This window comes from Bombina bombina, chromosome 2 (genome assembly GCF_027579735.1).
Source record: "Bombina bombina isolate aBomBom1 chromosome 2, aBomBom1.pri, whole genome shotgun sequence".
Classification (NCBI taxonomy): domain Eukaryota; kingdom Metazoa; phylum Chordata; class Amphibia; order Anura; family Bombinatoridae; genus Bombina; species Bombina bombina.
Genome location: NC_069500.1, coordinates 177,876,361 through 178,164,718, shown reverse-complemented (window position 1 = coordinate 178,164,718; position 288,358 = coordinate 177,876,361). Strand labels below are relative to the sequence as shown.

At 38.8% G+C, this 288,358-nt stretch overlaps 1 protein-coding gene and 1 long non-coding RNA gene across 2 annotated transcripts; one reads left to right on the top strand and one right to left on the bottom strand.

Moving 5' to 3' along the window:
* The first annotated feature begins 80,693 nt into the window (after nt 1-80,693).
* CMYA5 (cardiomyopathy associated 5) lies at nt 80,694-283,057 on the top strand. The gene is made up of 13 exons (XM_053701360.1): nt 80,694-80,936; nt 112,220-115,325; nt 145,412-145,507; nt 148,020-148,253; nt 159,525-159,547; nt 184,755-184,876; nt 218,089-218,238; nt 222,063-222,209; nt 253,550-253,697; nt 255,264-255,397; nt 263,892-263,991; nt 266,908-267,084; nt 281,719-283,057. Exons 1-13 carry the CDS (start codon nt 80,797-80,799, stop codon nt 281,969-281,971), a joined length of 4,830 nt encoding a protein of 1,609 aa, XP_053557335.1. The 5' UTR covers nt 80,694-80,796; the 3' UTR covers nt 281,972-283,057.
* On the bottom strand, nt 138,723-138,954 carry LOC128648598 (uncharacterized). The gene is made up of 2 exons (XR_008400609.1): nt 138,912-138,954; nt 138,723-138,831 (listed from the first exon to the last, which is right to left on the bottom strand). It is a non-coding gene; the product is annotated as an uncharacterized LOC128648598 (long non-coding RNA).
* Nucleotides 283,058-288,358: the final 5,301 nt, after the last annotated feature.

The window sequence follows — 288,358 nt, the reverse complement described above, 5'->3', positions numbered from 1 at the left end:
AAACATGCCAGCAAACGTTTTATATTGCACATTAATCAGAGTATATACCTCTGATAGCAAGCCTGATACTAGTCGCTATTAAATCACTGTATTTAGGCTTTAACTTACATTAATCCGGTATCCGCAGCATTTTCTAGCAAATTCCATCCCTAGAAAAACTTAACTGCACATATCTTATTGCAGGATACCCTGCACGCCATTCTCCCTCTGAAGTTACCTCACTCCTCAGACATATGTGAGAATAGCAGTGGATCTTAGTTACTTCTGCTAAGATCATAGAAAAACGCAGGCAGATTCTTCTTCTAAATGCTGCCTGAGATAAAATAGTACACTCCGGTACCATTTAAAAACAATAAACTTTTGATTGAAGAAAAAACTAACTATATTTTACCACTTTCCTCTAACTACCTCCAGCTATGTTGAGAGCTTGCAAGAGAATGACTGGATATGGCAGTTAGGGGAGGAGCTATATAGAAGCTCTGCTGTGGGTGATCCTCTTGCAACTTCCTGTTGGGAAGGAGAATATCCCACAAATAATGGATGATCCGTGGACTGGATACACCTAACAAGAGAAATAGTTTCCCATTGATACAGAACTGGTTTCAAATTGAACCCTCCCAGGGGAAGGTTTCTTCCAAAGGATCCTGTGAAGGCAAAATCCTTCTTTCAGTCATTTTATCGAACTAGAGTTTATGGGTGTACTAGTCAGAGTTCTGAGGTCAGAACAGGGTCAAGGGCTTTATTCCAATCTCTTTATTGTTCCCAAAAAGGAAGGAATTTACAGACCTTTTTTGGATTTAAAGACTCTAAAAAAGTTTCTCAGGGTTTCTTCTTCCAAGATATGGGTATCATTGTATGTAAATTGCACAGAAATAAATCATATTAAATAACAGAATTTATGCTTACCTGATAAATTACTTTCTCCAACGGTGTGTCCGGTCCACGGCGTCATCCATTACTTGTGGGATATTCTCCTCCCCTACAGGGAAAGGCAAGGAGAGCACACAGCAGAGCTGTCCATATAGCTCCCCCTCTAGCTCCGCCCCCCAGTCATTCGACCGACGGTTAGGAGAAAAAGGAGAAACTATAGGGTGCCGTGGTGACTGTAGTGTATAAAGACAAAAAAAAATTCAACCTGATTAGGAAAACCAGGGCGGGCCATGGACCGGACACACCGTTGGAGAAAGTAATTTATCAGGTAAGCATAAATTCTGTTTTCTCCAACATTGGTGTGTCCGGTCCACGGCGTCATCCATTACTTGTGGGAACCAATACCAAAGCTTTAGGACACGGATGAAGGGAGGGAGCAAATCACGTTACCTAAATGGAAGGCACCACGGCTTGCAAAACCTTTCTCCCAAAAATAGCCTCCGAAGAAGCATAAGTATCAAATTTGTAGAATTTGGCAAAAGTGTGCAGAGAATACCAAGTCGCTGCCTTACATATCTGATCAACAGAAGCCTCGTTCTTGTAGGCCCATGTGGAAGCCACAGCCCTAGTAGAGTGAGCTGTGATTCGGTCAGGAGGCTGTCGTCCGGCAGTCTCATAGGCCAATCGGATAATGCTTTTTAGCCAGAAAGAGAGAGAGGTAGCAGTAGCTTTTTGATCTCTCCTCTTACCAGAGTAAACGACAAACAAAGATGAGGTTTGTCTAAAATCTTTTGTTGCTTCTAAATAGAACTTTAAAGCACGAACAACATCTAAATTGTGTAATAAACGTTCCTTCTTTGAAACTGGTTTCGGACACAGAGAAGGAACAACTATTTCCTGGTTAATATTCTTGTTGGAAACAACTTTTGGAAGAAAACCAGGCTTAGTACGCAAAACAACCTTATCTGAATGGAAAACCAGATAGGGTGGATTACACTGTGTTACGGTACCAACAGGATACCAAGGGTTAACACCAGATGAACAACGTCCTGCATAGGGAATCAGCAATTCACAAACCAGCCAGTTTTCAGGTTTAAACAGAATGACATTTATTAAAGGCTATGCCTAGTATTTATGCAGGTCTGACCCCCCCCCCCCAGATGGGGGTTGAAAGACTGTTGTACATTACATGGAGGGAACAAGCCCTTTGACATGATACAATAGAATTATATCACTTAAACACTTCAACCACAAGACACTCTTGGCCCTTCTTATCACTTAGGCGTTTTCTCTCTGGAGATGATCAAACAATAGAATGCTTAGCACTAATTAAATTATAGCTGGAGCCAGCAACTTGTGTTTAGAAAATAGTTTCTTAAAGCTAAACAAACACAGTTAACTCCTTCAGTCCTGACAGAAGGGTCTGTCACATAGCTCCCCCCTTGTGGAACACTCCGGCAGACCCGGCTTGACCCTTTGGCGGGTCAACCTGGGGATGACCGGACTAGGAGGTGGTAGGCATGTCAGTTTGCCGGGACAATCCATCTGTATTCCCGTTATGAGAGAGAATCCCTGTCTGTATAAATAAGGGTTCAACCTCTTCAGTGCCCCGACTAGGGCTAAACAGTCCTTCAAAATATCATCGGCTTCTTTACGTGGTTTTTGTACCTGCTCTTTATAGGTATCCACAATCCCTTCATACTGACATAGGGTGCCCTTGAGTTGCTGCACCTCCCTATGAGCCAGCGTCAGCTTCTCCTTCAGTGTCACTAAGTTTGTCTTTAATGTTTCATGTTCCACTCTCAAGCTGGTGTTTTCTGCAGTCTGTCGGTGCAGCTGGTCTAGCAGAGATTCCTGTTCTAAACGTGCTTTTTCCTCTGCACTCCTCTTCTCTCCCGCTAGCACTGTTACATGATTATTTAACGTGACCATTTCATCCTCTACGTGGCTCTTCTCCTTCATCAGCGCATTGTAACGTGACTCCCACATATCAATAGCGGATAGAGATTTACTGAGCTCAGCGTCCTGGGGCTTAGCAGCAGGTGGGTCAGTCTCTGCTGCACGGACCTGGGCACGAGTAGTCACAGGGTTAACATCCGCGGGACCCATAGGAGCGTAAGCAGAAACAAGGGGGGCCAAGGTATTTCCAAGGAGAACATCAGCTGGTAAATCCTTCATGACCCCCACATTCACAGGTCTAGCGCCCACTCCCCAATCCAAATGTACCCTGGCAACAGGTAGGCGGAACACAGTGCCCCCTGCTACCCTCACAGCCACAGTGTCTCCAGTGTGCTGTTTCTCAGACACCAAGTTCTTTCGAAGCAAGGTCATGGTAGCACCAGTATCCCGTAAACCACTGACCTCCTTCCCATTCACTTTAACCAGTTGCCGGTTATTCCGGTGGGCAGCTTGCACAAGGTCTGCCTCATGTAGGATGCCCCAGCATTCTTGCGCCTCCACGTAGCGGGCCGCAGGCTGAGGGTTACGTGGGATTCCGCCGGCGGGTCTTCTCCAGGACTGTGCTTGGTTCGCTGCGTTTAGGGGACACTCTGGTCTTTTGTGCCCTAGTTGCTTACATCCAAAGCACCGAATAGGTTGTGAGTAGCCCCGCGAATTGAACCGGGCTCTCTGAGGGTAGTTCGTGGCCAGAGGCCGTGTGGTATATCGGTGCGCCGGGGGTTGGTAACTGGCAGCTGCTGGGGTGACTGGGGGTCTGTACTCCACTCTAGCAGGGGGCTTAGTGGTAGCAGTGTCCAGTTTGCGGGCATCCGTATACTCATCTGCCAAGCGAGCCGCTTCATGCAGGGTGGAGGGTTTACGGTCCCGGACCCACTCTCGAACTCCTGCGGGTAACTTGTCGAAGCAATGTTCCAACAGGAATAGCTGCAGCACCTCTTCCCCCGATACGGCTTGGCACCCCGCTATCCAGTGAGCTGCTGTGCGGTGCAACTTATATGCCCACTCAACGTAGGAATCACCAGCTAATTTAACAGTGTCTCTGAACCGCCTCCGGTATGCCTCCGGTGTAACCGCATACCTGGAGAGCAGAGCCTCTTTTACAGTATTATAATCCCCGACTTCCTCATCTGGAATGGCCCGAAAAGCCTCACTGGCCCGGCCGGATAATTTTCCGGATAATATCATGACCCAGTCCTCTGCGGGTACCTTGTGTAGTGCACATTGCCTCTCAAAATCCGCAAGGTACCCATCAATCTCTCCTTCTGTTTCCAGGAAGTTTTTAAAAGCTGCAATATTTACTTTTCTCTTTTCCACTGGGTTTGCTGCAGCGCCGCTTTGGCGAAGTAGGTTGGCCTCCACAGCTGCTATGACCCGGTCAATAATTTCCGCAGATGGGTTGGGGCCATAATATGCCAGTCTTATTTTAACCGCCCGATCAAAGCTTGCTTCTGCGGGGGTTCTGTCTGCTATGCTGGGCCCATTGGTTCCTTCTGTCCCTGGTACTCTTTCCATCTTAGTCAGTATTGTAATAATCCCCCTCCTCCTGAGGTTACTGGCTTGTGTAGTTGCTCTTCTGGGCGATAAGGTTCATTCCGTCGCTTGCCACCAATTGTTACGGTACCAACAGGATACCAAGGGTTAACACCAGATGAACAACGTCCTGCATAGGGAATCAGCAATTCACAAACCAGCCAGTTTTCAGGTTTAAACAGAATGACATTTATTAAAGGCTATGCCTAGTATTTATGCAGGTCTGACCCCCCCCCCCCAGATGGGGGTTGAAAGACTGTTGTACATTACATGGAGGGAACAAGCCCTTTGACATGATACAATAGAATTATATTACTTAAACACTTCAACCACAAGACACTCTTGGCCCTTCTTATCACTTAGGCGTTTTCTCTCTGGAGATGATCAAACAATAGAATGCTTAGCACTAATTAAATTATAGCTGGAGCCAGCAACTTGTGTTTAGAAAATAGTTTCTTAAAGCTAAACACAGTTAACTCCTTCAGTCCTGACAGAAGGGTCTGTCACACACTGCAAAGCAGATAATTCAGAAACTCTTCTAGCAGAAGAAATAGCACCCAAAAACAGTACTTTCCAAGATAATAACTTAATATTTATGGAATGTAAAGGTTCAAACGGAACCCCTTGAAGAACTGAAAGAACTAAATTTAGACTCCAAGGAGGAGTCATGGTTCTGTAAACAGGCTTGATTCTAACCAAAGCCTGAACAAAAGCTTGTACATCTGGCACAGCTGCCAGTCGTTTGTGTAACAAGACAGATAAAGCAGAAATCTGTCCCTTTAGAGAACTAGCGGACAACCCTTTATCCAAACCTTCTTGGAGAAAGGAGAGAATCCTTGGAATTTTTATTTTACTCCAGGAGAATCCCTTGGATTCACACCAACAGATATATTTACGCCATATTTTATGGTAAATCTTTCTAGTCACAGGTTTTCTGGCTTGGACCAGAGTATCTATCACAGAATTCGAAAACCCACGTTTGGATAAAATCAAGCGTTCAATTTCCAAGCAGTCAGCTGCAGAGAAACTAGATTTGGATGTTCGAATGGACCTTGTACTAGAAGATCCTGTCTCAAAGGTAGCTTCCATGGTGGAGCCGATGACATATTCACCAGGTCTGCATACCAAGTCCTGCGTGGCCACGCAGGAGCTATCAGAATCACCAAGGCCTTTTCCTGTTTGATCCTGGCTATGAGCCTGGGAAGGAGAGGAAACGGTGGAAACACATACGCTAGGTTGAACGACCAAGGCGCCACTAATGCATCCACTAGAATCGCCTTGGGATCCCTGGATCTGGACCCGTAACAAGGAATCTTGAAGTTCTGACGGGACGCCATTAGATCCATGTCTGGAATGCCCCATAATTGGGTTAACTGAGCAAAGACCTCCGGGTGGAGTTCCCACTCCCCCGGATGGAAAGTCTGTCGACTCAAATAGTCCGCCTCCCAGTTGTCTACTCCTGGGATGTGAATAGCAGATAGATGGCAGGAGTGATTCTCTGCCCATTGGATGATCTTGGTTACTTCCTTCATCGCTAGGGAACTCTTTGTTCCCCCCTGATGATTGATGTACGCAACAGTCGTTATGTTGTCCGACTGAAATCTTATGAACCTGGCTTTCGCTAGCTGAGGTCAAGCCAGGAGCGCATTGAATATTGCTCTTAGTTCCAAAATGTTTATCGGGAGAAGCGACTCTTCCCGAGACCATAGGCCCTGAGCTTTCAGGGAGTCCCAGACCGCGCCCCACCCCAAGAGGCTGGCGTCGGAAACTCATTCCCTGAGACAGGTGATCCTGGGTCAACCACCAGAGAAGTGAGTCCCTGGTTACCTGGTCTACTTGAATTTGGGGAGACAAGTCTGTATAGTCCCCATTCCACTGATTGAGCATGCACAGCTGTAATGGTCTTAGATGAATTCGAGCAAAAGGAACCACGTCCATTGCTGCGACCATTAGTCCTATTACTTCCATGCACCGAGCTATGGAGGGTTGAGGAATAGAATGAAGAACTCGACAAGCGTTTAGAAGCTTTAACTTTCTGACTTCTGTCAGGAAGATCTTCATTTCCATAGAATCTATTATTGTTCCCAGAAACGGAACCCTTGTGGACGGTGACAGTGAACTCTTTTCTATGTTCACCTTCCACCCATGAGATCTGAGAAAAGCCAACACAATGTCTGTGTGGGCCCTCGCTTTGGAAAGAAACAACGCTTGGATTAGGATGTCGTCTAGATAAGGTGCTACAGCGATGCCCCTCAGCCTTAGGACCGCTAGAAGGGACCCTAGCACCTTTGAGAAAATTCTGGGAGCGGTGGCTAAACCGAATGGAAGAGCCACGTGAAGGATGGAACTCTGAGGAAATTGTTTAATATCTTTAAATCCAGGATTGGCCTGAAAGTTCCCTCTTTTTTGGGAACCACAAACAGGTTTGAGTAAAAACCTAGACCTTGTTCCCCGGAGGGGACTGGGTTTATCACTCCCATCTTTGATAGGTCTCTTACACAATGTAAGAATGCCTGTTTCTTTATCTGGTCTGAAGATAAGTGAGACAGGTGGAATCTTCCCTTTGGAGGAAGTCCCTTGAACTCTAGCAGGTATCCCTTGGAGACTATTTCTAGTACCCAGGGATCCGGAACATCTCTTGCCCAAGCCTGAGCGAAGAGAGATAGTCTGCCCCCTACCAGATCCGGTCCCGGATCGGGGGCTACCCCTTCATGCTGTCTTGGTAGCAGCAGCAGGTTTCTTGGTCTGTTTACCCTTGTTCCAGCCTTGCATGGGCTTCCAAGCGGGTTTGGGCTGGGCCGCGTTACCTTCTTGTCTAGCGGCAGTGGAGTTATTAGCCGGTCCGTTCCTGAAATTGTGAAAGGAACGAAAATTAGACTTGTTCTTAGCCTTAAAAGGCCTATCCTGTGGGAGGGCATGGCCCTTACCCCCAGTGATGTCTGAAATAATTTCCTTCAATTCCGGCCCAAAAAGGGTCTTACCCTTGAAAGGAATATTAAGTAACTTAGTCTTGGACGACACATCTGCCGACCAGGATTTTAGCCAAAGCGCCCTCCGCGCTACTATAGCAAAACCTGACTTTTTCGCCGCCAATTTCGTTATTTGAAAAGCGGCATCCAATATAAAGGAATTAGCTAACTTTAATGCGTGAATTCTGTCCATGACTTCTTCATAGGAAGTCTCTTTCTGGAGCGACCTTTCTAGTTCCTCGAACCAAAAGGACGCCGCTGAAGTGACAGTAATAACACACGTAGCTGGTTGAAGGATGAACCCTTGTTGAACAAAAATCTTTTTAAGCAATCCTTCCAATTTTTATCCATAGGATCTTTGAAAGCGCAGCTGTCCTCTATAGGAATAGTTGTGCGCTTCGCTAGTGTTGAAACAGCTCCCTCAACCTTCGGGACCGTCTGCCATGCGTCCCTTCTAGGGTCTACTATGGGAAACATTTTCTTAAATATAGGAGGTGGGGCAAAGGGTACACCTGGCTTCTCCCACTCCTTATCCACTATGCTCACTACCCTCTTGGGTATTGGAAAAGCGTCTTCGTGCACTGGGACCTCTAAAAATTTGTCCAATTTGTACAACTTCTCTGGTACTACTACAGAATCACAGTCATCCAGAGTAGCTAATACCTCCTTAAGAAAAGCGCGGAGATGTTCTAGCTTAAATTTAAATGCTACTATATCAGGTTCTGCCTGTTGAGAAATTTTTCCTGAGTCTGAAATTTCACCCTCAGACAGCCCTTCCCTCACAGCCAATTCCGATTGATGTGAGGGTAAAATAGATAAGGCATCGTCAGCGTCTGATTGTTCATCCTTTTTTTATCTGTATTTAAAACTGAACAATCACGCTTTCTCTGAAATGCTGGCAGTTTGGATAAAAGATTTGCTATAGAATTATCCACTACTGCTGTTAATTGTTGCATAGAAATAAGCACTGGCGTGCTAGGTGTCGCCTGCGCGGGCAAAGCTGGTGTAGACACAGAAGGAGAGGATGTAGAATTATCCTCACTACCTTCATTAGATAAATTATCTTGGGCAACATTATGAAATGTAACAGAGCTGTCCTTATTTTGTTTGGACGCTATGGCACAATTATCACAAACACTCAAAGGGGGAACACATTTGTCTCTACACACACAGAACATAGGTTATCTGATGGCATAGACATGTTAAACAGATTTAGGCAGGCAAATAATGCAATAAAAACGATTTTAAACAAAAACGTTACTGTCTCTTTAAATAATAAAATTACACACTTTATTTCTGAATGTTCAAAAAACTATGAAGGCAATATCCGATTTTTATGAAATTTGGACCCCAGTGTCTTAATGCTTAGAAAGTATTGCACAGCAAATATGGAGACTCTAGCTCTTAAAACAAGCAAACCAGAGCTAATTGTTGGATTTAACCGTTTTTATACACTACAATCCCTGCTACAGTATTGCTGCAGCATTTTACCTTCCTTAGGGGTCAATCATCCACAGAAATAAGCCTTCTGGAGTCACTTTCTGAGTCACAGGACCCTCTCACATGAAAACTGCATGCACTGCCTTGAAATCAACTGCACAGCTGAAGCACCAAAATGAGGCTTCCTCCCTCAGCACACTAGAGTGAAGGGGCCTTCCTGACTAGATTTAGGTGTCTAAAACATGCCAGATCAATAAAAAACGTTCCCAAGTGTATATGAGCTTATAAAACAGTTCAAATGCCATAATATTGTAATAAAAACCAATCGATTTTGCCCCTAACAGTGTCTACCAGCATAAAAATCAAAAAGGGGAAGCCTGTTATCTTTTTTGCTGAGGTGAAAGAAAAATGGCTTACCATTTTCCCTGAGCGGAAAAATGACTGTCATCTAGCATTAGCCTGTGTTGTTAGAAGGAGACTAGTCATACCTGAAGCAGATGAGTCTGCAAACTGTTACCCCCAACTGAAGTTCTCTGGTTTCAACAGTCCTGCGTGGTAACAGCAATGGATTCTAGTTACTTGTGCTAAAATCATATTCCTCTTAACAGAAATCTTCATCACTTTTCTGTTGTAGAGTAAATAGTACAAGCCAGCACTATTTTAAAATAACAAACTCTTGATAGCAGATATAAAAAACTACAACTAACACCACAAACTCCTCACCATCCCCGAGGAGATGCTACTTGTTCAGAGCGGCAAGGAGAATGACTGGGGGGCGGAGCTAGAGGGGGAGCTATATGGACAGCTCTGCTGTGTGCTCTCCTTGCCTTTCCCTGTAGGGGAGGAGAATATCCCACAAGTAATGGATGACGCCGTGGACCGGACACACCAATGTTGGAGAAATACACAGTGTAAATCACAATTTAAAGGAACAGTCTACTTCAGAATTATTTTTGTTTTAAAAGATAATTGCCATTCCCAGTTTTGTATAACCAACACAGTTATATTATTATACTTTTTACCTCTATGATTAGCTTGTATCTAATCCTTTGCAGACTGCTCCCTTATTTCAGTTCTTTTGATATACGTGCAATTTAGCCAATCAGTGCTGACTCATAAATAACTCCATGGTTTGAGCACAATGTTATCTACAGTATATGTCACACATGAACTAGTGCTGTATAGCTAGGAAAAACGGTCAAAATGTGCTGAGATAAGAGGCATCTTTCAAGAGCTAAAAAATTAGCAAATGAGCCTACTTAGGTTTAGCTTTCAACAAAGAATACCAACAGAACAAAGCAAATTAGATGATAAAATTAAATTGGAAGATTGTTTTTAATTGCCTGCCCTATCTTAATAATGAAAGTTTAAATTTGAGTAGGCTGTTCCGTTAATTACACTGGATGTGCAAAAAAATCCACAGAAATTCTTTATAAATTGTATTTGTTGCTCTATTGGCCATGAACAGATATACTTCTTCCATTTCTTGAAAAATTTTATAAATGTATTTCGGGCATCCACTCTCAGGTTTTGTCTTTCAATAATCATCTGTAGCTTTATGTTATTAACTAGTTCACTTAAACTGGGAGCTTGCTTATGTTTCCATATCTTAAATATTAAATTGCGTGCAAGTAAAATCACGATATTCAGTAATTGCCTATCCCCCACTTTCTCCTTATGGCACAAAAAAAATATTGCTGTGGAGTCTAATACCACCTTGTCACCAAGATATTTATTAACCCAGAATTGTACCTTTAACCAGTATTGTTGTACCTTGGGGCAACTCCAAAGGCAATGTAATATATTAGCCCTATCTTCACTGCATTTGTGGCACACATTTTGTTGTGTCGTTACCCATTTACTCATTCTTTCCGGTGTTAAGTAATAGTTATTTATTAACTTGCGTTGTGATTCTCTCAGATTAACCCTGTCTGTGGTCTCTTCTGCTCTTTTAATACTACTCGTTATGTCCTCTTCTTGTATATTACCAAAATATTTCATAAATTGGTGTTTCAGTTTATTCATATGTTGTTGTCCTATATTTTTCAGTATCTGCTGGTACCAGTACGATATTGATCTAAAGCCTGCCTTGTATATTTTTAGACCTGCATCCGTAAACTCTTGCCCCCAATCTGTACCATATTCACTATTTTTTATATCTATGTAGTGGCGAGTTTGTAGGTATGCATAAAAATTCTTCACCGGGAGTCTAAATTCTATTGCTAAATTTTCATATGTTTTAATCCCGGTGTTATCCAACATCTTTAGTTGTACAAATTCTTTAATACCTTTTTCCTGCCATTCCTGGAATACTATATTCTGAAGCCCTGGTTGAAAATCCATGCACCCGATTATTGGTAATATTTTAGAAACCTGATAATTTTGTCCCAGGATTTTACAATACTTCTGCCATGCCAACACTACATTTGAACATGTTAGTAAATTGCTGATATTACTTGGTAACTTCTTGTGTGGGCAGTGTAATATAGCTTTTAAATTGAATGGTTTAACCATTTCTGATTCCAGCTTGTAATATGTGACATAGTTTGATTCTGTGAGCCAATCAAGGCCAAACTTTACTAGGGTAACAATATTGTAATATTTAATACTTGGTAAGGCAAATCCCCCCACTTGCTTATTTTGTATTAATTTTTCCATTGACATACGCCCTTTCTTTTTCCCCCAAATGAACCTTCCACATGCCCTGTTATATTTATCCAGATCCTTTTTCAAAATAAAAATGGGAAGATTTTGCATTAAAAATAATATTTTTGGAAAGAAGATCGTTTTTAACAGCATAACCCTAGCGGATAGGGATAGATAGTACATGTTCCATTTGTCTAAATCTAGTTGTATATTATCAAAAATATCTCTGTAATTTAACTGGTACCATTCTCTGGGGTCCCTACTTATTCTAATTCCCAAATAATTAATATAATTTACTTCCTTGAAGATGCAATTTCGACTATATCTGTTTTTTTTTACCCACATAAGTTCTGATTTATTAGGATTAATTTTGTATCCCGTAAAGGAGCTAAAATTGCCTATAATTCCCAGCACCAAAGGGATACTACTAACAGTATCTTTTAAAAGCAATAATATGTCATCGGCATATAAAGATATCGTCATTTTTTGGCTACCTACTTCTACCGCTTGTACTTTCTGCCTGATGTAAATTGCTAGGGGTTCCAGCGCTAAGTCAAACAACATGGGTGATAGTGGGCACCCCTGCCGTGTACCCTTTCCGAGCGTTATATACTGTGATAATTCCCCATTTACTAATAATTGTGATCTTGGTTTGTTGTATATTGACTCTATCAGCTGTGTAATATTTCCTGAAAACCCAAAATTTTCCAGGGCTGAAAACAGATGGTCCCATACGATGGAGTCAAAGGCCTTTTCAGCGTCAATTGTAATGATTGCTAGGTCCCCAACTCCATCGCATGCGACCCGCCGTCCCCCCCCCTTACCAAGATAATTGTAGTAATCTAGCATTGTTAGGACTCTTCGCATATTTCGTACTGCGTTTCTCCCTGGTATGAAACCTGCCTGATCGGGGTGTATTAGTTCCCCTATAATTCTTTTCAATCTCTCTGCGATAACCGACGTTAAAATCTTATAATCTTGGTTTAACAATGAGATTGGACGATATGAGGCTAGGTCCTCTGGATCTTTACCTTTCTTGTGGATTAGCGTGATAACTGAATCTGCAAAATATTGCAAGCTCATCTCCTTGTTCATATAATATTCATTATATAGCTTGATAAGTGTCGGGGTCACTAATTCTACTGTTGACTTATAGAACTCTGCAGGAAGACCATCTGGCCCTGCCGCTTTCCCTACTTTGAGTCTTTTGATAATTTTTACAACTTCTGTCTCTGTAATTGGTGTATTAATTTTAAGCAGTGCCTCTCTTGTTATTTGGGGTAACTTAATCCCTTGCCAGAATTTCTCTTTCTCCTCCTGATTTATCTGCTGTTTGGAATAGAGATTTGAATAATATGTATAAAATGCCTGCCTTATTTCTGAAGATGAGTTTAACACTCTGTCCCCTGTTCTAATTGTTGTTATTATATTCTTTTTACTGCGAAATTTGATTAACTTAGCGAGATGTTTAGCATTTATACCTTGATGGCCTTGATAGACCGCCCTTGCTTTTAAGTCTTCTCTAACCCATTTTTCTTTGAGAAAGTTCTCTCGCTCCGTTTTTTTAGATATATAGCTGCCCCATGTATCTTCATTTGGGTTTCCTTTATACTGCTCGAATGCATTTCTGAGCTGGTTGGCCAGTTGCATCTCCCTAGCCTTATATTTGCGGGTCAACAACACCATATGCGCCTTTATCTCCCCTCTGAGGACTGCCTTACCTGCCTCCCACAGAATTTCCGTTCTGTTCATATATTCCTTATTATTCGTGAGATATTCTTGCCACGTTTTCTGCAGCCAATTTACAAAATGTGGGCTGTTATACATAAACCCTGGGTAATGAAATGTGTTTCTATTTTTACCGGGTCTGGATGTGGTTGAAATCTTGAGTGAGATTATTGCGTGATCTGACAATATTATATCTGCTATATTTGTTTCTAATTCTAGTTTGAGTAATTGTTCTTCTACTAGGAACATGTCAATACGTGAGAAGTTTCTGTGTGCCTTAGATTCACATGTGAATGTCCGTTCATCCGGATGTTGCAGCCGCCAAATGTCATTTATTTTTAGTGTCTTAGCAAAATGTCTCAAATACTTTGCTTCCCTGTAATTTGCCTGTTTACTTCTTATTTTAAATTTATCAATATCAGGGTGTAATGTCATGTTCATATCCCCAGCAATTATCAGATTTTGTCCCAGATATGGTGTTACTTTTTGTTTTATCTTTTGCCAGAAACCCTTGTCTAGACCGTTAGGGCCGTATATATTACATATGGTCCATATCTCATTCCCTGACTTAATTTGTGCAATCAAATATCTCCCATCCGGATCTACTTCTTGCTTTAATATACTGTAACTCAGATTTTTATTGAAGAGTATCGCTACCCCCTTTTTGCGTTTGTTACACGGTGTGGCAATTATCTCCGTAATCCAATTTGTCTTTAATTTCTCTATCTCTGGTCTTTTCAGGTGTAATTCCTGTAGGCATATAATATCAGGTTTACCTTTTTTAAGCATTTTTAAGACGTTTTTGCGTTTAGCAGGGGAGGTTATCCCTCCCACATTCCATGATAATAAACTTAATGTATTAGGTGTAGCATTCATTCCTTAACTAAATTATATATTTTGACTTGAAAAGGGGGCAGGAGACGCCCGGACGGGTAAGAAGAGAGGAGAGGAGCCAACCCTGAGAGAGGAGCGTGAGAGGGAAGAGAACACAAAAACAGAATTCAACAAAAAAAAAAAAAAAAGGGAAGTTCCCTCCTATACATACCCATAACTTCTGTTATAATATTATTTTTATACATTTAAATGATAATATTGTGTCAATCAGTATACTGAGCTGAATAAAATTTTACACTGCAATATTATTTTCATCGCAAAAGGCTTTTGCTTCATTCACCGAGTTTAAAGCAATGGTGCCCTCCATACTTAGTACCGTTATTTTGGCTGGATATCTCATGTTTGCCTTAAGCCCAGCTTTGATCAGTCCTGTACAGAAAGGCGCCATTGCCCTACGCCTGGTGGATGTCTCTTGAGAGAAATCTTGAAATAAGTATACCTGTTTGTTCTCAATCATGAACGGTTGTGCTCTTCTATAGTGGCTCATCACATTAAACTTATCCTGAAAATTTAAATGTCTGATCAATACCATTCGTGGGCGTGCATTACCATCTATGGACTCTTTACTATTCCCAATTCTGTGTGCTCTTTCGACTTGTAATTTCGTATTGCCTAACTGTATCCCTAGCAAGCTAGGCAGAATTGTCTCCCCAAACCTTAATAGATCCGTGTACTCCTTTGTTTCTGGGAGTCCCACTATTCGCACGTTGCTGCGCCGTGACCTATCCTCAAGGTCATCTACCTTGGACTGCAACGTTTTAATTTTATCTGTATATAAATTCATATTTGTTTCCTGATTGTACATTTTATCTTCTAGGTCTGAGACCCCATCTTCAACTTCTCTCATTCTGACCGCAAATTGCTTCACCTCTTGAGAAAGATCCGCTATCTCTCTTTTGATTATCTCAAATTGTGGTAAAATTAAATCAGCAAGTTGATTTATTGTTAACTGTGTCTCTATTTTTTTTTCTGGGCTCTCTGGATCTATTTCTGTGCTGCTTTCCTGCAAAACTCTCAACTTTTTGTCTTTCTTGACCGGCATATTAGGGGATCTGTTTCTCATATTCGTGATATACTTATCCATAAAAGGAAGTATAAAAAGAGACGTGGATAAAAATGGGTATGTGACAATACTAGTTTCCTTGTGCTCTTTTTCTTATTCTAAACTTTCAACACCTCTTTGACTCAAAACCTTTAATACTTGTGTGTGCTTAGTGGCTGTCCCCTCCCTTTAGAGGGTTAACCTTATCATATATTATCTAAAATGTGTAGTACCCACTTTTAGCCACTAAGGGCTTTGCTCTTTTATGCTTTCTATTATATAGATAGTGTTACTGATCAGGTATCCCCAATTCGCCTTCCGCACAGACACTCCAACAATTCTTTCTCCTATGTTTTTAAGTATTCTACTTGTTAGATCTGCTTTCTAACTTTATTGCCTTTAGCTACTGTTTTTTCTGTAAAAAAGCCAAAGATCAATTTTTAATCCTCTTCTATCCTGTTATGTGAATGATGTTTCTTTCATGTAATTAGCAAGAGTCCATGAGCTAGTGACGTATGGGATATACATTCCTACCAGGAGGGGCAAAGTTTCCCAAACCTCAAAATGCCTATAAATACACCCCTCACCACACCCACAATTCAGTTTTACAAACTTTGCCTCCGATGGAGGTGGTGAAGTAAGTTTGTGCTAGATTCTACGTTGATATGCGCTCCGCAGCAAGTTGGAGCCCGGTTTTCCTCTCAGCGTGCAGTGAATGTCAGAGGGATGTGAGGAGAGTATTGCCTATTTGAATGCAGTGATCTCCCTCTACGGGGTCTATTTCATAGGTTCTCTGTTATCGGTCGTAGAGATTCATCTCTTACCTCCCTTTTCAGATCGACGATATACTCTTATATATACCATTACCTCTGCTGATTCTCGTTTCAGTACTGGTTTGGCTTTCTACAAACATGTAGATGAGTGTCCTGGGGTAAGTAAATCTTATTTTCTGTGACACTCTAAGCTATGGTTGGGCACTTTGTTTATAAAGTTCTAAATATATGTATTCAAACATTTATTTGCCTTGACTCAGAATGTTCAACTTTCCTTATTTTTCAGACAGTCAGTTTCATATTTGGGATTATGCATTTAAATTATTCATTTTTTCTTACCTTCAAAAATTTGACTATTTTTTCCCTGTGGGCTGTTAGGCTCGCGGGGGCTGAAAATGCTTCATTTTATTGCGTCATTCTTGGCGCTGACTTTTTTGGCGCAAAAATTCTTTTCCGTTTCCGGCGTCATACGTGTCGCCGGAAGTTGCGTCATTTTTTGACGTTATTTTGCGCCAAAAATGTCGGCGTTCCGGATGTGGCGTCATTTTTGGCGCCAAAAGCATTTAGGCGCCAAATAATGTGGGCGTCTTATTTGGCGCTAAAAAATATGGGCGTCGCTTTTGTCTCCACATTATTTAAGTCTCATTTTTCATTGCTTCTGGTTGCTAGAAGCTTGTTCTTTGGCATTTTTTCCCATTCCTGAAACTGTCATTTAAGGAATTTGATCAATTTTGCTTTATATGTTGTTTTTTCTCTTACATATTGCAAGATGTCTCACGTTGCATCTGAGTCAGAAGATACTACAGGAAAATCGCTGTCTAGTGCTGGATCTACCAAAGCTAAGTGTATCTGCTGTAAACTTTTGGTAGCTATTCCTCCGGCTGTTGTTTGTATTAATTGTCATGACAAACTTGTCAATGCAGATAATATTTCCTTTAGTAAAGTACCATTGTCTGTTGCAGTTCCTTCAACATCTAAGGTGCAGAATGTTCCTGATAACATAAGAGATTTTGTTTCTGAATCCATCAAGAAGGCTATGTCTGTTATTTCTCCTTCTAGTAAACGTAAAAAATCTTTTAAAACTTCTCTCCCTACAGATGAATTTTAAATGAACATCATCATTCTGATGACTCTTCTGGTTCAGAGGATTCTGTTTCAGAGATTGATGCTGATAAATCTTCATATTTATTTAAAATGGAATTTATTCGTTCTTTACTTAAAGAAGTATTAATTGCTTTAGAAATAGAGGATTCTGGTCCTCTTGATACTAATCTAAACGTTTTAAGCAATTATATCCTGTACCGTCTGACAGGTTAGAATTTTGGGACAAAATCCCTAAAGTTGATGGGGCTATTTCTACCCTTGCTAAACGTACTACCATTCCTACGTCAGATGGTACTTCGTTTAAAGATCCTTTAGATAGGAAAATTGATTCTTTTCTAAGAAAAGCTTATCTGTGTTCAGGTAATCTTCTTAGACCTGCTATATCATTGGCTGATGTTGCTGCAGCTTCAACTTTTTGGTTGGAAACTTTAGCGCAACAAGTAACAAATCATGATTCTCATGATATTATTATTCTTCTTCAGCATGCTAATAATTTTATCTGTGATGCCATTTTTGATATTATCAGAGCTGATGTCAGGTTTATGTCTCTAGCTATTTTAGCTAGAAGAGCTTTATGGCTTAAGACTTGGAATGCTGATATGGCTTCTAAATCAACTCTACTTTCCATTTCTTTCCAGGGTAACAAATTATTTGGTTCTCAGTTGGATTCTATTATCTCAACTGTTACTGGTGGGAAAGGAACTTTTTTACCACAGGATAAAAAATCTAAAGGTAAAAACAGGGCTAATAATCATTTTCGTTCCTTTCGTTTCAACAAAGAACAAAAGCCTGATCCTTCATCCTCAGGAGCAGTTTCAGTTTGGAAACCATCTCCAGTCTGGAATAAATCCAAGCCTGCTAGAAAGGCAAAGCCTGCTTCTAAGTCCACATGAAGGTGCGGCCCTCATTCCAGCTCAGCTGGTAGGGGGCAGGTTACGTTTTTTCAAAGAAGTTTGGATCAATTCTGTTCACAATCTTTGGGTTCAGAACATTGTTTCAGAAGGGTACAGAATTGGTTTCAAGATGAGACCTCCTGCAAAGAGATTTTTTCTTTCCCGTGTCCCAGTAAATCCAGTGAAAGCTCAAGCATTTCTGAATTGTGTTTCAGATCTAGAGTTGGCTGGAGTAATTATGCCAGTTCCAGTTCCGGAACAGGGGATGGGGTTTTATTCAAATCTCTTCATTGTACCAAAGAAGGAGAATTCCTTCAGACCAGTTCTGGATCTAAAAATATTGAATCGTTAAGTAAGGATACCAACGTTCAAGATGGTAACTGTAAGGACTATCTTGCCTTTTGTTCAGCAAGGGAATTATATGTCCACAATAGATTTACAGGATGCATATCTGCATATTCCGATTCATCCAGATCATTATCAGTTCCTGAGATTCTCTTTTCTAGACAAGCATTACCAGTTTGTGGCTCTACCGTTTGGCCTAGCTACAGCTCCAAGAAATTTTTCAAAGGTTCTCGGTGCCCTTCTGTCTGTAATCAGAGAACAGGGTATTGTGGTATTTCCTTATTTGGACGATATCTTGGTACTTGCTCAGTCTTTACATTTAGCAGAATCTCATACGAATCGACTTGTGTTGTTTCTTCAAGATCATGGTTGGAGGATCAATTTACCAAAAAGTTCTTTGATTCCTCAGACAAGGGTAACCTTTCTGGGTTTCCAGATAGATTCAGTGTCCATGACTCTGTCTTTAACAGACAAGAGACGTCTAAAATTGATTGCAGCTTGTCGAAACCTTCAGTCACAATCATTCCCTTCGGTAGCCTTATGCATGGAAATTCTAGGTCTTATGACTGCTGCATCGGACACGATCCCCTTTGCTCGTTTTCACATGCGACCTCTTCAGCTCTGTATGCTGAATCAATGGTGCAAGGATTACACAAAGATATCTCAATTAATATCTTTAAAACCGATTGTTCGACACTCTCTAACGTGATGGACAGATCACCATCGTTTAATTCAGGGGGCTTCTTTTGTGCTTCCGACCTGGACTGTAATTTCAACAGATGCAAGTCTCACAGGTTGGGGAGCTGTGTGGGGATCTCTGACGGCACAAGGAGTTTGGGAATCTCAGGAGGTGAGATTACCGATCAATATTTTGGAACTCCGTGCAATTTTCAGAGCTCTTCAGTTTTGGCCTCTTCTGAAGAGAGAATCGTTCATTTGTTTTCAGACAGACAATGTCACATCTGTGGCATACATCAATCATCAAGGAGGAACTCACAGTCCTCTGGCTATGAAAGAAGTATCTCGAATTTTGGTTTGGGCGGAATCCAGCTCCTGTCTAATCTCTGCGGTTCATATCCCAGGTATAGACAATTGGGAAGCGGATTATCTCAGTCGCCAAACGTTGCATCCGGGCGAATGGTCTCTTCACCCAGAGGTATTTCTTCAGATTGTTCAAATGTGGGAACTTCCAGAAATAGATCTGATGGCGTCTCATCTAAACAAGAAACTTCCCAGGTATCTGTCCAGATCCCGGGATCCTCAGGCGGAGGCAGTGGATGCATTATCACTTCCTTGGAAGTATCATCCTGCCTATATCTTTTCGCCTCTAGTTCTTCTTCCAAGAGTAATCTCCAAGATTCTGAAGGAATGCTCGTTTGTTCTGCTGGTAGCTCCGGCATGGCCTCACAGGTTTTGGTATGCGGATCTTGTCCGGATGGCCTCTTGCCAACCGTGGACTCTTCCGTTAAGACCAGACCTTCTGTCTCAAGGTCCTTTTTTCCATCAGGATCTGAAATCCTTAAATTTAAAGGTATGGAGATTGAACGCTTGATTCTTGGTCAAAGAGGTTTCTCTGACTCTGTGATTAATACTATGTTACAGGCTCGTAAATCTGTATCTAGAGAGATATATTATAGAGTCTGGAAGACTTATGTTTCTTGGTGTCTTTCTCATTATTTTTCTTGGCATTCTTTTAGAATACCGAGAATATTACAGTTTCTTCAGGATGGTTTAGATAAGGGTTTGTCCGCAAGTTCCTTGAAAGGACAAATCTCTGCTCTTTCTGTTCTTTTTCACAGAAAGATTGCTATTCTTCCTGATATTCATTGTTTTGTACAAGCTTTGGTTCGTATAAAGCCTGTCATTAAGTCAATTTCTCCTCCTTGGAGTTTGAATTTGGTTCTGGGGGCTCTTCAAGCTCCTCCATTTGAACCTATGCATTCATTGGACATTAAATTACTTTCTTGGAAAGTTTTGTTCCTTTTGGCCATCTCTTCTGCCAGAAGAGTTTCTGAATTATCTGCTCTTTCTTGTGAGTCTCCTTTTCTGATTTTTCATCAGGATAAGGCGGTGTTGCGAACTTCTTTTGAATTTTTACCTAAAGTTGTGAATTCCAACAACATTAGTAGAGAAATTGTGGTTCCTTCATTATGTCCTAATCCTAAGAATTCTAAGGAGAAATCGTTGCATTCTTTGGATGTTGTTAGAGCTTTGAAATATTATGTTGAAGCTACTAAATCTTTCCGAAAGACTTCTAGTCTATTTGTTATCTTTTCCGGTTCTAGAAAAGGCCAGAAAGCTTCTGCCATTTCTTTGGCATCTTGGTTGAAATCTTTAATTCATCTTGCCTATGTTGAGTCGGGTAAAACTCCGCCTCAGAGGATTACAGCTCATTCTACTAGGTCAGTTTCTTCTTCCTGGGCGTTTAGGAATGAAGCTTCGGTTGATCAGATTTGCAAGCAGCAACTTGGTCCTCTTTGCATACTTTTACTAAATTCTACCATTTTGATGTATTTTCTTCTTCTGAAGCAGTTTTTGGTAGAAAAGTACTTCAGGCAGCGGTTTCAGTTTGAATCTTCTGCTTATGTTTTTCGTTAAACTTTATTTTGGGTATGGATTATTTTCAGCAGGAATTGGCTGTCTTTATTTTATCCCTCCCTCTCTAGTGACTCTTGTGTGGAAAGATCCACATCTTGGGTAATCATTATCCCATACATCACTAGCTCATGGACTCTTGCTAATTACATGAAAGAAAACATAATTTATGTAAGAACTTACCTGATAAATTCATTTCTTTCATATTAGCAAGAGTCCATGAGGCCCGCCCTTTTTTTGTGGTGGTTATGATTTTGTATAAAGCACAATTATTCCAATTCCTTATTTTATATGCTTTCGCACTTTTTTATCACCCCACTTCTTGGCTATTTGTTAAACTGAATTGTGGGTGTGGTGAGGGGTGTATTTATAGGCATTTTGAGGTTTGGGAAACTTTGCCCCTCCTGGTAGGAATGTATATCCCATACGTCACTAGCTCATGGACTCTTGCTAATATGAAAGAAATGAATTTATCAGGTAAGTTCTTACATAAATTATGTTTTTCGCTCTTATGTTGACCCTTCTATTCGATTGAGCCCATTTGTCTATTACACTTCTTTATAAAATAATGTTTTTTATCTGCCTGGCTATACTACACGCCCCACATGTTGTAGATAATATTCCCTTGTACAACCATTCATAATAGGCATTTTTGCAGACTAGCACATTGCATCATTACCAACTTAATTTCTTATTTCCGTCCTTTGTTTCTATAAAGACACCCTGCCTTGCATGAGAAAAAAAAAAAAAAAAAAGAAAAAAACTGACAGGTGGATATAGATAAATCACATTTTAAACGTGTCCCAAAAAACAAGTCCATAAGTAGCGTCCACACTTTTTAAGCGTAATGTCCTGCTTTTACTGCTTTTACTTTTCCCTTTTCTTCCACCTTTTAGTATTGCTCAGTTCTAGTTCACTGTTCTCTGTGTAACTATTATCTAGCCTTTACCAGACCTTAATGCTCTGCAAGAGTCTGCACCCGCTCTATGGCATAACTATTCGTTAGTTCCACAAGGAAAGTTCAATGCGTGCTGTGCCTATATATAAACATCCTTTCTGTACTGCACACTTTCACTTTAAATCCACCTTGTTTGCAATATTGTCTTATGAGACACGTCCTTTCACAGTCAATAAACCTTTTGCTGTACCGAGTCTATGGTATCTCTCTTCACCACAGACACACACTGCTTTTCTGCCTCAAGCAACACAACTTTATATTTGCAATATTGTCTTGTGAGACACGTCCTTTCACAGTCAATAAACCATTTGCTGTACCGAGTCTATGGTATCTCTCTTCACCACCGACACACACTGTTTTTCTGCCTCAAGCAACACAACTTTATGTACCATTACATTTATCTCATGATACTTGCGGTTTTGCAGCTCTGGTACTTGCGTGTCTGTCCCTGGCTTTTAATCCTCGACTCCGGACCACTTCACTGTTTATATCCTCCCCACATCGGGCACGATACCTCGCATCCGGTGTTGGGCTGCTCCGTCACACGGGTCATAAAAACGGAATTATGAAGATTTTTATGGTTTACCACTCAGAGTCGCGCCTACAGACTGTTAGCTTGCCGACCTTGCCTGTGTGTTGCGCCTTTTTTTTCCACCTTCATGTGTCTTGGCTCAGTGTGCGTCTGGGCCAGTACCGCCCGGCCTTTGTGCGGTTGTAATAGGGCTTCCGGCACCTCCGCTCGCCTGACTTCAAGCTGCTCCCTGGGCAGAGCTATAATGCCCCACAATAGGAGTCTGCGGTTTAGGCAGGATCTTCTCTGGCTGGTGTTTAGCTGTCGGTTCCTCCACGAGACGCTCCAGCGTCGTGCTTACTGTTTGCCACGCCTACCGGAAGTCGACTCCACAGAAATTCTTACTTATAAATATAAAATACAAAGAGTAATTTATGTTTTTGCGAAAAATTGGCTGAACATAGGAGTTCCAGGAACGTATATGAAAATGTCTCTCAAATCCCAGCATAATTCTGTAAAGATTTTCACACTGTAGATCTCACAGTTTCTTTTCCCCAAAAAAAGATTCAGATAGACCATGTGATTTTAAATTTTTTTTCAATTTACTTCTATTATCAAATTTGTTTTGTTCTCTTGGTATCCTTTGTTGAAAAGGATACATAGGTAGGCTTAGGAGCTGCTGATTTTTGGCTGCATAATTATGCCCCATCTTATTGGCTCACTGAATGCATTCAGCTAGCTCCCAGTAGTGCATTGCTGCTTCTTCAACAAAAGGATACCAAGAGAATTAAGCAAATTAGATAATTAATGTAAATTGGAAAGTTGTTTAAAATTGTATTCTATATCTGAATCATTGAAGAAGAAAAAAAATCAGTTTCATCTCCCTTTAACCCCTTAATGACCACAGCACTTTTCCATTTTCTGTCCGTTTGGGACCAAGAATATTTTTGCATTTTTGCGGTGTTTGTGTTTAGCTGTAATTTTCCTCTTACTCATTTACTGTACCCACACATATTATATACCATTTTTCTCGCCATTAAATGGACTTTCTAAAGATACCATTATTTTCATCATATCTTATAATTTACTATATAAAAAAAAATATGAGGAAAAAAATGGGAAAAAACACACTTTTTCTAACTTTGACCATCAAAATTTGTTGTACATCTACAACCACCAAAAAACACCCATGCTAAATAGTTTCTAAATTGTGTCCTGAGTTTAGAAATACCCAATGTTTAGATGTTCTTTGCTTTTTTTGCAAGTTATAGGGCAATAAATACAAGAAGCACTTTGCTATTTCCAAACCAATTAGCGCTAGTTACATTGGGACACTGATATCCTTCAGAAATCCCTGAATATCCCTTGACATGTATATATATTTTTTTAGAAGACATCCCAAAGTATTGATCTAGGCCCATTTTGGTATATTTCATGCCACCATTTCAACGCCAAATGCGATCAAATAAAAAAAAAATTGTTCACTTTTTCACAAACTTTAGGTTTCTCACTGAAATTATTTACAAACAACTTGTGCAATTAAGGCATAAATGATTGTAAATGCTTCTCTGGGATCCCTTTTGTTCCGAAATAGCTGACATATATGGCTTTGGCGTTGTTTTTTGGTAATTAGAAGGCCGCTAAATGCCACTGCGCACCACACGTGTATTATGCCCAGCAGTGAAGGGGTTAATTAGGTAGCATGTACGGAGCTTCTAGGGTTAATTTTAGCTTTAGTGTAGTGTAGTAGACAACCCCAAGTATTGATCTAGGCCCATCTTGGTATATTTCATGCCACCATTTCACCGCCAAATGCGATCAAATTAAAAAAAAGGTTACATTTTTCACAATTTTAGGTTTCTCTTTGAAATTATTTACAAACAACTTGTGCAATTATGGCACATTTTTTAATTTATAAATTCATTTTTAATTTAGAAATTACAAAAGGCTTAAAGGGACATTAAACACTTAATTGAATTCCCCATAAAACGTTCAATTATGCATAGTTAAAGAACCTCAATCAACTTTCATTATTCAATGTGTCTGCTTTTCCTGTATTTTATTTTTGAAAATTGTATTGTTTAAAACATTTTTTTTTATGCAAATCTTTTGCAATGCAGAGAATAATTTTGGTACATAAATAAAAAAATAAGATTTATGCTTACCTGATAAATCCATTTCTGTTCATCAATTACTGTTAGGAATACCACTCCTGGCCTGCAGGAGGAGGCAAAGAGCACCACAGCAAAAGCTGGTAAGTATCACCTCCCTACCCATAACCCCCAGTCATTCGACCAAAGGTAAATGGAGAAAAGGAAGTAACACAAGGTGTAGAGGTGCCTGATGTTAGTTAAAAATAACTTTCTTAAATAAGAAGGGTGGTGACGTGGACTGACCATATCCGAAAAGAAATGGATTCATCAGGTAAGCATAAATCTTATTTTCTTTTCTAAGATATGGTGAGTCCACAGGTTCATCAAATACTGTTGGGAATCAATACCCAAGCTAGAGGACACAGATGAAAAGGGAGGGACAAGACAGGTAGACCTAAACTGAAGGCACCACCGTTTAAAGAACCTTTCTCCCAAAAGAAGCCTCAGCCGAGGCAAAAGTATCAAATTTGGAAAAAGTATGCAGAGAAGACCAAGTTACAGCCTTGCAAATTTGTTCCATGGAAGCTTAATTTTTTTAAGGCCCACAAAGAGGATACAGCCCTAGTAGAATGAGCTATAACTCTCTCATTAGGCTGCTGTCCAGCAGTTTCATAAGCAAAACGAATTGTACTTCTCAACCATAGAGAATGAGAAGCAGCAGAAGCTTTCAGACCTTTACGTTTCCATGAGAAACAAACAAACAGAACAGAAGACCAAGTTGTGCAACAAACGTTCTTTGTGAGAAGAAGGATTAGGACATAGAGAAGAAACAACAATTTCCTGATTAATATTTTTATTCGAAACACCTTTCAGAAGAAAACCCAACTTAGTACGGAGAACCACATTATCAGCATGAAAGATAAGGGGAATCACACTGTAAAGCTGATAGTTCCGAAACTCTCTGAACAGAAGAAATAGCAACAAGAAACAAAACCTTCCAAGATAACAACTTAATATCTATGGAATGCAAAGGCTCAAACGGAGCCTGCTGAAGAACTTTAAGAACAAGGTTAAGGCTCCAAGGGGGAGCAACAGACTTGAACACAGGCCTGACAAAAAGATTGCACGTCTTGCACATCTGCCAGGCGCTTATGCAACAAAACAGATCATGCAAAATCTGACCTTTCAGAGTATTGACTGACAAACCTTTCTCCAGACCTTCCTGGAGAAAAGAGAGAATTCTAGGAATCCTTACTCTACTCCAAGAGTATCCCTTAGAATCACACCAATAAAGGTATTTATGCCATACCTTATGGCAAAGCTTGCGAGTTTGCAGCATGGTCTCAATGACCGACTCAGCATTCAATCTCCAAGCAGTCAGCTTCAGAGAAATGAGATTTGGATGGAGGAAGAGACCCTGAAGTAGAAGATCCTTCCTTATTGGTAATCTCCACGGAGGGAGAGATGACATCTTTACTAGGTCCGCATACCAGATCCTGCGAGGCCACGCCGGAGCTATTAGAATCACTGATGCCCTCTCCTGTTTGATACGAGCAATGACTCATGGAAGGAGAGCAAACGGAGGAAACAAGTATGCTAGACTCCCAAGGTACTACCAGAGCATCTATTAAAAATGCCTGTGGATCCCTTGATCTTGAACCGTACTTTGGAAGTTTGGCATTTTGCTGAGATGCCATCAGATCCAACTCCGGCATCCCCCATTTGAGGGTTTAGTTGGAGAACACCTCCGGATGGAGTTCCCACTCCCTGGGGTGAAAAGTTTGTCTGCTCATAAAATCCGCTTCCCAGTTGTCCACTCCTGGAATGTGGATGGCAGATAGACAGCAATTGTGAGCTTCCGCCTACTGAATAATCCGAGTGACCTCTCTCATGGCTAAGGAACTCCGAATTCCTCCCTGGTGGTTGATGTAAGCCACTGAGGTTATGTTGTCCGACTGAAACCTGATAAACTGAACTAAGGACCACTGAGGCCAAGCCATCAGAGCATTGTAAATTGCTCTCCACTCCAATATGTTAAAGGGGAGGGCAGATTCTTCTCGAGTACAAGTCCCTGTGCCTTTAACGAGTTCCAGACTGCACCCCAGCCCAGCAGGCTAGCATCCGTGGTCACAATCACCCAGGAAGGTCTCAGAAAGCATGTGCCCTGAGACAGATGTTCCTGAGACAACCACCACTGGAGAGAGTCTCTTGTCGACTGGTTTAGATCTATCCTCTGAGACAGATCAGCATGATCCCCGTTCCATTGTCTAAGCATGCACAACTGAAGGGCTCTCAAATGGAAACAAGCAAAAGGAATGATGTCCATGGAGGCCACCATCAGACCTATTACCTCCAAACACTGAGCCACTGATGGCCGAAGAGTAGACTGTAGAGAGAGGCAAACGGAATGAATTTTGGCTCTTCTGACCTCTGTCAGAAAAACTCTCATTGGTAGGGAATCTATTATGGTTCTTAGAAAGATTACCCTTGTAGCTGGAATAAGGGAGCTCTTTTCCAGATTCACTTTCCATCCATGGGAACGAAGAAAAGACAAGATCTCTGTGTGAGATTCTGCTAGTTGAAAAGATGCCGCCTGAACCAATATGTCATTCAGGTAGGGAGCCACTGCAATTCCTCTTGACCAGATCACTGCCAAGAGAGCTCCCAGAACCTTTGAAAAAATTCTGTGGCAAGGCCAAATGGAAGAGCCACAAACTGAAGGTGTTTGTCCAGAAAGGCAAATCTTAGAAATTTCTGATGATCCCTGTGAATGGGAACATGAAGGTATGCATCTTTTAGGTCTATGGTTGTCATGTGCTGACCCTCCTACACTAAAGGAATAATGGAGAAGATAGTCTCCATTTTGAAGGAAGGTAATCTGAGGAACTTGTATAGACATTTCAGGTCTAAAATAGGTCAAAAAGTTCCCTCTTTTTTGGGAACTACAAACAGGTTGGACTAGAAACCTAGACCCTGTTTCTGAACTGGAACTGGAACAACCACTCCCAGGGAGGAAAGATCCTGAACACATTTCAAGAACACCTCTCTTTTTTCTGGTCTGAAGATAATCTTGAGAGGTGGAACCTGCCCCTGGGAGGAAAAGTCTTGAATTCGAATTTGTAACCCTGAGATATTATCGTCAAGTGTAGCTAAAACCTCTTGTAACAGTACAAGAAGGTGTTCAAGCTTAAATTTGAAGGACACAACTTCAGCATCAGATAAAGGAATTATGCTGACCGCATCTGAGATTTCACCCTCAGAGGCTACTGATATATCTTCCTCATCAGACTTATGAGAAAGGGCAACCTGGGTAGCAGAAGTCGGAACAGCAACCCTAGAATCTGAATCTCTAAACTTCCTCTTGCGTTTACCCTGAAGATTGGGAATGGCAGCTAATGCCGCAGATACCGCAGAGGATACATGGGCAGCTATATCTGCTTGCAAATAAACTCCTCCAGGAGATTGAGAGGAAAAGCAGGGCATTGCATGTGACACCATTAAGGATTGGGAAGTCTGAGGATAAAACTGTGGCAATGCCTGGACAGCATTACCCTGAGAGACTGTTGGCTCAGAAACAAAAAGTTTATCTTTATTTTTTAATGTTCTATCTATACATGAGGAACAAAAAGGCAAGGGAGGTACAATTTGACTATCCATGCAGATTGGACATTTATCAATGGTAACAACATCATGATCCATATTGCAGAAAAACGGAAACTCAAAACAAATTTTTAAAAAATTGTGTACTGTCCCTTTGAGAGATGATAAAAAAACTAAGAAACTGTGTTCTGCAAGGATATTTGTTTTAAATACAGTCAAAAATGGCTATCGGTACCCCACAAGACAGTTTTCAAGTTTGTTTGAATTAATACTTTTGTAATCAAACTGACAAAAATTGAAATAACGATGTACTGTATATGTGTATATATGCCCCTCCATACCTCTGCAATCTTTTACTAAGATGCCTACCTGCCCTTCATACAGATATTTGAAGCAGTTAGCAGAAAAACTGTCATCTGAACAGAGGAAAAGATGCCGGTTTGAAGCTGCTGCCTATCTGACAGGAAAAAGCGCACTTCAGACCGGAAGAGAAGGCTAGGAAAATGGAGCCGCATCCTGTGACGCTTTTTCAAAGCGTTACCGAGGAGAAAACACAATTTTTTTTCTCAAATAAATTTTCTGAATTATGCCAACGAATAAAATTAACACCTGCAATACCAGAGTTAAATTATAGTCCCTGTCACTATGCATAGTGCCTGACTCTGTCTGTAATAACCCTGACTTCAGGATGTTTGTCCCATTATGTGTGCAAGAATAATACAAAACATGTTTATCCGTTATTATTAATCATGTACTGCCAGCCTCCTATCCAATCCAGAAGACATTAGGCACTTACTTGCATTTTAGACTATCTGACAGGGAGATAGTCCTCACGGTATGGAAGGATGCCACTCCTTACATGGACCTGTGAAAACAAGAAAGAACTTACTCTGGCTTTCTATTTTAGGGCATCAAAATGTTAGGAAAACGCAGTGAAGTCCACTCCACAAGTTTCTAATTGTTCTAAAGCCACCATTGCCCCACTGAAGAGACTGACATGGAGCACAGCTATACCCAATGTTAAAGGGAAAGATCAGAGTAAATCTACTATGGCTTTAAAAATAATACAATCTTGATTGAAGTGAAAATCATCAGACACTAAAACTTCACCTCCTCCTTGCACCGAGGCAAAGAGAATGACGGGGTTATGGGTAGGAAGGTGATACTTAACAGCTTTTGCTGTGGTGCTCTTTGCTTCCTCCTGCAGGCCAGGAGTGGTATTCCCAACAGTAATTGATGAACCCGTGGACTCACCATATCTTAGAAAAGAAATGACTTTAAAGTGATATTCTAGACTTTAAAGGGATACTAAACCCAAATGATTTTATTTAATGATTCAGATAGAGCAGCAATTTTAAGCACCTTTCTAATTTACTCCTATTATCAATTTTACTTTGTTCTCTTGCTATCTTTATTTGAAAAAGAAGGAATCTAAGCTAAGAAGCCAGACATTTTTTGGTTCAGCACCAGAGGCGTAACTAGAATCCACAGGGCCCAGGTGCAAGAATCTAAGAAGGGCCCTACCACCCCCCCCCCCACCCCAAAAAAAGTGAATTTGATATATATCTTTATGTATATATATATATAATTAAAACACAGAAAAAAAATGTGAATCATGTATGCAAAAGGAGGTACCCTGTGCCCACAGTCTGTGAGATGGTCTGACCCCCTATTACTGTATATAGTGACACTGTTTAACCCACCAGTACTGTATATAGTGAGTCAGTGACACAGTCTGTAATCTGCCGGTGAGATGGCTGGCCTGACCCTACCCGCCCCTGTACTTTATACAGTGACCACAGTGGTCTGTGACATGGTCCAGCCCCCCCATACTGTATATAGAGGTACTGTATAGACTGACACTGTTTACCCCCTGCCCCCCCCATGCTGTAGTAACAAGGTCTGTAATTTGCTGGTTCCACAAACATACACACATACATGCATAAATACACACACAATCACATACATACATACACACATAAACACCAATGGGTAAAATAGAAACACTAACCCCTGTATTCAGAGACACTAGTGAAGCATCATGTCACACTCACATGATATCAGTGCAGGCAGTGGCAGGTCTAAATTTTTTATTGTAAAATTTTTTTTATTTTTTTTTTAAGCTGGGCCCCTGCACCCACTGTAGTTTCGTCCCTGTTCAGCACATTGGACAGCATTTATCCACCAATCAGCAAGGACAACTCAAGTTGTGAACCAAAAATGGGCCGGCATCTAAACTTACATTCTTGCTTTTGAAATAAAGATAGCAAGAGAATGAAGAAACATTGATAATAGGATTAAATTATAAAGTTGCTTAAAGGGGGCGGAGCCAGATAGGGAAGAGACCGGTCGCATTGTGGAGGAGCTCCTGAAAAAGCCCTGCAGTATTGCCCATTTATCTCCCTATTATTAGTACCAAAATTCAAATTTTGCCCTAATCCTTTCCCTAACACCTGTCTCTACCTCCCCTCACACCGACCGGGTGGCTGAACCCCACCGCAGATACTTTCCCAGCATACCTGCACCAACACACCGGAGCTTGCAGTGAGGGTCCGTAACTCATTTACAAGGTCTCCCGGACTGAGCAAACACAGCAGGACCGTTACCCTGTGCGGAGCAGACGAACATACGAGTACAGACTGCTCGGACACCATCTCCCTCTTCAAGCATAGAGGAGCCTCTCTGCACGGCGCCATTTTCAACAATCCCGCCCTCACCTAGGCCCCAGTAATCACACCGGCTTCCAGCTTATGATAACAGCTCCGGGTGTGCTGGTTCCCGCTATCCACGCATTGGACCAACAGCTGCTCCGGCGGTCCGGAGGGGTTGAGCAACAGCTGGGTAAGCTCAGTCCTATTTCTTCTTAATTAGCAGCCTACCCTGAGAGTGCGGCTACATCCAATACGCTGCTCCCACATGGAGAAACCTGTCTCACAAGCCCCTACACTCAATTAATTAGCAGAGCAGTCCAAGGGGGTAATTGCTTAATAAAACAACAAGTGAGCCCTTAACGGATTGTTTCGATATGAGGGGAACATTAAACAGTTTCAGGAGTGATCCTCTGTAATACTTTACTTGGGCCTGATCAATCACTCACGGCTTTACAGGGATAGTACATGCATATACTAATTGTACTGGGACAGCCACCTAGACCTATGTAGAATATATTATCACTCAACTCCCTAAGCAGCTGCCTGCCTAACCTTTATATTAGACAATCCCAATATCCATACAATGGAATAAATACCCCTAAAGGCCGCAAGCACCTGTCTTACTCTTCAATTCTATGTTGGCCCTGTTGATTCTTGGGTATTACCCTCTGTCTGGGGTGTATCTCAGTTTGAAGACAAGAACTTGTTTATACCCACACTGTATTTTGGTCCACTCCATAAAGCGGCCTTAGTGGAAACATGTCGCTATCTGACCCCCCTGATTCTCCTGGGTCTGGGTCTGCCGATTTTGTTTTATCTGCACTAAAGGATGTACAGCATGGAACGTCAGAAACGGTGACCCCTACCTTTATACTTGACTCTCTAAAGACTATGTTGGACGATCACCACTCATCATTTGCTGCCAAACTTTCTGCATCTACAGCTGAGCTCAAGAAGGAGATATCCTCTACTAATGAGCGTATCGATATGCTCGAGAGAAAATATGAAGATCTAGCTACAGAACAATCTAACAGTCTAACCTACACCCAGCATCTTTCAGAATACCTGGACTCTGTCGAAGACAAAATAGCTGATATTGAGGACAGGTCTCGGCGCAACAACCTTAGGATCTGAGGTGTGCCCGAGTCTGTCTCCTCATCAGATCTCCATTCCTATCTTAAAGTAAACCTTGTAACAGTTAACCTTGTAACCCCTCTGTCCTATATATCTTAATATCCATATATGCCCCTTATAATGTTGAACATACCCCTTTCTCCTACATTGGTGTGTCCGGTCCACGGCTTCATCCTTACTTGTGGGATATTCTCTTCCCCAACAGGAAATGGCAAAGAGAGCACACAGTAAAAGCTGTCCATATAGCCCCCCCTCTGGCTCCGCCCCCCAGTCATTCTCTTTGCCGCTCTGAACAAGTAGCATCTCCACGGGGAAGGTAAAGAGTATGTGGTGTTAGTTGTAGTTTTATTTCTTCTATCAAGAGTTTCGAAGAAGGAACGTTTGTTACACAACCTAGATGTGGTCCGTGCTTTAAAATTCTATTTAGAAGCAACAAAGGATTTCAGACAAACATCATCCTTGTTTGTCGTTTATTCTGGTAAGAGTAGAGGGCAGAAAGCTACTGCTAACTCTCTTTCCTTTTGGCTGAAAAGCATCATCCGATTGGCTTATGAGACTGCCGGACGGCAGCCTCCTGAACGAATTACAGCTCACTCTACTAGAGCTGTGGCTTCCACATGGGCCTTCAAGAACGAGGCTTCTGTTGATCAGATCTGTAAGGCAGCAACTTGGTCTTCTCTGCATACTTTTGCCAAATTTTACAAATTCAATACTTATGCTTCTTCGGAGGCTGTTTTTGGGAGAAAGGTGTTGCAAGCTGTGGTGCCTTCCGTTTAGGTAACCTGACTTGTTCCCTCCCTTCATCCGTGTCCTAAAGCTTTGGTATTGGTTCCCACAAGTAAGAATGAAGCCGTGGACCGGACACACCAATGTAGGAGAAAACAGAATTTATGTTTACCTGATAAATTTCTTTCTCCTACGGTGTGTCCGGTCCACGGCCCGCCCTGGCTTTTAGTCAGGTTTAAAAATTTTTATTTCTGTACACTACAGTCACCACGGCACCCTATAGTTTCTCCTTTTTCTCCTAACCGTCGGTCGAATGACTGGGGGGCGGAGCCAGAGGGGAGGCTATATGGACAGCTTTTGCTGTGTGCTCTCTTTGCCATTTCCTGTTGGGGAAGAGAATATCCCACAAGTAAGGATGAAGCCGTGGACCGGACACACCGTAGGAGAAAGAAATTTATCAGGTAAACATAAATTCTGTTTTCATAACTTCTTCTTGTTCTGCCCTTTCTGGGCACTGTAATGACGCCCCCAGATCCCCAGGCGGGGACCCTGACAAACACAGTATTTCTCCTTAAAGGAACACTGAACAATTTTCCCAGTATGGCCCTAGGCCACACCACAAACTCACTTTGGGTAGGTGACATGTAGAGGCCTCCCATTCTTATTCCTCTTCTACACCAATCCCTTTATCCCCCTCCTTACACCACGCACTTGCGTCCGGCCCTCCCCTATATTGTTAACATCTGGCTTCTTGTGCTTTCACTTACAGTACTCTAACCTCCCTCCCCCCCCCCCTACGTAAAGTGTCCCTCTTTCAGAGAGGACTACCAAAGCGGTTTGTCTTGACGATACTGCATCCTTCCTGTTCTCCCTGAATAACAACCTTCCTATTTTGTTGGGTGTCGGACGCCTATGTCATCCAACCCTCCCCCCTTTTTTTTCTCTCTCTATTTCCCTCTCTTTCCCTTTGTTCTTCTTCTCTTCCCCTCTCAACACCCCCCATCTTTGCTCCCTCCTCTGTGCTCCCCCTCGTCCCCCCTCCTTTTTTCTCTTACTTCGCCTAACTCCCCATTCTTTAACAGCATGGCTTTGACGTGCACATCTCATAATGTCAGGGGCCTCAACACCCCCAATAAACATAGACTCCTACAATATCTCAAGCATGCAAAATTACAAATAGTATTCCTCCAGGAGACCCACTGGATAGATAGTTCTCCTATCCTCTTCAAATCCAAACAATACCCAGCGGTTGAAACAGCATCCTTCTCGAGTAAATCCAGAGGGGTAGCAATTTTAATCCACAAAAGCATACTGTACAAGAAACTAGATATTCATGCGGATCCTCAAGGACACTTCCTGGTGCTGAATTGCAAATTGGACGGAGTACCATATACCCTTGCGTCTTATGGCCCTAATACAGGCCAAGTTAACTCCCTTAGATAGTTCCTGCGCTTCTTAAGTGACCACAAGTCAGGTAATTTACTCATTGCAGGCGATTTTAATATGCTCTTAGACTCTACGCTAGATAGAAGGTCCCCTAAGCACAGGGCATATGACCCTTCCCTAATTAAAATCTCTAATCAGTTCAATACGCTGTTAGCGCATTATAATCTGTTTGATTAAAGGCGTTCCTTGCACCCCACTTCTAGGGATTACTCGTGCTATTCCGCGGTTCACAACTCTTACTCACGTATTGATTTTATTTTTTGTGAACCGCACCTTCTGGACTCCATACGAACAGCACAAATGCCGAGTTGCACCTGGTCAGATCATTCTCCGTTACAAGTGACAATGGACTCCCCCACTACTTTAACCTCTAGACCCCCATGGAAGATGCCTAAGTTTCTCTTTGCCGATCTGATCAATGTTATCATGGTAAGGGAGGAAATTAAACAATTCCTTGCCATTAATGATAACAAATCAGTAGCTGACTATTGCCTTTGGGCTCGTTTAAAGCCCACAGTCGAGGCATATTTATTAAGCTCCTATCCAAACATAGAAAAACCAGGGGAGGGACCTTAGCGCAGCTTCATACTCAACTTCGCAACCTCACCTCTCAACACATGGTTACATTTGACCCCAGTACACTTGCTCAAATGGAGTTAATTAAGTCTCAGATCGTGAACCTAGAAAATGTTAGAATGCAATGGCAACTGCAAAAAGTTAAGCAAATGTACTACTCTAAAGGGAATAAGGCTGGCCGCCTCCTAGCTAGTAAACTTAGACAACGAGCAGCAGATGCTCGCATACCCTACATTAAGACCCCTGATGGGATAGTCAGACTCCCAGCCGACATAGGTAAAGCATTTGCCAAATATTATTATGACTTATATAACTTAGAAAAATCCCAAGACTCCCCTGCTCCTTCCTCTTCAATAATCAAAAACTTTCTGGACCCGCTCTCCCTCCCGACCCTGACTGATGATCAAAATGACTTCTTAGACTTACCTTTTAATCTTAAAATCTTTAATTTTTAAGAGATAGCCCTAGCTATTAAATCCTTAAAGTCCCACAAAGCACCAGGACCAGATGGGTGTTCCACTATCTTCTATAAAAAATGTAGCCCTCTCATTATACCCCTACTTACCAGAGTCTTTTCTCTAGCCAGGCAGTCTGGAGTTCTCCCCCCTGAGTTCCTTGGGGCAACAATAGTACATATACCGAAACCCAGCAAAGACCCCAACGCATGCGAAAATTTTAGGCCCATCTCTCTACTCAATGTAGAAACGAAACTCCCCGCTAAAATCCTAGCTACCCGGCTAAACCATATGCTCCCCTCTCTGATAGACTGGGACCATGTGGGATTTACCCCAAGTAGAGAAGGCCCTGACAATACCAGACGCATCTTAAATATCTTCTTTGAAGCCAAGCGCAAGAAAATACCCTGCACCACCTTAGCCCTTGATGCCGAAAAGGCATTTGATCGAGTAAATTGGCTTTACCTATTTGAAGTTCTTAAAAAGTTTGGTTTCCCACCACATTACTACACGTGTGTCAAAGCTCTGTACACCTCTCCATCAGCGACATTCAGAGGTCTGGGATTCCTGTCCCCCTCTTTCTCGATTACTAATGGGACAAGACAGTGTAGTCTCCTATCCCCCTTGATATTTGCATTAACTATGGAACCCCTAGCTGAAGCAATTAGATCTTGTAAAGATATCAAGGGTGTAGCAATCGCAGGAGATTCTCAAAAAATCTTGTTCGTTGTTCGTGGATGACCTTACTATATTTCTGGGTGACCCTACCCACTCCCTCCCCGCTCTTTTCGACCTCCTACATACCTTTGGAACAATTAGCTATTACAAACTAAATGTAAATAAGACGGATGCCTTTGCGATTATCATTCCTGACACAAACTACACCGACCTTAAAAAACGGTACACGTTTAATTGGTCACAGCAAAAAATTAATCATTTGGGGGTTTTCCTCTCCTGGAATATCTCTATCATTGTCGAATCTAGCTTCTATCCTCTTTTCCACTCCTTTCAAAAATGTGTGTGGACCACTGGAATGTGCCAAGTATATCCTGGTTAGGAAGAGTTGCAGCATTTAAAATGACTCTTCTTCCTAAGCTGACCTATCTCTTCTGAACTCTGCCGATACCCGTACCCAAATCTCTCATCGGAAAATTCCAGCTGCTCTGCAACAAATTCATCTGGAAATACAAACACCCACGCGTGGCTACAAGAATCTTGCATCAGCCATTGCTGAGTGGAGGCGCTGGCGCCCCTTACTTGGCGTGCTATCATGAAGCCTCCAGGCTAGCCCACATCCTTCCGTGGAACGTAGACACCTTGGATTGTAAATGGTGGAGACTGGAGCAGGCAACTCTCCCTGATTCACTTACTCTCTCGGACTTGCTATGGATCCCTAAACACACCCGAGGCTCTTTTAACATCCAAAACTACATAGTCCTATCAACATTGCGATTTTTGGATAAAATTCGATCCCTCCCCCAAATTGCCCCCCATCCCTCACTGATTCACTCACTGTCGGCCTACTCAGAGCTCTTAAAGACTCGCATCCTTCGCTGTGGCATTAACATGGCATTACCAACATAAATGACCTTTTCCCCATTGGACAGCTAATGTCGCCTGCCAACTTTTGCTTAACCTATCAGCCTTCCCAGCTACTACAGTTTGAGTTTTGGAGATTAAGGAGCCTCCTCCAGTCATTGGGGTTCACTATCCTTCCCCTACAGGCTTCCACTAGTAGAATTCCTAGGGCACTGTCAATCTCTTATCGAGATGTACTCAATCCTCTGATTTACTACAAATCGCCCTACATTGTATCATGGGAAAAAGCCCTACAATTTCACGCCACCCAGGAAGACTGGTCCAAGGCCACTCTAATTACAAAACAAGCTCTCCATTGTGTCCCTTGAGGCTCTTTAAAATTTTGCCCCTAAATTCCCCACTGTGCTGGAGAGGATGTGGAGAGGTGGGATCGCCAGCCCATGTGTGGTGGGGATGCCCTGTATTGCTGCCCCTCTGAAGTATGCTCTCTTGTAAATGCTTTGACCTTGATCCTACTTTGTGGACCAAACCACAAACCATACTTTTTCATCTGTCCATTGGGTCTCCTCTAACCCCCAAGGGTTTGCTTAGCATCTATTTGCTGATGGCAACCAAACTATCTATTGCCCGCCTATGGAAGCAGCCCACACTTCCCTCCTGGAATGATATTACTAAGACTATGAACTATTTGGAGATTATGGAGAGTCCTATCTTTACCGTTAATAATAAGATAAATCTGCACTGTCAGACATGGGAAATCTGGAGAAAGATCAGATAGCCTCAAAAGTAGGAAGGTCTTGAAGTTTTGCTGGATTGGGTATGGTGAGCCTCTTCACTAACCTTCTCTTCCCCCTCCCCTTTTTTCTCTCTCTCTTCTCCTCTCTCTTTCCCCATCCTCCGACACCTATCTCTATATACATGTCCTTACTGCAGTCTTGTACTTATTAACGTATCCTCGTTTGCTGGATAATATCTCCCTGATTGCAATACACATCATGCTGTACATTGGTTGTTAATGTATGCATATGTTTACGCCATGTATCTCAATAATTAATGTTTTTGTTGATCATTGTTACTTTACTATATTGCCACAGACTCTGTAATTTTGGATTCTTATTGTTGTAACTTTGACATGCGCTAATAAAGATTATTTGAAAAAAAGAAAGTTGCTTAAAATTGCAAGTTATATCTGAACCATGAAAGATAAAATTTGGTGTCAGTGTCCCTTTAAAATTTACATGTTTTAAACTCAGATCCAGAATCTAAGCGATAGCCGTATTATACTCACACAATATTTTTTTGTAGCTATAGAGCCAATTGGAAAACAGTCAAAACCATTACTTTACGGAGCGCGGTGTATTTGAATGATTAAAAAGTAAGTTACCGCGCATCTTCATTAGAAGTGATTAATGAAAATCAATCTAAAAAATTGCTTAGATTCCGGACCTGATTTTAAAACATGTAAAATTTACCATCACTTTAACTGTCCTTTAAAGAGATACACCATGCTTTTGTCTTTGTGTAATACAGCACTGATATAGTAATTTAAAATAAACCACAAAGACTGCTGACAGTTGCTAACTTCTATATCCTTTGTTCAGTTGTGACAGTAAGAATGGATCCTAGTATATCACTCATATGATCTGATTTGATCAGTGTGAAAACATAACAATATTTCTAGAATGTCTGCTATGTCTAACACTAATGTGGTGCCAGTTCTGATTTTTTACTTGCCAGTGAACAGTCACATAGCATCAAGTAAAGGATTCATCTTAATTAGGGTTTCCTAGACAGTGCTAATGTCAGAAATGGGATGGAAAGTAACTGCTAAGGATGATGGGAAGCATGATCAGAAGATACATTCAACTAATGAAGAAAAATGACACTAATAATATATATACTTAATATGGTAATATAAATAAGACATTTTCAGCAAAATATCACATTTTCAGCAAAATATCCCTTTGAATAGTGGTAGATTCACATGAACTCTTAAAGGGACATGAACCCAAAAATTTTCTTTCATGATTCAGATATAGAATACAATTTTAAACAACTTTCTAATTTACTTCTATTACTTAATTTGCTTCCTTCTCTTGTTTTCCTTTGCTGAAAGGTTTATTTAGGCAAGTTCATGAGCATCAAAAAACCTTGGTTCTAGCTGCTGATTGGTCGCTGCATAAAAATACCGATTTTCATTGGCTCACCCATGTATTCAGTAAAAAAACAGTAGTGCATTGCTGCTCCTTCAACAAATGATACCAAGAGAATAAAACAAATTAGATAATAGAAGTAAATTAGAAAGTTGTTTAAAATTGTATTCTCCATCTGAATCATTAAAGAATTTTTTGGGGTTTTATGTCCCTTTAAGATTAAAGGGACATGAAACCCAACATTTTTCTTTCATGATTTAGGTAATTTTAAACAACTTTCCAGTTTATTACTATTATCAAATTTGCTTCATTCTCTTGGTATAATTTGTTAAAGGCACAGCAATGCACTACTGTTTTCTAACTGAACACATGGGTGAGACAATGGCAATATATATGCAGCCACCAATCAGCAGCTAGAACCTAGGTTCTTTGCTGCTCCTGAGCTTACCTAAATGAACCTTTCAGCAAAGGATAACAAGAGAAGGAAGCAAATTAAATAATAGAAGTAAATTTGAAAGTTGTTCAAAATTGTATGCTCTGTCTAAATCATGAATGTCTAATTATGACTTTACTGTCCCTTTAACCCAGACCATACAATATATATATATATATATATATATATATATATATTCATATATTCAGCAAAAAATGATGCACACTCAGGAATTTAGGACAAACAGTGTCTAGGATCAAGTGTCCCCTTCTTCAGAACAATTAACTCAGTGTGCAACACCACAATAAATAGTGAAAATGTGTTACAAACAAGTTCATACCCCTCCTCTCAAATTTTGCGCTCAGCAGTGTTCTGGAATGCAAATTTGCGTTCCACCATGCCGGAAGTTGCCACAACGTCTCTTCCGGTACTTCCGTGTGCTCAAAAACGTCTTGTGGATCACCTGTACTGTGTTATTACGATCCCATGTAGTTTGCCATAGCAGTATCTAAATAAACTATTAACCCCTAAACCACCATCCTCCTACATCACAAAGTAACTAAACTATTAACCCCTAAACTGCCACCCCCACATTGCAAAGTAACAAAACTATTAACCCCTAAACCGCCATACCCCCACATCACAAAGTAACTAAACTATTAACCCCTAAACTGCCATTCCCCACATTGCAAAGTAACTAAACTATTAACCCTTAGCCGCCATACCCCCCACATTGCGGTACCTAAATAAACTATTGACCCCTAAACCGCCAACCTCCACAGCGCAAAGTTATAAACTAATATCTAAACCCCCTAACCTAACACCCCTTAACTTAACCCTAATTGAAATACCCCTAAATTAACAAAAAAAAATCCTAACTACCTTAACCCATTAACGACGCAAGTCGTACAGGGTACGTCGCACACAACCTGGTCTTAAAAGACCAGCGACGTACCCTGTACGACATTAGGGGTTTAAAGCGGCTGGAAGCGATCCTGCTTGCTTCCAGCCGCTTTCCGGTTATTGCAGTGATGCCTCGATATCGAGGCATCACTATTTTATTCTAACCTGGGTACTGGCAGACAGCTGCCAGTACCCAAGATGGCGCCCATTAGGGCAGAGGGGGAGGTTAGAGAGCTGTTTGGTGGGGGATCAGTCAGGTTGGGGGCTAAGGGGGGGTCCTACACAGCAGCATATGTAAATATGCTTTTTTTTTAAAAAAAAAAAAAGCCTAAATATACCTTTTATTTTAGTACTGGCAGAGTTGCTGCCAGTACTTAAGATGGCTGGGACAATTGTGGGGTGGGGGAGGGAAGAGAGCTGTTTGGGAGGGATCAGGGGGTCTGATGTTTCAGGTGGGAGGCTGAGCTCTACACTAAAGCTAAAATTAACCCTGCAAGCTCCCTACAAGCTACCTAATTAACCCCTTCACTGCTAGCCATAATACACGTGTGATGCGCAGCGGCATTTAGCGGCCATCTAAGTACCAAAAGCAACGCCAAAGCCATATATGTCTGCTATTTCTGAACAAAGGGGATCCCAGAAAATAAATACATGGAGTACTGCCCAAATAATTTTATGACTATTTATATCCATACACAAACATAAATACTATGAGTATGGTATTAATACTAAACAAATAATATTATTTGGAGGGTTAAACACATAGTTGCAGTACGGCTCACATAGAGCACAAATTGCAACATTCAAAGTCATATTATTCATATGAGCATACAATTAATATATACAGACAACTGACCAAGTATACTAGATTGATACTTGATGCATGCTTGTTTAATTCAAGACCACTAAATCAAAAGATATGAGATTATGACACCAAACTATGTCGCAATTCAATGCCACACAATCATGTTATTAAACTTTTAATCGTGTAAACTTTCAATCAGCATATTTGTAAACCCATTTCTCACATTTTTGCCCCCAGTCCTGACTCTCTTAGTGGTCTTGACCTTATTCCCCTATAATCAGGGTCACTCAATACATTGACAGACTAGGTTATTTCACGTATGAGTCCATATTGTGTGTGTTTTTAATTGTGTGTTCTTTTCCCCCATCCCCCCCCTTTTTTAATCAATATGGAAATAAAAGTTATATTTTATGATCTCCCTCCCTCATACCTCTAGGATCATTTATGATCATCAACTTATCAACTGTGAATAATTGATAACTTCTTTCATTGCAATTCATTGCTATCGACATATATCTAAAGCTCAAGAGTGCTATATGTGTATTCTTCCCTGGTGGATTTAACTATCCACCACAAATTCGCTTCAAGCTTCTATAATACACAGCACCACAAACTCACCTACTCTCTATGACAGGGTTTACAATTAATCTATCCAATACAGGAGTTATGAAGGGCTTTTTCTAAAAATATATATATAAGAAGTAGTGCCATTGGTTTTCTGCTAAATCAAGATCCCAGAGAAGCATTTACAACCATTTGTGCCATAATTGCACAAGCTGTTTGTAAATGATTTCAGTGAGAAACCTAAAATTTTAAAAAATTTAACGTTTTTTTTTAATTTGATCGCCTTTGGCGGTGAAATGGTGGCATGAATTATACCAAAATGGGCCTAGATCAATACTTGGGGTTGTCTACTACACTACACTAAAGCTAAAATTACCCCAAAAAGCTCCCTACATGCTCCCTAATTAACCCCTTCACTGCTGGGCATAATACACGTGTGGTGCACTGCACAGTGGCATTTAGCGGCCTTCTAATTACCAAAAAGCAACGCCAAAGCCATATATGTCTGCTATTTCTGAACAAAGGGGATCCCAGAGAAAAATTTACAACCATTTATGCCATAATTGCACAAGCTGTTTGTAAATAATTTCAGTGAGAAACTGAAAGTTTGTTTAAAAGTGAACTATTTTTTGTATTTGATCGAAGTTGGCAGTGAAATGGTGGCATGAAATATACAAAAATTGGCCTAGATCAATACTTTGGGATGTCTACTAAAAAAAATATATACATGTCAATGGATATTCAGGGATTCCTGAAAGATATCAGTGTTCTAATGTAACTAGCGCTAATTTTGAAACAAAATGGTTTGGAAATAGCAAAGTGCTACTTGTATTTATGGCCCTATAACTTGCAAAAAAAGCAAAGAACATGTAAACATTGGGTATTTCTAAACTCAGGACAAAATTTAGAAACTATTTAGCATGGGTGTTTCTCTTGTAAGGTGTATCCAGTCCACGGATCATCCATTACTTGTGGGATATTCTCCTTCCCAACAGGAAGTTGCAAGAGGATCACCCACAGCAGAGCTGCTATATAGCTCCTCCCCTAACTGCCATATCCAGTCATTCTCTTGCAACTCTCAACAAGCATGGAGGTAGTAAGAGGAAAGTGGTGACATGTAGCTGTTATCTTGCTTAAATCAAAAGTTTGTTATTTTTAAATGGTACCGGAGTTGTACTATTTTGTCCCAGGCAGAAAAATAGAAGAATCTCCCTGTGATTTCTATGATCTTAGCAGGTTGTAACTAAGATCCATTGCTGTTCTCACACATGACTGAAGAGAGAGGTAACTTCAGCTGGGGGAATGGCGTGCAGGTTATCCTGCTATGAGGTATGTGCAGTTAAGATTTTTTCTAGAAGATGTGAATGCTAGAAAATGCTGCTGATACCAAATTTGTGTAAGGTAAGCCTGAATACAGTGATTTAATAGCGACTGGTGTCATGCTTACTTTCTGAGGTAATACTCCTTTATATTTACAATATAAAACGTTTGCTGGCATGTTTAAACGTTTTTATATATACTTTGGTGATAAAACTTTATTGGGGCCTAGTTTTTTCCACATGGCTGGCTTAAATTTGCCTAGAAACAGTTTCCTGAGGCTTTCCACTGTGTTACTATGAGTGGGAGGGGCCTAATTTAGCGCTTTTTTGCGCAGTAACTTTTACAGACTGAGACATCCAGCTTCCTCCAGGAGTCCCCTGAATGCTATAGGACATCTCTAAAGGGCTCTTAGGCTTTCCAAAATTGTTTGTTGGGGAAGGTAAGCCCACAGCAAGGCTGTGGCAGTTGGTGTGACTGTTAAAAAACGTTTATATCGTTTTTTTGATCCGTTTTTTGAACTAAGGGGTTAATCATCCATTTGCAAGTGGGCGCAATGCTCTGTTAGCTTATTATACACACTGTAAACATTTCGTTTGATTTACTGCCTTTTTTCACTGTTTTTCAAATTCTGACAAAATTTGTTTCTCTTAAAGGCACAGTACCGTTTCTTATATTTGCTTGTTAAATTGATTTAAAGTGTTTTCCAAGCTTGCTAGTCTCATTGCTAGTCTGTACAAACATGTCTGACATAGAGGAAACTCCTTGTTCATTATGTTTAAAAGCCATGGTGGAACCCCCTCTTAGAATGTGTACCAAATGTACTGATTTCACTTTAAGCAATAAAGATCATATTCTGTCTTTAAAAAAATTTATCACCAGAGGAATCTGACGAGGGGGAAGTTATGCCGACTAACTCTCCCCACGTGTCAGATCCTTTGACTCCCGCTCAAATGGCGCCAAGTACATCTAGGGCGCCCATAGCGTTTACTTTACAAGACATGGCGGCAGTCATGGATAATACACTGTCAGCGGTATTAGCCAGACTACCTGAATTTAGAGGAAAGCGAGATAGCTCTGGAGTTAGACTAAATACAGAGCATACTGACGCTTTAAGAGCTATGTCTGATACTGCCTCACAATATGCAGAAGCTGAAGAAGGAGAGCTTCTTTCTGTGGGTGATGTTTCTGACTCAGGGAAGATGATGCAACCTGATTCTGATATTTCTACATTTAAATTTAAGCTTGAACACCTTCGCGTGTTACTCAGGGAGGTTTTAGCTGCTCTGAATGACTGTGATACAATTGCAGTGCCAGAGAAATTGTGTAGACTGGATAAATACTATGCAGTGCCGGTGTGCACTGATGTTTTTCCAATACCTAAAAGGTTTACAGAAATTATTACTAAGGAATGGGATGGACCAGGTGTGCCGTTTTCTCCCCCTCCTATTTTTAGAAAAATGTTTCCAATAGACGCCACCACACGGGACTTATGGCAGACAGTTCCTAAGGTGGAGGGAGCAGTTTCTACTCTAGCAAAGCGTACTACTATCCCTGTCGAGGACAGTTGTGCTTTCTTAGATCCAATGGATAAAAAGTTAGAGGGTTACCTTAAGAATATGTTTATTCAACAAGGTTTTATCCTACAGCCCCTTGCATGCATTGCTCCTGTCACTGCTGCTGCGGCGTTCTGGTTTGAGTCTCTGGAAGAGACTTTACAGGTAGCGACTCCATTTCATTGGATGACATACTTGACAAGCTTAGAGCACTTAAGCTAGCCAATTCTTTTGTTTCTGATGCCATTGTTCATTTGACTAAACTAACGGCTAAGAATTCTGGTTTTGCTATCCAGGCGCGCAGAGCGCTATGGCTTAAATCATGGTCAGCTGACGTTACTTCAAAGTCTAAGCTGCTTAACATTCCCTTCAAGGGGCAGACCCTATTCAGGCCTGGTTTGAAGGAGAATATTGCTGATATCACTGGAGGAAAAGGTCATGCCCTTCCTCAGCATAGGTCCAAATCAAGGGCCAAACAGTCTAATTTTCGTGCCTTTTGAAACTTCAAGGCAAGTGCGGCATCAACTTCCTCTAATGCAAAACAAGAGGGAACTTTTGCTCAGTCCAAGACGGTCTGGGGACCTAACCAGGCCTGGAACAAAGGTAAGCAGGCCAAAAAGCCTGCTGCTGCCTCTAAGACAGCATGAAGGAACGGCCCCCTATCCAGTAACGGATCTAGTAGGGGGCAGACTTTCGCTCTTCGCCCAGGCGTGGGCAAGAGATGTCCAGGATCCCTGGGCATTGGAAATTATATCCCAGGGATATCTTCTGGACTTCAAAGCTTCCCCCCCAAAAGGGAGATTTCACCTTTCACAATTATCTGCAAACCAGATAAAGAGAGAGGCATTCTTACACTGTGTACAAGACCTCCTAGTTATGGGAGTGATCCATCCAGTTCCAAAGGAGGAACAGGGACAGGGATTTTACTCAAACCTGTTTGTGGTTCCCAAAAAAGAGGGAACCTTCAGACCAATTTTTGATCTAAAGATCTTAAATAAATTCCTCAGAGTTCCATCATTCAAGATGGAGACTATTCGTACCATACTACCTATGATCCAGGAGGGTCAATACATGACTACAGTGGATTTAAAGGATGCTTATCTTCACATTCCGATACACAAAGATCATCATCGGTTTCTTAGGTTTGCCTTCCTACACAGGCATTACCAGTTTGTAGCTCTTCCCTTCGGGTTAGGTACAGCCCCAAGAATTTTTACGAAGGTTCTGGGGTTGCTTCTGGCGGTCCTAAGGCCGCGGGGCATAGCAGTGGCCCCTTATTTAGAGGACATCCTGATTCAGGCGTCAAACGTCCAAATTGCCAAGTCTCATACGGACATAGTGTTGGCATTTCTGAGGTCGCATGGGTGGAAGGTGAACGAGGAAAAGAGTTCTCTATCCCCCATCACAAGAGTTTCCTTCCTAGGGACTCTGATAGATTCTATAGAAATGAAAATTTACCTGACGGAGTCCAGGTTATCAAAACTTCTAAATTCCTGCCGTGTTCTTTATTCCATTCCTCGCCCTTCGGTGGCTCAGTGCATGGAAGTAATCGGCTTAATGATAGCGGCAATGGACATAGTGCCGTTTGCATGCCTACATCTCAGACCGCTGCAACTCTGCATGCTCAGTCAGTGGAATGGGGATTACACAGATTTGTCCCCTCTACTAAATCTGGATCAAGAGACCAGGGATTCTCTTCTCTGGTGGCTATCTCGGGTCCATCTGTCCAAAGGTATGACCTTTCGCAGGCCAGATTGTAACGACAGATGCCAGCCTTCTAGGTTGGGGTGCAGTCTGGAACTCCCTGAAGGCTCAGGGAATAAACATTCTGGAACTAAGAGCGATATTCAATGCTCTTCAGGCTTGGCCTCAGCTAGCGACAATGAGGTTCATCAGATTTAAGTCGGACAACATCACGACTGTGGCTTACATCAACCATCAAGGGGGAACAAGGAGTTCCCTAGCGATGTTAGAAGTCTCAAAGATAATTCGCTGGGCGGAGATTCACTCTTGCCACCTATCAGCTATCCATATCCCAGGTGTAGAGAACTGGGAGGCGGATTTTCTAAGTCGACAGACTTTTCATCCGGGGGAGTGGGAACTCCATCCGGAGGTGTTTGCACAATTGGTTCATCGTTGGGGCAAACCAGAACTGGATCTCATGGCGTCTCGCCAGAACGCCAAGCTTCCTTGTTACGGATCCAGGTCCAGAGACCCAAGGCAACGCTAATAGATGCTCTAGCAGCGCCTTGGTCCTTCAACCTGGCTTATGTGTTTCCACCGTTTCCTCTGCTCCCTCGTCTGATTGCCAAAATCAAGCAGGAGAGAGCATCTGTGATCTTGATAGCGCCTGCGTGGCCACGCAGGACTTGGTATGCAGATCTGGTGGACATGTCATCCTTTCCACCATGGACTCTGCCGCTGAGACAGGACCTTCTACTTCGAGGTCCTTTCAACCATCCAAATCTAATTTCTCTGAGGCTGACTGCCTGGAGATTGAACGCTTGATTTTATCAAAGCGTGGTTTCTCCGAGTCAGTCATTGATACCTTAATTCAGGCACGAAAGCCTGTCACCAGGAAAATCTATCATAAGATATGACGTAAATTTCTTTATTGGTGTGAATCCAAGGGCTACTCATGGAGTAAGGTCAGGATTCCCATGATATTATCTTTTCTTCCAGAAGGATTGGAGAAAGGATTGTCAGCTAGTTCCTTAAAGGGACAGATTTCTGCACTATCTATTCTTTTGCACAAGCGTCTGGCGGATGTCCCAGACGTTCAGGCATTTTGTCAGGCTTTAGTTAGAATCAAGCCTGTGTTTAAACCTGTTGCTCCACCTTGGAGCTTAAATTTGGTTCTTAAAGTTCTTCATTCCATAGATATCAAACTTTTATCTTGGAAAGTTCTTTTTTTGGTAGCTATTTCCTCGGCTCGTAGAGTTTCCGAGTTATCTGCCTTACAATGTGATTCTCCTTATCTGATCTTCCATGCAGATAAGGTAGTTCTGCGTACCAGACCTGGGTTTTTACCTAAGGTGGTATCTAATAAGAATATCAATCAAGAGATTGTTGTTCCGTCTTTGTGTCCTAATCCTTCTTCGAAGAAGGAACGTCTATTACACAATCTGGACGTGGTTCGTGCTTTAAAGTTTTACTTACAAGCTACTAAAGATTTTCGTCAAACATCTGCTTTGTTTGTTGTCTACTCTGGACAGAGGAGAGGTCAAAAGGTTTCGGCAACCTCTCTTTCTTTTTGGCTAAGAAGCATAATCCGCTTAGCCTATGAGACTGCTGGCCAGCAGCCTCCAGAAAGGATTACAGCTCATTCTACTAGAGCTGTGGCTTCCACATGGGCCTTTAAAAATGAGGTTTCTGTTGAACAGATTGCAAGGCGGCGACTTGGTCTTCGCTTCATACTTTTTCAAAATTCTACAAATTTGATACTTTTGCTTCTTCGGAGGCTATTTTTTGGGAGAAAGGTTTTACAGGCAGTGGTACCTTCCGTTTAAGTACCTGCCTTGTCCCTCCCTTCATCCGTGTAATTTAGCTTTCGTATTGGTATCCCACAAGTAATGGATGATCCGTGGACTGGATACACCTTACAAGAGAAAACATAATTTATGCTTACCTGATAAATTTATTTCTCTTGTGGTGTATCCAGTCCACGGCCCGCCCTGTCATTTTAAGGCAGGTATTTTTTAATTTTAAACTACAGTCACCACTGCACCCTATGGTTTCTCCTTTCTCTGCTTGTTTTCGGTTGAATGACTGGATATGGCAGTTAGGGGAGGAGCTATATAGCAGCTCTGCTGTGGGTGATCCTCTTGCAACTTCCTGTTGGGAAGGAGAATATCCCACAAGTAATGGATGATCCGTGGACTGGATACACCACAAGAGAAATAAATTTATCAGGTAAGCATAAATTATGTTTTTTTGGTGGTTGTAGATGTGTAACAGATTTTGGGGGTCAAAGTTAGAAAAAGTGTGTTTTTTTCCATTTTTTTCACATATTTTATATTTTTTTATAGTAAATTATAAGATATGATGAAAATAATGGTATCTTTAGAAAGTCCATTTAATGGCGAGAAAAACGGTATATAATATGTGTGGGTGCAGTAAATGAGTAAGAGGAAAATTACAGCTAAACACAAACACCGCAAAAATGTAAAAACAGCCTTGGTCCCAAACGGACAGAAAATGGAAAAGTGCTGTGGTCATTAAGGGGTTAAAAAACAAACAAATTACCTGTAAAGTTAAATAAAAACATAGGGCACGATCCGATATAGATCGTAGTTTGCAGCGCAAGCGAGGGAACCCCCGCCGCCCGTAGTTTCAGCTCGCAACTCAAACTATCCCATATACGGCGCCGTCAGAGGCTAAAGTGCCGTAAGTCGGATAAACCAGCGAAGTCCAGAAATCTGCGTAAGTACAAATTTCTGGAGTCGCCAGTGACTTACGGCACTTTAGAATCTGCCGGCGCCTACAAAACCTGACTAAGTTATAAAATCCCCCGTACTGTCTAACACGCCTCCCAAACATAGCCGACACGTCTAACCCTCTATCCGCTATCCCCCCCCTCACTATCCTAACAATAAAAAATGTATTAACCCCGAAACCGCCGCTCCCGGACCCCGCCGCCACCTAATAAAGTTATTAACCCCTAAACCGCCGCTCCCGGACCCCGCCACCACCTACATTATCTATATTACCCCCTAATGTGAGCTCCTACCCCTTTGCCACCTACATTAACTACCCCCTAATGTGAGCTCCTACCCCGCCGCCACCTACATTAACTACCCCCTAATGTGAGCCCCTTATACTGCCGCCAGCTATATTAAAATTATTAACCCCTAATCTAATCCCCCTACCCCGCCGCCAGCTATATTAAATACATTAACCCCTAATCTAATCCCCCTACACCGGGGATATTAGGGTTAATATAGTTATTATATATTTTAACTATATTAACCCTAATTATATTATGGTTAATATAGTTAATATTGTTATTATATTATATATATATTAAGTATAATAACTCTATCTAACTCTAATATCCCTAACTAAATTCTTATTAAAATAAATCTAATTAATATTAATATTATTAATTAAAATATTCCTATTTAAATCTAAATACTTACCTATAAAATAAACCCTAAGATAGCTATTTTAGGGTTACATTGTAGCTATTTTAGGGTTTATATTTATTTTACAGGTAACTTGGTATTTATTTTAACTAGGTACAATAGCTATTAAATAGTTAATAACTATTTAATAGCTACCTAGTTAAAATAATTGCCAATTTACCTGTAAAATAAATCCTAACCTAAGTTACAAATACACCTACACTATCAATAAATTAAATAAACTACAAATATCTAAACTAAAATACAATAAAATAAACTAAACTAAATTACAAAAAAAAACAAAACACTAAATTACAAAAAATAAAAAAAGATTACAAGATTTTTAAGCTAATTACACCTATTCTAAGCCCCCTAATAAAATAATAAAGCCCCCCAAAATAAAAAAAAATTTCCCTAAACTTTTTAAATTTAGAATAGGGAACAGCTCTATTACCTTACCAGCCCTTAAAAACATAATTTATGTAAGAACTTACCTGATAAATTCATTTCTTTCATATTAGCAAGAGTCCATGAGCTAGTGACGTATGGGATATACATTCCTACCAGGAGGGGCAAAGTTTCCCAAACCTCAAAATGCCTATAAATACACCCCTCACCACACCCACAATTCAGTTTAATGAATAGCCAAGAAGTGGGGTGATAAAAAAGTGCGAAAGCATATAAAATAAGGAATTGGAATAATTGTGCTTTATACAAAATCATAACCACCACAAAAAAAGGGCGGGCCTCATGGACTCTTGCTAATATGAAAGAAATGAATTTATCAGGTAAGTTCTTACATAAATTATGTTTTCTTTCATGTAATTAGCAAGAGTCCATGAGCTAGTGACGTATGGGATAATGACTACCCAAGATGTGGATCTTTCCACACAAGAGTCACTAGAGAGGGAGGGATAAAATAAAGACAGCCAATTCCTGCTGAAAATAATCCACACCCAAAATAAAGTTTAACGAAAAACATAAGCAGAAGATTCAAACTGAAACCGCTGCCTGAAGTACTTTTCTACCAAAAACTGCTTCAGAAGAAGAAAATACATCAAAATGGTAGAATTTAGTAAAAGTATGCAAAGAGGACCAAGTTGCTGCTTTGCAGATCTGGTCAACCGAAGCTTCATTCCTAAACGCCCAGGAAGTAGATACTGACCTAGTAGAATGAGCTGTAATTCTCTGAGGCGGAATTTTACCCGACTCAACATAGGCAAGATGAATTAAAGATTTCAACCAAGATGCCAAAGAAATGGCAGAAGCTTTCTGGCCTTTTCTAGAACCGGAAAAGATAACAAATAGACTAGAAGTCTTACGGAAAGATTTCGTAGCTTCAACATAATATTTCAAAGCTCTAACAACATCCAAAGAATGCAACGATTTCTCCTTAGAATTCTTAGGATTAGGACATAATGAAGGAACCACAATTTCTCTACCAATGTTGTTGGAATTCACAACTTTAGGTAAAAATTCAAAAGAAGTTCGCAACACCGCCTTATCCTGATGAAAAATCAGAAAAGGAGACTCACAAGAAAGAGCAGATAATTCAGAAACTCTTCTGGCAGAAGAGATGGCCAAAAGGAACAAAACTTTCCAAGAAAGTAATTTAATGTCCAATGAATGCATAGGTTCAAACGGAGGAGCTTGAAGAGCTCCCAGAACCAAATTCAAACTCCAAGGAGGAGAAATTGACTTAATGACAGGTTTTATACGAACCAAAGCTTGTACAAAACAATGAATATCAGGAAGAATAGCAATCTTTCTGTGAAAAAGAACAGAAAGAGCAGAGATTTGTCCTTTCAAAGAACTTGCGGACAAACCCTTATCTAAACCATCCTGAAGAAACTGTAAAATTCTCGGTATTCTAAAAGAATGCCAAGAAAAATGATGAGAAAGACACCAAGAAATATAAGTCTTCCAGACTCTATAATATATCTCTCGAGATACAGATTTACGGGCCTGAAACATAGTATTAATCACAGAGTCAGAGAAACCTCTTTGACCAAGAATCAAGCGTTCAATCTCCATACCTTTAAATTTAAGGATTTCAGATCCTGATGGAAAAAAGGACCTTGTGACAGAAGGTCTGGTCTTAACGGAAGAGTCCATGGTTGGCAAGAGGCCATCCGGACAAGATCCGCATACCAAAACCTGTGAGGCCATGCTGGAGCTACCAGCAGAACAAACGAGCATTCCTTCAGAATCTTGGAGATCACTCTTGGAAGAAGAACTAGAGGCGGAAAGATATAGACAGGATGATACTTCCAAGGAAGTGATAATGCATCCACTGCCTCCGCCTGAGGATCCCGGGATCTGGACAGATACCTGGGAAGTTTCTTGTTTAGATGGGACGCCATCAGATCTATTTCTGGAAGTTCCCACATTTGAACAACAACATTGATTACAGAGAGAAGGGCACCGAGAACCTTTGTAAAAATTCTTGGAGCTGTAGCTAGGCCAAATGGCAGAGCCACAAACTGGTAATGCTTGTCCAGAAAAGAGAATCTCAGGAACTGAAAATGATCTGGATGAATCGGAATATGCAGATATGCATCCTGTAAATCTATTGTGGACATATAATTCCCTTGCTGAACAAAAGGCAAGATAGTCCTTACAGTTACCATTTTGAACGTTGGTATCCTTACATAACGATTCAATATTTTTAGATCCAGAACTGGTCTGAAGGAATTCTCCTTCTTTGGTACAATGAAGAGATTTGAATAAAACCCCATCCCCTGTTCCTGAACTGGAACTGGCATAATTACTCCAGTCAACTCTAGATCTGAAACACATTTCAGAAATGCTTGAGCTTTTACTGGATTTACTGGGACACGGGAAAGAAAAAATCTCTTTGCAGGAGGTCTTATCTTGAAACCAATTCTGTACCCTTCTGAAACAATGTTCTGAATCCAAAGATTGTGAACAGAATTGATCCAAATTTCCTTGAAAAAACGTAACCTGCCCCCTACCAGCTGAGCTGGAATGAGGGCCGCACCTTCATGTGGACTTAGAAGCAGGCTTTGCCTTTCTAGCTGGCTTGGATTTATTCCAGACTGGAGATGGTTTCCAAACTGAAACTGCTCCTGAGGATGAAGGATCAGGCTTTTGTTCTTTGTTGAAACGAAAGGAACGAAAACGATTATTAGCTCTGCTTTTACCTTTAGATTTTTTATCCTGTGGTAAAAAAGTTCCTTTCCCACCAGTAACAGTTGAAATGATGGAATCCAACTGAGAACCAAATAATTTGTTACCCTGGAAAGAAATAGAAAGTAAAGTTGATTTAGAAGCCATATCAGCATTCCAAATTTTAAGCCATAAAGCTCTTCTAGCTAAAATAGCTAGAGACATAAACCTGACATCAACTCTGATAATATCAAAAATGGCATCACAGATAAAATTATTAGCATGCTGAAGAAGAATAATAATGTCATGAGAATCACGATGTGTTACTTGTTGCGCTAAAGTTTCCAACCAAAAAGTTGAAGCTGCAGCAACATCAGCCAAAGATATAGCAGGTCTAAGAAGATTACCTGAACACAGATAAGCTTTTCTTAGAAAGGACTCAATTTTCCTATCTAGAGGATCCTTAAACGAAGTACCATCTGACGTAGGAATAGTAGTACGTTTAGCAAGGGTAGAAATAGCCCCATCAACTTTAGGGATTTTGTCCCAAAATTCTAATCTGTCAGACGGCACAGGATATAAATGCTTAAAACGTTTAGAAGGAGTAAATGAATTACCCAATTTATCCCATTCTTTGGAAATTACTGCAGAAATAGCATTAGGAACAGGAAAAACTTCTGGAATAACCACAGGAGCTTTAAATACCTTATCTAAACGTTTAGAATTAGTATCAAGAGGACAAGAATCCTCTATTTCTAAAGCAAATAGAACTTCTTTAAGTAAAGAACGAATAAATTCCATTTTAAATAAATATGAAGATTTATCAGCATCAACCTCAGAGACAGAATCCTCTGAACCAGAGGAGTCATCAGAATCAGAATGATGATGTTCATTTAAAAATTCATCTGTAGGGAGAGAAGTTTTAAAAGATTTTTTACGTTTACTAGAAGGAGAAATAACAGACATAGCCTTCTTTATGGATTCAGAAACAAAATCTCTTATATTATCAGGAACATTCTGCACCTTAGATGTTGAGGGAACTGCAACAGGCAATGGTACTTTACTAAAGGAAATATTATCTGCTTTAACAAGTTTGTCATGACAATCAATACAAACAACAGCTGGAGAAATAGCTACCAAAAGTTTACAGCAGATACACTTAGCTTTGGTAGATTCAGCACTTGACAGCGATTTTCCTGTAGTATCTTCTGGCTCAGATGCAACGTGAGACATCTTGCAATATGTAAGAGAAAAAACAACATATAAAGAAAAATTGATCAAATTCCTTAAATGACAGTTTCAGGAATGGGAAAAAATGCCAAAGAACAAGCTTCTAGCAACCAGAAGCAATAAAAAATGAAACTTAAATAATGTGGAGACAAAAGCGACGCCCATATTTTTTCGCGCCAAATAAGACGCCCACATTATTTGGCGCCTAAATGCTTTTTGGCGCCAAAAATGACGCCACATCCGGAACGCCGACATTTTTGGCGCGAAATAACGTCAAAGAATGACGCAACTTCCGGCGACACGTATGACGCCGGAAACGGAAATAGAATTTTTGCGCCAAAAAAGTCCGCGCCAAGAATGACGCAATAAAATGAAGCATTTTCAGCCCCCGCGAGCCTAACAGCCCACAGGGAAAAAGTCAAATTTTAAGGTAAGAAAAAATGGTCAAATCAAAATGCATTATCCCAAATATGAAACTGACTGTCTGAAAATAAGGAAAGTTGAACATTCTGAGTCAAGGCAAATAAATGTTTGAATACATATATTTAGAACTTTATAAACAAAGTGCCCAACCATAGCTTGGAGTGTCACAGAAAATAAGACTTACTTACCCCAGGACACTCATCTACATATAGCAGATAGCCAAACCAGTACTGAAACGAGAATCAGCAGAGGTAATGGTATATATAAGAGTATATCGTCGATCTGAAAAGGGAGGTAAGAGATGAATCTCTACGACCGATAACAGAGAACCTATGAAATAGACCCCGTAGAAGGAGATCACTGCATTCAAATAGGCAATACTCTCCTCACATCCCTCTGACATTCACTGCACGCTGAGAGGAAAACCGGGCTCCAACTTGCTGCGGAGCGCATATCAACGTAGAATCTAGCACAAACTTACTTCACCACCTCCATCGGAGGCAAAGTTTGTAAAACTGAATTGTGGGTGTGGTGAGGGGTGTATTTATAGGCATTTTGAGGTTTGGGAAACTTTGCCCCTCCTGGTAGGAATGTATATCCCATACGTTACTAGCTCATGGACTCTTGCTAATTACATGAAAGAAAGGGCCTTTTGCGGGGCATGCCCCGAAGAAATCAGCTCTTTTGCCTGAAAAAAACACAATACCACCCCCCAACATTACACCCCTACTCTAACCCAAACCCCCCTTAAATAAACCTAACACTACCCCCCTGAAGATCTCCCTACCTTGTCTTCACCCAGCCGGGCAGAACTCTTCATCCGATCCGGGCGATGTCTTCAATCAAGCGGCAGAGAAGAAGTCTTCCATCCGGCGATGTCTTCATCCAAGCGGCAAAGAAGAAGTCTTCCATCCGGCGATGTCTTCAATCAAGCGGCAGAGAAGAGGTCCTCCATCGGGGCGAAGTTTTCTTCCAAGCGGTATCTTCAATCTTCTTTCATCGCTCCTCCGACACGGAACATCCATCCGGCACAATGACTTCCCGACGAATGAGGTTCCTTTAAATGACGTCATCCAAGATGGCGTCCGTCGAATTCCGATTGGGTGATAGGATTCTATCAGCCAATCGGAATTAAGGTAGAAAAATCTGATTGGCTGATTGAATCAGCCAATCAGATTCAAGTTCAATCCGATTGGCTGATTGAATCAGCCAATCAGATTCAAGTTCAAACCAATCAGCCAATCGGATTGAACTTGAATCTGATTGGCTGATTCAATCAGCCAATCAGATTTTTCTACCTTAATTCCGATTGGCTGATAGAATCCTATCAGCCAATCGGAATTCGACGGACGCCATCTTGGATGACGTCATTTAAAGGAACCTCATTCGTCGGGAAGTCGTTGTGCCGGATGGATGTTCCGTGTCGGAGGAGCGATGAAAGAAGATTGAAGATACCGCTTGGAAGAAAACTTCGCCCCGATGGAGGACCTCTTCTCTGCCGCTTGATTGAAGACATCACCGGATGGAAGACTTCTTCTTTGCCGCTTGGATGAAGACATCGCCGGATGGAAGACTTCTTCTCTGCCGCTTGATTGAAGACATCGCCCGGATCGGATGAAGAGTTCTGCCCGGCTGGGTGAAGACAAGGTAGGGAGATCTTCAGGGGGGTAGTGTTAGGTTTATTTAAGGGGGGTTTGGGTTAGAGTAGGGGTATGTGGGTGGTGGGTTGTAATGTTGGGGGGTGGTATTGTGTGTTTTTTTCAGGCAAAAGAGCTGATTTCTTTGGGGCATGCCCCGCAAAAGGCCCTTTTAAGGGCTGGTAAGGTAATAGAGCTGTTAACTTTTTTAATTTAGAATAGGGTAGGGAAATTTTTTTTATTTTAGGGGGGCTTTATTATTTTATTAGGGGGCTTAGAATAGGTGTAATTAGCTTAATTTTTTTTTATTTTTTGTAATTTAAGGTTTGTTTTTTTTGTAATTTAGTTTAGTTTATTTTATTGTATTTTAGTTTACATATTTGTAGTTTATTTAATTTATTGATAGTGTAGGTGTATTTGTAACTTAGGTTAGGATTTATTTTACAGGTAAATTGGTAATTATTTTAACTAGGTAGCTATTAAATAGTTATTAACTATTTAATAGCTATTGTACCTAGTTAAAATAAATACCAAGTTACCTGTAAAATAAATATAAACCCTAAAATAGCTACAATGTAATTATTAATTACATTGTAGCTATCTTAGGGTTTATTTTATAGGTAAGTATTTAGATTTAAATAGGAATATTTTAATTAATAATATTAATATTAATTAGATTTATTTTAATAAGAATTTAGTTAGGGATATTAGAGTTAGATAGAGTTATTATACTTAATATATATATAATATAATAACGATATTAACTATATTAACCCTAATATAATTAGGGTTAATATAGTTAATATATATAATATAATAACTATATTAACTATATTAACCCTAATATAATTAGGGTTAATATAGTTAATATAGCTGGCGGCGGTGTAGAGGGATTAGATTAGGGGTTAATACATTTAATATAGCTGGCGGCGGTGTAGGGGGATTAAATTAGGGGCTAATACATTTAATATAGCTGTCGGCGGTGTAGGGGGATTAGATTAGGGGTTAATACATTTAATATAGCTGGCGGCGGTGTAAGGGGCTCACATTAGGGGGTAGTTTAATATAGCTGGCGGCGGGGTAGGAGCTCACATTAGGGGGTATGTAATGTAGCTGGCGACGGTGTAGGGGGATCACATTAGGGGGTTATACTTTTAATATAGGTGGCGGGGGGGTCCGGGAGCGGCGGTTTAGGGGTTAAATACTTTATTAGGGATTGCGGCGGGGGATCACTGTTGACAGGTAGATAGACATTGCGCATGCGTTAGGTGTTAGGTTTTATTTAGCAGTTCGTGGTTGACAGGTAGATAGACATTGCGCATGCGTTAGGTGTTAGGTTTTATTTAGCAGCTAGTTTAGGGAGTTACGGGGCTCCAATAGACAGCATAAGGCTTACTACGGCTGCATTTTGTGGCGAGGTGAAAATGGAGTAAGATTTCTCCATTTTCGCCACTTAAGTCCTTTCGCTCTATATTGGATACCAAACTGCGCGGGTTTGGTATACCTGTCTATGGCCCAAAAAACTACGGGCGAAGGCAGAAATATATGAGCGTAACTTCTAGGTTACGCCGTATATAGGATACCAAACCCGCGCAAATTTTGACGTCGCCGGCTTCTGCGGGCGACGCTGCATATCGGATCGAGGCCATAATCTTACCTTTAAAAAAACCCATTTATTACCGCTGCACTTGTAATCTAGCAATATGTTTTTAAAGTACTGTTTTACTCGCTGATAAAGCCTCATCCTAAAGAGTTTATCCTTATTAATTTTGAAAAATAAGCTGACCTATATTTAATTTGAATGACCTGTGACTGACTATACATATGTAGGGTTTTAAAATGACAGTTTAATTAGCGTATTGTTCACGTTTTGTGCCATGCATCTTCTATTTCCAATATTATATTGCTAAAACTATATATTGAATAAGACAGATGTTCATGTGTTTTAGCCTATATGAGTAAACCCAGGAGTGATTCAAATCTATAATAAATGTTCTCCTTGTGCTTTTGTACCTTATTACCTGTAATCTGTTCTAGTCTTTGAATATAATATGGTAACTGGCAAAGGACTAGATTACAAGTGGGGTGCTAACTGTTGCGCACAAGCGGAAATAGCGTTCGTATTGAAGTTGAAAGTAAACGCGATCACAAAAGCACAATCACATTTTATGCTTGTCGGGTTAGCGTAACTGAAAACCTTATGTAGAGGGTAGTGAGTTAAAAAAAAGTTGCACCTGATCAACAGAAATACATTTAAAATTACAGTTACACTCATATAACACTATCTGTTAAAAATATTTAGGTACATTTTTTAAAAAGTTATAAGGGGTAAAAGATATATGGTATATGACAAGGTGTTTTGACTGCAAAGGGCTATGTTGTATATATACACATATATACTAATGGCTAAATATGTGTGTGTGTATATATATATATATCAAAAGAACCCATACAGAAGTTGTGGTAGGGAAGCGGCACTAACTGGATTTGAAATTTAAAGCAAACAACTTTTTATTTTTTACACTACTGTGACGTTTCGGGGTTGCAAGCCCCTTCCTCAGACAGTGCAAAAGTGAATAAACAGCACTTAAATAGCATGTATAATCAATTATGCAAATAATCAAAATGTGAACAAACAATTGAGCATTGAAACATTAAGGCTGTGACACACTGCAAGCGATGCGGCGCGAGGCAAAGCAGCTGCTTCGCACCGCATTGCATCGCTTCTGAAGTTCAAATATTTCATCTCTGAGCGCTTAGCTACGCGACCTGACGCAGCAGAGTGCTCAGAGATGAAAAGGCAGGACACCTCGAGCGCGCACAGCCGCATGTACACGCCTCGCGCCGCTCCACTTGCAGTGTGTCACAGCCTTTACCCCTCTGTGCAGTTAGAAAACTGTAGCAGTTTGAATCCTGAACCACTTCCGGTTCACTCTCCCATGTGATCTGACCCCTGGGTTACCATAGTGATCATGATAAACAAAAACTATTATACACACAACAATGAGACACTATGTTACACTTAGTCAGTGATTAGAGTGCTGAAACAGATTGTGATACAATGTGGATGGGTGATCTTAATAAGCAACAAAAAAGATTCTAAAAAGCGCACAAGCGCTAAATCAAAATAATATTTGAAAAAGCTGTTAATCTTACTTTGTAGCAGCGGCACTGGCAGCTAAGTGTATTAGGCTGTATGATCTGTTGAAACAGATTTCTAATGCAGGGTCTCTGCCCTTTGCATAATAATGCCTATTGGTATATTCAAAGAAAGACAATTATTGACAAGTGTGTCTAAATCAGTGTGTGCTAAAGTATAGCTACATTCGGAATGGAAAATAAAGCATAGATCCCAAATTCCATTACCACAGCATGTGACGGAGTTAAGTTAAGCACACAGTTAGTGCATGTCATTAAAACAATAATAAAAAAAAATTTGGGAACCGAACTCTTAGGAATGTTCTTAAAAAGGTATGTAGTCTTATTTACACATGGTATGGAAACATTAGAACGAGCAAGAAATACATAAATAAACAGGAATTGACTTATCTCATTGATATAGATGCTATACACTGTTGCTTTGTAATAGAGGATACAAAAATAGACCAAACCTGTACTGGGGAAGCTGCAGATCCAAAACCCTGAGATTAATCAGATGTATAAACCCTGGAGCAGATCGATAACATTTTTCACAGATGATAGAAAGAAACCCTGGTCTAGACTTGTATCCCTTTAATTAAAAGCAAACATATTATAAGAAACAGTGCCACTCTAGCATCGTGTTTAAACCCTTTGGGTAGAGTGTGTCCAGTTTGTGAATCCATCTGGATTAAATTTGGAGGAGTTTTTTGTCCCTGTTGCCTCCTCATTTTGCAGGAGGGACATGGTCAATTATCATGGTTCTCAGTTGGGAAATTGTGTGTCCCATTTACGCAAAATGTCTAGCAACTGGCTGGTCGGAAGTGCCTTTGTCCAGGGCTGCCCTTATTGCAGAACGATGATTTGCCTTTCTTGTTCTCAAGGTGTCACTAGTCTTTCCCACATAAAAAAGTCCACATGCACAAATAATGATGTAGATTATGTAAGTAGTGGTGCAAGTGACATAATGTTTAAACACAAATTCTTTTTTTGTATGGGGATGGTGGAACCTTTTTTTCCAGGGATTAAGCTGTTATAAGTAGTGCAGCTCACACATCGGTAGAATCCTGGTTTCTTTACAGGCAACCATGTTCTTTGTGTTATTCTGTTGTCCATGTCTAATGAAATTTTAAGCAACTTTCTAATTTACTCCTATTATCAAATTTTATTCACTCTCTTGGTAACTTTATTTGAAATGCAAGAATGTAAGTTTAGATTCACTTTAATTACAAAGGCAGTGATCTCCCCACGAAGTACCGCTTGAGCTGTATTCCAATAAATATTAGTTTTATTAAGGTAGTTATCATTAAAACTGTCATACTCTATCCATTTGCCTTTCATGAAATTGATAAATTTAGGATTGTTTAGAAGATATTTGGGGTTATAAAAAGAGCCCGGTTGTTTCGGGGGAGTTGTATTTAAAGGGACACTGTACCCAAAAATTTTCTTTTGTGATTCAGATAGAGCATGACATTTTAAGCAACTTTCTAATTTACTCCTATTATCAATTTTTCTTCATTCTCTTGGTATCTTTATTTGAAATGCAAGAATGTAAGTTTAGATGCCGGCCCATTTTTGGTGAACAACCTGAGATGTTCTTGCTAATTGGTGGATAAATTCATACACCAATAAAAAGTGCTGTCCAGAGTACTGAACCAAAAAAACAGCTTAGATGCCTTCTTTTTCAAATAAAGATAGCAAGAGAATGAAGAACAATTGATAATAGGAGTAAATTAGAAAGTTGCTTAAAATTGCATGCACTATCTGAATCACAAAATAAAAAAATTGGGTTCAGTGTCCCTTTAAGGTTAATACCCCGAAGAAAACCTACAAGTGGTGGGTCATAGTCCCTAAACGGTAGATTAGGATCAATTTTGATAATGTCAGTCTGTAGGCTTTCTTTACAGAGTGGTGCCAAGTTTACCTTTGTTTTTAAAAATTCGAATGTCCAGAAAATCAATCTGTTGTTTGTCAAGTTGTATAGTACATTTTAAAGGGCTTGGTAGTGCATTAAGGTTATCAAACCATTTTAAGAGTGCAGATTCCTCCCCCTGCCAAATTAGGAGAATATCATCGATATAGCGATAGAACACTATTATTTCTTGTGTATCCAGAAGTTTATTATTCTCTTCAAATTGGGCCACAAACAGATTTGCATAGCATAGTTCTACATAAGAGCCCATGGCCGTTCCTGCTATTTGTAAGTAGCAGTTGTTTTCAAATGTGAAGTAATTTAAATTCAAACATAAGTGTAATAATTCGCAAATTACATCAGGTGGCGGTCAAATGTAGGGATATTTCAAAAGCTGGGCAAGTACAGCAGCACATCCTTCATTATGTGGTATGTAGGTGTAGAGATTATTTACTTCCAAAGTGACAAGAATATCTTGTGCATTGATATTTTAAGGCATTGAGTTTGGAGCTTAATTGGCTAGAATCAGGAATGTATGATGGCATATGTAGAATAAATGGTTGTAAGATGGATTCAACATATTGGGCAACTGGCTGTAGCAGTGAGCCCCTGGCTGAAACTATTGGGCGGGCTGGTGGATTGTGAGCATCTTTGTGGACTTTGGGAAAGGTATATTTGGGAAGTCCACAGTGAGAAATGCCTTTAAATCTTTACTGATATATTCTAATTCAAAGAATAGGCCAATGGTGTTATCAATCTGAGATTTAAATATCATGGTCGGATTGGCATTAAGTTTGCGATAAGTAGTTTTATCATTTAATTATCGAATGATTTCAGTTTGATATTGAGCATAGTCCAAAAGTACTATGGCGCCCCCCTTGTCGGCTTCACGTATGACAATATTTGGGTTGTTTTTTGATGAATCCAGTGCTTGTTTTTCTAATCTGGTCAGATTATGAAACATAGGTGTAGTATCTTTGTGTATACTTTCCTGTAGGTCATTAGTGATTAGACGTATGAAGGTTTTGATACTGTGATTGTTAGAAACAGGGTCAAAAGTACTTTTAGGTTTTAGAGGATTTTGTACTTGGTCAGATTGGTCTTTAAAAAATTATTTTAGTTTTAAAGTCCTGTGGAATTTATTGATGTCTATAAGAAGGTCAAAGTTATTTGATATAATGGTGGGTACAAACGTGAGATCCTTGTTAAGTAACTTCTCCTCAAAAGGAGAGAGCTGATGAGATCTCACATTCATTACTATCGTGGGATTTACCTCCGTCGAGGGGGTCTGTTTTGTATGCCTCCCCCTCCGTATGTGTGGCCTTGTCCTCGCTGTAAGTTTTTTGACCTAGTTGTAATGCCCTGATTAAAATTAGCAGTATTGGAGTCAGCTCTATTGGTAGGTGGAATGGGAGGTCTAGTAACAGTGTCAGGGTCAGAACTGTCACCTGCAGTGTCTATGGTCTGGAGGTTAGTTGGTTTAGGTCTGGGTCTAAACTGTCTCTCTTGTGGTTCCAATAGCCACTTGTACACTCATTTGTCTCTATAATCATTAATAATTACATAAAAATTTTGTTGTTTAAAAGTAATTAACTCAGATTTGTATTTTGAAGCTGTTTTCCAGAAGGCTACGTGTAGTAAGTTAGAGGGCAATTGAAGCAGTTGAGTGTAAAAGTCTTTGTATTTTCTCTGAGCTCTGAGAAAGGAGGGTACATTTATGGACATTTTAAAGCTAAGGGTTAATCATGCAGAAACCAAAAAAAGACATTAAAAAAAAACAAAATATTACAGAGAAAAAACTGAGACATGCAAGGGGTGAAATAAAACCATAAACAAATAGATAAATGGACAAGAGCTGCTTAAAGGGACAGTCTACACCAGAATTTTCATTGTTTTAAAAGATAGATAATCCCTTTATTACCCATTTCCCAGTTTTGCATAACCAACACAGTTATATTAATATACTTTTAACCTCTGTGATTATCTTGTATCTAAGCCTCTGCAAACTGCCCCTTTTTTCAGTTCTTTTGACAGACTTGCAGTCTAGCCAATCAGTGCCTGCTCCCAGATAACTACTTGTGCACGAGCACCGTGTTATCTATATGAAATACGTGAACTAACACCCTCTAGTGGTGAAAAACTGTTAAAATGCAATCTGAAAGCGGTGGGCTTCAAGGTCTAAGAAATTAGCATATGAACCTCCTAGGTTAAGCTTTCAACTAAGAATACCAAGAGAACAAAGCAAAATTGGTGATAAAAGTAAATTGGAAAATTGTTTAAAATTACATGCTCTATCTGAATCATGAAAGTTTATTTTGGCCTAGACTGTCCCTTTAAACTAACTTAACATAATGGCAGACAAAGTTGATAAAATGTGCAATGAGCTAGAGGTATGCAAATTATGACTAGCACAGCCTGTAATATATACATTTAAAATAGAAACAAAACAAAATGAATTATAACTAAATATACAAACACATACAATAAAAAAACTTAGTAGGTAAAATATAATGAAGCTGTTTTCCAGAAGGCTACCTTTAGTAAGTTAGAGGGCAATTGAAGCAGTTGAGTGTAAAAGTCTGTGTATTTTCTCTGAGTTCTGAGAAAGGATGTGTTTGAAATCCACCTCTCCTTTTAGACCAGGGTTTCCTTCTATCACCTGTGATAGATGTTTATCGATTTGCTCCAGGGTTTATACATCTGATTCATCTCAGGGTTTTGGATCTGCAGCTTCCCCAATACAGGTTTGGTCAATTTCTGTATTCTCTATTACAAAGCAACAGTGCATAGCATCTATATCAATGAGAGAAGTCCAATCATGTTTACTTATGTATTTCTTGCTCGTTCTAATGTTTCCACACCATGTGTAATTATGACTGCATACCTTATTAAGAACATTCCTAAGAGTTTGATTCCCAAAAAATATTTTTTTTACTGTTTTAATGACATGCACTAACTATGTGCTTAACTTAACTCCGTCACATGCTGTGGTAATGGAATTTGGGATCTATGCTTTATTTTCCATTCTGAATGTAGCTATACTTTAGCACAGACGGATTTAGACAAACTTGTCAATAATTGTCTTTCTCCTCCGCACTAACTATGTGTTTATTTTTAAACAGATATTAGATGTATCAATTGGCTGATATTAGTGTTCCCTTTTAGATGCATTGATGCTTCATTCTGACTATAGTGATTGAATTTACCAATAGGCATTATTATGCAAAGAGCAGAAACCCTGCATTAGAAATCTGTTTCTTTAACAGATCATACAGCCTAATACACTTAGCTGCCAGTGCCGCTGCTACAAAGTAAGATTAACAGCTTTTTCAAATACAGGTGGCCCTCGGTTTACGCCGGTTCAATTTGTGCCGTTTCAGAATAACAACCTTTTTTTTCAGTCATGTGACTGCTATTGAAAAGCTTTTGGAAAGCAATGCACTAATTAAAATAGCCAGTAGGTGGAGCTGTCCGCTTGTTTTGCAGCAAAGTTATGCAACTTAACAGCCTTAAATTGATCTGTGTACACAGATCAGACCAGATCTATCGAGCAACAAGTTTTTGCAGGCACTTCCCTATTATCTTCCTGTCCAGCAGCTTCAGGTGAGGGTGCCTAACTGCTTAATCACTGCAGATTGAAATGCATAGAATAGGTGCAGACTCAATATTATCTAACATGCTAACAATGCAGAGAACTGTTTGCAGAAAAATGCAAGTAAAAAAAAGTTTTTGTTTATTAAACTTAGTTTGATGATGATGCAGTCTGTTGTGTGATTATTTAATTAGGTGATGTTTAGCAAATGTTTTTGTTCATTAAACTTAGTTTGATGATGATACAATCTATATTTTTAAGTTTATAATGCTGTTTAGCATCTAAAGTCTTCATTTCAAAGCTTTAAAAATAATGTATTAGGTGTTACTTATGTCAATTTTGAGAGGGGCCTGGAAACTAACTCCCTCACTTCCCATTGACTTACATTATAAATTGGGTTTCAATTTACAACGGTTTCGATTTACAACCATTCCTCCTGGAACCTAACCCTGGTGTAAACTGAGGGATACCTGTATTATTTTGATTTAACGCTTGTGCGCTTTTTATAATCTTTTTTGTTGCTTATTAAGATCACCCATCCACATTGTATCACAATCTGTTTCAGCACTCTAATCACTGACCAAGTGTAACATAGTGTCTCAATGTTGTGTGTATAATAGTTTTTGTTTATCATGATCACTATGGTAACCCAGGGGTTAGATCACATGGGAGAGTGAACCGGAAGTGGTTCAGGATTCAAACTGCTACAGTTTTCTAACTGCACAGAGGGGTAATGTTTCAATGCTCAATTGTTTGTTCACATTTTGATTATTTGCATAATTGATTATACATGCTATTTAAGTGCTGTTTATTCACTTTTGCACTGTCTGAGGAAGGGGCTTGCAACCCCGAAACGTCACAGTAGTGTAAAAAATAAAAAGTTGTTTGCTTTAAATTTCAAATCCAGTTAGTGCCGCTTTCCTACCACAACTTCTGTATAGGTTCTTCTGAGATATATATATATAAAAAACCTTTTATAAAGAAGTATTTAAGGAGAATATTTCACTCCTTATATTTAAAGAAAGGGAATTCAGCACTCTTTTGTATCCAACACCATATCTTTATTCATAAAGAACAAAATATATAGTAAAAAACACCAAGGGAGTCTCTTTGCCTAAAGTTCTATAAAACAAGCTTTGCAAACCCTAATCTAATCTACCATTTGAAATAGGATATTTATATATAAGCGCTAATATGTAGCAATATTTGTTACAATCTATTTCTTGCTGTAAAGAAACACAGATCAAATGAAACAAACATTCCTTCATATATAAACAAGTGAGAACTGGTAAATAAGTGTCCAGGTCGAATGTTAAAAGCTATAACATGTACAGTTCCCAACAGTAGTGCCCACTCTTTCCGGTATTATACCGCGGTTTTCACCGCACTCAAGGTTTCAACCGGATCGTATAGATGCAAGCAGAGTCATAAGTAGGGGCTTACGTGACTTGAACAGTGGATGCGGCTTGTGTTCCCCTCCTGGGACTCCCTTTCACGGGAGCTCGTACACCAACGAGTAGTTTAATTTCATCTGTTAAGCCTTTTCCTCTGACGTCACTCAGCACCTTGTAAGCATTCTCCGGTGTTAGCCAACACAAACTTGCCTTTAATACAAGCAATACTGTTAAGAAAACAGCCTCAGGGCACTTGCAGCGACTATCTCTTTCAAGCAGTTATGTTAGAACTGTACAGATCGATTCCAGAGCAGTTCTGGCTGCTGTGTTACAACCACCTCCTGCACAGGTGTATACTTAATTACCATCCTCAGTCATATTAGCTGATTTCATTCAATATACAGAGGGTATTGCATATAGAAAGTGTCCAGACTCAATTTCTGCAACAAACATGATAAAAACAGACTTTTTGCCAACAGCATATGTGTTTCACCCCTAAGGCAGACTCACATCGGGGCTTCTTCAGGGCAGTGATTCATTAGACTCAAAACAGCCTTTTAAACCTTAGTAAGCCCAGTCTACTTTGTGTAGTTTCACCTTGTGCTCTTAAAGGGATATATCAAGTTTGTGTCAGATGCTTTTTGAAAAACTTATTATTATTTACATCTTATTAAACCAAAAGAAACACTAAACTAAACACACTTATTTATAGATAACATTCCTAGACGTAAAAATCAAGAAAGAAGGGGTGTTGATAGTCACAGAAAATCACAGAAAAACTAATGCTATTAACAGTATTTTGGAAACAAGTAGCGCCCACCCACAGTCACTAATTAAAGGGATTCCGGTTGGTCAATTCTTAAGGTTGAGACGGAATTGCTCATCATTAAATAAGTTTGAAGAGCAGGCAGTATCTATGAAAGACAGGTTCAGTAAGAGAGGATACTCTAAAAATTGTGTACATAAAGCATATACTAGAGCAAGAAACAGTGGTAGGGATGATCTTTTATATGGAAGTAAAGAAAAAGATACCAACAAGCAAATAAGATTCATAACCACATTTAATGACCAATGGAACAACTTAAGGTATACACTTAAAAAGAATTGGCATATTCTGCAATTAGATGATAAGGTAAAGGAGGTAGTAGGAGATTATCCCCTTCATACAGCCAAGAGAGCGTCAAATTTGAAAAATAAATTAGCGAGAAGTAATTTTGTAAAAGCCCATCATCATCAGATTGGCTTAGGGAGAATAGGGGCATTAAAGGGACATTAAACACTTTGAGATGGTTATATAAAATGATAAATTTTATATATAAAACAACTCTGCAATATACTTTCATTATTTATTTTGTCCTCTTTGCCTGTAATTCCATTCTGAAATTGTGAGCTTTTCAGTTCCTGTAAGAAATGGAAGTGCAAAACACTGATAAATCCAGCACAACCATTGGCTGCACACTCTAGTGACCTATTTATAACTGACCCTAATTGGCCACAGCAGAGAAAGTAACACAAGTTACAACATGGCAGCTCCCAGTGTTTTATAGCCACAAAAATTTACACTTATTTTGTCACTTTTTAAACAACTAATGAAACTTTAAAAAATACATCTACATGTTACTCATGGACTAATCTTTTCTTTGAATGCATCATTCTATCTAGCATGTATTTAGTGTTTAATGTCCCTTTAAGGGAAGCTTCCCATGTGGGAGATGTGTATACTGCCCCTATATGGAGAAAAGCCACAGGTTCTCAGGCAATGGGAGTAGAGAATATGATATCAGGTATTTTTTCAATTGTGACTCAGTGGGGGTGGTATATTTGCTACACTGTGGGTGCCCCCGTTTCTATGTAGGGAAAACTAAGCGTGTACTCAAAGATAGGATACAGGAACATAGAGACGATATATACTATAAAAGAGACACTCATGTTGCAAGACACTTTAAAAAGTACCATGTAGGAGACCCCTGATCTCTAAAATTTACTGTCATTGACAAGGGAGATTTGCACAATAGAGGAGGGGAAATAGATAAAGTTTTACTTCAAAAAGAAGCCAGGTGGATCTATGTGTTGAAAACAAGGTTTCCTCTGGGTCTTAAAGTGAAAGTAAATTATTCCTCATTGCAATATATCATAATAATCTATAGGTGAAATATAACATTTTCGCATGTTTTTTTTTCAGTTTACTTCAATCTAATTGTTTATATTTCTATTATTTATTTCCCTACCGTTCTTGGCTTTACTCCTCCCACCCTCCTCTTCCTGGATTTTGTATTCATTACGTATAGAGCGGTCCCACCCGCTCTACACGTAGGCTTGAAAGCTCGTTCAAGATTTTGTGATCTATTGCGCATGCGCTAATCGGCGATTGGCGTACAAATGCGCATGCAAACTTTCTCATCCCCTATTGAAAACGCGCATGCGTCAAACTGTTTGGCTAGGACGCTGAAAATCTTGGCAGCAAATGATCATCAGGAATGCGCATGTGCGAATTGTGAACGCGCGACTGACATCACTGTGCTTATATTGGACTCCACGCATGCGCATTCGATGCGAGCAGGCTGTGACGTAGCTTTCTGGCCGCCGATCGGCCAGAAAGTCAATTGGTAACTGCAAAAAACGTGACCAGGAAATAAACTGACTCATCTGCAACGGGCTGAATTGAAGATGCCAAAAATATGCGGTTAAATGCGGCGAAAAGGGTATTTATGTACACAATTAAAAAATATTATGAATGAAAGTGCTGTTGTTTTTTAAGGATTTATGTAAATCTGCAGAGCTGAAGAGCTAAGTTTACTTTCACTTTAATGATAAGGTGGATTATGCCTGCTTTCTATGTTTGGTCATATACCGTCTATTATATTGCTTTAACTTAATACTTCTGTATAAGGAAACATAATTACTCTAACTTCTATGTAATAAGGATATATAGGTGTACGCTATTATCTATAAATAAGTGTGTTTAGTTTAGTGTTTCTTTTGGTTTAATAAGATGTAAATAATAATACGTTTTTCAAAAAGCATGTGACACAAATTTATATATAATATATATATTAAGAGCACAAGGTGAAACTACACAAAGTAGGCTGGGCTTACTAAGGTTTAAAAGGCTGTTTTGAGTCTAATGAATCACTGCCCTGAAGAAGCCCTGATGTGAGTCTGCCTTGGGGTGAAACACATATGCTGTCATGTTTGTTGCAGAAATTGAGTCTGGACACTTTCTATATGCAATACCCTCTGTATATTGATTGAAATCAGCTAATATGACTTAGGATGGTAATTAAGTATACACCTGTGCAGGAGGTGGTTGTAACACAGCAACCAGAACTGCTCTGGAATCGATCAGTACAATTTTAACATTCTGGAGAGTGATAACTGCTTGAAAGAGATAGGCGCTGCAAATGCCCTGAGGCTGTTTTCTTAACAGTATTGCTTGTATTAAAGGCAAGTTTGTGTTGGCTAACACCGGAGAATGCTTACAAGGTGCTGAGTGACGTCAGAGGAAAAGGCTTAACAGATGAAATTAAACTACTCGTTGGTGTACGAGCTCCCGTGAAAGGGAGTCCCAGGAGGGGAACACAAGCTGCATCCACTGTTCAAGTCACGTAAGCCCCTACTTATGACCCTGCTTGCATCTATACGATCCGGTTGAAACCTTGAGTGCGGTGAAAACCGCGGTATAATACCGGAAAGAGTGGGCACTACTGTTGGGAACTGTACATGTTATAGCTTTTAACATTCGACCTGGACACTTATTTACCAGTTCTCACTTGTTTATATATGAAGGAATGTTTGTTTCATTTGATCTGTGTTTCTTTACAGCAAGAAATAGATTGTAACAAATATTGCTACATATTAGCACTTATATATAAATATCCTATTTCAAATGGTATATTAGATTAGGGTTTGCAAAGCTTGTTTTATAGAACTTGTGGCAAAGAGACTCCCTTGGTGTTTTTTACTGTATATTTTGTTCTTTATGAATAAAGATATGGTGTTGGATACAAAAGAGTGCTGAATTCCCTTTCTTTAAATATAAGGAGTGAAATATTCTCCTTAAATACTTCTTTATAAAAGGCTATATATTTTTGTCTTAGGGTCTGCACCATTCCCTTTATTAAGGGCCGTGGACACCAATCACCTGGTAGTGATATCCAGGCTAGGGGATTAACTTTTTCTCTCTCATTATTTAAATTATATATATATATATATATATATATATACACACACACACACACACACACACACATATCTGGCCATCTATTTATATATATATATATATATATATATATATATATATATCAGTGATGTGCAGTCACTAGAGGCAGGTGAGGCAGTGCTTCACCTCTCATATGGGCAAAAATATATATTTCTTTCATGTAATTAGCAAGAGTCCATGAGCTAGTGACGTATGGGATATACATTCCTACCAGGAGGGGCAAAGTTTCCCAAACCTCAAAATGCCTATAAATACACCCCTCACCACACCCACAATTCAGTTTTACAAACTTTGCCTCCGATGGAGGTGGTGAAGTAAGTTTGTGCTAGATTCTACGTTGATATGCGCTCCGCAGCAAGTTGGAGCCCGGTTTTCCTCTCAGCGTGCAGTGAATGTCAGAGGGATGTGAGGAGAGTATTGCCTATTTGAATGCAGTGATCTCCTTCTTCGGGGTCTATTTCATAGGTTCTCTGTTATCGGTCGTAGAGATTCATCTCTTACCTCCCTTTTCAGATCGACGATATACTCTTATATATACCATTACCTCTGCTGATTCTCGTTTCAGTACTGGTTTGGCTTTCTACAAACATGTAGATGAGTGTCCTGGGGTAAGTAAATCTTATTTTCTGTGACACTCTAAGCTATGGTTGGGCACTTTGTTTATAAAGTTCTAAATATATGTATTCAAACATTTATTTGCCTTGACTCAGAATGTTCAACTTTCCTTATTTTTCAGACAGTCAGTTTCATATTTGGGATAATGCATTTGATTTAATAATTTTTTTCTTACCTTCAAAAATTTGACTCTTTTTCCCTGTGGGCTGTTAGGCTCGCGGGGGCTGAAAATGCTTCATTTTATTGCGTCATTCTTGGCGCGGACTTTTTTGGCGCAAAAATTCTTTTCCGTTTCCGGCGTCATACGTGTCGCCGGAAGTTGCGTCATTTTTTGACGTTATTTTGCGCCAAAAATGTCGGCGTTCCGGATGTGGCGTCATTTTTGGCGCCAAAAGCATTTAGGCGCCAAATAATGTGGGCGTCTTATTTGGCGCTAAAAAAATATGGGCGTCGCTTTTGTCTCCACATTATTTAAGTCTCATTCTTCATTGCTTCTGGTTGCTAGAAGCTTGTTCTTTGGCATTTTTTCCCATTCCTGAAACTGTCATTTAAGGAATTTGATCAATTTTGCTTTATATGTTGTTTTTTCTCTTACATATTGCAAGATGTCTCACGTTGCATCTGAGTCAGAAGATACTACAGGAAAATCGCTGTCTAGTGCTGGATCTACCAAAGCTAAGTGTATCTGCTGTAAACTTTTGGTAGCTATTCCTCCAGCTGTTGTTTGTATTGATTGTCATGACAAACTTGTTAATGCAGATAATATTTCCTTTAGTAAAGTACCATTGCCTGTTGCAGTTCCTTCAACATCTAAGGTGCAGAATGTTCCTGATAACATAAGAGATTTTGTTTCTGAATCCATAAAGAAGGCTATGTCTGTTATTTCTCCTTCTAGTAAACGTAAAAAATCTTTTAAAACTTCTCTCCCTACAGATGAATTTTTAAATGAACATCATCATTCTGATTCTGATGACTCTTCTGGTTCAGAGGATTCTGTCTCAGAGGTTGATGCTGATAAATCTTCATATTTATTTAAAATGGAATTTATTCGTTCTTTACTTAAAGAAGTTCTAATTGCTTTAGAAATAGAGGATTCTGGTCCTCTTGATACTAATTCTAAACGTTTGGATAAGGTATTTAAATCTCCTGTGGTTATTCCAGAAGTTTTTCCTAATGCTATTTCTGCAGTAATTTCCAAAGAATGGGATAAATTGGGTAATTAATTTACTCCTTCTAAACGTTTTAAGCAATTATATCCTGTGCCGTCTGACAGATTAGAATTTTGGGACAAAATCCCTAAAGTTGATGGGGCTATTTCTACCCTTGCTAAACGTACTACTATTCCTACGTCAGATGGTACTTCGTTTAAGGATCCTTTAGATAGGAAAATTGAATCCTTTCTAAGAAAAGCTTATCTGTGTTCAGGTAATCTTCTTAGACCTGCTATATCTTTGGCTGATGTTGCTGCAGCTTCAACTTTTTGGTTGGAAACTTTAGCGCAACAAGTAACACATCATGATTCTCATGATATTATTATTCTTCTTCAGCATGCTAATAATTTTATCTGTGATGCCATCTTTGATATTATCAGAGTTGATGTCAGGTTTATGTCTCTAGCTATTTTAGCTAGAAGAGCTTTATGGCTTAAGACTTGGAATGCTGATATGGCTTCTAAATCAACTCTACTTTCCATTTCTTTCCAGGGTAACAAATTATTTGGTTCTCAGTTGGATTCTATTATTTCAACTGTTACTGGTGGGAAAGGAACTTTTTTACCACAGGATAAAAAATCTAAAGGTAAAAACAGGGCTAATAATCGTTTTCGTTCCTTTCGTTTCAACAAAGAACAAAAGTCTGATCCTTCATCCTCAGGAGCAGTTTCTGTTTGGAAACCATCTCCAATTTGGAATAAATCCAAGCCAGCCAGAAAGGCAAAGCCTGCTTCTAAGTCCACATGAAGGTGCGGCCCTCATTCCAGCTCAGCTGGTAGGGGGCAGGTTACGTTTTTTCAAAGAAATTTGGATCAATTCTGTTCACAATCTTTGGATTCAGAACATTGTTTCAGAAGGGTACAGAATTGGTTTCAAGATGAGACCTCCTGCAAAGAGATTTTTTCTTTCCTGTGTCCCAGTAAATCCAGTAAAAGCTCAAGCATTTCTGAATTGTGTTTCAGATCTAGAGTTGACTGGAGTAATTATGCCAGTTCCAGTTCAGGAACAAGGGGATGGGGTTTTATTCAAATCTCTTCATTGTACCAAAGAAGGAGAATTCCTTCAGACCAGTTCTGGATCTAAAAATATTGAATCGTTATGTAAGGATACCAACGTTCAAGATGGTAACTGTAAGGACTATCTTGCCTTTTGTTCAGCAAGGGAATTATATGTCCACAATAGATTTACAGGATGCATATCTGCATATTCCGATTCATCCAGATCATTATCAGTTCCTGAGATTCTCTTTTCTCGACAAGCATTACCAGTTTGTGGCTCTGCCGTTTGGCCTAGCTACAGCTCCAAGAATTTTTACAAAGGTTCTCGGTGCCCTTCTGTCTGTAATCAGAGAACAGGGTATTGTGGTATTTCCTTATTTGGACGATATCTTGGTACTTGCTCAGTCTTTACATTTAGCAGAATTTCATACGAATCGACTTGTGTTGTTTCTTCAAGATCATGGTTGGAGGATCAATTTACCAAAAAGTTCATTGATTCCTCAGACAAGGGTAACCTTTCTGGGTTTCCAGATAGATTCAGTGTCCATGACTCTGTCTTTAACAGACAAGAGACGTCTAAAACTGATTGCAGCTTGTCGAAACCTTCAGTCACAATCATTCCCTTCGGTAGCCTTATGCATGGAAATTCTAGGTCTTATGACTGCTGCATCGGACGCAATCCCTTTTGCTCGTTTTCACATGCGACCTCTTCAGCTTTGTATGCTGAATCAATGGTGCAAGGATTACACAAAGATATCTCAATTAATATCTTTAAAACCGATTGTTCGACACTCTCTAACGTGGTGGACAGATCACCATCGTTTAATTCAGGGGGCTTCTTTTGTGCTTCCGACCTGGACTGTAATTTCAACAGATGCAAGTCTCACAGGTTGGGGAGCTGTGTGGGGATCTCTGACGGCACAAGGAGTTTGGGAATCTCAGGAGGTGAGACTACCGATCAATATTTTGGAACTCCGTGCAATTTTCAGAGCTCTTCAGTTTTGGCCTCTTCTGAAGAGAGAATCGTTCATTTGTTTTCAGACAGACAATGTCACAACTGTGGCATACATCAATCATCAAGGAGGAACTCACAGTCCTCTGGCTATGAAAGAAGTATCTCGAATTTTGGTTTGGGCGGAATCCAGCTCCTGTCTAATCTCTGCAGTTCATATCCCAGGTGTAGACAATTGGGAAGCGGATTATCTCAGTCGCCAAACGTTGCATCCGGGCGAATGGTCTCTTCACCCAGAGGTATTTCTTCAGATTGTTCAAATGTGGGAACTTCCAGAAATAGATTTGATGGCGTCCCATCTAAACAAGAAACTTCCCAGGTATCTGTCCAGATCCCGGGATCCTCAGGCGGAAGCAGTGGATGCATTATCACTTCCTTGGAAGTATCATCCTGCCTATATCTTTCCTCCTCTAGTTCTTCTTCCAAGAGTAATCTCCAAGATTCTGAAGGAATGCTCGTTTGTTCTGCTGGTAGCTCCGGCATGGCCTCACAGGTTTTGGTATGCGGATCTTGTCCGGATGGCCTCTTGCCAACCGTGGACTCTTCCGTTAAGACCAGACCTTCTGTCACAAGGTCCTTTTTTCCATCAGGAGATCTGAAATCCTTAAATTTAAAGGTATGGAGATTGAACACTTGATTCTTCGTCAAAGAGGTTTCTCTGACTCTGTGATTAATACTATGTTACAGGCTCGTAAATCTGTATCTAGAGAGATATATTATAGAGTCTGGAAGACTTATATTTCTTGGTGTATTTCTCATCATTTTTCTTGGCATTCTTTTAGAATACCGAGAATTTTACAGTTTCTTCAGGATGGTTTAGATAAAGGTTTGTCCGCAAGTTCCTTGAAAGGACAAATCTCTGCTCTTTCTGTTCTTTTTCACAGAAAGATTGCTATTCTTCCTGATATTCATTGTTTTGTACAAGCCTTGGTTCGTATAAAACCTGTCATTAAGTCAATTTCTCCTCCTTGGAGTTTGAATTTGGTTCTGGGGGCTCTTCAAGCTCCTCCGTTTGAACCTATGCATTCATTGGACATTAAATTACTTTCTTGGAAAGTTTTGTTCCTTTTGGCCATCTCTTCTGCCAGAAGAGTTTCTGAATTATCTGCTCTTTCTTGTGAGTCTCCTTTTCTGATTTTTCATCAGGATAAGGCGGTGTTGCGAACTTCTTTTGAATTTTTACCTAAAGTTGTGAATTCCAACAACATTAGTAGAGAAATTGTGGTTCCTTCATTATGTCCTAATCCTAAGAATTCTAAGGAGAAATCGTTGCATTCTTTGGATGTTGTTAGAGCTTTGAAATATTATGTTGAAGCTACTAAATCTTTCTGAAAGACTTCTAGTCTATTTGTTATCTTTTCCGGTTCTAGAAAAGGCCAGAAAGCTTCTGCCATTTCTTTGGCATCTTGGTTGAAATCTTTAATTCATCTTGCCTATGTTGAGTCGGGTAAAACTCCGCCTCAGAGAATTACAGCTCATTCTACTAGGTCAGTTTCTACTTCCTGGGCGTTTAGGAATGAAGCTTCGGTTGATCAGATTTGCAAAGCAGCAACTTGGTCCTCTTTGCATACTTTTACTAAATTCTACCATTTTGATGTATTTTCTTCTTCTGAAGCAGTTTTTGGTAGAAAAGTACTTCAGGCAGCGGTTTCAGTTTCAATCTTCTGCTTATGTTTTTCGTTAAACTTTATTTTGGGTGTGGATTATTTTCAGCAGGAATTGGCTGTCTTTATTTTATCCCTCCCTCTCTAGTGACTCTTGTGTGGAAAGATCCACATCTTGGGTAATCATTATCCCATACGTCACTAGCTCATGGACTCTTGCTAATTACATGAAAGAAAACATAATTTATGTAAGAACTTACCTGATAAATTCATTTCTTTCATATTAGCAAGAGTCCATGAGGCCCGCCCTTTTTTTGTGGTGGTTATGATTTTGTATAAAGCACAATTATTCCAATTCCTTATTTTTTATGCTTTCGCACTTTTTTATCACCCCACTTCTTGGCTATTCGTTAAACTGAATTGTGGGTGTGGTGAGGGGTGTATTTATAGGCATTTTGAGGTTTGGGAAACTTTGCCCCTCCTGGTAGGAATGTATATTCCATACGTCACTAGCTCATGGACTCTTGCTAATATGAAAGAAATGAATTTATCAGGTAAGTTCTTACATAAATTATGTTTTTTTTTATTGACTTTAAAAAAAAAAAAAAAATTGTATTTTTTTTCCCCAGCATTTTTTTTTTCACAGCTATATGTTGTGCAATGAAGAGGCACAAGCAGGTCTGCCCACCATTACACAACATGCTGCGCCATCTACTGGATGAAAGTGGTTAAGATCATTGCATGGCCCATTAACTGCTTATTTGAGGCAGTCCTATTTGGGCTGAACCAATCCAGTGAGAGGCATTAGTAAATGGAACTTAAAGTTGGGGCTGGATGTTAAATGATATAAAATAAAACAAAAACGGAAAAAAACAACTTTCATTTATTTTGTTGCTGTCCTGTGAACCTGCTAGCTTTGCTAAAGTGAAAAAGAGAGTTCTGTTCTTCCCCTCTAAGTGCAGTGGAATGTGCCACTGTCACTTCCTGAATCCTTACAGAGCAGGAAGAGAGAGGCACAGAGAGCACTGTTTCAGCCCCATCTTATTAAAGTAAGATTTTACTGAAAAGGATTCTGTTAGTGAAAATGATAATTCAATGAATGTGGTTTAGTGTTTTTTTTACTCTTTTACAGCAAAGGATCGTTTTTGTATTTTGTTTACTCAAACTTTACACCCACTAACTTAGCAGCTTGCCTCTGTACTGCACACTAATGTATGGTCTCATTTAGTTATAGTCTCACTTAGTCTTTGTAGCTTTGCTGTTTTATTACTTAAAAATGCAGTGGTCCCTCCCCCCCCCCCTTGTGTGTGTGTGTGTCTCTCTCTCTATCCATCTCTCTCCTTATGTGTTGTTCTCCCCCATGGTCTCTTTCTCTCTCTGTCTCTCTTCCCCCCCCTCTGACTCTCATCCCTTATGTGTCTCTCTCTAACAGTGACGTGCAGTGACGTCAAAGGCTGGTGAGGCAGTGGCTAGGATATGCCTTCATTCTTTAGATATCCTTTGTTGAAGAAATAGCAATGCACATCGGTGAGCCAATCACATGTGGTATCTATGTGCAGCCACCAATCAGCAGCTACTGAGCATATTTAGATATGATTTTCAACAAAGGATATCAAAAGAATGAAAAAAAAAAATAGATTATTAGATGTAAATTGGAAAGTTATTTAAATTTGCATATGGGATTGATATGGGTTTCATGTCCCTTTAAATGGTGTCTTGGAAAACTGGTCAACTTAGTAAACATCTGATTTTAGTCTAAAAGGATTGTAACAGAAACTCTTGCCAGATAACACAAGGCTTGCTCTGATTATGAGATCTAGAAATCCATGCCCATTAAAATATGTTTAAAACATACTTTTTACTTTAATGCTGCAAATTATGCTTATAGATTCTTTCATTATGCAGTAAATATAAAAATGTCTTGATCCAGTGGCGGCTGGTGAAATTTAAAGATGGTGGGACGCTTGGCCTCACCCCTTTAAATAAAGCCACACCATCAGATGGCACTACCAATTCATTAATTAAATAAATAAAAGGTAGACAGAAACACAGAAAAGCATTCGGGGGGAGAGGGAGAGACAGACGGGGGAGAGAGAGACAGAGGGTTAGAGAGAAAGAGAGAGAGACACAATCACACACAGAGGGGTTAGAGAGAGAGAGAGAGAAAGAGAGAGAGACAATCACACACAGAGGGGTTAGAGAGAGAGAGAAAGAGAGAGAGACACAATCACACACAGAGGGTTAGAGAGAGAGAAAGAGAGACACAATCACACACAGAGGGTTAGAGAGAGAAAGAGAGAGAGACACACAATCACACACAGAGGGTTAGAGAGAGAGAAATAAAGAGAGAGAGAGACAATCACACACAGAGGGTTAGAGAGAGATAAAGAGAGAGACACAATGATTCAATCACATACAGAGGGTTAGAGAAAGAGAGACACAATCACACACAGAGTGTTAGAGAGAGAGAGAGAAAGAAAGAGACACAATCACACTCAGAGAATTAGAGAGAGAGAGAGAGAGAAAGAGAGAGACACAATCACACACAGAGGGTTAGAGAGAGAAAGAGAGAGACACAATCACATACAGAGGGTTAGAGAGAGCGCGAGAGACACAATCACACACAGAGGGTTAGAGAGAGAGCGAGAGACACAATCACACACAGAGGGTTAGAGAGAGAGAGAAAGAGAGAGACACAATCACACACAGAGGGTTAGAGAGAGACACAATCACACACAGAGGGTTAGAGAGAGAGAGAGAGAGAGAGAGAGACACAATCACACACAGAGGGTTAGAGAGAGAGAAAGAGACACAATCACACACAGAGGGTTAGAGAGAGAGAGAGAGACACACAATCACACACAGAGGGTTAGAGAGAGAGAAAGAAAGAAAGAGAGAGAGAGAGAGAGACAATCACACACAGAGGGTTAGAGAGCGAGAGAGACACACAATCACACACAGACGGTTAGAGAGAGAGCGAGAGACACAATCACACACAGAGGGTTAGAGAGAGAGAGCGAGAGACACAATCACACACAGAGGGTTAGAGAGAGAGCGAGAGACACAATCACACACAGAGGGTTAGAGAGAGAGAAAGAGAGAGACACAATCACACACAGAGGGTTAGAGAGAGACACAATCACACACAGAGGGTTAGAGAGAGAGAAAGAGACACAATCACACACAGAGGGTTAGAGAGAGAGAAAGAGAGACACAATCACACACAGAGGGTTAGAGAGAGAGAGAGAGAGAGAGAGACAATCACACACAGAGGGTTAGAGAGAGAGAGAGAGAGACAATCACACACAGAGGGTTAGAGAGAGAGAGAGACACACACAATCACACACAGAGGGTTAGAGAGAGCGCGAGAGACACAATCACACACAGAGGGTTAGAGAGAGAGCGAGAGACACAATCACACACAGAGGGTTAGAGAGAGAGAGAGAGAGAGAGAGAGAAAAAGAGAGAGACACAATCAAACACAGAGGGTTAGAGAGAGACACAATCACACACAGAGGGTTAGAGAGAGAGAAAGAGAGAGAGAGACACAATCACACACAGAGGGTTAGAGAGAGAGAAAGAGAGAGAGAGACACAATCACACACAGAGGGTTAGAGAGAGAAAGAAAGAAAGAGAGAGAGAGAGACACAATCACACACAGAGGGTTAGAGAGAAAGAGAGAGAGAGAGACACAATCACACACAGAGGGTTAGAGAGAGACACAATCACACACAGAGGGTTAGAGATAGAGAGAGAGAGATAGAAAGAGAGAGAGAGAGAGAGAGACAATCACACACAGAGGGTTAGAGAGAGACACAATCACACACAGAGGGTTAGAGAGAGACACAATCACACACAGAGGGTTAGAGAGAGACACAATCACACACAGAGGGTTAGAGAGAGACACAATCACACACAGAGGGTTAGAGAGAAAGAGAGAGAGAGAGAGAGAGAGAGACACAATCACACACAGAGGGTTAGAGAGAGAGAAAGAGACACAATCACACACAGAGGGTTAGAGAGAGAGAGAGAGAGAGAGACACAATCACACACAGAGGGTTAGAGAGAGAGAAAGAAAGAGAGAGACACAATCACACACAGAGGGTTAGAGAGAGAGAGACACACAATCACACACAGAGGGTTAGAGAGAGCGCGAGAGACACAATCACACACAGAGGGTTAGAGAGAGAGCGAGAGACACAATCACACACAGAGGGTTAGAGAGAGAGAGAGAGAGAGAAAGAGAGAGACACAATCACACACAGAGGGTTAGAGAGAGACACAATCACACACAGAGGGTTAGAGAGAAAGAGAGAGAGAGACACAATCACACACAGAGGGTTAGAGAGAGAGAAAGAGAGAGAGAGAGACACAATCACACACAGAGGGTTAGAGAGAAAGAGAGAGAGAGACACAATCACACACAGAGGGTTAGAGAGAGACACAATCACACACAGAGGGTTAGAGATAGAGAGATAGAAAGAGAGAGAGAGAGAGAGAGACAATCACACACAGAGGGTTAGAGAGAGACACAATCACACACAGAGGGTTAGAGAGAGACACAATCACACACAGAGGGTTAGAGAGAAAGAGAGAGAGAGAGACACAATCACACACAGAGGGTTAGAGAGAGACACAATCACACACAGAGGGTTAGAGATAGAGAGATAGAAAGAGAGAGAGAGACAATCACACACAGAGGGTTAGAGAGACACAATCACACACAGAGGGTTAGAGAGAGACACAATCACACACAGAGGGTTAGAGAGAAAGAGAGAGAGAGACACAATCACACACAGAGGGTTAGAGAGAGACACAATCACACACAGAGGGTGAGAGAGAGAGAGAGAGAGAGACACAAATCACACACAGAGGGTTAGAGACTGTATATATATATAAAGGTGCAATAACTAAACTAAAATCAGAGCGCTTTTACATAATAAATAAGGAGAACTTGTTTTGCATGGAGAAATGTATCATTATTCGCCCCAGCTCACCTTCTGAATTGCACAATTTAATACAACCTATTTATTTTTATAAATTTGAGCGCACTAGTGCGCCTCTGCGAGGGTGAGCAGCAGAGAATTCAGAGGATAATCTAATGGAGAATTCTCCAAGCCCTTGATAAATCTAGCCCTAAGTCCCAGGGTACACAGAGAAGGGGCCGGGCCAGCAATACTTGGTGCTGTAAAGCATGTGTTTGTGTGTTTGCGGCTGTTTTCTCTTTCAGTCTATTTTAAGACTCCCCTGAGTCAGGAGAACTAAAGCCACAGGCTGCTCTGTGCTGCGATGACACACGTCTCTTCTGAACATCCAAGCGAGGTTTGAGCTTGGGAAGTGAACATTTTAATATGGATTCATTTATAAGGAAAATGGATACAGTGTGCCCCTCAGATTGTGACAGGGCCTCGGAGATTTCCTTCTGCCTTGAGGATGAGGTGCCTGTTGAAACTGTTCTGAATGCCGAGGAAACAGAGGAGCTGACACAGAGGTATAGTTCAGCCAAACCTGTGCACACTATGTAGAGGATTGTAATTGTATAGCATTTTTGTCTGGTCTATAGCAGTGTGTCACAACTCCATCTGGCAGCTAAAGGGTTAAACTATTAATGGTTTAAGATTGCGGGAGTCTGTTCTGAAGTTGGAAGTTTCTTTTTTTTCCCCCCAAGTGGCCACAGAAATAACAGCTGAAAAGCCCCCCCCCCCCCCGACTGACACTTGTTCACGTGTTTATCCCATTTGCTCATGTAGTTGTGTCATTGGGAAATGCCTCTGCTGCTGCCTGATGACATAACTACTTGCACAAAGCCTGTTGCACTATATATATATATATATATATATTAAATATAGAATTGCAAAATTAAATGTAACCATTATTACTTAAGGACCAGTCAACACTGTACATTTGCATAATCAACAAATGCATGATAAGAAGACAATGCAATAGCACTTAGTCTGAACTTCAAATGAGTAGTAGATTTGTGTTAAATAAATAGCAAAGTTATGTCTATTTCCACTCCCCCTGTACCATGTGACAGCCATCAGCCAATCAAAAATGCATATACGTATATTCTGTGAATTCTTGCACATGCTCAGTAGGAGTTGATGACTCAAAAAGTGTAAATATAAAAAGACTATGCACATTTTGTTAATGGGAGTAAATTGGAAAGTTGTTTAAAATTGCTGCTTTATCTGAATCATGAAGTTTTATTTTGACTTGAGTGTCCCTTTAGCAATTACTCTATGTCTAGAAGGATGTAGTTGTGTTTAAGTCATTTGGGCAATCTACAGTGTAAAGCTGTTTTATAATTGATATGTAATTAAAATCCACTAACTAAGGGAACCCATAATCATTATATTCTACAAATAGCACACATTGTTATGTTACTGTCAAAGTGCAGTAGGGATCTCTCTCTGTTGCCATCTGTTGATATCACTCTAGACAGAAAGAAATGTCAGCCAGAAAGATTCTTAGGAGATAGATTGCCTTTTTATCATTTTGGGTTGTTGTACAAAATGGAAGAAAAAAAAAAGTTTCCATGTGGCATTTTGTATTCATATAGGAACATTTAGGCCTTTTCTGAAATGTATCTCTCCAAGCTTTATTGGTTGAGATCTTTTGATTGGTGACTAATGCCTCAGTTCTCATGTTCACATAGAGCTGTGGTCACAAGTTATTTTCAAGCTAACGACAGTCTTAACATCGTCACATCCCAACCCATACGACAGTATAAGGGCTAGGTGCAGCGTGTGTGATCTTATTATCAGAGGTCATTTATAAACATTTTAAGTGACATTAAACTCAAAATATAATTCCACATAAAATGTTTAATTATGCCTAATGAGAAAAATATGCAAAGCATTTTCAGTGTTTATTTTTTTCTGCTTTAACAAACGTTTGAACATGAAAATAGCAGCTTTTCCACTTCCCCTTGCAAGGCTGGAATGCATTTTGAATTTGGAACCTGCTTACGTGTTGCACAATGATTGTTTGATATGTGCAGGAACTCAGTTTTATTTGTCTCAAATTTGCCACAACAATGAAAGTATGATTTATAACTCTCAAAATGGCGTTTCCGCAAAAGTGCGATATTTGTGCTCCACTCATAATACCAGTGCACGCAATTGTGTGATATTAGAGGTGAAACGCAATGCAAACACAACTTCGCATTCGCATTGCAGGGAAGCTTTTGCTCTCACAAGAGCGTGCTGCAATGGGAGCCTCGTTCTTATGCCATGAGACACGGCAGAGAGCTTAGCGCAGCGAAAGGGGTAGGTCGCATACTGATGGGCAGCAAATGTAAAATATATATGTAAATAACACATACATATATATATATGTAAATAACACATACATATATATATGTAAATAACACATACATATATATATGTAAATAACACATACATATATATATATGTAAATAACACATACATATATATATATGTAAATAACACATACATATATATATATGTAAATAACACATACATATATATATGTAAATAACACATACATATATATATGTAAATAACACATACATATATATATGTAAATAACACATAAATATATATGTAAATAACACATACATATATATATGTAAATAACACATACATATATATATATGTAAATAACACATACATATATATATGTAAATAACACATACATATATATATGTAAATAACACATAAATATATATGTAAATAACACATACATATATATATGTAAATAACACATACATATATATATGTAAATAACACATAAATATATATGTAAATAACACATACATATATATATGTAAATAACACATACATATATATATGTAAATAACACATACATATATATATGTAAATAACACATACATATATATATGTAAATAACACATACATATATATGTAAATAACACATACATATATATGTAAATAACACATAAATATATATGTAAATAACACATACATATATATATATGTAAATAACACATACATATATATATATGTAAATAACACATACATATATATATGTAAATAACACATACATATATATGTAAATAACACATACATATATATATGTAAATAACACATACATATATATATGTAAATAACACATACATATATATATGTAAATAACACATACATATATATATGTAAATAACACATACATATATATATGTAAATAACACATACATATATATATGTAAATAACACATACATATATATATGTAAATAACACATACATATATATATGTAAATAACACATACATATATATATGTAAATAACACATACATATATATATGTAAATAACACATACATATATATATGTAAATAACACATACATATATATATGTAAATAACACATACATATATATATGTAAATAACACATAACTATATATGTAAATAACACATACATATATATGTAAATAACACATACATATATATGTAAATAACACATACATATATAGGTAAATAACACATACATATATATGTAAATAACACATACATATATAGGTAAATAACACATAAATATATATGTAAATAACACATAAATATATAGGTAAATAACACATAAATATATATGTAAATAACACATAAATATATATGTAAATAACACATAAATATATATGTAAATAACACATAAATATATATGTAAATAACACATACATATATAGGTAAATAACACATACATATATAGGTAAATAACACATACATATATAGGTAAATAACACATACATATATAGGTAAATAACACATACATATATAGGTAAATAACACATAAATATATATGTAAATAACACATAAATATATAGGTAAATAACACATAAATATATATGTAAATAACACATAAATATATATGTAAATAACACATACATATATAGGTAAATAACACATACATATATATGTAAATAACACATAAATATATATGTAAATAACACATACATATATAGGTAAATAACACATAAATATATATGTAAATAACACATACATATATAGGTAAATAACACATACATATATATGTAAATAACACATACATATATATGTAAATAACACATACATATATAGGTAAATAACACATACATATATATGTAAATAACACATAAATATATATGTAAATAACACATAACTATATATGTAAATAACACATAACTATATATGTAAATAACACATAAATATATAGGTAAATAACACATAAAAATATATGTAAATAACACATACATATATATGTAAATAACACATAAATATATATGTAAATAACACATAAATATATATGTAAATAACACATAAATATATATGTAAATAACACATAAATATATAGGTAAATAAGAATATACATATATATTTACGGGGAACAAACAATCCCCATAGAGTGCAATGTAAAGGCACTTTTCAGTGAGTTTTTTTTTTTATTTGAAAAAAAAAGCTAAAGAGCCAGCCAATCTTTGGTTCAGACCCTGGACAGCACTTGTTTATTGGTGCTGTCCAATCAGCAAGGGCAACCCAGGTTGTTCATCTAAACCTACATTCTTGCTTTTTAAATAAAGATACCAAGAGAATGAAGAACATTTGATAATAGGAGTAAATTAGAAAGTTGCTTGAAATTGCATGCTCTATCTGAATCACGAAAGAAAAAATTTAGGTTCAGTGTCCCTTTAACCAGCCACTTGTAATGGCTGGTTCTTTATTACGCGCACGTAAACAAGTGAATTTGCCCGTTTACGGGCGTGTGATAAATTAGCGCTGCAATTGTAATTTAGCCCTTTATATTTAATTGGAGAAGCATTTCCTTTTTGCATTATTGTGTTATTGCATTATTGCTTGTATATGACCTATATTCTCTTTTTGCACTTATATATTGTTCTAAAGGAAATTATAAACTGTCTTACTGGGACATACAATTTAATTCTCCATAAAATGTCTGCTCTATATGTATTTTAAATCTTAACATTTTTATTTTTTTTCACTGCTCCTATGGAGGCTATAGTGCAATATTTGCAACAGAGAATCTTGACCCTAGTACATGAGGCACAGTGATTCATTAATATGTATAGGAAATAATTTCTATCTGTACCTACACTAATTGGCCACAGCAAAAAAAAATAGATAAACAACACTTTTCAAAAAGTGTGTCCCTGGACTAGAGACCGATACTATTTTTTTTTTTTTTTGTATTACAAAGACAGAATTTAACTATTGCAATCAATCCCTTTGTAGTTGCCATATCCAACCTGTAAATTTAGCAATTCTCTAATTGAAGTCATTTTGTACATGTTTTCCCCCATGTGTCAGTAGTGGCAAAAACAATCAACATGATTAGTAGCATAGAGATACTATGGCCAGCCTGGGCAAAATGCCTCATCACATGTTGGTCAAATGTCCTTTGCTTTAGCGTCAAATTGCTGACTTGCGAATATTTCAGAAAATGAGGTAACCATCTTACCAATATAATACAAGTAATGGTCATAAAATCATAAAGGTGAGGAGGTGCTAGTTAACCATTGTTTAGTTTTAAACCTCCTATTGGAATGTGGGTGATAAAACTCATGTTTTGACAGCTGTAGGCAATCTTACGGTAGAATTCCACAAGGGCTTTTTTTTACAAGTGGATTCCTGGTGCGCGATCCGATATACGGCGTAGTTTGCGGCGCAAGCGAGAGAACCCCCGCCGCCCGTAGTTTCAGCTCGCAACTCGAGCTATCCTATAAACTTCGCCGGCAGTTGCTAAAGTGCCGTAAGTCGGATAAACCAGCGATGTCCAGAAATCTGCGTAAGTACAAATTTCTGGAGTCGCCAGTGACTTACGGCACTTTAGAAACTGCCGGCGCCTACAAAACCTGACTGAAGTCAAAATCTCCCGTACTGTCTAACACGCCTCCCCTAAGTAAGCCCGACACGTCTAACCCTCTATCCGCTATCCCCCCTCACTATCCTAACAATAAAAAATGTATTAACCCCTAAACCACCGCTCCCGGACCCCGCCGCCACCTAATAAAGTTATTAACCCCTAAACCGCTGCTCCCGGACCCCGCCGCCAGCTATATTAAATCTATAACCCCCTAAAGTGAGCCCTAACACCGCCGCCATCTATGTTACCTACCCCCTAATGTGAGCTCCTACCCCGCCGCCAGCTATATTAAACTATATTAACCAGTATCTAATCCCCCTACCCCGCCGCCAGCTATATTATCAATATTAACCCCTAATCTAATATCCCTAAAGTAATAAGCTCTATTACCAGCCCTTAAAAGGGCCTTTTGCAGGGCTTTGCCCCAAAGTAAACAGCTCTTTTGCCCTATAACCTGCCCTCCTTACACCGTCGCCACCTATATTAATAGTATTAACCCCTAATGTAAGCCCCTTACACCGCCGCCATCTATATTAAAATTATTAACCCCTAATTTAATCTACCTACCCCGCCGCCAGCTATATTATCTATATTAACCCTAAGTATATAAGATAAAACAGAATGGAGGGGTGCCTCATGTGTGGTATCATCTATTAATTAACAATGAGTCACAGAACTATTGCCAAATGGGTACTCACAAATTTGGAGAGCACACTTATGTGCTGATAGGGGCGGGCTGCAGAATTAGAAAGGTGTGACAGCTCACCCACTTGAAGGCGCTCTTGGCGTAAGATGGTGGTGCTATAAGGGAGACAAGAAATACGGGCACCACATGTGCAGATTATTAATGATACAACCACAACAGATTCCTTAATATGGAGGGTACTCACATATTCCCAGAGCACACCAATGTGCTTGTAGAAGCAGGCTGCAGATTGGTAGAGGTGTGGCAGCTCACCCAAACTCTAGGTATCTTGATATTTGTATGATAATGTGTTCCCTCAGGTGCTGGGCTGGTCTCTCATAGGTGAACAATGGCAGATGGTGGGTAGAAATGAATCCACTCAAAGGATAAAAGATATATCCAAATTTATTTAAAAAAACATAAAAGTTTTAAAACAACAGCACAATGATTGCTGATGAGAGTGAATAACAGGGTGTCCAATAATCACCCAATCATACAACGCGTTTCACGGTTCACAGACCGTTTCATCAGGCAAAAAAATCATAATCATGATTTTTTATGCCTGATGAAACGGTCTGTGAACCGTGAAATGCCGTGAAATGCTTCTACAAGCACATTGGTGTGCTCTGGGAATATGTGAGTACCCTCCACATTAAGGAATCTGTTGTGGTCGTATCATTAATAATCTGCACATGTGGTGCCCGTATTTCTTGTCTCCCTTATAGCACCACCATCTTACGCCAAGAGCGCCTTCAAGTGGGTGAGCTGTCACACCTTTCTAATTCTGCAGCCCGCCCCTACCAGCACATAAGTGTGCTCTCCAAATTTGTGAGTACCCATTTGGCAATAGTTCTGTGACTTGTTAATTAATAGATGATACCACACATGAGGCGCCCCTCCATTCTGTTTTATCTTATATAGTACCACCTGGACCATCCAGTGAGGAGGAGGCAGCCGCTACAGCAATCGTTATCCTTTGAAGAACGTATAAAGGACTGTCTAATTTTTCACAATTGCAAGTGTATTTTCACTACAGTATCTAAGAATTTACTGTTTTCTGCCTTTATTGTGTATATACTCATCTATGATAGCTTAACATTGCCCCATCATATATCTTTTGTTCTAGATTATTGATTATACTGCATCTTGAGCGCCCCTTCAGTGATTAGGTTTTTACAGTATAGTTAACCCTAAGTATATTATAGTTAATATAGTTATTATATTATTAACTATTATTATATTAACTATATTAACTCTATCTAACCCTAACACCCCTAACTAAATTCTTATTAAATAAATCTAATTCATATTATAAACTAAAATATTCCTATTTAAATCTAAATACTTACCTATAAAATAAACCCTAAGATAGCTACAATATAATTAATAATTACATTGTAGCTATGTTAGGGTTTATATTTATTTTACAGGTAAATTGTTAATTATTTTAACTAGGTATAATAGCTATTAAATAGTTATTAACTATTTAATAGCTACCTAGTTAAAATAATTACCAAATTACCTGTAAAATAAATCCTAACCTAAGTTACAAATACACCTACACTATCAATAAATTAAATAAACTACAAATATCTATCTAAAATACAATTAAATAAACTAAACTAAATTACAAAAAAAACAAACACTAAATTACAAAAAAAAAAAAAAAAAGATTACAGCAATGTTAAGCTAATTACACCTATTCTAAGCCCCCTAATAAAATAATAAAGCCCCCCAAAATAAATAATTCTCTACCCAGCTCTGTACCAGCCCTTAAAGGGACATTATACACTCATAGCCCATAAAGTTTTTTTTTTTTAAATAAATGTATAGTTTTGCTTATTTTTAAATAACATTGCTCTGATTTTCAGACTCCTAACCAAGCCCCAAAGTTTTATGTGAATACGGTCAGCTACCTTCTCCAGCTTTCTGCTGTTTGTATAAAGGGTCTTTTCATATGCAAAAGAAGGGGGAGGGGGGGGGGAGTGTCTTATTTGTCACTTGCAGTGGGCTTTCCAACTACCTTTTCAACAGAGCCAAACTGACAGCTTCTAAGTAAGTTTTTAAATAGTTTTATACTGGATTTTTATATCGGTATCTGTGCATCTTATTCTTTATAGCAGTGTCTATTACATGCAGTTATATGAAAATGAGTGTATACTGTCCCTTTAAAAGGGCTTTTTGCGGGGTATTTACCCCAAGTTAACAGCTCTTTTGCCTGTAAAAAAAAAGAACACAACACCCCCCCAACATTACAACCCACCACCCACATACCCCTATTCTAAACCCACCCAAACCCCCTTAAAAAAACCTAACACTACCCCCCTGAAGATCTCCCTACCTTGTCTTTATCCAAGCGGCAAAGAAGAAGTCTTCATCCCGGCGATGTCTTTATCCAAGCGGCAGCAAAGTCTTCTTCCATCCAGAGGCATCTTCCATCAAGCGGCATCTTGAATCAGCCAACCAGATTCAAGTTCAATCCGATTGGCTGAACCAATCAGCCAATCAGATTGAGCTCGCATTCTATTGGCTGTTCCGATCAGCCAATAGAACGCAAGCTCAATCTGATTGGCTGATTCAATCAGCCAATCAGATTTTTCCTACCTTAATTCCGATTGGCTGATAGAATCCTATAAGCCAATCGGAATTCGACGGACGCCATCTTGGATGACGTCATTTAAAGGTACCTCATTCGTCGTTCAGTCGTCGGCCGGGATGGATGCTCCGCATCGGAGGAGCGAAGACAGAAGATTGAAGATGCCGCTTGATGGAAGATGCTGCCGGATGGAAGAAGACTTTGCTGCCGCTTGGATAAAGACATTGCCGGGATGAAGACTTCTTATTTGCCGCTTGGATAAAGACATCGCCCGGATCGGATGAGGAGTTCGGCCCGGTTGGGTGAAGACAAGGTAGGGAGATCTTCAGGGGGGTAGTGTTTGGTTTTTTTAAGGGGGGTTTTGGTGGGTTTAGAATAGGGGTATGTGGGTGGTGGGTTGTAATGTTGGGGGGGGGGTGTTGTGTTCTTTTTTTTTACAGGCAAAAGAGCTTAACTTGGTGTAAATACCCTGCAAAAAGCCCTTTTAAGGGCTGGTACAGAGCTGGGTATTTTATAATTTAGAATAGGGTAGGGAATTTTTTATTTTGGGGGGCTTTATTATTTTATTAGGGGGCTTAGAATAGGTGTAATTAGCTTAAAATTGCTGTAATCTTTTTTTTTTGTAATTTAGTGGTTTTTTGGGGGGAATTTATTTAATTGTATTTTTAGATAGATATTTGTAGTTTATTTAATTTATTGATAGTGTAGATGTATTTGTAACTTAGGTTAGGATTTATTTTACAGGTAATTGGGTAATTATTTTAACTAGGTAGCTATTAAATAGTTAATAACTATTTAATAGCTATTATACCTAGTTAAAATAATTAACAATTTACCTGTAAAATAAATATAAACCTTAACATAGCTACAATGTAATTATTAATTATATTGTAGCTATCTTATGGTTTATTTTATAGGTAAGTATTTAGATTTAAATAGGAATATTTTAGTTTATAATATGAATTAGATTTATTTAATAAGAATTTAGTTAGGGGTGTTAGGGTTAGATAGAGTTAATATAGTTAATATAAATACTATAGTAACTATATTAACCCTAATATAATTAGGGTTAATATAGTTAATATATATAATGTAATAACTATATTAACTATAATATACTTAGGGTTAATATAGATAATATAGCTGGCGGCGGGGTATGTAGATTAGGGGTTAATAATTTTAATATAGATGGCGGTGGTGTAAGGGGCTTACATTAGGGGTTAATACTATTAATATAGGTGGCGGCGGTGTAGGGAGGGCAGGTTATAGGGCAAAAGAGCTGTTTACTTTGGGGCAAAGCACCGCAAAAGGCCCTAAGTGTTTCCCCATAGAAAACAATGGGGCTGCGTTAGGAGCTGAACGCTGCTTTTTTGCAGGTGTTAGGTTTTTTTTCAACTCAAACTGCCCCATTGTTTTCTATGGGGGAATCGTGCACGAGCACGTTTTTTAAGCTGGCTGCGTCCGTAAGCAACGCTGGTATTTAGAGTTGCAGTGGCGGTAAATATGCTCTACGCTCCCTTTTTTGGAGCCTAACGCAGCCATTCTGTGAACTCTAAATACCAGCGGTATTTAAAAGGTGCGGGGGGAAAAAAGCACGCGTAGCTAACGCACCCCTTTGGCCGCAGAACTCTAAATCTAGGCCATAGTGTTCATTGTTAGGCATTACGTTTTTGATTAATGAGCAATATGATTTGAAAAGTAGTGATATAGTAGTCCTATTTTGCCTATTTGTAGTGTAATAATGATTATACAGCGATTGCCATTATTAATTTAACAAAATTAAGTGAGATTAGACAAAAGTAATAAGGATTGCCATAATAATTATAAAATGTTAAACAAAAAAAAATTGAAAATAATTTTGTTGAAAAATATATATCACGGTAAATATTACATGTGATATCTTAATAACATATTGTTCTTTAATTCTAACAATAATGTGAAATTGTTGATATCATTCCCATTCTGTGATAAGAAAAATATAATGGTGTGAAATTGAAATAAGTGCCAAAAGTACATGTATACTGTCGATATCGTGAGGAGATAATAAAAGAAAATAACATTAAATAAATAGTGCTTGTGTTCCTAATAATGATGTGCTGTGTCCTCTAATATAATGTGTTATAGTATGTGATTGTCAGTGTGTGTGCAAGGTGTGACTTATAGTATTAAACAAGATCTGGCCAAAGTTATCTAGAGACCAATGATTAATATAACAATAACAAGAAACCCCAATTTAGAGTGATGTGAAACAGTTACTAGTGTGAAAACTGAAGTGACAAAGTGCTAATGGTTGGTGTGGTGAGGTTAATATGTGTGTGAAGTTGAGTGGAAAGTGAATGACAGTAATGTTCAAAATAATATACGAACTTAGATAATAGCATCTAAGTAAATTAAAATTAAAATTCAGATTAAAAGATGAAAATAACAAATAAAGATACTACTAATATTAAAGTAAGCAAAATTGCGCTTTCATGAGTGTGGTATTTGCGCTCCACTCAGTAATAACAGCGCATGCAAATGCATTGGGCAGTACATTTAAAATATATGTATATATAAATATATGTTTGTGTGTTTATATGTGTATATACATATATTTCTTTCATGTAAGTTGCAAGAGTTCATGAGCTAGTGACGTATGGGATATACATTCCTACCAGAAGGGGGCAAAGTTTCACAAACCTCAAAATGCCTATAAATATACCTCCCACCTCACATATACTTTAGTTTTAAAAACTTTGCCTCTCATGGAGGTGGTGTAGTAAGTTGTGCTTGATTTTCTTCTTTGATATGCGCTTCTAAGAATATTGAAGCCTAGTTCCTCTCAAAGTACAGTGTTTGTCTGAGGGATGCGAAGGGAGTATTGCCTGATGACGCCATGCTTTCACCTATGGGAAATCTATTCTAAGGCTCTCTGTAATCGGTCGCAGGGATTCATCTGCTGCCTCCATTTACAGATCAACATTATACTCCTCTACTATTTCCTCTGCTGATATGTTTCATTACTTGTTTGGCTGTCTGCTATATGTGGATGGGTGTCTTCTGGTAAGTACAGTGGCTGCTGCTGACTTTTGAAGATGGGGAGCACTAGCCACGCCCCTCAGATGGCTCCGCCCATTTTATATATACTGGGTACAAGAGTCCTGTCACTGGGGCAGTATATATATATAAAGCAAAGTCCTGTGTAAGAATGCACACCATATATTTAGTTGCAGCTGCCAGGGTGCAATGTCAAAACAATATGTACTATGCAAAAAAGGCAGCACTCACTGGTCATTTGTAAGTAAAATTTAGCTTTTAATAATACAAAAAGTTAAAATCTTGGGAAAAACATGACGTTTCGATGCCTAACTGGCATCTTTTTCAAATGTCCCAAAAGGTAAATCCAAAGTGGTCACACCTGCTATGTGGTGTTCCCCATGAGAGCATTTTCTTTTAACTTTTTGTATTATTAAAAGCTAAATTTTACTTACAAATGACCAGTGAGTGCTGCCTTTTTTGCATAATATATATATATATATATTTATATATATATATATATATATATATATATATATATATATATATATATATATATATATATATATATAAAAGTTCAGAATAGACAAGCACTCCAGAAATCCGGTTCCAATGCCCAGGGTGCAACAGATAAATAAATAGAAAATAATGAGGAGTGCACTCGCCAGGACTTTTCACAAGTTTAATTCCAAAATGTGAACGTTTTCGGGAGGTTAGCCCCTTCTTCAGACATACAAAGATACAATAAGCACAAACCCACACCAGACACCCTTAAGTAGATAGGTCAACCAATCAGGTAGGGTGCCACCCACACAGTGTGGACACTCCCCTAGCAACCAATGAGGCTGACCTAGAATAAACCACAGTGATTCAAAAATATACATATATGTACAGCAACTTTGGGCTTACTTGTAACTGCTTACTTGCAAATGTTTGGTTGGCTTGTCTTTCCCTTTATTTGTGCCTATATCATGTCCTATCGTATTATAATGATATATTACATACAATTGCATACTATGTGTCTCTTATCCTGCTGTACATATATGTATATTTTTGAATCACTGTGGTTTATTCTAGGTCAGCCTCATTGGTTGCTAGGGGTGTGTCCACACTGTGTGGGTGGCACCCTACCTGGAGAGCTAATGATTGGTTGACCTATCTACTTAAGGGTGTCTGGTGTGGGTTTGTGCTTATTGTATCTTTGTATGTCTGAAAATTTTTTTCACATTTTGGAATTAAACTTGTGAAAAGTCCTGGCGAGTGCACTCCTCATTATTTTTATATATATATATATATATATATATATATATATATATATATATATATATATATATATATATATATATATAAATATATGTGTGTGTGTGTAATAGGCTAGGATAGCGCACTCTCACTCGCAAAAAATTCTCCAGATCAGGGTGCATAAACCATACAATACTTCATGTGTCCATAATCACTTAATTAGATATATAGCAAAACAACATTAAGCATCATATTAATGCATATCAAAGCAAAATACTATACAATTGTGTAGTGATTCTTTGTCAAGTGATAATCCAATAAGTGACATTAATAGAGTGGACTAGGATTTATATCTATCATAAATACAAACAAGCATCATTAAAAATAAAGCACCAAATATATTATAATATATACAAACTGATGAAATTACATGCATAATCATCTTATATAATTTTGAACATGAGAACTTCACATACAATCATATTATTGTACCTTATAGGCAGCAACAGCTATGATCCGCCATTGTATACCACGCTGCAATTGGCATGGGCTTGTGGGCGTGGTCAATACTAATAATACATTACACCATTCAGTGCCACTCAAGTATAAGCCAATTGTAGCATCGGATGTTGCCATAACGATATTCAAAGTAACAACTGGGCATGCCCTGTACGTGTCATAGAGAGAAATTATGCAGACATCCTGTTTCCAATGTTACCAACGCAACCTCAAACCCAACATCTGCATCATATGCACACTAAGGCGACATATATCAATCATCCGATAATACCCATATACCAAGTTCCTATCACCAAATTATACCATCATTCATTCAAGGGATTAACCATATTCAACCATCCGACATCCGAATCAGCAAGGCATAGTGGGCGTGGCAAGTGATAGAAAATATTACAGCATCAAACTGTGTAACCATCACTCACACCACTAATATCGTTGCATATATCATAGCCAGCCCATAACTACATTCGGCAATATGTCTATATCAACATGTGGGCATAGCAGATATTAGAACTTTATGGCACATACACATGCATACCTTAAAGATAATCAGCCATTCGGTAGTAGGATAGAGCTTGTATCATTTAGCCCAATGATCAACTAGTGCCTATATGGGGATAGCTGCTAAACAGTAGGCAATAATCATTTTACATAGTAAACCCGCAAGGGGTTCTCTGTAAGGGGAGGGAGGATGACTACCTCCACTCCCAAGTTTCCTGGAGCTGTTACAGGTGCTGGGCAGAGGCTGGCGGCTCTCTGCCCTGTTGCCAGCGCTTCTGCTGGGGTGGCTCCCTTGTCCAAGTCTATAAGCTTGGGGCCAGGCTGCTGATCTGTATCTAGCAGCTCGTCTTCTCTTATGCTCTGTTGCCACTCATCTGAGGCCAACCTCCATGATTCCCAGAATGCTGCACCACAGCTCCATGCAGACTCTGTGGCATGCTGCAGAACTCGGTTTAGCAGCCTCTTGTATGCCTTTTCCAGTTCCCATTCTTGGACAATAAGTGATACTATAATGGATACCAGCCAGGGTACCCCAGAGAGATCCAACATCTGCTCTCGGGAGAGGTAAATGTTTGTTGCTCTCAGTTTTGCCCCGCTCCCAAATTCTGGGTCTTCTGTCAACTTTTCTAATAGTAACCCAGGGCCGCCAAAGCCCTCTGTGGGGGAGCAATCCTCCAGCCATGGCCGTACTTGCATAGCGAGCCATCGGAGGTCCCGATAGCCGTCCTCCACCCACATCTCTGCCCGGACCAGTCGATCTAGATCCGATAGCCATTCCTCCATGGGCTGCTCTCCCAGGAAAAGCACTCACAAGTCCCACCGGACCCAGTACATCTCATCATCTGTGGGGAGGACCTTTCCATCACAATCCTTTTCTTGTTGAAGCCTCTCCTTCCATAGTTGCCGGAGGACAATGCTCCTGCAGCTTAGCTGGTCCAGTTCAGAACCAGGATCATCCAGTGCCTCCTTTACTCTCCTTAGGTACTCGGCTTCCATAGTTACCAGCTACTGTGTCCCTTCTCTGTCAGCAGGAATGGTGTGGAAGAAGCAGATCCCACCGCTGCCACCAATGTGATGGATTCCCCGGCTACTCTGACTGGGTAGCTCGGCCAAACAGGTCCTGCTTCCTCCCTGCTGACTGCAGCTATGTAGCTGGCAAGTGACCACAGCCTGTAGTCACCCCTGATGCCCGACAGCACCAGTACTCAGGGTCCCACCCTGTGGCAGACTCCAGCTACCCCGACTGAGTAGCTCTGCCAGAGGGTCCTTCCTTTGCCTGGAACAGGCGGCTATGTAGCCCAGGAAAGTGATTTCTATGTAGCCCAGGAAAGTGATTTTAGCTGGAGCTCACCCAAATAACTAGACAGACTAGAATTCAGGTTAGACAAGAACTGATTTTATTGTAAAATATACACTCCTTTAATACACACAGCTCATCTTGATAACACAGAGGACAATCCCACAATTTTCCCGCCATTCCCACCCCTCCAGACTGACCGGCGCCTCCATAGAAGCCACAGTCCCACATAATCTCAATACCTAGGGGTGGCAGTTTTGGGTGATCCCGGTAAAGCTCTTGGTCCCCAGATTTCACAGTCCAAGAATCAGCATGATTCGTTACTGGGGACCGGAGTTACAGTCCGTTGAAGTTATGGGGTTAGGGGTGTCCAAAAACCCCAGTTCCCAAAGGAGCTCCCCTCTCATAATTGCCATAGCTCTTGTCCTCCCTAGGGGCTACCAATCCCCAAAAAAGCGGAGCTCTGGGGCAAATGGCTGCTGGAGCGACCAGGGGTAAAGTTAGTGGATGTCCTGTGGCCGACCGGGAGTTCCAAGAGCCCGGGCCAGCCTGAGAGGAGTTAGGTGGGTGTCCATTGTGAGGCGGCCGACCGGGAGTTCCAGAAGCCTGGCCAGCCTAGGAGTGTTTTCCTGGTCATACACCATCACTCCACAAAACAAGCAAACAAAAGCTTCCAGAGATTGTGGTTGCTCTGAGGAGCCCAAAACCACTGAGAAACAACAGGGGTGAGGTTGTAGGGTGGATTGGGGGTATCCTTAGCTGTCTGGTATCTGTGACAATTTCCCTTTGCAGTCTAACAGTTTCAGCATGGAAATTATGTTTATGGGAGTTTTTAGGCCTATCTGGGGTTCCAGTTAGTTGTAACTTGGAGTCTTTTTCTTTCAAATTTTCATGGGCTTAGGCTTGCGATGATGCAGAATGTTACTTTTTATTTGCAACATTTTTGGCATGAAAGTTTTTTGGCCTGAAGTCGCGTTTGCTGTGACATGAGTCACGTCATTTCTTGCGACTTTCTTGACGCAAGTATTTTTGATGCAAAGTCGCACCTGTTATGGCGCGAGTCGTGTCATTTCACTTATTAAGCTTTGCTGACAAAAGTTTTTTTCTCTGCATTTGCGCCTTTTTTTGGCGCAAAAATGTGTTATATTAAATCTATCTTTTGCTCTCTGCTCTCATTTGATTCATAGAGAGCTAGGTTGCTTGTTTTTGATCTTTTGTCTAAAAGAATTTTATCATAAGCATTTTTTTCACATTCCTGAAACTGCTATTTTGAGGAAATTGGATATTTTGTTTAAATGTTATTTTTTCTTTTTTGTTACATTTTGCAAGATGTCTCAGACTGATCCTGCTTCTGATGTTACTGTAGGAACTAAGCTGCCTGAACACAATTCTACCAAAGCTAAGTGTGTATGTTGTAAATTAGCTGATCTTACTTCTTCAGCTCAAATATGTGGCACTTGTTATGAAAAAATATTACATGCTGATAATGTTTCTATAATTACAAATACATCTACTGTTAAACCTTTACAGTCTAATGTACATGATATTCCTGTAGATATAAAATATTATATTGCTGCAGACATAGAGAAGGCTATGACTGCTACTCTGAATTCAAATAAACGTAAAAGGTCTCTCCTAAATTCTCATAAAATCTGATGAAACTTGTATTGATCGACAGCATACTGAAGTATCTTGATGAGGATTTCTCTGGCTCAGAGGATCCTACTTCAGATACTGAAATTGATAAGTCAATCTTTCTTTTTAAGATTGAATATATTTGTTCTTTATTAAATTAAGTATTGTTTACTTTGGGTATTAAGGAATTTAGTCCTCTTGATAACAAGAATAGCAAACATTTGAATTCTCTTTTTAAAACTTCTGAGGTTAGTCCTGAGGTTTTTCCTATTCCAGATGCTATCTCTCATATTTTTTACTAAGTAATGGTCTAAACTTGGTGCTTCTTTTAACCCTTCTTCTAGGTTTAAAAAGCTATATCATTTACCTGTGGCTAATTTAGAGTTTTGGGAAAAAGTCCCTAAGGTTGATGGGGCTATTTCTACTTCCTTTAAAGATCCTTTGGATAGGAAGATTGAATCTTATCTTAGAAAAGCATATTTACATACTGGCTATTTTTTAAGACCTGCTATTTCTATGGCTGATGTTGCTGCTGCTTCAACTTTTTGGTTGGACAGTTTAGCTCAACAGTTAACAGATCCTGAGTTGTCTAGCATTATTCTTTTACTTCACCATGCTAATCATTTCATTTGTGATGCTATATTTGATGTCATTAAGATTGATATTAAATCTATGTCTTTAGCTATTCTTACTAGAAGAGCTTTATGGCTTAAATCTTGGAATGCTGATATGGTGTCTAAATCTAGATTACTATTTTTATCATTTCTGGGTAGTAATTTTTTTTTATTTAAATCTGTTTATTGTCCCAAAGAAAGAAGATTTGTTCAGACCAATTCTGGATCTGAAATTTTTAAATCGTTTTGTAAGAGTCCCAACTTTCAAGATGGTGACTATAAGGACTATTCTGCCTTTTGTTCAGCAAGGGCATTTAATGTCCACAATAGACTTACAGGACACTTATCTTCAAATTCCAATTCATCCAGGCCACTATCGTTTTCTGAGATTCTCTTTTCTAGACAAGCAATACCAATTTGTCTGTCTTCTGTTTGGCCTAGCGACAGCTCCAAGAATCTTTTTGAAGGTTCTCGGTGCCCTTTCTGTAATCAGAGAGCGGGGTATTGTGGTGTTTCCTTATTTGGACGATATCTTGGTACTAGCTCAATCTTTTCATTTAACAGAATCTCACACGAAACAACTAGTGTGGTTTCTTCAAGAACATGGTTGGAGGATCAATTTACAAAAGAGTTTCTTGTAGGCTTCCAGATAGATTCAGTGTCCATGACTCTTTCTCTGACAGAAGAAGTTAGTTTCTTCTGTTAAGTGTGATCAGTCCACGGGTCATCATTACTTCTGGGATATTACTCCTCCCCAACAGGAAGTGCAAGAGGATTCACCCAGCAGAGCTGCATATAGCTCCTCCCCTCTACGTCACTCCCAGTCATTCTCTTGCACCCAACGACTAGATAGGATGTGTGAGAGGACTATGGTGATTATACTTAGTTTTATATCTTCAATCAAAAGTTTGTTATTTTAAAATAGCACCGGAGTGTGTTATTATCTCTCTGGCAGAGTTTGAAGAAGAATCTACCAGAGTTTTTGTTATGATTTTAGCCGGAGTAGTTAAGATCATATTGCTGTTTCTCGGCCATCTGAGGAGAGGTAAACTTCAGATCAGGGGACAGCGGGCAGATGAATCTGCATAGAAGTATGTAGCAGTTTTTATTTTCTGACAATGGAATTGATGAGAAAATCCTGCCATGCCGATATAATGTCATGTATGTATACTTTACACTTCAGTATTCTGGGGAATGGTACTTCACTAGAATTACACTGTAAGAAATACATAAAGCTGTTTAATAACTAGAGATTATGTTTAACGTTTTTGCTGGAATGTAAAATAGTTTTCATTTACTGAGGTACTGAGTGAATAAATGTTTGGGCACTATTTTTCCACTTGGCAGTTGCTTAATCTGTTTTCTGACAGTTTCTGTTCTCCCTCACTGCTGTGTGTGAGGGGGAGGGGACGTTTTTTGGCGCTTTTACTACGCATCAAATATTTCAGTCAGCAACTCATTGTATTCCCTGCATGATCCGGTTCATCTCTACAGAGCTCAGGGGTCTTCAAAACTTATTTTGAGGGAGGTAATTTCTCTCAGCAGAGCTGTGAGAATTATAGTTTGACTGAGATAAAAAACGTTTATTCTGTAATTTGTTTCCTGCTTTCAGAATTTGTTATCTTTGCTAATGGGATTAAACCTTTGCTAAAGTTGTGTTATTTACAAGGATTGAGGCTATAACTGTTTCAATTTATTAATTTTCAACTGTCATAGATCTTCTGTGCTTCTTAAAGGCACAGTACGTTTTAATATTATTCTAATTGAATTGTATTTCCAAGTTACAAGTTTATTTGCTAGTGTGTTAAACATGTCTGATTCAGAGGATGATACCTGTGTCATTTGTTGCAATGCCAAAGTGGAGCCCAATAGAAATTTATGTACTAACTGTATTGATGCTACTTTAAATAAAAGTCAATCTGTACAAATTGAACAAATTTCACCAAACAACGAGGGGAGAGTTATGCCGACTAACTCGCCTCACGTGTCAGTACCTACATCTCCCGCTCAGAGGGAGGTGCGTGATATTGTAGCGCCGAGTACATCTGGGCGGCCATTACAAATCACATTACAGGATATGGCTACTGTTATGACTGAGGTTTTGGCTAAATTACCAGAACTAAGAGGTAAGCGTGATCACTCTGGGGTGAGAACAGAGTGCGCTGATAATATTAGGGCCATGTCAGACACTGCGTCACAGGTGGCAGAACATGAGGACGGAGAACTTCATTCTGTGGGTGACGGTTCTGATCCAAACAGACTGGATTCAGATATTTCAAATTTTAAATTTAAACTGGAAAACCTCCGTGTATTACTAGGGGAGGTGTTAGCGGCTCTGAATGATTGTAACACAGTTGCAATACCAGAGAAAATGTGTAGGTTGGATAAATATTTTGCGGTACCGACGAGTACTGAGGTTTTTCCTATACCTAAGAGACTTACTGAAATTGTTACTAAGGAGTGGGATAGACCCGGTGTGCCGTTCTCACCCCCTCCGATATTTAGAAAAATGTTTCCAATAGACGCCACCACAAGGGACTTATGGCAAACGGTCCCTAAGGTGGAGGGAGCAGTTTCTACCTTAGCTAAGCGTACCACTATCCCGGTAGAGGATAGCTGTGCTTTTTCAGATCCAATGGATAAAAAATTAGAGGGTTACCTTAAGAAAATGTTTGTTCAACAAGGTTTTATATTGCAACCCCTTGCATGCATTGCGCCGATCACGGCTGCAGCGGCATTCTGGATTGAGTCTCTGGAAGAGAACATTGGTTCAGCTACTCTGGACGACATTACGGACAGGCTTAGAGTCCTTAAACTAGCTAATTCATTCATTTCGGAGGCCGTAGTACATCTTACTAAACTTACGGCGAAGAATTCAGGATTCGCCATTCAGGCACGCAGGGCGCTGTGGCTAAAATCCTGGTCAGCTGATGTTACTTCTAAGTCTAAATTGCTTAATATACCTTTCAAAGGGCAGACCTTATTCGGGCCCGGGTTGAAAGAGATTATCGCTGACATTACAGGAGGTAAAGGCCATGCCCTGCCTCAGGACAAAGCCAAAGCCAAGACTAGACAGTCTAATTTTCGTTCCTTTCGTAATTTCAAAGCAGGAGCAGCATCAACTTCCTCTGCACCAAAACAGGAAGGAGCTGTTGCTCGCTACAGACAAGGCTGGAAACCTAACCAGTCCTGGAACAAGGGCAAGCAGACTAGGAAACCTGCTGCTGCCCCTAAATCAGCATGAATTGAGGGCCCCCGATCCGGGATCGGATCTAGTGGGGGGCAGACTTTCTCTCTTCGCCCAGGCTTGGGCAAGAGATGTTCAGGATCCCTGGGCGCTAGAGATAATATCTCAGGGATACCTTCTGGACTTCAAATACTCTCCTCCAAGAGAGAGATTTCATCTGTCAAGATTGTCAACAATCCAGACAAAGAAAGAGGCGTTTCTACGCTGCGTACAAGAGCTCTTGTTAATGGGAGTAATCCATCCAGTTCCACGATCGGAACAGGGACAGGGGTTTTACTCAAATCTGTTTGTGGTTCCCAAAAAAGAGGGAACTTTCAGACCAATCCTGGACTTAAAGATCCTAAACAAATTCCTAAGAGTTCCATCGTTCAAGATGGAGACTATTCGGACAATTTTACCTATGATCCAAGAGGGTCAGTACATGACCACTGTAGATTTAAAAGATGCTTACCTTCACATACCGATTCACAAAGATCATTATCGGTACCTAAGGTTTGCCTTCCTAGACAGGCATTACCAGTTTGTGGCTCTTCCATTCGGATTGGCTACAGCTCCAAGAATCTTCACAAAGGTTCTGGGTGCTCTTCTGGCGGTACTAAGACCGCGGGGAATCTCGGTAGCTCCATACCTAGACGACATTCTGATACAAGCTTCAAGCTTTCAAACTGCCAAGTCTCATACAGAGTTAGTGCTGGCATTTCTAAGGTCACATGGATGGAAGGTGAACGAAAAGAAAAGTTCACTCGTTCCACTCACAAGAGTTCCCTTCCTGGGGACTCTTATAGATTCTGTAGAAATGAAGATTTACCTGACAGAGGACAGGCTAACAAGACTTCAAAGTGCTTGCCGCACCCTTCATTCCATTCAACACCCGTCAGTGGCTTAATGGTAGCGGCAATGGACATAGTACCCTTTGCACGCTTACACCTCAGACCACTGCAACTGTGCATGCTAAGTCAGTGGAATGGGGATTACTCAGACTTATCCCCTTCTCTGAATCTGGATCAAGAGACCAGAAATTCTCTTCTATGGTGGCTTTCTCGGCCACATCTGTCCAGGGGGATGCCATTCAGCAGACCAGACTGGACAATTGTAACAACAGACGCCAGCCTTCTAGGTTGGGGTGCCGTCTGGAATTCTCTGAAGGCTCAGGGACAATGGAGTCAGGAGGAGAGTCTCCTGCCAATAAACATTCTGGAATTGAGAGCAGTTCTCAATGCCCTCCTGGCTTGGCCCCAGTTGACAACTCGGGGGTTCATCAGGTTTCAGTCGGACAACATCACGACTGTAGCTTACATCAACCATCAGGGAGGGACAAGAAGCTCCCTAGCTATGATGGAAGTATCAAAGATAATTCGCTGGGCAGAGTCTCACTCTTGCCACCTGTCAGCAATCCACATCCCGGGAGTGGAGAACTGGGAGGCGGATTTCTTAAGTCGTCAGACTTTTCATCCGGGGGAGTGGGAACTTCATCCGGAGGTCTTTGCCCAAATACTTCGACGTTGGGGCAAACCAGAGATAGATCTCATGGCGTCTCGACAGAACGCCAAGCTTCCTCGTTACGGGTCCAGATCCAGGGATCCAGGAGCAGTCCTGATAGATGCTCTGACAGCACCTTGGGACTTCAGGATGGCTTACGTGTTTCCACCCTTCCCGTTGCTTCCTCGATTGATTGCCAGAATCAAACAAGAGAGAGCATCAGTGATTCTAATAGCACCTGCGTGGCCACGCAGGACTTGGTATGCAGACCTGGTGGACATGTCATCCTGTCCACCTTGGTCTCTACCTCTGAAACAGGACCTTCTGATACAGGGTCCCTTCAAACATCAAAATCTAACTTCTCTGAAGCTGACTGCTTGGAAATTGAACGCTTGATTTTATCAAGACGTGGGTTTGAAACCTGTTACCAGAAAGATTTACCATAAGATATGGCGTAAATACCTATATTGGTGTGAATCCAAAGGTTACTCTTGGAGTAAGGTTAGGATTCCTAGGATATTGTCTTTTCTACAAGAAGGTTTAGAAAAGGGTTTATCTGCTAGTTCATTAAAGGGACAGATCTCAGCTCTGTCCATTCTGTTACACAAACGTCTGTCAGAAGTTCCTGACGTCCAGGCTTTTTGTCAGGCTTTGGCCAGGATTAAGCCTGTGTTTAAAACTGTTGCTCCGCCATGGAGTTTAAACCTTGTTCTTAATGTTTTACAGGGCGTTCCGTTTGAACCCCTTCATTCCATTGATATAAAGTTGTTATCTTGGAAAGTTCTATTTTTAATGGCTATTTCCTCGGCTCGAAGAGTCTCTGAATTATCAGCCTTACATTGTGATTCTCCTTATTTGATCTTTCATTCGGATAAGGTAGTCCTGCGTACTAAACCTGGGTTCTTACCTAAGGTAGTTACTAACAGGAATATCAATCAAGAGATTGTTGTTCCTTCTTTATGCCCAAATCCTTCTTCAAAGAAGGAACGTCTACTGCACAACCTGGATGTAGTCCGTGCTCTAAAATTTTACTTACAGGCAACTAAGGAATTTCGACAAACGTCTTCTCTGTTTGTCATTTACTCTGGGCAGAGGAGAGGTCAAAAAGCTTCCGCTACCTCTCTTTCTTTTTGGCTTCGTAGCATAATTCGTTTAGCTTATGAGACTGCTGGACAGCAGCCTCCTGAAAGAATTACAGCTCATTCTACTAGAGCTGTGGCTTCCACTTGGGCCTTCAAGAATGAGGCCTCTGTTGAACAGATTTGCAAGGCTGCAACTTGGTCTTCGCTTCATACTTTTTCCAAATTTTACAAATTTGACACTTTTGCTTCATCGGAGGCTATTTTTGGGAGAAAGGTTCTTCAGGCAGTGGTTCCTTCTGTATAAAGAGCCTGCCTATCCCTCCCGTCATCCGTGTACTTTTGCTTTGGTATTGGTATCCCAGAAGTAATGATGACCCGTGGACTGATCACACTTAACAGAAGAAAACATAATTTATGCTTACCTGATAAATTCCTTTCTTCTGTAGTGTGATCAGTCCACGGCCCGCCCTGTTTTTAAGGCAGGTAAATATTTTTTAATTTATACTCCAGTCACCACTTCACCCTTGGCTTTTCCTTTCTCGTTGGTCCTTGGTCGAATGACTGGGAGTGACGTAGAGGGGAGGAGCTATATGCAGCTCTGCTGGGTGAATCCTCTTGCACTTCCTGTTGGGGAGGAGTAATATCCCAGAAGTAATGATGACCCGTGGACTGATCACACTACAGAAGAAAGGAATTTATCAGGTAAGCATAAATTATGTTTTTAGCTTGTCTAAACCTTCAGTCTCTAGACGCACACAGAGGCAAGGAGATGCACACAGAGGCAAGGGGACGCACACAGAGGCAAGGGGACGCACACAGAGGCAAGGGGACGCACACAGAGGCAAGGGGACGCACACAGAGGCAAGGGGATGCACACAGAGGCAAGGGGACGCACACAGAGGCAAGGAGACACACACAGAGGCAAGGAGACGCACACAGAGGCAAGGAGATGCACACAGAGGCAAGGAGACACAGGCAAAAAACTCTTATGTGTATTTAAGTGAGAAAGATTTGCATGTCCTCTCTTATCACATAAATCTATACTACTTAATTAGAGAGAACATGCCAATTACATTAATAGCTACTGGCTTAGTTTTTTAAACAATGCTGTTGGCTTTCAAAGAATAATAAAAAAATAATACCGTAATAAAAACAATAACAGCTTATTAAATAATTTCTTGGGTTGGGACACAAATTTGTACATACAAATACAAAACACAGCTACTGTATATATTACCTTGCTTTTAATGTAATAAATATATATATATATATATATACACACACACAGAGGCCTAGTTATCAACGTGTCAACTTCGCTGCCTTCGCCGGCCCAATACGCCCGCCTAAGCTTGCCTACCATCGCCGCCGCGGACCTGCAAAATTTCGCCTAAGTTATCAATAAATCTGTCAAAAAGCTGCGCACAAAGTACAGGGCGATGAGCAGCAGACTGTGATAGTTATCACACATCCGATCTCGCTGCTCTTCGGCTTTCTCTTGTTAAGTGTATCCAGTCCACGGATCATCCATTACTTATGGGATATTAACTCCTCCCCAACAGGAAGTGCAAGAGGATTCACCCAGCAGAGCTGCTATATAGCTCCTCCCCTAACTGCCATTACCAGTCATTCTCTTGCACCCAACGAATAGATAGGATGTGTGAGAGGACTGTGGTGATTATACTTAGTTTCATACCTTCAATCAAAAGTTTGTTATTTTATAATAGCACCGGAGTGTGTTATTCCTTCTCTGGTAGAATTTGAAGAAGAATCTACCTGAGTTTTTCTATGATTTTAGCCGGAGTAGTTAAGATCATATTGCTGTTTCTCGGCCATCTGAGGAGAGGTAAACTTCAGATCAGGGGACAGCGGGCAGATTAATCTGCAAAGAGGTATGTAGCAGCTTATTATTTTCTGACAATGGAATTGATGAGAAAATTCTGCCATACCGATATAATGTAAACTCAGCCTTAAATGCAGTAGCAGCAACTGGTATCAGGCTGTCATGTATGTATATTTTACACTTCAGTATTCTGGGGAATGGCACTTCACTGGAATTATACTGTATGCATAAAACTTTAGCCTAATTTGCAAGGACTAGCAACAGGCTTTTTAATAACACTCAATTTATTAATGTTAAACGTTTTTTGCTGGCATGTAAAATCGTTTAATTTTCTGAGGTACTGGGTGAAAAAATGTTTTGGGCACTATTTTTTTCCACTTGGCAGTCGTTTTATTTAATTTATGACAGTTTACTGATCTCTCTCACTGTTATGTGTGAGGGGGAGGGACCTTTTTTGGTGCTTTTGCTACGCATCAAAAAATTCAGTCAGAAGTTTATTGTCTTCCCTGCATGATCCGGTTCATCTCTACAGAACTCAGGGGTCTTCAAAACTTGTTTTGAGGGAGGTAATCACTCACAGCAGAGCTGTGAGATTGTAGTTGACTGTGATAAAAAAAAAAAAAACGTTTATTTCTGTATTTTTTTTTTTTTTTTTTCTGCTATCAGGGTTAGTTATCCTTTGCTAATGGGAGCAATCCTTTGCTAAAATTGTGTTTTTTACAAAGATTTAATGCTATAACTTTTCAGTTTATTAATTTTCAACTGTCATAACTTTTTCTGTGCTTCTTATAGGCACAGTACGTTTTCATATTATAGTAAATTACTTGAAAAGTATTTCCAAGTTGCTAGTTTATTTGCTAGTGTGTTAAACATGTCTGATTCAGAGGAAGATATCTGTGCTATATGTGCTAAAGCCAAAGTGGAGCCCAATAGAAATTTATGTACTAACTGTATTGATGCTACTTTAAATAAAAGTCAATCTGTACAAATTGAACATATTTCACCAAACAACGAGGGGAGAGTTATGCCGACTAACTCGCCTCACGTGTCAGTACCTGCATCTCCCGCTCGGGAGGTGCGTGATATTGTAGCGCCGAGTACATCTGGGCGGCCATTACAAATCACATTACAGGATATGGCTACTGTTATGACTGAAGTTTTGGCTAAATTACCAGAACTAAGAGGTAAGCGTGATCACTCTGGGGTGAGAACAGAGTGCGCTGATAATATTAGGGCCATGTCAGACACTGCGTCACAATTTGCAGAACATGAGGACGGAGAGCTTCATTCTGCGGGTGACGGTTCTGATCCAAACAAACTGGATTCAGATATTTCAAATTTTAAATTTAAGCTGGAAAACCTCCGTGTATTACTAGTTATTTGTATTTAATTTATTTAATTAATGTAATGATAGTGTAGTGTTAGGTTTAATTGTAACTTAGGTTAGGATTTATTTTACAGGTAATTTTTTATTTCTTTTAGCTAGGTAGTTATTAAATAGTTAATAACTATTTAATAACTATTCTAACTAGCTAAAATAAATACAAAGTTACCTGTAAAATAAATATAAATCCTAAAATAGCTACAATGTAATTATTAATTACATTGTAGCTATCTTAGGGTTTATTTTACAGGTAAGTATTTAGTTTTAAATAGAAATAATTTATTAAAGTATAGTGTAGTGGTAGGTGTAATTGTAACTTAGGTTAGGATTTATTTTACAGGTAAATTTCTGTTTATTTTAGCTAGGTAAGCTATTAAATAGTTAATAACTATTTAATAGCTATTGTACCTAGTTAAAATAAATTGAAATTTGCCTGTAAAATAAATATAAATCCTAAGATAGCTACAATATAATTATTATTTATATTGTAGCTATATTAGGGTTTATTTTAAAGGTAAGTATTTAGTTTTAAATAGGATTAATTTAGTTAATAATAGAAATATTATTTAGATTTATTTAATTCATATTTAAGTTGGGGGGTGTTAGGGTTAGGGTTAGACTTAGGTTTAGGGGTTAATAATTTTATTACAGTGGCGGCGGTGTAGGGGGGGCAGGATAGGGGTTAATAAATGTATTATAGGTGTAGGGGGGGCAGATTAGGGGTTAATAAGTTTAATATAGGTTGCGGTGGGGTCCGGGTGCGGCGGTTTAGGGGTTAAACTATTTATTTAGTTGCGGCGAGGTCCGGGATCGGCAGGATAGGGGTTAATAACTTTATTATAGAGGGCGGCGGTATAGGGGGGGCAGGATAGGGGTTAATATGTATCATGTAGGTGGCGGCGGGGTCTGGGAGCGGCGGTTTAGGGGTTAATACATATATTATAGTTGCGGCGGGGTCAGGGAGCGGCGGTTTAGGGGTTAACATGTTTATTATAGTGGCGGTGGGCTCTGGGAGCGGCGGTTTAGGGGGTAATACATTTATTTAGTTGCGGCGGTGTAGGGGGGCAGATTAGGGGTGTTTAGACTCGGGGTACATGTTAGGGTGTTAGGTGCAGACATCTTCCGTAGGAATCAATGGGATGTCGGGCAGCAGCGAACCTGAACTTTCGCTATGGTCAGATTCCCATTGATTCTTATGGGATCCGCCGCCTCCAGGGCGGCGGATTGAAAACCAGGTACGCTGGTCCGGAAAAGTGCCGAGCGTACCTGCTAGTTTTTTGATAACTAGCAAAAGTAGTCAGATTGTTCCGCGGAACATCTAGAGTGACATAAGAATCGATCTGTGTCGGACTGAGTCCGGCGGATCGAAGCTTACGTCACAAAATTCTACTTTTGCCGGTCTCTAGCCTTTGATAACTAAGGCGAATCAGCCTCGTCACAAATACGCTGCAGAATTCCAGCGTATTTGAGGTTGACGGCTTGATAACTACCCCCCATGGTGTTTACCACATGGGAAATCTCCTCAATCTGTTAGAAATCAAGTGTGACAGCCAGCGTTTAACAAGCCACAGCAGGGAAGGGTAAAAGGCAGGGAAACAGGGCAAAACATCCTGCACAGCATGAGACACTTGTTAGGGAGTGGCTAAAGGGAGGAATCCTTTCACAAGCAGTGCAGGGCTTGCTGAAAATCGGGATCAGCAAATAGTACAGAATAGTTGTAGTCCTGACATTGTTTGTCACAATTTCACTGGCACTGCACATACTTCATCATCGGACTAGTGTGGGGCTGGCAAACAGTAGCAAAGTGAGAATAAACTAAATGACCTACCGTTGGGGAATGAACAGTGGGATTAGCCACACTCTGATAGCAGCATAAAAAGGGTGAGTAAAATAACTGCCACTTACCCCAGCCTTTGCCTATAGGGGCTAAACTCTGTGCCAATTCTTTTTACTCACTTTGTTAAGCTGCTTTTAGAGGTGGCTAATCACATTGTGCATTCCCCACAGATAGGTCTTTGGCTGCTAATTACTGAGCACAGTCCCTCCCCTTCTTACCGACTGAATGCAAATGTTTTCCCTGCATGGCTTGTGTCAGTCCCACACTCCCAATCTGCTACTGCCAGATGCTGCTCCAGAACTCTTCTCATCCATTTTCTGGGTGGGAGGTTACACCTACTCACACAACTCCTTCCCACTCCCATGTGATGCTTCAGTTCCTTAGCAGAGGCAAAAAGTTATAACGCAGTTTCTGCAGGGCAGGCTGCTCTGCTCACCTCAGCTCTCCTATTAAAATCTTTGTTTTCTTTTTTGTAAAATAAAAATACATCTTAAAGGGACATAATACTCATATGCTAAATCATTTGAAACTAATGCAGTATAACTGTAAAAAGCTGACAGGAAAATATCACCTGAGCATCTTTATGTAAAAAAGGAATATATTTTACCTCACAATTTCCTCAGCTCAGCAGAGTAAGTTCTGTGTAAAAAGTTATACTCAGCTGCTCCCAGCTGCAGGTAAAAAAAAAAAAAAGGGGGGAGAAAGGAACAGTGATCTCATGAGATTTGACTTAACTCTCATGAGATTTCATAGTAAACTTCCTTAAACTGAATAGGGAAATAACATGAGAGTGCACAAGGCTCAATCCCTTAGTTGTCCCTGGACAGACATACTGATTGGCTGCTTAGAAGTCCTTTACAATGGGATGTGGCTACTGAGGAACTTTTGAGGTAAAATATCTTTCTTTTTTACATAGAGATGTTCAGGTGATATTTTCTAGTCAGCTTTTTAAAGCTTTGCTGCATCACTTTCAAGTGTTTCAACATTTGGGTATCATGGACCTTTAAGCTAAACCTGGCAACAGCTAGTCTGTCCTTGAGTCCAGCTCCCTCTCCAACGTTACAGGCACCCCTAACAGTAATGGGGCCAGGCTGGCCTTTAACTACCTTTTAAAAAAATAACAGCAGCACTCCAAAGGATAATAATTACCAAATCTTTATTGCAGCCAAAAGCACAAAAAACGTTTGGATATTGACACAGGGTTGTGCAGTGCCCTGTTACAGCTTGCACCAAATATTACCACAGTGTGTGCTGGACTTTTTGCTCTTCTTTACCTACCTTTTAGACAATTTGTGATACAGCAGTCAACAAGCATTCCTCCCTGGCTCCCTCCTTACACAGTTCGGTGTAAGTTTCACGCACTATATTTTTCCTGCTCCTTAGGTAGTGTGCCCCGCCTCCCAGTCCTCACCAATCAAGCGCCTGGACCTGCTAGTTTCAGTGACACTGACTGAGTGAGTCTGCAGCAGTAGACTATGGAGCTTGGTTAGGCTGGGCCCGGGTGGGTCGGTGGGCGTGTCTGATGATGTCATCCTCATGCAGCAGCAGCCGGGCCCGGGACCAACCCCCCTTGTTTCTTAGAGTTCAGGTGCAACTAAAAAAAAGCTGCAAGCAGGAATAACTTGTCAAACCCTAGGCAGCCATAATAGCTCCCATCAATCATAGCCAGCAACAGCTATTTGTCAGAGTCTCTCCACTGCAGCTGAGCAGCCTCTGCCGGCCACCGGCCCACTGGGATTTTTCCCGGTATCCCAATGGCCTAATCTGGCCCTGAATCTCATTGATTTCCCTGTGATCTTGCAAGATTTGTAAGAGTAAACTTCCTTACAAATGAGGAGGAACAGAAATTGACTGTGTTTGTGCATGCCAGTTGCAATATCTTCTAGTCTAAGAACAAGTAATCAGATTAGAGGCATAAAGTCCTTCTACCAGTGGGTGTGGTTACTGGGGTAGTTACATAGAGATGCTCATATATTTTTTTTTCAACTTTTAACAATTATCGTGCTTTACTTTCAAGTGATGCATCCTATGTATAACATGTCCCTTATTATTTACTTGTAAAGCTCCAGCCTCTCTCTGAAATATTTTACAGGCAGATAAAACATGCTCAGCAGTACTTGTGAAATCTTTTTCACACCTGTCACTATATGGACTTAAGAAGTGGAGTTGTCATCTGTGATCAATGTGATGTCAGAAAGGCAGTAAATACATGAAGTAATATCAGAAGAAGTTACAGAAGCTAAAGTTAATAATAATTTAGGACACATGAAGTGGACTTAAAGGGACAGTAAACACAAGATGTTTTTATTGTTTAAAAAGATAGATAATGCCTTTACTACTACTACTTCCCCAGCTTTGCACAACCAACATTGTTATATTAATATACTTTATAACCTTTAAACCTCTACATTCCTGCCTGTTTATAAGCAACTACAGACAGCCTCTTATCATATGCTTTTTTTATAGCTTTTCACAACAGGGTAGTGCTAGTTCATGTGAGCCATATAGATAACATTGTGCTCACCCTCATGTGTTGTGCACAACACAGCACTAATTGGCTTAAATGCAAGTCAATAGATAATAAATAAAAAGTCATGTGATCAGGGGCTGTCAAAAGAGGCTTAGATACAAGGTAATCGCGACGAGGTAAAAAGTGTATTAATATAACCATGTTTTCTGTGTAAAACTGGGGAATGGGTAATTAAAGGGATTATCTATCTTTTTAAACAATAAAATGTTTTAAGTTGACTGTCCCTTTAAATAAATCAAAAATCATAAATATTGTACAGAAGACTAGATATATAATAAAATATGAGATTTAAATCAATAGGCCAATGAAAAGATTTAGAGGATCAAGTGATTATTTTTCACTAAATGCTGTCTTTTTTTCCAAACCAAAGCATGTTTTTGTAATTTAGTGTATTTTTTGGTCACATTAAAATGTCTAATTTGGAATTTCTTTATTTCAGTTTAAAGGAAATTGTAGAAACAGAAGAAGTGAAACCAAAGCTACAATGCCTTATGTCAAACCCTTCATTTTCTATGGTGACAGTGCAGTGCGAAGACAGTGGGATTCACTGGGAGACCAGCTCAAGTCGATGTTCCACACCCTGGGCTTCAGAAGCCAGCACAACTTCAGATGTGTTCAGTTTGGAAAGTTCCTCAGCAAGTTCTCTTCCAGGGAAGGTTATTTTTATCATGGATGATGGCAAACTACGTCATAAAAAAGTTAGAGGTCTATCATCATCAGAGCTTTCAAGGCATTCTTCACGTCTCAAGAGAAATGTGGACCATCAAAAGCAAAAATCTGGTGAAAACATGGATGAAACATTTAAACAAGCCCTGGAAAAAGCCAAGGGACACTCATTTTCACAGAGGGGAAGAACAGCAATTGGAAGCTGTCAAGAAGGTCCTCAAGAATTGAGAGCAAATTCTCTGCTTCATTCAAAATCTATCATAAATTCAGAAACTGCTCCAAGAATAGAAAAAACAGAATCCGAAAAAGCAGAAACATTAAACAGGATGCCTAAACAAGTTGCAGTACCATCCATATGTGTGAATTCAGATATAGAGAGTACAAAATTATTTAATTTTCCTGCTACAAATGATATAGACTCTCCAAACAATCTTGAGCAAAATGGATTTTCAAATTTAGGACAGACAAATTCACTTAATAATGCACATGTGGAAAAAGTGGTAGAGAATTCTGTACTAGCAAAAGAGCAAGAGACACTTGCTTTATTAGAGACTGAACAATCAAACCCAGATTTGTCCAATCAAATAGAATTTCAACCCAATATCCCCCAAACAACTAATACAATACCAGAAAAAATTGACAATTTATTGACTGAGACATTAGTTAAAGAACACATTGAAATATATAATTCAAACATAGAAAAAACAGCTGACCAGCCAGTATTATATTATACCCAAAATGAGCCAAAATCACCTAGACCAATGCTTGACAAAGTTAAATCTGATTCTTTTCCAGAAAAGGAATCACAAAAAATAGAACAGGCTGAGTCACAAGCAAATGATACTATAAAACAATCAAATATGCAAACTATTAACGAAATAAATGAAAGCATACTACAATCTCCAGTGGTTAATATAGAAGAGATTAAAAGAAATACAGGTAATAGTGTTATTGACAAATCTAATATTAAAGAAGTATTAAGCGAGGAACAGTTGGATCAAGAAAAACCTCAAGCAGATATTGTACCTAGGGAAATGGATTCAGCAAAAACATTTACCTATTTTTCAGAAAACCAAACTTATCTTCCTGATGAAAGAAACCATGATGTGGAAACGGGTTTAAGACATACTGACACCCATTATGGCACAAAAGATCCTCCTGACAATGAATCAAATGTAATCAGCCCTGTTTCTGATGGTTCTGAAATTATTAATATTGTTGCTCCTCAATATATATCTGCAGTTAATAAAGATGCAAAAAGTCAAAATCAAGATAAGTTAGAATCTCTGAATGCAAAGGAGACCCCTGAAGAAAACAGTACAGATATAAACAATATTCCTACGTTTAATATAAAGGGAGAAGCAAAACCATTAGATGAAAATATGAGTGAAAATCAATTTATGAAGAAAGTAGATTTAGAGAATGTCATACTAGTAAATCCAAGTAAAAATACCACAGATATTGATTACTTTGAAAAATTTACTTTAATTGATGACAAAGTACCTATTGAGCCTAAATTTAAAGCATCAAATGAAGGGCAAAAATTCCCTGATGCCAATGGGATACAATGTGAAGACCATAAGGTCGCTGTGGAGGAGGTGGATTATTTATTAGAAAATGTTGATGAATCTTTCTATGGAATAAGCAGTGAAGAGTGGCTAATTACTTCACAGGATAATTCATTTGGTATTGAAGAATCAAGTAAACATATTGAAGGAGAAGCAAGAGTACAAGATAATGATCTGAAAGCTATAGGAATTTCATTGTTTAATGAAGAAGAAGGGGTATTGGCAAAGTCTTACTTTTTTCCCGCTTCTTATAAAATGTTAAATCCAGAGCTATTAGAAGAGCCACCTGCCTTAGCTTTTCTTTACACTGATCTTTATGAGCAAGCCAAAGGAAAAACAAAAACAGATGAAAATCGTCAGTCTGATGAGGAAAGTACAAGTTCTGCAAAGTCATTTCACAGCAGAATTTCTGATGACGATGGAACTGGAATCTATTTTGAAAAATACAATTTAAAAGATGAAATTCCATTTAATGAAGCAAAAAGTACAGACCGGTCATCATACGTTGGTAGGAAAGAGGTTTCATCTGAAACTGAAGACTTGCTATCTAAAAATAAAATATTATCATACATTGATGGCTGCAGTTCTGAACCTTTGGGTTTAAGAAAAATGCAGATAGAAAGAGAAGGGGATAGTAATCATATTGTTAAACAAAGGGTTATAGAAGAGGAAAAAGTGGAAAGTTTTGAAGTTTTATTACCATGTGATGAAAAGGAAAAAGTCATAGTTGGTCAAGATCAAATTTCTGATAAGTTACAAGTGCCTGATTTGAATGTAACAAGCTGTAAATCTGAAATTGAGAGAGACCAAGAAAATGAGCAGATCAATCAGAAAGAGTCAACACCTAAGGAGTCTGAAAAGGTGACTGATCTTATAAAGTCAAGTGCAGAACATTCAGAAACTCAGATTAAATCAATATTGAAAGATAAACAGATAGATGAAAAGGAACTTGCTCTATCATTAGATTATGTAGTTATTAGTGAAGACGATCTACAAGGTGCTATCTCACATGAGGAAATTGCTATTGAAGACCAGGAATCCTTGGAGCATGACAGTGATGGGGGATTTGATTTATTTATAGAAGCAGAACAAGAGGCCTTACAAGACCATGAAGAATCTGGGTTTGAGATCATAGAACATTTAAAATCACCAAGTGAATTATCAGAAACATCAGAAACAGAAGAGAAGAAACAACAGATAGACACTTATTGTTATACCTGCAAAATACCTATAGTGGCCATCGATAAAATATTTGGCGACCACAAGAATCATGATGTTACTACCTTAGACAATGCAGTTAACGAGATGAGGGTAAGTGCTTACATATTAAAGCAGAATGGTATAATTTGTTCAAGTGTAGCTCCTTTTCATGAGAGCATACTGAGGTAGACTTAGGTGCATGCACATTTTTTTAACACATTGTTATGGAAGTAATAAACAAAGATTCCATATAGTGCTCAAGACATTCACATGCTCCTTAACCTACCTCAGTATGCTGTCATGGAAAGGATATACATTCCAACCTATGAGATTAACAGAAGTATTTTTTTGAATCATGAAAGTTTAATTTTGACTTCCATGCTCCTTTAAATATGATATAGTTTCAAATTTGTCTACAGTTTGAAACAAAATGAATCGTAGTGAGCTTCAAAGCAATTCTACGTATTCTATTGAAATGTAAACAATGAATTGTTAGTCTTTGACATAATAAAATGTCAGATGCAAACTTGTATGTAAATTATAGTTTAGCTCATCCTTTGCTATATATTCTTAAATGGAATCTTTTGATAACTATTTCCTTTTGGAATTGGTAAAATATACTTAAAAAATGGCACTTCTTAGAAAAGATAATAGTAATATATTTTCCTCAATTAAATGTTTAGGGTACTTTTAAAATAAAAACTAATAAAAGAAATACACAAATAATAATACAAATGTTTATATTCTTAGCCATGTATTGCAACTGTACAAGGAAATAATTGCAGGCAGCCACCATCTCAGTATCGTGTCACAATCTTCTGACCTAAGTGGCAGCCCCTGCTGGCACACAGTACTGTACTGAGCTTCTAAACTATTCAAGATGTCTGAATGCACAGGAATCCTATCTGCCTGTAATGTAGTCTCTGTTACAGGATCAAACTATTGTTTTGTTGTTTTCCTCTCTGTTAGGTTTTTGTTTCTTTGGAGATTGTACAGAGTTGTAGTTGTTGCAGTGGCAGTTAGGGGTCAGTGCTTTCATAAGGCAAACCCGGTGGTCACCTTTTTCTTTCATGTAATTAGCAAGAGTCCATGAGCTAGTGACGTATGGGATATACATTCCTACCAGGAGGGACAAAGTTTCCCAAACATCAAAATGCCTATAAATACACCCCTCACCACACCCACAATTCAGTTTTACAAACTTTGCCTCCTATGGAGGTGGTGAAGTAAGTTTGTGCTAGATTCTACGTTGATATGCGCTCCGCAGCAAGTTGGAGCCCGGTTTTCCTCTCAGCGTGCAGTGAATGTCAGAGGGATGTGAGGAGAGTATTGCCTATTTGAATGCAGTGTTCTCCTTCTACGGGGTCTATTTCATAGGTTCTCTGTTATCGGTCGTAGAGATTCATCTCTTACCTCCCTTTTCAGATCGACGATATACTCTTATTTATATCCCATTACCTCTGCTGATTTTCGTTTCAGTACTGGTTTGGCTTTCTACAAACATGTAGATGAGTGTCCTGGGGTAAGTAAATCTTATTTTCTGTGACACTCTAAGCTATGGTTGGGCACTTTATTTATAAAGTTCTAAATATATGTATTCAAAAATTTATTTGCCTTGACTCAGGAAGTTCAACATTCCTTATGTTCAGACAGTCAGTTTCATATTTGGGATAATGCATTTGAATCAATCATTTTTTCTTACCTTCAAAAATTTGACTCTTTTTTCCCTGTGGGCTGTTAGGCTCGCGGGGGCTGAAAATGCTTCATTTTATTGCGTCATTCTTGGCGCGGACTTTTTTGGCGCAAAAAATCTTTTCCGTTTCCGGCGTCATACGTGTCGCCAGAAGTTGCGTCATTTTTTGACGTTATTTTGCGCCAAAAATGTCGGCGTTCCGGAAGTGGCGTCATTTTTGGCGCCAAAAGCATTTAGGCGCCAAATAATGTGGGCGTCTTATTTGGCGCTAAAAAAATATGGGCGTCGCTTTTGTCTCCACATTATTTAAGTCTCATTTTTCATTGCTTCTGGTTGCTAGAAGCTTGTTCTTTGGCATTTTTTCCCATTCCTGAAACTGTCATTTAAGGAATTTGTTCAATTTTGCTTTATATGTTGTTTTTTCTCTTACATATTGCAAGATGTCTCACGTTGCATCTGAGTCAGAAGATACTTCAGGAAAATCGCTGTCTAGTGCTGGACCTACCAAAGCTAAGTGTATCTGCTGTAAACTTTTGGTAGCTATTCCTCCGGCTGTTGTTTGTATTAATTGTCATGACAAACTTGTTAATGCAGATAATATTTCCTTTAGTAAAGTACCATTGCCTGTTGCAGTTCCTTCAACATCTAAGGTGCAGAATGTTCCTGATAACATAAGAGATTTTGTTTCTGAATCCATCAAGAAGGCTATGTCTGTTATTTCTCCTTCTAGTAAACATAAAAAATCTTTTAAAACTTCTCTCCCTACAGATGAATTTTTAAATGAACATCATCATTCTGATTCTGATGATTCTTCTGGTTCAGAGGATTCTGTCTCAGAGATTGATGCTGATAAATCTTCATATTTATTTAAAATGGAATTTATTCGTTCTTTACTTAAAGAAGTACTAATTGCTTTAGAAATAGAGGATTCTGGTCCTCTTGATACTAATTCTAAACGTTTAGATAAGGTATTTAAATCTCCTGTGGTTATTCCAGAAGTTTTTCCTGTTCCTAATGCTATTTCTGAAGTAATTTCCAAAGAATGGGATAAATTGGGTAATTCTTTTACTCCTTCTAAACGTTTTAAGCGATTATATCCTGTGCCGTCTGACAGATTAGAATTTTGGGACAAAATCCCTAAAGTTGATGGGGCTATTTCTACCCTTGCTAAACGTACTACTATTCCTACGTCAGATGGTACTTCCTTTAAGGATCCTTTAGATTGGAAAATTGAATCCTTTCTAAGAAAAGCTTATCTGTGTTCAGGTAATCTTCTTAGACCTGCTATATCATTGGCTGATGTTGCTGCAGCTTCAACTTTTTGGTTGGAAACTTTAGCGCAACAAGTAACAGATCATGATTCTCATAATATTATTATTCTTCTTCAGCATGCTAATAATTTTATCTGTGATGCCATTTTTGATATTATTAGAGTTGATGTCAGGTTTATGTCTCTAGCTATTTTAGCTAGAAGAGCTTTATGGCTTAAGACTTGGAATGCTGATATGGCTTCTAAATCAACTCTACTTTCCATTTCTTTCCAGGGTAACAAATTATTTGGTTCTCAGTTGGATTCTATTATCTCAACTGTTACTGGTGGGAAAGGAACTTTTTTACCACAGGATAAAAAATCTAAGGGTAAAAACAGGGCTAATAATCGTTTTCGTTCCTTTCGTTTCAACAAAGAACAAAAGCCTGATCCTTCATCCTCAGGAGCAGTTTCAGTTTGGAAACCATCTCCAGTCTGGAATAAATCCAAGCCTGCTAGAAAGGCAAAGCCTGCTTCTAAGTCCACATGAAGGTGCGGCCCTCATTCCAGCTCAGCTGGTAGGGGGCAGGTTACGTTTTTTCAAAGAAATTTGGTTCAATTCTGTTCACAATCTTTGGATTCAGAATATTGTTTCAGAAGGGTACAGAATTGGTTTCAAGATGAGACCTCCTGCAAAGAGTTTTTTTTCTTTCCCGTGTCCCAGTAAATCCAGTGAAAGCTCAAGCATTTCTGAATTGTGTTTCAGATCTAGAGTTGGCTGGAGTAATTATGCCAGTTCCAGTTCCGGAACAGGGGATGGGGTTTTATTCAAATCTCTTCATTGTACCAAAGAAGGAGAATTCCTTCAGACCAGTTCTGGATCTAAAAATATTGAATCGTTATGTAAGGATACCTACGTTCAAAATGGTAACTGTAAGGACTATCTTGCCTTTTGTTCAGCAAGGGCATTATATGTCCACGATAGATTTACAGGATGCATATCTGCATATTCCGATTCATCCAGATCATTATCAGTTCCTGAGATTCTCTTTTCTGGACAAGCATTACCAGTTTGTGGCTCTGCTGTTTGGCCTAGCTACAGCTCCAAGAATTTTTACAAAGGTTCTCGGTGCCCTTCTGTCTGTAATCAGAGAACAGGGTATTGTGGTATTTCCTTATTTGGACGATATCTTGGTACTTGCTCAGTCTTTACATTTAGCAGAATCTCATATGAATCGACTTGTGTTGTTTCTTCAAGATCATGGTTGGAGGATCAATTTACCAAAAAAGTTCATTGATTCCTCAGACAAGGGTGACCTTTCTGGGTTTCCAGATAGATTCAGTGTCCATGACTCTGTCTTTAACAGACAAGAGACGTCTAAAATTGATTTCAGCTTGTCGAAACCTTCAGTCACAATCATTCCCTTCGGTAGCCTTGCATGGAAATTCTAGGTCTTATGACTGCTGCATCGGACGCGATCCCCTTTGCTCGTTTTCACATGCGACCTCTACAGCTCTGTATGCTGAATCAATGGTGCAAGGATTACACAAAGATATCTCAAATAATATCTTTAAAACCGATTGTACGACACTCTCTAACGTGGTGGACAGATCACCATCGTTTAATTCAGGGGGCTTCTTTTGTGCTTCCGACCTGGACTGTAATTTCAACAGATGCAAGTCTCACGGGTTGGGGAGCTGTGTGGGGATCTCTGACGGCACAAGGAGTTTGGGAATCTCAGGAGGTGAGATTACCGATCAATATTTTGGAACTCCGTGCAATTTTCAGAGCTCTTCAGTCTTGGCCTCTTCTGAAGAGAGAATCGTTCATTTGTTTTCAGACAGACAATGTCACAACTGTGGCATACATCAATCATCAAGGAGGGACTCACAGTCCTCTGGCTATGAAAGAAGTATCTCGAATTCTGGTTTGGGCGGAATCCAGCTCCTGTCTAATCTCTGCGGTTCATATCCCAGGTATAGACAATTGGGAAGCGGATTATCTCAGTCGCCAAACGTTGCATCCGGGCGAATGGTCTCTTCACCCAGAGGTATTTCTTCAGATTGTTCAAATGTGGGAACTTCCAGAAATAGATCTGATGGCGTCTCATCTAAACAAGAAACTTCCCAGGTATCTGTCCAGATCCCGGGATCCTCAGGCGGAGGCAGTGGATGCATTATCACTTCCTTGGAAGTATCATCCTGCCTATATCTTTCCGCCTCTAGTTCTTCTTCCAAGAGTAATCTCCAAGATTCTGAAGGAATGCTCGTTTGTTCTGCTGGTAGCTCCGGCATGGCCTCACAGGTTTTGGTATGCGGATCTGGTCCGGATGGCCTCTTGCCAACCGTGGACTCTTCCGTTAAGACCAGACCTTCTGTCGCAAGGTCCTTTTTTCCATCAGGATCTGAAATCCTTAAATTTAAAGGTATGGAGATTGAACGCTTGATTCTTGGTCAAAGAGGTTTCTCTGACTCTGTGATTAATACTATGTTACAGGCGCGTAAATCTGTATCTAGAGAGATATATTATAGAGTCTGGAAGACTTATATTTCTTGGTGTCTTTCTCATCATTTTTCTTGGCATTCTTTTAGAATACCGAGAATTTTACAGTTTCTTCAGGATGGTTTAGATAAGGGTTTGTCCGCAAGTTCCTTGAAAGGTCAAATCTCTGCTCTTTCTGTTCTTTTTCACAGAAAGATTGCTATTCTTCCTGATATTCATTGTTTTGTACAAGCTTTGGTTCGTATAAAACCTGTCATTAAGTCAATTTCTCCTCCTTGGAGTTTGAATTTGGTTCTGGGGGCTCTTCAAGCTCCTCCGTTTGAACCTATGCATTCATTGGACATTAAATTACTTTCTTGGAAAGTTTTGTTCCTTTTGGCAATCTCTTCTGCCAGAAGAGTTTTCTGAATTATCTGCTCTTTCTTGTGAGTCTCCTTTTCTGATTTTTCATCAGGATAAGGCGGTGTTGCGAACTTCTTTTGATTTTTTACCTAAAGTTGTGAATTCCAACAACATTAGTAGAGAAATTGTGGTTCCTTCATTATGTCCTAATCCTAAGAATTCTAAGGAGAAATCGTTGCATTCTTTGGATGTTGTTAGAGCTTTGAAATATTATGTTGAAGCTACTAAGTCTTTCCGTAAGACTTCTAGTCTATTTGTTATCTTTTCCGGTTCTAGAAAAGGCCAGAAAGCTTCTGCCATTTCTTTGGCATCTTGGTTGAAATCTTTAATTCATCTTGCCTATGTTGAGTCGGGTAAAACTCTGCCTCAAAGGATTACAGCTCATTCTACTAGGTCAGTTTCTACTTCCTGGGCGTTTAGGAATGAAGCTTCGATTGATCAGATTTGCAAAGCAGCAACTTGGTCCTCTTTGCATACTTTTACTAAATTCTACCATTTTGATGTATTTTCTTCTTCTGAAGCAGTTTTTGGTAGAAAAGTACTTCAGGCAGCGGTTTCAGTTTGAATCTTCTGCTTATGTTTTTCATTAAACTTTATTTTGGGTGTGGATTATTTTCAGCAGGAATTGGCTGTCTTTATTTTATCCCTCCCTCTCTAGTGACTCTTGTGTGGAAAGATCCACATCTTGGGTAATCATTATCCCATACGTCACTAGCTCATGGACTCTTGCTAATTACATGAAAGAAAACATAATTTATGTAAGAACTTACCTGATAAATTAATTTCTTTCATATTAGCAAGAGTCCATGAGGCCCGCCCTTTTTTGTGGTGGTTATGATTTTTGTATAAAGCACAATTATTCCAATTCCTTATTTTATATGCTTTTGCACTTTTTATCACCCCACTTCTTGGCTATTCGTTAAACTGAATTGTGGGTGTGGTGAGGGGTGTATTTATAGGCATTTTGAGGTTTGGGAAACTTTGCCCCTCCTGGTAGGAATGTATATCCCATACGTCACTAGCTCATGGACTCTTGCTAATATGAAAGAAATGAATTTATCAGGTAAGTTCTTACATAAATTATGTTTTTTTGTTCCTTTACCTGTAGCTAGAGAAATAAAAATGTATGTCAGAAGAGGGAGGGCAGTGTATTACTGCCATATAACTTAACTGACTGTGAGCCAAATTACAAGTGGACGCCATATAAGAACATGGTAAAGCATGTTAACCAGAGAAGGTGAAGTGTGGCCGACTTCACTTCAGCGCAGCCTATATTTTCAGTGGATATTGGGAACGTGCGCTGGCATTACAAGTTGAAAATTATAGTATAATTCAACAAGAACTGTAAAAAGGGCTCTATAGGGGGCGCTTAATGATAGAATACATAAAACATACAAGGTGAAACAAAGTAAATACAGATAATGATACACAACAATAACCCTAGTCACAGGATATACTGAACTCCCATATATTGTCAGTTCATTAGGGGTTAAGGCTCCTGGACTCACATGTATTGTCAGTTCATCAGGGGTTAAATTTCCTGTAGCAATTTCAGGATCACAGTGGCTGCACTCCTCTTCGCACGAATGTAGTGGAATAAAACAACAGCATCTAGCAAATAAAAGAGAGGTGCCTCATGTGTGTATCAGTCACCAAATAGACAAATCAGATAGAAAATGTCAAACACAGGGCATCCCTTATGTGCTAGTAGACGCAGGCTGGCAGTATAAAGGTGTGTCAGCTCAACTCCTCCCGACAGCTGCACGTAGTCTAGGGACAGCTCAAACACACTCACAGTGATGAACCAAACAGTAGGCCCAACACATATGTGCACCTGGCAATTAGGGCTTGTAAACACTGTTGTAGTTTAAAAAATGATGTATTAAAACCATATAAAATTAAAACAATACATTGTTAAAAGCTGGTGGGTACACACAGTCTGTATCCCCAGATATGCAACGTGTTTCTCAGCAGTTACGCTTTTTCCTCAGACATAATTAACCCTATACTGATGCAATTATTATTAGGTTTTGTGTCATCTGTATTGCAAGCCTCTCTTTTTGCATTTGTCTGTATAATTAATTATGTATTTACCCTGTTGATATCTTGCGTTTATCTATGTGACGTTCAAACCTTGCAAATACTTGTTTTAATTCCTAAATTTATAATTTCACTAATGGTTTAACCACAGCCTCCCCCAAATTCTATTGTCTGACTGTTATTTTTAACTTATCTCACCCTGAATCAAATTTTACCAATTGGCTTTTTGGCTGTTTTTGATCAGGTCATTACCTAATTTATTGCATTCAGCAGAATGCTCTGGCCTATAAATGTAAAACTGCTATGGGAAAAGCGATGCAGGGGCTAGCAATGTAGGTTAGATAGCAATAGTGAAACATCATCTGTTAACATCTCTTAAGTGAACATTTATAAGTGAGGCACAATGAATTATACAAGAATTGGACAAGGGATAAGGCAAGTTCTGTTTTATACACTGCCTATTTTGTAAAAAATGCACAATATCTTAATATCCCTTTTTGCCACCTTTTGTCTGTTCAACAAACTACTTTACTCAATTACTCCTTACCCCTCACCACCTGCATTGCTCATTAGCCCAACTCTCTTAACCTCACCTTACTTTTGTATTCATGAACTTCACACATTCCTAAAGACTCTCTCTCCCCCTTGCAACTCAACACTCACTACTGCAAATCCACATCTCATCTCATGTCACTCTCCCTCTTGCTCATACTAGCTGCTGGCGACATCTCCCCTAATCCTGGTCCCCCACAACTTCCCTGCTCTGCACACCCATGTGTGCCCTTCAATAGACTTCAAAAGCAAAACTCTGGTAACCTTAATCTTATTAGTCTTGCATCTAAAGCCACCACCCCTTCACTTGTGCACTATGGAACTCTCGCTCTGTTTGCAACAAACTCACTTCTATCTATGACCTCTTTAACTCCCACTCTCTCAATCTTCTGGCTCTCACAGAAACCTGGCTCTCTCCTTCAGACACTGCTTCCTCTGCTGCACTGTCACATAGGGGTCTCCACTTCAGCCACACTCCTAGGTCTGACAATAGACAAGGAGGTAGTGTTGTTATTTTACTTTCCTCTCGTTGCACCTTTCAACAAATACATCCCTTCTCTTCCCTCACATTTTCTTCATTCGAAACACACATGATTCGCTTATTCTCTCCCCTCTCTATACGCGTTGCAGTCATATACCGCCCCCTGGCTCCGCAACTCTATTTCTAGATCACTTTGCCACCTGGCTACCTTACTTCCTTTCCTCGGATACCCCTGCCCTCATTCTCGTTGAATTCAACCTCCCTGTTAATAATCCCTCTGCCTCCTCTGCAAAACAACTTCTGCAACTCACTTCCTCTTTCGGCCTGTCCCAATGGACTGACTCTCCCAATCACAACTTCACAAACTCACCTTTTCCTCTTTCTGACCACCACCTCCTCACTTGTACCATTACCTCCCTCCCTACAACTCTCCCTCCTTCTACCCCTCACACTAGACTTCACAGAAGCATCAAGCCATTAGATCAGCAACAGCTCGCTAGCTCTCTCGAACCTCTTCTCTCTTCCATCCCCTCCTTTTCCTGTCCTGATTAATCCATCTGCCACTATAACTCCACCCTTAAATCGGAAAACATACACTCATCCTCAGCCCTGGCATACTTCTCTGACACGGTACCTAAGCAGATGTTCCTGTACAGCTGAGCGACACTGGAGGAAATCTCGGAGTTCTGCTGTTTTTCTTCACTATAAGTTCACCTTGAACTCTTACTATTCTGCCCTTAATCTATATAAGCAACATTACTTCTCTACTCTTTCTTCAAACCCAAAACGTCTGTTCTCCACATTCAATACTCTTCTCCGCCCACTCCCACCACAACTTTTCTCTCAGCCCAAGATTTTGCCAGCTACTTTAACAACAAAATCGACTCCATCAGAAATGAAATCAGCTCTCAACATACTACCGGTCTCCCACCCCCTCAAAAGCTCACAATCATCCAAAACCCACATAGCCATAAATTTAGCTCTTTTGCCCCTGTTACAGAGGATGAAGTTTCTGCCCTTATACTATCCTCTCACCTCACTACCTGTCCCCTCGACCCCATCCCCTTACAACTCCTCCCCTCCCTCTCTTCTACCCTTACCCCTATACTCACACACATCTTCAACCTCTCCCTCAGCACTGGTATAGTTCCCACATCTCTTAAATATGCATTAGTCACACCTATCCTCAAAAAGCTTTCTCTCGATCTAACCTCCCCATCCAACTACCGCCCTATTTCCCTACTACCTCTTGCCTCAAAGCCTCTTGAAAAGCTAGTATATGCATGTCTATCCCATTTGCTTACATTAAACTCCCTCCTTGACCCACTGCAAAATCTGGATTTCGCCCCTTCACTCAACAGAGACAGCAATTGTTAAGGTTACCAACAACCTGCTTACAGCAAAATCAAATGGCCACTTCTCTCTACTTATCCTCCTCGATCTGTCTGCAGCCTTTGATACTGTCGACCACCCTCTTTTGCTCCATACCCTCCAATCCTTTGGCATCTGTGACACAGCTCTCTCTGGGTTCTCTTCCTATCTGTCTAACCGTACCTTTAGTGTAGCCTTCTCTGGGGTATCCTCTGCCCCGTTACCTCTTTCTGTTGGGGTACTGCAAGGCTCTGTCCCCTTCTCTTCTCAATCTACACGTCCCACGGGTTTCATTATCATTTGTATGCCGACGATACCCAAATCTACCTCTCTGCACCAGAACTATCTCCTTACTTGCTAACCCGAGTCACTAACTGTCTCTCTCATATCTCATCTTGGATGTCCTCTCACTACCTCAAACTAAATCTCTCCAAAACTGAGCTCCTTATTTTCCCCCCTTCTTCCAAAATCTCCACCCCCCATGTCTCTATAACTGTTGACAACTCCATCATTACCCCAACCTCACATGCCTGATGTTTTGGGTCACACTTGAGATCTTTCTTTCACTCCTCACATTCAGTCCTTGGCTAAAGCCTGCCTCTTCCACCTTAAAAACATTGCTAAAATTAGACATTTCCTTACACAAGACACACCAAAGATTTTAATTCACTCTCTCATCCTTTCCCGCCTCTACTACTAAACTCTATCCTCTCTGGTCTCCCTAAGTGCCCTCTAGCTCCTTTACAATCCATAATGAATGCCTCTGCCAGACTCATCTTCCTTGCACGTCGCTCTTCATTTGCCGCACCTCTCTGCCAATCCCTTCACTGGCTTCCTCTTGCCTCCAGGATTAAACACAAAATTCTCACTCTGACACACAAAGCCCTAAATTGCACTGCTCCCCCTACATCTCAGACCTTGTCTCCAGATACTCTCCCTCCCGTCCCTTTCGCTCCGCTCATGATCTCCTACTCTCCTCCTCTCTTGTTATCTCCTCACATTCCCATCTACAAGATTTCTCAAGACTGGCTCCCATCTTATGGAACTCTCTGCCTCACTCCACAAGAATCTCCCCTAGTTTTAAAAGCTTCAAGTGCTCCCTGAAGACTCTACTGTTCAGGGACTCTTATAACCTACACTAACCTTCCTATCTCCACTGCTATCCCCTAAAACCCCATAGCATGTAAGCCTATGAGCCCAGCTGTTTGAAGTTCACCTTCTTAAGAGCCGACTACAACACTCTTGGCAGGACCCTCTCTCCCCATTTGATCCCTGTAATCATTTTTTTATATACCACCCATGTTTATAGCGCTGCAGAACCTGTTGGTGCTCTACAAAAACCTGATAATAATAATATGCCTGAGGAAACAGCGTAACTGCTGAGAAACGCGTTGCATATCTGGGGGTACAGACTCTGTGTACCCACCAGCTTTTAACACTGTATTGTTTGAATTTTATATGGTTTTAATAAATCAGTTTTTAAACTACAACAGTGTTTACAAGCCCTAATTGCCAGGTGCACATATGTGTTGGGCCTACTGTTTGGTTCATCACTGTGAGTGTGTTTGAGCTGTCCCTAGACTAGGTGCAGCTGTCGGGAGGAGGTGAGCTGACACACCTTTATACTGCCAGCCTGCATCTATGAGGGTGCACTATGGAAATCTGAGTACCCTGTGTTTGACATTTTCTATCTAATTTGCCTATTTGGTGACTGATGCACACATGACATGCCTCTCTTATATTTGCTAGATGCTGTTGAAAGTTATAGATAGCATTAGAAACTGTGCTAGAATATTTAGTGTAACTTCAGGCCTGAAGTAAACTCTAAGGGTTAAAAAATGTTGCGCAAAACACATTAAAATAAAGTAGCGTTAGACACTTATATAAGCCTTAACTTGCATCTGTGGATGCAGCAGCGAATGGTGTTGACTGACAAAGGTTTACCAAAGTATTCCCGAACCCATGTCAGGATATCCATTACAGACTCATGACGTTTTTTTAAAACAGTGATGTCTGAGGGATCAGAGATCACGCGCATTCAGAAGTCGTTGTCGGCCTTGGAATTTACGCATTGAGATTTGACCGGATTCATTTATACACACACACACACACACACACATGGATTTAAATATATATATACAGGTATACCCCGCTCATACAGCCGGTTAGGAACCAGAGCCCCGCTGTAAAATGAAAACCGCCTTAAAGTGAAACAAGGCAGTTTTAGCATTCTTTTCACTTGCCAGTGTGTTTAAAAACTTGAAAACATGTTTGAACTAACATATATTAGGGGTGCAATAGTACTACGTTTAGTTTAACACAAGCACAGCACAGTATACAATCAACTCCACAAAGCCCTGTATATGTATGTGTATGTGTATGTGTATGTGTATATACACACACACACACACACACACTTTTGAGCACTTCCGAGTCAAACACCTTGAAAGATGCAATATAATTTTTATTAATTTTTAATGTGTTTTGAATAGAAATAATTCATATGTTCTTCACATATAAAAAAAATCTGTTTTATATTTAAATAGATATTTATATATCTGTATATATAATATATATCTATACCTGTATATATTTATATAGATATATATTTTACAGCACAATAAACAGATATTTAAAAATAAAAATAACCCTTTCTTCTATGTGAAGAACATAGGAACTTGTGTTCTTAACTAATTTCGGGTTTAGTGCACTCATTCTGAGTGTTGGGTTAGCACGCGAGCGATAACTGTTTATGGGAAGTCTATGGGGAGAAGAAATGAACGCGTTTGCAGTGTCCGAGGTCTTGAAGTTAGTGTGCTTGGTCTTTCGCTAACTTTTTTCCTTTCAACTTGTAATACCAGCGCAAATGCAGAGATAAAAAAATTATTTAGCGTGACACTTGTAATTAGGGTTGCCAGCTGCCTTTCAAGAAAATACTGGACAGTCAGCAGATGTCGGCGGAGGGGTGGGGGGGGGGGATTGGTGCCTGAATGAAGTGTGGTAGGTGGTTTTGTGGCAGAAAAAAGGCATATATATGCAGTATGCATGTGTATATATATATATATATATATATATATATATACACACACACACACATTCACACATACACACTATATATATATATATATATATATATATATATATATATATATATATATATATATATATATATATATATATATATACACACACATTTAGATAGCCACTAGATAGATAAATATATATATATATATATATATATATACATATACATATACACACACACACTATATAAATGTATGTGTATATACATGTATGTGTTAATATATATATATATATATATATATATATATATATATATATATATATATATATATATATATTCACACATACATTATATCACACAATATATCACATTTTTGGGCTAGTCATTTTTATTTATAATTTACATACAGTAATGCATAGTGTATGTGTGTATAATATATATATATATATATATATATATATATAAACACACACACATATATACTATATGTACACACCTATATATTGCATTATGTGTGTGTATGTATTTATATATATATATATATTATTATTATTATTCTTTATTTATAAACCGCCAACAGATTCCGCAGCGCTGCCCATGGGTACAAGGATAACAGTACAGTGGAGAAACAATACGATAAGACACAAAATTTTACAGACAAATACAGGGGGAATTGAGGGCCCTATTCCCGTGGGAACTTACAATCTAGACGGGTAGGAGGATTGGAAACAGGAGGTGGGGACTGCAGGCGTGAGAATGATATTAGTGAGGATATAGAGGGCAACTGTTAGTTAAGTGAAGTTAGTTTGTTGATAAGTTGGGTGATAAGCTTCCCTGAACAGAAAGGTCTTTAGGGAACGTTTAAAGGAGGAGAGGTTAGGGGCAAGTCTGACAGCTTAAGGAAGTGCGTTCCAGAGGGTTGGTGCCGCACGAGAGAAGTCCTGTAGTCTAGAATGAGAGGAGGTGATGGTAGAGGATGCAAGAAGCAGGTCGTTGTTGGATCTTAGGGGACGGGCAGGAGTATATTTGTTGATGAGTGAGGACAGGTAGGGTGGGGCAGCATTGGTGAGGGCTTTGTAGGTCAGGGTGAGAATTTTGAATTTAACTCTGTTGTGAATGGGGAGCCAGTGAAGGGACTCACAGAGAGGTGCTGCAGAAACAGAGCGTCGAGAGAGGTGGATTAGCCTGGCAGATGCATTTAGGATGGATTGGAGGGGAGAGAGGCGGGAGAGAGGGAGGCCAGTTAGTAAGTTGTTACAGTAGTCAAGTCGGGAAATTACCAGGGAGTGGATGAGCTGTTTGGTAGTTTCAGCACTCAGAAATTAACAAATTTTGGAGATATTGCGTAGGTGGTTGCGGCAGGATGAAGAGAGCAGTTGGATGTGGGGAATGAAGGACAGATTTGAGTCAAGCATGACTCCGAGGCAGCGGACTTGGGGTGATGGGGAGATAGTGGTGCCGCCAACAGTGATAGAAAAATTAGAGACTGGAGTGGAGCTAGAGGGGGGAATTAGAAGTAGTTCGGTCTTGGACATATTTATTTTCAGGTGGTGAGAGGCCATCCAGGAGGAAATGCCAGATAAGCAGTCGCTGATTTGAGAGTTGACAGAAGGAGAGAGTGCAGGGGTGGAAAGGTAGATCTGGGTATCATCAGCATAGAGGTGATAGCTGAAGCCATAGCTGTTGATAAGTTTACCCAGTGAAGAAGTGAAAATAGAGAAGAGTAGAGGACCCAGGACAGAGCCTTGAGGTACTCCAACAGACAGGGGCAATAGAGAGGAGGAGTCACCAGCAAAAGAGACGGAGAAGGATCTGTTAGAGATATAAGAGTGAATCCAGGAGAGGGCAGTGTCACAGAGACCAAGAGAACTGAGAGACTGTAGGAGAAGGGGATGGTCAACAGTGTCAAAGGCAGCAGATAGGTCAGAAAGGAGATAGTTAGTAACCTTGGTGAGGGCAGTCTCAGTTGAGTGTTGGGGATGGAAGCCAGATTGCAGGGGGTCGAGCAATGAGTTGGAGGACAGGAAGTGGGTTAGGGGATTGAAAACTAGTTTTTCAAGGAGTTTTGAAGCTAGTGGGAGCAGTGATATGGGGCGGTAGGTTGCAGGGGAGTTAGGGTCGAGGGAGGGTTTTTTTGAGGATGGGGGTGACCTTTGCATGTTTGAAGGAGGCAGGGAATGAGCCGGTAGAAAGGGATAGGTTAAATATGTGAGTAAGAGCCGGAGTGAGGGTGGTAGACAGAGGAGGAATTAGATGTGAAGAAATAGGGTCAAGTGGGCAGGTAGTGAGGTGTGAGGAAGACAAAAGGGAAGCCACTTCACTCTAAGTGGTTGGGAGGAGGGTGCAGAGAGTGGCAGAGGAGGTGACTGGGAGCGGAGTTGGGAGATTGCAGGTTTGTGTTGGGATGTTTCCTCAGATTGCAAGTTTTATTGAGAAAATAGTCAGCAAGGTCTTGAGCACTGAATGCAGATGAGGGGGGTGGTGCAGGTGGGTGGAGGAGAGAGTTGAAAATGGAAAAGAGTCTTTTAGGGTTTGAGGAGTGAGTGGATATAAGAGAAGAGAAGTAGGTTTGCTTAGCTAAGCGAAGGGCAGAGGTGTAAGAGTAGAGAATGAACTTATAGTGCATGAAATCAGGTTCAGAGCGGGATTTCCTCCAGACACGTTCAGCAGTGCGGGAGCATTTTTGTAGGTGACGTGTTTGTTGGGAGTGCCAGGGTTGGAGCTGACGACGTGGGGCTTTGCGAGGTTGGGGTGGAGCGAGAGTGTCAAGTGCAGCAGAGAGAGTATTGTTATAGTGGGTTATAGCAAGGTCAGGGCAGGATATCGTGGAAGTGTGGGGGAGGCGTAGTTGAATAAAATTGGAGAGTTGGGGAGCGTCCACAGTGTGCAGATTTCTACTGGTGCAGGGGCAAGAGGGGGAAGTAGGTTTAGTATCTATATTATGATTAAAGGTGAGCAGATGGTGGTCTGAGATGGGAAATGGGTGACATGCAACATTAGAGAGAGAGAGCAGAGATAGGAGAATACCAGATCAATCGAGTGTCCATCACGGTGGGTAGGGAATAGGGTGGATTGTGAGAGGCCGAAGGAGTTAGTGAGTGAGAGAAGTTTAGAGGCAGCAGGGGCAGATGGGCTGTCAATGGGGATGTTGAAGTCCCCTAGGATTAGAGCAGGTGTATTTGTGGAGAGAAAGTAAGGAGGCCAGGCAGCAAAGTTGTCACATATTTGGGGGCTGGTAACTTTTTTTTTTTTTTACATTTTTACATACAGCTGCATAAAATATGTATATATATTATTATATATTTTGCTACATATATATATATATATATATATATATATATATATATATATATATATATATATATATATTACAGTGCAACTATATAATACCTCATCTCACTGGCTGCGCCTGCTAGCCTGCAGCATAGACTAAGAGCGGGTCTTCTCTTCTTGCTATCATATAATGTAACTGACGTGGTGTAACGCTCACGTGACGATGATGCCTGACGCGACACAGCCAGTTAGTGACTCAAGACAGCGGCAGCGCAGAGGGGACAGAGAGAGGGTCCGACCACAACTCCGGCTCTGCACACTGTCAGGATCAGAAATATGATGAACCGATCAGCTGACCTGAGCAGAGCCTGAGTTGACACGGGCTAGCCTACAGGGGGCGGGGCTGGGCTTGGGTAAATCAAAAGCAGCTATTAGTAAAAAAAATTGTAAGAAAACTACCTAAGGCTATGTCCATTTTTAAAAAAAATAAAATTACCGGGCAGTAGCCTGAAATACCAGACAGTCCGGTCTAATAACGGACACCTGGCAACCCTACTTGTAATCTATCCCTGTGTTTACTTAAGTAGCCAATAATCTTCATGTAGCTAATTCAAAACCTGTAAAATAATCCCATTATGATATTATAGTAATGAAAACAAATCAGGTAAAGCAGTTAGGATGGCATAAAAATTTATTCATGGGTAGCCAATAACCATGGCTCTGGCCAAGATGGCAACGTATCATTTTGTATTACTATGTTTTAATTTTTACGCTCGCCGTATTCAGCATTGCACCAGCAGCTCACAAGAGCTGCTGGTGCAACGCCGCCCCCTGCAGACTCGCGGCCAATAGGCTGCCAGCAGGGGGGTGTCAATAAACCCGATTGTACTCGATCGGGTTGATTTCCGGCGATGTCTGTCCGCCTGCTCAGAACTGGCGGACAGGTTATGGAGCAGCGGTCTTTGTGATTGCTGCTTCATAACTGCTGTTTCTGGCGAGTCTGCAGGCTCGCCACAAACACGGGGCATCAAGCTCCATTCAGAGCTTGATAGATAGGCCCCATTGTGCGTGGAATGGCTGGTAACGCATATTACGTGTCGCAGCGGTATAGGCTGTAACGCAAGCATTTTAGCCTTAATGCCACTCTCCGTTACGCACTCAAAAACTGACGTTTGAGTGCGGAATTTTCCATAGTGCCGTATTACAGGTTGTGTGGTCCAGCGTTACAGCCTATACCCACACGAGCCATTCAGCAATCTGAGACCAGTAGTTATGGATTTTGCGAAACAAAATTGTTTCACAAAACTCATAACCAAAATGTTACAAAGTACACTAACACACCCATAAACTACCTATTAACCGCTAAACCGCAACCCTCCCGCATCGCAAACACTATATTAAACCTTTTAACCCCTAATTTGCCGCCCACCCACATCGACAACACTAAAATAAACCTATTAACCCCTAAATCACCGGCCCCCCACATTGCAAAACATTGAATTAACCTAACACCCCCATAACTTTAAATTAAAAGTTACAATATAACAATCTTTAAATAATAAAAACTTACCTGTGAAATAAAAAAAAACTAACATTATACTATAAATTAACCTAACATGACTATTCTAATAACATAAAAAAAACCTACCAATTAAAAAACCTAAATTACAAATTTAAATTTTTAAAAAAAAATTAAAACCTAACACTACGAAAAATAAAATAATCTAACATTACAAAAAAAAATAAACACTAAAAATACAAAAAAATAAAAAATTCTAAGATTACAAAAAATAAACGAAATTATCAAAAATAAAAACAAATACACCTAATCTAAATAGCCCTATAAAAAAAAAGCCTCCCCAAAATAAAAACACCCCCTAACCTATAATAATCTATCAATAGCACTTGAATGGGCCTTTTGTAAGGCATTGCCCTAAGTTAAACAGCTCTTTTACATTAAAATATTACAAAGTCCCTCCTAAAAGTATCCCCCCCCCACCCAACCAACTCCCCAAAATAAAAAACCTAAGTCTAAATAAAACATAAGCTACCCATTGCCCCTACAGGGGCATTTGTATGGGTATTGACCTTAAGAGGGCATTCAGCTCTTTTACAGTGCCCATCCCTAATCTAAAAAAAAACCCACCCAAAAAAATGAAAAAAAAAAAAACCCTAACACTAACCCCATAAAATCTACTCATGGTTCCTAAAGTCCGGGCATCCATCTTCATTCAGGCGCGACATCTTCATTCATCTCAGGGCCATCTTCTTTCTTCATCCCTGTGTCGCGGAGTTGTGGAGGGGCGGAGCTTCTTTGCCGGCGGCGTGGAGGATCCTCTTCATATTGTCAACGCTGTACACTGAAGCTTGAATGTAAGGTACCCGTTTAAATATGGGGTAAATAGTTTAATTTAGTGTTTTGCGATGTGAGGGGCCGGCGGTTTAGGGGTTAATAGGTTTAGTTTATTAGTTGCAATGTGAGGCGCCGGTGGTTTAGGGGTTAATAGTTTTATTTAGGTGTTAGCGATGCGGGGGTGGCGGTTTAGTGTTTAATCACTTTATTTAGTGTTGCGATGTTGTGGAGCGGCGGATTAGGGGTTAATAACTTTATTTAGCGTCTGCGATGTTAGGGAGCGGCGGATTAGGGGTTAATATCTTTATTTAGTGTCAGCGATGTCAGGGGCAGCGGACTAGGGGTGTTTATGTTAGGGTGTTAGGGTTAAACGTCAATTTATTTTCCCCATAGACATCAATGGGGGTTGCGTTACGGCGATTTGCCATTCCGCAATTGCAGGCGTTTTTTTCTAACACTCTCTCCCCATTGATGTCTATGGGGGAAAGCGTAACCTCAGCCCTTGGCTTTTGTGCGGTATGGAGCTTAATGCACCATAACGCACAGCACATGGAGGTTTTTCAGTTAACTCATAATGGCAGCGCTATGGAAAGTGCAGTACCGCATATATATATATATATATATATATATCGCATCCGGTATTGTAATGACCCAAATAACACTTATGATTGAATGAACAAAAGTTATAGTAAAGTCTCCTTATTTCTTGAATTTCTGTAAATAAAGTTTGAACATTTAGCATTGCTGATATATATATGTGTGTGTTCCTTACGTATTACCCCTTATATTATGACTTAACATAAGGGGATGTGAGTAAGGGTTTAATATTGATACAAAGCTTATATATTGCCATTCCTTTAAGCAACAAAGTAAACTTTAGTACTCAGTACAAGTATGACAAGATATATATAAACTAGTTAACATAGATTTATATGACATTGGTGATTCGTGTGTTAATTGCGCAGTAAATGTATATACAAGTAAGACTCTGCAGATTATAGCAAAAATATATCACAATGCAGTCTCAGCACAAACGCTGTACTCACGAGGAGAATGGAGGATGCAGTCTGAGATCGGTTGACACCGGAAGCAGCTGAAGGTGACGTCACCCGGTGTTCTGTGAGGCTGTCAGGTCTGGAGATAGAGCGTAGTAGCAGAGGTAACTGCACAGGAAGCAGGGAGAGTGTTGTCAGAAAACACTGAGCAACCAGGTAGGCAGATACTGCAGGAGAAATCCAGCTGAAGTTAATCCCTTAGTAGAAGGGGGAAGGAAACAGCTGAGTTCAGTAGCAGTGTAAGACAGGCTGATACAAGGGTGTGACCAGAATACCAAGCAATGTATTCTGTGAGCACCTAGACTTTATAGGATTATGGGATAAATGTCTTAAAGGCACAGTACACATTACAGATCACCCCTCCAAAGATGAACACCACTGGGGTTCATGGATGAGGACGTTCAGGATTCCGCCGATGAAATAAGGAAACCAAACGTGGAGCAGATAAATTCGAAGCCGGCTCCCAAGAATCGTCGTCAGAGGTGTATCCCTTCCAACGAATTAGATATTGTAATCTCCCAGACACCTTTCGGGAATCCAGGATACTCTGTACTTCAAAGTCACATTCTGGCTCAATGGGAGGTACCACAGGCAACTGATCCACCACTGTTCGTAATGATTTGTACGGTTTCAAGAGGGACACATGAAAAGTGGGGTGTATTTTATAGTGACTAGGCAGCTCCAAAGTTACAGCATTTTGATTGATCACTTTTTGCACAGGGAAAGGTCCTATGAAGAACCTATTACATTTTTTCGAGGGAGCAGTCAAACGTAGGTGCTTTGTGGACAACCATACCAGATCTCCTGGTTTGTACTCGGGTGACGGTTGGCGCCGCAAATCATAAAACTTTTTCTGTCTGTCTTTTGATGCCTGTATGTGATTTGCAGTTATAGTGAAGGTTTCAGCAATAGTATTAACCAAGTCATTAACGACTGGGGAACTATTTTCTCTTTGCTCAAGATAATTGAAAGTGGGATGAAACCCAAAGTTGGTAAAAAAAGGGGTACTTTTGGTTGAAGAGTTCAAGGATTTATTGTGAGCAAATTCTGCCAATGGCAGTAGATCTGCCCAATTATCTTGTTGTTGAGTGGAAAAACATCTTAGATACTCTTCTAACCATTGATTTGTGCGCTCAGATTGGCCATTTGTCTGTGGATGGAAGGAGGTACTCAAGCGTCTAGTAATGTTTAATGTTCTACAAAGATCCTTCCATAAGTTTGAGGTAAATTGGGTTCCTCTGTCAGTTATAGACAGAGGTAACCCATGTAATTTGAAAACATTCTGAATGAATAAAGATGCAGTTTCCAAAGAAGTTGGTAACTTGTGGTACGGAATAAAATGGCACATCTTGGAGAAAAGATCTACCACTACTAAGATGGTTTTGAAAGATTTAGATGGTGGTAGATCCACAATAAAATCAGCTGCTATATGCGTCCATGGCCTTTCTGGGATGGGCAAAGAAAGTAGCTGTCCATAAGGTTTTTGCCTATTAATTTTACATGTGGAACACGTTTCACAAAGAGAGACATATTCTTGTACATCATTCCTCATTTTAGGCCACCAATAATTGCGTTTAATCAAATCATAAGTATGTTGTATACCCGGGTGACCTGATAACTGTGAGTCATGAAAGGTTTGTAGGATAGTTTGTCTTTTCTGTGGAGGAACGTATATGTTATCTCTGTTGTAGTATAAACCATCGGTTTTTCTAATTAAATTTTCCTTTGGATAGGTTACATCAAGAAGCTGTTCGCTTTTGAGTTGTAATTCTGCTGGAATGGTTATTCCAAGGCAAGGGGTAAAACATTCTCTTGGTATCACGGAACCAAATGAAGGTTTGATCTGAGGTTTTTCCATAAGTCTCGATAGAATGTCAGCTTTTCGATTTTTACTCGCAGGTCTATACGTGAGTATATACGAAAAGCGAGAGAAAAATAAACTCCAACGCACCTGCCGTGCTGTCAATGTCTTATGTGTCTTTAAGTATTGGAGGTTTCTGTGGTCTGTAAAGATTTGTATAGGATGTTCTGTACCCTCCAAAAGATGTCTCCATTGTTCTAGAGCTGACTTCATGGCTAACAATTATTTTTCTCCTATATGGTAGTTAAGTTCTGATGAAGTTAACACCCTAGAATAATATGCCACAGGGTGTATAGGAGCTGAGCTAGTTTCTTTTTGAGATAAAATTGCACCAATTGCATATTCAGAAGCATCTATTTCTAGAATATAGTGATATTTTGGATTAGGATATTGCAGTATAGGTGCTGTGGTGAAACGGTTTTTTAATGTTTGGAAAGCTTGATCAGCTTTTTGTGTCCAAAGGAAAGGTATAGTACTCTTAGTTAACGATGTTAAAGGTTTGGATATTGAAGCAAAGTTTTTAATAAATTTCCTATAGAAATTTGAGAAACCGAGAAATTTTTGAACATCTTTCTTGGTTTTAGGTGTTGGCCAGTCTTGGATAACCTGTACTTTTCCATTATCCATGGATATACCATCTGGTGTTATATGGTAACCTAGGAAGGTTATATCCTGGCTATGGAAGATACATTTTTCAAGTTTGACATAGAGATGGTGAGCTTGTAATCTGGAAAGAACTTTCCTTACATGCATTACATGTTCCTGTAGGTTTGATGAATAAATTAAAATATCATCTAAATAGATCACAATGCAGATATCCAAAAGATCTCTAAAAATATCATTGATAAATCTCTGAAAGGTTGCGGGAGCATTACATAGCCCAAAGGGCATCACAGTATATTCATACAACCCGTATCGCGTTCTAAAAGCAGTGAGCCACTCATCTCCTGGTCTCATGCGAATAAGGTTGTACGCCCCTCTTAGATCTAACTTAGTATAGATAGTTGCTCTCTTCAACCTTTCAATCAGTTCAGGTATCAGGGGCAAGGGGTATCTATTTTTGACTGTTCTTTTATTAAGTTCCCTATAGTCTATTATAGGTCTTAAACTTTGATCTTTATTACGTACAAAGAACATCCCTGCTCCTGCAGGTGAAGTCGAGGGACGTATAAACCCTTTACGCAAATTATCTGTCAGATATGTTTTTAGTTCCAATAATTCAGGTTCTGAGAGGGGGAAAATATGACCATAAGGTATGTCAGAACCTGGTATCAAATCTATTGGACAGTCATAAGATCGATTGGGAGGTAAATTTTCTGCCTCCTTTTTACTAAAAACAAGCTCAAAATCAGTGTATTCAGGTGGTATAGGATGTTCCGCCACCGTCATGATTGTAAAATTCTGGTTACAAGTGTTTTCACAGTATTCAGAATTAAATGTGACACTACTTGTTTGCCAGTTAATGGTAGGTTGATGCAATCTCAACCATTGTAATCCCAAAACCACTGGGGAAAATAGGAGATGTTAAAACATCAAAAGAAATATATTCTTTATGGTCATTAGATATCATAAGTAAAGGTATTGTCTCATGTGTTATGGGACCTGATTCTAGTTGATTGCCATCAATTAAACGTACTGACACAGGTATGGTTTTTTTAATTAAGGGTATTTTATTAATTTTAACTATATCAGAATCAATATATGACATGAAAGCTCCCGAGTTAATAACAGCGTCAAGCGGATGCTGATGGTGTTCCCACTGTAGAAAAATAGGAAATTTTGTATAAGTCAATTTTTCATTAGGAAAAGAGAAAATCAATGTTGTGTCATGTCCCTTACCTTTCTTAGGTTTTTTAAGGATAGGACAACTTGAGACTTCATGCTCCTTGGAAGCGCAGTACAGGCATAGATGGTTTTCTTTTCTTCTTTGATTTTCTTCAAATGATAGAGGGCCCCTTATTACCCCTATATCCATAGGCTCGTCACCTAGCCTTCCTGGAGTGGGGTTTGTGTGTGCATCTCTATGTCTGGTTGGATTATCTACAGTGTACCTTTCTCTTTTCCTTTCTCTTATCCTATGGTCTATTTTAATAGCTAAGTGCATCAGCTGCTCCAAATCTTCTGGGATATCCATTCTGGCTAGTTCATCTTTAATGTGCTCAGAAAGTCCCAGTCTGAACTGATTTCTTAATGATATAAGATTCCATTCTGAATCTTTTTGCCAAATCTTAAATTCAGATATATAGTCTTCTACATCTCTCTTGTTTTGTTTTAATGCTCTCAATTTTGTGTCTGCAGTGAGCTGTCTGTGTGGATCCTCATACAGAGTAGATAAGGCTTTAAAGAATTCATTTGAAGAATTTAGTATAATATCATTCTGTTCATATAAACTGTCTGCCCATGCTCTGGGCTCTCCTCTTAAGTAAGAAATAATTGTTAAAACCTTAGTTCTTTCATTTTGAAATGTTTTAGGTTTCAAGGAAAAGAAAAGTGTGCAAGAGTTAAAAAACTGTCTGTATTGCTGTCTATTCCCTGAGAATATATCAGGAGGACTGACAGGAGGCTCTGGAATTGTTTCAGAGTGAGGTTGCATTTTATTCAAACCTTCAGTAATTATTCCCTTAAGTGTTTGATTCTCAATTTGCAATTCTCTCAGCCCTTGACTAAGCTGATCTACTCTTTGTCCTAAAGTTAGTACTTGATTATATAACTCCTGGGGATCCATCATTCTTTTTTATAGGCTTGGTATTTCCTGTAATGACCCAAATAACACTTATGATTGAATGAACAAAAGTTATAGTAAAGTCTCCTTATTTCTTGAATTTCTGTAAATAAAGTTTGAACATTTAGCATTGCTGATATATATATGTGTGTGTTCCTTACGTATTACCCCTTATATTATGACTTAACATAAGGGAATGTGAGTAAGGGTTTAATATTGATACAAAGCTTATATATTGCCATTCCTTTAAGCAACAAAGTAAACTTTAGTACTCAGTACAAGTATGACAAGATATATATATATATATATATATATAAACTAGTTAACATAGATTTATATGACATTGGTGATTCGTGTGTTAATTGCGCAGTAAATGTATATACAAGTATGACTCTGCAGATTATAGCAAAAATATATCACAATGCAGTCTCAGCACAAACGCTGTACTCACGAGGAGAATGGAGGGATGCAGTCTGAGATCGGTTGAGACCGGAAGCAGCTGAAGGTGACGTCACCCGGTGTTCTGTGAGGCTGTCAGGTCTGGAGATAGAGCGTAGTAGCAGAGGTAACTGCACAGGAAGCAGGGAGAGTGTTGTCAGAAAACACTGAGCAACCAGGTAGGCAGATACTGCAGGAGAAATCCAGCTGAAGTTAATCCCTTAGTAGAAGGGGGAAGGAAACAGCTGAGTTCAGTAGCAGTGTAAGACAGGCTGATACAAGGGTGTGACCAGAATACCAAGCAATGTATTCTGGGAGCACCTAGACTTTATAGGATTATGGGATAAATGTCTTAAAGGCACAGTACACATTACAGGTATAGCGCAAAACTCGTAATCTAGGTCAGAGTGAGTGGGGGTTCGAGAACAGCAGACAGAGTGTACCCTGCAATCTTACCAAAATTAGGCCTGTGACCTTCACCACAGGACTTCTATTATCAAATTTGTTTCATTCTCTTGGTATCCTTTGTTGAAGGAGCAGCAGAGTACTAATGGGAGTTATATGAACACATCTGGTGAGCCAATTTATGTGCAGCCACCAATCAACAACTAGTTCCCTGTAGTTTTCTGCTACTGAGCCAACCTAGGTACGCTTTAAAATAAAAAGCAAATTATATAATAGAAGCAAAATTAAAAGTTGTATAAAATTGTGTGGTCTATAGGAAACGTTTATTTTTTATTTTGCCCTTTAAGGCATCTGACATATTCATCTTTGTCTCCTATGGGTTTGGAAGTTTGCCATCACTGCTGTACATGATGAACTGTCATATTAATGAACTCTGATCAAATTAACACAGGTGGTGAAATAATGAAATGATATAAACTAAAACGCCATACAAAACGGTGATAAGCAGGAGTTGATTATACATTTTATTATTAGTTTTTACAGCACTATTAACTAAATGTGCTACTTAATAACATGTTTTGATCTTTTAAAAATCTGTATTAAGATCTTAAAATCATGCTTTACGTAGCTTCCTTTATATTAAAGGGACAGTCTACACCAGAATTTTTATTGTTTTAAAAGATAGATAATTCCTTTATTACCCATTTCCCAGTTTTGCATAACTAACACAGTTATAATAATATACTTTTAACCTCTGTGATTATCTTGTATCTAAGCCTCTGCAAACTGCCCCTTTTTTCACTTCTTTTGACAGACTTACAGTCTAGCCAATCAGTGCCTGCTCCCAGATAACTTCTCGTGCACGAGCACAGTGTTATCTATATGAAATACGTGAACTAACACCCACTAGTGGTGAAAAACTGTTAAAATGCAATCTGAAAGAGGTGGGCTTCAAGGTCTAAGAAATTAGCATATGAACCTCCTAGGTTAAGCTTTCAACTAAGAATACCAAGAGAACAAAGCAAAATTGGTGATAAAAGTAAATTGGAAAATTGTTTAAAATTACATGCTCAATCTGAATCATGAAAGTTTATTTTGGCCTAGACTGTACCTTTAACTGTTTAATTGAAAGGACAAGTTATCAGTGGAGCCTGAGAAGTTCCAGAACCAAAGAGGAAAGGTTCTTCTATTCCTATGTCAAATTGGTTAACTATCTTGACGTGTATGTGGATCATATGCTCCTGGATTTTAAAAATGGTGTTGCTTTATATACCCCATAGTGTAAATGTCTTCTCAGTGCACAGATCTTTAGAACACCCAGACGTTTCTCATAACCAGGGTCATAGTTTGTGTGTCAATCAGCTTACTGCCTTGATGCATGTCACTTCCAGCATTTCCCTGAACCAATCAGAGAGCCTGTAACATAAACAGCACATCAATGGTCAAAGTGAAATGGTGTTTTTCATGCAAACTTCCAGTGGTCCTTTCAAAAGTCTATTACAGCGAATTGATTGTCATTATAAAACACCTATTTATGACTCACAGTACAGAAACGTTTCCTGTGAATGTATGTTGCACAGGAAGTTAATTAAGTTCAGTGTTGGGCTGCAGTCTACATCTCATCTATCGTTCATCTTTGTTGTCAGATGTATTGCATTGAAAAGCCTGAAATAGAACCCTGGGTGATATAGGAGAAGAGTTATAATTGTAATAGAAATACCAAGTACTTTACTCAGAGACCAAAACACTTCATTGAGCAAGACAGATAAATGCCATAATTAAGTAGTTACACTTAGTCAACATTCAAACAAATATGTGCTCTGGGTAAAACCTTTTATGATTATTTTTTGAGTTCACAATAAGCAATATATGTTCCATTCTGTGCCCAGTGCTTATATGTAGGTCAATGGAAATTAGTGTCTTTGATACCTTACAGTAGGAAGGCAGATGCTTGTATTCATATGCGATGATTGCACTGTACAGCCATATGTTTAGATGCATAGATGCTTGTATCAATGAGTGTGCAAGGAGGTATATGCTTATTGAGGACTTATGGTACATGGCAAAGAGAAATCCGAAAACTACCATCACTGAAGGCATTTTTTGGGGTTCTATTTTTTTGGGTTTTGCTGAAGTCAACAGTTTTGTGAATGTAGGTATCATGGAGCTATTTTTCATGCACTATGACTCCACAATCCATTACTAGTTTGCATGATATTGTCGGGCTTAAATACAGTGCCCAAATAGGTACTTATAGATGTTATACTGAACCGAAGGGGATTTTGATGATTTGTTTCTAAAATAAAATCTATGTCAGCCGCTCTGGAATCAATCCGGGATGTAACCCAACTGCTAGCGTGAATTGAAAGCACACGCTAGCACACTGAGAAATATCCAGGACGTGACCCACTCAGGAAGCAGATTAGAAGATAACAAAAATGAATATTGTTCCAGAATGCAGGAAAGCCACAAAGGATAAAACGTCCCTTTAAGTAGTACAAAGAACAAAAAGGAAATGCTCTTACTTTGAAGCTTCTGAAAAAGGTCCTCTTTAGCAGGCTTGTAAAACAAAGGAAAAGTTCTCTTTTGCAGCTTGTAAAAGTATAATGTCCCTTTAAGCAGGTTTATAACAAACAGAAAGGCAAAGTTCTCTTTTGCAGCTTGTAAAAGTAAATGTCCCTTTTAAGCAGGTGTATAACAAACAGAAAGGCAAAGTTCTCTTTTGCAGCTTGTAAAAGTATAATGTCCCTTTAAGCAGGTTTATAACAAACAGAAAGGCAAAGTTCTCTTTTGCAGCTTGTAAAAGTAAATGTCCCTTTTAAGCAGGTGTATAACAAACAGAAAGGCAAAGTTCTCTTTTGCAGCTTGTAAAAGTAAATGTCCCTTTTAAGCAGGTGTATAACAAACAGAAAGGCAAAGTTCTCTTTTGCAGCTTGTAAAAGTAAAATGTCCCTTTAAGCAGGTCTTGTTTAACAAAGAATAGGTTTAAAGGTAAAGGCCAAAGCAAGGTCAGGCAGGCAGAAGTCGGCATCCAAATATCAGCAAAAGGTATAGGCAAAAGACAGGGTCAGGCAAGCAGAAGTCGGCATCCAAGTGTCAGCAAAAGGGTAATAGCTACAGGCAAGGTCAGGCAGGCAGAAGTCAATGTCCAAATATCAGCAAGTAGGGATTAGGCAAGAGGCTTGGTCAGGCAGGCAGAAGTCGGTACACAGAAGAATAAAACTGATATGGTACTCACAATCCAGGGAAACAAACAAACGGGCCCAGATTCAGATCTCCCGCCGAGATTTAAAGGGCAGGAGCGTAACCGTCATCAGAGGGGTGTGAGAGAAAGCGTCATGTTGCTAAGCAACATGACGTCAGAGACACAGAGGAGTTCCGGGAGCCGCGGCGACACGGCGATGAACGGAAGCGCTCATGACAATCTACTTGTTTTCCAGCTTTAAATTTTTTAACTTTGTACCAGTGCTTAGCTGTGACCGACACAACACAATTTATAGTTATCCCAGACACTTCCCCAGTTAGATAACTAAATAATGAGCATCAATCAGTAAATATGCTAATTTATGCACAGCTATACATTGAAGTACGATTGGTGAAATGGGGAGATGTTGGTGGTCTGGGAGCAGCTGTGATTTTTGCAGCTGATGACCTAAATACAAAGAGATTGTAAAATTTGGATCTTCTGGGGTGTCCTTATGACTGGTTTAGGTGATTGTGTAATAACCAGGTTTTATTTCCTTTCCTTTCTCTTCCCATGCAACCTATTAAGAAGAGTAGGTTTAGAAAACGTAATGCCATTCAACGTCTCAGATATGCTCTTAGCTTTACTTTCCTTGAGTGAAGAATATAAATGATTCATTACCATGCACTGCAATGCTTGCTTGTTGTTTAACTCACCTATTGTCAATAATGTGCTGTAAAACCATCACACAATACATGATGATGTGATATGCAATAAAGAAGTGTCCTACACTAGAGGCACTTAATCATTACTTATAGTGCTGTAGGAGCCTCTTTTGGAGCCCATATCTAAGCATCACACTAAGGGGCATACAGTCCTTACTCTCAAAGAAAGGGCTATGACATTATAAATAACAGTTACATATCCATCTACAATACAGGTAATTTCCATAAAAAGTCATATGCAGCACTAAAAGTTGGTTAAAATCTAAGGAGGAGATGAGGAGACATAATAAAATGGACATGTAACCCTTAAATATAATAAGGGGGCCCTTAACTTCTTAGGATGATACCCCCATGTGCAAAAATGGGGAATCTTGTTTAAATCAAGGGTCACATACACCTCTATCTTGTAAGTGATTGGTGTAGTAATGGTGACCTTCTGCATCACTAGTAACTGGGGAGCATTTTAAGGGGTGTGAGGTACTTTTTCACTATCACAGCCCTTCCATAGAGGGCATTAGACCCCATTTTGGAATAAGGATACTAAACCCACGCGTTTTCTTCTATGATTCAGATAGAGCGTGCAATTTTAATCAACTTTATAATTAACTCCTATAAATTTTTCGTTCTCTTGCTATCTTTATTTTAAAAAGCAGGAATGTAAAGGTTAAGAGCCAACCCATTTTTGGTTCAGAACATGGGTAGCTCTTGCTGATTGGTGACTACATTTCTGCCGATAAATCTCATGCCTCATCAGCACATCAGCTACAATAATAAAATAATAATAAATTCTAGACCTTTTTTGTCTTTGTTTGGATTTTCATTAAGAAATATTTTTATTATCAAATATGTTTTTCTTTTATGGTAGGACAACCTGGAGGATCTCCTAGAGAAACTGCAAGAGAGATCACTGAAAACTGAAGATTTTGTCAGCAGAGTAGAATCACTGTTTAACGAGGTTGAAGTAAGTATCTAAAATAATAGGAACATGGAGGCATTGCTGAACGATCTTGAGTGTTTCGTGAAAAACAAGCCCTTAGTCATAGATCCCTGCTACACTACTACACTCATTATTTAAGAACATGATCTACCAGTCACATTAAACATAAATGTGAACTCCTTCACTCAGTAGCAGGCCTACTCAACAAAGGGCCTTGGTGCAAAAAAAAAATGTTTGGGCAACCAAAAGTAACTCAAGTAGTAAGGAATAGTAATAATATACATGCTGCTCTGTATAATGATTTTGAGGATAGACAGACAGACACTGCACCTGCTGCACCAATGGTAGTTCCACCCTTGCCTTCACTTACCCTCTCTATCCATACTGATAAATTAACCTCTTTAAATTTTTAATTTCACATGTATTGTAAAAGTTTTGGATTTTCTTCTAAATGGAGTGGTTATTTATTTATTTTCACTAATAATGGAGGTTTCTGTACTCTCAAATGCTTCTGCAAAAGTTTTTCCTTCATTTTGATGTAACATTTTTCCAAGTACTAAAAGTAATTTATCCTGTTGTTTAACCCCTTAATAACCATGACGTACCCTGTATGTTGCCGGTCGGTAAGGATTTTCTTGTATCTAATAGCAACCCTCCCTCCTCCATTTTGGTCACCAGAAATAGTGTGGTCTACAGGGTATGTTGCTGGTCCTTAAGGGGTTAAAAACCCATTTTTCTAGGGGAACTAATTTTTATTCTGCAGTTTGATTCTATTGAACCATTGGCCAAAGCAATCCTGCAGGTCACATTAACCACTCTTCTTTAGGGTCATACTTATCTGGTTCCCATTAGGGAATAAGGAATATTATGGTTACTTCATTCTGCTCAAATCTTAGGAACAAACAAGAGGCTACTCTACACAGGAATAATATCAGAGCTTCCATACATTTGGAATCCTAAGGATTTTGGGAAGTTTGATTTTTATTTTTTGCTTTATTTTTTGGTGCAAGACAATGGCCCAAAAGTTTCAAATGTTTCTTTATCTGGTAGACATTGCTCTGTAATCCATATGGCTCATGGAAAAGTCAGTACTTTTAAAAGTCTGGTATTATTTTATTTTGACAATTGCATCTTCCAGGTCCTTTGATAATAAAAAAAAATAGTGGTTGGTTGTTGGGGGAATTATAAATAACTGTATCAGGAGGACCATGTTTGGCATTCTTTGGATTATGATAGTTATAGTCTGAAGCCCTTTTTACACATTTTTGTATCAGAATTGGGTATTGCAGCTAATTTGTTTGTGTACTTTGAATATAGAAAGTTTATTGGACTCCAAAGCTGTCTTACAATAAAACTTTAATTACGAATTAAACAACAAAAATAAGCTATTATAACCAAATAAGTACTCCATATACAGGTATACCTCGCTTTACCGCACTTCACTAATACAACACTTAATATGGAGCTGAAGTTCAACCTCCAAGGATTTTGAAACAGCACTGTACTCATCGTAAGATTGTGATAAAGTTAACTGGTACCGTTTTGTTATGCATAGTTCAGTATGTCTACAGCATTGCAGTGCACTCCGTGTCTCAGTGTCGTAGTCTGGCAAAATGTACTACAGTAATTGTCACTATTTTACAGGTACTGTACAGTTTTTATTGAATACTATTCAAATACTTTAATGTGCTTGTGTTAAACTAAACATTTTACAGCGGAGCTCTGGTCTCTAACCTGCTGTATGAGCGAGGTATACCTGTATCTATATGTTCTAATGGGATTTAGGAAAACAGAACAAAATTGAGAAAGTGGGACTGGTTGGTGCACATCATCTCTAAAAATTAGGGATATGAAACCCAACCTTTTTCTTTTGTGATTGCAATAGGACATGCGATTTTAAAAAAACTTTAAAATTTACTTCTATTAGAAAGTCTTCATTGTTCTCTAGGTATATTCTGTTGACTGAAGCTCAGAAGTGTAAATATGCCTGGAAAAGGTTTGCAAAAAAACATTATCCATTTGCAACAGCACTTGATGGCACTAGATGGCAGAACTAATTTTTTTTCAACAAAGAATGCCATGGAAACAATGCAAATTCGATAATAGAAGCAATTGTATGCTCTGATCTGAATTACAAAACAAATGTTTGTGTTTCATATCACTTTAACTTTTATTGATAAAATTAAACATTATAAGAAAAGAGCTACAGCAAAAAAGTAAATCGCCCTACATTTGAGGACTTTCCATGAAAAGCATGAGTTGCACCACAATCTGACTCCCACAGTATATATATTGCAATACCGGGAGCTCCATCAGTGAAAACTTTGTGACCCTAAACAAGAAAGAGAAACTGGCCTTTTTCAAGCTTGTAAGGAATCTAAAAGATTAAATTAGATCAAGATGCTTACTTGGATTTATATATTATGTTATCAATTTATAGGATCATTTTTGGGTCATCTACTAAAAATATGAGCTTTGCTATTTATAAATTCTGCGTTTAGTTTTTTAACTCAATAATATATTTTGTGTTGTGTAGAAAAACTGTACAGAGGCCGAAAAGCGTTTGTTGGATCAGAATGAGAAGATGGCAGAGAAAGTACTTGCTCACCATAATGCTAAGAAAGAGGGGTTTGAGGAAGTGAAAAAGATGAAGATGGATTACCTGTATGATCAGATGGTGAGCTTCCAGCAGAAAGTGGACTCAGCCAAGGAAATTTTGGAGATGGCTGTGAAGGAGATGGAAGAGCAGAATCCTGCTGCTTTTCTAAGTGTAAGTGGAAACGTGTTTCTAATTTTAACTTCACAAGCAATTTAATTATTAAACAGAGTTTGTAACTATGATATTATCCACGAGGGACAATGCAATATAAAAGTGAGGTTATCAGTGGATCCCTATATCTTATGCTGATAAGTTTATGGGGCCGAATTATCAAAGCATATGTTGTCGGCATTTAACACTGCACAAGCATTTCTGGTGAAATGCATGTGCAATGCTGCCCCCTGCACATTTGCGTCCAATTGGCCGCTAGCAGGGGGTGTCAATCATCCAGATCATATCTGACCGGGATGATTGCAGTCTGCCACCTAAGAGGTGGCGGATGAGTTACGACCGCTGCATCGGCTTCTTGATAAATCTCCCCCTATGAGTGCATGTAACACTTCACAGGTAATTCTTCAATGCTTGACATCAACACTCATATAAAAAGTTAGCTGATATTAATTCTCTCAGCTAGGTTTCTAGGTTTGGTGGTGATAAGCCAATCTTTATTTTATATCTTTATTTAAACAAAAACTAACACGTTAAAAGGCAAAAAGAATATTAAATATTCAAGTTAAACAGCTTTAAGACAACATGGACAGAAAGGTAAAAAGACCCACCAGAAAAAAACAAGCGCTCATGAAAAAGGAACTTAAAGTAACATCAAGCTCAAAATTGAATCCCAATAAAATGCTTAATTAAAGAAAATGAAAACATTACAGTATATATAATTAGGTTTGCATACTTTTGCTGCTACATACCTCTAAAAATACAAAATTATGGTAACTTACCCTGGAACATTCTACATAGCTAACAAAATATTTAAAACATTTCTTTCTTTCAACTGCTCACAGCTGCATCATAAGAGATATTTAAAAGGGTCAGTAAAGTAAATCCCCCGTCCTCCATTTAAGCCCCCTCATCTATTTTTTTGGGGGGGTTTTAAGATGTGCTATATAGCCAATCAAATTCCATCCTCCCGCCACAGAATCATAGCAGAGTACATTCCTGAGCCTCTGTTATTGCATATGCATTGAACAAATTCACACGATCCAGAGACTTAAAGTGAATGTAAATTTTGATGCTAAAGTGCCCGGTTTTTAAAAATTTTATTTTAATTCACTTTAATTCATCAAAATTTACATTTCACTCGTTGTGAAAAAAAACTTACCTTTTAATCTTGACAGTAGCTCCAGCTTCCTCCGCCCGTCGTAAAGCCTCTTCCTGGGTCTAAAATGAGCTTCCGCCAATCACGGCGTTGAATCAGACACTGATTCCCCCGGGGGGAAGCCGTGATTGGAGGATGACCCATCCATCATTTCTGACATAAGAAATGGCTTGCGATGACCGGAGGAAGCTGGAGCTGCTGTCAAGTTTTAAAGGTAAGTTTTTTTTCACAACGAGTGAAATGTAAATTTTGATGAATTAAAGTGCCCCTTTTTTTAATCGAATTTTTAAAAACCGGGCACTTTAGCATCAAAATTTACATTCACTTTAATAGCTGCACCCTTTCCTTTACATTTTGAGTGCCCTAAGATAAGCTATAACACAACTAATAAATGTTTGTATATGAATTGCATTAACCCCTTAATGACCGGACCATTTTTCAATTTTCTTACCCTTAATGACAATGGCTATTTTTACATTTCTGCAGTGTTTGTGTTTAGCTGTAATTTCCCTCTTACTCATTTACTGTACCCACACATATTATATACCGTTTTTCTCGCCATTAAATGGACTTTCTAAAGATACCATTATTTTCATCATGTCTTATAATTTACTAAAAAAAAAATAATAAAATATGAGGAAAAAATGGAAAAAAACACACTTTTTCTAACTTTGACCCCCAAAATATGTTACACATCTACAATCACCAAAAAACACCCATGCTAAATAGTTTCTAAATTTTGTCCTGAGTTTAGAAATACCCAATGTTTACATGTTCTTTGCTTTTTTTGCAATTTATGGGGCAATAAATACAAGTAGCTATTTCCAAACCACTTTTTTTCAAAATTAGCGCTAGTTACATTGGAACCCTGATATCTGTCACGAATACCTGAATATCCCTTGACATGTATATATTTTTTTTTAGAAGACAACCCAAAGTATTGATCTAGGCCCATTTTGGTATATTTCATGCCACCATTTCACCGCCAAATGCGATCAAAAAAAAAAAAAGTTAACTTTTTCACAAAATTTGTCACAAACTTTAGGTTTCCCACTGAAATTATTTAAAAACAGCTTCTGCAATTATGGCACAAATGGTTGTAAATGCTTCTCTGGGATCCCCTTTTTTCAGAAATAGCAGACTTATATGGCTTTTGGGTTGCTTTTTGGTAATTAGAAGGCCGCCAAATGCCGCTGCGCACCACACGTGTTTTATGCCCAGGAGTGAAGGGGTTAATTAGGGAGCTTGTAGGGTTAATTTTAGCTTTAGTGTAGTGTAGTAGACAACCCCAAGTATTGATCTAGGCCCATTTTGGTATATTTTATGCCACCATTTCACCGCCAAATGCGAGCAAATAAAAAAAAAAACTTAACATTTTTCACAATTTTAGGTTTCTCACTGAAATTATTTACAAACAGCTTGTGCAATTATGGCAGAAATTGTTGTAAAAGCTTCTCTGGGATCCCCTTTGTTCAGAAATAGCAGACTTATATGGCTTTGGTGTTGCTTTTTGGTAATTAGAAGGCCGCTAAATGCTGCTGCGCACCACACGTTAATTATGCCCAGCAGTGAAGGGGTTAAATTAGGTAGCTTGTAGGGAGCTTGCAGGGTTAATTTTAGAGATCAGCCTCCCACCTGACACATCCCACCCCCTGATCCCTCCCAAACAGCTCTCTTCCCTCCCCCACCCCACAATTGTTCCCGCCATCTTAAGTACTGGCAGAAAGTCTGCCAGTACTAAATAAAAGAGGTTTTTTTTGTTTTTTTTAAAAATAAAAATAATAAAGTATTTTAGCTGTGATGGACCCCTGCCTTAGCCCCAACCTCCCTGATCCCCCCTCCAGCTCTCTAACCCTCTCCCCTACCTAATTACCACCATCTTGGGTACAGTTTGGCTCCAAAAACCTCCCAAAAAGTATTTTTATTTTATTTTTACTTAAAAAACTATTTCTGTAGTGTAGCAGCCCCCCACAATACCCCCACCCCCTCCCAGATCCTTTTATATTTTTTAAAAAAAATCCCTTTTTTTCCCCTTTCTGCCCTCATTCATTGGTGTCAGTGTGGCTAATGGGTGCACGCGCACGCACACCCTCACACCCGGCACTATCGCTACCGGTGCAGAGAGGGCCACAGAGTGTCTCTCTCTGCATCGGGGGCTTGTAAAGTGGTATTGCAGGATGCCTCCATATCGAGGCATCACTGCAATACCCTCAGAGCTGCTGGAAGCATTTGTGATCGCTTCCAGCACTCTGTTAGACAACTGACGTACCAGGTACGTCCATTGTCATTAACTGCTTGTTAATGCATGACGTACCTAGTACGTCAGTTGTCATTAAGGGGTTAAGCAAATTACTATTCCTTTAACACATCAATTAAGAACATAAGAATAGTTTAGAATAGAGAGCTATTAAATTGAAAACAAAATGATATGCTCTTATTCATCAGAGCATGTAATTTTAACACTAGCAACCCTGCAACTGTTTAATCCCTTTGTGGGGGATAGGTAAAGGACCACTCAAGAGCCGTAGAAACTGCAGATGCTGAGCAGAAACTGCTGCTGACTCTTTGAGCAGCGGCAGTCACTCAGCTAGGTCAAACAACTACTTATTGGATCAGCAGCAGTTTCATGCTCTAATACATTAGAACATATCATTTTTTCATTAGAATGACCATTTAAATCTTCATTAAATCACAACTAGATTTAATTAGAAAAGAAAGTCTGCAAAGCCATTTTGTAAGTTTGAGATCTGTATGTAAGCCTGTGCACCATTGGTCCACATTTATTGCAAACTGGCTAAGCAAAATCTTTTGGGGTTATATCTTCTTAGAATATTGGAATCATATGTGCTGGAATGTTCTGTTAAAGGGACAGTTTACTCCAAAATGTTTATTGTTTAAAGAGATAGAGAATGCCTTTATTACCCATTCCCCAGTTTTGCACAGTCAAGATGGTTATATTAATATACTTTTTACCTCTGTGATTACCTTGTATCTTCTGACAGCCCCCTTATTTCATGGCTATTTATTTATTATCTATTTACTTGCATTTTAGCCAGTTAGTACTGTGTCATGCACAACTCCACGGGAGAGAGCACACAGTTATCTATATGGCCCACATAGATTAACAGTCTCTTGTTGTGAAAAGCTAATAAAAAAGCATGTGATAAGAGGCTGTCTGTAGCGGCTTAGAAACAGGCAGAAATGTAGAGGTTTACAAACTTTATTAATATAACAATGTTGGTTGTGCAAAGAGCTGGTGTATGGGTAGTAAAGGCGTTGTCTAGCTTTTTAAACAATAACAATTTTGGTGTAGATTGTCCCTTTAATATATACAACATATCAAAACATAAGTAGTGAAGTAGTGTAAAGTGCCAGATACAATTAAGCTCTATATTATGAGATTTAACATTATGGGACAGATTAATTAAGAAGATGCATCATTATATCACAAACCCCTTTAAGATCATTTTTTATCTTTCTCCCTCCTGGAAATTTTTCTGTGGACATCCATGCCTGGGAGAAGGCTTGAGTATCACAGCTCAGCCTGGGTGGTCGTCTTACAATTCCCAGAAAGAGGAAGGACTTGAGATTTAAGAGAGGAACATGTCCTGTGCAGATAGGACTGTGATAGGGACTGAGCAGACATTCCAGAGTGCACTTGAGAAAGCAGTCATGGATGACGAGAGACAGGAAACAGATATGAGGTTATCATGATTACAGTTGTCAGCTGAAATTGAAGAACATCTAGAGTTTGTAGACATCTTTGTAAATGACCTTGTATTTTTTCTATACTGTGAATAATTACATTGCAGACAGTCTTTAACTTCATGTTTGCATTGCAGATAAAGTTGATCAAGTGTCAATATATTACACACAAGATTTTAAAGAAAAAAAACCCATAATAGAACAGTCTGAATAACACTTATTTGACTTCTTTAAGAGCAATAACATGGAGATCGTATGCCATTCAATACAAATAGCACTAGATATTTGTAATCACTTACCAAATGAGACATGGAGCATCAGCAAAAGTTTATAGTACTTATTGATTGCTGCAATAAATGTAGTTACATGAATTATATACCTTAAATAATCCATAATGTATTAAAGTTTTAATAAACTACATTGTTCATTACAATCCCAATCCCGTTAATTGGTGGTTTTTCAACTCCCAATCCGTGTATTTCAAGGTCAGAGTAATCACAATCCAACTGATAACGCCATATCCATATTGGGAAATGTTCAAATCTGAGCAGATAGTGGGAAAATCACCCATACACAGCATGAACAGCAAGGCTTAGGTGATCCCAATTCTCCTGACCCCAGGTTTTGCACTTTATTTTGGCAACAAAATGGACATATCATATTCAACACTCAAAGGGCTAGATCACAAGTGGTGTGCTAATTAGCGCTCCACAATAAACTTTGCTAGAAATAAGCTTTTTCTTCTTAATATGAGAAGAGTCAATGGCATCATTCCTTACTGTTGGGAAATACTGAACCTGGCCATCAGGAGGAGTCAAAGACACCCCAGCCAAAGGCTCAAATACTCCCCCTACTTCCCTCATATCCCAATCATTCTTTGCCTTTTGTCACAGGAGGGTCACAGTGTGGCTCCTTTTATCTGTATGAAATAAAGGGTTAATATCTCCGGAAGGGGATTATTGAACAGGGGGGATTAATCACATAATTTTTTATTTTATTTATTTTTTAATAATATTTTATTGAGGTTTTTATAGGTAACAACAAAAATAAAGCAATTGAATACATGAATATTCGACATACAAAGTACCCTCTAACAATGAAATTTAAGTACATTAGCAGAAATACATTCACCTATATTTAGAGTTTGGCGTTAGCCTTCAAAAGCAGCATTAAGGGGACCTAACGCTGCTTTTTACCGCCTGCTGGTATTAAGAGTCAGCCAGGAAAGGGTCTAACACTCACTCCTCACCGCGACTCCAGGCTACCGCAGATCCCCTTACGCCAATTGCATATCCTATCTTTTCAATGGGATCTGCCTAACGCCGGTATTTGGAGTCTTGGAAGAAGTGAGCGGTAGACCCTCTACTGACAAGACTCCTACCGCCAAAAAAGTCAGTAGAGCTTTATGGGCTAACGTGTGAATATAAAGCTCTTAACTACTGTGCTACAAAGTACACTAACACCCATAAACTACCTATGTACCCCTAAACTGAGGCCCCCCCACATCACAACTGGCTAAATTAGCGGCAAAGAATTCAGGTTTTGCCATTTTAGCATGCAGGGCGTTCTGGCTTAAATCCTGGTCTGCTGAAGTGTCATCTAAATCTAAACTTTTGAACATTCCTTTCAAAGGCAAGACCCTATTCGGGCCTGAACTGAAAGAGATTATTTCAGACATCACTGGAGGGAAAGGTCATGCCCTCCCTCAGGATAGATCAAGTAAGATGAGGACCAAACAGAATAATTTTCGATCCTTTCGGAACTTTAAGAGTGGCCCCACTTCAGCTTCCTCTACTGCAAAGCAAGAGGGGAATTTTGCCCAATCCAAGTCAGTCTGGAGACCTAACCAGGCTTGGAACAAGGGTAAACAGGCCATGAAGCCTTCAGCTGCTTCTAAAACAGCATGAAGGGGTAGCCCCCGATCCAGGACCGGATCTAGTAGGGGGCAGACTCTCTCTCTTCGCTCAGGCTTGAGCGAGAGATGTTTACAATCCCTGGGCTTTAGAAATTGTGTCCCAGGGGTATCTTCTGGAATTCAAAGACTCCCTTCCAAGGGGGAGATTTCACATTTCTCGATTATCTGTAAACCAGACAAAGAGAGAGGCGTTCTTACGCTGTGTAGAAGACCTACATACCATGGGGGTGATCCGCCCAGTCCCAATAGAGGAACAGGGTCTAGGGTTTTATTCAAACCTGTTTGTGGTTCCCAAAAAAGAGGGAACTTTCAGACCAATCTTGGATCTCAAAATTCTAAACAAGTTCCTCAAGGTTCCATCATTCAAGATGGAGACTATTTGGACTAATTTTCCTATGATCCAGGAGGGTCAATATATGACTACCGTGGACTTAAAGGATGCATATCTACACATCCCTATTTACAGAGATAATCATCATTTTCTCAGATTCGCCTTTCTAAGCAGGCATTACCAGTTTGTGGCCCTTCCCTTCGGGTTGGCCATGGCTCCTAGAATTTTCACAAAAGTGCTAGGGTCCCTTCTGGCGGTTCTGCGACCACGGGGCATAGCAGTGGCGCCCTATCTAGACGACATCTTAATTCAGGCGTCGACTTTCCAGCTAGCCAAGTCTCACATGGACATCGTGTTGGCTTTTCTGAGAGCTCACGGGTGGAAGGTGAACATAAAAAAGAGTTCTCTCTTCCCTCTTACAAAAGTTTCCTTCCTAGGGACTCTGATAGACTCAGTAGAAATGAAAATATTTCTGACGGAGGTCAGAAAATTAAAACTCTTAACCACTTGCCAAGCTCTTCATTCAATTCCTCGGCCATCAGTGGCTCAGTGTATGGAGGTAATCGGACTCATTGTAGCGGCAATGGACATAATTCCTTTTGCCCGCCTACACCTCAGACCACTGCAACTATGCATGCTCAAACAGTGGAATAGGGATTATGCAGATTTATCTCCTCAACTGCACCTGGACCAGGGGACCAGAGACTCTCTTCTCTGGTGGTTGTCTCAGGACCACCTGTCTCAGGGAATGTGTTTCCGCAGGCCAGAGTGGCTCATTGTAACAACAGATGCCAGCCTGCTAGGCTGGGGTGCAGTCTGGAACTCCCTGAAAGCACAGGGCTTATGGTCTCGGGAGGGAGCTCTCCTCCCGATAAACATTCTAGAACTGAGAGCGATATTCAATGCGCTTCAGGCGTGGCCTTAGCTTGCTGCAGCCAAATTCATCAGATTTCAGTCGGACAACATCACGACTGTAGCTTATATCAATCATCAAGGAGGAACAAGGAGTCCTCTAGCGATGATGGAGGTAACCAAAATAATCCGGTGGGCAGAGGATCACTCTTGACATCTCTCAGCAATCCACATCCCAGGGGTAGAGAACTGGGAGGCGGATTTTCTAAGTCGTCAGACTTTTCATCCGGGGGAGTGGGAACTCCATCCGGAGGTATTTGCCCAGCTGATTCAGCTATGGGGCACACCAGAATTGGATCTGATGGCATCTCGTCAGAATGCCAAACTTCCTCGTTACGGGTCCAGGTCCCGGGATCCCAAGGCGGTACTGATAGATGCTCTAGCAGTGCCTTGGTCCTTCAATCTGGCCTATGTATTTCCACCGTTTCCTCTCCTCCCACGTCTGGTTGCCAGAATCAAGCAGGAGAGAGCTTCAGTAATTCTGCTAGCACCTGCGTTGCCACGCAGGATTTGGTATGCAGACCTAGTGGACATGTCCTCGGTTCCACCGTGGGCTTTGCCAATGAGGCGGGACCTTCTAATCCAAGGTCCGTTCACGCATCCAAATCTAATTTCTCTGCGTCTGACTGCTTGGAGATTGAACGCCTTATTCTATCAAAGCGTGGTTTCTCTGAGTCGGTCATTGATACCCTGATTCATGCTAGAAAGCCTGTCACCAGGAAGATCTATCATAAGATTTGGCGCAAATATCTTTATTGGTGTGAATCCAAAGGTTACTCGTAGAGTAAGATTAGGATTCCTAGAATATTGTCTTTTCTCCAAGAAGGTTTGGAGAAGGTATTATCTGCTAGTTCCCTAAAAGGACAAATATCTGCTTTGTCTATTCTACTACACAAACCTCTGGCAGATGTCCCAGACGTTCAAGCATTTAGTCAGGCTTTGGTCAGAATCAAGCCTGTATTTAAACCTGTTGCTCCGCCATGGAGTTTAAACTTAGTTCTTAAAGTTCTTCAAGGGGTTCCGTTTGAACCTATGCATTCCATAGATATTAAGCTTCTATCTTGGAAAGTTTTGTTTTTAGTAGCTATCTCTTTGGCTCGAAGAGTTTCTGAGCTATTTGCTTTACAATGTGATTCCCCTTACCATGTTTTCCATGCAGATAAGGTGGTTTTGCGTACCAAAGCTGGGTTTCTTCCTAAGGTTGTTTCTAATAAGAATATCAATCAAGAGATTGTTGTTCCTTCTCTGTGTCCTAATCCTTCATCAAAGAAGGAACGTCTGTTACACAATCTTGATGTGGTTCGTGCTTTAAAGTTCTACTTACAAGCAACTAAAGATTTCCGTCAAACATCTTCATTGTTTATTGTTTATTCTGGTAAACGGAGAGGTCAAAGGGCTACATCTACCTCTCTTTCCTTTTGGCTGAAAAGAATCATCCGTTTGGCCTATGAGACTGCTGGACAGCAGCCTCCTTAAAGAATTACTGCTCATTCTACTAGAGCTGTGGCTTCCACATGGGCTTTTAAAAATGAGGCTTCTGTTGAACAGATTTGTAAGGCGGCTACTTGGTCCTCGCTTCATACTTTTTCCAAATTTTACAAATTCGATACTTTTGCTTCTTCGGAGGCTATTTTTGGGAGAAAGGTTCTACAAGCAGTGGTGCCTTCCATTTAAGGTCCCTGTCTTGTCCCTCCCTTCATCCGTGTCCTAAAGCTTTGGTATTGGTATCCCACAAGTAACGATGAATCCGTGGACTCGATACATCTTACAAGAGAAAACATAATTTATGCTTACCTGATAAATTTATTTCTCTTGTGATGTATCGAGTCCACGGTCCGCCCTGTTTTTTAAGACAGGCATATATATTTTTTTATTTTTAAACTTTCACTACTGCACCCTATAGTTTCTCCTTTTTCTTCCTAGCCTTCGGTCGAATGACTGGGGGGTGGAGCTAAGGGGGGAGCTATATAGACAGCTCTGCTGTGGGTGCTCTCTTTGCCACTTCCTGTTGGGAAGGAGAATATCCCACAAGTAAGGATGAATCTGTGGACTCGATACATCACAAGAGAAATAAATTTATCAGGTAAGCATAAATTATGTTTTTTTGCCCCACTGTATATATATATAAATATATATATTCATATATATTCAACACTATTGTATAGTGCCTTGGTAGTGGGCAGGACAGACATGTATTTAATAGCCTGTCCTGTTTTATAGATTAGATGAGTTTTTAGATTAAGCAGAAGTACCAAAAATTACATCTTGAAAAAAGTTATTTACAGTATCTAGAACCTCACATTGCCGTCTTCTTATAGTTATAGATGTTTGACAAGGCTAACCTTGTTTTGTACAGTGAGGTTTGGAACTTAAGTCTGATCACTTAGGAGTTTCATGATTTACAGTGTAAGAACTGTTAAAATTCCATTTTAGAAGATGAGATGCAGCAATATTCTTATTATGAAAAACAATTTCCAGCAGTATTCTTCTTGATATTAGATGAAAATCTCACCAGAACGGAAAATAAACACCACTCTATTAAACTGCAAAACACACACACAATCACCATTAACTCAATTTTTCAGTGATCATCACCCATTATCGTCCGCTCCAAGTGTAGTTGTGGCAAAAATAGAGACCATATTTTCTTGTCTTTGTTTGACTCTGAAAGATTGTGATCAATTTGTAAACAACAACTGCAAATAATGTCAGTTCCTAATTTTCCAAAATTGGAAAAAACTGAAATATTGGAATCAACCACTATATCTGGGCCATGCATTGCCTTATATAGAGGTTACGACGGTGTAATTAGTATAGTTAGTGCAATTTGTATAAAACTTACATTTTTAATTACATAAACAGCTTAGACTTCATATGGAAAAGTGGTCTACATCTTACCAGCCATAGTGTCTTGTACTTTATAGAGACATAATAAAATAAATGTTGATGTCCAAAAGCAGATGTGCAGGCAAGCTTATTCACACTTCCAAACAAATCTATAGTGGGGACATAACTTATCTGGGATAGCCACTTATTATATTTTAATAAGTCATATGTCTGGCCATTGGAGGGACCTTGTTTATTAGAATTGTCTTGTTAACCAATTGTGTGACTTTAGTCACTTATGAATGAGGAATTATTTCATAAATTAGCATATTATAAATTGCATAGAATTTGTTGCACATGTACATACATAATTTAATTGGAATATTTTATATCGGAATTTTTCATGGATTTCCTTTTTTTTTTTAGTCTCATGGTGAAATCAATAACAGGTACTTCACAAGTTTCTTAAGAGTATGGTTTAATGCATGCAAAATCTGTTGACAGATTGTGTTGGAGTCTACTCATTGGTGACTATTTAATTACGTATCATCTCTAAATATACATTCCATATCAATCGTATAAAATCAGATTTTATTCTTTTGAAATAGATTTATCATACCTTTCATGTGCTCTCAAATAAAATTAAATTTTATTGGTTATACAGGTACACATTACTAACTATCAAACATAATTAACCCTCTGTCCAGTAAAACAATATAGAGTAGAGGAACTACAAAATTATCCTGGAAATTCAAAGATTTATTTTTAATTTCAGTATGTGCAGTTTGAATGCAAGTTTTATTAATAGGACAAGTTCATGTGGATTATAGCAGCAGTATAATAGTTTTTTTTCTATCTTGTTGCTTAATAGATAAAGAATATGTTCTGCTTTCAAACTCAGATACATTGGGAGTGTGTTGTTAGATTGATGAGTGTTCCCTGACACACAATATAGTAACAGGAAGTAGGAGATGCTCAGCAGACAAAACTCACACCAGAGTACTTGGGTTTCATTATATGACAGTTGTACTGTTACATTCTGATAGGGTTGTAGACTTGAGTTGCATGACTTGGACTTGAGTCCCAAATTAAATTACTTGCGACTCGACTCTACATAATCAAAGAAGCCTTAAGACTCAACTTAGACTTTGACAAGAATGACTTGCGACTTTACTTGGGCTTGAGCTCTGTGACTTGGAAAGACTTTATACCTTCTAAACACAAAGATCAGAGTGGTGATCACTCTAGGCTGGTCTCTGGAACTCTATAAACAAGACCATATATATGTGACACCTTGGGGAGTTGAGCACCACCAGCCATTGGAAGGTGTCATGTTATTACTATATTTTTTTTCCATGGGGTTGGTGTTGGGTGAGGAGGTAGTTTAAAATAGTAATAAAAAAGCTTATAAAAAATCTGGGAATTTCACTATCTAAGAATGTTTGTTGAAGTCTGCCCTGTATGTGAGCACTTTACACACATTCTATGACTTGCACTTTAAGAGATTTCTCACATCAGAAATTCAATCTCCATTCTCCACATCACATCTTCTAGTCAGAGCAGACACTGGAAACTGAAACTGAAATGCTAACACTAGTAAAAAACCAAGATGCTGCTCCCAGGAGAGGGGGTTCAAGTTGCCTGTGCTTTTAAAGTGTTTTTTTCACTAAAGATACTTTATTGTTCACATATTTTAGTCTCTGCAACTGCATATCTAATGTGCATATTGTTTTTACCAATCTGGGCTCATCTGCATCTGTGTTTCCTCTCTCATGTTTTTTTTAATCTATTTTCTTGAGGTACCAAATAATTGTTCTAGGTCTTAGATATAACAACATTCACTGACACACTTTGGCCTAGTTTTCCACTTTGGTAAATTTTGGAAGTTTGGAACTTTATCAACCCAATGGAAACTAGGCCTTTGTTTCTCACACACGCAGCTGAGTTATTTCTATAAAATGATTTTGTCTTTGTTAATCCCCTACCAATAAAATGCTGTTTTTTCACTGCTTACCCTTAATACATTTATGTCACACTTTCAAGCACATCCCTAGACAGACAAATAGAACTAAGAAAGACGTGTGCCCTTAGTGAAAATAGTCTATACCTAACCTCACATAAAATTGAACTGGGAATGGATAAACATATATTTTAAAAGCCTTCCTGGTATAAATTAGTATACATGTACAATAGTAATTAATACTCTGACACTAAGGCCTAGTTTCCATTGAGGTGGTAAATTGTGGAAACTGGTGATAAAAACATTTATCTCCGTAAATGTCTATTGAGATTTTTTATGTTAACACCAGTTTTCAAAATTTACCATCTCAATGGAAACTAGGCCTAAATTCTGCAAAGAGCACTAATGGTTTGTTTAAGACTTGAAGATTAAAGTTGAGGACTTGCAGTTTGGCTTGGACTTGCCTGTCTTGACTTGGGACTTTACTGTGTTGACTCAGGGCCTGACTTGAAACTTGAATACAAAGACTCGAGACTTGACTTGGTCCAACCTTTGCATTCTGGCATGATGAATCTGTGGCATGAGATGAGTGCTTTATCTTAAATCTTCTGAAAACCATCAACCATTTAATTGTTATGTCAAAAAGAACAAAAGATAATCCAGCTTTATCTCCGTCTATAAAAATATAAAACTTAAAATGATTAGATTACCAGAGTTAATTCTTTCACAGTACTACTATTTAAATGAATCTATCTGTGATTGTCATTAAATAATGTGTATGGCTTCATAAATAGAAGTTGTACCCCTCACAAATGGAAATGATGTACTTACCATTACATTTTGTTTCTTCACGTTCTGAGTGACAGCACATGAAGAAAGAGATGATTCTTGACAATTGGATTTAAATTAAGAAACTTGTTTCGCAAAAGGCAAGCAATGTCAAAAAATCTATTCAACAGGAAGTCTCTGCTGCTTCTGCTCACTTACCTCTACGTACAGTTTTACCATTTACCCAAGCAATGGAAGAAGGTGGAAATAAAGGTTAAAAGGAGAGTCAGACCAAAAGCACAGCACAGTCCAGGAAAGGTTTTGTGCTGTGACTCAGAACATAAAGAAGGGTTCAATGGTAAGTGCAAAAATCCTGTTTTCTTATATTCATTGATAATACATAAAGCAGGAGATAAATCTTGACATTAGGGTCTGTATCAAAACACCGAGAATCTTCACATGGCATGGTGTAATGACTGATAACAAACATCCTTTACCCAAGAAGACAAAAAAGTCCTGGATGAACAAAAACTGAGTAAATTTCTGTTGTGAGCCACAAAGGCTAGTTAGGAAAAAGCTCTGAAAATGAATGATAAATTACCTATAATTACTATAGATGCCCTAGGGCTGTGCCACAGAAAAAAATGGCACATGGGACATTTCTGTGGTCTGCTCAGGGAGACAGCAGATACCAGTTTATATCTAAATAGACAGAGTGGGGTAGAGTACAAGTACTATTGTTAGCGTGGATCGTGATTAGCAATCTCACGCCCATGATAACTTGAGCACGTATTACAAATTGAAAGTAAACGCGTCTGCTTGAGCGCAAACAAGCATGCATCAGGTTTGTGAGAGTGGAGACTTAGGGTAAAGTGTAAGAGTTAAAAAAAAATGTACACCAAAGGCAACAAAAATACATTTAAAGATAGGGGAGCGATAGTAAGCGCTAAAAAGCTTAAAAGGCTAGATGCTTTGAGGATGTAACAATTAATTTAATATACAATCGGTTAAAATCACATATAAAAGTAGATACAGGGTTTGGACATTAAGTCTTGCAATAAAAAATCACAATAAATTCATGGATCCATGAAAAATTAAAACATAAAAAATACAATTGAGTGAGCTAGCTTTACGAATCGTTGAATAAAATTGGTGTACGCTATATTCAAGGTTGCATAAGTGATGTCATAGTGTATATGCTGGTGTGTGGATCTGTCTGATGGTTAATTCTAATATGTGAGTTGACTCCTGGTGGGTAATGTAGGTGCAATAAAAAGTGGTGCAAATTATATCTGCAAATACAACTGAAAAATAGAACTTAAAAATAATGCAAAATTATACACAAATTACAAAAACGTCTATGTCCTATATCTAGGACCTCAAGAACAAAGGTGATGTGAGGGGACGTGACGTGTTATAAAAGGTGGGTGTCGACCCAAAGGACTTCCCACACTAGCGCTAGTGTTACAAAAAATGCAAAAAATTCCAGATGTCCTCCAAATGTGGTGATGGTGTGGTGGTGAATAGGTGGGGGATCAGTTCCAATACAAAAAGTTCCAACAAAAAAGGCAATTCCAAAATATGCTGATAACAGAAACAATCCAATAGAAAATGTGAAGGTGTGAGTTCCAATTGGTGAAACAAAATAAGGAAAATACACAAAAATTGGTGAAAAAATTCCAAAAATTATTGTGAAAAAAATCCAAAAATAGTCTTGATAAAGGCCAATTCGTGGCCGAAACCCGTTGACATACTGGTGAGCTTGTTACTTATACCACTATTGTCTTTTATATACAGTGTTGCACTATTGTTTTTTTCTTTCTTTTTCAGGTATTTCATCATTTATTTGCATTGCAATATTGGTATTTTTTTGTTTGTGTATCCTTTGCACATGCAAACTTGGACATATCACAGAGAGTTTTTTTAACTAAAATCAGAGGTGTTGGTAATCACCACCTCTGGACTTTGACATCGATTTAACTTTGTTTAATTTTATATTTTATATTCTATATTTTTATATATATTTTTTCTCATCTACACATTTATTTTTGGATTTTTTTCACAATAATTTTTTTCACAATTTTTTTCACAATAATTTTTGGAATTTTTTCACCAATTTTTGTGTATTTTCCTTATTTTGTTTCACCAATTGGAACTCACACCTTCACATTTTCGATTGGATTGTTTCTGTTATCAGCATATTTTGGAATTGCCTTTTTTGTTGGAACTTTTTGTATTGGAACTGATCCCCCACCTATTCACCACCACACCATCACCACATTTGGAGGACATCACAACTATCCTCTAAAGAGTCTATATTTTTTCTACAAATATATTTTTTCTGGAATTTTTTGCATTTTTTTGTAACACTAGCGCTAGGGTGGGAAGTCCTTTGGGTCGACACCCACCTTTTATAACACGTCACGTCCCCTCACATCACCTTTGTTCTTGAGGTCCTAGATATAGGACATACACGTTTTTGTAATTTGTGTATAATTTTGCATTATTTTTAAGTTCTATTTTTCAGTTGTATTTGCAGATATAATTTGCACCACTTTTTATTGCACCTACATTACCCACCAGGAGTCAACTCACATATTAGAATTAACCATCAGACAGATCCACACACCAGCATATACACTATGACATCACTTATGCAACCTTGAATATAGCGTACACCAATTTTATTCAACGATTCGTAAAGCTAGCTCACTCAATTGTATTTTTTATGTTTTAATTTTTCATGGATCCATGAATTTATTGTGATTTTTTATTGCAAGACTTAATGTCCAAACCCTGTATCTACTTTTATATGTGATTTTAACCGATTGTATATTAAATTAATTGTTACATCCTCAAAGCATCTAGCCTTTTAAGCTGTTTAGCGCTTACTATCGCTCCCCTATCTGTTATCCACTTTTTAGCCTACTAGGAGGCTAATCTGTTAGTAAGCTTAAGGCCCTTTTATACACCGAGCACTCGGCACACACTCCACCAAAAATACATTTAAACAAAGTGTTACAATCATATATGTACACACAATATGTACACACTATCTTCTAACAAAATTCATATAAATATTAATGCAATGTTTTTAAAGGTATACGTTATAAGACATTTGTGTATGTGTATATTTATATATACAGTATATAACTGAAGGACACAGTAATATTTCAGTAGTGCAATGAGGTTTATTGGATTAACAGAAAATGTGCAATATGAATCAAAACAAAATTAGACAGGTGCATAAATGTGGGCAACCTTGTCATTTTGTTGATTTGAATAACTGTAACTACCTAGCACTGATTAATTGGAACACACAATGGGTTTGGTGAGCCCATTAAGCCTTGAACATCATAGACAGGTGCATCCAATCATGAGAAAAGGTATTTAAGGTGGCCAATTGCAAGTTGTTGTTCTCTTTGACTCTCCTCTGAAGAGTGGCAACATGGGGGCCTCAAAACAACTCTCAAATGACCTGAAAACAAAGATTGTTCAACAATATGGTTTAGGGGAAGGCTACAAAAAGCTATTGCAGAGATTTAAGCTGTCAGTGTCCACTGTGAGGAAATGGAAGACCGCAGGCACAGTTCTTGTTAAGGCCAGAAGTGGCAGGCCAAGTAAAATATCGGAGAGGGAAAGACAAAGGATGGTGAGAACGGTCAAAACAGCCCACAGACCACCTCCAAAGACCTACATCATTTCTGCAAAGGAGAAGCTGTATGGGAGAGTCATGCGGAAGAAGCTTTTTCTGCACACATGCCACAAACAGAGTCGCTTGAGGTATGCAACATTTGGACAAGACAGCTTCATTATGGAAGAAGGTGCTGTGGACTGATGAAACAAAGATTGAGTTATTTGGTCATAACAAGGGGCGTAATGCATGGCAGCAAAAGAACACAGCGTTCCAAGACAAACACTTGCTACCCAAAGTAAAATTTGGTGGATGTTCCATCATGTGTGGGGCTGTGTGGCCAGTGCCGGTACTGGGAATCTTGTTAAAGTTGAGTGTCACATGGATTCCACTCAATATCAGCAGATACTTGAGAATATTGTTTAGTCACAAAGTTGAAGTTACCCTGGGGCTGGATATTTCAACAAGACAACGACCCAAAACACTGCTCAAAATCTACTCTGGCATTTATGCAGAGAAACAAGTACAATGTTCTGGAATGGCCATCATAGTCCCCAGACCTGAATATTATTGAAAATCTGTGGGGTGATATGAAGCGGGCTGTCCATGCTCGGCAACCATCAAACCATCAAACCTAACTGAACTGGAGATGTTTTGCAAGGAGGAATAGTCCAAAGTACCTTCATCCAGAATCCAGACACTCATTACAGGCTATAGGAAGTGTCTAGAGGCTATTATTTTTGCTAAAGGAGGCTCTACTAAATATTGATGCAATATTTCTGTTGGGGTGCCCAAATTTATGCATCTAATTTCGTTTTGATGCATATTGCACATTTTCTGTTAATCCAATAAACCTCATTGCACTACTGACATATTACTGTGTCCTTCAGTTATTTGATAGATCAAAATATAATTGCTGATCCAAACAACCAATTATTTATAAATTAAAATCATGGAAATTGTCAGGGGTGCCTAAACTTTCGCATACAATTGTATATATGTGAGTCTGTAAATAAAAGCACTCACTGGACTTCGGTCATCTGTGACAATTTTTATTTTTATTTTGTGACGTTTTGGGACCACAAACGTCCCTTCCTCTGACAAGCAGCAAGTGAAAAATGAACAAACATTTAAAGGCCTGTGATACCCTCCAACTGCAAACTGCCAATCAGGGCAGGCTGTGAGCTAAGTAACAATATCTAATGTATAGTGTATATCTGTGTGTGATATATATAATCTGGCGAGTGCAATAAAAATCAAATAGTGAAGCAATAGTGTAATAATCATTGTTAGGAGTACATCCCCATGATTCCTTAGATCAGCAATATATATATCCTATCCTGTCATTAACAACAACGGCTGTTTAAAGCCAAGTCAGCTTGGCCATGAAAACAAAACCTCCCATTGGATAACCTGATGCACACCCTCATCTTGAATAGGCAGAAGGCTTTGGAGAAACTTTTCTGCCTATTGGAGCTGAGGGCATGCATCAGGTTATCTAATGGTAGGTTTTGTTTTCGTGGCCATGCAGATTTGGCTTTAAACAACCGTTACTGTTTATGACAGGATACAATATATATTGCTGATCTGAGGGATCATGGGGATGTACTCCTAACAATGATTATTACACTATTGCTTCACTATTTGATTTTTATTGCACTCGCCAGATTATATATATCACAAGGACCTTGACGTGGTACCTGAGCTTGTCCCATTTGGCCAGATGCGGTGACTAACCTTTCCATTTTTGCTTTTAAATCTTAGCTGAGAGCTTGTAAGTGAGTGCTGGGTTTTCTCTGTGTGTTGTATTAATTTGTTTTGTAATTTTCCCTATGGTTCTTGCACCCAGACCTGTCTGGGGTTAACTGCTTGTGGCTCTGGGGACAGCACAGCTTCCTGTGAGTGCCAGTGGCACCCAGGGCTGAGCATGTTGCAGGGTCATGGGATGTGTACCCGGTCCAGTATGAGAGTGCAGTTCCCTTCCGTGTTTTGTATATGTCTAGGGTGGTTACATATTCCTGTGCACCCTTCCCTTGTTTTCAGTTTGTTTGGATTTGAAAGCTTGCATTGTGTGGCTGTTTTAGGGTCTCAGGTTTTGGAAAGGACCTTGACGTGGTACCTGAGCTTGTCCCATTTGGCCAGATGCGGTGACTAACCTTTCCATTTTTGCTTTTAAATCTTAGCTGAGAGCTTGTAAGTGAGTGCTGGGTTTTCTCTGTGTGTTGTATACATATATATATCTATATATATTTCTTTCATGTAATTAGCAAGAGTCCATGAGTTAGTGACGTATGGGATATACATTCCTACCAGGAGGGGCAAAGTTCCCCAAACCTCAAAATGCCTATAAATACACCCCTCACCACACCCACAAATCAGTTTTACAAACTTTGCCTCCCGTGGAGGTGGTGAAGTAAGTTTGTGCTAGATTCTTCGTTAATATGCGCTTCGCAGCAGGCTGGAGCCCGGTTTTCCTCTCAGTGTGCAGTGAATGTCAGAGGGATGTGAAGAGAGTATTGCCTATTTGAATTCAATGATCTCCTTCTACGGGGTCTATTTCATAGGTTCTCTGTTATCGGTCGTAGAGATTCATCTCTTACCTCCCTTTTCAGATCGACGATATACTCTTATATATACCATTACCTCTACTGATTCTCGTTTCAGTACTGGTTTGGCTTTCTACTACATGTAGATGAGTGTCCTGGGGTAAGTAAGTCTTATTTTTTGTGACACTCTAAGCTATGGTTGGGCACTTTTATATAAAAGTTCTAAATATATGTGTTTAAACATTTATTTGCCTTGATTCAGGATGTTCGATATTCCTTATTTCAGACAGTCAGTTTCATTATTTGGGATAATGCATATGAATAATCAATTTTTCTTACCTTAAAAATTCATTTTATTGCGTCATTCTTGGCGCGGAATTTTTTGGCGCAAAAATTTTCTTTGTCATTTCCGGCGTCATACTTGTCGCCGGAAGTTGCGTCATTTTTTTGACGTTTTTGCGCCAAAAATGTCGGCGTCACCGGATGTGGCGTCATTTTTGGCGCCAAAAGCATTTAGGCGCCAAATAATGTGGGCGTCTTTTTTGGCGCTAAAAAATATGAGCGTCATTATTGTCTCCACATTATTTAAGTCTCATTGTTTATTTGCTTCTGGTTGCTAGAAGCTTGTTCATTGGCATTTTTTCTCATTCCTGAAACTGTCATTTAAGGAATTTGATCAATTTTGCTTTATATGTTGTTTTTTCTATTACATATTGCAAGATGTCTCAGATTGATCCTGAATCAGAAGCTACTTCTGGAAAATCGCTGCTTGATGCTGGATCTACCAAAGTTAAGTGTATTTGTTGTAAACTTGTGGTATCTGCTCCTCCGGCTGTTGTTTGTGATGAATGTCATGACAAACTTTCTAATGCAGATAATATTTCCTTTAGTAATGTTCCATTACCTGTTGCTGTTCCATCAACATCTAATACTCAGGGTGTTCCTGATAACATAAGAGATTTTTTTTCTAAATCTATTAGGAAGGCTATGTCTGTTATTCCTCCTTCCAGTAAACGTAAAAAGTCTTTTAAAACTTCTAATTTTCCAGATGAATTTTTAAATGAACATCATCTTTCTGATTCTGTTTATGATAATGATTTTTCTGGTTCAGAGGATTCTGTTTCAGAGATTAATACTGATAAATCTTCATATTTATTTAAAATGGAATTTATTCGTTGTTTACTTAAAGAAGTCTTAATTGCTTTAGAAATAGAGGAATCTGGTCCTCTTGATACTAAATCTAAACGTTTAAATACGGTTTTTAAACCTCCTGTAGTTATTCCGGAAGTTTTTCCCGTCCCTGATGCTATTTCTGAAGGGATTTCCAGGGAATGGAATAATCTGGTTAATTTAATTTAAGAAGTTGTATCCTGTGCCATCTGACAGATTAGAGTTTTGGGACAAAATCCCTAAAGTTGATGGGGCTATCTCTACTCTTGCTAAACGTACTACTATTCCTACGGCAGATAGTACTTCATTTTAGGATCCTTTAGATAGGAAGATTGAATCCTTTCTAAGGAAAGCTTATTTATGTTCAGGTAATCTTCTTAGGCCTGCTATTTCTTTGGCTGATGTTGCTGCAGCTTCCACTTTTTGGTTGGAGGCTTTGGCACAACAAGTGTCAGATCATAATTCTCATAGCATTGTTAAACTTCTTCAACATGCTAATAACTTTATTTGTGATGCCATCTTTGATATCATTAGAGTTGATGTCAGGTATATGTCTTTAGCCATTTTAGCTAGAAGAGCTTTATGGCTTAAAACTTGGAATGCTGATATGTCTTCTAAGTCAACCTTGCTTTCCCTTTCTTTCCAAGGTAATAAATTGTATCAGTTTGGAAACCATCTCCAGTCTGGAATAAATCCAAGCCTTTTAGAAAGCCAAAGCCAGCTCCCAAGTCCACATGAAGGTGCGGCCCTCATTCCAGCTCAGATGGTAGGGGGCAGATTACGATTTTTCAAAGAAATTTGGATCAATTCGATTCACAATCTTTGGATTCAGAACATTGTTTCACAGGGGTACAGAATAGGCTTCAAGATAAGGCCTCCTGCAAGAAGATTTTTTCTTTCTCGTGTTCCAATAAATCCAGCGAAGGCTCAAGCGTTTCTGAAATGTGTTTGAGATCTAGAGTTGGCTGGAGTAATTGTACCAGTTCCAGTTCTGGAACAGGGTCTGGGGTTTTACTCAAATCTATTCATTGTACCAAAGAAGGAGGATTCCTTCAGACCAGTTCTGGATTTAAAAATATTGAATCGTTATGTAAGAATACCAACATTCAAAATGGTAACTATAAGGACTATTCTGCCTTTTGTTCAGCAAGGGCATTATATGTCCACAATAGATTTACAAGATGCATATCTGCATATTCCGATTCATCCAGATCACTATCAGTTTCTGAGATTCTCTTTTCTAGACAAGCATTACCAGTTTGTGGCTCTGCCGTTTGGCCTAGCAACAGCTCCAAGGATTTTTACAAAGGTTCTCAGTGCCCTACTATCTGTAATCAGAGAACAGGGTATTGTGGTATTTCCTTATTTGGACGATATCTTGGTACTTGCTCAGTCTTCACATTTAGCAGAATCTCATACGAATCGTATCGTTTCTTCGAGAACATGGTTGGAGGATCAATTTACCAAAGAGTTCGTTGATTCCTCAGACAAGAGTAACCTTTTTAGGTTTCCAGATAGATTCAGTGTCTATGACTCTGTCGTTAACGGACAAGAGACGTCTGAAATTGGTTTCAGCTTGTCGAAACCTTCAGTCTCAATCATTCCCTTCGGTAGCCTTATGCATGGAAATTCTAGGTCTTATGACTGCTGCATCGGACGCGATCCCCTTTGCTCGTTTTCACATGCGACCTCTTCAGCTCTGTATGCTGAACCAGTGGTGCAGGGATTATACAAAGATATCACAATTAATATCTTTAAAACCAAATGTACGACACTCTCTGACGTGGTGGACAGACCACCATCGTTTAGTTCAGGGGACTTCTTTTGTTCTTCCGACCTGGACTGTGATCTCAACAGATGCAAGTCTGACAGGTTGGGGAGCGGTATGGGGGTCTCTGACAGCGCAGGGGGTTTGGGAATCTCAGGAGGCGAGATTACCAATCAACATTTTGGAACTCCGTGCGATTTTCAGAGCTCTTCAGTCGTGGCCTCTTCTAAAGAGAGAGTCGTTCATTTGTTTTCAGACGGACAATGTCACAACCGTGGCATATGTCAATCATCAAGGAGGGACTCACAGTCCTCTGGCTATGAAAGAAGTATCTCGAATACTTGTATGGGCGGAATCCAGCTCCTGTCTAATTTCTGCGGTTCACATCCCAGGTATAGACAATTGGGAAGCGGATTATCTCAGTCGCCAAACATTACATCCGGGCGAATGGTCTCTTCACCCAGAGGTATTTCTTCAGATTGTTCAAATCTGGGGACTTCCAGAAATAGATCTGATGGCTTCTCATCTAAACAAGAAGCTTCCCAGGTATCTGTCCAGATCCAGGGATCCTCAGGCGGAAGCAGTGGATGCATTGTCACTTCCTTGGAAGTATCATCCTGCCTATATCTTTCCGCCTCTAGTTCTTCTTCCAAGAGTGATTTCCAAGATTCTAAAGGAGCGTTCGTTTGTTCTGCTGGTGGCTCCAGCATGGCCTCACAGGTTTTGTTATGCGGATCTTGTTCGGATGGCTACTTGCCAGCCGTGGACTCTTCCGTTAAGACCAGACCTTCTATCGCAAGGTCCTTTTTTCCATCAGGATCTCAAATCCTTAAATTTTAAGGTATGGCGATTGAACGCTTGATTCTCAGTCATAGAGGTTTCTCTGACTCCGTAATTAATACTATGTTACAGGCTCGTAAATCTGTGTCTAGGAAGACTTACATTTCTTGGTGTTCTTCTCATCATTTTTCTTGGCATTCTCTTAGAATTCCTAGAATTTTACAGTTTCTTCAGGATGGTTTGGATAAAGGTTTGTCTGCAAGTTCCTTGAAAGGACAAATCTCTGCTCTTTCTGTTCTTTTTCACAGAAAGATTGCTAATCTTCCTGATATTCATTGTTTTGTACAGGCTTTGGTTCGTATTAAACCTGTCATTAAGTCAATTTCTCCTCCTTGGAGTTTGAATTTGGTTCTGGGGGCTCTTCAAGCTCCTCCGTTTGAACCTATGCATTTGCTGGATATTAAATTACTTTCTTGGAAAGTTTTGTTTCTTTTGGCCATCTCTTCTGCTAGAAGAGTTTCTGAATTATCTGCTCTTTCTTGTGAGTCTCCTTTTCTGATTTTTCATCAGGATAAGGCGGTTTTGCGAACTTCATTTAAATTTTTACCTAAGGTTGTGAATTCTAACAACATTAGTAGAGAAATTGTGGTTCCTTCATTGTGTCCTAATCCTAAGAACTCTAAGGAAAGATCGTTGCATTCTTTGGATGTAGTTAGAGCTTTGAAATATTATGTTGAAGCTACTAAAGATTTCAGAAAGACTTCTAGTCTATTTGTTATCTTTTCTGGTTCTAGGAAAGGTCAGAAGGCCTCTGCCATTTCTTTGGCGTCTTGGTTAAAGTCTTTGATTCATCATGCTTATGTTGAGTCGGGTAGATCTCCGCCTCAAAGGATTACAGCTCATTCGACTAGGTCAGTTTCTACTTCCTGGGCATTTAGGAATGAAGATTCGGTTGATCAGATTTTCAAAGCAGCAACTTGGTCTTATTTGCATACTTTTACTAAATTCTACCATTTTGATGTGTTTTCTTCTTCTGAAGCAGTCTTTGGTAGAAAAGTACTTCAGGCAGCTGTTTCAGTTTGATCCTTCTGCTTATAATTTCAGTTTTTTCATTTTAAGATTTAAACTTTGGGGTGTGGATTATTTTTCAGCGGAATTGGCTGTCTTTATTTTATCCCTCCCTCTCTAGTGACTCTTGCGTGGAAGATCCACATCTTGGGTATTCATTATCCCATACGTCACTAGCTCATGGACTCTTGCTAATTACATGAAAGAAAACATAATTTATGTAAGAACTTACCTGATAAATTCATTTCTTTCATATTAGCAAGAGTCCATGAGGCCCACCCTTTTTGTGGTGGTTATGATTTTTTTGTATAAAGCACAATTATCCCAATTCCTTATTTTTTTATGCTTTCGCACTTTTTTCTCATCACCCCACTTCTTGGCTATTCGTTAAACTGATTTGTGGTTGTGGTGAGGGGTGTATTTATAGGCATTTTGAGGTTTGGGAAACTTTGCCCCTCCTGGTAGGAATGTATATCCCATACGTCACTAGCTCATGGACTCTTGCTAATATGAAAGAAATGAATTTATCAGGTAAGTTCTTACATAAATTATGTTATCTATACCTGTGTGTATATATACATTTACATATATAGTTATAGATATATAATTTAACAAACAAAAAAAAACATATATATATTTAAATAAAAAAGAATATTTGCTTCTATGTGAACAACATTGGAATGTAAAATATGAATAATACACTTCAAGTTTAGAACTGTAGGTCTTACGCTGTATCGAGTTAGCTCGAGTGATGATTGTTAGTTGGTTTTTTTTTTAACAGCGTGCTCCATTAAAGTCTATGTGGAGAAGAAGTAGCAATATCCAAAGTCCTGAAGTTAGTGCTCGTCTGGGTTTCGCTCACGCACAATTTACTTTCAACTTGTAATACGCGCGCTAACCCACCTGCATCAAAAGTTTACTTCCACTGGTGTTTTGTGTGCAAGCAAAAAAATTATTTAGCTCTCCACTTGTGATCTAGCCCAGTATGTGGAAGAATTTTGCAAACTTTCGGCCATGTATAGGAACTGGAGTTTGGTGCACACAGCATGAAGTCTAGAACTTGAGCACAGAATGCCTCCAAATCTCCAATTGATGATCTTTTTGCCATGTCCCAAACATATGAAAAGGAGATATCGCATAAATGTACTATAACTGTATAACTGTACTATAACTGGATAACTGTACTGTCCATTAATAGATGCAAAGCAAGGTACTCCTTGTAAGGAAGGAGAGAGCTTGTGTATAAAGTGTGCTAGCTGTATAATTTAATCCCCAATCTCAACTGTAAAACAGAGGCCTTTGGTAAAACTGTATGCATAGTAACTTCTGCAGTGTAATGCATGGTAAAATTGGATGCATAGTAACTTCTGCAGTGTAATGCATGGTAAAACTGTATGCATAGTAACTTCTGCAGTGTAATGCATGGTAAAATTGGATGCATAGTAACTTCTGCAGTGTAATGCATGGTAAAACTGTATGCATAGTAACTTCTGCAGTGTAATGCATGGTAAAACTGTATGCATAGTAACTTCTGCAGTGTAATGCATGGTAAAACTGTATGCATAGTAACTTCTGCAGTGTAATGCATGGTAAAACTGTATTCATAGTAACTTCTGCAGTGTAATGCATGGTAAAACTGTATGCATAGTAACTTCTGCAGTGGAATGCATGGTAAAACTGTATGCATAGTAACTTCTGCAGTGGAATGCATGGTAAAACTGTATGCATAGTAACTTCTGCAGTGGAATGCATGGTAAAACTGTATGCATAGTAACTTCTGCAGTGGAATGCATGGTAAAACTGTATGCATAGTAACTTCTGCAGTGGAATGCATGGTAAAACTGTATGCATAGTAACTTCTGCAGTGGAATGCATGGTAAAACTGTATGCATAGTAACTTCTGCAGTGGAATGCATGGTAAAACTGTATGCATAGTAACTCCTGCAGTGGAATGCATGGTAAAACTGTATGCATAGTAACTCCTGCAGTGTAATGCATGGTAAAACTGTATGCATAGTAACTTCTGCAGTGTAATGCATGGTAAAACTGTATGCATAGTAACTTCTGCAGTGGAATGCATGGTAAAACTGTTTGCATAGTAACTTCTGCAGTGGAATGCATGGTAAAACTGTATGCATAGTGCCTTCTGCAGTGGAATGCATGGTAAAACACAGTCAAATTAGTGGCACAGAAAGTGTCCTGAGTAGTTCAGGGGAGAAAGCATAATAGCACCAAAAGTAGAGCTCTGAGGAAAGCATCCTAATGAAGGCAGAAAATCCAACACCTGAGAGTGCTGTCATGATGATTGTGAAATTAATCCTTCCTTAAAATGTTATGGTAATCCATTATGAAAGGGGCATGACTGACCAAGGTTTTGTCTTCATAAACAGTAATAAATAAAATGGATGTGCGCTAATAACCAGAGTGCATTATCATTTAGATGGGAGGTCCATACATCATTTCTGACGTGAGTACTCTATTATAGCTAACATTTTTGGAATATAGGCTCCCATTGAGTATACTCCATAGCACAATTGTCATAATTAACATGATTTGATATGTGGCAATGTCTGATTTAATATTAATCTCTAACATTATTATTTATTTTTTTTATTATTGAGCATAAACAAATGTGACAATGGTTTGTGTTTATCTTGCATTTCAAGATCGTACAGTATCAGATTTATTCAAATTAGTTTTCAATGTTGAAGTTAACAAATACAGCGCTACTTTTACTACTTTTACTACTGTTTATGTTTACAACTTACTAAAATAGTAAAAGATGCTTGTTGTAGCAGGTTTATTAAAGGGACATTGAACCCAATTTTTTTCTTTCGTGATTGAGATAGAGCATGCAATTTCTTTCATGTAATTAGCAAGAGTCCATGAGCTAGTGACGTATGGGATATACATTCCTACCAGGAGGGGCAAAGTTTCCTAAACCTCAAAATGCCTATAAATACACCCCTCATCACACCCACAAATCAGTTTTACAAACTTTGCCTCCTATGGAGGTGGTGAAGTAAGTTTGTGCTAGATTCTACGTTGATATGCGCTCCGCAGCAGGTTGGAGCCCGGTTTTCCTCTCAGCGTGCAGTGAATGTCAGAGGGATGTGAGGAGAGTATTGCCTGTTTGAATTCAATGATCTCCTTCTACGGGGTCTATTTCATGGGTTCTCTGTTATCGGTCGTAGAGATTCATCTCTTACCTCCCTTTTCAGATCGACGATATACTCTTATATATACCATTACCTCTGCTGATTCTCGTTTCAGTACTGGTTTGGCTTTCTACAACATGTAGATGAGTGTCCTGGGGTAAGAAAGTCTTATTTTCTGTGACACTCTAAAGCTATGGTTGGGCACTTTTTTATAAAGTTCTAAATATATGTATTCAAACATTTATTTGCCTTGACTCAGGATGTTCAACATTTCCTTATTTCAGACAGTCAGTTTCATATTTGGGATAATGCATTTGAATATATCATTTTTATCTTACCTTAAAATTTGACTTTTTCCCTGTGGGCTGTTAGGCTCGCGGGGGCTGAAAATGCTTCATTTTATTGCGTCATTCTTGGCGCGAAATTTTTTTTTCTATTTCCGGCGTCATACGTGTCGCCGGAAGTTGCGTCATTTTTGACGTTTCTCGCGCCAAAAATGTCGGCGTTCCGGATGTGGAGGCATTTTTGGCGCTAATAGCATTTAGGCGCCAAATATTGTGGGCGTCAAATTTGTCTCCACTTTATTTAAGTCTCATTATTTGTTGCTTCTGGTTGCTAGAAGCTTGTTCACTGGCATTTTTTCCCATTCCTGAAACTGTCATTTAAGGAATTTGATCAATTTTGCTTTATATGTTGTTTTTTCTATTACATATTGCAAGATGTCCCACGTTGCAACTGAGTCAGAAGATACTACTGGAAAATCGCTGACTGGTGCTGGAACTACCAAAGCTAAGTGTATCTGCTGTAAACTTTTGGTAGTTGTTCCTCCAGCTGTTGTTTGTATTAAATGTCATGACAAACTTGTTAATGCAGAAAATATTTCCTTTAGTAAAGTACCATTACCTGTTGCAGTTCCATCAACATCTAATGTTCAGAGTGTTCCTGATAACATAAGAGATTTTGTTTCTGAATCCATTAAGAAGGCTATGTCTGTTATTCCTCCTTCTGGTAAACATAAAAAGTCTTTTAAAACTTCTCTTTATACAGATGAATTTTTAAATGAACATCATCATTCTGATTCTAATGATTCTTCTGATACAGAGGATTCTGTCTCAGAGGTTGATGCTGATAAATCGTCATATTTATTTAAAATGGAATTTATCCGTTCTTTACTTAAAGAAGTCCTAATTGCATTAGAAATTGAGGATTCTGGTCCTCTTGATACTAACTCTAAACGTTTAGACAAGGTCTTTAGATCTCCTGTGGTTATTCCAGAAGTTTTTCCTGTTCCTGGTGCTATTTCTGAAGTAATTTCCAGAGAATGGAATAATTTGGGTAATTAATTTACTCCTTCTAAACGTTTTAAGCAATTATATCCTGTACCGTCCGACAGATTAGAGTTTTGGGACAAAATCCCTAAAGTTGATGGGGCTATTTCTACCCTTGCTAAACGTACTACTATTCCTACGTCAGATGGTACTTGCTTTAAGGATCCTTTAGATAGGAAAATTGAATCCTTTCTAAGAAAAGCTTATCTGTGTTCAGGTAATCTTCTTAGACCTGCTATATCATTGGCTGATGTTGCTGCAGCTTCAACTTTTTGGTTGGAAACTTTAGCGCAACAAGTAACAGATCATGATTCTCATAATATTATTATTCTTCTTCAACATGCTAATAATTTTATCTGTGATGCCATTTTTGATATTATCAGAGTTGATGTCAGGTTTATGTCTCTAGCTATTTTAGCTAGAAGAGCTTTATGGCTTAAAACTTGGAATGCTGATATGTCTTCTAAATCAACTCTACTTTCCCTTTCTTTCCAGGGTAATAAATTATTTGGTTCTCAGTTGGATTCTATTATCTCAACTGTTACTGGTGGGAAAGGAACTTTTTTACCACAGGATAAAAAATCTAAAGGTAAAAACAGGGCTAATAATCGTTTTCGTTCCTTTCGTTTCAACAAAGAACAAAAGCCTGATCCTTCATCCTCAGGAGCAGTTTCAGTTTGGAAACCATCTCCAGTCTGGAATAAATCCAAGCCTTCTAGAAAAGCAAAGCCAGCTTCTAAGTCCACATGAAGGTACGGCCCTCATTCCAGCTCAGCTGGTAGGGGGCAGATTACGTTTTTTCAAAGAAATTTGGATCAATTCTGTTCACAATCTTTGGATTCAGAACATTGTTTCAGAAGGGTACAGAATTGGTTTCAAGATAAGACCTCCTGCAAAGAGATTTTTTCTTTCCCGTGTCCCAGTAAACTCAGTGAAAGCTCAAGCATTTCTGAAATGTGTTTCAGATCTAGAGTTGGCTGGAGTAATTATGCCAGTTCCAGTTTTGGAACAGGGGCTGGGGTTTTATTCAAATCTCTTCATTGTACCCAAGAAGGAGAATTCCTTCAGACCAGTTCTGGATCTAAAAATATTGAATCGTTATGTAAGGATACCAACATTCAAAATGGTAACTGTAAGGACTATATTGCCTTTTGTTCAGCAAGGGCATTATATGTCTACAATAGATTTACAGGATGCATATCTGCATATTCCGATTCATCCAGCTCACTATCAGTTCCTGAGATTCTCTTTCCTGAACAAGCATTACCAGTTTGTGCTACAGCTCCAAGAATTTTTACAAAGGTTCTCGGTGCCCTTCTGTCTGTAATCAGAGAACAGGGTATTGTGGTATTTCCTTATTTGGACGATATCTTGGTACTTGCTCAGTCTTCACATTTAGCAGAATCTCATACGAATCGACTTGTGTTGTTTCTTCAAGATGGTTGGAGGATCAATTCACTAAAAGGTTCATTGATTCCTCAGACAAGGGTAACCTTTTTAGGGTTCCAGATAGATTCAGTGTCCATGACTCTATCTTTGACAGACAAGAGACGTCTAAAATTGATTTCAGCTTGTCGAAACCTTCAGTCACAATCATTCCCTTCGGTAGCCTTATGCATGGAAATTCTAGGTCTTATGACTGCTGCATCGGACGCGATATCCTTTGCTCGTTTTCACATGCGACCTCTTCAGCTCTGTATGCTGAATCAATGGTGCAGGGATTACACAAAGATATCTCAATTAATATCTTTAAAACCGATTGTCCAACATTCTCTGACGTGGTGGACAGATCACCATCGTTTAATTCAGGGGGCTTCTTTTGTTCTTCCGACCTGGACTATAATCTCAACAGATGCAAGTCTTACAGGTTGGGGAGCTGTGTGGGGGTCTCTGACGGCACAAGGGGTTTGGGAATCTCAGGAGGTGAGATTACCGATCAATATTTTGGAACTCCGTGCAATTTTCAGAGCTCTTCAGTCTTGGCCTCTTCTGAAGAGAGAGTCGTTCATTTGTTTTCAGACAGACAATGTCACAACTGTGGCATACATCAATCATCAAGGAGGGACTCACAGTCCTCTGGCTATGAAAGAAGTATCTCGAATTCTGGTTTGGGCGGAATCCAGCTCCTGTCTAATCTCTGCGGTTCATATCCCAGGTATAGACGATTGGGAAGCGGATTATCTCAGTCGCCAAACGTTGCATCCGGGTGAATGGTCTCTTCACCCAGAGGTATTTCTTCAGATTGTTCAAATGTGGGAACTCCCAGAAATAGATCTGATGGCTTCTCATCTAAACAAGAAACTTCCCAGGTATCTGTCCAGATCCCGGGATCCTCAGGCGGAGGCAGTGGATGCATTATCACTTCCTTGGAAGTATCATCCTGCCTATATCTTTCCGCCTCTAGTTCTTCTTCCAATAGTAATCTCCAAGATTCTGAAGGAATGCTCGTTTGTTCTGCTGGTAGCTCCAGCATGGCCTCACAGGTTTTGGTATGCGGATCTTGTCCGGATGGCCTCTTGCCAGCCGTGGACTCTTCCGTTAAAACCAGACCTTCTGTCACAAGGTCCTTTCTTCCATCAGGATCTCAAATCCTTAAATTTAAAGGTATGGAGATTGAACGCTTGATTCTTGGTCAAAGAGGTTTCTCTGACTCTGTGATTAATACTATGTTACAGGCTCGTAAATCTGTATCTAGAGAGATATATTATAGAGTCTGGAAGACTTATATTTCTTGGTGTCTTTCTCATCATTTTTCCTGGCATTCTTTTAGAATTCCGAGAATTTTACAGTTTCTTCAGGATGGTTTAGATAAAGGTTTGTCCGCAAGTTCCTTGAAAGGACAAATCTCTGCTCTTTCTGTTCTTTTTCACAGAAAGATTGCTAATCTTCCTGATATTCATTGTTTTGTACAAGCTTTGGTTCGTATAAAACCTGTCATTAAGTCAATTTCTCCTCCTTGGAGTTTGAATTTGGTTCTGAGGGCTCTTCAAGCTCCTCCTTTTGAACCCATGCATTCATTGGACATTAAATTACTTTCTTGGAAAGTTTTGTTCCTTTTGGCCATCTCTTCTGCCAGAAGAGTCTCTGAATTATCTGCTCTTTCTTGTGAGTCTCTTTTTCTGATTTTTCATCAGGATAAGGCGGTGTTGCGAACTTCTTTTGAATTTTTTCCTAAGGTTGTGAATTCCAACAACATTAGTAGAGAAATTGTGGTTCCTTCATTATGTCCTAATCCTAAGAATTCTAAGGAGAAATCGTTGCATTCTTTGGATGTTGTTAGAGCTTTGAAATATTATGTTGAGGCTACTAAGTCTTTCCGAAAGACTTCTGGTCTATTTGTCATCTTTTCCGGTTCTAGGAAAGGTCAGAAAGCTCTTGGTTGAAATCCTTTATTCACCATGCTTATGTCGAGTTGGGTAAAACTCCACCTCAAAGGATTACAGCTCATTCTACTAGGTCAGTTTCTACTTCCTGGGCGTTTAGGAATGAGGCTTCGGTTGATCAGATTTGCAAAGCAGCAACTTGGTCCTCTTTGAATACGTTTACTAAATTCTACCATTTTGATGTGTTTTCTTCATCTGAAGCAGTGTTTGGTAGAAAAGTACTTCAGGCAGCGGTTTCAGTTTGAATCTTCTGCTTATGTTTTCATTAAACTTTATTTTGGGTGTGGATTATTTTCAGCAGGAATTGGCTGTCTTTATTTTATCCCTCCCTCTCTAGTGACTCTTGCGTGGAAAGATCCACATCTTGGGTAGTCATTATCCCATACGTCACTAGCTCATGGACTCTTGCTAATTACATGAAAGAAAACATAATTTATGTAAGAACTTACCTGATAAATTCATTTCTTTCATATTAGCAAGAGTCCATGAGGCCCACCCTTTTTGTGGTGGTTATGATTTTTTTGTATAAAGCACAACTATTTCAATTCCTTATTTTATATGCTTTCGCACTTTTTTATCACCCCACTTCTTGGCTATTCGTTAAACTGATTTGTGGGTGTGGTGAGGGGTGTATTTATAGGCATTTTGAGGTTTGGCAAACTTTGCCCCTCCTGGTAGGAATGTATATCCCATACGTCACTAGCTCATGGACTCTTGCTAATATGAAAGAAATGAATTTATCAGGTAAGTTCTTACATAAATTATGTTTTTAAGCAACTTTCTAATTTACTCCTATTATCAATTTTTCTTTTTTCTCTTGCTTTCTTTATTTGAAAAACAAGGCATCTAAGCTATTTTTTTGGTTCAGACCATGGAAAGCACTTGTTTATTGGTGGGTGAATTTATCCATCAATCAGCTAGAACAACCCAGGTTGTTGATAAAAAATGGGCCGGCATCTAAACTTACATTCTTGCATTTCAAATAAAGATACCAAGAGAATGAAGAAAAATTGATAATAGTAGTAAATTAGAAAGTTGCTTAAAAATGCATGCTCTATCAGAATCACAAAAGAAAAAATTTGGGTTCAGTGTCCCTTTAAGGGGATATGAAACCCAATTTTTTTCTTTTATGATTCAGATAGAGCGTGCAATTTTAAGCAAATTTCTAATTTACTCTTAGGGCTCGATTTATCAAAGCCCTACGGCTGCAAGTTCTCACATAATCTCGCCATAATTTAACAAGCAGCGGTCACTAGACTGCTGCTTCCCTAACCTAGAGGTGGCGAAATTCAAACTCCGCCGTCGAGTCCGACCGAGGAGATTGACAGCTCCTGCCCGTGCGTGTTTGGCTGTGCGCAGGCAGGGGGTGGGATTGCACGCAAGCGCAAAATGGTATTTTCGCCCCGCCAGACACATCGGGTGAGCCAATGACAATCGGTATATATATGCAGCCACCAATCAGCAGCTAGAACCTAGGTTCTTTGCTGCTCCTGAGCTTTCCTAGATAAACTGTTCAGCAAAAGACAACAAGAGAAGGAAGCAAATTAAATAATAGAAGTAAATTGGAAAGTTGTTTAAAATGGTATGCTCTATCTGAATCATAAAATAAACGTTTTGGGTTTCATGTCCCTTTAAATACAGTAGCATTGCATATTTAACGCTTGCATAATAAAAAGACAACGCAATAACACTCTGAATTTCAAATAATCAGTTGATTTTTTTTCTGACAAATTTATTCCCCCCCCCCCCACATTTGCCAGCCCCCTTTATCAGGTGGCAGCCATCAGCCAATTACAGACTGGCTCAAAAAGTGTGCAAATAAAAAGACTGTGCAAAATATGATAATGAAAGTAAATTGGAAAGTCTCATAAAACCGCATACTCTTTCTGAATCATAAAAGTTTAATTTTGACTTTAGTGTCCCTTTAATTTTGCTCCAGGTAATAATGAAAGAGATTATCAGTGTTGACAAATTAATTTACAATATGGATATGCAAATTATGGAGTTGATCGCAATCCTTTAAAAAAGCATGTCAAGCGATTTATATACTAAAGTCCCCATTGTGTAGAAAAAAACGTTAGATTAAATTTACTAAACGATTGTGATCAAATCCAATGTGGCCTAAAATTTCAGCTTCAGAGTTGCAATATCCTAAATAAATCTTAGAGACACTGAACCCAAATGTTTTCTTCTGTGATTCAGATAGAGCATGCAATTTTAAGCAACTTTCTTATTTATTCCTACTATCAATTTTTCTTCGTTCTCTTGCTATCTTTATTTGAAAAAGAAGTCATCTAAGTTTTTTTTGGTTTAGAACTCTGGACAGCACTTTTTTTATTGGTGGATAAATTTATCCACCAATCAGCAAGAACAACCCAGGTTGTTCACCAAAAATGGGCCGGCATCTAAACTTACATTCTTGCATTGCAAAAAAAGATACCAAGAAAATGAAGAAAATGTTATAATAGAAGTAAATTAGAAAGTTTGGGTTGAGTGTCCCTTTAAGAAACAAAATTAAATCTATGTTAGATAGAATGCTATATATAAATATATTTTTGTAAAACAAAGTTGAAACAATTTCTTGGATATGTCGTTTTTTTGCCTTCAGATGGAGCAACATTGTAGCCCACTTACTGAATAGTATTCTCCTGTTGATCCTTGTCACTGTTTTACAGTAAAGACCTAAGCAACAAACTGTTACAGGGGCAGGTCTAACAAGTGTATTGTAAAACATTGGTGGTGGTTGGCTTAAAACCATCATGAGATTCACAGTGGGGATAATTTTATCACAGTATAACGTTATAGCTTCTAGATGCAGTTATCATAGAACATTATTTAGTTTTTTTCTACAGATGGGTCAATACCACGATTTTACAACACTGAATACAGATACCTATATTTTAACTTTAAAGGGACATAAAACCCAAAATTATTATTTCATGATTCAGATAGAGAATACAATTTTAAAGAACTTTCCAATTTACAGCTATTATCTAATTGGCTTCATTCTCTTGGTAACTTTTCTTGAAGAAGCTGCAATGCACTATTGGGAATTAGGTAAATAGGTCAGCCAATAACATGAGGCATAAATGTGCAGCCTTGTGTCCTTTTCAACAAAGGATACTAAGAAAACAAAACAAATTTGATAATAGAAGTAAATTGGAAAGTTGTGTAAAATCACATGCTCTTTTCGAATTATGAAATTAAAAAATGGGGTTTCATGTCCCTTTAATGTTACATAATAACAGTGTAAAAGGTCCTATATATTTTAAAAATTAAATGCAGTATTTAAATATTAAATGTAACATTTTAATTTTCGAATGTTATAAAAAAAAAAGTGCCTTTTTTTTCTACTTTTTTCCTTTCCTCTGTTCACTGTACTTTATCCCCTCCTCTGTTCTATACATTTATTTTATTATTGATTAATAGAATTGATGACTCATTTCTATTCTTTTCGTTTCCTCAGTTCACTCTATTTTTTCCCTTCCTCAGTTCACTCATCTTCATTGAAGGAACTGTACCTATCATAGGAGGTACTGCCCTTAACTTGCACCGAATGAGGAAGAACCAAACCAATACATTTGACATTCATTTTGTCATTATTCCCACCCTCGCCAGTGTCAGTTTTACTAATCTCCTTTCCCAAAGTTGGAGGGAAACTACATATTTCCTCTTAAACCCCTTGGCAATCATTGCACGTTATCATTCACAGTTATCTTTTCTTCTATCACTAATATGTTTTTCTATATATGTACTAGCCATGAGATTGGCATGTGACGAGTTAAATAATAATGGGCAGCTGTTTGTGGGACAACTATTTCAGTTATACGTATATATAAAGATTATTTTTATATTTTATGTAAAAAAATGCTTGCACTTTAAGCATGTTATATCTAAATCTAGTTGTAAGTTCCTACATCTAGAATAATTTACTACAGAACAATATAATGTATACTTCCTGTTATAGTATAAATTTGATTGTATTTGGGCATGATAAAAACTAATGATAGTTCTCAAAGGCTTTATTTTTTTTTTATAGTAATCCATACAAGTTATTTAATGGGAATTACCAGAAAGTGTTATTTTTCTGCAGACTGCTTTCAGCAATGGAAGGCTCGTTGTCTCTACAGAAGATGCCAAGTGCCTTCTCGCTTTTTGAACAATATGCTGGAAGCTCTTCTAAAGGAGATCAGAATATGCAAAAACATATACCAGGTAGGAATTTTTGTTTGGAATGAACTACCATAAAATAGAACAAACAATTGGTATAGTGGTAAAGTAATTAAACGCTAAATTGTTTTAAAAGTATAGTTCAATAAAGCGCACAAGATAAACAATATACTAAAATAATATTAAGAATATATATAAGAAAATAAAAATTAATAGAAACACCCCCTCTCTTTCTACTGTCTTCCCCAACTTCCAAAACAATATAGCCTAGATTACAAGTGGACTGAAAAATATAAGTGCTATTGAGTGCGGACACTGCTCAAGTTAAATCAATAGCTCCTATTCTTGTGCTAAAAAGCAATCACTTCAGTGAAAGCTTCAGGTGTGCTAACATCTAGAGTTCGGATAGCGCGGTCGCGCTCACTTCCTTTCCCCAAAGACTTTTATGGGGCATGCTACAAAAGCCTATTTTGGGTTTTGCTTGCACACTAACCCGAATATGCGCTAGGCCAAGTGCGCTAAAAACCAAAGGTGCATTACAAAATACTTTAAATAGCCTTGTTCTTCACTCTGAAGAAAATGTTATTTTATTATGATAGATAGTAGATTGAAGAACGATACTATTTAAAGGGAAGATCAATTTTGATGAAGTAGTGCCCCATTTTTAATAAACCTATTAAAAACAAGGGCACTTTAATTAATCAAAATTGACATTTCAATTATTTTCTTCAAAAGCTTACATTTTAATCCTGGCAGCCGCTGCAGCGATTCCCCCGGCCGTCGGAAGCCTCTGCAGACGTCAGAAATGACAAACCTGGCTTCCTCCAATCACGGCTTCCCCCCCGGGGGAATCTTGGCCTGATGCAGCGCCGTGATTGGAGGAAGCCGGATTCGTCATTTTGGACCCGCGAAGACGGCTTGCGACGGGCGGAGGAAGTGCTAGAGCGGCTGCCAGGATTAAAATGTAAATTTTTGAAGAAAACAATGAAATGTCAATTTTGATTAATTAAAGTGCCCTTGTTTTTAATAGGATTATTAAAAAACGGGCACTAATTCATCAAAATTGACCTTCACTTTTTTTTTTTTTTTATTATATCTTTTTATTTTGCCAAAAAGAAAAAACAATTAACAATAGGTGTTTCCAACAAAAAAAGCAGATAACAAAATGCTTCCAAAAATAAACGTTAATACACAACAGAGTACAATCTCACTTAGAAATTAAAAGACACCTTAAGCGCGTAGAAATGTTCACCTAACCACTCGAAAAAGAAAAAGACGGTTCTGACATGGCATTTTTTCTTAATACATAAAAACCCTTACCAAAACTATAATCTCCATTAATGCTATATTCTCTAGATCCTATCCGACACACACACAGAGAAGAGAAAGAAAAGAAGAAAGAGAGGGGGAAAAAAAAAAAAAAAACACACAACCCCCCCCCCCCCTCTCCCCTACCAGTTTCCACCACAATCTTTCAAGCAAGCAGCCACTCACCTCTAAGGTTAGCTTCCAATAGGAAAAGAGAGTTCTTAAACGGCTGCAGGATCAATTTTTGAGTTTCCTGATCTAAAGATTTGATAAAAATCCCCCATTTATTTAAGAAGAACCTTATATTATTATCTATCTGTGCCTGTACTGAGGCTTGTTCTAGAAACATTTGATATGTTATCCCATTTTTAAATTCAGAAAATCTGGGTTCTTTATTAGACTGCCAGTATTTTAGTACCAGTTTCCTACCAAGCAATATCATTGTATTTATTAATAAATAGCTAGGACCTGCTTCTTCCTGGTTTACTAGGAAAAAGACTACATGTTTACTTACTTGAAAGTGTTGATTTAAGATTTTAGTGACCCAGAATGAAATTTTCCCCCAGAATCTTTGAATTACAGGGCAGGACCAGAAAAGATGGAACATATCTGCTGCAAAGTACTTGCATTTACTACAAACTATCTTCTCATGTTTTTTATCCCACCGAGCCTGCCAGCTGGGTGTATAATAACATTGATACCAAATCTTTAACTGTTGTTCTTTAAAATATTCCCCTCTCATTGCCTTTGCTACCCTATCTCCAGAGTTCTTAAATAAGTCTGAATCTTGTGAGTTTTCACCTACTAAATCCCATTTAAGTTCCAAATATCTTTTATTGCTTTGTTCTTGAGAGGTGAGTAGGGCATTATAAGAGTGCGTGATAGAAAAATTTCCTGCTTGAAACATACTAGTTATCTGCCTTAGTATATCATTGTCCCATTCTATTGCCTCTATTTTCCTACACTGATCAGCATAGTGGCGTATTTGTAAGTAAGAAAAGAAAAGGCAATTTGGTATATTGAATTCAGATTTACATTCATTAAAAGTTTTAATCGAGTTATCTTCTTTTTTGAGTAACTGTGCGATGTAGTTAATCCCTAAATCTGACCAGGCATTAAATCTAGCTGAGTCATAGCCTACCTCGAATTCAGGGTTACCTTTAATTGGTAGAAAAGATGATCCTCTATGGCTGATCCCAATTTTAGCACAGAATTGACGCCAGGCCCGTATTGGTTGGTCTATGATTAACATCCCCCTTGTTTCTATAGGAATTAGTTTTAAGGGCATGTGTGTTCATGCTTTAAGGGCATAAGGTGCTACTAGGGCTCCTTCAATTTCAAGCAAGGAGAAATGTCCTTTCTCAGAAAACCAGTCCCAAACTTCACTTTTTAATATATATATATAGACACACACACTTTTAAGTCCTTCCCAGTCAAACATGTAATATGTTGTTATATGAGTGTAATACTTGAATATGTTTTACATGTTTTGTTATACTTTTATTGTAGCCCTAACACTTTACTTCAGGTCTCAAGTTGAGCTAACGTTTTTAGTGCTGTTATGTGTTGTGCTCGAGCACAACACATAACTCACAACTTGTAATATGAGCAAACTACAGGGCGCACTAAAGGGATACCCACCGCTCTAAACATTCTTTGCTTATTCTGTTTTACTATGGACTTGTAATACCAGATTGCATACTAATCTTACCGCTGTTCCACGATCTTGATAGCGCACCTTGTGCTATCAATGGCGCTTCACTTATAATCTAGGCCTGTATGGTGCAAAAAATGTAGGGATGAATCAGTAGTGTAATGTTGTCACAGATTATATAATAAGAAGACAAGTTGTTAGGCACCTCCCCAGTGAGTCATCTTAATCACTTTTCCTTTCCATAGCTTCTCTTCCAGTGGAACTTTAAATCCAATATAAATCCACACGCGGCTTCAGGCAGATTAACTATTAATACTGATGTGTAGAAAAACATCTTCATCCTTTATTAATGCACAAAAACAATACACACGTGAAACCAAGAAGGTCAAACGTGTTTCGTATGCATATACAATGGCGTTCAAAAGTTTGGGGTCACTTAGACATTTCCTGAATTTTAATGCAAAAATACATGAAATTAGTTTGAATAGGAAATATAGTCATTGTCAAGGTTAGAAATAATATCTTTTATGTGAAATGATGTATATGTACACACATATAGACTATATATATATATATATATATATATATATATATATATATATATATATGCATTAGAGCCCTTTGCCATTAAGTAGATGAAAACATGATAAAACTATATGTATGCAATATTCATATTTAATAAAGATGTTAACTATGTATTTACTGTAAATATTTCTTTCATGTAATTAGCAAGAGTCCATGAGCTAGTGACGTATGGGATATACATTCCTACCAGGAGGGGCAAAGTTTCCCAAACCTCAAAATGCCTATAAATACACCCCTCACCACACCCACAAATCAGTTTTACAAACTTTGCCTCCTATGGAGGTGGTGAAGTAAGTTTGTGCTAGATTCTACGTTGATATGCGCTCCGCAGCAGGTTGGAGCCCGGTTTTCCTCTCAGAGTGCAGTGAATGTCAGAGGGATGTGAGGAGAGTATTGCCTATTTGAATGCAGTGATCTCCTTCTACGAGGTCTATTTCATAGGTTCTCTGTTATCGGTCGTAGAGATTCATCTCTTACCTCCCTTTTCAGATCGACGATATACTCTTATATATACCATTTCCTCTACTGATTCTCGTTTCAGTACTGGTTTGGCTTTCTACTACATGTAGATGAGTGTCCTGGGGTAAGTAAGTCTTATTTTCTGTGACACTCTAAGCTATGGTTGGGCACTTTTATATAAAGTTCTAAATATATGTATTCAAACATTTATTTGCCTTGACTCAGGATGTTCAACGTTCCTTATTTCAGACAGTCAGTTTCATATTTGGGATAATGCATATGAATAAATCATTTTCTTTCATGTAATTAGCAAGAGTCCATGAGCTAGTGACGTATGGGATATACATTCCTACCAGGAGGGGCAAAGTTTCCCAAACCTCAAAATGCCTATAAATACACCCCTCACCACACCCACAATTCAGTTTTACAAACTTTGCCTCCGATGGAGGTGGTGAAGTAAGTTTGTGCTAGATTCTACGTTGATATGCGCTCCGCAGCAAGTTGGAGCCCGGTTTTCCTCTCAGCGTGCAGTGAATGTCAGAGGGATGTGAGGAGAGTATTGCCTATTTGAATGCAGTGATCTCCTTCTACGGGGTCTATTTCATAGGTTCTCTGTTATCGGTCGTAGAGATTCATCTCTTACCTCCCTTTTCAGATCGACGATATACTCTTATATATACCATTACCTCTGCTGATTCTCGTTTCAGTACTGGTTTGGCTATCTGCTATATGTAGATGAGTGTCCTGGGGTAAGTAAGTCTTATTTTCTGTGACACTCCAAGCTATGGTTGGGCACTTTGTTTATAAAGTTCTAAATATATGTATTCAAACATTTATTTGCCTTGACTCAGAATGTTCAACTTTCCTTATTTTCAGACAGTCAGTTTCATATTTGGGATAATGCATTTTAATTTAACATTTTTCTTACCTTAAAATTTGACTTTTTCCCTGTGGGCTGTTAGGCTCGCGGGGGCTGAAAATGCTTCATTTTATTGCGTCATTCTTGGCGCAGACTTTTTTGGCGCAAAAATTCTATTTCCGTTTCCGGCGTCATACGTGTCGCCGGAAGTTGCATCATTTTTTGACGTTATTTTGCGCCAAAGATGTCGGCGTTCCGGATGTGGCGTCATTTTTGGCGCCAAAAAGCATTTAGGCGCCAAATAATGTGGGCGTCTTATTTGGTGCGAAAAAATATGGGCGTCGCTTTTGTCTCCACATTATTTAAGTCTCATTTTTTATTGCTTCTGGTTGCTAGAAGCTTGTTCTTTGGCATTTTTTCCCATTCCTGAAACTGTCATTTAAGGAATTTGATCAATTTTGCTTTATATATATGTTGTTTTTTCTCTTACATATTGCAAGATGTCTCACGTTGCATCTGAGTCAGAAGATACTACAGGAAAATCGCTGTCAAGTGCTGAATCTACCAAAGCTAAGTGTATCTGCTGTAAACTTTTGGTAGCTATTCCTCCAGCTGTTGTTTGTATTGATTGTCATGACAAACTTGTTAAAGCAGATAATATTTCCTTTAGTAAAGTACCATTGCCTGTTGCAGTTCCTTCAACATCTAAGGTGCAGAATGTTCCTGATAATATAAGAGATTTTGTTTCTGAATCCATAAAGAAGGCTATGTCTGTTATTTCTCCTTCTAGTAAACGTAAAAAATCTTTTAAAACTTCTCTCCCTACAGATGAATTTTTAAATGAACATCATCATTCTGATTCTGATGATTCCTCTGGTTCAGAGGATTCTGTCTCAGAGGTTGATGCTGATAAATCTTCATATTTATTTAAAATGGAATTTATTCGTTCTTTACTTAAAGAAGTACTAATTGCTTTAGAAATAGAGGATTCTGGTCCTCTTGATACTAATTCTAAACGTTTAGATAAGGTATTTAAAGCTCCTGTGGTTATTCCAGAAGTTTTTCCTGTTCCTAATGCTATTTCTGCAGTAATTTCCAAAGAATGGGATAATTTGGGTAATTCATTTACTCCTTCTAAACGTTTTAAGCAATTATATCCTGTGCCGTCTGACAGATTAGAATTTTGGGACAAGATCCCTAAAGTTGATGGGGCTATTTCTACCCTTGCTAAACGTACTACTATTCCTACGTCAGATGGTACTTCGTTTAAGGATCCTCTAGATAGGAAAATTGAATCCTTTCTAAGAAAAGCTTATCTGTGTTCAGGTAATCTTCTTAGACCTGCTATATCTTTGGCTGATGTTGCTGCAGCTTCAACTTTTTGGTTGGAAACTTTAGCGCAACAAGTAACACATCGTGATTCTCATGATATTATTATTCTCCTTCAGCATGCTAATAATTTTATCTGTGATGCCATTTTTGATATTATCAGAGTTGATGTCAGGTTTATGTCTCTAGCTATTTTAGCTAGAAGAGCTTTATGGCTTAAAACTTGGAATGCTGATATGGCTTCTAAATCAACTTTACTTTCCATTTCTTTCCAGGGTAACAAATTATTTGGTTCTCAGTTGGATTCCATTATTTCAACTGTTACTGGTGGGAAAGGAACTTTTTTACCACAGGATAAAAAATCTAAAGGTAAAAACAGGGCTAATAATCGTTTTCGTTCCTTTCGTTTCAACAAAGAACAAAAGCCTGATCCTTCATCCTCAGGAGCAGTTTCAGTTTGGAGACCATCTCCAGTCTGGAATAAATCAAAGCCAGCTAGAAAGGCAAAGCCTGCTTCTAAGTCCACATGAAGGTGCGGCCCTCATTCCAGCTCAGCTGGTAGGGGGCAGGTTACGTTTTTTCAAGGAAATTTGGATCAATTCTGTTCACAATCTTTGGATTCAGAGCATTGTTTCAGAAGGGTACAGAATTGGTTTCAAGTTGAGACCTCCTGCAAAGAGATTTTTTCTTTCCCGTGTCCCAGTAAATCCAGTAAAAGCTCAAGCATTTCTGAAATGTGTTTCAGATCTAGAGTTGACTGGAGTAATTATGCCAGTTCCAGTTCCGGAACAGGGGATGGGGTTTTATTCAAATCTCTTCATTGTACCAAAGAAGGAGAATTCTTTCAGACCAGTTCTGGATCTAAAAATATTGAATCGTTATGTAAGGATACCAACGTTCAAGATGGTAACTGTAAGGACTATCTTACCTTTTGTTCAGCAAGGGAATTATATGTCCACAATAGATTTACAGGATGCATATCTGCATATTCCGATTCATCCAGATCATTATCAGTTCCTGAGATTCTCGTTTCTGGACAAGCATTACCAATTTGTGGCTCTGCCGTTTGGCCTAGCTACAGCTCCAAGAATTTTTACAAAGGTTCTCGGTGCCCTGCTGTCTGTAATCAGAGAACAGGGTATTGTGGTATTTCCTTATTTGGACGATATCTTGGTACTTGCTCAGTCTTTACATTTAGCAGAATCTCATACGAATCGACTTGTGTTGTTTCTTCAAGATCATGGTTGGAGGATCAATTTACCAAAAAGTTCTTTGATTCCTCAGACAAGGGTAACTTTTCTGGGTTTCCAGATGGATTCAGTGTCCATGACTCTGTCTTTAACAGACAAGAGACGTCTAAAGTTGATTGCAGCTTGTCGAAACCTTCAGTCACAATCATTCCCTTCGGTAGCCTTATGCATGGAAATTCTAGGTCTTATGACTGCTGCATCGGACGCGATCCCCTTTGCTCGTTTTCACATGCGACCTCTTCAGCTCTGTATGCTGAAGCAATGGTGCAAGGATTACACGAAGATATCTCAATTAATATCTTTAAAACCGATTGTTCGACACTCTGGTGGACAGATCACCATCGTTTAATTCAGGGGGGCTTCTTTTGTGCTTCCGACTTGGACTGTAATTTCAACAGATGCAAGTCTCACAGGTTGGGGAGCTGTGTGGGGATCTCTGACGGCACAAGGAGTTTGGGAATCTCAGGAGGTGAGATTACCGATCAATATTTTGGAACTCCGTGCAATTTTCAGAGCTCTTCAGTTTTGGCCTCTTCTGAAGAGAAAATCGTTCATTTGTTTTCAGACAGACAATGTCACAACTGTGGCATACATCAATCATCAAGGAGGGACTCACAGTCCTCTGGCTATGAAAGAAGTATCTCGAATTTTGGTTTGGGCGGAATCCAGCTCCTGTCTAATCTCTGCGGTTCATATCCCAGGTGTAGACAATTGGGAAGCGGATTATCTCAGTCGCCAAACGTTGCATCCGGGCGAATGGTCTCTTCACCCAGAGGTATTTCTTCAGATTGTTCAAATGTGGGAACTTCCAGAAATAGATCTGATGGCGTCCCATCTAAACAAGAAACTTCCCAGGTATCTGTCCAGATCCCGGGATCCTCAGGCGGAGGCAGTGGATGCATTATCACTTCCTTGGAAGTATCATCCTGCCTATATCTTTCCGCCTCTAGTTCTTCTTCCAAGAGTAATCTCCAAGATTCTGAAGGAATGCTCGTTTGTTCTGCTGGTAGCTCCGGCATGGCCTCACAGGTTTTGGTATGCGGATCTTGTACGGATGGCCTCTTGCCAACCGTGGACTCTTCCGTTAAGACCAGACCTTCTGTCACAAGGTCCTTTTTTCCATCAGGATCTGAAATCCTTAAATTTAAAGGTATGGAGATTGAACGCTTGATTCTTGGTCAAAGAGGTTTCTCTGACTCTGTGATTAATACTATGTTACAGGCTCGTAAATCTGTATCTCGAGAGATATATTATAGAGTCTGGAAGACTTATATTTCTTGGTGTCTTTCTCATCATTTTTCCTGGCATTCTTTTAGAATACCGAGAATTTTACAGTTTCTTCAGGATGGTTTAGATAAGGGTTTGTCCGCAAGTTCTTTGAAAGGACAAATCTCTGCTCTTTCTGTTCTTTTTCACAGAAAGATTGCTATTCTTCCTGATATTCATTGTTTTGTACAAGCTTTGGTTCGTATAAAACCTGTCATTAAGTCAATTTCTCCTCCTTGGAGTTTGAATTTGGTTCTGGGAGCTCTTCAAGCTCCTCCGTTTGAACCTATGCATTCATTGGACATTAAATTACTTTCTTGGAAAGTTTTGTTCCTTTTGGCCATCTCTTCTGCCAGAAGAGTTTCTGAATTATCTGCTCTTTCTTGTGAGTCTCCTTTTCTGATTTTTCATCAGGATAAGGCGGTGTTGCGAACTTCTTTTGAATTTTTACCTAAAGTTGTGAATTACAACAACATTAGTAGAGAAATTGTGGTTCCTTCATTATGTCCTAATCCTAAGAATTCTAAGGAGAAATCGTTGCATTCTTTGGATGTTGTTAGAGCTTTGAAATATTATGTTGAAGCTACGAAATCTTTTCGTAAGACTTCTAGTCTATTTGTTATCTTTTCCGGTTCTAGAAAAGGCCAGAAAGCTTCTGCCATTTCTTTGGCATCTTGGTTGAAATCTTTAATTCATCTTGCCTATGTTGAGTCGGGTAAAACTCCGCCTCAGAGAATTACAGCTCATTCTACTAGGTCAGTTTCTACTTCCTGGGCGTTTAGGAATGAAGCTTCGGTTGACCAGATCTGCAAAGCAGCAACTTGGTCCTCTTTGCATACTTTTACTAAATTCTACCATTTTGATGTATTTTCTTCTTCTGAAGCAGTTTTTGGTAGAAAAGTACTTCAGGCAGCGGTTTCAGTTTGAATCTTCTGCTTATGTTTTTCGTTAAACTTTATTTTGGGTGTGGATTATTTTCAGCAGGAATTGGCTGTCTTTATTTTATCCCTCCCTCTCTAGTGACTCTTGTGTGGAAAGATCCACATCTTGGGTAGTCATTATCCCATACGTCACTAGCTCATGGACTCTTGCTAATTACATGAAAGAAAACATAATTTATGTAAGAACTTACCTGATAAATTCATTTCTTTCATATTAGCAAGAGTCCATGAGGCCCGCCCTTTTTTTGTGGTGGTTATGATTTTGTATAAAGCACAATTATTCCAATTCCTTGTTGATGCTTTCGCTCCTTTCTTATCACCCCACTTCTTGGCTATTCGTTAAACTGAATTGTGGGTGTGGTGAGGGGTGTATTTATAGGCATTTTGAGGTTTGGGAAACTTTGCCCCTCCTGGTAGGAATGTATATCCCATACGTCACTAGCTCATGGACTCTTGCTAATATGAAAGAAATGAATTTATCAGGTAAGTTCTTACATAAATTATGTTTTTTCTTACCTTAAAAATTTGTCTTTCTCCTGTTAAGTGTAGTCAGTCCACGGGTCATCATTACTTCTGGGATATTAACTCCTCCCCAACAGGAAGTGCAAGAGGATCACCCAAGCAGAGCTGCTATATAGCTCCTCCCCTCTACGTCACACCCAGTCATTCTCTTGCACCCAACTAATAGATAGGATGTGTGAGAGGACTGTGGTGATTATACTTAGTTTTTATATCTTCAATCAAAAGTTTGTTATTTTAAAACAGCACCGGAGTGTGTTGTTCCTTCTCAGGTAGAATTTGAAGAAGAATCTACCTGAGTTTTTGGATGATTTTAGCCGGCGTAGCTAAGATTCATTTTGCTGTTCTCGGCCATTCTGAGAAGTGAGGTAAACTTCAGATCAGGGGACAGCGGGCAGGTTCACCTGCAAAGAGGTATGTTGCAGTATATTATTTTCTGAGGAATGGAATTGACTGAGAAAATACTGCCAATACCGATATAATGTAAGTTCAGCCTTAAATGCAGTAGTAGCAACTGGTATCAGGCTGTTATGTATATATGTTTACACTTCAGTATTCTGGGGAATGGCACTTCACTGGGATAATACTATGCATATAACTTTTAGCCTAGCTTGCAGTGGGAACGTCTAGCAGCAGGCTGTTTAATGACATTTCATATTATTTGATTTCAAACGTTTTGCTGGCATGTTAAATCGTTTAATTATCTGAGGTACTGGGTGAAAAATTGTTTTGGGCACTGTTTTTCCACTTGGCTGTCGTTTATTTTAATTTAAGACAGTTTACTGAACTTCCCTCACTGCTGTGTGTGAGGGGGAGGGGCCTATTTTGGCGCTTTTGCTACGCATCAGAAATTCAGTCACAAGTCTGTTTCTCTCCCTGCATGATCCGGATCGTCTCTACAGAGCTCAAGGGTCTTCAAAAATTATTTTGAGGGAGGTAATCACTCACAGCAGACCTGTGAGATTGTGCTTTGAAAAACGTTTATATGTTGTACATTTTTTTCTGCTATTAAGGGTTAGTTATCCATTGCTAATGGGGGCAATCCTTTGCTAAATTTATGCCTTTACCGGGAAAAATTTGGTTTTTATAATTTCTCCGGTTCATTGTTATTCAACTGTCATAGTTTTTTCTGTGCTTCTTAAAGGCACAGTACGTTTTTCATATTACTTGTAAATTGAGTTGAAAAGTATTTCCAAGCTTGCTAGTTTAATTGCTAGTTTGTTAAACATGTCTGACTCAGAGGAATATCTCTGTGCTATATGTGCAAAAGCCAAGGTGGAGCCCAATAGAAATTTATGTACCAATTGCATTGATGCTACTTTAAATAAAAGTCAATCTGTACAAATTGAACATCATTCACCAAACAACGAGGGGGAAGTTATGCGACTAACTTGCCTCACGTGTCAGTACCTGCATCTCCCGCTCGGGAGGTGCGTGATATTGTAACGCCGAGTACTTCAGGGCGGCCATTACAAATCACACTACAGGACATGGCTAATGTTATGACTGAAGTTTTGTCTAAATTACCAGAACTTAGAGGTAAGCGAGATCACTCTGGGGTGAGAACAGAGTGCGCTGATAATAATAGGGCCATGTCAGATACTGCGTCACAATTTGCAGAACATGAGGACGGAGAGCTTCAATCTGCAGGTGACGGATCTGATCCAAATAGAGTGGATTCAGACATTTCAAATTTTAAGTTTAAACTAGAAAACCTCTGTGTACTGCTAGGGGAGGTATTAGCGGCTCTGAATGATTGTAACACCGTTGCAATCCCAGAGAAATTATGTAGGCTGGATAGATACTATGCAGTACCAGCGAGTACTGACGTATTTCCTATACCTAAGAGGCTTACAGAGATAATTACTAAGGAGTGGGATAGGCCCGGTGTACCCTTTTCCCCCCCTCCTGTATTTAGAAAAATGTTTCCAATAGACGCCACCACACGGGACTTATGGCAGATGGTCCCTAAGGTGGAGGGAGCGGTTTCTACTCTGGCTAAACGTACCACTATCCCGGTGGAGGATAGCTGTGCCTTTTCAGATCCAATGGATAAAAAATTAGAGGGTTACCTTAAGAAAATGTTTGTTCAACAAGGTTTTATATTGCAACCCCTTGCATGTATTGCGTCTGTCACGGCTGCGGCCGCATTTTGGTCCGAGTCTCTGGAAGAGACTCTTGACTCAATAACTATAGATGAGATTTCAAATAAGCTTAAAACCCTTAAGCTAGCTAATTCATTTATTTCAGATGCCGTAGTACATTTAACTAAACTTACGGCTAAGAATTCCGGATTCGCCATTCAGGCACGTAGAGCACTGTGGCTAAAATCCTGGTCAGCTGATGTTACTTCTAAATCTAAATTACTTAACATACCTTTCAAAGGGCAGACCTTATTCGGGCCCGGTTTGAAAGAAATTATCGCTGACATTACAGGAGGTAAAGGCCATGCCCTGCCTCAAGACAGAGCCAAACCTAGGGCTAAACAGTCTAATTTTCGTGCCTTTCGTAACTTCAAGGCAGGAGCAGCATCAACTTCCTCTGCACCAAAACAGGAAGGAGCTGTTGCTCGCTACAGACAAGGCTGGAAACCTAACCAGTCCTGGAACAAGGGCAAGCAGGCCAGAAAACCTGCTGCTGCCCCTAAGACAGCATGAATTGAGGGCCCCCGATCCGGGAACGGATCTAGTGGGGGGCAGACTTTCTCTCTTCGCCCAGGCTTGGGCAAGAGATGTCCAGGATCCCTGGGCGTTAGAGATCATATCTCAGGGATATCTTCTGGACTTCAAAATCTCTCCCCCAAAAGGGAGATTTCATCTTTCAAGGTTGTCAACAAACCAAATAAAGAAAGAGGCGTTTCTACGCTGTGTACAAGATCTTTTTCTAATGGGAGTGATCCACCCGGTTCCGCGGTCGGAGCACGGACAGGGGTTTTACTCAAATCTGTTTGTGGTTCCCAAGAAAGAAGGAACCTTCAGACCAATCTTGGATTTAAAGATCTTAAACAAATTCCTAAGAGTTCCATCGTTCAAAATGGAAACTATTCGGACAATCTTACCCATGATCCAAAAGGGTCAGTACATGACCACAGTGGATTTAAAGGACGCTTACCTTCACATACCGATTCACAAAGATCATTACCGGTATCTAAGGTTTGCCTTCCTAGACAGGCATTACCAGTTTGTAGCTCTTCCATTCGGATTGGCTACGGCTCCAAGAATCTTCACAAAGGTTCTGGGCGCTCTTCTGGCGGTACTAAGACCGCGAGGAATTTCGGTGGCTCCATACCTAGACGACATTCTGATACAAGCGTCAAGCTTTCAAACTGCCAAGTCTCATACAGAGTTAGTACTGGCATTTCTAAGGTCGCATGGGTGGAAGGTGAACGAAGAGAAAAGTTCTCTCTTTCCACTCACAAGAGTTCCCTTCTTGGGGACTCTTATAGATTCTGTAGAAATGAAGATCTACCTGACAGAAGACAGGTTAACAAAGCTTCAAAATGCTTGCCGTGTCCTTCATTCCATTCAACACCCGTCAGTGGCTCAATGCATGGAGGTAATCGGCTTAATGGTAGCGGCAATGGACATAGTACCCTTTGCACGCCTACATCTCAGACCGCTGCAATTGTGCATGCTAAGTCAGTGGAATGGGGATTACTCAGATTTGTCCCCTACTCTGAATCTGGATCAAGAGACCAGAAATTCTCTTCTATGGTGGCTTTCTCGGCCACATCTGTCCAGGGGGATGCCATTCAGCAGACCAGATTGGACAATTGTAACAACAGACGCCAGCCTACTAGGTTGGGGCGCAGTCTGGAATTCCCTGAAGGCTCAGGGATCATGGACTCAGGAGGAGAGTCTCCTTCCAATAAACATTCTGGAATTGAGAGCAGTTCTCAATGCCCTTCTGGCTTGGCCTCAGTTAACAACTCGGGGGTTCATCAGGTTTCAGTCGGACAACATCACGACTGTAGCTTACATCAACCATCAAGGAGGGACAAGAAGCTCCCTAGCGATGATGGAAGTATCAAAGATAATTCACTGGGCAGAGTCTCACTCTTGCCACCTGTCAGCGATCCACATTCCTGGAGTGGAGAACTGGGAGGTGGATTTCCTAAGTCGTCAGACTTTTCATCCGGGGGAGTGGGAACTTCATCCGGAGGTCTTTGCCCAAATAGATCTCATGGCGTCTCGCCAGAACGCCAAGCTTCCTTGTTACGGGTCCAGGTCCAAGGACCCGGGAGCGGTTCTGGTAGATGCTTTGACAGCACCTTGGACCTTCGGGATGGCCTATGTGTTTCCACCCTTCCCGATGCTTCCTTGATTGATTGCCAGGATCAAACAGGAGAGAGCATCGGTGATTCTAATAGCGCCTGCGTGGCCACGCAGGACCTGGTATGCAGATCTAGTGGACATGTCATCCTGTCCACCTTGGTCTCTGCCTCTGAGACAGGACCTTCTAATTCAGGGTCCTTTCAAACATCAAAATCTAATTTCTCTGAAGCTGACTGCTTGGAAATTGAACGCTTGATTTTATCAAAGCGTGGATTTTCGGAGTCAGTAATTGATACCTTAATACAGGCTAGGAAACCTGTTACCAGAAAGATTTACCATAAAATATGGCGTAAATACTTACATTGGTGCGAATCCAAGAGTTACTCATGGAGTAAGGTTAGGATTCCTAGGATATTGTCTTTTCTACAAGAGGGTTTAGAAAAGGGTTTATCTGCTAGTTCCTTAAAGGGACAGATCTCAGCTCTGTCCATTCTTTTACACAAACGTCTGTCAGAAGTTCCAGACGTTCAGGCTTTTTGCCAGGCTTTGGCCAGGATTAAGCCTGTGTTTAAAACTGTTGCTCCACCATGGAGCTTAAATTTAGTTCTTAACGTTTTACAGGGTGTTCCGTTTGAACCCCTTCATTCCATTGATATCAAGCTGTTATCTTGGAAAGTTCTGTTTTTAATGGCTATTTCCTCGGCTCGTAGAGTCTCTGAATTATCAGCCTTACATTGTGATTCTCCGTATCTGATTTTTCATTCAGATAAGGTAGTTCTGCGTACTAAACCTGGGTTCTTACCTAAGGTAGTCACTAACAAGAATATCAATCAAGAGATTGTTGTTCCATCATTGTGTCCTAACCCTTCCTCAAAGAAGGAACGACTTCTGCACAATCTAGATGTAGTTCGTGCCCTGAAATTTTATTTACAGGCAACTAAAGATTTTCGCCAAACTTCTTCCCTGTTTGTCGTTTATTCTGGACAGAGAAGAGGTCAAAAAGCTTCTGCTACCTCTCTCTCTTTTTGGCTTTGTAGCATAATACGTTTAGCCTATGAGACTGCTGGACAGCAGCCTCCTGAAAGAATTACAGCTCATTCTACTAGAGCTGTGGCTTCCACTTGGGCCTTTAAGAATGAGGCATCTGTTGAACAGATTTGCAAGGCTGCAACTTGGTCTTCTCTTCATACTTTTTCCAAATTTTACAAATTTGACACTTTTGCTTCTTCGGAGGCTGTTTTTGGGAGAAAGGTTCTTCAGGCAGTGGTCCCTTCCGTATATAAGATCCTGCCTGTCCCTCCCGTCATCCGTGTACTTTAGCTTTGGTATTGGTATCCCAGAATTAATGATGACCCGTGGACTGACTACACTTAACAGGAGAAAACATAATTTATGCTTACCTGATAAATTCCTTTCTCCTGTAGTGTAGTCAGTCCACGGCCCGCCCTGTTTTTTATGGCAGGTCTAAATTTTTAAATTATACTCCAGTCACCACTGCACCCTATAGTTTCTCCTTTCTCGTTCGGTTCTCGGTCGAATGACTGGGTGTGACGTAGAGGGGAGGAGCTATATAGCAGCTCTGCTTGGGTGATCCTCTTGCACTTCCTGTTGGGGAGGAGTTAATATCCCAGAAGTAATGATGACCCGTGGACTGACTACACTACAGGAGAAAGGAATTTATCAGGTAAGCATAAATTATGTTTTTTCCCTGTGGGCTGTTAGGCTCGCGGGGGATGAAAATGCTTCATTTTATTGCGTCATTCTTGGCGCAGACTTTTTTGGCGCAAAATTTTTTTCTGTTTCCGGCGTCATACGTGTCGCCGGAAGTTGCGTCGTTTTTGACGTTTTTTTTTGCGCCAAAGGTGTCGGCGTTCCGGATGTGGCGTCATTTTGGAGCCAAAAGCATTTAGGCGCCAAATAATGTGGGCGTCTTTTTTGGCGCTAAAAAAATATGGGCGTCACTTTTGTCTCCACATTATTTAAGTCTCATTATTTTGTGCTTCTGGTTGCTAGAAGCTTGTTCTATGGCATTTTTTTCCCATTCCTGAAACTGTCATTTAAGGAATTTGATCAATTTTGCTTTATATGTTGTTTTTTCTATTACATATTGCAAGATGTCCCACGTTGAAGCTGAGTCAGAAGATACTTCTGGAAAATCCCTGCCTGGTGCTGGAGCTACCAAAGCTAAGTGTATCTGCTGTAAACTTTTGGTATCTGTTCCTCCAGCTGTTGTTTGTACTGTTTGTCATGACAAACTTGTTAATGCAGATAATATTTCCTTTAGTACTGTTACATTACCTGTTGCTGTTCCGTCAACATCTAATACTCGGAGTGTTCCTGATAACATAAGAGATTTTGTTTCTAAATCCATTAAGAAGGCTATGTCTGTTATTCCTCCTTCTAGTAAACGTAAAAAGTCTTTTAAAAATTCTAATTTTTCAGATGAATTTTTAAATGAACATCATCCTTCTGATACTGATATTGGTTCTGATGATTCAGAGGATTCTGTCTCAGAGGTTGATGCTGATAAATCTTCATATTTATTTAAAATGGAATTTATTCGTTCTTTACTTAAAGAAGTCCTAATTGCATTAGAAATTGAGGATTCTAGTCCTCTTGATACTAAATCTAAACGTTTAGATAAGGTTTTTAAATCTCCTGTAGTTATTCCAGAAGTTTTTCCTGTCCCTGGTGCTATTTCTGAAGTAATTTCCAGGGAATGGAATAATTTGGGTAATTCTTTTACTCCTTCTAAACGTTTTAAGCAATTATATCCTGTGCCATCTGACAGATTAGAATTTTGGGACAAAATCCCTAAGGTTGATGGGGCTGTCTCTACTCTTGCTAAGCGTACTACTATTCCTACGGCAGATGGTACTTCCTTTAAGGATCCTTTAGATAGGAACATTGAATCCTTTCTAAGAAAAGCTTACTTGTGTTCAGGTAATCTTCTTAGACCTGCTATATCTTTAGCGGATGTTGCTGCAGCTTCAACCTTTTGGTTAGAAGCTTTAGCGCAACAAGTAACAGATCATAATTCTCATAGCATTATTATTCTTCTACAACATGCTAATAATTTTATTTGTGATGCCATCTTTGATATCATTAGAGTTGATGTCAGGTATATGTCTCTAGCTATTTTAGCTAGAAGAGCTTTATGGCTTAAAACTTGGAATGCTGATATGTCTTCTAAGTCTACTCTGCTTTCCCTTTCTTTCCAGGGTAATAAATGATTTGGTTCTCAGTTGGATTCTATTATCTCAACTGTTACTGGAGGGAAAGGAACTTTTTTACCACAGGATAAAAAATGTAAAGGTAAATTTAGGTCTAATAATCGTTTTCGTTCCTTTCGTCACAACAAGGAACAAAAGCCTGATCCTTCATCCTCAGGAGCGGTATCAGTTTGGAAACCATCTCCAGTCTGGAATAAATCCAAGCCCTTCAGAAAACCAAAGCCAGCTCCCAAGTCCACATGAAGGTGCGGCCCTCATTCCAGCTCAGCTGGTAGGGGGCAGATTACGTTTTTTCAAAGAAATTTGGTTCAATTCCGTTCACAATCTCTGGATTCAGAACATTGTTTCAAAAGGGTACAGAATTGGCTTCAAGATAAGGCCTCCTGCAAAGAGATTTTTTCTTTCCCGTGTCCCAGTAAACCCAGCGAAGGCTCAAGCATTTCTGAAATGTGTTTCAGATCTAGAGTTGGCTGGAGTAATTATACCAGTTCCAGTTCTGGAACAGGGGCTGGGGTTTTATTCAAATCTTTTCATTGTACCAAAGAAGGAGAATTCCTTCAGACCAGTTCTGGATCTAAATATATTGAATCGTTATGTAAGGATACCAACATTCAAAATGGTAACTGTAAGGACTATCCTGCCTTTTGTTCAGCAAGAGCATTATATGTCCACAATAGATTTACAGGATGCATATCTGCATATTCCGATTCATCCAGATCACTATCAGTTTCTGAGATTCTCTTTCCTAGACAAGCATTACCAGTTTGTGGCTCTACCGTTTGGCCTAGCTACAGCCCCAAGAATTTTTACAAAGGTTCTCGGTGCCCTTCTGTCTGTAATCAGAGAACAGGGTATTGTGGTATTTCCTTATTTGGACGATATCTTGGTACTTGCTCAGTCTTCACATTTAGCAGAATCTCATACGAATCGACTTGTGTTGTTTCTTCAAGATCATGGTTGGAGGATCAATTTACCAAAAAGTTCATTGATTCCTCAGACAAGGGTAACCTTTTTAGGTTTTCAGATAGATTCAGTGTCCATGACTCTATCTTTGACAGACAAGAGACGTCTAAAGTTGATATCAGCTTGTCGAAACCTTCAGTCACAATCATTCCCTTCGGTAGCTTTATGCATGGAAATTCTAGGTCTTATGACTGCAGCATCGGACGCGATCCCCTTTGCTCGTTTTCACATGCGACCTCTTCAGCTCTGTATGCTGAACCAGTGGTGCAGGGATTACACAAAGATATCTCAATTAATATCTTTAACACCGATTGTACGACACTCTCTGATGTGGTGGACAGATCACCATCGTTTAGTTCAGGGGGCTTCTTTTGTTCTTCCGACCTGGACTGTAATTTCAACAGATGCAAGTCTGACAGGTTGGGGAGCTGTTTGGGGGTCTCTGACAGCACAAGGGGTTTGGGAATCTCAGGAGGTGAGATTACCGATCAATATTTTGGAACTCCGTGCAATTTTCAGAGCTCTTCAGTCATGGCCTCTTCTAAAGAGAGAATCGTTCATTTGTTTTCAGACAGACAATGTCACAACTGTGGCATACATCAATCATCAAGGAGGGACCCACAGTCCTCTGGCTATGAAGGAAGTATCTCGAATTCTGGTATGGGCGGAATCCAGCTCCTGTCTAGTTTCTGCGGTTCATATCCCAGGTATAGACAATTGGGAAGCGGACTATCTCAGCCGCCAAACGTTACATCCGGGCGAATGGTCTCTTCACCCAGAGGTATTTCTTCAGATTGTTCAAATGTGGGGACTTCCAGAAATAGATCTGATGGCCTCTCATCTAAACAAGAAACTTCCCAGGTATCTGTCCAGATCCAGGGATCCTCAAGCGGAAGCAGTGGATGCATTGTCACTTCCTTGGAAGTATCATCCTGCCTATATCTTTCCGCCTCTAGTTCTTCTTCCAAGAGTAATCTCCAAGATTCTGAAGGAATGCTCGTTTGTTCTGCTGGTAGCTCCAGCATGGCCTCACAGGTTTTGGTATGCGGATCTTGTCCGGATGGCCTCTTGCCAACCGTGGACTCTTCCGTTAAGACCAGACCTTTTGTCGCAAGGTCCTTTTTTCCATCAGGATCTCAAATCCTTAAATTTAAAGGTATGGAGATTGAACGCTTGATTCTTAGTCAAAGAGGTTTCTCTGACTCTGTGATTAATACTATGTTACAGGCTCGTAAATCTGTATCTAGGGAGATATATTATAGAGTCTGGAAGACTTATATTTCTTGGTGTCTTTCTCATCATTTTTCCTGGCATTCTTTTAGAATTCCGAGAATTTTACAATTTCTTCAGGATGGTTTGGATAAAGGTTTGTCTGCAAGTTCCTTGAAAGGACAAATCTCTGCTCTTTCTGTTCTTTTTCACAGAAAGATTGCTAATCTTCCTGATATTCATTGTTTTGTACAAGCTTTGGTTCATATAAAACCTGTCATTAAGTCAATTTCTCCTCCTTGGAGTTTGAATTTGGTTCTGGGGGCTTTTCAAGCTCCTCCGTTTGAACCTATGCATTCGTTGGACATCAAATTACTTTCTTGGAAAGTTTTGTTCCTTTTGGCTATCTCTTCTGCCAGACGAGTTTCTGAATTATCTGCTCTTTTTTGTGAGTCTCCTTTTCTGATTTTTCATCAGGATAAGGCGGTGTTGCGAACTTCTTTTAAATTTTTACTTAAGGTTGTGAATTCTAACAACATTAGTAGAGAAATTGTGGTTCCTTCATTGTGTCCTAATCCTAAGAATTCTAAGGAGAGATCATTGCATTCTTTGGATGTTGTTAGAGGTTTGAAATATTATGTTGAAGCTACTAAGAATTCCCGAAAGACTTCTAGTCTATTTGTTATCTTTTCCGATTCTAGGAAAGGTCAGAAGGCCTCTGCCATTTCTTTGGCATCTTGGTTGAAATCTTTAATTCATCATGCTTATGTCGAGTCGGGTAAAACTCTGCCTCAAAGGATTACAGCTCATTCTACTAGGTCAGTTTCTACTTCCTGGGCGTTTAGGAATGAAGCTTCGGTTGATCAGATTTGCAAAGCAGCAACTTGGTCTTCTTTGCATACTTTTACTAAATTCTACCATTTTGATGTGTTTTCTTCTTCTGAAGCTGTTTTTGGTAGAAAAGTACTTCAGGCAGCTGTTTCAGTTTGAATCTTCTGTTTATAATTTAAACTTTATTTTGGGTGTGGATTATTTTTCAGCGGAATTGGCTGTCTTTATTTTATCCCTCCCTCTCTAGTGACTCTTGCGTGGAAAGATCCACATCTTGGGTAGTCATTATCCCATACGTCACTAGCTCATGGACTCTTGCTAATTACATGAAAGAAAACATAATTTATGTAAGAACTTACCTGATAAATTCATTTCTTTCATATTAGCAAGAGTCCATGAGGCCCACCCTTTTTTTGTGGTGGTTATGATTTTTTTGTATAAAGCACAATTATTCCAATTCCTTATTTTTTATGCTTTTCACACTTCACCCCACTTCTTGGCTATTCGTTAAACTGATTTGTGGGTGCGGTGAGGGGTGTATTTATAGGCATTTTGAGGTTTGCCCCTCCTGGTAGGAATGTATATCCCATACGTCACTAGCTCATGGACTCTTGCTAATATGAAAGAAATTAATTTATCAGGTAAGTTCTTACATAAATTATGTTTTTACATTTGCTAATGTGAATATGCTGTTTTTTGTGCAATGGGTGTTAGTATTTTTTTAACTTTTTTTTCTCTCCATTGACTTCTAAGGGGAATGGGAAAATGCAATGTTTTTTGTGCAATCTCGGTGGTAGGTTTTTTTTCTCCATTGATTTTTATGGGGGAATACATGCAAAATTAAATTAGGTTTTTCACACTATTCGGAACTTGTAATACAAACGCAACCCGACTAGCGCAAAGAGCTTAATTGTAGCTGAGTTTTCACGATCGCAGAAAAAAAATACCACACCAATTGTGATCTAGCCCTATATTTGTATAAGGGAAGGTATTTGCTACAGTTAAAGTCTAACTGCATCAGGTTTAATTCTGTTTTTTTTTCTTGTTAGAGAAAACGCCATACAAACTGTTTATCTAAAGCAGACACGTTTGTCTTTGTTGGACCTTAAAGCAGTTGTACAATTTGTTACAGGACTTACAAAGACAAAGTGGAGATGTGAACTACTGCACATTTTATTAACAGTCATAGGATTCTGATGTTTTTATGTTATAGCAACTCCCATAGAAAGTAATAGCCGTCACTACTGATTGTGAGCTACTGCTGTGCTTAAACCATCATAGGGGCATGCGTGAAGTGGCAAGTTAAGAGTCTTGCAAGCTTCTGATTGGTGTATTCCTGCTGTACATCTTCAGAGGCTGCTATGCTCCCTGATCATCATTGTGGACTTTAGAGCCTCATAACATAGAAACATAGAATTTGGTGGCTTATAAATACCATGGGCACAAAAAGTCTGCCCCATTTCCTATAAAGCATACACTTAATTAGTTTGTAGGATAGCCTTATGCGTATCAGAGGCATTCATGAAGTCCCCAACAGTGTTTGTCTTTACCACCTCTGCTGGAAGTTTATTTCTTGAATCGACCACCCTTTCTATGAAGAAGTGCTTCTGCAAATTACTGTTACACCTGCGACCCTTCAACTTAAGATCATGACCCCCTGTTCTAGATTTGTTCTTTTTGTAAACAGAATACTTAGACCCTCAACTTTATTAAAGGGACATAAAACACATTTTTTTTCTTTCATGATTTAGAAAGAGCATGCAATTTTAAACAACTTCCTAATTTACTTCTATTCTCTAATTTGCTTTATTCTCTTGATATTATTTGCTGAAAAGCAAATCTAGATAGGCTTAGTAGCTGCTTATTGGTGGCTGCACAAAGATGCCTCCTGTGATTGGCTCACCCATGTGCATTGCTATTTCTTCAACAAAGGATATCTAAAAAATGAAGCAAATTAGATAATAGAAGTAAACTCTAATGTTGTTTAAAATTGTATTCTCTATCTGAATAATGAAAAAAAAACTTTGGGTTTAGTGTCGCTTTAAGCTCCTTAATATACTTAAAAGATTAATATCACATCTTTACCGTCTCTCCACTAAGATATATATGTTTAGGTCATTCATCCTTTCTTTTTCTTTTTTAGACCATGAGGTCTATTTATCAAGCTGTCAACTGTGCTGCATTCGCTGGCACCAATACGCTCGCGGGGCGATGAGCAGCGGACTGTTGTTAACTAACAGTCATCGATCTCGCTGCTATTCGACTTTTTCCCAACATTATTTATACCCTGTCACTATACACCGCCACTATACTAAAATGTTTAACCCCTATCCCGCCGCTCCCGGACCCCGCCGCAACTAAATAGAGTTATTAACCCCCATCCCGCTGCTCCTGGAGCCCACCGCAACTCTAATAAAGTTATTAACCCCTATCCCGCTGCTCCCGGAGCCCACCGCAACTAAATAAAGTTATTAACCCCTATCCCGCCGCTCCCGGAGCCCACCGCAACTAAAGTTATTAACCCCTAAACCGCCGCTCCCGGAGCCCACCACAACTCTAATAAAGTTATTAACCCCTATCCCCCCACTCCCGGAGCCCACCGCAACTAAATAAATGTATTAACCCCTAAACCCCTGTCCTCCCACATCACTACCACTTACTTAACCCCTAAACCGCCAGACACCCACATCCCCATAAACTAAATTCAGCTATTAACCCCTAAACTTAACAACCCGCTAACTTTACATTAAATATTAACTCATCCCTATCTTATAATAAATTTAAACTTACCTGTAGAATTAAAATAAACTATATTAAACTACTAATTAACCTACACTAACTATTATCCTACAATTACATTAAACTATATTAAACTAATAATTAATCTACCCTAACTATTATACTACAATTACATTAAACTATATTAAACTAATAATTAATCTACCCTAACTATTATACTAAAATTACATTAAACTAAAAATTAAATGAACTATATTATATATTTAAAAACCTAACCCTACTCAAGTTATTTAAATCTACAATAAAGAATTACTAAGTTACAAAAAATAAAAAACACTAACCGCTAGATTTGGAGTTTTGTCGGTAACGACCCGAAAAACTAACGCCGGCTTTTTTCTGGCCGCACCATAAAAATAACTCTGGTATTGAGAGTCCACATAAAGGCTGCGTTAGGCTCCAAAAAAGGAGCGTAGAGCATTTTTAACGCAGCTTCAACTCTCAATACCAGAGTTGCTTACGCAAGCGGCCAGCCTCAAAAACGTGCTCGTGCACGATTCCCCCATAGGAAACAATGGGGCTGTTTGAGCTGAAAAAAAACCTAACACCTGCAAAAAAGCCGCGTTCAGCTCTTTACGCAGCCCCATTGTTTGCTATGGGGAAACACTTCCTACGTCTGCACCTAACACCCTAACATGTACCCCGAGTCTAAACACCCCTAACCTTACACTTATTAACCCCTAATCTGCCGCCCCCGCTATCGCTGACACCTGCATTTTATTTTTAACCCCTAATCTGCCGCTCTGTAAACCGCCGCTACTTACATTATCCCTATGTACCCCTAATCTGCTGCCCCTAACACCGCCGACCCCTATATTATATTTATTAACCCCTAATCTGCCCCCCTCAACATCGCCTACACTTATTAACCCCTAATCTGCCGAGCTGACCTGAGCGCTACTATAATAAAGTTATTAACCCCTAATCCGCCTCACTAACCCTATAATAAATAGTATTAACCCCTAATCTGCCCTCCCTAACATCGCCGACACCTAACTTCAATTATTAACCCCTAATCTGCCGACTGGAGCTCACCGCTACTCTAATAAATGTATTAACCCCTAAAGCTAAGTCTAACCCTAACACTAACACCCCCCTAAGTTAAATATAATTTAAATCTAACGAAATTAATTAACTCTTATTAAATAAATTATTCCTATTTAAAGCTAAATACTTACCTGTAAAATAAATCCTAATATAGCTACAATATAAATTATAATTATATTATAGCTATTTTAGGATTAATATTTATTTTACAGGTAACTTTGTATTTATTTTAACCAGGTACAATAGCTATTAAATAGTTAAGAACTATTTAATAGCTAAAATAGTTAAAATAATTACAAATTTACCTGTAAAAGAAATCCTAACCTAAGTTACAATTAAACCTAACACTAGACTATCAATAAATTAATTAAATAAACTACCTACAATTACCTACAATTAACCTAACACTACACTATCAATAAATTAATTAAATACAATTGCTACAAATAAATACAATTAAATAAACTAGCTAAAGTACAAAAAATAAAAAAGAACTAAGTTACAAAAAATAAAAAAATATTTACAAACATAAGAAAAATATTACAACAATTTTAAACTAATTACACCTACTCTAAGCCCCCTAATAAAATAACAAAGCCCCCGAAAATAAAAAAATGCCCTACCCTATTCTAAATTACTAAAGTTCAAAGCTCTTTTACCTTACCAGCCCTGAACAGGGCCCTTTGCGGGGCATGCCCCAAGAAATACAGCTCTTTTGCCTGTAAAAAAAAACATACAATACCCAAGCCCCCCAACATTACAAACCACCACCCACATACCCCTAATCTAACCCAAACCCCCCTTAAATAAACCTAACACTAAGCCCCTGAAGATCATCCTACCTTGTCTTCACCTCACCGGGTATCACACAGATCCGTCCAGAAGAGCTCCTCCGATGTCCTGATCCAAGCCCAAGCGGGGGGCTGAAGAGGTCCATGATCCCGCTGAAGTCTTCATCCAAGCGGGGCAGAAGAGGTCTTCCATCCGATTGAAGTCTTCATCCAAGCGGCATCCATCCGGAGTGAAGCGGCAGCATCCTGAAGACCTCGACCGCGGAACATCCATCCTGGCCGACGACTGAACGAAGAATGACGGTTCCTTTAAATGACGTCATCCAAGATGGCGTCCCTCGAATTCCGATTGGCTGATAGGATTCTATCAGCCAATCGGAATTAAGGTAGGAATATTCTGATTGGCTGATGGAATCAGCCAATCAGAATCAAGTTCAATCCGATTGGCTGATCCAATCAGCCAATCAGATTGAGCTCGCATTCTATTGGCTGTTCCGAACCGGCGTTAGCCCAGAAAGCTCTTAACTACTGACTTTTTTCCTGCGGCTGGAGTTTTGTCGTTAGATGTCTAACGCTCACTTCAGAAACGACTCTAAATACCGGAGTTATAAAGATCCCATTGAAAAGATAGGATACGCAATTTACGTAAGGGGATCTGCGGTATGGAAAAGTCGCGGCTGAAAAGTGAGCGTTAGACCCTATTTTGAGTGACTTCAAATACCGGCGGTAGCCTAAAACCAGCGTTAGGAGCCTCTAACGCTGGTTTTCACGGCTAACGCCAAACTCCAAATCTAGGTGTAAGTTACAAAAACAAACTAACACTAAGTTACACAAAATAAAAAATAAATTATCAAATATTTAAACTAATTACACCTAATCGAATAGCCCTATGAAAATAAAAAAGCCCCCCCAAAATAAAAAAACCCTAGCCTACACTAAACTACCAATGGCCCTTAAAAGGGCCTTTTGCGGGGCATTGCCCCAAAGAAATCAGCTCTTTTACCTGTAAAAAAAATTACAAACACCCCCCAACAGTAAAACCCACCACCCACACAACCAACCCCCTGAAATAAAAACCTATCTAAAAAAACCTAAGCTCCCCATTGCCCTGAAAAGGGCATTTGGATGGGCATTGCCCTTAAAAGGGCATTTAGCTCTTTTTCCACCCAAAACCCTAATCTAAAATTAAAACTCACCCAATAAACCCTTAAAAAAACCTAACACTAACCCCCGAAGATCCACTTACAGTTTCTGAAGACCCGACATCCATCCTCAACGAAGCTGCAGAAGTCCTCAGACGGCATCTTCTATCTTCATCCATCCAGCACGGACCGGCTCCATCTTCAAGACATCCAGCACGGAGCATCCTCTTCTGATGACGTCTTCTGAACAATGAAATTTCCTTTAAATGACGTCATCCAAGATGGCATTCCTTTGAATTCCGATTGGCTGATAGAATTCTATCAGCCAATAGGAGTTAAGGTTGAAAAAATCCTATTGGCTGTTGCAATCAGCCAATAGGATTGAGCTTTCATCCTATTGGCTGATCCAATCAGCCAATAGGATTGAGCTCGCATTCTATTGGATGACGTCATTTAAAGGAACCTTCATTGTTCAGAAGACGTCATCATCAGAAGAGGATGCACCGCGCCGGATGAATGAAGATAGAAGATGCCGTCTGAATGAAGACTTCTGCCCGGTTGGATGAAGACTTCGGCCCACTTGGATGAAGACTTCGACCCTCTTGGATGAAGACTTCTGCCGGCTTCGCTGAGGACTTCTGCCGCTTAGTTGAGGATGGATGTCGGGTCTTCAAAAACTGTAAGTTGATCTCCGGGGGTTAGTGTTAGTTTTTTAAGGGTTTATTGGGTGGGTTTTAATTTTAGATTAGGGTTTTGGGCGTAAAAAGAGCTAAATGCCCTTTCAAGGGTAATGCCCATCCAAATGCCCTTTTCAGGGCAATGGGGAGCTTAGGTTTTTTAAATAGGTTTTTATTTGGGGGGGGTTGTTTGTGTGGGTGGTGGGTTTTACTGTTGGGGGGTGTTTGTATTTTTTTTTACAGGTAAAAGAGCTGATTTCTTTGGGGCATTGCCCCGCAAAAGGCCCTTTTAAGGGCCATTGGTAGTTTAGCGCAGGCTAGGGTTTTTTTTATTTTGGGGGGGCTTTTTTATTTTAATAGGGCTATTAGATTAGGTGTAATTAGTTTAAATATTTGATAATTTATTGTTTATTTTGTGTAACTTAGTAATTCTTTATTGTAGATTTAAATAACTTGAGTAGGGTTAGGATTTTAAATATACAATATAGTTAATTTAATTGTTAGTTTAATGTAATTTTAGTATAATAGTTAGGGTAGATTAATTATTAGTTTAACATAGTTTAATGTAATTGTAGTATAATAGTTAGGGTAGGTTAATAAATAGTTTAATATAGTTTAATGTAATTTAATGTAATTTTAGTATAATAGTTATTGTAGGTTAATTAGTAGTTTAATATAGTTTAATGTAATTCTTTTTTTTTTTTTAAATAGTTTTTATTGAGGTTCAGTTCAAGTCTTACAAATATTAAATGTCAGCACATATTAAACAATACAGTAATAAATGGTTACATGACTACAATCTGATACATGTCCGGATATATATATATATGTATATAAAACATGAATTTATGACTTTTACATTCTTTGTATAAGAAAATATTTGCCATACAATCTGTATACCAACTCCATTTTATATGAGGTCTCTCTTGGACCCCCAAACTATATACATAATGTGTCGTTATAGTTGGTAAACTGAGACCGAAGGAGACCACTCATGGGTCTCAAATGATGAACCTTATTTTTTATATTTATAGAATAGATAACAATTATTATATCACATGAGATTATATATAAGACCAGCAGTATATATAACAACATTATACATAATAAAGGATAGAATTGTTGGTGTCAAACATATGTAACATTTTCATATGGTATATCATATTATCCACATAATTATGAAAATGTGTCCCTCAAAATAATATAGAATTAGCCATCATCAAGTGGACACAAAGAAAAAAAAAGAAAAGTGCCAAATAGGCAATTAGATATACATGAAAAATATAAAATAGAACTTCTACAGGATATAGTTTCCTTTTGCTTACAAGGTAAGCTCATAGGGGTACAAAATTGGGGAAGGGAAATTTCGGGTGGTAGTGTACAGATTTTAGTACAAGTCGAGATGGGGTTTTTTAGTGAGGTAGATATGTATAGTTCTTATGGTAAACAGGAATAGAAGGGGAGTTGAGGAGGGAGGGGAATGCAGGAGGGAGACTAGGCCTACTAGTCCTTGGGAATATCAGGTTTATCTAAATTAGAGGAGGGTTTATAAAAATATGGGAGCCTGTCTCCCGAGGGGCCAATGTAAAAGAGTAAATAAAAAAATAAAAAAACATATGGTGTCTCGTAGGATTATTAAAAATGTAAGGGGACGTATTTTGGTTATCTGAAGAGCGGGGTTGGAAATGCTTCTCAACTAGCTAATTTCAGGGTATAGATCTAGAGTGTCAGAACCTTAAGATTCTAGAATATTGATGTCTGGTGTGATGTATAGGTCAAGTAAATGACAGCATCAAATGATAGTACAGGGAGATCTCAGAGATCAAGAATATATGGGATCTAGCTGTTTGAGTTTTTGGGGAAATCCCGTAATGTAAGCACGAAGTTTAATGTAATTCTAAAGGTAAGTTTAAATTTATTATAAGATAGGGATGAGTTAATATTTAATTTAAAGTTAGCGGGTTGTTAGGTTTAGGGGTTAATAGCTGAATTTAGTTTATGGCGATGTGGGGGTCTGGCGGTTTAGGTGTTAATAGGTTTAGTAAGTGGTAGTGATGTGGGAGGCCAGGGGTTTAGGGGTTAATACATTTAGTTAGTTGTGGTGGGCTCCGGGAGCGGCAGGATAGGTGTTAATACATTTATTTCGTTGCAGTTGGCTCCAGGAGTGGAGGGATAGGGGTTAATAACTTTATTTAGATTGCAGTGTTGTCGGGGAGCGGCGGGATAGGGGATAATATATTTATTTAGTTGCGGCGGTGTCGGGGAGCGGTGGGATAGGGTTAATAACATTATGTAGGTTGTGGCGCTGTCGGGGCGGCAGATTAGGGGTGTTTTGACTCTGGGGTTATGTTAGGGTGTTAGGTGTAAACATAACTTTTATTTTACCATATAAATCAATGGGATATCGGGCAGTAGCGAACATGAGCTTTCGCTGCTTTCAGACTCCCATTGATTCCTATGGCATCCGCGGCCTCCAGGGTTGAGGATTGAAAACCAGTTACGCTGGGCCGGAATAGTGGCGAGCGTACCTGTTAGAAATTTGTTAACTTGCAAAAGTTGTCAGATAGTGCCGAATTTGTATTCGGAACATCTGTAATGACGTAAACATCGATCTGTGTCGGATTGAGACCGGCGGATCGTATGTTATTTCACAAATTTCAACTTTTGCCGGTCTGTAGGGTTTGATAACTAGGGCGAATCAGGCTCGCCACAATTACGCTGCGGAATTCCAGCGTATTTGCGGTTGACGGCTTGATAAATAGGCCTCTAAGAATCATATTAGATGACCTCCTTTGAACAGATTCCAGTTTATTTATATCCTCCTGGATATATATCCTCTAGAACTGCTCACAAAACTGAAAACTTACTCCCTGAAATAATGCCTTGTGGATGCTAGAGCTTTATTTTTATTTTTTTGAACAGCATCGCATACATTTACTTTAAACATATTGGAAGACTGGCTTGCAAAGAATTGCAAACTATTATAGTAGGTATTAGATATCTATAAAAATAATGCCCCAACAGATTAAGGTCTCCGGTAAATACTTTTTCCATATTTGCAAAATTCTGTGTTAAAAATAGCTTGAAAAACCTCAGTATTTTAAAGAACCATTAAAAAATGTTTATTTTCTTGTTATAGTCCAGACCCATAATTTGAACACTATTTTAAGTGATGTAACTTTATTTGAAATAAATATAATTATGTATTGGGGGAAAAAGAAAATAATATAAATATTTTTTTTTCTGTCTGTTCAGCAGTTGCCTAAAGATAGAATTAATATCATCCACTTTGCAAATATTCTGTGCCTGTTTCCAATGTTTTAGTATTGATCGCTGTTCCCCAATGTGTGCTTTTTACGTCTATGGTATAAAAAGCTCCCTGCTGCCATTACATTACTTTTCACAGTAACATTTTTCTAACAGAACTATCTAGTTGCCCAGTGCTTATGTTCATGATCACAATCAATATACTAGCAAGTTGTAAACGTAATCTTTTTCTGGAAATCCAAAACACTAAAATATTTAGGCATTCATTTAGTTACTAAACAGTACTATACTAATATTCAAATACAATTATTAGCAGTAAAAAAAAAAGTTAAACTGGAGTAATTTCATAGATTTTTAAAACGTTATGTCTGGGTTGAAAATTTACAGTCAAATTGAATAATTTGTCTGCCCTAGAATCTTATATGTCCAGTCCTCCTACCAAGTAAATATTTTACAAAGTTTATGGAAATGAATGATAACGTTACACAAAAAAATAACACAGAGTCAAAAACTGGTTATGTGTCTGTAGAGACTAAGGGCTTGTTTCTTTGAACCGTAAATGGTTTTGCGTGAGATCGTAAAACAAAATAAATACTGTCAGAAGCCATTACGCTTTTCAACAGTTCCTGATGGTGGGTTTTACACAATTACCGGTAGCCGAGGTCCAGCTGGCGAAAGAAATTACGTGTCCCAAAGAAAGTAATGGAAGCCAAAAAGTGCTAAATTACACCAGGTTTCCACTGAACGTTCAAAAAGTTAAAATACTGTCGGGAGTTGTCGATAAAGTGTCTTGCTTTTTGCCATGCTCAACTTGGTGTAAAACAGGAAAAAAAGCTTTTTGATGTCTCTTTTCCTTTGAGAAAAAAATTTCTTTCATGATTCAGATAGATAATACATTTTTAAACAGCTTTCCAATTTACTTCTATTATTTAATTTGCTCCCTTCTCTTATTATGCTTTGCTGAAAAAGCTTTTTTTAGGAAAGTTTAGGAGCAGCAGATAACCTAGGTTGTAGCTGTTGATTGGTAGCTGCATATATATATATTGATCGTGATTGGCTCACCCATGAGTGCATTGCTGCTCCTTCAACAAATTATACCAAGAGAATGAAACAAATTAGATAATAGAAGCAAATTAGAAAGTTGTTTAAAATTTTATTCTCTATCTGAATCATGAAAGATATAATTTGGGTTCATGTCCCTTTAACTATATTACATATATTAATACATTTAATTTCATTGTTTTTGTTTCTCTCTCAAGGTGATCACAGATAAGGAATGCAGGCGTTATATGTAAATTATATAGCGTAAGGCTGGGTTACCATAGCAACAAACTTGTTATGATGCGATTTTCAAGGAATCTGACGTCGGGGGGAAGTGTTATCATAACATTAACTTATACCTACACAAAAACAGTGACTGCATCCAAAATTTTTAATGACGAAATGGAAACGAGCCCTTAATCCGCCATGCAAAAAGAAAAGAATGTGCGCAAAAAATGACTATCTATGACACAAGTAGACAAATAATTATTTCATAGAGTCTTCATCTATCCTATAATATAAAAGACCAAGTGTGTTTGTCCGAAGCTGTCATGCGCAGTAGAGACAGCACAAGGACAAACACACCTGGCCTTACCTGACATGCTGTTTGCGGCAAAAGTGGGCGTGGCCGGGTGTGGCTTGGCATGGTGGGGCGTGGCTGTAAGCGGTTGGCGCAAGAGAGAGGGGAGAGAAATAGAAAGAGAGGGGGAGAGACAAAAAGAGATAGGAAAGAGCAAAAGAGAGGGGGAAGAGAAGAAGAGAGGGGGGAGAGAGAGCAAAATGGAGGGGAAAGAACAAAGCAAAAGAGAGGGGGAGAGAGCGCAAAAGAGAGGGGGAGAGAGAGAGCAAGGGGTGGGACCGCTGTACTGTGAACGGGCTTTAAGACTAGTTACATATAAAACAGAACTCTATATTGATTACATATGCATAAACAAAAGCCCAGCACTTCCTTTCTTCTTCCACAGATATTATTAAAGAATAGTAAACAAACTCATAGGACTCTCTGTAAATTCAAATATAACATTTTAACCAATAAGTTACTCGTGTTAGTTATATGATTTCTGGAATGTCCAATGAAGTCACCTTCCACTATAACCTAGTTATTCCTGTATTGTTTAAAACAATGATCTCCAGAATGTGTAAAAATAAATGATAGCGACACAGCAGAACATTATTATATGTTACTTTTCCTATATGTTTACTATAAATCTTTTTATATTGCCTATACATTTTAATACATTTTGAAGTGTATACATTTTCAAGTCAGTCATCTTAAATCCTGCTTGTAGTTTTAACTGTTCCATTAAGGGTTGTCATTCATAGACTTAGATGCATCTTTATTATATGTAGGTATTTATTTAGATATGAATTTCATATTTATTTGAACACAGAAAGCTCTAAGTTTATTACATACAGCTGAAATTGAGAGAAAGACGGTAGAAAAGGAGATTCCATTTGAAAGGACTTGAGAACATATCTATGTGCTTCGAGTTTTAATTAAACTTTCCTTAATATTGGTTGTCTTTTTCTTTCTTTGATAATGTGTTATTTTTACATGGGTGACTTAGCAGATTTCTTTTTATAGGTGGTGCCTTTTTAATATAAGAATGGTAGCTTTACCAAGCACTTTACTAACAACAATACAAAACAAACACCCCAACCATCACCAAACATTTATAGGGGTTTATAAATGTATATAAATTGTATATTTTACAAATATAAGTTTCAATGGATATAAATCTTAGGTGACAGCCATAAAAATATTTACTAATTGATTATGGAATCTTTCATTTTTTATTTTTTTTACCTGTTACAGTTCCTCACACGCCAAAATTAAAGCGGCAGGAGCCTAATTCAGCTACAGGCAATTCAATTGCTGTTTACTGGACTATGAATGAGGAAGATATTATTGACTGTTTTCAGATCTATTGCATGGAGGAACCTCAAGGAAAACGTGATGAAAATGGTAAGTTATCATTATTTGCTCTGTGGTTTTAGTTATACCTGAAACTCCTACTTGCAACTCAATTACAGTATTCTTGTAAAATTACTAAATAATATAGTTAAAAAACTGTGTCAGTTTCCACATAATTACATTTAAATCTTTACAATGACTAGGAATAACAACATGTAGGATTTAATTATTATTTTCTTCAATGTGCTTTACTTTGAAATAATAGCAATAATAGCAGGTGGTGTGACAGAAGTATCCAGAAACAAGTAAATCCCCTAATAATGTAATTTATGACAAAAATAAAAAATAATAAGTATTCATACTTAAAGGGGTAATGAAAGAGGAAAATAACCTCAGGATTTAGATACAGCATGAATAAACAAAACAATAGCAGGGATGTGGGATTAAAAACGTGTTTGTTTATTTGTAATATGGACTCTGGAGCCTTACTTTTGGGTGCATAGACTCAGAGCAGCGCGTTCCATACCCTCAAGGTTGATTTATCACCATGACAATAGCTGTACCCATTACTGCTGAGGGATTGTATTTATTTCTGACTCCAGAGATGCACCTTCCAGTATATATACTTGCTTTGCTATATTGGTGCATTGAGGGTGGATTATGATGAACCAGAGGTCAATCAAGTCTCAAATTGCTGCATCTGATAGTGTATTTGATTCAGAAAGCAAGTACATTGTGATTTATTTAGATGTGCTCCCCTTGTAATCTCAATAAACATTATTATTAAAAAAAACTAAAAACTTTTCACTATACATTTTCTTCATTCTCTTGGTATCCTTTCTTGAAGAGCCTACAAAGGTAGGCTCAGGTATTTTCAACAGTATATTGCACTGTTTTCAACTGAGTATAACTCTGTAGATAATGCTACCACATACTTCTCAAATAAATTAAATCTGATAACAGAAGTAAATTGGAAAGTTACATTTTTTTTTCTTTTATGATTCAGATAGAGCGGGCAATTTTAAGCAACTTTCAATTTACTCCTATTATCAATTCTTCGTTCTCTGAATCATGAAAGAAAAAAAATGTGTTTCATATCCTTTTAACATTCCATGCTATGTTTTCATTATGATGTAATTGTGATCACCATGTCCCTTTGAAAGCTTGAACAAGATTCTGTAAATGGTATATATTAAAATCCACATGTGAGAGAGAGTATAGTTAGGGGTATAGTAGCAGCCCTATATATTACAAAAATCTTCATATATGCAAAGAAATGTAAAACTTCAACCAAGGCACACAGTAAAAACTCAAATTGAGTAAAATGCAATCCAACATTGGAGAAGCACATGAGATGGCAGTAATAACTGAATGTGTATATAGAGGGGGTTAAATAATTCCCAGTGGAGGCCAAGTTGGTTGCACCCTCTCCCTATATATGCCAGGCCTCTAACAACCTTTATCTATTAATCAGTGGATTTATGCCACAGAACAGACTACACTGCATGGCCACTCAAAACTCTGCCTCAACAATGTCTCTGTACTTCCTTCAATGCTCACTGCAAAACAAACATTAATGGTTGCCGAAGTCACATGACATAATACATTGTAAATTATGTTTCACCCCTCTAATTGATTGCTTTTGGGTTAGTTCCTGGCTGTGTTAGAGCTGAGAAAGATGAAATATACATACAGTATATTAACATTACATTGGTAAATGTATTTACAATGTTCACTCAGTTATGTAGCATATATTGCAAAGTAAAGGGGCAGTAAACACCTTATAATTGGAAGACATTTCCGTTGTGTTGCTATAGACATATCAGCCAAGTATCAACATTTCTTTCATGTAATTGGCAAGAGTCCATGAGCTAGTGACATATGGGATATACAATCCCACCAGGAGGGGCAAAGTTTCCCAAACCTCAAAATGCCTATAAATACACCCCTCACCACACCCACAATTCAGTTTTACAAACTTTGCTTCCTATGGAGGTGGTGAAGTAAGTTTGTGCTAAGATTTATACGTTGATATGCGCTTCTCAGCATTGTTGAAGCCCGATTCCTCTCAGAGTACAGCGAATGTCAGAGGGACGTGAAGGGAGTATCACTAAAACAAATGAATATCCTTTTTCCTCAAATTAGTTTTTAAACCGCACTCACCATTTACCTTACTTAGAGGAGCCAGTCTGAAAAGGTTGAATGGTTATGTGGTTTGATTTATTTGCCTGTGGCAATTAACGTATAACTTATGCATTTAAAATGGCTACAGCATAATTATGCTCCATCACATTATACCAGATGAAACCATTCTCAAACATTCAAATTTCTACTAAAATTGTATTTTTTCTTTTATAAATGATAAAGCATGTGGGCTATAAGGTAGTTATCCAGAGCTGTGTGTTATTGCATCACCTTTCCTATCTCTTGTAGTGTTTGTTAATGACCCTTACTTGTGTTTTGCAGCTCCTTCTTACATTATGTACAACACACAGACTGTATTTTCTTTAATATTGTGGATAACATTAATTAAAGGGGCATAACAACTCTAAAGTAATACACAAATATCCTCATTAAAAAAATGTTGTGTTATGATCAATCAGAGACTAAATATCAATAAGCTCACACATCATTTTAGTCAATCACTACATATCATTTCAGAAAAATATCAGCCTCGTTAGGGTCAGTGGAGAAGCAAATGTAAATTACCGTAAATGTGGGAAAAATTAACAATGAGTGCATTTAACATTTAAGGGGGAACATGTGGTACACATCACACTTTTTATACATTACAAAAATGAATTGTTCTACTTCTGATGTCCCCTTTATTTGAATGATGATAAAAGGTTTGAATGTAAAATTCAAATCAAGGGAAAAACATTTTCTTATTTAAGAGTTTTTCATTCAATGGACATTTCCAAGCATAGGGTTAAATTCACTAGAGCAAAATTAAAGGGACAGGAAAGTTCAAATTTAACTTGCATGATTCAGATAGAGCATGTTATTTTAAAACACTTTTAATTCACTTCAAATTTCAAATGTGCTTCGTTCTTTCGTTCTCTGGGTATCCCTTGTTGAAAAAGAATACGCATATATCCTACACTAGTGGGAGCTAGCTGCTGACTGGTGCATGCACACATGTGTATCTTGTGATTGGCTAACGAGATGTGTTCATCTAGCTGCCAGTAGTGCAGTGATGTTACTTCAGCAAAGGATAACAAGAGAATGAAGCAAATTTGATAATAGAAGTAAATTGGAAAGTTGTTTAAAATTGTATGTTCTATCCAAATTATGGGACAAAATTGGGGTTTCCTGTCACTTTTCAGTACAATAAAAACATTTTATTTATTCTCATTCTTGAGGAATATGTAATATAACGAGACAAATTATCAATAGTACCTTTTATTTTAACATTAAACTGTCATTTTTTAACATTAACGCATTCCTAATTAAAGGGACACAAGTTATGATTTAGAAAGAATATGCAGTTTTAAGACACTTTCCAATTTACTTTATCAAATTTTGTACAGTCTTTTTATATGCACACTTTCTGAGGAACAAGCTCCTACTGAGCATGTGCACAAGCTCACATGGTATACGTATACTAGTCCTTGATTGGCTGATGTGTGTCACATGATACAGGGGACCGGAAAATTTGAGAAAAAATAGATTTGCCTGGAAAACATCTACTGCTTATTTTAAAATCAATGTAGGTGTTATTGCCTTGTCTATTAATTATGCACTTGTTAATTATGCCAATCTACTGCATTTAGTGGTACTTTAAGAAGGAACTGAATAATTTTGAGTTGTTGTTGTGATTTAACATTGTTTGCACTGTGATTGATCATTTTCTCTGTCATGCTTTACTGTTTTAGAGCTGTTGGAAGAATACAGAGTTACCGTGAAGGAGAGCTTTTGCATTTTAGAAGACCTTGAGCCAGACAAATGCTATAGTGTCTGGGTTATGGCTGTAAATTCTACAGGGTGCAGCTTACCCACTGACAAGTCTGCATTCAGAACAGGTATGCTTTACAAAGGCTGTAGAAAATAAACCTTGTGATGGTAAATTAAACAAATACTTCCTATGGATAGCCCCAAATAATAAAATAAAATACTTCTAGGTGACAAAATAAAATAGAATCATATTACTCTATGTAATTTAAATAACACCTATAATAAATATGTAAACCACAGCAAGATTAGAGGGAATAACTTCCATTAAAAAAACAGCAATTCTTAAAGGGACACTAAACCCAATTTTTTCTTTAAAGATTCAGATAGAGCATGCAATTTTAAACAACTTTCTAATTTACTCCTATTATTATTTTTTCTTCGTTCTCTTGCTATCTTTCGGCTAGATTACGAGTTTTGCGGTATGAGTGAAAAAGCAGCGTTAAGGCTCTTTTTCACTACCGCTGGTATTACGAGTCTTGCAGGTTTAGCTACACCGCACACTTTTTTGGCCGGAGCGCAACGTAACTACCGCAGCTTTCAAAAAGTCCTTTTTCAATGTGACTTCCACAGCGGTAAAAGCCTATACCGTCAAGATCCATATTGTAAACTGAAAAGTCAGTAGTTATGGGTTTTATGCTACAACGCCATAACATAAAACTCATAACTAAAGTGCTAAAAAGTACACTAACACCCATAAACTACCTATTAACCCATAAACCGAGGCCCTCCGGCATCGCAAACACCAAAATAAAATTATTAACCCCTATTCTGCCGCTCCGGACATCGCCGCTACTATAATAAACATATTAACCTCTAAACCGCCGCACTCCTGCATCGCAAACACTAGTTAAATATTATTAACCCCTAATCTGCTGTCCCTAACATCGCCACAACCTACCTACACTTATTAACGCCTAATCTGCCGCCCCCAACGTCGCCGCCACTATACTAAAGTTATAAACCCCTAAACCTAACCCTAAATCTAACCCTATCACCCCTAACTTTAATATAATTAAAATAAATCTAATGAAAAATTCCTATAATTAGTTAATTGAATTTAATTAATGTAATTTATTTAATTGTAATGTAAGGTTGTTGTTAGTGTAACTCAGGTTAGGTTTTATTTTACAGGTAAATTTGTATTTATTTTAGCTAGGTAGCTAGTAAATAGTTAATAACTATTTACTAACTAATCTACCTAGTTAAAATAAATACAAACTTGCCTGTGAAATAAAAATAAAACCTAAGCTAGCTACAATGTAACTATTAGTTATATTGTAGCTAGCTTAGGGTTTATTTTACAGGTATTTAGTTTTAAATAGGAATAATTTAGTTAATGATAGGAATTTTTTATTAGATTTATTTTAATTATATTAAAGTACGTGGTGTTAGGGTTAGGTTTAGGGGTTTATAACTTTATTATAGTGGCGGCGACGTTGGGGGCGGCAGATTAGGGGTTAATAAGTGTAATGTAGGTGGCAGCGGTGTCGGGGGCGGCAGTTTAGGTGTAATAAGTATAATGTAGGTGGCGGCGGTGTCGGGGGCAGCAGATTAGGGGTTAATAACTTTAATGTTGGTGGTGGTGACATTGGGGGCGTCAGATTAGGGGTTAATAAGTGTAGGTAGGTGGCGGCGGTGATGGGGGCAGCAGATTAGGGGTTAATAAGTGTAATGTAGGTGTCGGCGATGTCGGGGCGGCAGATTAGGGGTGTTTAGACTCAGGGTTTATGTTAGGTGTAAACATAAATTTTGTTTCCCCATAGGAATCAATGGGGCTGCGTTACGGAGCTTTACGCTCCTTTATTGCAGGTGTTCGGCTTTTTTTCAGCCTGCTCTCCCCATTGATGCCTATGGGGAAATCGTGCACAAGCACGTAAAACCAGCTCACCGTGGCGCTGGTATTGGAGTGCGGTATGGAGCTCAATTTTGCTCAACGCTCACTTCTTGCCTGCTAGCGCCAGGTTTTTGTAAACCTGTAATAGCAGCGCTATAGGGAGGTGAGTGGTGACAATAACTTGCAAGTTAGCACCGAGCAGCTCTTACCGCAAAACTCGTAATCTGGCCGAATATTTGAAAAAGCAGGAATCTAGGCTATTTTTGGTTCAGCTCCTGGGTTGCGCTTGCTGATTAGTGGCTAAATGTACCCAACAATCAGCCAGTACTATCCAGGGTTCTGAACCAAAAATGGGCTGGCTCCTTAGCTTAGATTCCTGCTTTTTCTAATAAAGATAGCAAGAGAACGAAGAAAATTTGATAATAGGAGCCAATTAGAAAGTTGCTTAAAATTGCATTCTCTGTCTGAATCATGAAAAAAAAAAACTAAATTGGGTTTAGTATCTCTTTAAATACAATACTGATTCTCTGAGTTACCTCTATTTACAAATGTCTAAGTATATTTAATGGGGTCGATCTATCTAAAAGGAAACACAGTGTTTCAAAATGCTATCAAATATGTAAGTGATAGATTATGGGTATTTTTAAATTAAATACTATTTTTAATGATTAGTACAGTGCAATATAGGAAACATTTTTAAAACAACAAAGACTGCCATAAAGGCTTTGGGCTAGATTACAAGTGGATCGCTAAATGACGCTTGAATGCAAGTGATATGAGCGCTCCACTTTGTAATACCAGTGCATGATAATGTGCGCTGATATTACAAGTTAAAAAAAGCATTGCTAGGAAGCATTGCGTTCACGAGAGCATGTTTCCTCAGACTCTGGGAGCCTCGTTCTGATGCTGTCTCTGCAACAAAGGGGGTAAATAGCACAGCGATGGGCAGCATTTGTAAATATATATGTATAGGAATATATACACATATGAACACATAACTATATATGTATTGTATATAAGCATATAAATATACTATATATTCACGTTGTGGTCTATGGAACACAGTTTTTAGTGCCGTTTTTTTTCTATCACCCCACTTCCACCAACTTTAAAGAACCATGACTGTCCTCTATTTTGATGAAAATAAAATAAAAAGTGAATTTTGTGAAAATATTTGTGTAAATGGCTAGACTGTCCCAGATTTCTCCTCAAGTTCTTCTTATGTTTCTAACAAAACACCTCAGAAAGAAGAAACAAAGGGAGACAATAGTGTAATCCTATTGGATAACCAACTGCAAAATTCAGTTTTTTACTATTTAAGTGGTTCGACATGTGTTTCGCCTTTCCTGGCTTTTTTAAGGATACATTTTGTCTTGAGATGCAGGACACAGCATAGAAGGTACAACACTATTTTATTGCAAAGCATAGAATTATACAGCTGGTATCACACATCTAACTTAGTAACTGCGACATAGACTAAAATGGCTATAAGCCACGCCCCCATCCGGTGACATCCCACTCTCATCACATCTTCCCCTTTTTCAAAGGACAAAGCATACATTTTTTTATAACAAATAGCAAGGTATACAAGAAGTATACAAACATAGTTTTGTTTAGTGTACAACAAATGACAAGTGTACCCTAGTCCACAGTGACCATGGGATTATTCTGCCCATTCTTCTGGTCACTGCTCTAACTACAGTGCTAATCCCGGTAGCAGGCTAAAAGTTTCACAACTCTTCCACTTGACGTAATTTTACATGGACTGTCCTCTGATACAGAAGAAGGTAATAAAGTCTGCTGGAAGCAAAGAAGTATCCCCGCTGTGGTTTTGCTGAGGAGAAGGTACCCCTCTTAAAACAGGGGATTCCACTGGCTGTGGCTCTGAGGCATCCAGTCCCAAACTCTCAGGTACAGGCTGAAGATGTCTTCTATTTCGACGTGTGACTGCCCCTCCTTCAGTAACGACTACATAAGACATTGGTTCTGGTGAGCATCCTTTTACCATAGCAGGCGTCTTCCATTTCTTATCATCATCCAGCTTAACTCTGACATTTTGGCCAACATTCAGCTCCTGCAAGGGCCTCGTAGAGTGTTTTCTGGCTTAGAAGAATCGGTAACCCTCTTCATCCCTCCTAAGGACTGGCTGGAAAACACCCACAGAGGGTAGTGTAGTGTGGATCTGTCGTCCTAACATCAATTGTGCCGGGCTAAAGTCTGTGGCCTGGACGGGAGTCGCTCTATAGGCCAAGAGAGCTAGGTATGGCTCAGATTGCTTCAAAATGAACTTGGTTGTTTGAAATGCCCTTTCAGCCATTTCATTGGCCTGCAGGTAATGTGGACATGACGTAGAATGGACGACATTATATTCACTGCTGAAAGAACTGAACTCCATGGAAACTGCATTTCGTTATCACTCTATTGGTATGCCCCACCGTGCGAACAAGCTCTTGAGACGAGTGATAGCGGCTTGACTGAGGATGTCATTCAAGGGTGCAATCTCCAAATACCTGGAATAGTAGTCAATCATCACGACTAGCAACTTCTTCCCATGCAATTCGCACAAATCTGTGGCTATCTTCTGGCACGGACCTGCAGGCAGCAGGGTAGAAATCAAGTGCTTCTTTGAGTAGGCCGGTGTTCCCGGCAAAAGGCACATTTTGACTTATGTCAGAACTGATCCCAGGCCACCATGCTGCTGTAGCTGCCCTTTCTCTGCACTTTGTAATGCCCAAGTGCCCATCATAAATCCTGCTTAACATCTCCTGCCGCATACTAAAAGGAATGACAATGCGGTCTTGGAACAGCACTAAACCATCCAGCTGTGTGAGCTGCTACCTCTCTGACTGGGAAGAACTTAAAGACATCCAGGCTGCCCGGCACTCGGGCCAACCTTCTTTTATGTACTTAATAACTTCTTTTAGGTCTGTATCTTAATGTGTCTCCTTTCTTATTTGCTCTAGCTTTTCTGAAGAAATGGATTTGGATGAATTTCAAGAAACTCCAGCCACCAATTTCTTTAAAAGACCTTTATTCTTTTGTCATGGGTCCCATTGATATACAACGTTTCAAGCCAGCATTAGGCTCTTAGTCATGTACACTTTAGCTATACAGGTTTCTGTTACTTATACCTGCACCTGTTACTCATTCACCTGATGTTAATTAACCCATTCCATAAGGAACACAACCATTGCTATTGCAACAGTGACATCTTGTGGATGAAAAATATAGTACACCACTGTTTTTATTCTGAATTGTTCAGTGTTCCTTCATGGAATGGATAAACACCATCACATATTCTTAAAACCACATTAAACCTATATACAATTTAAAAGAGGAGTATAAAATCCCAATATCTATTGAGCCACAGTAATAGGGATCAATGTACATGAAAATTGGTGTGCTGTTTTCCATTATTTTGATTCTACTGAAATGGATTTGGATGCCAGAACTGAATCCACATACATTTTAAAGATTTTTCAGCAGCAGCCAGCGGGTGCCTGGAAAGGGTATCTGCCACTACCAGTTGTTTCCCCGGGACATGCACTGCCTGAACGTTGAACCTGTGCAGCCTCATCATAAGTCTCTGGCATCTTAGGGGTGTTTCGTCAATATCATAGGAGTTGATTAGAGGGACTAGTGGTTTGTGGTCAGTTTCAAGACTAAATTTCTCTAAACCCACTAGGTAACGCTGGAAGTGCTCACAAGCCTAAACTGCAGCCAGACACTCTTTCTCAATTTGGGCGTATTTTGACTCAGCAGCCGTTGTGTTCTAGAACAGTAGGCGATGGGCTGTAGTTTTTTATCATTCAGCTACAGGAGGGTGGCCCCTAGCCTATAGCTGCTCGCAATAGCCACTGTCTTTTTAGAAGGGTCGTAGAATCCCAACACTGGGGCAGACCCCAGCAGGGACTTGGCCTGTACAAAAGCTTCTTCCTGTGAAGGAATTATTTGTCTAAGCTCATGTACATCAGAAGGACTTTTCATCTGTTCAATAGCAAGGATTTTATCAGGGTCTGGCTTGATGCCATCTCCATTAATGATATGCCCAAAGTAATTTAACTCAGATGAGTAATTTAACTCAGACTTCTAAAATGGCATTTCTCTTTATTTAATTTCAGCCCGGACTCTCTAATGGTCTACAGCACACAGCTCAATCGCTGATGACATTCTTCCAATGTAGACCCCATACACTAAAATGTCGTCCATGACGACTGCCGTGCCCTCGTGGTCATTTAGGAGGGAACTCATCTCTCTTTGAAACATTTCAGGAGCAGAGGATATCCTGAAGGGAGTCTGCAGAAGCAAAACTGACCTACCGATGTAATGAGGGTAGTCAGTTTGCGGCACTGTGGATCTAGAGGTATCTGCCAGAAGCCACTGTAAGCATCCAGTGTAGAGAAGTACTTCGCCCCAGCCAGTTTCAGAGTTATGTCTTCAAGCGTCGGCAGCACATATCTCTCTCTCTTCACCGCCTCATTCAGCCTTTTCAAGTCTACACAGATGCGTACCTTCCCGTTTTTCTTCGCAACAGACACAGTGGGGGCACACCAGTCAGTTGCTTCAACAACCTCTTCAAAAACGCCCATATTCTTCATATGCAGAAGTTCCTTCTCCACTTGAGGCATGAGCGGGAACGAATTCTATGAGGAGTGGTAATGCTGTATAGGAATGCATCACTTTTAAAGGATATTCGGACTGGGTTGCAATTCAGTAGGCCCAATTCACCAAACATGTCTTCGAAAATTTCATTTACTCTGGTGACAAGGCCCAAACCACAGGCTCTAATCACATGTACCCACATAGTGAATTTCCTCTGCTTGTACTTGCAGCTGGCAAGAAATTTTCCCGCACAATCGATGCGGCCACCAGGACTATGAATTTTCGTTGTAACTTTCGCCAGCTGAGGCTGTTGAGGCAGTTTTATAAATGCTGCAAGGGACATAACAGTGATGTCTGCTCCTGTGTCAATCTTGAAGGCAACCTTGACTCCCATTATAGTAAGGGTAACCCACCAATCTTTGTCTGAACCAGACCGTTCAACAACCGACCCTACAAAGGACACTTCTTGACCCTCCTGGTCACTATCCACCTGCATCTCCTTAATGGATTCAGTTTCACACCACTTCAAAATGGCCCATTTGGTTACACTTCCTACATCTTTTATCTTTAGCGGGGCATATGACATTCTGATCATGGGTACGTGACACAGCGTGCAGCGAGCCTGCTGCACCCATCCACTTCTGGGCCTATAAGTTTTATTTATTTTTTTAAAGCAAACAAATCTTTTGATATGTTTTGCTCATCTAGCAAATCTCATAGCCAGAGCTACTATTTTTTCTGGCATTTAATTAACAGTTATATTAAGGAAATATAAGTGAGGGGCCTCTTTTCCATTGTTATAAACTGGTTGTAACAAGTATCTCCATTAAAGTCTATTTGTATAGAGATGTTTTAGTTACCACCAGTTTACACAGTTTACAACAAATCAAAGAGTCAGCTCAGCCCATTTTAAAGGGTGTTCCTGCACCAGATTTAAATTCAATTAACTTTTATCTGCTGCTTTCCTGAGTAAACTGTCCCTTTAGGCAGCACAGCTTTTCCCTTTATATTTGTGCCAGCACTAAGCATGTGCATTCAGAGGATCCGTGAGCCTCCGATGAAGCGCATGTGTGAAATGCGTCAGGCAACACTGACTGTGACCCTCAGCCTTACTTGGCTTGGCATAGCCAAATAAATCACTGTTTTAAAAGATTCTTTGGATCCAGGGTGACTTTTTTTGCTCTATTACTGTCACTTACTACAGTTGGTAATACCGTTTTTTGTCCACTGGACCACTTACTGGAACTTTTTCCCCCTACGAGAGGAGACTCCCCTTCCCTCCTTCCAATAGCCTATCATCTTTGAGCTTCGCTGGTGACGCACCAGGAAGTCATTCGACCGGGAACACGCTCACTGTGACCAGAACGCCTACTACAGGAACCTCAGACCGGACCTGCTCTAGAGGGGTCTCATCACTTGTTTGGAACAGATCTTCGGCATGTGTCCAGGCATCTTATCGAGCACTTTGGGAAAGGCGTACGCAGCACCGAGGAAGTTTACTCACCTGACCGGTTCCGGATTACACTGCTGCTCTCCAGTGCATTACACATTTAGGCAGAAGCGGAGGTATGTTTCCGGGGATTGTATAAGGACACTAGAAAATTACCTTTTACTCCAGTCCTGGATTACCACATTTGTATTTAACAAGAACTTTTGGGACATTAATACCTTGGTCTCTATCACACTACTGTTATGAGCCAAGGGTAAAGACCGGGTACTCCTTGAATGTTTATATCTTGTGAAAGAAAGCGAACGCTCGCTGTGTTCGGCTCTTTTCATAGCCGGATTGATGACTCTTGTGAAAGTCCAACACGCTGAGATCTGGATTTGTGCAGATCTTAATATGTTGCACTTTCACAAGAATCAATACGACTCCAAAAAGAGCTAAACTGCCTTATTCCGCATTCAGATGCTCACAAATGCTCTGAATGCACATGCCTAGTCACCACACATCCAGATTACAGAAATTTGTATTGTAATTGTTACAAAAAATATCTGTTTATCAGTTAAATTTGTATTTTACAGATTGTATTTTCTATTTAATATAGCCAGGAAGGCTAACATAACAGCAGACAGTTCCCTGGTTGTTAATGTGTCTGAATCTTGATATGCTGTTGAAAATACGTCTCTGACCTCTGTGTGTTCATTTAACATTCATTCAAGATTAAATTTCTTGCCTGGCTCATTATTTGCCCTTGAAGGGTCCTTTGCTCTGTGACTATTTTGACACACAGCATGTCTTGCCTAGATGTACAAATTTTGATTCATAGCAAAATATGCTATTGTATATCTAATGTCCTGTATGCAAAGTAGAATTTATGTTTTATGGGATAGTTTTTCCCCATGTTTATTAAGAAATTCCTGATATTCTGAGAATTTAAACACATTATTTTGCTTTGTTTTGAACGGGCAGTTTGGCTTCCATAGCTGCTGGCAATGAATTAGAATTTAGGATTTTCACATAACTGTCTATTAAGCTCTCAGACATTTTGGCCGGATGTTAAGGAAGATTTTCTCGGATTAAGAAATGTTCTTGTTCCATCCATGACCTCTACGTTATTTATAAATGTTGAAGGGATATTCAAAACATAAAAGGAAAAAGGGGTATCCCAAAATCGAGAGTATGTAGTCTTTAAAGTTTTAGGCCCAGGTTATAGCATTGTTGTCACCTTGTTGTATAGCTCATTTTAAAGAGTCAATGCACTGTGATGTTTTTGTTCCCCTCTCAAATGATCCATTTATGCTGCTGGAGTGTATTAAATTGTTTACAAATAGCTCCTTTACATTAATGTTGTCATTTTAAATATATGTTTTTGACTATTATATTCCCACTTATATGGTTATAGCAAATCTATGTAAACAGGAAGGTGCCAAAGAAATCATGCTCCCAGTGGTGGGTGGGATAAAGAGGTACTAAAATGCTAAATTTTCATTGTTCTCTCTATTTATTGGTCTCACTGTGTATAATGTGATAAGGAGCATTTTGTGTAAATATAGAGAAATAATCTATTGTGGCCTACGTTACCTGCAAGCTCATCCCATTAATTGGGTTGTGGTTTCAATTAATAGAAACAGATATTGCATATACAAAATTATGCCCAAAGGAGCTATTTTTCATACATTGTATATTCTGCAGCTGGCATAACAAGTCATTGGAAAAACATTAAAAGGACATGAAACCCAAAATGTTTATTTTGTTATTCAAATAGAGCATACAGTTTTAAACATTCCAGGGTACTTCTACTATCATATTTCTTTAATTCCCTTGGTGTCCTTTGATGGGAGCTAGATAAACATATCAGGTGAGTCAATGACAAGAGGCATATATGTTCAAGCACCAATCAGCAACTGGCTCCAGTAGTGCATTGCTGCACCTGAGCCTACTTAGGTATGCTTTCAACAAAAGAACAAAGCATATTAGATAATAGATAAATTGGGGTAGATTTATCAAGCAGCCGATGCTGCAATCTACCGCCAATAATTTCAGGTTCCCCTCCTTAACTCTTCCGTCACCTCTCTCTAAGGTGGCGGACAACAATCATCCCGATCATATCCAGCTAGCGACCGATTGGCCGCATATGTGCAGGGGGCGGTATTGCACAGCATTTCACCAGAAATGCTTGTGAAATGATAAATGGCGACAGCGTATGCTGTCGCCATTTATTGATGTGCGGCAGACATGATCCGCTACAGTGGATCATGTCCGCCCACACAATGATAAATCGGCCCCATAGTATCTAAAACTGCATGCTCTAAATCATGAAAGTTTCATTTTTGACTTTACTACCAATTAATGGGAAACCAATTCTACAGTACACTGTACACTGCCTCTTTAAAGTTTCTAGGTCCATGTTTCTTTTTTCAGAAGAGATGAAAATAAACTGAAACGTAGTCTTCCTTGAACTGCAGAATTAAAAAAAATTTAAATAAGTAGAAAGACTGGGTTTGCATGGCCTTGTTTTTCACAACAGGGATACAATTTAAAATGCATTTCAACATAATATGTTTATTCACTGTCTAAAGGAAAAAGTTGTAATGTACTATTAGGGTTGCCAGGTGTCTGCCACAAAAATACCAGACAGATATACGGTGGTGTAAAAAAGTGTGTGTATGTATATATATATATATATATATATTCACACACATATATATATATATATATATATATATATATATACACACACACACACTTTTTTACACCCCCCGTATATTATATATAGTAACACACCGGACATTTATGCACAACATACGGGAACGTCACGTTCTACACAGTAAACACACCCCTCAAGGGGTGTGTACATCCGTGTCAGCGTGCAATACAAAATACAAAATGAAACAAGGCAATCACCCAATTATTACAAACTAACATTAGTGTGTTGCTGTTAAAAACAGTGTGAAATTGTCAAAATCGGACGGGAGTAGTTAGACAGGAAACAGATACGTAAGGCTGTCATATAAGCGAGTGGGTCAGACATATCTGGCAACAACTTGGTTGCCAAGGAAACTGAACACAATGTGAGTCTGCAGGGTATGACTCGCTCGCCTATGTGTCAACAGATTACGAATGATGTACACTGACGATCAGATTGAGCAATCCAACCTTCTACTGGTGCAGTATTAGTGGGTACTATGGGAGACAAATAGATCATCAATTTATATTGTAACATATCTACCTGAGGTGAGCAACATGATACCTAACACGAGCAATTAATAAAAGATGATGTATGCAGAGGTTTTGATTCAAAGATACAAGTAAAAGAAAAGGATAAAAAATAAAAATAAATAAAAATGGAGAATTGAGAAATAATAATAAAAGAGAGGAGAAATAGAAATAATATATACTGGAAAGATTTCCACAAGTAAGTAAGGTTCATACTAGAAGAGCAAACAGCTCCTAGATTATGACAGATATACCGCCAAATGAATAGTGGCTCTCATTATTTGAGGATTGGTATTAAAGAAACACCTGCCAATCCAAATGAACATTGAGTCCCTTGGGCATGATCATTGAGTCCCTTCGGCATGATGGTTTCCATTTTATAAGTCCATCTGGCTTCTTTCTGTAAAACAATTTATTATGGTCTCCTCCCCTAAGCATGGGAGGGACATGGTCTATAATGGTATACTTCAAGTCTGTGACTTTGTGTTTGAGCTCAACAAAGTGCCGGGCCACGGGTTGTTCAGAACTCTCCTGTTTTAACGCTGTTCGGATAGATGAGCGATGGTTCACCATTCTTGTCCGAAGGTCATCAGAGGTCTTGCCCACATAGTATAGACCACAAATGCAGTGTAATAAATACACAATGTAGGTCGTAGTACATGTTAGGCGGTGTTTATGCTTGTACATCTGACGCCTATGTGGGTGGGTAAAAGATGAGCCCGTAATGAGTCCATTGCAGGTGACACAACCCAAGCAGCGGAACACACCAGGTTTTTTTTTAAGTCCAACCAGGTTGTATGTTTATAACATTCTATTGGATCCGTTTTGACAAGGAGATCTCTCAATGATCTGGATCGTCGATAGCCAATCCGTGGTGGTAGTATCCATGTTAGTGGAAGGGACTTATCAGTTGTGAGAATGTCCCAGTGTTTTTTCATTACCTCTGGAAATATATTTTTATCCCCAGTGTAAGTGGTGAGAAATGTCATACGTGGCTCCTTGTTTTCTATAGTGCCTTCAGTTTTCTCAAGCAGGTCGGAACTTCTGGCTTGTAGTAATTTCTTTGGGTATTCCCTCATCTGGAATCTTTGAATCATTTCTTGGTGTTGTTTGTCCCTGTAACACTCTTGGGTATTGTTTCTAGCCACCATGAGCAATTTGCGATTTGGGCAAAGATCTCTTGGTTGCTGGTGGATGACAGCTTGTAATGTGTAATAAAGAGTTCCTGTCAGTCTCTTTTCAAAATAGGGTTGACTGTAACCTGTCACCTTGCTTATATAAACGGATGTCCAGAAAGTCAATTTGATCCTTGTCATAATGAAAAAAATTATCTGATCGTTCTAATCTTGAGTAATTCTGTTTCGAATTCTTCAAACCAAGCCATGTATATGTTGGCGTACGATGAGGCCACGTTGGACCCCATCGCCGTCCCTGTATGTTGAAGATAGAATGACTGTTCAAATCGAAAATAGTTAGTAGTAAGACATATCTCAAGTAGATGAAGTAGGATCTCCAATCGTGGGCCTATATAGGGATACCGTGATAAATAGAAAGCTACTGCTCGTAGACCCTCTGAATGTGGGATTACTGTGTATAAGCTTGTTACATCTAGGGTAACTAGCAACACATTATCATCAATTGGTCCCATCTGTGCAAGTATGTTCAGCAAAGTGGCTGAGTCCTTTAGGTAGGAGGTCATATGCTGTACAAGAGGTTGTAAAAAGAAATCCACGTATTTTGCATGAGGCTGTTGCAAAGAGGCCTATGGCCGAAACTATCGGTCTTCCTGGTGGATATTGCAGTTGTTTATGTATTTTTGGTATGGTGTAAAGTACTGGAGTACGTGGAAAGATGGTAATCAGGAACGTTTTAGTGTCCTTGTCGATGAAGCCTTGTTCGTGTGCCAATGTAATATATTGGTCAATCCGTTGTTTGTATATCGTAGTAGGGTCATATTGTAGCTTCCTATAGGTCCCATCATCTGATAATTGGGTTATAATCTCATCTCTGTAGTCACGATAATTCATCACGACTATTGCACCACCTTTATCCGCTTCACGGATTATAATGGTCTTGTTGTCAGCCAGTGTCTTCAATGCATTCCATTCTTTCTTAGAGAAGTTGTTGAAGGTATCAAACTGACATCGTTTAGTTGCCTCATTCAGCTCCTCAAGCATTAATCTTGAGTAAGTGTTGATGCTTGCATTTGTGAATTGGGGAGTGTAAGTTGTCCTTTTATCGAATTGTTTTTGTGCCGAATCGGTATCCGCAAATTTTTCTTTCAAAGATAACTGACGTTGGAATTTTTTAACATCAATTAGCAAGTCAAATGGATCCATTTTACATGTTGGTATGAATGTTAAACCTTTGTTGAGGATATTAAGCTCAAGGTCATTCAGGGCATAATCACTTAAATTAACCACAATGTTCTCTTGTTTCATTTTGAGGGCATGGGTGGTGGTTTTTTCTTTGTATCCACCTCTCCTTGTCCTTGTCCTCTTCCTGCTGAGTTTTTTGAACGTGTGATCACACCTATGCTTTGTTGTGTGTTAGGGATAGAGAGTCCCGTTATCTCTCCGTCAGAGCCTGAGCCCGATGCTGAACTTTCTACAGTCTTCAGATCTCTTGGTTTTTGGTAGCGTATGCGTCTCTGGCGATATGAGTGGAGCATTTGCCTTTCCTGAGTAGAAAGCTGCCACAGGTACACTCGCTTTTCCCTGTAGTCCCCTATTACCGCCTCCAGTTTCTTATTCTTGAAATCTATTAGATCGGATTTATACTGGTCTATTTTATCTTGTAATTTTTTAAGCCAATCCTCGCTGGTATCTGTTTGTAAGCGGATGAGATTGGAAGTTTCATACACTGAAATCTCTGCTTTGATCAGGGCTAATAATCTTGATAACTCCTGTATAACCAAAAGGAGCAGATGAAGGGAGCATTTTTCTTTCATGTAATTAGCAAGAGTCCATGAGCTAGTGACGTATGGGATATACATTCCTACCAGGAGGGGCAAAGTTTCCCAAACCTCAAAATGCCTATAAATACACCCCTCACCACACCCACAAATCAGTTTTACAAACTTTGCCTCCTATGGAGGTGGTGAAGTAAGTTTGTGCTAGATTCTACGTTGATATGCGCTCCGCAGCAGGTTGGAGCCCGGTTTTCCTCTCAGCGTGCAGTGAATGTCAGAGGGATGTGAGGAGAGTATTGCCTATTTGAATTCAATGATCTCCTTCTACGGGGTCTATTTCATAGGTTCTCTGTTATCGGTCATAGAGATTCATCTCTTACCTCCCTTTTCAGATCGATGATATACTCTTATATATACCATTACCTCTACTGATTCTCGTTTCAGTACTGGTTTGGCTTTCTACTACTTGTAGATGAGTGTCCTGGGGTAAGTAAGTCTTATTTTCTGTGACACTCTAAGCTATGGTTGGGCACTTTTATATAAAGTTCTAAATATATGTGTTCAAACATTTATTTGCCTTGACTCAGGATGTTCAACGTTCCTTATTTCAGACAGTCAGTTTCATATTTGGGATAATGCATATGGATTAATCAATTTTTTTCTTACCTTAAAATTTGACTTTTTCCCTGTGGGCTATTAGGCTCGCGGGGGCTGAAAATGCTTCATTTTTATTGCGTCATTCTTGGCGCTGACTTTTTTTTGACGTTTTTTTGCGCCAAAAGTGTCGGCGTTCCGGATGTGGCGTCATTTTTGGCGCCAAAAGCATTTAGGCGCCAAATAATGTGGGCGTCTTTTTTGGCGCTAAAAAATATGGGCGTCACTATTGTCTCCACATTATTTAAGTCTCATTATTTATTGCTTCTGGTTGCTAGAAGCTTGTTCACTGGCATTTTTTTCCCCATTCCTGAAACTGTCATTTAAGGAATTTGATCAATTTTGCTTTATATGTTGTTTTTTCTATTACATATTGCAAGATGTCTCCGTTTGTCCCTGAGTCAGAAGCCACTTCTGGAAAAATGCTTAACTGAGTTTCAGTTCTACCAAAGCTAAGTTCATTTATTTTAAATGTTATAAATGTTTATCTTTAGCTATGGTTTGTATTAAGTTATTATGATATACTTTTACATGCAGATTCCATTAGTATTTATGCTTTATACATTTCCATTCTTAAGTACAAGAAATGTTTAGAAGATTTATAAGAAATATTTTTTCTAATTAAGGCTTTGTCTGACTTCGTGCCTTCTGATACAATTTTTAGGTCTTTTTCACTTCTTTTTTAATTATTGAAGTTTCAAATGACCAACAACATACTAATTTATCCTTCTCTGATAATGTTTTTTTCTCTTTCAGAAATTCTCTTCATCAGATATTGACACTAACAAATCTACTTTTTTATATAAATTTTTTATTATTAAAGTACATTTGTTCTTTGTTGAAGAGGTGTTGATTATTTTGGATATTAAGATAACTAGTTCTTTAAAACTAGCTGACACTATTTCTGCCTTTTTATTCTTCTGTGATTTCAGAGGTTTTCCTTCCAATTCCCCATACTAGGGAATGGACTAGGCTGAGAATTTTCTTTTATTTTTAAACTATATTCTTTGTCAGCAGTTAAATTTAATTTGGAGGGTTCTCCAATTTATTGGAGCTATCTCTACTCCTACTAATTATGCTATTGTTGTTATAGCAAAATAGTATTTATTTTCCTTTATATAGTTATATCTTATTTATGGAAAATTATTTAGTTTCAGGTACTTTTCTAAGTATCAGATTATGATTTATTTTAGCATTGTTAAAGGGACAACATTTACTAGACTAGGTGCTGTTGCATTTGTCTTGTTGTTTTGCATTTTGCAAGTCCTCTGTTTTGACTGGTCCTTTAAACTGGACTATCATGCTAATGACTTCATTTGTGTCTTCATTTTATTGACTATATTCGCAAATGAGGGTTAATCTATGTCTTTAGCTATTTTAGCTAGAAGAATTTTGTGTTTTTAAAAAAAAAAAAAAAAAAACAAAGAACAGAAAAACAAAAAGAAAATCCATATTTCTTTTGTTCTAAGATAATCAATTATAATTGGATTCAATTCTTAACTGTTACTATGGGCTTCAAGATTGAGTTCTAAGACTAAACTTTAAGCTTATATTAGTTTGGTTGTTCTTATTAAGGAACGAATTCCTGAGTTCTTTCCCAAGTAACATGTTTATAATTGGGGTTCGAAATCAGCTCCCTAATATTGCGATGTACGTGCCGTATTCCAGCTTGGCTGGTAAGGGGCAGGTTAAGACTTCTTTGAAATTTATTTGGTTCTATTCTGTCCAAATTTCTTTGATTTTATTCCAGTAAGGCTAACACTTTCTTTCAGTGTGTTTCTGTCCTATATATTCTGGATACTGTTGAAGCATGGCTCAAGCGCTGCTCAGACCTGGAATCTTCTGGGGTATTTCTTCCAGTTCTTTTTCTAGGAACTGGGTTTTGGAGTTTTATTCAAACTATTCTGCCTTTTTTATGGTCATTGATAGCATTATTTGTTTTCATTAGATACAATAAATGCATATTCTTCATTTTTCTGTTTTCATTCAGATTATTTCCTGTGGATGCGGAATCTCATATGTTTCACTTGCTCTTCAGGACATAGTTAGAGGATCTTTTTTTCAAAAGCTCTTGATTCCTCACGCAAGGGTCACCTTTTTTAGGTTTCCAGATGGTTTATGTCACTATCTTTGTCTCTATCAGACAAGGGACAATTTGATTTGGGTTCCGTCTGTCGGTACCTTTAGTCTCTATTATTTCCTTCAGTTGCTATATATGCATAGAAGTTTTAACAGCATTGGATTCAATTCCCTTTGCTCATTTTCAATGGAAAGATCCTTTCCAGCTTTTTATGAGTGTTGTTTCTTCAAGAACATGGTTGGAGGATCAATTAACCAAAAAGTTTGTTGATTCCTCAGACAAGAGTAACCTTTTTTAGATTTCCGGATAGATTCAGTGTCCATGTCTCTGTTTCTGTTGGATTAGAGACGTCTGAAATTGGTTTCAGCTTATCGAAACCTTCAGTCTCAGTCATTCCCTTTGGTAGCCTTATGCATGGAAATTCTAGGTTCTTATGACTGCTGCATTGGACGTGTTCCCCTTTGCTCATTTTCACATGCGACCTCTTCAGCTCTGTATGCTGAACCGGTGGTGCCGGGATTATACAAAGATCATTTAATATCTTTAAAACCGATTGTTCGACACCCTCTGACGTGGTACAGACCACCATCGTTTAGTTCAGGGGGCTTCTTTTTTTCTTCCAACCTGGACTGTGATCTCAACAGATGCAAGTCTGACAGGTTGGGGAGCTGTATGGGGGTTTCTGACAGCACAAGGGGTTTGGGAAATCTCAGGAGGTGAGATTTCCAATCAATATTTTTTTCAGAGCTCTTCAGTTATGGCCTCTTCTAAAGAGAGAATAGTTTATTTGTTTTCAGACAGACAATATCACAACTGTGGCATATATCAATCATCAAGAAGGGACTCACAGTCCTCTGGCTATGAAAGAAGTATCTCGAATTCTGGTATGGGCGGAGTCCAGCTCCTGTCTAATCTCTGCGGTTCATATCCCAGGTATAGACAATTGGGAAGCGGATTATCTCAGTCACCAAGCGTTACATCCGGGCGAGTGGTCTCTTCACACAGAGGTGTTTCTTCAGATTGTTCAAATGTGGGGACTTCCAGAAATAGATCTGATGGTTTCTCATCTACACAAGAAACTTCCCAGGTATCTGTCCAGATCCAGGGATCCTCAGGCGGAAGCAGTGGATGCATTGTCACTTCCTTGGAAGTATCATCCTGCCTATATCTTTCCGCCTCTAGTTCTTCTTCCAAGAGTAATCTCCAAGATTCTGAAGGAATGTTCGTTTTTTCTGCTGGTGGCTCCAGCATGGCCTCACAGGTTTTGGTATGCGGATCTTGTCCGCATGGCTTCTTGTCATCCGTGGACTCTTCCGTTAAGACCAGACCTTCTGTCATAAGGTCCTTTTTTACCATCAGGATCTCAAATCCTTAAATTTAAAGGTATGGAGATTGAACGCTTGATTCTTAGTCAAAGAGGTTTCTCTGACTCTGTGATTAATACTATGTTACAGGCTCGTAGATCTGTATCTAGGATGATATATTATCGAGTCTGGAAGACTTACATTTCTTGGTGTCTTTCTCATCATTTTTCCTGGCATTCTTTTAGAATTCCGAGAATTTTACAGTTTCTTCAGGATGGTTTGGATAAAGGTTTGTCTGCAAGTTCCTTGAAAGGACAAATCTCTGCTCTTTCTGTTCTTTTTCACGGAAGGATTGCTATTATTCCTGATATTCATTGTTTTATACAAGCTTTGGTTCGTATAAAATCTGTTATTAAGTCAATTTTCTCCTCCTTGGAGTTTGAATTTGGTTCTGGGGGCTCTTCAAACTCCTCCGTTTGAACCTATGCATTCACTGGACATTAAATTACTTTCTTGGAAAGTTTTGTTTCTTTTGGCCATCTCTTCTGCTAGAAGAGTTTCTGAATTATCTGCTCTTTTCTTGTGAGTCTCCTTTTCTGATTTTTCATCAGGATGAGGCGGTGTTGCAAGCTTCTTTTTAAAAAATTTTCCTAAGGTTGTGAATTCTAACAACATTAGTAGAGAAATTGTGGTTCCTTCATTATGTCCTAATCCTAAGAATTCTAAGGAGAGATCATTGCATTCTTTGGATGTTGTTAGAGCTTTGAAATATTATGTTGAAGCTACTAAGAATTTCCGAAAGACTTCTAGTCTATTTGTTATCTTTTCCGGTTTTAGGAAAGGTCAGAAGGCCTCTGCCATTTCTTTGGCATCTTGGTTGAAATCTTTAATTCATCATGCTTATGTCGAGTCGGGTAAATCTCCGCCTCAAAGGATTACAGCTCATTCTACTAGGTCAGTTTCTACTTCCTGGGCGTTTAGGAATGAAGCTTTGATTGTTCAGATTTGCAAAGCGGCAACTTGGTCTTCTTTGCATATTTTTACTAAATTCTACCATTTTGATGTGTATTCTTCTTCTGAAGCAGTTTTTGGTAGAAAAAATACTTCAGGCAGCTGTTTCAGTTTGATTCTTCTGCTTATAATTTCAGTTTTCTTCATTATAAGATTTAAACTTTATTTTGGGTGTGGATTATTTTTTCAGCGGAATTGGCTGTCTTTATTTTATCCCTCCCTCTCTAGTGACTCTTGCGTGGAAGATCCACATCTTGGGTAGTCATTATCCCATACGTCACTAGCTCATGGACTCTTGCTAATTACATGAAAGAAAACATAATTTATGTAAGAACTTACCTGATAAATTCATTTCTTTCATATTAGCAAGAGTCCATGAGGCCCATCCTTTTTTTGTGGTGGTTATGATTTTTTTGTATAAAGCACAATTATTCCAATTCCTTGTTTTTTATGCTTTCGCACTTTTTTCTTATCACCCCACTTCTTGGCTATTCGTTAAACTGATTTGTGGGTGTGGTGAGGGGTGTATTTATAGGCATTTTGAGGTTTGGGAAACTTTGCCCCTCCTGGTAGGAATGTATATCCCATACGTCACTAGCTCATGGACTCTTGCTAATATGAAAGAAATGAATTTATCAGGTAAGTTCTTACATAAATTATGTTATTTTCTATGCTGCACCAGCGATTACAAAATGCTGGGTTGTTTCTCCCTATTGTCGGTACATTTTTTATTCGGAACCCCGTGGGATATATCCCCTCCGGTGGTATTCGGAGAGGTAGGTCCCATGAAGGGTTAAATCCTTTTCCTTCTGTTTCAATTTTAAGAGATGTGTATATACAAATGCCGGTTTATCAATGGTCGGCCGTGTGACTAATCTGTCAAAGCGGATCAGGTCTGCATCAGCTTGCGTAAATTGAAAGACACTTCCGGAATTGTCTATCCAGTGTCCAATCTGATCTCTGATCCTGTAGCTAAGGATATTTCCTCCGTTGTTGGCATATCACAATGGAAAAAAAGATCAAGGTAGTCCAGATATGTGAAATGTGAATAGTTAGATGTCGGGTGCAGAGAAAATAATGAATATGTCGATAGCAGAATGCACTCCGGACCGATCAATTAGAGCCTTGGGTGCTGCAGAAAGTGCAAATATAATCCAAAATGAAGAGCGCACTCCAAAGGGCTTGGTTCAAATCCCACCTTAATGTGAACGTTTTCGAGCTTCAAAAGCTGGTCATCAGACAGGCAAAGTATTAACAATTGCACTTACCACCACCGGAAATTTATGCACAACATACGGGAACGTCACGGGAGTGCATTCTACTATCGACACATATATATATATATATATATATATACACACACATATATATATATATATATATATATATATATATATATATATATATATACATACACAAACACACAGACAATATATAAGAATTATTAAATGTATAATATAATAATATTGTGTAGTGTGTGTGTGTGTGTGTGTGTGTGTATGTATATATATATATATATATATATATATATATATATATATATATATATTTTGAGACAGATTTAAATAAAGATATACAAAGTGTGTATGTGTATATATATATATATATATATATATATATATAATTTTTTTATTTTTGGGGGGTGATAAATATAACACTTATGTAAAGGAAGAGAGAGACATACCTCATTGTTTAAATTGTAATTTGTACAGTTTAGGTGATAAATCAGTGTCACTCACTGTCTGACTCTAGCACGGGATGCTTGTAGTCCGGGGTCCTGCTCCAGCTGAGTAGCAGGCTAGTAGAGATGCCCCATGCCTGTTGTAGGTGGAGGAAGTGGAACACGGGCTGGGTCATGCAGGTTGTGGGTGGAGAAATTGGAACACGCTGAGTGTAGGTTGGCTACATCCGAATGCGGGCCGGACCATTAAAAATATTAAAACACTTAAATCATCTTAACAGCTGCCTTGCCTGTGTCCGGTTTTCTTTAACACATTTTACTGGGCAAAAGCCTAAAATACCGGACTGTCCGGTCAAATAACGGACACCTGGCAACCCTATGTACTGTAATTTATTTTGCACATTTTTCCTGCAATTTGAAATTTAGTTTTATCCAGTTCCATAAAATAGGTGGAGCGATTTCTGCAGGATTCAGAGCCCTTAGATATAACAATCTACACTGTGATTGCTGATCAGTGAAGGAGCTAATTTATATCTGTACCTAACTGGCAACAACAAAAGAGATATCATAAACATTATTCAAGATGGTTTTCAAAGGGTGTGTTTACAGTTGCTCCCTTCATATATATGTATACTAATATCTGCACAAAATAAATATATCAATTTATTTCAATGACTGTTGCATTTTTGTAACAGCACCAGATATTTGGGCATTGTTTTTAGTGTCACTTTAAAAAAGCTTCATACTGTGCTGGTGTTTTTGCATACATGAGGCATTCAGAACTTGCAGGATTACTGCTGGCACTAGCCTGCATCACATTAATTCATAAAGAAGACCCCTGAGTATGCCGTTTCCTTCAGTTTGATAAAAGACACTTGAAAGTCCCTTTGCGCGATGTAACCCTTAAAAGAGAGGGGGAGAGAGCGCAAAAGAGAGGGAGCAGAGAGAGCGTAAAAGAGAGGGGGGAGAGAGAGTGCAAAAGAGAGGGGGAGAGAGAGCAAAAGAGAGGGGGGAGAGAAAGCAAAATAGAGGGAGGGGGGAGAGAAAGCAAAATAGAGGGAGGGGGGAGAGAAAGCAAAAGAGAGGGTGGAGAGAAGGAGCAAAAGAGAGGGGAAAGGGCAAAAGAAAGGGTAGAGAGAGCAAAAGAGAGGGGAGAGAGAGCAAAAGAGAGGTGGAGCGAGAGAGAGCGCAAAAGAGTTGGGGAGAGAGCACAGAAGAGAGGGGGAGAGAGAGAGCAAAAGAGAGGGGAGGGAGAGAGAGCAAGGGGTGGGACCGCTGTACTGCAAAAAATGGCCCATGTAAACGGGCTTTAGGACTAGTATACAATAATGTGCTAAAGAGAAATGTGCTTGTTCGTGGACAGTAATGAAATGGTATAAATAAAGTTGGGAAAACCCTGAATAGACGCAAGATCGATGACTGCTAGTTAACAACAGTCTGATGCTCTTCGCACCGTTCTTGACGCGCGTGTTTTTGACAGCTTTTTTCATAAATAAGGAGATCCTATTCAGATCCATGTCCACAATGTTTGGCTAGCGTATTGACGCCCGCGAATGCAACATAGTTGACGATTTGATAAATATCCCCCAATATATTTTGTTCTCAGTTCTAGTATCTAAAAAAAGCTTCATTACAACTTGAAATCCTGTTTTTTTATTGTTAATTTATAAAGAGGTTAAGGCACAAATTGACAAAGAAAAAATGACAAAGAATAGATGGTTGCATCAATAGCAATGTCTTTACACTAACAAGCAAGAGCCCCACAGTGCATTTCAGTAGTGAAGTCCAAACCAAACTCAGGGCTATAAGCTGTCAAGGTTTGAATAGTTCATAAACAATTCATGAGCAAGGAAAATACAATAGACTGATGTTAACAAACACCTGCAGCATGACATGAGGTAACAGAAAGAAAAATGACCTCAGATTTTAAGGGGGAAAAAATGAATCAAAAGGAGAACAACATATGACAATCTTATCTTACATAAAAGCCACAAATTAGGTCAGATTTCTCCAGCAACTGCAGGGGTTAGCAGAAGCAAGGGTTAAGGATAACAAATAACTTTAAAAGGGGTATAAAATAAATAATTCTGGCCATGTGTCTAAGAAAAAAGAAAAAAAGAAAAAAAAAAAAGGGAAACCTGCCCACATTCCTCGACCTCCCATTCAAACCAGTTTTACTCCACACATACCCATTATAAAGAACCAGCCCCCAAGCAAAAAATTCAAAAAATAACATAATCCTTAAAGCTGCTCCCCACAAATCCCTAATTTCTGCGTAGAGACCCGCCTTATTATGGGCCAAAAAGACCCGGTCCTCCATGCATCTTATGTACTTGATTATCTATATAAGTTGCTAATTTCTCATTAATATTGTGGTGGAAGAGTCCCACTGCAGGGGCCAACAATACAACAGGAAAAAAGGCAGTACAAATTTTTGGCCAAGACCACCAGATGTGAACTGCTGAGCCTATGCTACCACAACCTCTCCAACACACATCCATCTACTTCTGAAATACACGGTAAAGTTTTAATGGTACCCAAGACTTTGGGGTACATTTCTACCACACAATAAGAATTTCCGATCTGGAAAAACGTAGACTGCAGTCCCAATCCATCGGATTAATTTCTATTTCCAGATCCCAGTTCCATTTACGTATTTAGTTTTTTGGAAAGATGGGCAATCAAGTAAACATTTGTAGAGAACAGTAAAGGTTTTGTAAAGCTGTGCCCCCGCCCTCCAACTCAACTCCCTACACCTTGAGAGATCTAGGAGTAGATTTAGGTAACCCCATGACTGAAGAAGAGACCACAGTCTGACACTCTCAAAGTGTAGGCTCCGGGGCAGGTTAACATGTTCCTGGATAGAATAAAGGCACTCATTGAAGCAGAACTAAAGGTCTCTTACTCAGAAGGATAGGAGTCCTGAAGACAATATAGGAGTCCTGAGATGCTTTGTTGTGGGGAGGTGGAAAATATACTTTTTTATTATGAGGCGTGGATGGAAGGTGAAGGTTGTGATGTAGTGCAATAGGTCTGGAAAGAGGACTAGAAGATGCTTTTTAAAAAAAAAAAAAAAATCCTCAGTAAATGATCTACCTAGTTAGGAATTTAAGGTTATATTAAAGTTCCAAATTCCAATATCGTGTGCAGCATATGAATCCTAAATATTATAAAGTAGTTATTAGCCAGAACTCATTCTTAAAGAGTATACAATTTTTTTTGGTAACATTTACAAAAGGACACATTATTTTGTGTATTGCATCTGTTAGCGCTGATGGCATACTGCAGTGAATTATCGCTACATATGTATGGGTTCCCAAAGAGGTGAAGAATAAATGTAATGTAGCATCTTCTGACAATACGGTAATTGATGAGGTTGCTGCAGGATGCTCCCTATTGTTTTAAGTGTTTTTTTAAACAGTCAGTCTATCTGACAAGATAATCATATGCAGCTAATGCATGTAATCTATAGGCAGCTAATGCATGTAATCTATAGGCAGCTAATGCGTGTAATCTATAGGCAGCTAATGCATGTAATCTATAGGCAGCTAATGTGTGTAATCTATAGGCAGCTAATGCTTGTAATCTATAGGCAGCTAATGCATGTAATCTATAGGCAGCTAATGCATGTCATCTATAGGCAGCTAATGCATGTAATCTATAGGCAGCTAATGCATGTAATCTATAGGCAGCTAATGCATGTAATCTATAGGCAGCTAATGCATGTAATCTATAGGCAGATAATGTGTGTAATCTATAGGCAACTAATGCGTGTAATCTATATGCAGCTAATGCGTGTAATCTATAGGCAGCTAATACATGTCATCTATAGGCAGCTAATGCATGTCATCTATAGGCAGCTAATGCATGTCATCTATAGGCAGCTAATGCATGTCATCTATAGGCAGCTAATGCATGTAATCTATAGGCAGCTAATGCATGTAATCTATAGGCAGGTAATGCATGTCATCTATAGGCAGGTAATGCATGTCATCTATAGGCAGTTAATGCATGTCATCTATAGGCAGCTAATGCATGTCATCTATAGGCAGCTAATGCATGTAATCTATAGGCAGGTAATGCATGTAATCTATATGCAGCTAATGCATGTAATCTATAGGCAGCTAATGCATGTCATCTATAGGCAGCTAATGCATGTCATCTATAGGCAGGTAATGCATGTCATCTATATGCAGCTAATGCATGTAATCTATAGGCAGCTAATGCATGTAATCTATAGGCAGCTAATGCATGTCATCTATAGGCAGCTAATGCATGTCATCTATAGGCAGCTAATGCATGTCATCTATAGGCAGCTAATGCATGTCATCTACAGGCAGCTAATGCATGTAATCTATAGGCAGCTAATGCATGTAATCTATAGGCAGCTAATGCATGTAATCTATAGGCAGCTAATGCATGTAATCTATAGGCAGCTAATGCATGTAATCTATAGGCAGCTAATGCATGTCATATATAGGCAGCTAATGCATGTCATCTATAGGCAGGTAATGCATGTAATCTATAGGCAGCTAATGCATGTCATCTATAGGCAGCTAATGCATGTAATCTATAGGCAGCTAATGCATGTAATCTATAGGCAGCTAATGCATGTAATCTATAGGCAGTTAATGCATGTTATATATAGGCAGCTAATGCATGTAATCTATAGGCAGCTAATGCATGTCATCTATAGGCAGCTAATGCATGTCATCTATAGGCAGCTAATGCATGTAATCTATAGGCAGCTAATGCATGTAATCTATAGGCAGCTAATGCATGTAATCTATAGGCAGCTAATGCATGTAATCTATAGGCAGGTAATGCATGTCATCTATAGGCAGCTAATGCATGTCATCTATAGGCAGCTAATGCATGTAATCTATAGGCAGGTAATGCATGTCATCTATAGGCAGCTAATGCATGTCATCTATAGGCAGCTAATGCATGTCATCTATAGGCAGCTAATGCATGTCATCTATAGGCAGCTAATGCATGTCATCTATAGGCAGCTAATGCATGTAATCTATAGGCAGGTAATGCATGTAATCTATAGGCAGCTAATGCATGTCATCTATAGGCAGCTAATGCATGTCATCTATAGGCAGCTAATGCATGTAATCTATAGGCAGCTAATGCATGTAATCTATAGGCAGCTAATGCATGTCATCTATAGGCAGCTAATGCATGTCATCTATAGGCAGCTAATGCATGTAATCTATAGGCAGCTAATGCATGTAATCTATAGGCAGGTAATGCATGTCATCTATAGGCAGCTAATGCATGTCATCTATAGGCAGCTAATGCATGTAATCTATAGGCAGCTAATGCATGTCATCTATAGGCAGCTAATGCATGTCATCTATAGGCAGCTAATGCATGTCATCTATAGGCAGCTAATGCATGTCATCTATAGGCAGCTAATGCATGTAATCTATAGGCAGCTAATGCATGTCATCTATAGGCAGCTAATGCATGTCATCTATAGGCAGCTAATGCATGTCATCTATAGGCAGCTAATGCATGTCATCTATAGGCAGCTAATGCATGTAATCTATAGGCAGCTAATGCATGTCATCTATAGGCAGTTAATGCATGTAATCTATAGGCAGCTAATGCATGTCATCTATAGGCAGCTAATGCATGTCATCTATAGGCAGCTAATGCATGTCATCTATAGGCAGCTAATGCATGTAATCTATAGGCAGCTAATGCATGTAATCTATAGGCAGCTAATGCATGTAATCTATAGGCAGGTAATGCATGTAATCTATAGGCAGCTAATGCATGTAATCTATAGGCAGGTAATGCATGTAATCTATAGGCAGTTAATGCATGTAATCTATAGGCAGCTAATGCATGTAATCTATAGGCAGGTAATGCATGTCATCTATAGGCAGTTAATGCATGTAATCTATAGGCAGCTAATGCATGTAATCTATAGGCAGCTAATGCATGTAATCTATAGGCAGCTAATGCATGTAATCTATAGGCAGGTAATGCATGTAATCTATAGGCAGCTAATGCATGTAATCTATAGGCAGGTAATGCATGTCATCTATAGGCAGTTAATGCATGTAATCTATAGGCAGCTAATGCATGTAATCTATAGGCAGGTAATGCATGTCATCTATAGGCAGCTAATGCATGTAATCTATAGGCAGCTAATGCATGTAATCTATAGGCAGGTAATGCATGTCATCTATAGGCAGCTAATGCATGAAATCTATAGGCAGCTAATGCATGTAATCTATAGGCAGGTAATGCATGTCATCTATAGGCAGCTAATGCATGTAATCTATAGGCAGTTAATGCATGTCATCTATTGGCAGGTAATGTGGAAGATATATGAGGTAGCACATTCTCAGGTGATCATTACAACAATGAAATAAAGATAGAAAAAACAAAGCTTTAAAGGAAATAAAATCCAAAAAATTTCTTTCAGAATTCAGCTAGATCATACAATTTTAAACAACTTTCAAATGTACTTTTACTATCAAATTTTCTTTGTTTTTTGTTATCTTTTGTTGAAAAGCAGGAAGCTATGTTCAGGAGTGTGCACGAGTCTGTAGCACAATATGGCAGCAGTTCTGCAACAATGTTATACATTTGCCTGAACACTAGATGGCAGCACTATTTCCTGTCACGTAGTAAATTGGAAGTAAATTGGAAACTTTTTAAAAAATCGTATTTTCTATCTGAATCACAAAAGATTCTGACAAGCACCTGTGAGTGTGTGCCCATTCATATTGATGGCCTGGGCAACACGGCCTCTAATTGGTCGCATTATTCCTTGCTGTTTTGGTAAAATTGTGTCAGAGAAAAAGACAACAATATACAAAACAAAACGTGTCTATTTGTGAAATGTAATGTCATATTAGCTTTTGTAATGTGGGAGTTTGAGGTAAGAAAGTGTATAGTGTACCAAGCAGACACATTTATAAGAGTTGTCAGTCAGGCCGGAAGTCATACATGGGAGTTTAGTTCAAACAAGCCAAGTCTAAAGCAGTCAGTTTAGCATTCAGGTAACAAACTAATAAACAGCATAAATGACAATTTAAAGAGACACAACAGCTCCTTAAATAGGGCTAAAAGTGTGAATCATCATTTTGTGAATGATGCGAGTACCCAGAGTCATATTGCAGAAGCCACAGCCAGGCCATTATTAATAATGATGCACAATGCTAGCTCCCAGAGAGAGCGTGTAAGTAGACCATAACCTATGACACATGCTCAGTGGGGTTTCTCAAAGGTTATATCCCTGGGCTGCAAAACATACTCAAAATGACACTGTTAAATACATTTAAAATGGTTATTTTGCTAACTCTTTTTTTTTTTTTTCTTCAAATAATTTTTATTGAGGTTTACAACAACAGTTGACATCAAGTTTGCACAGTACAGGAAGAATGGCATGTCTAAGTAAAACAGGAAGGGCTTAGGCAGTCACCTGCACATCAGCATATCAAAGTACAAATCTTACATTTATGAGAAATACCCCAACATGTGAGCTGTTCTATGGACTGCTAATTAAATTTAATGAAACTGTGGCATTAATATATACAATAACCTCCCGCTTTGTAAAGCAGCCTAAAACTATGGAGAGCTGGACGCTAGTTGGCATGTGAGGATCTCGTCCGGCAGCACATTTCTAAGTGTTCAGATGAAATAGAACCAGGTACACCCACCAACCCCTTCCATAAGTCACACAGCAAGTTTATCGTTAAATTATGCGGTTATAACATGTAACAGTAGGGTACATTACAGCCCCGCTACAGATCAGCAGGTCATATAGGGCTATTGCTGCAATGTTGCTCCAGCTTTAACAACCCCATCTACAGAGTCTGGAGAGCCTGGAAACTGCCGCTGGGCCACAGTCAAAATGTTCAGGTTTCTTACCCGACCCCAGTTCTCAGAACCGCTAGCTGATAGAGGGCCTCAGGTCCCAAGGAATTATCTGGTGTTCGACCAACCTGAACCGACACTGGGATCGAGTCACCTCCTGCTGTCTCAAGATAGTGAGCATCTAAGGGATGCGTAGGCGTTTGCAAAACCGCCTCGCTGTACTCAGCAATTTCACCCTGAGCGGTCTCAGTATGGCACACAAGAGCCGGTTGCTCAGCCTCGAAGGTTGGAGATTGCTCCATAATCACGGGCATAGGGCAGGTCGCCGCACACTCATCTAAATCTAGGTTAGGGGAGGCATCTCGTACCCATACTTGGCGTGTCTCCATATTCTTCCCTTCCGTTTCTGGCTTCACCAAGTCTGAACACCATACTTCTGCCTCAAAAACTGTATTCCTCCAGTTGTCGCCATGTTGCGCAGCAGGCGCTAGTATGATGCGATCTATCCTCTCGCCAATCCTCCTCTCCTGATCCTCTAGCAAAGCCTGTATGAAAGTAAGGAGCTCCTCCATAATGATAGAATAAAGGGAGTGAAGCGTGTCTATATTCACTCGAGACCCCGGTTCCCCGGGGGGGGGGGGGGGGGTGTTGGAGGCTATCCCACACTGGGCTGCCAAAGCCTGCAACGGTCCGGTCCGGAAAGTTCAGGATACTATAGATAATTATATTTTCATGTCCAGCACACTCTCAGCTTTCATCTACAATAAAATATCTTGCTGGATGGCTTCCCTAATGTGAGATACACGGCGGAATGTATATCTTTATTCCTGAGCTCCCAGAATAGTCGCCATCTTGGGCCATAGCCCGGACACTCCCCGCTAACTCTTTTAATTTTTATATTTTTATAAATACAAAATGTCTGCTATTTACAATTTGATACACAAACCTATGTTTTTCTTAATCTTAAATCTGAAATACCTGCTGAACATCTAGTTTTGAGTTAAACAATTTATAACATTCCATCAAAAATAACTGTATATTTCTCCCATGTAAGATAACATTTGTGACTGTACCTTTAATCTGACCCAGGCTAGAACAAATCTGAGGACTAGTAAGTCGAGTGGATGTGGGTTTAAAGGGATATTCCAGTCAAAATTGGAAACCACATGGGTGCATTTGGGTATTGAACAGAAACATTTTTGTAATATACATGCATTAGCAAAAATGCTTCTAAGAAAAGAGCAGCTGTTTCAAAAGAGTATTTAAGTATGCACCATGCACCAGCATTTTAAACATAGCAGTTGCTCAGAGAGCCTAAGGTGTTTGTACCATCTGGTAATGACTCAATTTGTTAATTGCTGACATGATACAAGTACCACTGATTATCTGAGCAGCTGCATTATTTAAAAGTGGGTGCAGTGACAATATCTAGCTATGCTTCACGTGCACATGCAGGGAAAATTGTTAACACTAAAACAGTGATAACCTTTACTAGAAGCATTTTTGCCAATACATTTATATTTCAAATATGTTTCTATTCAAAAATGTAATAAATCTATGTGCATTTAAATTTTGACTGTAATGTCCCTTTAACCCAAAAACTTGTACATTAAAGGGACAAGAAACAGAGAGAATATAATTTTAAATAGCTTTCCAATGTACTTCTATTATATAATTTGCTTCATTTTCTTGGTATCCTTTGTTGAAGAAAGAGCAATGTACATGGGTGAGTCAATAACATGAGGTATGTATGTGCAGCCATCAATCAGCAACTCCTGAGCCTACCTAGGTATGCTTTTCAACAAAGGATACCAAGAGAACAAAACAAATTAGATAATAGAAATAAATTGGAAAGTTGTTTAAAATTGGATTCTCTATCTGAATCATGAAAGACAAAATCTGAGTTTCATGTCCCTTTAACATATCATCAACATGTGCTGCAAAATGGGTTCTACAACGCAATATCAAACTTAAAAACAAGAGAAGATAAACGTCAACATGCACCAGAAACTTTTGGAATCTCACATTATATTTGTGGTAATTTTCTCACTTGTAATGTGATTTTACAACAATAATATATGTGTTTGCTCATGTAGGGAACATTATAAAAATATCAGTATTTATTAATGTTTTAGGGATATTCATTTTTATTTTTTACCAATCACCTTTGCAGACAGACTATTTAATTAAATAAAACATGCGCATTAAAAATGATATATAATGTAATGATATATGACCTAGGAATCTTGTATGACAACTCTGAGACATTCAAAGCAACTTAAAGGGACATGAACCCAATTTTTTCTTTCATGATTTAGATAGAGCATGCAATTTTAAACAACTTTCTAATTTACTTCTATTATCTAATTTGCTTCATTCGCTTTATATCCTATGCTGAAAAGCATATCTAGAAAGGCCCAGTAGCTGCTGATTGGAGGCTGCACATAGATGTCTTGTGTGATTGGCTAACTTATATATATTGCTATTTCTTCAACAAAGGATATCTAAAGAATGAAGCAAATTAGATAATAGAAGTAAATTTGACTGTTGTTTAAAATTGTATTTTCTACCTGAATCACAAAAGAATTTTTTTGGGTTTAGTGTCCCTTTAACCATTATGTTATAAATCTTTTGTAATGGTATCTAGTATAAGATGTAAACATAAAAATCGTATTACTAATATTATAATCAAACATAATAAGTGTAGCAATACACACCTTATTCACCATACAATTCACTTGATGACCTTATGAACACATCACTATCTCTTGTACATGCAAAATTATCAACATTATCAAACCCTATTAACATTTTTTTTATTTTTTTCAGCCCCATCAACTCCTGTAATTAAAGCAGAGGAGTGCACAGTATGCTGGAATACTGCGATCATCCGATGGAACAGCGAACACCCCAAATCCACAGAGTCATTTACATTGGAATGGTGCAGACAGTACCCATCTGAAGGGGAAGGGCTCAGGTAAAGTTTGGTGAGATATTAGGTGAACTGTAATGCCAGATTAAAGTAATGTTGTTTAACTTATACATGGAAACATACCAACACACACTAACATACCACATAGGGGTATATATTTTTAATGTGCAAGCGGACATGATACGATGTAGCGTATCATGTCCGCCGCACATCAATAAATGCCGACAGCATACTTGTGAACTGCTGGTGCAATATCGCCCCCTGCAAATTCACGGCCAATCGACCGCTAGCAGGGGGTGTCAATCAACCCGATCGTATTCGATTGGGTTGATTTCTGTCCGCGGCCTCAGAGCAGGCGGACAAGTTATTGAGCAGTGGTGAGCCTGTGAAAGAAGGGGCATCAAGCTCCATACGGAGCCCCATAGTCTGTGCCTCAAAAAGAGTGGTAGATGAAATCTTCTGCGCATAATCCTGGCCTACAACTGTATTAATAGGACAGTCAAGTCCAAAATTAACTTTCATGATTCAGATAGAGCATGTAATTTTAAACAACTTTCATATTTACTTTTATAACCAATTTTGCTTTGTTCTCTTGGTATTCTTTGTTGAAAGCGAAACCTAGGTAGGCTCATATGCTAATTTCTTAGACCTTGAAGTTCCCATCTTATCTGAATGCATTTTGACAGTTTTTCACCACTAGAGGGCATTAGTTTATATGTGCCATATAGATAGGGTGACCATTTTGCCGCTTTAAAAAGGGACAAATATGAAAAATACATGTCAGGGCTGTTTAAATAAATGTTTTGTATAAGAACCCTGACATATGTATTTTCCATATGTGTCCCTTTTTAAAGCGGCAGTATGGTCACCCTACATATAGATAACATTGTCCCGCCCGTGGAGTTACCTAGGAGTCAGCACTGATTGGCTAAAATACAATTCTGTCAAAATAATTTAGATAAGGAAAAGGGGGCAGTCTGCAGAGGCTTAGATACAAGGTAATCACAGAGGTAAAAAGTATATTAATGTAACCGTGTTGGTTATGCAAAACTAGGGAATGGGTAATAAAGGGGTTATCTATCTATTTAAACAATAACAATTATTGTGTAGATTGTCCCTTTAAAGGACTTGTTAGTGTGCCATTATCTAATGTTACCCTCTGAAGCTTGTCCAACTTGTACCTTTTTCACTTTTTGCCCAGCTATAGTGCGGTTAGATAATGCTTGGCATAGTTTTAAGTAGCTCCAACACAAACGTAGTGGCGCAGAAATATTTTGCAGCAGCATTTCTTAGCAGTCCTTAGAGATTATATCTGCAAATATTCAGTAAGAAATGCTACAAATATTTTAGTAGTGAATCCACTTGGGAAATTTATTCAGTTGGGAGAAGTGGAGGCTTCAAAAAATAAAATGGAGGTTTCCTTGGGCATAGAACGGTAAACATACTGACTTGGTTATCACCCCCTGGTGTTTTTATACATATTTAGAAAAGGCTTTGACTTATTGTAAAAATAATTAGCATTGCATTACATAGTCATTTTCAGCAAGCTAGAATAATTATCACCTCTTGACATATATGTAGACTGCAAGATATTAATGACTTTACTTTTAGGTCGGTCTCTGGAATCAAAGATCAGCAGCTGAAGGTTACATTGCTACCAAATGAGAATTATTTCTTCTATGTGAGAGCTGCTAATACCTTTGGCACAAGCGAACAGAGTGAAGCTGCCCTTATTTCAACCAAAGGTAGAGATGACACTCTATGCTTAATACTTTACCAGCACTTCACCTTAGGAGTCGAGGTAGCAATGAAGATAATAGACAGAGTTCTTTTTTAGAATTGGCATTATGTTTATAATTTGTTTCTATGCTGGAAAGCAATAAAAGCCCCATTCTAATACATCAGAAAAAGCATTCTACGTCTATTCATGGAGTCCTCCATGCAAATGAATCCAATTGATTAAAAATGTGGTTGCCGAGTGATTTTACGCATACTTCTTAATTTATATTACGATAGGGATCTTGTAATCTTAATATAAAGTTAAAGGGTTGCTAGGTTTAGGGCTGACGGTTTAGGGGTTAATAGGTTTAGTTAGTGGTGGTGATGTGGGAGGCCAGAGGTTTAGGGGTTAATAAGTTTATTTAGTGGCGGTGATGTCGGGAAGCGGCAGAATAGGGGTTTATTATTTTATATTAGTCGCGGTGATTTCGGGAACAGCAGCTTAGGGGTTAATAGGTTTATTATAGTGGTGGCGATGCGGGAGGGCGCCGGTTTAAGTGTTAATAGGTAGTTTATGGGTGTTACTGTACTTTGTAGCAGTTTAGTTGGTATAAATAAAGTTGGGAAAAACACGAATAACAGCATCATCGATGACTGTTAGTTAACAACAGTCCGATGTTCATCGCCTCGTACTTGGTGCGGGTGTTTTTGATGGCTTTTTTATAAATATGGTGATCGTATTCAGATCCACGGCTGCGATGTTTGATGTTAGGCGAGCGTATTGATGTCCGCGAATGCAACATAGTTGACGCTTTGATAAATAGAACCCTATGCCTCTATAATTCTCTGCATATAGTCAGTTTGCGCCACTCCTGATTCAGATGCAGATGACAGGAGCAGACCATTACTTTATGTTCCAATCACCAGTTATTTTTAGAATTAAATATTGCAACTGGGCTGGCATGAATGTTTAATTATCTTTGGTAAATTTTTACGCAGCATCTTACTACTTTTAGAAAACATAAACATAGACATACAAACACTACTGTTTTTTCTAGTCTTGTGTCATGATAACATTTTGATTGTTATAGTCTCAGGAATATCAGGGATTAATGTTTACACTTTTAAAGGGATATGAAACCCAAATTTGTTCTTTCATGATTCAGATAGAGCATGCAATTTAAAGTAACTTTCTAATTTATTCCTATTATCAATTTGTCTTCATTCTCTCTGTATCTTTATTTGAAAAGCAGGGATGTAAGCTTACATGTAGCCACCAATTAACAAGTGCTAGCCAGGGTTCTGAACTAAAAATGGGCCAGCGCCTAAGCTTACATTCCCCCTTTTTCAAATAAAGATACCAAGAGAACAAATAAATATTGATAATAGGAGTAAATTAGAAAGTTGCTTAACATTGCATTGGGTTTCATATCCCTTTAAACTTTGTGAAAATGGGTGTGTGCAAGATTCCTAAGCAGATATACTTTTGTATATCCCTATTTAGCTATTTATGGCTCGTATTGCAAAATCAGTATTCCTGCTCTAAACCAGGTTTGTCAGTAGACACAAGTTATCCTCATATTATTTTAGACAAACTAGGATTTTTCAGGATATGTTTTAAATATTTTATGTTACCAGGTAACTAATTATATCAGACTTGTCCAGTCTGATATCAAAATAACCCACTTGGTCTTACAACAGAGCTGCAAAGCAATGTGTAGTTTATTGCAAGACTTCTGAATACATTTGTAACAGGCTTGCCCGATGTCATCTGATACAGATACCTTGCATCACTTATTTGTAAAAATATATTACATGAGGGCACAAAATGGCTTTGTGAATAAAATAACAAAAGGGGTGTGAAAGTGATATGCTGAGCTGACCTGCGAAAAAAACAATAACCTGTTACATTGTGAGACAAAAATTAAAGCAACAGCAAATAGAGAACATGTTCGTTTAAAGAGATACTAAACCCACATTTCTCCAACATAGGTGTGTCCGGTCCACGGCGTCATCCTTACTTGTGGGATATTCTCTTCCCCAACAGGAAATGGCAAAGAGCCCAGCAAAGCTGGTCACATGATCCCTCCTAGGCTCCGCCTACCCCAGTCATTCTCTTTGCCGTTGTACAGGCAACATCTCCACGGAGATGGCTTAGAGTTTTTTAGTGTTTAACTGTAGTTTTTATTATTCAATCAAGAGTTTGTTATTTTGAAATAGTGCTGGTATGTACTATTTACTCAGAAACAGAAAAGAGATGAAGATTTCTGTTTGTATGAGGAAAATGATTTTAGCAACCGTCACTAAAATCCATGGCTGTTCCACACAGGACTGTTGAGAGCAATTAACTTCAGTTGGGGGAACAGTGAGCAGTCTCTTGCTGCTTGAGGTATGACACATTCTAACAAGACGATGTAATGCTGGAAGCTGTCATTTTCCCTCTGGGATCCGGTAAGCCATGTTTATTACGATTGTAAATAAGGGCTTCAAAAAGGGCTTATTAAGACTGTAGACTTTTTTTTTTGGGCTAAATCGATTGATTATTAACACATATTTAGCCTTGAGGAATCATTTTATCTGGGTATTTTGATATAATAATATCGGCAGGCACTGTTTTAGACACCTTATTCTTTAGGGGCTTTCCCAAAGCATAGGCAGAGTCTCATTTTCGCGCCGGTGTTGCGCACTTGTTTTTGAGAGGCATGGCATGCAGTCGCATGTGAGAGGAGCTCTGATACTTAGAAAAGACTTTCTGAAGGGGTCATTTGGTATCGTATTCCCCTTGGGGCTTGGTTGGGTCTCAGCAAAGCAGATACCAGGGACTGTAAAGGGGTTAATGTTCAAAACGGCTCCGGTTCCGTTATTTTAAGGGTTAAAGCTTCCAAATTTGGTGTGCAATACTTTTAAGGCTTTAAGACACTGTGGTGAAAATTTAGTAAATTTTGAACAATTCCTTCATGTTTTTTCGCATTTGCAGTAATAAAGTGTGTTCAGTTTAAAATTTAAAGTGACAGTAACGGTTTTATTTTAAAACGTTTTTTGTACTTGTTATCAAGTTTATGCCTGTTTAACATGTCTGAACTACCAGATAGACTGTGTTCTGAATGTGGGGAAGCCAGAATTCCTATTCATTTAAATAAATGTGATTTATGTGACAATGACAATGATGCCCAAGATGATTCCTCAAGTGAGGGGAGTAAGCATGGTACTGCATCATTCCCTCCTTCGTCTACACGAGTCTTGCCCACTCAGGAGGCCCCTAGTACATCTAGCGCGCCAATACTCCTTACTATGCAACAATTAACGGCTGTAATGGATAATTCTGTCAAAAACATTTTAGCCAAAATGAACACTTATCAGCGTAAGCGCGACTGCTCTGTTTTAGATACTGAAGAGCATGACGACGCTGATATTAATATTTCTGAAGGGCCCCTAACTCAGTCTGATGGGGCCAGGGAGGTTTTGTCTGAGGGAGAAATTACTGATTCAGGGAACATTTCTCAACAAGCTGAACCTGATGTGATTGCATTTAAATTTAAGTTGGAACATCTCCGCATTCTGCTTAAGGAGGTATTATCCACTCTGGATGATTGTGACAAGTTGGTCATCCCAGAGAAACTATGTAAAATGGACAAGTTCCTAGAGGTGCCGGGGCTCCCAGAAGCTTTTCCTATACCCAAGCGGGTGGCGGACATTGTTAATAAAGAATGGGAAAGGCCCGGTATTCCTTTCGTCCCTCCCCCCATATTTAAAAAATTGTTTCCTATGGTCGACCCCAGAAAGGACTTATGGCAGACAGTCCCCAAGGTCGAGGGAGCGGTTTCCACTTTAAACAAACGCACCACTATACCCATAGAGGATAGTTGTGCTTTCAAAGATCCTATGGATAAAAAATTAGAAGGTTTGCTTAAAAAGATGTTTGTTCAGCAGGGTTACCTTCTACAACCAATTTCATGCATTGTCCCTGTCGCTACAGCCGCATGTTTCTGGTTCGATGAGCTGATAAAGGCGGTCGACAGTGATTCTCCTCCTTATGAGGAGATTAGGGACAGAATCAATGCTCTCAAATTGGCTAATTCTTTCACCCTAGACGCCACTTTGCAATTGGCTAGGTTAGCGGCTAAGAATTCTGGGTTTGCTATTGTGGCACGCAGAGCGCTTTGGTTGAAATCTTGGTCGGCTGATGCGTCTTCCAAGAACAAGCTACTTAACATTCCTTTCAAGGGGAAAACGCTGTTTGGCCCTGACTTGAAAGAGATTATCTCGGATATCACTGGGGGTAAGGGCCACGCCCTTCCTCAGGATCGGCCTTTCAAGGCAAAAAATAAACCTAATTTTCGTCCCTTTCGTAGAAATGGACCAGCCCAAAGTGCTACGTCCTCTAAGCAAGAGGGTAATACTTCTCAAGCCAAGCCAGCTTGGAGACCAATGCAAGGCTGGAACAAGGGAAAGCAGGCCAAGAAACCTGCCACTGCTACCAAGACAGCATGAAATGTTGGCCCCCGATCCGGGACCGGATCTGGTGGGGGGCAGACTCTCTCTCTTCGCTCAGGCTTGGGCAAGAGATGTTCTGGATCCTTGGGCGCTAGAGATAGTCTCCCAAGGTTATCTTCTGGAATTCAAGGGACTTCCCCCAAGGGGGAGGTTCCACAGGTCTCAGTTGTCTTCAGACCACATAAAAAGACAGGCATTCTTACATTGTGTAGAAGACCTGTTAAAAATGGGAGTGATTCATCCCGTTCCATTAAGAGAACAAGGGATGGGGTTCTACTCCAATCTGTTTATAGTTCCCAAAAAAGAGGGAACGTTCAGACCAATCTTAGATCTCAAGATCTTAAACAAGTTTCTCAAGGTTCCATCGTTCAAGATGGAAACCATTCGAACTATTCTTCCTTCCATCCAGGAAGGTCAATTCATGACCACGGTGGATTTAAAGGATGCGTATCTACATATTCCTATCCACAAGGAACATCATCGGTTCCTGAGGTTCGCATTCCTGGACAAACATTACCAGTTCGTGGCGCTTCCTTTCGGATTAGCCACTGCTCCAAGGATTTTCACAAAGGTACTAGGGTCCCTTCTAGCTGTGCTAAGACCAAGGGGCATTGCTGTAGTACCTTACTTGGACGACATTTTGATTCAAGCGTCGTCCCTTCCTCAAGCAAAGGCTCACACGGACATTGTCCTGGCCTTTCTCAGATCTCACGGATGGAAAGTGAACGTGGAAAAGAGTTCTCTATCTCCGTCAACAAGGGTTCCCTTCTTGGGAACAATAATAGACTCCTTAGAAATGAGGATTTTTCTGACAGAGGCCAGAAAAACAAAACTTCTAGACTCTTGTCGGATACTCCATTCCGTTCCTCTTCCTTCCATAGCTCAGTGCATGGAAGTGATCGGGTTGATGGTAGCGGCAATGGACATAGTTCCTTTTGCACGCATTCATCTAAGACCATTACAACTGTGCATGCTCAGTCAGTGGAATGGGGACTATACAGACTTGTCTCCGAAGATACAAGTAAATCAGAGGACCAGAGACTCACTCCGTTGGTGGCTGTCCCTGGACAACCTGTCACGAGGGATGACATTCCGCAGACCAGAGTGGGTCATTGTCACGACCGACGCCAGTCTGATGGGCTGGGGCGCGGTCTGGGGATCCCTGAAAGCTCAGGGTCTTTGGTCTCGGGAAGAATCTCTTCTACCGATAAATATTCTGGAACTGAGAGCGATATTCAATGCTCTCAAGGCTTGGCCTCAGCTAGCGAGGGCCAAGTTCATACGGTTTCAATCAGACAACATGACAACTGTTGCGTACATCAACCATCAGGGGGGAACAAGGAGTTCCCTGGCGATGGAAGAAGTGACCAAAATCATTCTATGGGCGGAGTCTCACTCCTGCCACCTGTCTGCTATCCACATCCCAGGAGTGGAAAATTGGGAAGCGGATTTTCTGAGTCGTCAGACATTGCATCCGGGGGAGTGGGAACTCCATCCGGAAATCTTTGCCCAAGTCACTCAGCTGTGGGGCATTCCAGACATGGATCTGATGGCCTCTCGTCAGAACTTCAAAGTTCCTTGCTACGGGTCCAGATCCAGGGATCCCAAGGCGGCTCTAGTGGATGCACTAGTAGCACCTTGGACCTTCAAACTAGCTTATGTGTTCCCGCCGTTTCCTCTCATCCCCAGGCTGGTAGCCAGGATCAATCAGGAGAGGGCGTCGGTGATCTTGATAGCTCCTGCGTGGCCACGCAGGACTTGGTACGCAGATCTGGTAAATATGTCATCGGCTCCTCCTTGGAAGCTACCTTTGAGACGAGACCTTCTTGTTCAGGGTCCGTTCGAACATCTGAATCTGGTTTCACTCCAGCTGACTGCTTGGAGATTGAACGCTTGATCTTATCGAAGCGAGGATTCTCAGATTCTGTTATCGATACTCTTGTTCAGGCCAGAAAGCCTGTAACTAGAAAGATTTACCACAAAATTTGGAAAAAATATATCTGTTGGTGTGAATCTAAAGGATTCCCTTGGGACAAGGTTAAGATTCCTAGGATTCTATCCTTCCTTCAAGAAGGATTGGAAAAAGGATTATCTGCAAGTTCCCTGAAGGGACAGATTTCTGCCTTGTCTGTGTTACTTCACAAAAAGCTGGCCGCTGTGCCAGATGTTCAAGCCTTTGTTCAGGCTCTGGTTAGAATTAAGCCTGTTTACAAACCTTTGACTCCTCCTTGGAGTCTCAATTTAGTTTTTTCAGTTCTTCAGGGGGTTCCGTTTGAACCCTTGCATTCCGTTGATATTAAGTTATTATCTTGGAAAGTTTTGTTTTTAGTTGCAATTTCTTCTGCTAGAAGAGTTTCAGAATTATCTGCTCTGCAGTGTTCTCCTCCTTATCTGGTGTTCCATGCAGATAAGGTGGTTTTACGTACTAAACCTGGTTTTCTTCCAAAAGTTGTTTCTAACAAAAACATTAACCAGGAGATTATCGTACCTTCTCTGTGTCCGAAACCAGTTTCAAAGAAGGAACGTTTGTTGCACAATTTGGATGTTGTTCGCGCTCTAAAATTCTATTTAGATGCTACAAAGGATTTTAGACAAACATCTTCCTTGTTTGTTGTTTATTCCGGTAAAAGGAGAGGTCAAAAAGCAACTTCTACCTCTCTCTCTTTTTGGATTAAAAGCATCATCAGATTGGCTTACGAGACTGCCGGACGGCAGCCTCCCGAAAGAATCACAGCTCATTCCACTAGGGCTGTGGCTTCCACATGGGCCTTCAAGAACGAGGCTTCTGTTGATCAGATATGTAGGGCAGCGACTTGGTCTTCACTGCACACTTTTACCAAATTTTACAAGTTTGATACTTTTGCTTCTTCTGAGGCTATTTTTGGGAGAAAGGTTTTGCAAGCCGTGGTGCCTTCCATTTAGGTGACCTGATTTGCTCCCTCCCTTCATCCGTGTCCTAAAGCTTTGGTATTGGTTCCCACAAGTAAGGATGACGCCGTGGACCGGACACACCTATGTTGGAGAAAACAGAATTTATGTTTACCTGATAAATTACTTTCTCCAACGGTGTGTCCGGTCCACGGCCCGCCCTGGTTTTTTTAATCAGGTCTGATCATTTATTTTCTTTAACTACAGTCACCACGGTACCATATGGTTTCTCCTATGCAAATATTCCTCCTTAACGTCGGTCGAATGACTGGGGTAGGCGGAGCCTAGGAGGGATCATGTGACCAGCTTTGCTGGGCTCTTTGCCATTTCCTGTTGGGGAAGAGAATATCCCACAAGTAAGGATGACGCCGTGGACCGGACACACCGTTGGAGAAAGTAATTTATCAGGTAAACATAAATTCTGTTTTTTTCTTTCATGATTCATATAGAGCATGCAATTTTAAGCAACTTTCTAATATACTTCTATTATCAAATTTTCTTCTTTCTCTTGATATCTTTATTTGAAAAGCAGGAATGAAAGCTTAGGAGCCAGCCCATTTTAGGTTCAGTACCTGGGTACTGATTGGTGGCTAAATGTAGCCATCAATCAGCAAGCGCTACGTGAATAGGAAAGTTGCTTAAAATTGCATGCTCTATCCGGAATCATAAAAGAAAAAATTTGGGTTTAGTATCACTTTAAGCATTTATATTTGGGCTAGTTATCTTTGAACCCTTTAAAATGTACTTTTCCAACGTCAAAAATACTGTACATTGTTTTCTCAAATGTAAAGAATCAAATAAATTATTTTAATGCACTTTATTTCAGTGCATTAAAGATACAAAAGTACCCAAAAGCTCACTTACTTGTTTCAAGCGATTAAATAAATGACTAATATGTCCCTTTAAAATATGCAGTAGTTATTTCTCTGTTAAATTCTGTGCAAAAGAAGATTTAAGTGGAGAAAGCTGTTACAATGTTACCAGTCAGAGTCTGTTTAATGTTTTACACTGGATAGCCTTTAAGAAGAGAAGAGCTTTATTTTTTGGGCGAAAAATAAATTTTAGGACATTCCTTAGATTTGTATCCATTTCTTGCAGGTACTAGATTTCACTTGTTGAGAGATACAGCACATCCAGCTATGGAAATCTCATCTGATGGAAACATAATTAAAATTGCAGAACATACAGAGATTACTGGGTCAGTATTTGCTGGATGAAATAAATGTTTTGAATTATTTGTAATAACAGTTGTGTCTATGGAAATGTTTGTTGGTAGCATATGATTTTTTTCCTTTTAAACATGACCAAAAAATCCATTAAATTACACCTACCTTAAAGGGACATGAAACCCAAAATTTAAAAAGTTACTTTTGAAACTTTACTTCTATTGCCAAATGTTTTTCATTCACATGGTATATTTTGGTGAAAAGCATAACTAGTTAGGTAGGATGCACTTGCCCGGAGTATCATAATAGTAAATTAGAAAATGTCCTGTTCCTTTAATTCCTCTGACCTTTTTAATATAGACTAATCCACAGCGAAAAATATATCAAAATATAAAATAAATTCATCTTCACATTGATCAATGTTACTTTGTACATTTGTAATTTGTTGCTGGGTTGAGTAGATGGGAAAAGGATTTAAAGATGGAAAAAAATGAGTTGAGAGATAAAGAAAAATGGAATTGGAATTAGATGACAATGGAGTTAATAGAGTGGATGAGTGGAATAAAGAGGCGTAATAAAATAAGGATTGAGAAAGACTGATAAATAATGGTATGTGGGCAAATAAACAATGAATGAGGAATACACTGAGGGCCAAATTACAAGTGGAGCGATATTTAACGCTCCTGCTAACTCCTCTAGAAGTAATCTCTTTGCACGTGCCGGGTAGCACTCATACTACAAGTTGAAAGTAAAGGTAAAAAGTTTTTCGTTGTGCGCTAACCCGATACATGTATATATACGTGTATATATATATATATATATATATATATATATATATATAGATATATAGATAGATGATTATATATAGTTATAGATAGATATATACAGATATATATAGGAATATCTTTTTAAAAATACTTAGAACATATTCCCCTATGTGCAGAACAGTTAACCAGAGCTCTGAGGCCAAGCTATCCAAACACGCATTAAATTAAATTGCGCTCAAGCGATTGCATTTACTTTCAACTTGTAATACGAGCACTACACCCAACGCAAACAGCTTCAATAAACCCCTTATCGTTTGTGCATAACTGTTAACGCGCCACTAGTAATCTGGCCCTGAGGGGGTAAAGAAAGAGATATGACTAAGGAGATAAAGAGGAGCAAAATAGTGACGATGAATGAGATCAAGAAGTGTAAAACATTGACGGATGACAAATAAGTCAAAGGGACATAAACACATTTTGATTGTAATATAAAATGTTTAATTATGTGTAGTAAAAAAACAACAACTTTACAATACACATTCATTGTATATTTTGCCCTCTACTTCATGTAATTTAACTGAATGGGTTTTCAATTCTAAGATTTGAAAGTGCTCACTGCATACTTCATAATCCTAACCCTGCTCCATATATGTCGCTAATCAGCCTCAGCATAGGTGATAAGACACTGCAAAACAATGGATATTTATCTAACAAAAGGTCATAGACAAGCCTTGTGTACTCCAATAGTAAGTCCAGATTGGCTCCTTTAAATCAGATGATGCGGGGGTTGTTGTGGGTTTGGCCATTTACAAACCTTTAAGGATTAAATAAAAAAGAGCAATGCTAAGTATATAATAAAAGGGGGGGGGGAGTGAAAGGAAAGCCCAATAAGTGATAAGGAATTAGATAAGGATTGTAAAATAAAGATAGAGGAGTAACAAAATCCCCTCTGTTCTCATGCAACCAATTGTGCCATAGCAGTGGTTTTTAATCACCCCAGTTGGATTTGAGCGAGCCAGTACCTCAAAGGCACAAGACTGCATCTATAGCAACTTAAATGGAGAAGAATGAGATAATACATTAATTTAAAGATTAGGGAATGAGAGATTAAAAATATATAAAAGATGGATAAGGAAATAGAGAGAACAAGGTAAATGGAATAAGATTATCAGCTATTGGGAATAAAATGGGGACAAGAAAAGAAATCTAGGGCAAGTGGAAAACTGGAAGAGGAAATAGAAATGATAAAAGGATATGCTAAACTTCATTTGTTGCTTATGGCTATGGTAGGCTGATGTTAGACCTTATTAGCATGGGTGCCAAGCTAATTTAAATATTGCTGTAATGTTGGGGGTCATAGTGAGGTGTAGATATTCCAGCAAAATAATAGCCTGGGTTTAACGTTTTCCACATCAGTTTATGAAACAGCCAGACCATTCAAAAGTTAGAGAACTACTGGTCCAATGAGTCTGGCGCAGCATGCTGGTTGTTTTATGTGTGTTTAGCAGTCTGTGAAACATCTGGCTGGTACATTTATTGCTGGGCTGTAGAAGTGTTGGTCATATAGCTGTAACTTTATCTGCATGTTGAGATCCTGCATAGCATTAAGATTATAAATAGGAGCTGTCTTCAGTGAGAACACGTGTTGTGAGCCTCCTGGTATTTTGACACTCTGCAGTTACCTGATCTGTGTACCACAGTTAGTCTGGCGAGGTGATGGTTTAAAATATTGGGACTGAACTGGGAAACACACTGACACAGATTTACAAAGTATGGAGAGGCTACAGCTCATATCTTATTCTGTGGGACATATTCACTAGTGCATGAGAGCATCCACATGTCAGTGAACATTATATATAGAATAAAATAACAGCTGGTGAATTGTTGTTTTGTTTTTGTTTACCAGAGTGGCTTCTCCAATCACTGTTGACTGTAATTATTTCAATGAAGATGTATTGTTATTCTTTTTCCTACTTTTGTATATAATAATTTGCCCCAACATGAAATACAACTCAGATCATATTGTATTGTAATACTGTGCTATTATGTATTGCATTTCTGTTTCCCTGGATATAGTAATAAAACCATTTAAGTGCCCCTATAAGTGTTTATATAAACATATTTAAACAGTGTTTCTATATAACATCTGGCAGTGAACCTAATACATATTTCATTGGGCAGGATCCCTCTTGTGCTAGGCGAGCTGCTACCTGCCTGTGGTCAGCATTACTGGGAGATGATGGTTAATGAATCTAAAGCTTTCAGCATTGGGGCAACATTTCAGCCGTCCCTAGAAGAGCAGCCTTTTGTGCAGGACTCTACATCATGGTGCATGCAGTGTTGTTGCACCCCATCCAGGTAATCACGTCTACCAGACGCTCCTATTTCTTATTTATAAAGCAAAATTTGCTGAGCACATCATGATCTATTCTAGGAATTACTAGTTTAGAGGTTAAATCTGCATGCCGTATCTTTGATAACAAATACGGATCAAACCCCATAACCAGCCACTTGTTGCAGTTTGTTGATACATATTTTTTTATACAGTGAGACTATATTACCATAACAAAACAGATATGTTTTTTTTTTTTTCTTTTTATTAAGGACAGTAATAATAACATACTTAGAGTTACAGATAATCACAAGAGTCATAATAATGCACAGTATTACTCAAATTATTGTGTTCATTCAAATGAAGATTTGTTTGTATTAGATGTTTGCTTTCAAATGATTTGTTAGCATCCAAATACAAAAGAAGATGGCTGCTTTTGTTGTTCAGCTATTTTTGGAGCTGCATTTATTCTTGTAACAGTGCAAAACACTAAGATCTGTGCAAATCCAGACCTTAGTGTGTTGCACTTTCACAAGAATAAATGCTTGTTGGTTGATTTCTTAGAGGTGGAATAGTAGATAATTTTATAAAATATAAACAAAAATAGTAATAAAATATGAACTGTAACATATTAACATTTTAACCAGTAACAGTTAAAATTTAAAGTCTTTATTTTCAAGAAAGGAAGATAAAATTGTTCAGTTAATTTTTATTTTATTATTTTTGTTCTTTTTATTGTGGTATAAAATATTCATACATCATAAGTACATACAGTGAGCTACACAAGTATGTGTTAAGGCATTTTCAGATAATACATAAAAAAATGGTATAATAGCAAAGTACCACAGTTTTATAATAAACTGTAGGATTTAGTTGAAGGTTTCATAAAAGAAAGGAAACACTGGGAGCTGTTGTGTGCTCCATCAATTCAAATGGCTTTGAAACCAGTTATACTAATAAATATAAAATACTTATTGACCTCCTATGAATGGAAAGGCCACTCTTGGACTAATAGCAACCTATTGAACTTAGAACAGGTCTAGGTGTCAATTCTATGCTTTCTCCTTAATAAAGAGACTACTTTTGATCCTATCTTGTACAATAATATGAGACCACTTTTGGGCCTCATGCTACTCTTCAACCAAGTGTAGATGGATATAAAGACATGAAATTGTAAATGTTAAAACAAAATTTATTATAAGTTTAATTGACTAGAAAGTATTAATGGAATAGAAAATATTTGGTAGAACAGTATACCAGCATGAGCCGTATCAGCTGCTAAATAGACGTACTATTGTAACAAATTTAACGGAAGAACATTATCCCTTCTTGGAAAGCCTCAAACACATTAGGAATTCAATGTATATCTAAATAAAGAGACTTAAAAAATAATTTTCCAATTACAAACTAGGCTCCAAAAGGGATATCAATAAAATATATCTGATAACAGGGACAGGGATGTTATGAAGTGTAGGAACATTGATTATTGCTGCCAGAGGTGTCACATGCAGAGATGTAAAACACCAGACTCCTCCTAAATCCCCCACAAATCTCATTGGATATAAATCCTCTCAGGAAATAAAAATTCATAATATGTCACCCAGCTGTAGGTAACATCTCATAAATAAATGAGGAAACTTAATGATTCATCAGCATCTTAGACTGTAATCTCTCCGAAAACACGTTCCTACTCCTCCTGTACTAGTCTGTTATGCATTTGTAGCTTGTCACAAATCTTTTCTATCTCTGTACCTAGTTGGCAGCTCTATACAAATAAATAATAATAATAATGGGTTTGTTTTGTTGTTTATTTTAAAGATTAATTTGTATAAGGGGGGTTGTTGTTTATTTTAATAGTTTTATGTAATGGGTTTATATTGTTTCTTAAGGGGTTAATAGGGTAGAAGGCTTGTATTTGAAATATGCTGTGTTTTTATATGAATATAAAAAAATAATCAAATGCAACTTTAAATGCATTTTAAGATAATACCAGTATGATGTTAGAAATAATACTAATGTTTCATATTAAAATAATCAGGAAAAATGGCACAATATGATCTATGTATATTAAAATTGTAAGTGATTAATACAAGAAATTAAAGTAGTTTAAATAATAACTTTATAAGGATGTATTAGACTGTAGCAAAATAGATGATGAAACTGCATTTGCGGTTGTCTACTGCCCCCTAGGGGATTAAAACCGGTATGACAGCCAAATAAAGTAACTATTGGAACACATGCAGAGCCAGATGAGCCAATCAGGGAGACATCTCCCAAATAACCAATCAATGCTAAGCATCAAAAGGGCCAATCCAAAAAGACAAGCACCGTGGGGCATTTCCTAATTTCATTGATGATTAGAAAAAAAAGGGGTGGGATTATATCGCGTGATATAACCCCAGGCAAGAGAAAAAAAGAGGACTTTGCTGCTTAATTTTGACTGACAAACTGTTGCCTTGGGATCCAGTCTATATAAAGCAATCTGGGCCTCATTTTTTAACCATCTTGCAAAAATTACCTCTTTCAATTTATGAGGTGAAATTTGATTTATCAGAGAAACTCTGAAAGCTGAAACCTTGATTTGATTATTTGGGTAAAGTATATAGAAATACATTCATTGTTGCTACAGTCTAATTGAAGTCAGTAATTTAAAAGGGCACTTTGTATTCTAGCTTGCATTCATAATCCTGTGTAGTTTAAAACTAGTCTTTTGTTTGCCAAGTAATTTATAATTGCAGCCATATAAATATATTTTAGAATTTGTCTTAATTGTAGATAATTAAGAATTTATTTCAGCTCAGATAAATTGGCATAGGAGTTGGTTGTTTGCACAAATAATATATATAATTTCTGATGTTTTAAATTAGAGTTACATAGGATAAATTGTAGGCTAAGTAGTTTAGTTGTACTGGTCTGAAAGTTTGTGGCCCATACTTTGGTATTTCATTGTTTTGATGTAATACAATTCAATTGTGAATAAGGTACATTCTAAAGGTACATTTGGTTTGGTTTGGTTTGGTTTGTAAAGAATATTGTAACAGTTTAAGCTTGTATAGTTTGATTCATAATCTGGTTCCTATTAATATAATTCAATGTGTTTATAAATTTAACTAATTTAAAGAATTTAGGAATTTATATTAATTTTAATAGTTTTGTATATGCATTTTATTGGGGGTTTGTTTTAAAGAATAATTATTAAATATATTGTATTATAACCCAGCCATATACTGATATATTATTTGGAGGCGCTGCAGTAGATATTATTAATATTTATCACTTTGATATAATATATTTGTAGTAAATAGAGATTATAATTTTTTTTTCATATTTCAATAGAAAAATAATTTTTCATATTTAAAAAAAAATAGTTTTTCATATTTAAAAAAAAATAATTTTTCATATTTCAATTTCTTTTTTCATATTTCAATTTTTTTTTTTTTTCATAATTCGAAATTAATATTATTATTTTTTTTTATCTTTTTACTTATTGGTCAAAATTGTATTAGCGTTTTTATTTAACTAAATACTAGGCCAATATAATAATGTCTCTAACCAGAAGTGAATCATTTGAATCTGTACATAGTGTTGAAATTTGTTCCCCGAATTTACCCCTCATTTACCGATGTTCTTAAGATGGACATTATAGGCCACATTAAAAAGAGGTGTAATATTGTGGGTGATTTAAATGATTATATCGATATGCTTGCAATTAAGGCTAAAAATATTGCTATTGATGATGGAAGGTGGAATGAAAAAAGTGAATTGTTTCAAGAATTATCCAAAATTAATAAATGCAAAAACTCTAAGAAGCGAGATGAGTTAATACTAAAATCTTGGCCCCTTGTAATATGCATTATTGACTAAATGTCACTATACCTCATAGAGAAGGAATTGCAATTACAGGAGTTAAATGATAATATTCGCTTATCACACAGATGCAAAGAGAATTTAAATATAGCCAAAAATGAAATTGTTACATTTAAACAAGACATGGCCGCCTTAGATAAGCATAACCTAAATTTACTAGCCAAAATACAAGAGTTAAATAAACAACTTGCACAAAGCCAGAAAGAACTAAGTGGTTTAAAAACGCTGTATCATAATAAAAACCCCTCTATTAGCAATGAGAATAATGCTGATAATTCTAACTCCCTTAAGGAATACATCAGAAATGAATTACAGAACTTTAGGGAAGAATTTAAACACAGGTCACTGATTGGCTCAGAGATAAACTTCCCACATAGACAATCATGTCATGTTTTAAATTCAGAGAACTGCTACAATTCAGAGGGGGAGGACAGTGATTATAGTGAGTCAGAGGGAGGAGCTAGCTACCCAAATAGCCCCAATAATACTAATATGCATAAGGGTTCTCCCCATAGTAATAGGGAAAATAGGGAACACCTCAACCCCAAAAATAAAGCTCCTAGGAAAGCCCAAGATACGTCTAATAAGGTATATGACACCCCTAAAATAATTACTTTTTTAAGTAGTGCAGTACCTAAGTTCTCCAACAAGGGAACCAATTCTATAATTAACCACTTATGAAAATGCTTTATCCATAATGAATGTTACAAGTGAGTAGTCAAAAATTGAATTTCTGCCCTGGGTATTTGAAGGTAAATATCACAAATTCTTTCCTTCACTAAAGGATATGAATATTCATTCCTAGAAGGCAACAAAACGACAGTGCAGAAAGGAATTCGGGCAATATCGCACTAAAACTGCAGTGAAAATAGCTGTATACAGTTTAAAATGTAGTGCGAATCAGAGCCCTATAGAATTCCTTTCTGTACTAAAAAGTGCGTACAGTATGGCTGAAGATTACCCCATATTTAAATGCTCAGAATTTGTGAATTTATTTTTCGAAGCATTGCCCGCGCCCATCAAACTTAATTTAGCTAGAGCTTTTGATGAGAAATGCTCATTGGTCTGGCTGATCAAAGAGAGTACAAAGTTATACTCTATTCAACAGTCCGGTGAACAGGGGTTAAAAGGGAATCAAAACCCAACCCCAAAATTGAGGCAGAAACTAGGGTGTCACCTAGCCCCCTCAATTTGGAGTCTAAAAAGAAAATCTATGCAGAGGTGGCCCGAGAAAACAGGCCATCCCCAGAAGTTTTAACTCTGCCCCTCCCCCAACATGGGCTGAGGCGCAGAGAGATTATGCTCAATATGGGGGGCATACACAGGTAAATAATTATTCCCAAAGAGATGAACGCCCACAAAATAATTGGTATTTCTGTAAAAGTAAATACCAAATGTGGGGAAAATACTCTCAGGGTAACCAGACACCCCAAGTAAATAGTGCTCCCCAAAATACTAACGCTGAACAAGTTGAACCCCAAAGACACCCATGTCAAAATAGGAACAATAGCTATGATTCTGATGGATCCCAAGGATCCAGGAATCAATACCCTAGGACATCAAAAAATCGGTCCATGGGTAAAGATAGCTTATCCATTCAAGTGGGCCAACTCAGTACGCAAGTTAGTTAATTATGTACACTATTTACTAATATGAGTCAAGTTTTGATGGCTCAGAACCCTAATAATCCTTTTTTAAGGGTACAGCCGGTGGCCAGCAGTGGACCACCGGCACAGTCATAAATACTGCAGTATTAAAGTATTACCTGAGAGAGGGGGGAGAGATATACCAAATAAAATGATAAATGTCAATAATAGTACTAATCATGTTCTCTCCCTACAGACCGGAAACGGACGATTTAGCTGTGATGATGAGCAACCTCAGCCTGGAGCTCTAACAAATCTCTTCCTTTGCAGTATTCTCTTAACCTTATTTCCACAGAAGCAGTACACAGGAACCCTGTCGATCCTATTACAGAGGGATGGACTGGTAAGAATGAAGTTTCTTCTGCATCAGGTAACGTGGCAGATTCAGGTAACACGTGGCAAAGCCCACAGATGTGTGGTAATGCCAATTTTATGTGTGAAATGGTAGAAACTGCAGGGAGATATTATGTATTAGCTGAGCTCCAGGATTCAGTCCCCAACCCTATCATGGGTTAGATTGACACTGGATCTCAGGCAACTATTTTATCCCACAGGTACTATACACAGCTAAATGAGCTAACACCCCACAAACCTAAAATAAAAGAATTTAATGATTCACTAATAGGAGTTGGGGGTGACTCTCTCAAAATCTAAGGTACGGCATAGTTAAAATTGAAACTGGGGAACAGGGTAATAAGACACCCTGTCATTATAGTGGATCTGCCAACTGATCGTTTAATTATTGGTAGTGATCTCCTGAAGCGATTAAGCACCATAATTGATTGCATAAATAATGTAATTTGGTCACAAGTAAAAAGGCCTATTAATTATGAACGATCCGGTATATCTCACACCCGACATAACTGCCATGTGGTGGAAGAGAAACCAGATGCTGTGGAGATTAATTTCAGAAATAACTCTGTACATGAAATCATTATTTTACAAATAGATGATCAGACTTCTTTAAGCGGTTCTGATGGTAATACTTTTAAAATTTCTCCTAGAAAGATAGCATATATTTCCTTAGATGGCCATGTATTAATCATATCTCTCCACAAGGGGGATCATAAAATCCCTAAAGGGGGAGGCCACGCTCAATACCTTGCAGGAATACGTCAATAAGTTGGCAATGATCTCTTACATAGATATGCCATACTAATAGACTTGATTAACCTTTGCCTCTGGAGCAGGTTAAAGGGGGACCCTGAAGTATTTCAGGATGAAAATGCTGCGCTAAAATCAAACCAGCAAATGCCATATGCTGTGAATATGCAGGTGTCTAATGATGTTATAATCCCTGCTGGGGCTGATCGATTCCTCTTACCCTTACAGGTAAAAAGAGGTCAAAATTTAAAAACTTCTGAAACACTAATTTGCCTCTACCATAGAATGCAAAATCTGGGTATAACAATGACCCATACTCCTATGGTAAATATTGGAACTATTCCAATACATGTTATTGTGCATAACATGACCCCACAAGATATAACATTATCCAAGGGAACTACCATAGGATATGCGCTGGAATCAAGTTATTACACTTTTTGGATTCCAGAATAATGTAATTGGGCTAATACCTGAAGGATATTTAGCTGAACAATTAATAGAACAACCATTTGCATCTATTTCAGAGGGACTATTTACAATTCAGTCTATTTATCCCTTCAGCTCAGAGGAAGGCATCTGTAAAATTGAAGAAGCCTCTCTAGTATTTGATCAGCCAATTAAGGAATAGAATACCCCAATACCCAGAGTCATGGGGGCAATGTAAACTATAACCAAGGGGATCTCACCTCTAGGTTGGAAGAAGCCTATGAAATATGACAGCCTGAAATCTTTCCAGGATTTCAGCAAATAGTCGAAGAGCAAATATGCTTAGCTAATGGCTGTTCCAGTGATGATGAACGCCGAAAGCTACGTGAACTCCTGATGGAGTACAAGGATATTTTTGCTAGGTATTCTTATGACTGTGGGACTACAGACTTGCACATTGCAAGAATCCAAACAGATCCCAATGCACCACCTGTCTTTGTTAAACCATACAGACTTCCTTTAGCATTGTATGATTCTCTTGCAGAAATCATAAGGATCCCGGAAGAAAGAGGTATTATCAGACAGGTGCATAGCTCTTATAACAATCCTATTCTAGGTGTTCTTAAGCTCAATGGACAATGGCATTTGTGTGCTGACTTAAGACAACTAAACAAACGAGTGTACATGTCTGGATGGCCCGTACCATTTATTGACCAGTGCCTAGCACAGTTGCAGGGATCTAAAATATTCACTGCCATTGATGGTGCACAGGGATATTGGACCATAAAGGTACATGAGGAGGAACAGTATAAGCTTGCATTCTCGTTCGAAAAGGTCCAGTACGCATTCCAGAGACTCCCATTTGGATACATAAATTCAGGACATGAATTTGCTGTATTCATGCATAAGGCTATGCCTGATGCACTAGTAAGGGGGACTTTATCTTATGTTGATGATGTTTTAATCAAAAGCACAGACTTTGAAAAACACATCACAGAGCTTAAACACGTCATCAGCCAACTTATAAGGGCAGGTGTCAAATTATCCCTACAAAAAGCTCAATGGTGCCACACTCATGTAAACTTCTTGGGACATGAGATCATTCCTGGGTATGATGAATTTTTCTCGCAAATTTATTGATAATTATGCAGAATTAGCTAAACCACTGCTACTTCTTCTAAAGAAGGATGTGAAATGGCACTGCAGTGAGGCTCAAGAGACAGCCATCAGAGAGCTGAAGAGAAAACTCACTCAAGCACCTTTCTTAGCGTACCCTGAAGGTGGTAAACCTTTCTATTTAGAGACAGGTTACACAGATATAAGCATGAATCCTGTTTTGTACCAAAAGCATGATAATTTAGGCAAAGTCGTTGCTTATGCAAGCAAAACTCTATCCCCAGTAGAAATCAAATTTAGCGATTGTGAAAAAGCCCTCTTATCTACTGTATGGGATCTACAAAATTTCTGCAGCTATATACAGGGTGAGAACATTATTTTAGAAACGGCCCACCAGCCTTTGCTATATCTGCAAAGTGAAAGAATAAGAGATGGGAATTTGTCTAATAGACAGCTTGGACTCTTTCGCTATAAGCAAAATAAAAAGAATCCAGTCTCACAGGGGCTTGCTGAGCTCCATGACTGTACTGCTAAGGATCATGGGGAAGAGTTATTAGAAGATGATTTCCTGGAGGAACAATTGCTTTCTCCATATAAAATGTACAATGAGGACCATTGTCAAACATTACCTTGGGTATATGTTGACGGTTGCTCTTACCATGCCACTATTGATAATGAGAGCAGATTGGTCACTGGCATTGGTATAACCTGGGCAAATGGATTCCCAAATATTTCTGTAGGTTTCAACATTGGACCAATATCCAGTCAAGTTGCAGAACTCACTGCTGTTCTAAAAACCATTAAAATGGCTATTGAAAGGGTATTCATGAATTTGTGATCATTACCGGCTCAAATTATGTGCGTGACAGTTTTGTTGAATATCTGCCAACTTGGAAAAGAAATGGCATGCCGAAAACTAACAACAAACATGGCAAGTTGTTCTGCGAGATTGACAATCTGGTGGTGCCCAATAATTTATCCATACACTGGAAAAAGACCAAGGGTCATTCTAGGGTTCTAGGTCATGATAAGGAAGGCAATGATCTTGTGGATTCATTAGCCAAACAAGGAGCCATAACTGGAGAACTCCTTAATATTGTCCACTTGATGGGTGCAGTCCAGGTAGAAGCCATTAACAGAAACCAGCCTAAACAACAGAGTGAGCCTAACTTGGTACAATGGAGTCAGGATTCTCCTAGTAAGGACCTGATCACTAGTCAAAAAGAAGACCCCATTGTAGGCATCTTCTATAAACACATAGAAGATCGTAAAAGCAACCCCATATCAAAAGAGGACGGTATTGACAAGGAAGATCTTATAATCTTAATGAAATCCAAATCACAATTCAAGTTACAGGATTGTTTATTAATTAGAACCTCCAAAACTGGTATCCAGCAATGGGTGGTACCTACAAAGTTCAGAGGTCTCATGCTTTAACATGCCCATGATGCTCCCACATATGGTCATTGTGGTGCCAAACTCACGTATGAAATCTTGCGTGATTACGCCTTTTGGCCGCACATGTTGAAAGCTGTTCAAACTTACTGTCAAGGTTGTTTAATCTGTCCACAGTTCCAACCCACTGCACCAACACATAGAGCACCATTGCAGAAAAGGGGGATGGTAATGCCATGGTCAGATATACAAATTGATTTAATTGGTCCAGTAACTAGGTCATCAAGACGTAACAAATACATGTTAACAGTGACATGCCTATTCACTAAATGGGTAGAGTGCATCAGTGCACCTAACAATAGTGCTGAAACATGTGCAGCATTGCTCATCAACCACGTGTTTTCCAGATTTGGTTTACCCCAGAGAATCGAATTCGATCGGGGAACCCACTTCACTAGCGAAGTGATGACTAAAATGTGGAAAATGCTAGGGGTCAAAAGAAAGCTCCATATTGCATATAGAGCTGCCTCAAGTAGTGGTGTAGAGCGTTACAACCAGTCCATTGTAAAAATCCTCAAAAACTTTGTGAATGAAACGGGTAAAAACTGGGATATAAAATTACCTCTAGTCCTAATGGCATTAAGAGCAACTCCAAGTACTGCTACCAAGATGTCACCTTTTGAGTTGATGACTGGTAGAAGAATGGTTCTACCTCAGCATCTACTGTACCATACATCAGACCAGAACTTGATAAACGCTGCCAATATGCATCAATATGTGGAGAACCTAAGAAAGCACCTGCAATATGCCTTTGCATTTGCTCAAAGGAACTTAAAGAAGGCTGCAACTGTCACTAAAACCTATTATGATCTCAAAACGTCCAAAAAGGAATATGAAAAAATGATAAAGTTTATTTTTATAACTTTGGAAGAGATCAGGTTAAGGAGAAGAAATTTCTTCCATCATGGAAGGGCCCTTTTGTCGTTACTGACAAAATATCTCCAGTTGCCTATAAAATTAGGATACCTAAAAATGATACTTTTATGGATAAATGGGTTTATATTAATCAGTTGCGAGCATGCCATCCTAGATCCCAACTACAAGTCATAGAGGGAGAATGAAGTGTCATATCCCCCAATGCACTACAGAATATTGTAGTTTAAAGATGCCTAACGAGCACGAGGACTCAAAAATAACAGACTCTCTTCATAGAAGACTGTCTATGATGTATACTGTCAATACAGTCACCAAGTACCACTGACATGTGTCCTACATCTATTTAAAATTGGAAGGGGGAATTATGTCAGGGTATCTGTGAATAGCATTTAATAAACTACATATGTATCATAGAGTCTAGTGTTTCATTTTTGGCTACAGCCTCATTTGATGTGAATTGGTCTCATAACAGACCAGCCCCAACCCCCCTTTTTTCCTGATTACAATACTACAGCTAAAGCAAAAGGTTTAGCTTTTGAAGCTCACAGCTCCACAGGGGTCTGATAATCAACCAAGCCAGCATACATCATGGAATGAAGGAGCCTAGATGTCTGTGGGAATCTATTTGAAACTCACTAAGGCCCAGGAATATAGTAATTAGCACTGACCTGTTAATTACCTCTAGACCTCAGATCCACATCTGTGCTGGTTAACAGACACATATCTTGCATTGTAACTCTCAAATTCCTTTTTAAAATACAACTTGTATTTAGATTTCAAGTAAAATATGCCTTAGACTGTATTAAATATTTATATATGGATCTGGGGAAATTCAATTCAGATTGTAATGGATTAAATAACAATTGTAATAATCCCACTATGTAATAATCCCACTTGTTTTTTTCTGTCTTCCAGACATCTAAGGGACAAATTGGGATGTATATATGCTGAGTTTAATAAGTAGCTGTGCAGTCAATTTAAAATGTCCAATTTATTTTAAGAATTAATAACCTATTATTTTTATTTTTCAGGCATCTGACAAATACACGTGCGGTTGTCCCATAAATTGTGTCATATGTTGTATGCAATCAGAAAGAGGTGTACTGAATTTGAAATATGCTGTGTTTTTATATGAATATAAAAAAAATCAAACGCAACTTTAAATGCATTTTAAGATAATACCAGTATGATGTTAGAAATAATACTGATGTTTCATATTAAAATAATCAGGAAAAATGGCACAATATGATCCATGTATATTAAAATTGTAAGTGATTAATACAAGAAATTAAAGTAGTTTAAATAATCACTTTATAAAGCTGTATTAGACTGTAGCAAAATTGATGATGTTAATTATGTAATTAACACTATGATTCAGGCCCGTAAAACTGTTTCAAGGAAGATTTACCACAAAGTTTGGAAATCTTATATTTCATGGTGTTCTTCTCATGATTACTCCTGGTATTCATTTAGAATTCCTAGAATTTTTCAGTTTCTTCAGGATGGTTTAGATAAAGATTTATCTGCCAGTACCTTCAAAGAAAGTATCTCTGCTCTTTCTGTTATGTTTCACAGAAGGATTGCTCATCTTCAAGATATTTATTGTTTTGTTCAGGCTTTAATTCAAATAAAACCTGTTATTAAACCTATTTCTCCTCCATGGAATCTTAACTTAGTGTTAACAATTCTATAGGCTCCTCCTTTTGAGCCTTGGTATTCTTTGGACATTAAACTGCTTTCTTGGAAAGTATTGTTTCTTTTGGCTATATCTTCTGCTAGAAGAGTTTCTGATTGTCTGCTCTCTATTGTGAGTCTCCTTATCTGATTTTTCATCAAGATAAAGCTGTTTTGTGGACTTCTTTCAAATTTTGACCTAAGGTTGTTAACCCTAACAACATTAATAGGGAAATTATTGTTCCTTTTGGGCTTTCAAGAATGAGGCTTCTGTTGGTTAAAATTTGCAAAGCAGCCATTTGGTCTTCTCTGCATACCTTTACTAAATTTTACAATTTTTATGTGTTTGCCTCTTCTGAAGCTTTTGGTAGAAAGGTCCTTTGGGCAGTTGTCTCTGTTTGATAATTGTGCCATTTTGGATTTAATTTCTAAGCGAAAAAAGCTGTTTTTATTTTGTCCCTCCCTTTATTTTTACTTATGGACTTCCCAGTTTTGTGAATATCACATACTTAACAGCTTGTGGACTCTCGCCACCTATAGGAAAGAAAACATCATTTATGTAAGAACTTACCTGATAAATGTATTTCTTTCATGGAGGCAAGGGTCTATAACGCCCCATCCAGTTTCTGATGGTCTACTCTCTATTGTGAGTCTCCTTATCTGATTTCTCATCAAGATAAAGCTGTTTTGTGGACTTCTTTCAAATTTTGACCTAAGGTTGTTAACCCTAACAACATTAATAGGGAAATTATTGTTCCTTTCTTTTTTCCTGTTCCTCTTTATTGGCTTTTACTCCTTAAAAACCTCACCACTTGGCTATATCTTAAACTAAGGTATGTGTGAGGTGGACGGGTATTTATAGTCTTTTGAGGTATTAGAAACTTTGCCTCTTCCTGGTAGGAATGTATATCCCATACATAACATCTCGTGGACTCTCCCCCACCATGAAATATTTTTTTATTTTAGTTAAAGGGATATAAAGTTGGGATAGAGACAACATATAATAATATGTACTTTAATTACTTTACCTGCAAATTTATACTGTGCCTCGCCATTAACCCTTTCTTTTTAGTTTCTGAATTGTACAATGTCTGTATCTAAACACTAGATACGTAAGCTATGTAATTCATTTTGCTTATTTTTGAAAATTATTTTAAAATACTTGCCAGCAATTTTTAAACAATTTTTTTATGTCTACTATTTTTAATTAATTAGCCCTTTTGGGATATGCACAGATCTCAACATTTTTTATGGCACTTTAAAGGGGCAGTATACTGTAAACATTTTTTCCTTAATATGTTTCCAATTACTTTTTTACCAGCTGCAGAGTATAAAATGTATGGGAATTTGCTTCTTAAGGTTTATTTGTGTAGATTAAATAACTAATTTTGTGTTTTGAAGCCACAGCTTAATATAATGGGTTGAGCTTGTAGGTATAATCAGATCTCATTACTTTATCACATTGTGTACATATACACGCTTCTTTATCTTATATCTGTCCATAAACTAAAGACCGATACTTGGGGGTCAATTTATTAAAGTCTGGTGGACATGATACGCTGCAGCGTCTCATGTCTGCCAGACATCGCTGAATGCGGACAGCATACGCTGTCCGTAGTCAGCACTGCACAAGCAGTTCTAGTGAACTGCTTGTGCAATACCGTCCCCTGCAGATTCATAGCCTATCGGCCGCTAGCAGGAAGTATCAATTAGCCCGATCGTATAGGATCGGGCGGATTGCTGTATGGCGCATCAGAGGTGGCGTATGAATTAAGGAGCAGCGGTCTATAGACCGCTGCTTCTTAACTCCTGTTTCCTGGGAGCCTGAAGGCTCGCACGGAAACAGGGTGAATTGGCCCAATTCGCCCAATAATAAATTGACCCCTCAGAGAGAACAATGGAAAAATTAACATTTTATTACCTTTTATCTTCTATACCCCACTGGGAGCGTAATTTCTTCTGCTGGCTGTGTTTACACAGCTTATCTATAGCTTGGACCTAAGGCTAGAAACTTTCAGAATAGGTGGGGATACCGCAGGCTAAATTAAATATTCCAAATGCCAATATAAGGGTAAAGGAAATACTTGTAAACAATTTATACTCTCCAGCTGGTAAAGGGAATCATTGGGAACAAATTAAAGGGGAGACTTTTTTTTAATAAACTGTCCCTTTAATTTGTTTAGTAATGTTTTGAATGCATTTTTGTGATGCTGGTGACAATGGAACTCGTTTATGGGGCGAGAAGTTAGCCGAACAAGTTTTATTGAATCTAGGGTCAGGGAGTGTGACAAATTCTATACACGTCCCTGGTGAAACTCCCATTGTGAAACTAATCAGAACTGAACAGTTGAACTTTCTATTTCCTACTCTAATGTTGTAATGCTAAAATGGAATTGTTTTTTTTTTCTTTCCATCCTTAAAGTTTGCAATTATGAAGTTAGTGAATTACTTGATGTTGCTGGTGTTTATATATTTATTTAATTTTGTTTTCAGTTTTTCATATAAATTTCTCCACAATGAAGTTTTGTGTGAAGTACTCTTGGCCGAGCCCCTTGTTCAAGTAGGAATTCTTCTGGATTATAAATCAGGAAGGCTTTCTTTCTTCAACGCACAGAAACGACACTTGTTGTTCGCCTTCAGACACAAGTTTACAGAAGCAGCCCATCCAACAATTGCTTTAGAGGCGTCCGGACAGCTTTACCTGCACACTGGGATAGAACTGCCACAGTTTGCCAAACGCAGCTAACATTCTTGTTCCCAGTTGGTTGTTTGTTGCTTTCTGAAAAAGCCATAAATTATGTGTTTACTACTTTACCAGATTACACTGTGTAGAAAAAGAATAGCAATATACAAGAACTGCATTGAAGTGTTTTTGTTATAATGGCTTCTTTGACATTTTCTTTGGTTTTATTTTTTTAAGTACTGTTTTTTTTCTTAAGATTAAAGGGATATTAAACATTATGTGATTGTAATATAAAATGTTGAATTATGTGTAGTTAAAAAACTTTGCAATAAACTTTCATTATTTAATTTGTCCCCTTTTCTTGTAATTAAACTCTGAAAATTGTTGATTTTCTAAATTCCACTGACTTTCTATAAAGTAATGGGGGCTGTCATGTTTTAGCTTACATTTCCCGTTATTTATATTTCCCGCTGAGGACAAATAGGGACATACAGTATATAAACAGGCAATAAAAAAGACTGTCCAAACAAGGCTGTGTGGGACATAGGATTATCTAAAAGGTTTCCACACAGCCTTGTTTCTACAAACAGAGATAAATAGAATACTAGTTCAAACATGGGGTCACCCATTACTTTATAGAAATTACTTCTATTAAAGCTAAACGTTTACAATTATATTTTCAATATTTAAACAATTAACATAATTGTAAAAAAATATACATATTTTCAGGCTAATCTTTGCTTTGAATACATCATTGTATCTAGCATGTATTTACTGTTTAATATCCCTTTAAGGATAAGTAAGTAATTGTTCTAAGAATGAAAGATAAAGCGAATCAGGTAATGAAGAATCATAATTTTCTGTTTTGGATCCTTGACTTTGAATCTGCCTCAAGATAATTCTGTGTTTGTGTTTTTTTTTTTCTTGATGCAACTCATTAATAGTACAGATCAATAATGCCTGAACAAAATTCTTTGAAGAATGCAGATTAATGTAATTAAATGTCTTAACAGAACCTTCTTTCCATCAGAACTTTAAATTCTCCTTGTGGCTTTTAAAATGAGATCATTAGCTTATGTCAAGGTTATACAGTTTCCTGTACTAATGGGAGAAAAAAAAACTTTATTAAACTTTCATGTTGTCATAAAACTCTGTGATTGAAACACCATATGTAAGAAGAGGTTTTGTTTAATACATGTATTTTAATACCTAATATTTTAATATTTCATATTTAGAAAATGTAACACTGGTCTTATAGCCTGATGTGTGGTGCTGACATTTTTTAGGCACAGGTAACAATCACATATGTTGACATATAAATGAAAAAACATAAAATTCTTACAAGATTTCTTATGTAGGATTCAAAAGATCTCGATTTCTTGGTCATTTTAAAATTTGCTAAAGGTAAGACTTTGTCCTTGCACATTGAACTAATCTAGTGGTAGATCTGGATTGGCTAAGACGATCACAAAAGTAACACATGTTCAAGAAATGTTCATTGGATAAAATACTCACTTAATAATTTATTCAAATAAACACTTTTTTTCTCAATTGGAAACCACTGGGTACAAACATAGCCACGAAGTCTGTAGTTTTATGGAGTGTTGTATCTGAGCAGAGGTTTTGGCTCATTGTACACCTGTAAGTTAACAATGTGTCACTCTTTGGATACGTTATATAATATTGGGCAGTTGATAGAAATTTCACTATCATTAGATTAACTGCAGCTGTTGTTAGACTCAGGGAAAGTTGAACTGAAAACTGGAAGAGGAATTTTACCCATGTTGTGAAACTTAAAGGGACAGTAAACACCAAAAAAAATTTAAAAAAAAAAAAAAAGGTAGATAATCCCTTTATTTCCCATTCCCCAGTTTTGCATAACCAACACTGTTATAATAATATACTTTTTACCTCTGTGATAACCTTGTATCTATGCCTCTGCAAACTGCCCCCTTATTTCAGTTCTTTTAACAGACTTGCATTTTTAGCTAATCATTGCTGACTCCTAGGAGCTTCACATGCCTGAGCTCAATGTTATCTATGTGAAACACATGAACTAATGCCCTCTAGTGGTGAAAAACTGTCAAAATGCTTTCAGATTAGAGGCGGCCTTCAAGGTCTAAGAAATTAGCATATAAACCTCCTAGGTTTAGCTTTCAACTAAGAATACCAAGAGAACAAAGCAAAATTGGTAATAAAACTAAATTGGAAAGTTGTTTAAAATTACATGCCCTATCCTAAAGAAGATCTACCCTTGGCGGTAGAGAGAGCTCACAGATTGGGGAGACCTCCCCCTTCAGAAGGGGACAATCTGAGATCTAGACCGATAATAGTGAGATACCTGAATTTTCAGGATAAGACCAAGATAATGCAATTTTCACGTAAAAATGCACCCATTATAATAGATGGGCATAGGGTCCTGATATTCCAGGACTTCGCATATGAAACCTCCCTAAAAAGGAAGGAGCTCTCTCCAATTTGCGGTAAGATGATTAAAGAAGGATTCTTAGCCACAGTCGTATACCCAGCTAAGCTCAAAGTCAAAGTCCAAGATCAGATATATTTTTTTGATGATGCCTCAAAGGCAGAAAAATTTTATGATGAAAAATGTGTAAAGTAACATGATACAAATGATTACTCTTTACAACATAATAGTTTAACTTAGTCTGTGGCGTCACTAATATACAGGCGACACAGATGGTTGATATGTCCCTTTTTTTGTGCTTTTTAGTGTTCCTTCAGGTTTTAGCGATGAATAAAGGTGCTGGAGTGGGGGGGGGCGCCGGGCGAGGGGAGCGGGGGGGCTCCGTTATTTACTTCTTTTTTTTTTTTTTTTTTTTTTTCTCTTCCTCTCCTTCTTCTTCTTTTCTCTCTCCATCCCTCCCCTCTTTAATTGATGACTAATGTAAAAAATTTAATCTTTTCCTCTTGGAATGTCGGAGGAATATCAACCCCAATTAAACGCAAATTGATAATCTCACACCTGAGGAAACTCAATTCAGACATCGCGTTTATCCAGGAGACACATTTAAATGCACAAGAATCCACGAAATTGAAATCTTCGTGGGTAAATGAGGTGTTTTTTACACCAAGTACTGAGAGGAAAAGAGGGGTAGCCATCCTCCTAGGGAAGAAAAACCCATATGAAGTCTTATCAGAATATAGGGACCCTAATAGTAGAATCTTAATCTTAAAGATTAGACTAGTAAACTCGATTTTTACACTCTGTAATCTATATGCCCCTAATAAATATGAGAGGAAATTTTGGGAAACACTTCAAACAAAAATCTTACAAATAGGTGAAGGGAGTATAATTGTTGCAGGAGATTTCAACATGGTTCCACAGACTTCTTTAGATAGACTCAGGCAAACCCCAAAAACTGTTATGTCCAAGAGGGATAAGTTAGAAGGCAAAATGTTTAAAACCTTAGTTAAGAACTTAGCTCTTAAAGATATATGGAGGATCCAGAACCCGGATCAAAGAGAATTCACATGCAAGGCTAAGAATGTGAGGTCTCTCTCCAGAATTGACCTGTTTCTAGTTAATGAGAATTTATTAAAACTTGGCCCCACAGCAAGAATATTACAAGTGACTATTTCAGATCATGCCCCAATATTACTGAAAATTCCAATAAGAGATAAAATATTCACTGCACGTCGATTCTTTTTCCCTAAATTTCTCTTGAAAGACTTAAAATTTAAGAACTGGCTGACAACCAGAATGATTGACTATTTTGAGTTAAATGCCGGTTCTGTCAACGACCCATGTATACTCTGGGAAGCTGGCAAGGCAGTCATGAGGGGACATATTATTTCTTATATGGCAGATCTTAAGCGAAAGGCAACCTCGAGAGAAAGCGAAACATTGAGTTCCATCACTAATAGTTATAATAAATATCTAACTCAACCAACATCATCAAATTGGAAACAATATACTTCGGCGAAGAGAGAAAGAGATATCTTTCTACTACGTAACTCAGTTCAAGATGATCTTAAAATTAAATCTAAGTTTCATAGATATGGAGATAAGGCAGGGAAACTGCTTGCAAATCTAGTTAAAAATGTACAAGGAAACCCCTCAATTGATTCTCTGTTGGAACAAGGTACGCTACTACAAAATACAGGAGAGATCACTGAAGCCTTTTTTTCTTATTATAAAGATATTTATGATAAAAAAGATTCTGATGAAGAGGCCTCTGAGCTTTTTTGGAAAGGGCTTGAACACCCAGTTTTGAGCGAAGAAGCGGCAACTGACATAAATGCCTCTATCTCTGAACAAGAGATTACTTCAACAATCAAAGAGCTGCCTCTAGACAAAGCCCCAGGCCCGGACTACCTCCCTAACGAGTTTTATAAGATTCTTACTCCAATCATAACCCCCCACTTAAAAGAAATGTTTAATCATTTTTATATAAACAAAAAGTCTGTTCCTAGGTCTTTTGCAGCTTCCAACACATCATTAATATTGAAACCAGGGAAAGACCCATTGAAAAAAGAGTCTTACAGACCTATCGCACTACTTAATTCTGATTATAAGATACTAACATCCATCTTAGCTAAAAGACTTCAAAAAGTCATAGGTAATCTCATTAATAAAGATCAGGCAGGCTTCCTCCGCAGACGCAATTTGGCAGCAAAGATTAGAGAATTATTTTTAGTGCTTGATTATTTCTATAACTCTCCTGAGGACTCTTTTCAAGATCAAACAGACATAGCGATTATCGCTCTTGATGCTGAAAAAGCGTTTGATTCAGTTTATCATCAACATATACTGAATTCTTTGCTTCATTTCGGGTTTAAGGATAATTTTATCTCTTTCATTTCTAATCTTTGCAGAAATTCCTCAACCAAATTAATTGTAAATAAATGCAAATCTAATCTAATTAATCTCCAGAGGGGTACAAGACAAGGGTGCCCACTTTCACCGCTACTATTTAACTTAGCGATCGAACCTTTAGCCCTTAAAATTCGACAAGCTTTACAAGGGATAAAAATTGGCTCATTGGAGCAAAAAATAGCATTATATGCGGATGACGTACTAATCTATATGTCTAATACATCGGTTAATATCCCAAAATTGATTTCGATAACTAATTTATATGGAACCTTCACAGGCTATAAACTTAATGTTTCTAAGTCGGAATTATTATGGGTCAAGAAAAGCGAGGCTTCACATACTACGATACCATTCAAAGAGGTTCTGACTCATTTCAAATATCTAGGCATCAATATTTCAGCCAATCCAAAAGAATGGTATAGCCTCAATATTTCTCCTATCCTTTCTAAAATAAAAGATTACATGATTAGCTGGCAGAACTTCCCGTTATCTCTTTCAGGACGAATTGCCTTATTTAAAATGACCCTTCTTCCTAAAATTTTATATCCCTTACAAAATATCCCGGTGAGTCTGAAAGTTAAAGACTGGAAAAGTTTAAATAGGGCCCTTCGGTACTTTATATGGAAATGCAAAAGACCGCGAATTTCCCTAAATAAACTCTATCTTCCAAGAAAATACGGGGGAATGGCTCTCCCAGACCTCAGTAAATACAGCTTGGTCTTTTTATCTCGCATCGCGATAGACTGGATAGTGAGTAAGGATTATTTTACGAACAGCAACTTAGAGAGGAACATTATATCCCCTTTTAACCCTTTAGCTCTTATACATTGCCCAGCTTACCAAATCCCAAAAAAAGTGAAACAATTTCATTCAATATACACGGTAATTCAAGCATGGAAAAAACTTGGACAGAAACTAAATATCGATTTAACCATCCCAAAATTTCAAATTCTATGTGGCAATCCAGAATTTCAAGAAGGCACTCAGTCATGAGTTTTTCAGATATGGCAAGAAAAAGGTCTCACTGCAGTGTCTCAGCTTATAGATCAAAATACCTTATCGGTTAAAACATTCCAAAAATTGAAACAGGAATTTGATATGAGCAACAGAGATTTTTTCGCTTATCTCCAGGCCAGACACTATCTTTTTACACTTGCGGAGAAATATGGATGGACTTGGTCCTGGGGGAAACTGGATAGCTGGCCCATACTAGCTAAAAATGACCTAACATCTATATCAACTTGGTATGATCTTTTGACCTCTCAAGGAGGAGACAATAATCTTCAGCAGATAACGCAGAAATGGAACCTCCTAGCCCCAGAAGCGGATATCGAATTAGAGCAAGTGAAAAAATCCATAGATATTGTAGCCCAAACTACATCATCCTCTAGCTGGAGAGAATCACATATCAAACTATTATATAGAATCTATTATACTCCACTTAAAGGATATAAATGGCACAACTATGAATTTAACGTATGTCCTAGATGCTCCTATCCAGCAGCTGATCTAACTCACATGATATGGTCATGTCCACGAGTTAAACAGCTTTGGTGGAAATTAGAATATTGGATGACTAATGTATTAAAGCTGCCCAGGCTCTCTCTCTCATT

What these genes read in the sequence shown, in the direction of transcription:
- CMYA5 (XM_053701360.1), top strand. Translation starts at nt 80,797, where the DNA reads ATGGATTCATTTATAAGGAAAATGGATACAGTGTGCCCCTCAGATTGT. An exon ending in ATCCTGCTGCTTTTCTAAGT is followed by an intron (nt 148,254 to 159,524) that starts GTAAGTGGAAAC and finishes TTTTTTTTTTAG; the next exon opens with TCTCATGGTGAAATCAATAA. An exon ending in CATGGTGAAATCAATAACAG is followed by an intron (nt 159,548 to 184,754) that starts GTACTTCACAAG and finishes ATTTTTCTGCAG; the next exon opens with ACTGCTTTCAGCAATGGAAG.